The 266,902-nt window shown below is 47.4% G+C and overlaps 4 protein-coding genes and 5 long non-coding RNA genes across 36 annotated transcripts; 4 read left to right on the forward strand and 5 right to left on the reverse strand.

Moving 5' to 3' along the window:
- Window positions 1-319: 319 nt before the first annotated feature.
- LOC137217811 (uncharacterized) lies at window positions 320-16,029 on the reverse strand. The gene is made up of 2 exons (XR_010940272.1): window positions 15,635-16,029; window positions 320-1,617 (listed from the first exon to the last, which is right to left on the reverse strand). It is a non-coding gene; the product is annotated as an uncharacterized lncRNA (long non-coding RNA).
- LOC137217810 (uncharacterized) lies at window positions 14,651-20,915 on the forward strand. Of its 8 annotated transcripts, XR_010940268.1 has the most exons (7): window positions 14,651-14,780; window positions 14,898-14,997; window positions 17,398-17,753; window positions 17,913-19,232; window positions 19,452-19,526; window positions 19,671-19,822; window positions 20,302-20,915. It is a non-coding gene; the product is annotated as an uncharacterized lncRNA (long non-coding RNA). The 8 variants fall into 8 exon arrangements; XR_010940267.1 differs by lacking the exon at window positions 14,651-14,780 and having other exon boundaries at window positions 14,799-14,997; XR_010940270.1 differs by lacking the exon at window positions 14,651-14,780 and having other exon boundaries at window positions 14,799-14,997; window positions 17,409-17,753.
- Window positions 20,916-39,917: 19,002 nt separating this feature from the next.
- On the reverse strand, window positions 39,918-49,863 carry LOC137217848 (uncharacterized). 3 transcript variants are annotated; one of them, XR_010940295.1, is made up of 3 exons: window positions 49,749-49,863; window positions 47,909-48,033; window positions 39,918-40,842 (listed from the first exon to the last, which is right to left on the reverse strand). It is a non-coding gene; the product is annotated as an uncharacterized lncRNA (long non-coding RNA). The 3 variants fall into 3 exon arrangements; XR_010940293.1 differs by lacking the exon at window positions 49,749-49,863 and adding an exon at window positions 48,895-49,097; XR_010940294.1 differs by lacking the exon at window positions 49,749-49,863 and adding an exon at window positions 48,224-48,575.
- LOC137217847 (CD99 antigen-like) lies at window positions 49,216-80,994 on the forward strand. Its single transcript, XM_067724830.1, has 10 exons — window positions 49,216-49,364; window positions 62,827-62,859; window positions 64,118-64,156; window positions 65,419-65,460; window positions 66,098-66,166; window positions 67,440-67,484; window positions 70,649-70,693; window positions 72,660-72,773; window positions 79,137-79,193; window positions 80,476-80,994. The coding sequence occupies exons 1-10, from the start codon at window positions 49,298-49,300 to the stop codon at window positions 80,499-80,501; spliced, it is 537 nt and encodes a 178-aa protein (XP_067580931.1). The 5' UTR covers window positions 49,216-49,297; the 3' UTR covers window positions 80,502-80,994.
- A 151-nt stretch (window positions 80,995-81,145) lies between these two features.
- On the forward strand, window positions 81,146-110,972 carry LOC137217846 (glycoprotein Xg-like). Of its 10 annotated transcripts, none has more exons than XM_067724827.1 (9): window positions 81,146-85,520; window positions 85,902-86,116; window positions 93,963-94,004; window positions 96,594-96,617; window positions 97,734-97,796; window positions 100,761-100,823; window positions 103,183-103,218; window positions 105,393-105,509; window positions 106,698-108,762. In XM_067724827.1, exons 2-9 carry the CDS (start codon window positions 86,056-86,058, stop codon window positions 106,973-106,975), a joined length of 684 nt encoding a protein of 227 aa, XP_067580928.1. In that variant the 5' UTR covers window positions 81,146-85,520; window positions 85,902-86,055; the 3' UTR covers window positions 106,976-108,762. The 10 variants fall into 10 exon arrangements, with proteins under 10 accessions (XP_067580928.1, XP_067580930.1, XP_067580929.1 ...); XM_067724824.1 differs by lacking the exon at window positions 81,146-85,520 and adding an exon at window positions 108,769-110,972 and having other exon boundaries at window positions 85,550-86,116; window positions 106,698-106,814; XM_067724819.1 differs by lacking the exon at window positions 81,146-85,520 and having other exon boundaries at window positions 85,551-86,116.
- Window positions 110,973-120,306: 9,334 nt separating this feature from the next.
- Window positions 120,307-155,909, forward strand: LOC137217845 (glycogenin-2-like). 3 transcript variants are annotated; one of them, XM_067724818.1, is made up of 11 exons: window positions 123,493-123,500; window positions 123,869-123,994; window positions 127,537-127,678; window positions 133,328-133,502; window positions 135,199-135,361; window positions 137,500-137,626; window positions 139,139-139,361; window positions 141,931-142,125; window positions 150,820-150,924; window positions 152,076-152,183; window positions 154,188-155,909. In XM_067724818.1, the coding sequence occupies exons 2-11, from the start codon at window positions 123,988-123,990 to the stop codon at window positions 154,341-154,343; spliced, it is 1,401 nt and encodes a 466-aa protein (XP_067580919.1). In that variant the 5' UTR covers window positions 123,493-123,500; window positions 123,869-123,987; the 3' UTR covers window positions 154,344-155,909. The 3 variants fall into 3 exon arrangements, with proteins under 3 accessions (XP_067580917.1, XP_067580919.1, XP_067580918.1); XM_067724816.1 differs by lacking the exons at window positions 123,493-123,500; window positions 123,869-123,994 and adding an exon at window positions 120,307-120,484; XM_067724817.1 differs by lacking the exons at window positions 123,493-123,500; window positions 123,869-123,994 and adding an exon at window positions 125,317-125,611.
- An 11,297-nt stretch (window positions 155,910-167,206) lies between these two features.
- On the reverse strand, window positions 167,207-190,934 carry LOC137217844 (arylsulfatase L-like). 7 transcript variants are annotated; one of them, XM_067724813.1, is made up of 12 exons: window positions 190,398-190,932; window positions 186,440-186,577; window positions 185,811-185,855; window positions 185,067-185,173; window positions 183,656-183,777; window positions 180,739-180,861; window positions 178,718-179,141; window positions 177,083-177,219; window positions 175,847-175,981; window positions 175,310-175,472; window positions 172,998-173,119; window positions 167,207-168,082 (listed from the first exon to the last, which is right to left on the reverse strand). In XM_067724813.1, the coding sequence occupies exons 4-12, from the start codon at window positions 185,120-185,122 to the stop codon at window positions 167,703-167,705; spliced, it is 1,662 nt and encodes a 553-aa protein (XP_067580914.1). In that variant the 5' UTR covers window positions 185,123-185,173; window positions 185,811-185,855; window positions 186,440-186,577; window positions 190,398-190,932; the 3' UTR covers window positions 167,207-167,702. The 7 variants fall into 7 exon arrangements, with proteins under 7 accessions (XP_067580914.1, XP_067580913.1, XP_067580909.1 ...); XM_067724812.1 differs by having other exon boundaries at window positions 185,067-185,228; window positions 190,398-190,930; XM_067724808.1 differs by lacking the exon at window positions 190,398-190,932 and adding an exon at window positions 188,246-188,332 and having other exon boundaries at window positions 185,067-185,228.
- A 57,739-nt stretch (window positions 190,935-248,673) lies between these two features.
- On the reverse strand, window positions 248,674-250,473 carry LOC137217838 (uncharacterized). 2 transcript variants are annotated; one of them, XR_010940289.1, is made up of 2 exons: window positions 250,301-250,473; window positions 248,674-249,899 (listed from the first exon to the last, which is right to left on the reverse strand). It is a non-coding gene; the product is annotated as an uncharacterized lncRNA (long non-coding RNA). The 2 variants fall into 2 exon arrangements; XR_010940290.1 differs by having other exon boundaries at window positions 250,272-250,473.
- A 4,991-nt stretch (window positions 250,474-255,464) lies between these two features.
- LOC137217837 (uncharacterized) lies at window positions 255,465-259,801 on the reverse strand. The gene is made up of 3 exons (XR_010940288.1): window positions 258,980-259,801; window positions 258,162-258,186; window positions 255,465-257,875 (listed from the first exon to the last, which is right to left on the reverse strand). It is a non-coding gene; the product is annotated as an uncharacterized lncRNA (long non-coding RNA).
- Window positions 259,802-266,902: the final 7,101 nt, after the last annotated feature.

A 266,902-nucleotide genomic window follows, 5' to 3' on the forward strand; every position in this document is an offset into this window, starting at 1 on the left:
CCTCGTTTAGGAAAATGACATCAGAATAATAGCTCTTGTGTGAAATCACCATCCAGTTTTGCCATTGCTTTTTTGTTATGGTTGTTTTCATAGAAATTACACCCTTTCCCACCTACGGAAAAGCATCTGAGAGGCGTCTCATTCTACAAGATGCACAGAGACGAGGCTATGCCCACCTCGTGTGATAAACACCTTTCCGCCCTTGGCTATCTCTACAGGGTCAGTGAATTCTCTGTGCCTCTTCCAAGTGCCACGCTGCTAGCTGCACACACACCCGGGTTCCGTTCCCACTACGAGACAAAGAGCTGTAGCCATGCTGTGCGGTTTCAAAAATATTTTATTTTCTGGAATAGCCATATGTCTGGAAGAGCTTTGTCTTTATTGCCCATCTCCACACAGGGAGACGGAAGCTACGACGAGAGAACAGAGGTGCAATACGTCACACCTGCAGGACGGAATGACGGGAGTGTTTGGGAGAATGTATAAAATGCTCACCAGGGTGCATGAGGACAGGTGGGGGGCAGGGGTTGGCGATGCCGGGTTGCACACTGCCGAGCACATTCATCGAGACGTGCACGCACCCCACAGCGCGGGGGGAGGGCGGCCCTGAATTTTCACCTGGGCCCCCTCAGAGTTTAAACAGAGTGGAGGGAGAAACCTGCTACCAGTCCTCCGCGGCTGCCACGCTGGGCAATGCAAGTCTCACCCGTGATGTGACGTCCAAAGTGCCTGCTGCATCGTTTACAGTTGCAAGAGAAGTAACGCTAGGCTTGTTTCTAGAATGTTCCAGGACGCTCTTATTTCATGTGCAGAGTCTCTTGTCGGTATTTTATAAGGATGCCCCTCTCCTTCCGGATCATGGGCTCTGCTCACCGCAACAGACGGATAGAAAGACTCGGGGTACGTTGGCAACAAGGATGGTGGGGCGTGTCTTGTCTGTGTCCCCTCGCGCGTCTGCCTGCTGTGTACACAAGAGCAAGCCCGGAAGCTCTGGGCCTGCTTGCATATGCCGTAGGGCATGGGCTTGCATCTGAGACTGAAGAGGGTCAGGCACCAGCTGGACCTACCTTCACGACGGCATCATCTGAACCCGATTGTTCTCTGGACTTGCCTAGTCAGGAATAACAGTAAACACTTCCACTGGGCTGCCCCACTGACCACAGGAACCCCTGTGACTATGCACAACGGGAAGGCGGAGGAAAACTTCACAACACGGAGTGGGCCGGGGGGCGGGCGGGCAGGAATGGCTAGGATGGGACCACAAAGGGGTATGGAGGTTACAGATGCCAGCATAGCCCTGGAGGTGAGAGTTGCCCATAAGTCCTGACCGCCTGGTGATGGCGTGGCAAGATGAGTGATGGGGGATGGCCTCAATCCTCATAGGTGGTCACACCACCCTTCACCCCACAGCGCAGCTGGAACACATGCTGGTTGGCAGACTCCAAGGTAGGGCCGAGCAGGGACCTCCAGGCATCCGACCCTACATCCACATTGGAGTCCTGGCCGGCCGGTGGTCCACGCGGGGCTGTGTTCTCACGACCTCTTGGCTTGTACCTGGAGGACAGGTGAACGGTAGGCTCCACGGGCAACCGGAGCTTCTCTGTCCCTTCAGGGCCCCTAAAGGGTTGGAAAGAGAAGGAAAGACAACAGAAGTGTAAGGGGGAGAACATCAGTGGTGAGCCCACAGGAGCGAACCCCCTTCCACGCTGCTGAGAAGCTTTTCCCCCCAGCACCCACGTCTTCGTTCCTAATATCATGCTCAAATAAGAGGAAACGGGGCTCCCTGGAGAAATGGCTAATTCTAGGACCCGGGCTTAGGAGACACAGGACGTGGCTGGAGTGTCTTCTAGTTCCAGAAAGTAAGGAAATGTTCAAAAATACACAATAATTGGGGCATGTCAGTAGGACACAGAAGATAAAGTGGAAGAGGTCCCAATGGCCAAGCAATTTGAGGCAGGAAATAAAATACTATTGGATTGTAACCCGAAAGAAGAAATGAATCTCCATGTGTCCAAACTGGGAGACATCCATGAGTGAAGAAATAAATAAATGAGGGAGGAAAACTAAACATCCCACGCAGAAAAATTCCAAATAGATGCTGTGCCCCTAAAACGGTGGAATATGGTTTCCTCCTTAAGTGTGGGCTGTTCACAGGGTCTTCCTTCCAAAAGGGTGTGGAATGAGGACACAATAGTAGCTTTGCGTTGGAGACATCTGACTACCTCAGCCAGCTGACCAAGAAGGCCCAAAACGCACAGTGACAAGTCATGTTGATAATATGTCCCTTTGATAAAAGGTGATGAAAAGAGCACTTCACTCCTGTGGGTTTTCTCTCAAAGACCAATCATCCCAGTCTAATAATGAAAAAAAAAAAAATCAGGCAAATCCTAATAGAGGGGCAACCTAAAAAAAGAAATCTAACAAGTGCTCATCAAAGCTAAGGTCATCAAAAACAAAGAAAGTTTTAAAATAGAATTACCATATGATCCAGCAATCCCAACCCTGGACCTATATCCAGACAAAACTATAATTCGAAAAGATGCACGCAGGGCTTCCCTGGTGACGCAGTGGTTGAGAGTCCGCCTGCCGATGCAGGGGACGCGGGTTCGTGCCCTGGTCCGGGAGGATCCCACATGCCGCGGAGTGGCTGGGCCCGTGAGCCATGGCTGCTGAGCCTGCGCGTCCGGAGCCTGTGCTCCGCGGCGGGAGAGGCCGCAACAGTGAGAGGCCCGCGTACCGCAAAAAAAAAAAAGATGCATGCACCCCAATGTTCATAGCAACACTATTCACAATAGCCAAGACATGGAAGCAACCTAAGTGTCCATCAACAGAGGAATGCATGAAGAAGATGTGGTGCATATATACAATGGGATACTACTCAGTCTTAAGAAAGAACGAAAAATGCCATTTGCAGCAACATAGATGGACTTTGAGATGATCATACTGAGTGAAGTAAGTCAGACAGAGAAAGGCAAAAACAAAGTTTGAGACACTGTCACAGCCCAGAGGAGCCCAAGGAGGCATGAGGGTGAAAGTGATAATGGTGTTGTAGGTGGGATCCTGGGACAGAAACGGGACTTGAGGGAAGAAGTAGTGAAACCCAAATAAAATTTGGGGTTTAGCAGGAGAGCCTTGACTCACGTGCCTACATGAATATCATGTTCCGTTCATGGATTATTTCTATCCTTTGTATGGCTGGACCAAACGGAACACAAGATCTGGCCATCAGCGGTGTCTCTGAAGGATGAAGGGATGCTCGGTGAAGCATGGCGGGGAATTCTGGGGCCCCGCTGCTGTCAGGGCACCCAAAAAGGCAGTGACCCGTCACAGAAGCAGCAGCCATGTGTGGTGGTTTGGATGTGTCCCCCGACCAGGAATAGTTCTGGCCAAGTAACCCTACATTTGGGAAACTGGATGGTTGAAACGCTGATGAGCAGAAGAGACAGAGGGGGATTCCTTCAGGGCCAAGGGAGTTCCAGGAATCTCACCCAGAAAAGGGGGGGTGAGCTGGAAGACACTAGGGCATCCGACCCCGAAGCCACCAAGCTCTTCGATAAAGCTTGTCTCCACTGACACGTGCTGTAGGTGTACGATACCCATGGGGTCCAAAGGCTTAGTATAAACACAGCATGTCAGCTATCTCCCTGACGGTTAGTAGACAATTCTAAACGCGTGTATATACCTATAGAATTTTAAAATATAATTTTAGTAAATGATATATGTATGTATATACCTATAAAATGTATAAAGTATATGTATATATGTTTTCGTACATTTCTATAAATTCTGTACACTAAAAAATAGAAACACACGTATCTCTATTAATATATAAATTTACATGTTCATTTATGTATATGCACACACCCATATATACATATATATTGTTGAAATGATACTTTTTTGATATACTGATTAAATAAAATATATCAATTCAATTGATTTCTTTTTTTATAAATTTATTTATTTTATTCATTTTTTTCTGGCTGCATTGGGTTTCTGTTGCTGCGCGTGGGCTTTCTCTAGTTGCGGCGAGCGGGGGCTACTCTTGGTTGTGGTGCGTGGGCTTCTCATTGTGGTGACTTCTCTTGTCGCAGAGCACGGGCTCTAGGCTCGTGGGCTTCAGTAGTTGTGGCTCACAGGCTCAGTAGCTGTGGCTACTAGAGCTGCGGGCTCTAGAGCGCAGGCTCAGTAGTTGTGGCGCACGGGCTTAGTTGCCCCGTGACATGTGGGATCTTCCCGGACCAGGGCTGGAACCCGTGTCCCCTGCATTGGCAGGCGGACTCTTAACCACTGTGCCACCAGGGAAGCCCTCAATTGATTTCATCTTGACCATTCTTGCTTTCTTTTCTCATGTGGCTACCACAACAAGTTTTTCCTTCCAGTTTTATTGGAAGATATAGATATAATGAGATATAATGGACATACAATGCTGTATAAGTTGAAGGTGTACAGCGTGGTGATTTGACCTACACGCACCATGAAATAATGACCGCGATAAGTTTAGTGAACATTTGTCATCTCATCTAGATACAAAATTAAAGAAATAGAAAAAAACCTTTTTTATGATGAGAACTGTTAGTATTTCGTCCCTTAACCACCTGCATATGTGACACACAGCAGAGTTAATTATCCTTCTCATGCCGTACGTTACACCCCTGGTACTGATTTATCTTATAAGTGGGAGTTGGCACCTTGGTGGCTACCAGAAAACGTTTTAATTATTTATGTGGCTTGCACTGTACTGCCATTCGACAGAGCTGTTCTAGACGCTGGAAAAATGGGGTTTCCAGGGGAAAATGCAGGAACGGGGCCCCAGACCCATCAGTGCCATGCTAGGTAGGGCTGTATGCCGGCTGTCATGCCCCTCAGAGGACCCCAGGAGCCCCATGTTCCCTGAGCACAGTGGGCCAGGCGGCCACCTGCCGCCACTCCTGGCCCCTCCACCTTTGCCAGAAAGTGGCCAAAGTCTTTGGCAGTTCGGATCTTCTGGAATCGAGGCAGAACCAGCACCTGGGGGCCCCTCCGTGTTGCAGGTGGGGCAACTCGGAAGTGGATGCCTGGTCCTTGTGAGCCGGGGGATGGGGGCTGCGGTGGGAGCATCCCTCAGACTTTCCCAGTAAATATCTACTGAGAGAGGCTTCTCCTCCTTGGAGCCACTCGAATTTCAGCAGCAAACTCCAGGTACCCCCTCCTAGGTTACAGTAGCTGCTTAGAGACCATCGTGAACGTGCAAGGACGACCACACACACCTCAGCCCCCATACCCGGCACTAATTAATTTGGCTTTTGCAAGGAGGCTGACCCATCAGTCCGAACCAGATGTCCCCCGATTACATCCCTGTTATTCGTACGTCTCATCCTTAAGACGGGGTGGGTCGCCACCCATTTCTGTGTCTTCCCAGGACACTGACATTCCCAAGAGGGCTGAGCCTGGCAGGTCCCCTGTGGGGTAATTTGAGGGTCGCAAAGGATGCCCTTCCCGACCAGCCTCGGAGCCTGGCTTCCCACCACGGCAAGGTCCTCCCCGGCTGGCGGATGCTGTGATCCGAGGGGTAACCATGGTCACCTGCACTGTCTCTCCGCCCCCGGTACCACTTCCGGGGGAGCAGGAAGAAGCACCACAAGCAACAGAAGCCAGGGCCGTGGGCTGGCTTTCAACCCCGGACTGAGCATGTGCTCAGCAGAGGATGTAACATCAGGACCCGGCCCGGGGCCTGGCATCACCAGGACCCTCTGAAACACAGCGTCCCGGTGGGCAAGGGGAAGGACTAAGTGTTGCTTCTTGCCTCCTTCTGACAGCTGAGTGAGGGGTTCGGAGCTGCACCATCTCTGGGACCGCTTGGCCTCAACCGTACTGGCTCAGAATTGGAGCAGCCTTTCAAATGGGGGCGGTGACGTGTACGGGAAAGGGTGTCCCCCTGTGGCCGTGCTGATCCAGCCCTGAACCCCCAGACCACAGGGGTGAGATGACGTTCCACTGCCCCAGACACCAGCACGTGCAGCGCTCCTTCCCCAATCCCAGGCCTGCCGTTTCCTCCTAAATGTATTTTTATCCTTTCGATACAATGACTCAAGGCATTTTTGCAGTTATTTCCTTTTTCTTTTTCTTTTTTTAATATTCACATCAGATTTTAATTTGTTATACATTTTCGTAGTTCAGTAAATGTCCTTGATAATGTAAATCAAAAAGTATTATTTACTTGGGAGAAAAAGAGTAATCTGTGTAAAAAGGGGGGGAAGACCAAAATATTTTTATATGCTTATTCAGATACATGGAATTTTCGTGAATTTAAGAGGAATGAAGATATTCAAACAGTAAGAGAAAATCATGACACGTATTTGAGTGTTCAAATGCTTATGTAAGTCTTCAATCCGTCTGGTTTTATAAAACCAAAACTTTGAATACAAACAAAAGCAGAAAAGTTCACATTACCTTTTTATATGTTCCTAAGTATCAAACTGCATCAACTTATTATGAATTTAAAGAACATCACAGATTTTAAAACTAAAGTACAGGAGTGCCTGATTCTTTTTAATTCCACAAATACCTAACATCCCGAAGTAACACGTAAATAAACCTCTACTGCTCAGTGAATGTTTGAAAAATGATCCAACAAACACTGTATGGGAACGTGTACAATCACACCTTTGCCTACGTGTGATTTTTGTTTTGCTTTATTTTCCACTTTTTAAAGATTGTTATTTTATAGTGGGGTATAACTGATCAACAATGTTGTATTAGTTTCAGGTGCACAGCAAAGTGATTCAGTTGTACATAGACGTGTATCTGTTCTTTTTCAAATTCTTTTCCCACTTGGGTTATTACAGAATATTGAGTTCCCTGTGCTCTACAGTAGGTCCTTGTTGGTTATCTATCTTACATACAGTAGTGTGTACATGTCAATCCCAAACTCCTAATTTATGTCCCCCCCCCGTTTCCCTTTGGTGTTTGTTTTCCATTTTGAATGAATACCTCTCTATATCTGCTAGCACAGGGGGCCGCCGGGTGGAAATGATTCATATTCTCCCTTCGTGGAAGATGGGCGTCCCGTCTTAACTCCTTGAGTGCAGTAAACCACTAGTCAAAAAATATACCCTAGGTTCAGAATGGCCATCATCAAAAAATCTACAAGCGATAAGTGCAGGAAAGGGTGTGAAGGAAAGGGAACCCTCCTGCACGGCTGGTGGGAATGTAAATTGGTGCAGCCGCTATGGAGAACGGTATGGAGGTTCCTTAAAAAACTAAAAATACAGCTACCATACGACCCAGCCATCCCACTCCTAGGCATATACCCAGAGAAAACCATAATTCGAAAGGATGCATGCACCCCAATGTTCATTGCAGCACTATTTACAATAGCCAGGGCATGGAAGCAACTTAATGTCTATCAACGGAGGAATGGATAAAGAAGATGTGGTGCATATATACAACAGAATATTACTCAGCCATAAAAAGGTACGAAATAGTGTCATTTGCGGAGACGTGGATGGACCTAAGGACTGTTATACAGAGTGAAGTCAGTCAGAAAGAGAAAGACAAATATTGTATAATATCGCTTCTATGTGGAATCTAGAAACATGATACAGATGAACTTATTGGCAAAGCAGAAACAGAGTCACAGATGTAGAGAACACACTTACGGTTACCAAGAGGGGGTGGGGGTGGTGGTGGGACGAACTGGGAGATTGGGATGGACATATATACACTATTGATACTATGTATAAAATAGATAACTAATGAGAACCTACTGTAGAGCACAGGGAACTCTACTCACGGCTCTGTGGTGACCTACATGGGAAGGAAATCCAAAAAAGAGGGGATATAGGTATACGTACAGCTGATTCACTTTGCTGTACAGCAGAAACTAACACAACATTGTAAAGCAACTGTACTCCAATCAAAATTAAAAAAAACTTACTCTAGGAATGGTTCAGTGGGATAAACAGGAGGTCCTCATTCTGGGACTTTCGCTTGTGACGGAAGGTGACATCCTGATTTCCAGGCCGAGGCTGGGCCTCCCCTGGTTTTGCCTGATTCACCCAAGGAGGAGGTGGGCTGGAAAAGGGCTGGGATGCCAAGGAGGATGGGGAAATATAGGCCCCGAAACAGGTCACCCAGCTCTGGCAGGAAGCAGCCTCTCTTTATAGCTCAGTGGACTAAATAAAGCCCTGAGTGCTGAAGAAGAGACCGAGGAGAGTTTTTTATTCCAGGAGAAGAATAATTATTTCCTAAGTAGAATTCCTTTGGTAAAAAAAACAAAACAAAACAAAAAAAACAGCTCTGCACCCTAGAAACACTTCAAGGAGAAAAAGGGAGCAAAAGATGGCAAACAAGAAAGTGAACCCCAGGCAGAGTGAAATCTCGAGATCCTCATTCCTTTTTTCTTACAATGAGATTTTAGTTTCCACAGAGCATGAATATCCTGGGCCGTCTCTAACCTACCTGAAGAAATTGCAGGAAATTTAAAAGTAACTTAATAAAAACAGAGAAGGCGTTAAATCACAGCCAGTTCTGCAATGAGGTGGTATTCTGTGTTTCTGAAAATCACGGTGCTGGGCAAATCCAAGATAAAAATCAAAGGGTTTCAGAGAAACATGGGATTAGGGTCCTAACACGTGAGAACTCTGTCACAGACACACCAAAAACAATGACCACGAAAAGAGATAGGAATCGAATAAAACGTTAGCACAGCTGTACAACTTCTGCATGGCTATGGTCAGCATACGCACTACAATGCATGTGTTATTCGTAGTTGGTATGTTCTGTAATTGTTGTGGAATTCGACCCTGGAAGGGTCTCAGCATGTGAGTAATGGTGAAGGGGAAATTCACTCGGAACGTTCTAATAACAGACGTGGGTGCATATGACTCAGATACCACACGTGCGGCCGAGGGGGCTGGCGGAGGCCTCAGGGGTGTGTGTGTGTGTGTGTGTGTGTGTGTGTGTGTGTGTGTGTGTGGTACAGGGCTCCTTTCAGCAGGGTGTAATTTTCTGGGCACGTGTAGTATTTCTCAAAGATGAAACCACACACAAGCAAAGACAAATGCCAAAAGATGCTCAAATCATTCTCTGCAACAGTGGCGTCGGAAGAAACTCGTGCTTTCAAAAGAAGCGAGAAAAGAGGAGAATGGACCGTCCGGGGGCCCCCAGTTCAACAAACTGACACTTCTGCTTCTCTCATGACTGTTCATTGCAAGCTCCTCTGTTTACTTGTTTACATTTTTTTTTCCTCTAGAAGTTGATGCAATACACACTGTTTTAAGCCCCTGTTTTGTGATGCATTCCTTCCCATGTCTCTTTCTATCCCCCTCTACTATCTTGTTCAGTCCTTTTTTTGTCTTTGGTTGTCTTGGAATTTTGCGTAGTTGATAACATCCAACACCTATGCTGTCATCATCTCCATGAGATTTGCTCCCTTGGTATCCAAACAGTAAAAGATGAAATGGTGGTGGGGTGGGGAATAATTTAGTCTTCATCCTAATTGTATTCATGCTTCACAAACATGGTGATAACGTAGCAACGAAGAGTCATGTACCAAAGAAGAAAGAGCAATGAGAGACAGAGAGACACTGAGTCCTGCTGACATCAGTTGAGGCCCTGGATCAAGCCATACCTGAAGACTGTCAAGGACATTCCTGTTACATTTAAGAAAATTCAAAAGAGGGCTTCCCTGGTGGTGCAGTGGTTGAGCGTCCGCCTGCCGATGCAGGGGACACGGGTTCGTGCCCCGGTCCGGGAAGATCCCACATGCCACGGAGCGGCTGGGCCCGTGAGCCGTGGCCACTAAGCCTGCACGTCCGGAGCCTGTGCTCCGCAACGGGAGAGGCCACAACGGTGAGAGGCCCGCGTACCGCAAAAAAAAAAAAAAAAAAATTCAAAAGAGTACAAGGACCTACTGTATAGCACAGTGAACTATACTCAATATCTTGTAATAACCTATCATGGAAGAGAATGTAAAAAAGAATACATATGTTTATACATATCTATGTATAACTGAATCACTTTGCTGTACACCTGAAACACAACATTGTAAATCAACTATATTTCAATAAACATTTTAATAAAGAGTAATGTGACACTGCATGGTGGTCGGACTGTTGTGCCTTGGGAGACGCAAGCATGCGTTTGACGTTTCACGAGTGTGGTGAGCCCATTTTCCCAGTGATCCTCCCATGATCACCCCGGGCGACTGGTCGACCTACAGCTTCAACCACCGGATGCACACAGACACCAGCACTGCCTGCTGCGCTTAGACGTCTAAGGAACCACAGCGAGGCGAATGCAGGTGAACGGAAGGCTTGGTCTGGCCCAACGGAGAGTGAGAGCAAAAGCGGGCTCACATCAGCCACTGCTGACCCCGGCAGCCTGCCCTTCAGATCCCCGTTGACCACGTAGCTGGACTCAGTTTTCATCCACGCAGAGGAAAACCCAACAGCACATCCCAGGGTTTTGTAAGGGTCACGTGAAACCATCTTAAACCCACAGGAGGTGCTTAATAGATGCATGGTCCCTGCTCCCAGGCCCCAGAAATCCAACTGGGGGGGGAGTGCTACCTGAAAGACGGGGGCAGGTCCACGTCTGTCACGTCACGGTGGGGATGCGCGTGCCGGACGCCCCGTGGGGGACAGACGCCCCTCCCTGGAAGAAACTGGGAGCTCGGCGTGGACCGCACGTGGCCGGAAGGTCATGCTTTATATTCCGTTTGTGTTTCCTTTTTATTTACATGTCGCACAGACTCCATCTGTGTCGGAGGGCGGGGAGTGACTTATGGAAACATGGTCTGTTAGAGATGGAGCCACTCAGAGGCACAGAAGGGGTTTAGGACATTCCACGGGGACCGTTTTCTTCTTTGCCTGAGCTGCCTTATTCCTGTACGCACAGCCCAGCATCCCAGCCCGGCGTACGGGTTTCAGATGCAGCCTCCTGCATCCCCGCCAGCCACAGGCCCGGCAGCCCCGGCTCCAAGTCAGGGCTCCATCCCGCCCCCCTCCAGCTTCAAATCCACTTCTTTCCCATTTCACTCTGCAACTGTGATTTAGCCTGACACGCGGAGAATACCGCATCTTGAAACGAAGAGGTGAGACGCTCGGTCTTCCTTACCTGCCAACACCTTCGAACTCTGTGATCTGCGTGCCCACGTGTTCTAGAAACATCTGCAATGCAGACCACTTTGATGAACATCTGTGGAGTGGAGCTTGAACAAAGTAGGAACACAGGCTATTGTATGAGGCATTGTGATGGCTTGACAAACATTCTCTGCCTCCTTTTTTTTTTTTCTTTCTGAAGCTGAAAATAGCTTCAGAAGCAACAATCAGATTCCGAAACCCAATTCTTCTCCCCCAAAGTCACTTGTCTTGAATTATAACACGTTTGCTTCTGCCGAAGAATCTTGCTTTTCAGGGATGCGGGAGCTGGGGGATAGGTACATCCGCTCACACAGTATGAAACCCCAGGACTCTACTTCTCCAACCCCGCCCGCCAGCTCACACATCCTGAGCAAAAGTCAACTGCCCAGCAAGCAAACAGCCCCGGTCACTTCTGGGGCAGCCCACAAGAAGTTTCACTGCTACAAAGTTCTTTCTTATATGATTGACAAACAGCGTCCTTCCAAGTGTCATCACTTTTCCCTCGTGCTGGGTCCTCGATGCTCTGTTTCCCCGTTTCCCCTGATGCTTCTGTGCAGACCCAAGGTGCTCACTTCCATCAACGAACTATTCTTTGAAAGAAGCCGAGGTTTCCAGCGGCCACTCTTTGCCTCTTTGGAGAAACCTTCAGTTTGGGGAAGAAAGGGGCGGGAGGCACAGGAGGGAGCTTTGGGGCATCTTTACACAATATACGATGCAAAGCGTAATCCTTGTAGGACACAAAAGTGTTCTCAAAACATATTAGGACACTGTTATTAAAAAAGTGCTGTCCGGGACTTCCCTGGAGGTCCAGTGGTTAGGACTCAGCGCTTTCACTGCCGAAGGCCTGGGTTCAAACGTTCAATCCCTGGTCGGGGAACTAAGATCCCACAAGCCACGCGGTGCAGCCCTACGAACGTTAACTGACAGCTTCCAAAATGTAAAAATAGAGACACACTCTTTTTAAAATTTTAATTGAACTATCGTTGATTTACAATGCTGTGTTAGTTTCCGGTGTACAGCACAGTGATTCAGTTATATGTGTGTGTGTGTGTGTGTGTGTGTGTGTGTGTGTGTCTATATATATATTCTTTTCCAGATTATTTTCCCATATAGGTTATGACAAAATATTGAGTATAGTTCTCTGGGCTATACAGCAGGTCCTTGCTGGTTATCTATTTTATATACTAGGCACACTCTTGAATTCACTTTTTCAAATCTGTATGTCTGATTGTCAATACTTATAAAGAAATAAGTCAAAAGCTTTTTTAAAATGGAAACCTATGTGCTCAACGCCTGTAAATATATATTAAGCAGTTATTTTGTAACCTATCAAAAACAACTTAGAAGAAGAAGATGATTCCTAAGCCCTAAGGGAGAGGTGAAGAGAGAAGCACAATTAAAAATTTTTGGAATGGCACAGCCACGGAGGTGAGCTTTTATTTACAGATACACGTGAGCGTGTGTGCAGGTCCGCGGTAAGAGCTTGGAGACTCTTGGTGACTGGTTTCTTTTCCTTGCGATCTTAGGAAAATTACATAATCTTTTTCTTTTAGCCTCTTTTTTTCTGTTCTGTATAACTGGAATCATCATTAGACTCACGTTGCTGTCAGAAGGATAAAATGCGATGTGAATAGTATCCCTTTAACTCTGTCTGGTACTTTGTAACACCCTCCGTAACTATGAGATGTAGTTGTTATTTATAGGAAGCCACATTTTGTTGTTTCCTTTCAGCAGGCACTCTGGGTTTGTTGCTTGTCCGTAGAAAATTCAGAAGGTGACAGGACAGATATTTCTACCTTGTCACACTCTTTCCAGCCTTTGGAGATCAGCCTCACCACCCCCCCACCCCCGGATTCAGGAGTGATCTTTCTGGGCTCCAGAGAATGATCTTGGTAGAGGTTGCTGTCTTCAGGCAGTTGAGCGGTCTCTTTTTAGACAGTAAACACCCACAGGGTCCCCAGGATCTCGGGGCTCCCTTGGAGAGGTGATGGGTGGAAACATGCAGGCATGGACATAAGAGGGAACAGGGCGCTCCTTTCACGGAAGCAGAGGAAGGTCTCCCGAGCGGCCCCTCTCCGGCCGGAAGCTCCCCGAGCATGACTCTGTCCTTCACCAGTGACGCCTCGGCACTTCTGGCTCCATGACCTTGGGCGAGAAACTACCTCGGTTTGTACCTGAAATGGGAATACTGGCGTCGATCCAGAAGGCCATTTGGGAAGGTCTTCTGTACATCACAGAGGCTACTGTGAACGTGAGGGACCGTGATTTCATTTTGTCTAAAAGGGTCGTGGTTCTGTCCTGGTCTATGTCGGGGTGGGAGGGGGCGAGTGTCTACACTGTGGGCATTACCGTGTCACAGCAAGAGCATTAACTCACGGATTCATTAAGAGCAGCCGACTTCACACACGCCTGGCAATTTGAATCCGGGGACCCTGTGTTTTTGTCCTGATTTTGCGATGACCCTCTCCGCAGAGACAGCAATGATTACGAAGGAGACACATTTCATGGGTCATAGAAATAATATGCAGATGGCTGGTTTCTAATTGATGGGAAGGCACATTCTCTGGGAAATGGAATCAATGCTGATCTGTCGGGATTGAAATGGCGTGTGGGGAAAATAACCCAAGGGAGGCCCAGCATGGACCGACCTGACACGTCACCGGATGGGAATGGGGTCCCGCTCCCGTGTGTGTGTGTGTGTGTGTGTGTGTGTGTGTGTGTGTGGCCAGCACCATCAGCCGTGGGGGACCGACCCTCCGGCCACAGGAAGACACCCTGGATGGTCTCAGTTATGTAATGCTGGGCACTTTTCCTTGTAAAGGTGTTTTCCTACCCCTGCCAGATGGGCCCCACTAGCCCCCAATCACAATGTCCTCCCCCAGGCTCACCGGAGACTCAGGCACCTCCTATGGGTGGCTTCCCCTTTCCTAATCCACTCTCCCGCAGTGTGTGTGTTTGTTGTAATTCTGGCTCCTAATTCACGTGCCGTGCGTGGGATGCAGACTTGTGAGGTACTTCCTCTGGTGGAGGGGGGACAGATTTCAAGGCATCATATTTGGGGATGTGATCACGAATCTTTTAACCTCCTTTCGCGCAGCTAATTCACCTGATACCTAAGGCGCGGCGCTTCAGAAATTTATCAGAAGTATTTGCCTGGTCTGTTTTGAACCCAGCTGAGCAAATCTTAGGCTCTAGCTCTTGAGATGGGGGGTGGGGGCGGTGGGGGCGGTGGACAGGGGAAGGGGACCGGTCTCCGGAGCTGGGGCAGGCCCTCCAGAGATGCATGTGACAGGAGAGCGTTTCCCCAGCCAGCTCCACAGAACGCCTTCAGAATGCATTTGCATTCGGGGCATTGTCTGGGGGGTGTCCTCGGATCTCTCTTCCCTCAAACAGCGTTTGTCATCTTGAAAATGGGTCTCCCCTCCCCGCCCTCCGGGTCCTCAGACACTGGATCTTGGAGACGTGCGCTGGAGGCTGCAGGACCACTCTCCGACTCCGCACCAATTTTAACCGCAGGAGAAAACCCACGCAACGCGCACAAACCCTGATCGCCCCACATCAGACAGGCTCGCTCCCCTTGGGTTTTCCAAAGATTCCGGGGGACGAGGAGTGCCTGCGCTTTCAGTTTCCTTAACCCTCCAGGGGCTGGAAACGGTTAGTGGGAGAGGAATGCACTAACATGAATTGCACAAAGCTGGGCTGCTGAGAGCTGGGGCGGCTCCCTCATGACCGCCGGGACCCAGACATCCCCCTCTGCCCTGATTACCCCAGGAAGACGGCCTAGCCATCTGCAGGTGCATAAACTGGCAGCCTGTCTAAGATGGGTGTTTTTCCTCACGCGTTCCTTCTGCACAGAGACGTTCAGAGAGAGGTATTTTTTTCTGGATAACAAGATATTTATTTAAGTCGCAAACTTGCTCGGCACACCTGGCGGAGGGCAAAGCTTTCCCACTTTCCCTCTCCTCTGGGGTAGGGGGCTAGGGCACCGGGGAGGAATTCCCATCCCCGCGGGTCTGCGCCCCTCGGGGGTGCCTGGGGCGTGAGGAGGGCGCCCCGGGCTTTCGACCCGTTTTCCACTGCTGGCGGGAGGTGTCCCTTTGCGGTGGATTGCGCTCGGCCCCCCCCCGCGCCGCGCTCTCTCCGCACGGCCCGGCGGGGCTGCCCGGGGTCCTCCGCGCGGGGTCCCCGCGCCCGCGGGCCGACGGCTGGGGACCCGGCAGCGCGTGGCAGCAACCGGACGCCCGGCAGCTCGGTCCCGCTCCGCCCCGGGCCGCTGCGCAGGTGGCGACCCAAGGCGGGAGCGCCCGGCTCCTCGGACCCAAGGCGCCGGGCTGGATCGGGGGGCGCCCGGCCCTCCGCACGCCCTCCCGCCGCCGCCTCCCCCCGGGTGGCGAGGCCGGGGCGCGGCGCCCACCCGGGGCCGGTCCCGCGCCGGCACCCCGCGCCCGCCGCGAAGTTGCGGCTCGCCCCCGCCTCGCCCCGCAGGGCGGCCGCCGGAGTGAACTCACCCGCTCTGCCCGCTCCGTCCCTGAAGGTCAAGGCCAGGTGGCTGCGGCGGGCGCGCGGCGGGGCCCGGGGCGGGGGGCGCCGGCGGGCCGCCCCGCCCCCATGCCCGGCGCCGCGGGGGCGCCCTCAGCGCGGCGGGCCCCGGGGGCCGCGGCGCTCAGATGCCGTGGTCGCAGTCCACATCGCGGCAGATGTACCAGAGGATCACGTACAGGATGAGCAGGATGGCGAAGATGAAGAGGGCCACCAGGATCGCCTTGGTCACCGGCGAGATGAGCGACTGCATGGCCCCGGCGGGGCGCGCGGGGCGCGGGGCGCGGCGCTCACGACCCCCGAGCGCGCCCGGAGCCCCGCGCCGGCCCCGCGCCTCATCCGCAGTGCTCCGTGCCGGGGACGGGCGCCCGCCGCTCGGCCGCGGCTGCTCGGGGCGGCTGCGCGCGGGGTCCGACCGCCCGGCGCCGCTCCGGGGCCCGCGCTCCTGCGCTCACCGGGCCCGGCGGCCGCGGGGCTGGGCGGGCGGCGCGGGGGGCGCGGCGGCCATGGGCGAGGACGCGGACGCGGACGGAGGCGGCGAGGCGGCGCGCCCGGCAGGTCCCCGCAAACTTGGGCGGCGGCGAGAAGGCGGGCGCGCGGGGACAGGTGGAAGCCCGGCCCCGCGGGGCGCGGCGCGCGGCCGTCCGCGGGCGGCGTGGGGCGCGGGGCTGCCGGGCGGCGGGGGCGCGGCGGGGAGGCGCGGGGCCGCGCGCGGGGAGGGGCTGCGGCGCGGCGGGGGTGGGGGGGGAGCCGCGTCCCCACCCGCGGCCCGCGCTCGCCCCTCCCGCCCCGGCGCCCCGGCCCTCTCGCTCCGTCTCAGCCTCGGCGGTCCGCCCGCTCCCCGTCCGCGCGCCCCCCTCGCTCCCCGTTTCCCGGGCGCCCGCCCCTCAGCCCGCGGCCGGGGCGCTGAGCTGTAATTACTGAGGACCGGGGAAGGCGGGCAAGAGGCAACGGCGGAGACGGGCAGCCCCTTCCTGCCCCCTCTCTCCCGGAGGGCGGCTGGCTGGCTGGACTCGGGAGGGGCTGCGGGTTGCATCCAACTCACTGCTGACCCGGGCAGGACGGGGTGCAGAGGCGATGGGGCAGAGGCAGGGGGCAGGTTCAGACCGGAGTGCCCTTACGTAAGGGGGCGCCCCGTTCTGGGGGAAATGGATGAAGAGCCCGGGGCTGGACCTCCCGGAATGGGGAGGCGGGCTTGTGCCCTGACGGACGAGAAGCCTCGCACGCCCGCGCCACCTTCCCATACGTGCGTCTCCCACCCTCCTGGGCTGGGCCTTGTGGATGACAAACCAGACCTTGTCCCCCACCGCCTACACACTCACACACACACACACCCCTTTCCTGCGGGCTGGGCTGCGCTTAGGGCTGATGCCCGCTGGCCCTTCCGGCAGGGACAGGCAAAGGAGGTAGAAGCCCCCCAGCCCAGCCCTTCAGGGACGCGGTGCAGGACGGGGTGCCAGGGCCTAGACTAGAACTTCGGGATATGCGAAAAACAGAGCCACCGGTGTCCCAGAGGATAGGGCGTTCAGGACCCAGGAGCTCCGATTCCAGTCTCCACCACGTGAGGCCCCCAACGCCAGGGGCTGGGTGGTCAGAAGGCCTCATGTGTGCAGGGTGAGGGGCTGTGAACGGGAGGAACGCATCTGCAGGGGAGCCCTCCATCCCTGAGTCCCGGGTGCCTCGGGGGCGGGGGGGGGGGCGGCCAGGGGCTCTTTTCCTGTACTCACTCCAGGTGACCTTCAGAGCCTGCACACAGGACACAGGGCCTGACCCCACGGGAAACAGCATCCCCTCTGACGGCAGCCGAGTGAGGATGCGGGCAGGACGTGCACGGTGATCGTGAGGGGATGGTCTGGTCCGGCGTGGACACAGGGCAGGAAAGAATCAGGAGTGGATTCCAGACTGGCCCTGGACCCCTTCCTGCAGCCCACCCCGGGGACTGTGCTCTCCCCGCGGTGCGGCATAGGAAGAACGGAGGGTACCCACCCACGCTGGGGCCAAAGAAGGAGGCCACATCCCCGGCTCCGGGCAGCCAGGACGGGTCTGCGGTCTGTGAAAGGAGTAGGGGCTGAAGGAATGTCCTTGCAGGTGAGGTGACCCAGCCCAGCAGGATTTGCAGTCAGGGGGCTTCTCAAGGTCACCTGGCGGGGTGGGGGGGGTGCCTAGTACCTGCACACACACACAGCAAACAGTTGGTATCCCCCAGGAAGTATCTGATGAGCAGCAATACTGTGCATCTTTTTGCAGGGCTGCAGCTTCTAATTCTGAAGGCATCTGCCTTCCCAGCCTCAAGCTGTCCCCGGGCCAAAACAAGAAGGGCAACGGGCTGCCTGTCCCCGCTTCCGGTACTCCCACCTCACTCACACACGCAGAGTTCCTGTTTCTTGGGGGTCCGCTAGGGAGGGGAGCCTATCTCCGACATTCTTCGTTAAACTTAACTTTGTCGGCAGAACCTCTCCGACGCCCAGAGCCAGAGCCGCCCTGGTGTGAAGGCATAGGAGGTGCCTGAGGACACATGTCACCATTCTTTGCTCACCAAATCGACTTGGATGTTGGCCGTGAGAAAATGAACTCAGCTCAGGGAGCATTTTCCACATTGCCTTCCTGGGAGCTTTGGTGCGTTCTGGTTGGTCGCCGTCTGTTAGCATCTTGTGTGTGTGTGTGTTTAACTTAATCGGATTCCCGGAGGAGCCTTGACATGGAAGCTAGTCCTGTGGATGGCGAGAGAAGAGTCACTCTGTCGAGAAGCATGCCCTCGCCCAGCACCGTAAAACTCATACCGTGTCCAGCCTCTGTGCACCCTCGTCTGGGTTACTTAACTTTTTTTTTTTTTTTTTTTTTTGCGGTACGCGGGCCTCTCACTGTTGTGGCCTCTCCCGTTGCGGAGCACAGGCTCCGGACGCGCAGGCTCAGCGGCCATGGCTCACGGGCCCAGCCGCTCCGCGGCACGTGGGATCTTCCCGGACCGGGGCACGAACCCGCGTCCCCTGCATCGGCAGGCGGACTCTCGACCACTGCGCCACCAGGGAAGCCCGTGGGTTACTTGACTTTTGCTCTCAGCCCCCGTTCCCCGCACTCGTGGCTTTATCTGAAAGCTGCTCTCACACGGAGGCTCCTGTCCGTTCTCCTTCCACTCGCAGAATTGTCCTTGTTGCCTTTTATTTCTATTTACTCCTGCCATGGGTTTTCCTCTTCCAAGTCCTGCAGGAACACAACTTTCAGTGCCTGTGATCTTCCTGGAGTGAATTGTTTTGGAATCAGATACGTGGTTGGTTCCGAGATCAAATTTCAGGAGCTGCTAAAACCTCTTCCTAGGTACAGTGGCTGAACCACAGGCCTCCGGACAATGATTGGTCCCCTCTTAGCCATCAGGGCTTCCTTTTTTTCCCCGACGTGTGTACGTTTGTCTAAAACCTTTCCTTGCTACTGAGTGTATAAAGCAACCTCAAAATCCAGGCCAGACTGTCCCTACAGGGGAACTTGAACTTTAGAGAGAAATCGTGGATGAATCGACACACCTTCATCCTGGCTTTGGTGCACTGTTTTTCAGACTGCAGGTCACGACCGGTGAGAAGGGTCTGAGATGGATTTGGGTGGATGCGATGGGAATTGTTAAAAACCCGGTGGATTGTAACAGCAGACGGCGCCACCTGCAGGAAGCATCGGTGCTGTGTCGGGAAGCTCTGTGTGTGTGTGTGGGTGTGTGTGTGGGCGTGTGTGTGTCTGCGTGCCCATGCGCGCACACACACATATGTGCTGGTTGTTAATGGATACTGTCTGTCAAAGGTGCTAGAGGGTAGCCACCCTGTGGGCGGAGACTTGAAAGATGCAGAAACTACGACGGGGGAGTTTGGATGGAAGGTTAGGAACAAAATTTTTTTTTAATGTTATTGACGTAGAGTTGATTTGCAATCGTGTGTTAATTTCTGCTGTACAGCAAAGGGATTCAGTTATACATATACATACATTCTTTTTCGTATTCTTTTCCATGATGGTTTATCCCAGGATGTTGAAGAGTTCCCTGTGCTCTACAGTAGGGCCTTGTTGTTGATCCATCCTATATCTACTGGTTTGCATCTGCTAACCCCAGACTCCCAATCTTTCCCTCCAGATGGTCTTGGTAAGCAAAGCCATGAGCGGACATCTGTAAGCCACAGGTGAGTCCCCTGGATTGGTTTTCATTTGAGCTGGCGGTAGCATTTGGGAACTCAGGGGCAAGGGCACCCCATGGGTTTGGGGCAGGCAGAGAAGAGCAGGGAAGGTCCCCCAATGACCCAGGGCTCCTGCATGACTAGGAGAATCAGGAATCCAGTCCCCTTCTGTCTGATTGTCTGGCTTGATGTCTGTCTGACCAAGCATTGGCCGTGGTCCAACCAGAGAAGCTGTGGGCCCCTGGCGAGCCACTCTTTCTAGGTAGGCTTGTTCAAGAGATGTGTGTATTTTCCTGAACGGGCTACAGGTCTTTGGGGTAACCCTAGAGCAAGCTGGGGGCGGCCCAGCGTTTTCAGAACACCTTTCCTGAGAGTTTTTGGACAGTGTCTTTTTCTGGCTTGACTCAATTGCCTGAGTTAATCCAATAATAATTGCTTCTCCCTCAGCATCACTTGGAACGCCCACATGTGTGTTTTTATCATAGGAAACTTGCCCGAACGGCCCCCCGTGTCCATCTCCCGTGGAGGATTACGGATCTGGGGACCCCGTCTCCTGGGTTTCCACGTCGAGTCGCCAGTATTCAGCACCCGTGAAGCCTGGTCAGGGGTCCTGTTCCTGGATCCCAGGATTCCCGCTCCTACAACTCGATTTGTGTAACTGTCAGTTTTCTCTCCGGCTCTGTGGCTGGTGCATGTGTCTTGGGATGAGAGCGGCGGTGTTGAAATTAGCATCCTTTTCCATCTTGCTAGGTTTCTGTGATGATAGGTTTTCGCCTACATGTTGGCTTAGGCGAAAACAGACTTGCTAATTGAGGCCAAAAAACAAAGCAAATGGTAAAAACCCACGGGAGCCAATGAACTAAAACGGGATGTTTCCATAGTAGCAAGATGTCACCCTAAGGCTGGGATGGCATTTCATCTTCTTAGCGTGTGGTTTCTGCTTGCCTTTACTCTCTCAGCTTTCTTATCTGTGGGATATGCCTTTTTATAATTTGTCCAAATCCTTTCAAAGCTCATACGGGTCAGCCCAGTGGATAATAGCTAAGGCTTTATGTGGATGCACTCAATACACTGAAATTAAAAATTGAGATGTACCGCATTTCCGTCTGTGAACCGAAACGCCTATAGGAGAAAGACTTCCCCGTAAAGGGAAGCAGCTGCAGCCCATCTGCCTCTTAGAATGGGGTCGCTTTACAAGGAAACATTCCTCACATTCTTGGGATAACTGCTTTGTCCCAGAAGACAGATGCATTAAACTCAGTGCATTGGAAAGGTAGTCATCAAGTAACAGAGTAACCAAGGCAGCGCTCATGGCAAGTTCAGACTTTAGCACTTTAAAAAAAAAACTTTATCGCAGCAGCTCTGGGTCGGTGACCAACTATAGGAACCGTAGGAAAGGGTTTTACTTTTGAATGGTTGTGTTTGTAGTCTCCTTTTAAAAAATGTTTATCAGGTGGATGGTGTAACCATCTGTATTTCATGCACCAGGGTACTGTCGACAGAGTGTGGAATCCTTTATAACTTGCGTGCAGGTCTGTGGCCTCCAATTAACATTTGAAACGCTCCTCAATTAGGAGATCACAAGAGCTGACTTCAATCCGTATTTATGCCCTTTTATGGGGAGTGGGGGGGGTCTTTGCCTCCCGCGGAGTGGGTGCTTGATAAAGATTGATGGTCCGTGAGAACCAGGGGAAATCCCGCCAAGATAGAGCACTGATGGCTTGTGGGAAAATGCCCACTTTTGTGACAAGCTCAACACCACCCACCCTCCCAAAGGGACGGGGGAAACTCAGGTGTCCGGAGGACCTCCTGGTTCTGTCAATGGGATATTTAACAAGCAGTTTTGCGTTCTTTGAAAAACGTCATATCCTTTAAGGCAGGAATGCCCACATGCTCTTCATCCTTAACCATCAGGCTGAATGTAAGATGACTAGCAAGGACCTACCGTATAGCACAGGGCACTATATTCAGTATCTGGTAATAACCTATAGGAATGCCCTAGTAGGGAAAACTACGGGACTGGGGGACTAGAGGGGAACAAACAGACAATATGCGTTCATCGATTCCCCTTTCATGGTGTTTCCTGTGTGCGGAAATATTTTACATAAAGCCCATCCCTTTGAGGGAGGAAGGACTGTGCCCCTTTCAAAGGAGATAGCTGGGGGAGCCAGACCAACTCATCTACGGGGTTTGAACCCCACCCTTCCTTGCGGGGACAACGGTAGGGGTCATTCAGTGTCAATAGATAATTATGGTTTGTTTCTCAAAAGGTGTAAGAAGTGCGGTTTTTAAATCTCCCCGGCCTTTAACACAAATTCCAAATTTCCAAGTATAAAGCCAGACTTGGGTGCCCACTTGGGGCATCAGAAAACTCATGATGGCAAAGTGTCTCCTATGCTCTGCGTTGTCTAATATTTACTCTCTTTTTAAATCGGAGTATGGCTGGTTTACAATGCTGCGTTAGTTTCAAGTGTACCACAAAGTGCGTCAGTTATACTTCTGTAAATATCTATTCTTTTTCAGATTCTTTTCCATTATAGGTGGTCCCAGGATACTGAAAAGAGTTCCCTGTGCTCTACAGGAGGACCTTGTTGTTGATTTTAGGTCCAGTAATACGTATCTGTTCATCCCAAGCTCCTAATTTATCCCTCCCCCTCCCCTTTCCCCTCCGGTAACCCTGCGTCAGTGTTCTATGTCTGGGAGTGTGTTTACGGTATTTAGTCTTTAATCGCCCTCTGACCTTGTGCATCTCGCGCCTCCCAGGGTTTCGGCGGGGCGGGGCTGTGACACCCTGGCTGGGTTTCCTTCGAGCATGGGGAGGGTCCTGGCGGGATGACTGTGCGGTCATCACGTGTGTGAGGACCTAGCACAGCCTGCGGGGTGAGGCTGCCCCGCAGACTCCAGCTGTGATTCGGGGGCTGCCTCCCGGGACGCAGGCACCGTCGCAGCTCGGATTCCCTTTACCGCGATCTGATGGCGCCACCTACCGGCCCTGCAGGGCGCGCGCTGCCCGCCTGGTCTTTTCCAGGCGCAGCTGCTGTTGCCCGTGCGCCTGTCGGAAGCCTGGTGCCGCCCTGGGTCCACCTGCCCGGCCGCCCCTGGGGTGCTGTGCACGGTGTCACCTGCCGTCCGTCGGGTTTGGGAAGAGCTCAGAGCAGGGCACAAAGAGTGCCCATTTTGTTAGGGATTTCTGAGGTTGCTCACGCCATCTAAGCTTCTTTAATAATGGAAACTTTTTGGTGATGTGGTGCTGGGTTCTAGAGAGGAAACGGAGGGGTTGGGGAAAGGGGGAGGGAGAGAGAGGCTGAGGCCAATTGGCCATTTCCTGAGCCATGACTGATTTACAGTGTTATGTAAGTTTCAGGTGTACAACCTAGTGGTTCAATGTTTGTACAGGTTAATATACTCCGCTTCCCTTTATTATAAAATGTTGGCTACATTCCTCGTCTTGTACAATAGATCCTTGTAGCTTATTTAATACATAATAGTTTGTGCCTCTTAATCCCCTACGCCATCATGCCCCTCCCCCCTTCCCTCTCCCCACTGGGAACTATTAGTTTGTTCTCTATGTGAGTCCGCTTCTGTTTTGCACAGACGTTCATTTGGTTTATTTTTTTAGATTCCACACATAAGTGATATCATGCAGTACTTGTGTCTGACATCTCATTAAGCATAATATTCTCTTAAGTCTATCCATGTAGCTGCCAATGGCATTATTTCATTCTTTTTCATGGCCGAGTAATAGTCCATTGTATATATGGACCACATCTTCTTTATCCATTCCTTGGCTATTGTGAATAGTGCTGCTGTGAATACCGGGGTGCATGTATCTTTTCGAATTAGAGTTTTCATTTGTCTCTGGACATATGCCCAGGAGAGGAGGTGCTCGATCACGTGTGATGCACTCTTCTGCCCCCAGATGAGAAGAGCAGCGTCACTGGGGTGTTTTAAGCCATCCACCGTATCCAGTGAAATCACTATGGGAACACACGGGCTCCGTGAGGCCGCGGGCCGCATGCGCGAGGGTGCGCCGTCCACAGGGCACCCGGGTGGCGGCCGCGGGGCTCGCCATCGCAGCCCTTCCTCCCCGGAGAAACCTCAGTCACATCCGGGAACCCCGAGGAGCGCGGGGCTCAGGGGCTGCGAGTTTCCAGTGAAATCACTATGGGAACACAGAAGCCCTGGAATTTCAGTGGCTTAACACATTAAATGTTAAATGTTTATTTCTAGGAATTCCCTGGTGGTCCAGTGGTTAGGATTATGGCCTTTCACTGCTGCGGGCCCAGGTGTTTTTTTTGTTTGTTTTTTTGTGTTTTTTGGCTGCGTTCGGTCTTCGTTGCTGTAGGTGGGCTTTCTCTAGTTGCGGCGAGCGGGGGCTGCTCTTCGTTGCGGTGCGCTGGCGTCTCATTGTAGTGGCTTCTCTTTCTTGTTGCGGAGCACGGGCCCTAGAGCGTGCGGGCTTCAGTAGCTGTGGCACACAGGCTCAGTAGTTGTGGCTCGCGGACTCTAGAGCGCAGGCTCAGTAGTCGTGGCGCATGGGCTTAGCTGCTCCGCGGCATGTGGGATCTTCCCGGACCAGGGCTCAAACCCGTGACCCCTGCATTGGCAGGCGGATTCTTAACCACTGCACCACCAGGGAGGTCCTGCTCATTTATTTTTCAAGAAGTGTTTTCACGGGGGGAACATAAACTAATTGGTGGTGTTGGAAAGATCCTACATTGTGTGAGACTTCCAATTATGATGGTAAAGTGATGTTTAGAGTGTGCCCATGGTGGTGACAGCTGAAGTTAATTGATAAGGGACGTCATGATCATAAAAGCGGTATCTTGATGAATATTAAGATAACTCCAAGAGGTGGGTATTCCAAGAGCAACGTAAATCAACGTCTGAGTCATGGGAGGAAGGGCAGAGGAACCCCAGAACGGTTAAGTTCACGTGCTTTGTGGGCAGAACCCAAATGCCACCTTCAGGCTGGATGACCCTCGGCAGGTCCCAGCCTTGTATCTCAGCCCTTCAAATGGGGTGTCTTTAGTCCATTCGGGCTGCTATAGCAAAACTATCACAGACTGGGTGGTTTATAAATAATAGAAGTGTATTCCTCACAGTCCTGGAGGCTGGAGGTCTGAGATCCCGGCGAGGGCAGATTTAGCGTCTGGTGAGGACCCTCTTCCTGGTTCATCGATGGTGTCTTCTCGCTGTGTCTTCACCTGCTGGAAGGGTCGAGGGAGCTCTCTGGGGTTTCTTTTCTAAGGACACTAATCCCATTTAGGGGGGCTCCACCCTCATGACCTCATCACCCCCAAAGGCCCCACCTCCTGACACCATCACGTTGGGGGTTAGGGCTTCCATATATGAATTTGGGGGGGGACATAGACTTTCACTCTATATCATGGGGGTGAGGAACCAACTCTGCAGGGTTGTAGTGAAAATAAAATCAGATCATATAAAGGACTTAGTACCTGGTGCTTAAAAACCAGTCCATAAATATTAACTCTCATTACTTTTAAGACATGCCTGTTCATGTGGGAAATAACACTATAATAATAGGTTTAACATGCAAAGGAAAGGTGATTCTTTAATAGGTTGTGCTTCTCATAAATATGTTCCCAGGGACGGAAGATGTTCTGTTTCATATTAAAAATATAAAAAACCTCTTGACTTCTCATTAGCCTCTTAAAAATATTGCAGTGATGTCCATGGTATTAAAAATGTAGGGACTTCCCTGGTGGCGCAGTGGTTAAGAATCCGCCTGCCAAGGCAGGGGACACGGGTTCTAGCCCTGGTCCGGGAAGATCCCACATGCCATGGAGCAACTAAGTCCGTGCACCACAACTACTGAGCCCACGTGCCACAACTACTGAAGCCCACGCGCCTAGAGCCCGTGTTCCGCAACAAGAGAAGCCACCACCGTGAGAAGCCCGTGCACCGCAATGAAGAGTAGCCCCCGCTCGCCGCAACTAGAGAAAGCCCACGCGGAGCAACAAAGACCCAACGCAGCCAAAAATAAATAAATAAATTTATTCAAACAAAATGCAAACTTTTAAGAGATATTGTTTGTCGAGGAGCAGAGAGAGGGCAGTGGCTTAGCTGGCCTCTGGCCAGGATGGCTGGTGATTGATTGATTGAATTTTATTTTTTAATTATTCAAATCATACCTTAATTAAATGTTAAAATTCACATTCAGCATTGGCTTCAGGGTACTTGAGTGTTTCAGATGGTTTTCTCTCCCGGTGAAGAATGCAGTTACACGGGGCACCTCTCTCCCAGGGGTAGCTGGAAACAGAAGGAGACCTCACAGAACCTCCTTTTTCCGTGAGTCTAGAATTCAGTTTTGACGCTGACCCTTCAAGGTATGGAGAACATTGGGTGAAAGACCGCACACTCAGTTAAGTGGTTTTAAAATCTCATTCTAAGCAGCCCCTGTTGGCCCCAGGAACTCTTTTCTTCCCTCTGGTTCTGACTGTCTGGGACACTTTGCCTTGCAAGGCAGGCTCTGTGGAAGGGAGGGAAGTCCTTCCGCATTTGGGTTTTAGATCCTCCTTCTTTTTCTGATAGCCGTCTGCTGGGAACAGCTAGAGATCTGCTCCCAGAAAATTTGTGAATTAATCTCATCCATGTTATTTGTGGTGAGTAAATTAATAAATATGGTAGATAGAGATAAATACATGGATGGGTGGATGCCTGGATAACCTGGATGGATGGATGGAGGGAGGGATGGAGAGATAGATGATGGATGGATTAGAAATAGATGATAGACAGATGGATATAGATAGATGGTAGGTAGGTAGATATAGATGCATGCATGGGTGGAAGAATGGATGGATAGAGAGGTGGATGGATGGATGGGTAAATAGATGATTGATAGATTTATAGATAGATAGATACATGGAAGGAGGGACAGGCGGGCCGAGAGCTGAAGCAGTAGTCACCCCTGAAGACTCCTGACCCAAAGGCCAGCTGCCGCAGAACCAAGAGCCGGGCCCTGTCCTCAGGTGGTGAAGGCTCCCGGCACCCTCTAGAACTAAGTGGGCTGGTGCGTTGCGCTCAGAGAAGAATGGTCCATGACACTCATCATGAACCCCCTGAGTACCAGGCTTTGGACACAGGTTTTACTGAATCCTCCCCAGACCCAGGGAAGGGGCCACAACCATGTCCGTGTCAGATACGTCAACAGTCCAGGAGGTTAGGAGTCGTTCAGAATCATGGGATTGGGCTTCCCTGGTGGCGCAGTGTTTGAGAGTCCGCCTGCCGAGGCAGGGGACGCGGGTTCGTGCCCCGGTCCGGGAGGATCCCACATGCCACGGAGCGGCTGGGCCCGTGAGCCATGGCCGCTGAGCCTGCGCGTCCGGAGCCTGTTGCTCCGCAACGGGAGAGGCCGCAACAGGGAGAGGCCCGCGTACCGCAAAAAGAAAAAAAAAAAAAAAAGAATCATGGGATCAGTCTACATGGCCCACTGGGAGGGGCAGGCGGAGGTCGGATCATCCGTGTACCGGAAGATGCTGGGCGGACGAATCTGACCACAGAGAGAGACTGAGGAGGAGGGAGGACGCATCTACCCACGAGTTTGGTCAGACGGGGACTCTGACCTCTGTGTGCTTCTTTATCTATGTCTGCGTTCCTTATAAAATCCTTATTGTTCAAGATTGCATTGGCTTCTTTGCAAAAGACATGATGGTTACTAAAAATGGTACACCTAAATCCATCTTTATGACAGCTTTGACTGCAAGAAAATTGACCTCCAATAACATCAAAACCTTTACTATTAGAAATGCATGGAATAGCTTATACATTATTAAGCTTTTCCTTCTTTGGCCAACGCCTAAGAGATGAGTCAGATGTATTCTTGAGTGACTTCAAGCTCTAAATGCTGGCCTAGTTCCTGTTTTGTTTTGTTTTGTTTTCTGGGTGGAGACAACTTTCTGAAACATGTATAAAATTGTTTATCCTTCATGCATACTCCTTTCCATCTTGACAGAATTAAAACAAAAGACTTTTATAAATTGTTCTTTCCTTCCCCCCATCCTGTGCCAACAGAAAGCACAAGTGTGTTAGCCCATGTTTATTCACAAAGTTCTACTGCCAGATATTTCATATCCTTGGAATAGGGTTTAACACACACACACACACACACACACACACACACACACACACACACACAACTTGAGAGTAATGGAAATGGGATAACCCAGGTCTGGATTTGAACATACAGCTCACAAAGTGTCCATTTTTGGACACAAAATATAGTTTTGCTCTGTTTACCTGTTTAAGCATTTTTTGCACTTTGTAAAGGACACCCACTTCTTTTTGGAATGGGCAAGGCTACGAGAACTCTGATGTGGACCCCTTCGTTGTGACATAAAACCGCATTGAACGGCCGATTTAACATGAATCACGCTTCCTCCCAGCTGCTTCTGCAGCTGCTTTGAGTTTCCTGAGGCCAGAATGATGCTCACCAGAAGTGACAGCTGGTTCCCAAGGAAACCCCACCCCAGGGGCTGCATCCGGGGAACCTTCTGCTTCCCTAAGAAGCAAATGACACACGCAACTGGGAAGCAACAGGGGTGCTTGCAAGGCACCCCCGGGCTCTGCTGCTTCCATTAATCTTTCAAACCTGAGAGTGACTTTGCAGACTTACATCACCTTGGCCGTGGTGACTCCCAGCCCTGTCTGTGTGATCCAGGGACCTTAAAGAACACTAAAGCCGGGAGCCACTCCCCTGCCCTGAGATTCTGATGTCTTTGGGGTCTTGGGGGCATCAAATACCCAGGGCTGGGAGGTGTGAAACTTGGGAATGAAACTCTTTATTCAGTGTCCTAAGCAGACAGGCATTTGGGCTGAACGGCCATGCAGGAAAGTAAGGATTAAACATCCAGCAATCCCACTCCTGGGCATATATCTGGAGAAAACCATAATTTGAAAAGACACATGCACCCCAATGTTCATTGCAGCACTATTTACGATAGCCAAGACGTGGAAGCAACATAAGTGTCCATCAACAGATGAGTGTATAAAGAAGATGTGGTACATATACACAGTGGAATATTGCTCAGCCATAAAAAAGAATGAAATCATGCCATTTGAGGCAACACGGATGGACCTAGAGATGACCATACTGAGTGAAGTAAGTCAGACAGAGAAAGACAAATATCATATGATAGCACTTGTATGTGGAATCTAAAAAAAGCAATACAAATGAACTTGTTTACAAAACAGAAATAGAATGACAGACATAGAAAACAAACTTCTGGTTACCAAAGGGGCAACGTGGGGGGGAAGTGATAAATTAAGAGACTGGGATTAACAGATACACACTACTGTATATAAAATAGATAGGCAACAAGGACCTACTATAGAGCACAGGGAACTCAATATTCTGTAATAACCTATAATGGAAAAGAATTTGAAAAAGAATGGATATATATGTGTATGTATTGCCAAATCACTTTGCTGTACACTTGAAACGAACATAATATTGTAAATCAACTATATTCCAATAAAAATTTAGAGATAAACAAATCAATATTGGCTAAGAACAGGGTCCAAACAGCTCTTATGATTCAGCCCCTGCCTCTAGGTGCCTGGTCCGTGGGGCTCATGCCTTTGGGAGCGGATGACACCACGGCACGAGAGGGCAGATGCAGAAGGATGAAAGGGGGCAGTGAGGTGCCTTCACTTCCCGCCACTGTTGTCACAATTACCAACACTTAAAATAATGCAAACGTATTATCTGACGCTTCTGGAAGTCAGAAGTCCAGGATGGGCGTCGCTGGGTTACAATGGAGGTGTTGGCAATGTCACAAACGCTCTGGAATCGCTTCCAATGAATCCATTCCTTTTCTTGTCCAGTTTCCAGAGGCCACCTGCGTCCTTGGCTGGTGGCCCCTTTCTCCATCTTCAAAGACCATCTCTCGGACCTCTGCTTTCATCAGCACACTTTTTTCTGTGGTTAAATCTCCCTCTTATGAGGACCTTTGTGATTCCGTTGGGATTGTGTGGAAAATCCAGGACCATCTCCCCATCTCAATATCCTTCACTTAATCCCATCTGCAGAGTCACCCTTTTTCAGGGACGCTAACACCTTCACAGCCTCCAAGGATTAGGATATGAGCATCTTTGGGGACCACTCTCCAGCCCACCACGTGATGTCTGTACAATTCACGGGATCCAGGAGCCTGGAAAGGAGGGAGCGCTGGGTCGCTGTGGGGCTGGGTCCTTGAGAACCCAGTTGTTGGAGCAGGTGATCCAGGAAGGTGGTGACTCCTGAGGGCACCGGCTTAGCAGAATGAAGGGGTCCATGGATGGAGAGACACTGGGAGTCTCCAGCTGAGAGAGGGAGCCACCTACGTACAAAGGGAACCCTTTATATGTAGGTCCCTGTATGACACTAGGATTGTATCTAAGCAATTTACATGAATGGAGAAGTTCAACCTCAAGAAGGTGAGTGCAAGCGGTATCAGTGGTTTCCTTCAAGGGCAAATGTGAGTGTTGTGTGCGTGTGTGTTTTCCTCCATTTACCGTATTCTTTTGGTTTTCCTGGTTGTCTGTAATGCGCAGACTGCTTTCAAGATGGGAAAGTAAACGCGGCACTTTGATGCTCGGGGGAAGGATGTTAGCGATGGGACACCAGTAGAAGCAGCTTAAGAGCCCAGGCCAAGGGCAGCTGTGGGACAGGAGGGGGCTCTCGGGGAGCATGCTGGGATGGGGGGACCCCGTGAGCGTGGGAAGCAAGGATGGCCCTGGGGAAGAGTCAAAGGGACGTTTTCAGGATTGGGCTGCCCCCCCCGCCCCGCCCCCACCTCACTCTGCTCACTTTGCCCCACCCTAGCCCACACTTCCTCTTTTCTTTTCCCCGCTTAGCATCACCGGCAGCCTCTGCCCCGCCTGTCACGTGGGATGCCGCCACCCAACACTCCCTTCCGGCTCCCCTTGGAGTCACAAATCCTGCTTCTTCTCCAACAGTCAGCACAGAGATTGCTTCCCCTCTCGCGAACCCCTCTGATCCCCATCTGGGCTCCTGCCAGACCCCCTGGGGTCCCCTTTGGAAGCATGCAGAGCCCCAGACCCCTCATCATTGTTGTTCGCACAGAGGTGCTTCATACTCTGTTGAAGATTTGGTTCCCAGCCTCCTGCTCTATTGGATTCTAAGCACAAGGAAGGTGGACGTCTGGCTGATCTGGGCAGATCCTGGGCATCTGGTGGTTTTCTAAGCTGGACCATCCCCATGGGTGCGGGAAATGGAATATTGCCGGCCATATCAGTAAACAAAGGATGTCACAGTCATCAGTGATTGCAGCCAGGTGAGAGGGTGAGCCCTGAAGGAACTCAGGAAGGAAAGAATGCCTGCCATCTAGCAGCCCTCAGACGGCAGCCACTCCCCGCGGTGAGCCCTGAGGAAACTCAGGACGTGCAAACACGGGATCCTGGCCCCAGAGAGCTGAGGTGCCTATCAAAGGAATGCTTTCAGTGACCCCACGCTCTTGCACCTTCCCATACATAGAAAAGCGCTGAAGTCCTTAACTTGACATATTTGGTTTTCTTTCATTAACAGTAATCGTCTGACGTTCCGACTACCTGCCCTTTGTTACAAAACTCCTAGATATCCTAGACGCCCCCTCGCCTCCTAGGAGCAGTTCTCCCAGGGTCACTTGAGACGCTGCCCCCCAGGCTTGAAGTCTTAAAAATTCCCGCCGAATAAAACAGAACTCTCAACTTTTAGGTTGTGAAAATATTCTTTAGTCAACAGGTGCACCTGTGCCCTGGGCGGGGGCCAGTCCTTTTGCTTACTTCTTTCCTGTCACTGGACCGCCTCACCTTACTTTGCCCCCTGCCCCCGCCCCCGACCTTCACAGCTCATGCAGCCCCCAGGCTTCCTGGAAGCTCTCCCTGATGGCAGGAATGCATCGACGTGCCCCCTCCCTCCCATAAGTGCACAAATTCTGCAGCAGCTGCTACTCTGGGACTTTGTTGAGATTTCGCCTTTTTAGACATATCTAAGGATATAATGACAACGCACCTTCCTGCCAGCAGTCACAGGGAACAGCTCCAGACACCGTGAACGCGCCACACTTTCAAACCAACCTCTAATAGCTCTCCAGCTTAACACGGGCATCCAGCCTTCCCAGCATCTCCTCAGCTCTGTGCCCACCACCTCCCACCTCAACCCACCGTCTTGTCCCTCCTAATCCCCTGACGATCTTTGCAACGGCCATCATCAGATCCTAGGTCTTCGGCAAAACCAATAGCAGAGGAAAGACGTCCCTCTGGGTAACGGGGGCATCTTCCTCAAGTCTTGAACTGTTGACTTAATGTCCTCCCCACAGTAACATAAAGGTGTTATGTGAGTTTCCTATCTTTTCCTGTGACAAGTAGCCGCAAACTCCGTGGCTGAAAACCAAGCAGGTTCGTTCTTCTATACGTCTGGAGGTCAGAAGACTGCCCGGGTCTCACTGGGCTAAACTCCAGGTGTCAGTAGGGCTGGTGCCTTCTGGAGGCTCCAGGGGAGAATCCATTTCCTGGCCTTTTCTGGCTTGAAGAGGCACCTGATTCCTTGGCTGCGGGGCCTCTTCCTCCATCTTCAAAGCCAGCAATGCATCATCTTGAAATCTCTCTGACTCTGGCCCCCCTGCTTCCCTCGTTCACTTATAAGGATGCCTGTGATTCCACTGGGCCACCTGAGTCATCCAGGTACATCTCCCTGTCCCAGCGACCTTCATTCCATCTGGAATGTTAATTCAATTACCCATTGCCACATGATATAACATATCCAGAGGTTCCAGGGATTAGGATGTGGGCATAGCAACAGGTAGGGCTGTGGCTAGGGGGATGTCAACAGGAGTTGCCTAGGGATCCATGTGCTGGGCAGGAGGAATGGAGAGAGGGAGGGATGGATGGATGGGTGAATGGATGGATGGGTGAATGGATGGATGAGTATTTGAGTGGATGTATGTATGGGTGCTTGAGTAGATGGATGGGTGGATGGATGGATGGATGGATGGATGGATAGATGGGCAGATGGGTGTTTGAGTGGATGGTGGATGGTGTTTGAGTAGATGGATGAGTGGATGGATGGGTGGATGGATGGATGGATGGATGGGTGTTTGAGTGGATGGTGGATGGTGTTTGAGTAGATGGATGGGTGGATGGATGGATGGATGGATGGACAGATGGGTGTTTGAGTGGATGGTGGATGGACGAGTGGATGGATGGGTGGAGTTTGAATGGCTGGACGGGTGGATCAACAGATAGAGAGACAAAGGTAGCTTTATAACAGTGACAGCCAGAATTTCCCCCTTTGGGTCAGAAAGGGGGAATTACACCTCCAGGCCTGTGTCATTTTGTCAGCGTGGGGCCCTCTTCCCAGCCTCCCGGTGTCCAGAGAAAACCCGGTGCAGATGTAGAGTAACCCTGGGCGGTGAGCCCAGCTGTCTCCTCTGTGGGGTGATCTTCCCCAGATCCTTGAACTGTCCTCGGTCTCCCTCACCTCCTTTGTCAAGTGGAAGTCTCTGGGGTTCTCCTCCTCTGTGACATGTGGCTCTTCAGTATCCGGAGGAAGGGGGGGCAGCCTGAGCCTCTCTGGGAACCCCTTCCTGCCCACCACCTCCTATCTCTTTGGGCCACACTTGAAACTCTAGGATGGGCTGCTCGGGTTTCTCTTCCGGGGCTGTTTGTGGGAGTCCCCGCCCCACAGATGCCTTCCCTCACCCATTCCATCCTCTCCTTCCTGCCAGTGAGCCGCCCCTGCTGGCATCAGCCACTTCCTGACACAGGGACCCTTGTTCAGAGCTCGCTGACAAGGCGCCGCCGCCTGAGTGGGAACCCGGCGGGGCACAGCCCACTGCAGGACATTTTTGCAAAAGTCACTCAAATGCCTGGTCGTTTACATCCTGTCTGCAAACACATTTGAACATGCTTTCCTCCCCACTGGGCACATGACTCCTTGCCCTTTCACCGCCAAACCAAGGCGGGGTAGGGAGGGTTGTCTATACTGCCCACGGGGTGGCTGGAGACAGAGTCTCCGAGTGTTTGAAAGTGGGGTCAGAGTGTTTGGTTTCTCCTAGAAGCCAGGCACGTGGCACTCAGGGCCACACCAGCTGAGTTTGCGAGTGGCTGGCGGGGCAGCTGAGCGACAAACCAATGAAACGAGGCCCTGGGAGAGCTGGGGGGCTGGGATGCCATTTCCCTGCCCCAGTAAATTGCATTTTTTTGTCCTAGTTCTGGAGTCTTCCAGCTCTTTTTCCATCCCAAGTGGGCAATGGGATGTCTTTGCCTCTAGCCTGTCCCTGGGGTATCACCCCACCGTGCACTAAGAAAGACAGAACATGGACCAGGAGACCCAGCTTTTTCAGTCAGTGTGTGTATTCTTTTCCCCCATGGTGCGCACTAACTTATGGACACAGGCAACAGACCGCAACAGTATTCGAGCTGCCTGTGGATTTGTGACCAATCATAATCACAGGTATTTTCATATCACTGCAGTGGACTTTCAAATATCTTGAAGTATCCTTTATGCTCATCACCACAGCAAAATTATCATGGTTATCATACCTGTAGATGCTTTAATTTAATGGATCTCTAAGTGCATGACAGGGTTTACCTGACAGCAAATGAAACCATGATTTACCAGTTGCCCAGGTGAATTGAAGCATGTTTGACAGCTGGGAAAAATCATTCAGGATTTTTAGAAGTCCCCTATGTAGCTGGATTTTAGACTTGGGAGTCAATCTCGTAGGATTTGCTGCCCGATTTTAAGATGACACACATGTTTGAAGACCTTGACTGTAGCATAGGTTTGGAAATGCCACGTTGGTTTCTAACAGCAGATGGATCTCATGTTGGGGCAAAACTGTATAGCCTTGGTCGTATCTAGTGTACACTTGTGTGGGCACGTGTGAAAATTTGCAATTCTTTTCTATATTCATCTAAAGTGGAAGAGAACTGGAAATAGAGTGTGCTTCTTTTGCAATTCCCATACCTCTGCTTTATTCGTATATCAATTTCTAAGAGGAGCTAGTGGGCTGTTTTGCCCTTCAGAACAATACTCTTCCCTGACCCAAAATTTGAGCTGACCTAGAACCATCCCCACTGGACCCAACCGGGGACAAGCCAGCCTGAATTTTAGTGCTGTTTAAAATACATTAAAACCTCAATTGCTTTTTGAAGAGCTACCTTACCCTAGAACAAATGTGGAGATGTTCTCCTGTGGAAATTAGACATCTATCAGAGCAACCCAAGCTCTGCTTTACATAAGAGACCCACAATTATTTAGAAATGTCGATTCCTCGGGATTTGGAAATACAGTTCTAACCAGAAAACAGGAACTGCATGAACCCTTCCTCTAAACACTTTCAGTCGTCTTTCTGTTCAGAGTTGCATTTCCACCTTCTGTACAAATGCAGTGATGACGAGGAGGTCATGAATGCATGACTGAGGTCACTTCTGTGTGACCAGAAAGCTTCCGTGTTGTGAATGTGGGCATCTGTGATTCTCTCCAAAGGTTTCTCTTTAGTGTGGTGAATGTGTGATGGAGATGAAGATGTTCCGTATCCTGAGGATGGTCCATTTTCCTCCAGACCACAGTCAATCACTGTGGCTTCAAAGGCAGATGTTCAAGCTCAGTTTTGCCCACAGACAGAGGCTGGTCATCACCTGTTTAGCACCTGTTTAACGGTTGTGATCTCCCCAAGAGGACGGTGATGGTTGTTGTCATATTTTTTAAATTTATTTATTTTATTTATTTATTTTTGGCTGCATTGGGTCTTTGTTGCTGCGCGCGGGCTTTCTCTAGTTGCAGCGAGAGGGGGCTACGCTTCGTTGCGGTGCGTGGGCTACTCATTGCGGTGGCTTCTCTTGAGGTGGAGCACAGACTCTAGGTGCGCGGGCTTCAGTAGCTGTGACATGTGGGCTCTAGAGCGCAGGCTCAGTAGTTGTGGCGCACGGGCTTAGTTGCTCCATGGCATGTGGGATCTTCCCAGACCAGGGCTGGAACCCTTGCACTGGCAGGCAGACTCTTGACCACTGCGCCACCAGGGAAGCCTGTTGTTGTCATTTTAATCGTGCCTGAATTTTAGCTGACACCCTGGGGGTGGAAAGTTCTGTGGGTGATACCCATTTCTCAGCCAAGGTGAGAAGCAGGGGTCTTACCTCCTGTGTCAGGGGAAGAGGCATGGACACCTGCACAGAATCAGAGTGTGGAGTGATGGGAAGGCAATCAAGGGCGTCTACTATAAACGTTTATGATGAATCCCTTCCACCTATCGACATTGGTCGTGGTGCATAGCCCCAGAGGGAAGAATACCCTGGAACAAGCAAGCATTGAGGAGAGAGTGAGGCTCAGGGCCTGGGTCCACGCCACCCAGGAGGATTCCAAAAAGTCTCAGGAAGCTCATTTCTGTTTCCTCTTTGGAGAGCTAGCTTTGGCGACTCATTCATCCAATCAAACGTTGCACAGATAGCTACCGAGCTAACCTGTCTCAGAGAAGCAGCCCAGAGGTGGAGACACAGGAGAAAGGGATGGCTGGGGCACACAGGGAGGGCATAGGAGACAAATCAGTGACATCAGTGACATCAGACATCAGTGAGCATCACTTTAAGGGATGCGGTCAGCAAGAAAGGGGTGAATTCTCATTTCAGAACCTTGCTCTGGGAGCAAAGGATGGATTTAAGGAGGACCAGAACAGAATTGAAACGATGTGTCCTGAAGGCCGGGGGGTTGGATGATGGGCAGACGCGAGTGTGAAGGTGACGAGGAACCCAATGGTGACGAGTTCATGGAAGGCTATGCAAGATAACCAAGGGTCATCTTTGTCAACTCATTCATACATTCTTCTGGCAGATAAGCACCGAGCCTCACCGTGCCCCACCGAGCATGTGTGTGTGTGTGAGAGAGAAAGAGAGAGATTTAGGGTGATGTAGCGGGGAGGAGAGAGAGATGGCAGGGGGCATTTACTGAGGTGTGAGAAGAGGGAAAGAGTTCCTCCTTGGGACTTCCCTGGTGGTCCAGTGGTTAGGACTCCGAGCTTCCACTGCAGGGGGCACAGGTTCGATCCCTGGTCGGGGAACTAAGATCCCACATGCCTTGTGGTGCGACAAAAAAAAAAAAAAGAAAAGAAGATTTCCTCCTTGGAGGAAGGAAGAGGTTGCCTACATCTATTGCCTTCGTGTGAATTACAAGACTTGGAGTGTCATGTGGGATCTGGCTTGGATGGAGATGCCCACTGAGTACCATATGTGTGATGGCAGCCATGCCAGTCTCCACGAGACAAAGGTATTCTGGTCTCCTTGTACCTGGAGTCCTATGGAGGGCCAGGAAGGGGAAGAATAAAGCAATATTCTCTTCCTGCATCTTGAAAGAAAGCATCACGGGCACCATCTCTTCCATGCAAAGGAGAAGACACACTCCACTCGCCAGTGACGTGGTTGTCAACGCTCCAGTGCAGACGGTCCTAGACTGTGTCCAACTTTCTTCAGGTTTGAGATGAGTGTGTGAAGGTTCAGGTCTTCAGGTCTGAAGCACGTCTCATCTATTTGGGGAGCGTGCCCTTAGGAATAGGATGACTTATTCTTATGCGCTGGGCAGAGGGGTAAAGATGGGGGTGATGAAGAGAGACAGAATTGCCCAGCACTGGGGCAGTCTCCAGTGAGACACATGCTATTTTTTGCCTCTGGGTCTGTGCTGTGTTTTTAAAAATATCTGTGGCTGATAAAATAACAAAATACTCAAAATATAGGAAAAATAAAATCCCTAAGATACCATAAAATATCTTCAGTTTATAGAGATCACCATAATGTATCTTCAATTTGGAAAGGATTCAAATAGATACATATAGAAACTGCACGATAGAGTGAACTTTATTCTGATCAAAAAAAGAATAATTTTTTTTTTGTTCTTTGGACAAAAGACTCCTAAGAAGGAATAAGATTTGAAATATCAATGCTTACTATAAAGTTGCTTAAAGAAAAAAACTCAAAAAAAAAATCCATGGCAATGGTAAGAAGCTTTTAAAACCTCAATCTGCTCCCCGATCTAACATTTTTCAGTTCCTGCAAACAAAACCTGCACCGGGGCAGGAAATCTTACTAATCTTCAGCCCTTCATTCTTTGTGGTTAAAAAAAAGCCCGATTTAGAGCTGCACAAGATCTCCATGGAGAAGGTGAAAACAAAACAGCAGAAGCGAGAAGTGTCGGCGGGAAGCCTGAGCTGAGCCACGCGGAGACCCGGCGGCGGCCGGGGCGGGGCAGCGGGCAGGCATCTGGGTGCAGAGGGCCTCTGCTGCTTCGGTATAGCTTTCGCTTGCGTTCCGCTTGGTAGCGAAGCAAACCAACACGGCCGTGCAGAAGTACCTTCATTTGTCCTGACCCCAAGCGAAGGGTGCTCCTTCTAGACCAATGAATATCTTATTTTAACACCACGGTCGGAGGGAAAAAAACGGACCTGGGGTTTTCCCTGAGACACATTTTACTTAATTTATGATTTAAAAAAAATTTTTTTTTAATTTTTAATTTAACTCATTTTATATTGGAGTAGAGTTGATTTGCAATATTGTGTTAGTTTCAGGTGTGCAGCAAAGTGATTCAGTTGTACGTACACGTATATTCATTCCCTTTTAGGCCCGGTGTCACCCTGACCGGAGCACATTGGCTGCCAGACAGCCCAGCTCCAGAGGACGAGGGACATATGATTTTTACGTGGCCGGTGACACCAAATGTCTTCCAGATGCTGGATGACCCATTTTTAAAAAAGTCGAATTCGTCATTAGAAAATGAAGAAGTATATGGGTGTCCTTTTCATTTTCATGGAGTAAAAGTCGCCTTTGCTCACGCTGATTTTTAGGGCCATTAGTGGGTTGAAACTTGGAGACCCTTCAAAGACATGTGGGAGACCCCGAAATAGGCTAAGACGAGGGGGTGTTGAGATGGGAAACGGAATTTCGAGGCAAATAAGCACGGCAGCTGGAGTGCTCTCCACGTGTGATTATTAATGAACGGTTCCTGACGGGCTGTGTGTTGAAAACATTAACAGAGCAGATTCACACGTCCCGGGAGATGAGGAACCTTATCATTTTATTTATTTTATTTTGTTCTCTTCTATTTTTTTTTTTTTCTTGGCTGTGTTGGGTCTTTGTTGCTGCACACGGGCTTTCTCTAGTTGCGGCGAGCAGGGGTTACTCTTTGTTGCGGTGCACGGGCTTCACATTGCAGTGGCTTCTCTTGCTGTGGAGCACGGGCTCTAGGCGCATGAGTGTCAGTAGCTGCAGCACACGGGCTCAGTAGTTGTGGCGCACGGGCTTAGTTGCTCCACGGCATGTGCGATCTTCCTGGACCAGGTCTCAAACCCGTGTCCCCTGCATTGGCAGGAGGATTCTCAACCACTGCGCCACCGGGGAAATACCTCTATTTTTATTTGTTTTATCTTATTCTCTTCTATTCTACTTTATTCCTTCTTTATTCTATTTATTTAACCTTATTTATTCTTGTTTTATTCTTAGTCGCACTTATTTTATTCTATTTATTCTATTCTATTCTACTGTTCTTATTTATTTTGTTTTAGTTTAGTTTAGTTTAGTTTTTCACAATTTATGGGATTTCTTTGTATTCCAATTTAAGCAATTCAACTGTAATCCAAGTATTTTAAGACAAAGGGTAAAGATATTCCCTGCCTTGATATTTGATGAGATTGTGAATTGTTGATCTTATTTTATTTTATTTTTTTTGGTACACAGGCCTCTCACTGTTGTGGCCTCCCCCGTTGCACAGCACAGGCTCCGGACGCGCAGGCCCAGCGGCCATGGCTCACGGGCCCAGCCACTCCGCGGCATGTGGGATGTTCCCGCACCGGGACACGAACCCATGTCCCCTGCATCGGCAGGTGGACTCTCAACCACTGTGCACCAGGGAAGCCCTGTAGTAGTTTTTAAATATGAAATTTCACCTTCAGAGATACTCAAATATTTATCGATCATTTTTAGGGTGTAATGGTTTTTAAATATGAAATTTCACTTTCAGAGATAGTTACTCAAATACTTGCAGATGAAGTTTTATGATGTCTGGGATTTGTCTGTAAATAATCCAGCGTGAGATGAGCAATAGATGAAACAAGACTGGCTGAGTTTACAAGCGTACACTATTCTTTTTACCTTTGAAGAAAGGAACCTCCTATTTTAAACGAGACACTGAAAACAGATTATACGGCGCACTCACAGGGGTGACAGGGAAGGAATTTGCTGAGTGGAGTTTGGCTCAGTGACGCCTTGACACATCCTAGCGAATGTAGGGCCATTAAGAAGTGGATCGTGAAGCCCATTGCTCATGGCGGGCTGAACAGAATGGTGACAACTTTCCCACATCTGGGCCACTACCCTCCCCGTGAACTCCAGCGCAGAAGCAACCTCAGAATACATTTCCCAGTTTCCCTTGCAGTTGGAGGAGGGGACCTGAATCCTGGGGTCTGTGACCAGATGCATCTGTTCCCAGGATTTTCATGGGGGGCTCAAGACACAGCTGGAAGTCAGTCTCTCCAGAGGCAGAGATGGGACAGCAAGGCTGAGTTCCCGGGGCTGTGGTGCCCAGAGAAGTATCCTCACAGGCCAGTTTTGGGGGTTGGTTTGGGGGCATTTTCCTGTCTGCAGGGTCCCAAGGCTGCTTCTCCAGCTGAAGTCGTTTTCTGATAGTGCATAACCAACTAGTGCAAATTTAGCATCTTAAATCAACACACGTTTGTTATCTCATCGTTTCTGTTGGCCCAGGAGTCCAAGCCTGGCTTAGCTGGGTTCCTGCTTCAGGGTCTGAGCAGGCAGCCATCCTGGGATAAGCTGGGCTGTATTCTCAGCAGATGCTCAGCTGGGGTCAGGTCCACTTCCTGTGGTGTTTGAGGCTGTTGGTGGAATTCATCTCCCAGCAGCTGCAGGCAGGGCTGATGCTTCAGTATCTTGCTGGAAGCAGCTCTCAGGTCACCGATCCTTCTGTATCATGTGAGCTCCTCTATCTTGGTCATTTACCTCATGGCAGCTTGGTTTGCCAAAGCCAGTGACTAGAGGAGAGAGAGAGAGAGAGAGAGAGAGAGAATGAGAATAGAGCTTTTCTTGCTAAGAAAGCTACATCGTGTGTAATCATGGCAGGGACATCTCATCCTTTTTGCCATATTCTCTGGGTTAGAAGCACATCTCAGAGCTCACACACACCGAAGGCAAGGGGATTATACAATATTATAAACATATAAACATTTCATATCTGGGCACCCACCGGCTCTTTTAGCAATTCTGCAAATATCCAAATTCCTTTTTTTTTTTTTGCAACATCATTCAGAAGTCTATTCTTTGCTTGCACCTAAAAAACTGAATAGAGGACAGATCAACAGTGCAGCAGAATGACCCCAAACAACACTTGTGTCCCTTAATTATTTTTGCCTCTGACTGTCATATGTCTCTCCACCCTCCCTCACACACACACACAAAAATGATGATGTGAAGAAAGGCATGTGAGTGCAGAGAGGATATCGTTAAGCGCATGGACTCATCATTGTTTTATGGGAAAGACTGTCAGCACGGGTCTGATCTTTGTATGTATTTCCAGGGGCTGCCAAAACAAATTACCTCAAACTAGGTGCCTGAAAAACAACAGGAATTTATTTGCTCACTGTTCTGGAGACCAGAAATCTGGAATCAACAGGTCAGTGAGGCTAATTCCTTCTGGAGGTGCTGGGGGAGAATCTGTTCCATGCTGCAACCTCCACTTCATTCAGGTGGCCTCAGAGGCCACCTGTGTCTTCAAAGAGGTCTTCTTGGACCACCTCCTGCCTATCATGCTCCATCCTCATCACCCTCTCTGCCCATCACCCTCTGTATTTGTCAGGGTTCTCCAGAGAGACAGAAAAAATAGGATATGTGGACATACGTATAAGAGAAGATTTATTATAGAAATCAGTGGTGGTCCAGTGGTAAAGAATCCACCTTCCAATGCAGGGGACGCAGGTTCTATGCCTGGTTGAGGAACTAAGATCCCACAGGCCACAGGGCAACTAATCCCGCACACCACAACTACTGAGCTCGAGCACCTCAACTAGAGAGCCCGCATGCTGCAAACTACAGAGCCCACATGCTCTGGAACCCGTGCACCACAACTGCAGAGCCCACACGCTTTGGAGCCCACGTGCCACAACTAGAGAAGAGAAAACCCGCATGTCACAACTAGAGAGAAGCCCATGTGCCCCAATGAAGAGACTTTGTATCACAAAGAAAGATCCCGCATGCCTCAATGAAGATCCCGCGTGCCACAACTAAGACCCGAAGGAGCTAAATAATAAATAAATAAATAAATAAATAAATAAAATCATTTAAAAAAAAGAAAGAAAGAAATTGGCTCATGGCTATGGAGGCTGAGAAGTCCCACGGTCTGCTGTCTGCAAGCTGGACACCCAGGAGAGCTGGTGGTGTCAGTCCAAGTCCAAAGGCCTGAGAACGCTGAGAAGATGGATGTCTTTGCTTAAGCAGAGAGGGAGCAAATTCCTCCTTCCACCATCTTGTTTTCCCATTCTAGCCCTCAGTGGGTTGGATGAGTCCCGTCCACATGGGGTGTGACCTCATTCTTTTGGTTTCCAGCTTTCTGGAAGAGCCTTAGCCAACAACTTTACACTCCTGACATGGCCTCAGATGTAAAATTAAAGCCACATGGACTTGCTTGCTGCCATCTGCTTTTCTGTGTGTACCACCAAAAATGAAGTATTTCTTATTCATGATCATTTCCAGTCAGTGGCATTTAAACAGGAAAAAATTACGGTTTTGACTGTGAAACATTTCCTGTGACTTTTGGCTACACTAGTGTTCTATTTGTGCTTTTTTTTTTCTTTTTTTTTCTTTTCCTTGATACACTCTCTTTATATTAAGAAGCACCAATATTTCAGATATAATTAAAGACTATTTCAAACACTCCTATATACATTTTTTTAGTCTCAATTTTCTAACATCGGTTCGATGACAGATAGATGAGGGAAGAAATGATTCCTACCAATGAGAAATGCTGACGATAAGAAATAAAGTTCTAGCGGGCAGGTAGCTGTGTAGGTGGGGGCTTGGAGGAGGGAAATGCTTGTGGGCTTGGCCCTGGTGACTGCCAAAGGCCAACGGGTCAGGTGCTGCCCAGGCTTGAAGATTAAAGCCTTAAGCTTGAAAGGGCACTAGAGCTGACCTGATTCAGGGTAGCGGGCTGGCTGAATATACACCAGGTTGCAGATCTGTCAAGTTTGGCTGACTCCCCAAGAATAATTTAAACAACAGGAGAAAGTCTGGTGAACATGATTCGGTGTGGCCAGGTGCTAATAACATTTATCCATCCATCCCTCCATCCATCTGACCTTCCTTCCCTCCATCCTCCCATCCTTCCATCCATCCACTCATTGATCCATCCGTCCATCCACCTACTCCCCATTCACCCATCCATCCGTCCATCCACCTACTCCCCACTCACCCATCCATCCGTCCATCCACCTACTCCCCACCCACCCATCCATCCGTCCATCCACCTACTACCCACCCACCCATCCATCCGTCCATCCACCTACTACCCACCCACCCATCCATCCGTCCATCCACCTACTACCCACCCACCCATCCATCCATCCATCCACCTACTCCCCACTCACCCATCCATCCATCCATCCACCGACTCCCCACTCACCCATCCATCCATCCATCCACCTACTCCCCACTCACCCATCCATCCATCCGTCCATCCACCGACTCCCCACTCACCCATCCATCCATCCACCGACTCCCCACTCACCCATCCATCCATCCACCTACTCCCCACTCACCCATCCATTCGTCCATCCACCTACTCCCCACTCACCCATCCATCCATCCACCGACTCCCCACTCACCCATCCATCCATCCACCTACTCCCCACTCACCCATCCATCCATCCATCCATCCATCCACCGACTCCCCACTCACCCATCCATCCATCCACCGACTCCCCACTCACCCATCCATCCATCCACCTACTCCCCACTCACCCATCCATTCGTCCATCCACCTACTCCCCACTCACCCATCCATCCATCCACCGACTCCCCACTCACCCATCCATCCATCCACCTACTCCCCACTCACCCATCCATCCGTCCATCCACCTACTCCCCACTCACCCATCCATCCATCCATCCATCCACCTACTCCCCACTCACCCATCCATCCATCCTTCCATCCATCCACCTACTACCCACTCACCCATCCATCCATCCAACCATCTATCCATATATCCTTCCCTCCTTGCTATCTTCCTTTCTTCCTGTCATCCATTTTGTGTACATGTGAGACTTCAAGTTGACCATCCCCTATCCTTTAGCCCTTCTTCCACAGTATGGAGCTTTGATTTTATTGCGGGTGGTGATGTAGTGGACATTGTTGATGCTCCCCAAGCCTGGACACCTGACTGCCAACAGCTATGAGTGTTGGCTATTAACTGCCCCTTCTTCACAGAACGGTCCTGGCCTGAAGATGAGCCACCTTACCCTAAAGGTTATGCCCGTATACTCCCTTCCTAGGGTTGAAGGCAGTGCCTGGCCAACGACTGACGACTGGGGTGGACAGAAGCCCCTCTGGCCTCTAGGAGATACATTCCACGCTCCAGAGTGCCCGGCAGGGTCAGGGTAAGCCCTATCCCCAGCTGACACTACCTCCTTGCTCAGCTCTTGGCCCTGTCCTGGCCAGCCTCCCTAACTTTCTCCTCCCGCGAGCTCTCCCTCCATAACCCACTGGCACAAGAAGGCCCATCTCAGGTTCTGCTTCTGGGAATGCAACTCGAGCCTCCTCTTTCTCAGTGGCAGTACTTGATATTTTCTGCCAACTCCAGGAGGGCACTCTGCTCATATATTTTCTGGACTTCAGGCTTCCCATGGTCCTTCTGTCTGTTCTCACTGCTTCCACGTCCACGGGTGAGAGGGGAGGTCAGACTCCATCCTATTAAATTACCATCATATTTCCAGGACCTCCTTCCTGAACTAGGTCACACTCTAGGGCGTTCTCCAAATTTCCACTCTTACAATTTTAAAATACATTTACCTCCTATTCAAAAATAATGCAGTGCAGAAAATTTAGAAAACACAGACACCAAAACATCCCTCATAATCTAAGAACTAATCCCTACTAAAGGTTTAGCGTGTGTCCTGCTATTCACTTTCACTTGTTTATAGAGAGTTTCTATAGAACTTGCATTGGCTTAGGCTGTGCCTTTAAGATTTACGAGTATCTGCAAATCATTAAACGTTCTTCTACGATGATTTCAAATGGCTGCGGAGTTTCCCAGTACACACTGATTTCCTGTAGTGCCTATCGTTGTTTTCTGTTGTGTTTGTTTTTACTATTTTGCTGTTGTAAAGAATATTCTTGATGGATGGAGGTGGTTATGGACTGAATGTGTGCGTGTTCCCGAAAATTCACATGCAGAAGCCCTGATTCCTGAGGTGATGGTGTTAGGATTTTAGGAGGTGATTACGGTTAGAGGAGGTCATGAGGATGGGGCCCCTGTGATGGGATTAGTGTCCTTATAAGAAGAGGAAGAGACACCAGAGCTGTCTCTCCATCATGTGAGGACACAGCAAGAAGGTGGCATCTGTAAGCCAGGAAGAGAGCCTGCCCAGGAACTAATCTGCCCATGCCATGAGCTCAGACTCCCAGCCTCCAGGACTGTGAGAAATAATGTCTGTTGTTTAAGCCGCGTGTGAGCGTGTGTTTTAGAGGAAATATATACCTATGCATGAATATCTGGCTTGGAGAGCAGGTTAGGAAGGGACCAAAGTCAGATTCATTAACAGTTAAAAACTGAAGAGATCGACGAGGTCCCAGCTTAAGACGGGGAGTCACCAAGGGTAACGCTGGAACACAGAATTGCCCTTTGCCTCCATCAAAAATGGTCCAACCTTGGTCACGTCCTGTGGTTCAACCAGCATAAGGCACGTGTTACTGAACCAGGTTTGTGCGCCTGACACCGAGCAAGCCAAACGCTGTGATGCTGAGGTCTGCAGCAGAGAGAAAGGGCTAATTCACGAGGCAGCCAGGTGGGAAGACAGGAGAAGAAATCGCACCTTGGCCTCCCTGAAGGTGAAGGGCTCAGGGTATTTATGGGGCAGAGCTGAGGTGTGGGGAGTGTGTGGAAAGGTGACTGAAGATAAGAAAAAAACGTGTGATCACAATGGTCAGAATGGACAACAGTAAAAAGTCTACAAATAATAAATTCTGGAGAGGGTGTGGAGAAGAGGGGACCCTCCTACACTGTTGGTGGGAATGTAAATTGATACAGCCACTATGGAGAACAGGATGGAGGGTCCTCAGAAAACTAAAAACAGAGCTACCCTATGATCCAGCAATCCCATTGCTGGGTGTATATCCAACTAAAACTCTTAATTCAAAAAGATACATGCACCCCAGTGTTCATAGCAGCACTATTTACAATAGCCAAGACATGGAAGCAACGTAAATGTCCATCAACAGATGGATGGATAAAGAAGATGTGGTATATATATACAATGGAATATTACTCAGCCATGAAAAAGAATGCAATAACGCCATTTACAGCAACACAGATGGACCTAGAGATTATCATACCAAGAGAAGTAAGTCAGAGAAAGACATGTACCATATGATGTCACTTATACGTGGAATCTAAAATTTTGTGTTCTAAAACACAAAAGAACTTATCTACAAAACAGAAACAGACTCACAGGCATAGAGAACAGACTTGTGGTTGCCAAGGGGGAGGGGGGTGGGGGAGGGATGGATTGGGAGTTTGGGGTCAGCAGATGCAAACTAACATATATAGCATGGATAAACAACAAGGTCCTACTGCAGAGCACAGGGAACTGTATTCACTGTCCTGTGATAAACCATCATGGAAAAGAATATAAAAAAAAGAATGTGTGTGTGTGTATCTATTTATGTATAACTGAGTCACTTTGCTGTACAGCAGAGACTAGCACAACACTGTAAATCAACTATACTTCAATTAAAAAAAATTTTTTTAAAAAAAGTGTGTTGATCGTCACTCTGAGAAGGTGCAACTAAGGTCCAGGCTTCTTCATGGGACCATTGTTCAGAAAATGTTGGCATTAGCTTGTTCTGAAGGTTGAGTTTTTGGCCCTGGGATGTGAAAATGTCATCAAGTGGACTCTCAGAAATGCCCAGTTGGAGGGTCTGTGGTGTTGACCAGTCTTACCTGGCTTGAGCTCAAACTGGACACAGCTGAACCCAAGTTCCTGAAAAATAACTCTGGCAAACATCTAACAGTTTTTTTTTGTTTTTCTTTTTTTGTTTGTTTGTTTTTTTTTTTTGGCAAACATCTAACAGTTTAGGCTCTGTGATGCTTGGGGAGCGTGTGAGGCTTTTTGTTTTCTGGGTTTTTTTTTTTTTGGTAGCAACAATTGAAGTGATCAGTGAAGGCAGGTTCCAAGTTCATCATGTATTAAGCACGCTACAGTTTAACGCATCTCACTGATGACTCCCCTGGGTTCCCCACTCGGAGCAAGAAGCCTGCTCCCAAAATGCGTTCTATCCAGCTCCCAGTCCAGCTTATGGACTTCACATGGGCTCTGTGGTGTTTGGATACAAGGGAGGAAGCTTTTTCAAGTAATTTAATTTTCATTCTGGAAGTTAGAGCTTTCTGAAGCCAAAGCATCTGCATGATGTTATGGAAATTTTTATTTTGAACTAAGGAAGGCAGCACTTAAAAAAAAAAAAGAAGAGAAGTAGCCAAAAGTCATCTTAATAAATTACAGAAGCCTTCAGAATGCCTCCCTGTAGGGACATAAATCTAAAACCTCCAACCCTGGCATTCAGAGAGCAATGGTGCCTGAGGTTATGGCTGATGATGGGGACTCAGCCCCTCAGTGACCAAATGCACACAGCCTCCAGAAGCTTCTAAAAAGAGAAAAGTGTCAGCCGTGGTTCAGCTCAATTGTCGGAGGCTGGAGATTTGCCAGGTAGGACCTTTCTTTTGAAGGTAATTGGGGTGAGCTGAAAAGTTCCCAGGGAAGGGTCTTTGGAATTTGACCTGGGCAGGAAGCACATGGTTTCTTTATCTATGCTTCTTTCAGAGGCTGGCTTACCTCAAGGTGCCAAAATAGCTGCAGCAGCTCCAACATCCCCTTCCTCCCTCAGAAGTGCCCTGGACGTCCTCTTGTTTACAACTGACCAGGGTCCATATGTCCTCTATTGGCCCCAAGACTGTGGTCTGGGAAAGGGAAAGTGGTAATTGGCAGAGTCAAGGCTGAAAAGCGAGGGGTAGAAAAACATATAGAGAGAAATTTCCCTGGAGGTATGGGGCTCTCTGGCTGAGTGGTCAACCCAGGTTAGCTACAAGAAGGGACACTTCAAAGACGGTTTTTTTGGTTTTTGTTTTCGCCCGAAAATGATTACATTACCTTCCTGCCCGTAGTCTACAATCATGTGTTGGGGTTTCAGTTGGCCGAGAAAAAGAACCACCTTCTCCCTGGGTACAGGTGTGTTTGTTCAGATTGCTGGTCTTGTAAGATAAGCAGTCTGGGGGCCCTGGGGTGTGGGTCCAGGCACCTCTGGCCAGATGTGTGTCTGACCCAGTGGGTACACGTGTCCGTTGTGTATGGCGGCAGATGGCGGCGGAAGGACAGGTGTCAGGAGGGCAGGGAGGAGGGGCCCTGAGTCATCCCGGGAGCCGGAGGGGTGTGACGGGTAAGACCTGGCCCTGGATGGGTAGGGTCGGGAGGGTTGAATCCCGGAATGTGACTCAGGGCTATTTCTGTCTGACACCTTCGTTCCAGTGTCCTGAAGGAACACGGATAGAATTTTAAGCTAATACCTTAATTAAAAAAATATTGTAAGCCCGGGACAGGGAAGGGCACCCACATTGCAGCTGTGGCTTGTGACTGTCGCCAGAGATGCCTCTCCCCCCACCAACCTGGGCGCCAGCTGCTTCGGATGGGGGAGGGGAGACATGTCCCACCCCTCCCCACCTCCGGCTCGGCGGGGAGACGCTTCCGGAGCCCGGAGGCTCCTGCAAAGGAGGTCCTTGGTCAGGCTGGGAAGTAAGGGCGGCCCTGCGCCCGGAAACCCCTACCCGTGCTCTGCGCTCTGCTACTCCAGACTGGACTTTGGGGACCGCGGGCTGTTGCACCCGAGGCAGGGGGTCCACTCTTAGCAGACCCCGGAGCGGGGGCTTCACTCCGTTGTCTAGAGAGGCCGCCCGGGGGGGTCCCCGTTAAAGAGGGGTGGGAGGGTGGAGACGCGGCCCTCCACTTTGGGAGCAGGAGAGACTGGCCTCGCCCCGCCTCCCGAGCGCGTGCCCTGCCCCTGCGGCTCCCTGTGGCCCAGGGGTGGGGCGGCCGCCAGCGGGGAGGGCTGAGGCCGGGGCGGGGCGACCGCGCTGCACCCTGACCCGGCCCCGCCCCGGGGGTGTCCCTCCCGCCGCCACCGTCCGCGCGCCACTCCCGGGACAGACACTGTGCGTCGCGGGGCGCACCATGGCGCGCCGGGCGGCCCTCGCGCTGCTGCTGTTCGGCCTGCTTGGCACCCAGGTGCCCACCCGGGGTGAGTGAGAGGCGGCCGGTGGGGCTCACGGGGGCGCGGGCCTGGCTTGGGGACCCGCGTCGGGGCCCCAGGGAAGGGCCATGGGAGGGGGTCGAACCTTGGGGGACGGACGCTCCGTGTGGGGTGGACATACTTCGGGGGGCATAGTGCGTAGGACACGTAGTTTGGGGGTCGCACTGGGGAAGCATGCACCTCGGGGGCGCGCTGTGCGGGGCCTACACACGTTGGGGGACGCATGGCGAGGGACGTATTTTGGGGGCGCACTGTGTGTGTGGGGGGGTGGCGCGTGGAGGGCGACGCGCCGGGGAGCCCTGAGCCGTCCTTCCCGCCTAGAGGGACCCGCTGTGCCAACGGGTGGCCAACGGCCCAAGGAGGCGGCCTTACCCTTTCCTCCCCGCTTTCTTCCCGGGCGCCTTTGCACTCACTCCGCAGGCGGAATGGCAGCGTTTGTTTTCACATTCACAGACTCTTAAAAGTTGGAAGGCCCCTGGGTGGGGCGGTGGCCCCCGAGTCCCCTCCCCCTCCTCCTCCCCCCGGGGTTCCCTTCAGTTCCCGGGCGCGGGTGTGCGCCTCTGCGGCCGCCCCGCGCCCCGGCCAGAGCGCTGGCAGGGCCCGGGGACCGCGTCTTTGTTCAGGCGCTCGGTGGCCGCCTCCGGGCGCCACGCCCTGCGGCCCGGGACTAAATTTGGACTCGGCCGGGGAGCCTGAAACCCGGGAAAGGGGGAGGAAGCCAGGAAAAACTCGGGGCTCTAGAAACGCTCAGCAGCTCTTGCGGTGTCCGGGCCGCGGGGACTTTTGGCGAGCGCGCGGTCGGGTGCAGAACGACGCCGCCAAGGGACACGTATTCTCAGCCGATCGTCCGTGTGTCCGAGTAGATAATTCGGAAAACCGCACCCAAAAAAGTGTCAGGAGAAGGACAGGACGCCCGGGACGCCCACACTCCCCAGCCAACCTGGCCTGTTTCTGGTTCTTGCCTGCGTTTTTCTGTCTTTCTCCTTTTAAAATGGAAGTTGAGATCCAGTTTTCCTGTCTCTCTCTTCTTTGAAAAGGAAAGTTGGGATCGTGCTGGGCGTGGCATAAAAAACGGGTTTCTCCGACTAACGGTTGTTTTCTGTCCTTACGTGGTTATTTTTAAGTGCACAGCCACTAGGGCAGTGTCTTTTCAGGAGTGGTCTGGTCGGTGGAGGACACGTTTTAGGAGCCAGACACAGGACAGAGAAGGCCCGGTGTTTACCTGGAAATTTCCAGCTCAGCGCTAGAGGTTGAATGTTGAGCCCTGGTCCCCCGCCTGATTTTTATTTTAGGGAGGATTTGCTAATCGATGTCTTCATTTTTAAAATGTGTGCCACGTATTCTAGAAGTTGTGTGTTCGTTGCAGGCTTTAGAACCAATTCAGCCTGATCCACGGGAAACTCTTGGAATAGTTTACAGCTTGGTGGGGGAGGGCCTGGGATGGGTTTCCTGTTTCTCTGTTTCCTGCCCTAAATCCCACCTAGCTGCCTCACCACAGAGTTCTTCATTAGTGGTTTTGTTTTGTTTTTTTTCCTGCCGTGTGGTTGAGTCCCATCTGCTCACGAGAATTTTTCGTGCACCCCCCTGGCTACACCTTCATTCATGTTTCGTGAGTTAATTGTCCTCTGAGCCCTTAACTGTGTGCCTCGCCCCAGAGAGATGGATCACAAGGGGTTCTGGTCGCCCAGGAAGGTACCATCTGCTGGGGGGAGGGAAACATCTCACCAGGCAGATAGGACACAGGGCCGAAGAATGGTGACAGTCCCACAGTTCAAGGACTCCGGGGTGGGGAACACAGCCTTGGCCAGTGCGAGGGTGTGGCTGAGTTGGAAGCTGTCTCTGGTGACAGTTGTTTTTCGTGTGTTTGTTTTTTAACAGCTTTCACGTACAGGTTGTATTCTACCCTGTATATAAAATGTGTAATTTTTAGAAGAAACCCAGAGCACCGTTAGCCTAGAATTGCCTGATTTCTATGCAGGTTGCTCCCAGCTACTCGGGGTTGGTTGATGCTTTCAGCCAGCAGATGTTGGGGCTTGAATGGCAGGGGGATGGGAGGGGGGCACAGAGCAGCACGGGGGTGGAGAGCCAGCCTCGCCCCGAAAGAACAGAGGGAGAACAGAGCCTTGATACGTGCTGATCTCTTGGAGGGCGCCTCCCCCGCCCCTGCCTGATCCTTCTGGGGTCCGAGGCAGGGAACGGACTGTTCCTAAGATACAAATGGGGTTTTATCAGGAAAGTTTGCTTTCGAGTTGCTGAAGTTCAGAACACACTTCCCTCTAGAAATCGGGGTTTGGCTTCGTTTCCATTCTGGCTACAGGCGTCCATTGAGTCGGGGGTAGATCTTCATCGGGGTGCAGGTAGCACTGGCCTGGTTTCTGAGGCCTTGGGACCCAGGGCTCTTGTGTTCCCAGGTTTTTCTGGAAATCCCCGTGGGACAGCGTGGGGTGGAGAGACGCAGGGGCCCTAGAAGGCAAGAGGCAGCTTCAACTTTCAATGGAGCCCTGCTTCCTCCCGCCACCAGGGACACTTGGCCATGTCTGGAAACGTTTGTGATTGTCTCAACTGTAGGGGGCGTGCTCCCGGCATGTGGCGGGTGGAGACCAGGGCTGCTGGTCCACAGCCCGCAGTGCCCAGGACGCCCCGTATTAGAGTCACCCAGCCCCAATGTCAGTCGTGCTGAGGCTGAGACACCCAGACCGAGCATGGAGACTTAATATAAACCATTTATCTATGTATCCATCCATCCGTCCGTCCATCCATTTGCCTACCTGTGGCTGTGGTTTGCAACCTGGGATGACTTGGTTCCCCAGGGGGACATATGACAGTGTCTGGGGACGTTTTTGGTTGTCACACTGCGGGGAGGGGGTGCTCCTGGCATCCGGTGGGTGGAGACCAGGGAAGCTGCTGCACACCCCGCAGTGCCCAGGACGCCCCGCATCAGAGGGTCCTCCAGCCCCAATGTCAGTCGTGCTGAGGCTGAGACACCCAGGGATTTGTGTCACACGTTCCAGGTTGCTGGTGGCTGGGGGTTTGGTTTCCGTAGTCTTCCTCCAGGTAGGACACTTACATCCCGGGTTTTAGAACTCCTGGCACCTGGGCGACCTAAGTGCGGACCGGGTGGGAAATGGGTCCAGGAAGGTGCTGAATCCAGGACCCCACGCTCCGTGCCAGCCTCTGCACAGTAGCCAGTGCCGTTCGAAAATCCAGAAACGCCTATAGGGAAAGCGACACTTGCGGGGCAACTGCTAGGTTTCCGGGGATTCCCTCCTCATCCCCGCCCGAGCAGGTGTGGCTTCTCCGGCTTCCCGTCCGGCTATTCCTGTTTCTGCCTGCCACGCAGAGAAAGTGAGTTTCATTGTCCTGCCTGCGTGTTCGGCTCTGATAAAAAGTTAATTGCGTGTTATTTCCTTTAGGGCTTTGGCTTTTTCTTCATTCTCAGTTTATGATGGTTCAACCCCCCCCTTTTTTTTTCCATCTGGAGATATGAAAATACTTGATTTGGGGGGGCGGTTTCTTCATGGAGGGAGATGCACTTTTCTTCATCTGGGTGATATGCTGATTGTTCGGAAAAAGAATGCAGGTGGTCGAGTAGTTATATCCATCCGACGTGTAGGAGGCAGGGTTTTCACGGATGAAATGTGGAATTTTTTCCAGCTGAGGTTTTCCTCCCAAAGGAGACTGACTACCACACACATGGAGCCCATGTGTTTGTTCCTACTGAGATTTTCCAATCACGGTGGCTTCTTTTAGGGAGAAAAGAATCCCATGCTTGTGTATGACTTACAGACGGGGTTAGAAAGAAGACGGAGGTTGTCTTGGGGTGAGGTGTCAACTCATTCAGCGTCCTGGCTTTCCACAGAATCCTTCAGACACCCAGCTGTTGGAGGACGCCCAGCCCTGGTGGCAGCTGGGAAGACACATCTGGCACAAGACATCTCACGGAGTCCCCATGTGGTTTGTTCTGACACCCGGGTGTCCGTCCCATGTAAATCAGTGGAGATTGCCCTTTGATCTCCTTTGCCAGTTCTTAGGGTTAACGATGGAGTGTGTGTTTACAGATCTCCGAAAGTCCTTTTGGGGGGATGCAGTGGTTTTGGAAGCGTTTTCTGCAGACAGAGGGGTGTGTTCTAACCCTCAGAGGATGACACATACTTGAAAATGAACTACCCGCAAGCACTGTTATCAACATGGGTTTCGTGATACAAGTCACGGCAGCCCCTTCCTGGCGGTAGTGTTTACCAGAGCGTCTCTGGTGGAACAGGGAAGGTGTTGTTGGGGAATTAGAATTCAACCCAACATCAACCCAGAAAGCCTCTCTGCCATGGTAAAAGGGAAAGAAACCCATTTTATGATTGAGTGAGCGTGACGCCAGGATGTGACGTGCATCACAGGTGACCCACTAAGGCCGCAAAGACGCACTTTTAAAAGTAGCTAAGTAAATGTCACCCGTTCTATACAGGTCGTCAAAACAGGCTCCTTTAGCCACTGAAAATATTTACCCACCTTGGAAAAGGACAGAGAAAGATCTTCTGGAAGCAAAGGGCGAGGGAAGAGAAGTCTCTTCCTTCGTTTCCACCAGGGCTTTTATTTTTAATTTACAGTCCCTTCCAACCTTATAGGACAAAGACCCACATCACACACACATGCACACATACACACACATGCACACAGACACACACACACACACACACATACACACATAGACACTTCAGTCACAGTCAACAGCCGTGAATATTCTGTTATATTTGTGTCCTTCTGGGAGAATGGCCAGGTTGTGTAGGATACACAAATGGTTGGTCTTAGGAGATGCTGCCGTATTGCTTCTGATTTTGGCTTTATCCTCCCAGGGAGTTCTGGTTGCCCACCCAACACTACATGTTCTTTTTTTGTTCGTGCCTAATCTCTTGGGTGAAAGAGGTTAACTAACCAGAATTCCTATGTGTATTGACCTAATAATAGGACAGGCACACCTCAGAGAGATTGCGGGTTCGGTTGCAGACCACCCCAGTAAAAGCAAGTCACATGAATTTTTTGGTTTCCCAGTGTATGTGAAAGTCATGTTTACATTAGACTGTAGTCTGTCGAATGTGCAGTGACATTATGTCTTAAAAAAAAAACAATGGGTCTTCCCTGGTGGCGCAGTGGTTGAGAGTCCGCCTGCCGATGCAGGGGACATGGCTTCGTGCCCCCGTCCGGGAAGATCCCACATGCCGCGGAGCGGCTGGGCCCGTGAGCCATGGCCGCTGAGCCTGCACGTCAGGAGGCTGTGCTCCGCAACGGGAGAGGCCACGACAGTGAGAGGCCTGCGTACCGCAAAAAAAACCGAAAACAAAACAATGAACATGGCTTAATTGAAAAATACTTTATTTCTAAAAAATGCTAACCATCCTCTGAGCCTTCGGAGAGTTGTAGTAGTAACATCAAAGATCACTGATCAAAGGTCACCGTCACACACGTATCATAATGCAAAAGTTTGAACGATTGCGAGAATTACAAAATGTGACACAGAGAAATGAAGTGAACAAAAGTTGTTGGAAAAGTGGCACCAATAAATTTGGTCGAAACAGGGTTGCCCCAAACCCTCAGTTTGTAAAAAACATAGTAAAGCTAAATGCAATAAAATGAGGTCTGCCTGTGTCTTTCACATCTGCATCTGTATCTGTCCACATAGGGACACAGGAGTTCCTTTTTTTTTTTTTTTTTTTGCTTTTTGGAATCTCCTGTTTGTATTCTTCGCCTAATTCTTTTTTTAAAAATTAATTAATTAATTAATTTTTGGCTGTGTTGGGTCTTCGTTGCTGCATGCGGGCTTTCTCTAGATGCAGCGAGCGGGGGCTACTCTTCATTGCGGTGCACAGGCTTCTCATTGCGGTGGCTTCTCTTGTTGCCGAGCGCAGACTCTAGGCGCGTGGGCTTCAGTAGTTGTGGCACGCAGGCTCAGTAGTTGTGGCTTGCGGGCTCTAGAGTGCAGCCTCAGTAGTTGTGGCGCACGGGCTTAGCTGCTCCGTGGCATGTGGGATCTTGCCGGACCAGGGCTCGAACCCGTGTCCCCTGCATTGGCAGGCGGATTCTTAACCACTGCGCCACCAGGGAAGCCCCTCTTTGCCTAATTCTTATGGCACTTTTGGGAGTCGGTACACGGCTGTGTTAGTTTCAGCTTTGTCTTGAATGACTCGGTGTGGCCACCGTCTCGCTACTCGTATTATTTTTTAAAAATCCCGTAAACAGAAAACCAGAAACTTCCTTTTTTTTTTTTTCTCCCCCTAGAGTTAGATACAAACTCTCTAAGTGGTGTTTTTCCAGTGGCGATTAGGGACCCTTGGACAGGCTGGGAATGTAGTGCACGTCCAGCAGCGTTGAAACAAGGAAGATCAAATAGATTAGAGTAGAAAACACCAGCATACTTTACCCATGCTTTGCTAAGTAAGCATCGGTGTGGCTTCGGTGCCAGTTCAGCTGTCTGGGTGGACTGGGCCGTGTCGTAAAATGTCTTTATTTCCGCAGAAGGCAGGCGGGGGCGTTTGAAACCCGTTGCAGATCTGAACCCCTTTTCCATCGCTCTTGCTTTCTGCACTTGGACGTTTTTGATAGAATCCCTCTGTTTTCAAAAAGGGCCATAAAGCCGCAGGGCATCAGCAGCTTTTCAAAGAGCCAAGTAATGACTCCCAAGGGTGCTTTTGAGAAGGAAAAAAAAAGAGAGAGAGAGAGAGAGAATTCATTTTCATTGCTGCCTGTTCACCGCCCTTCGTGAGAAGGCAAAGAGCCAGACCTGTTGTATTCCGGGACTTGGAAGGCATTCGTCATCCGCAGACAATGCAGCCAGCGAATTCCGGCTGTTTCTGTTTGTGCATCCGCAGGGCGTTCCACCCTCCCCTCCCCCTCGCCTCCCCTCGCCTCCCCTCGCCTCCCCTCGCCTCCCCTCCCCTCCCCTCCCCTCCCCCTCCCCCCGCCCTGACTTGACTCAATGCTGAGGAATTAATTAAAGACTAGTGGCCTGGCTGGAGTGAGGTAGCGCTGGACAGGTGTGATTGATGATTGATTGGTGCATGGATGATAGATAGATAGATCATAGGTTTATAGAGGATGGATGGATAGACAGACAGATGGTGGAAGATAGATAATGGATAGATGATAGATAGACACAGGATAGATGGAGAGATGTCAAAAGATAGATGATGGATGGATGAATGGATGGATAAAAGACGATAGATAGATGCGACAGATTAGATAGAAGATAGATAGATAGATGATAGATAGATAGATAGATAGATAGCTGCAGTACCTATCTCAAGTGGTTGCCAGTTGGAGGGGGCCATTATCTCACTGCTCTGAAACCACCAGCGCCTAGACTCACCGTAAGCACATCACCAGGCAGTGGGTTATAATCTCTGCATTCCTACAAGATAAGGAGCTGACTCAGAGTTGGGGAAGGAATCAGCGCATGGGAAGGACAGAGCAGAAGATGAGTCTCAGCTGGGGTGTGGACTGCATCCTGCTACCACAGAGAAAGCTTTCCTGGTCACCTCTTGGAAGGCAGATGCTGGTTCCCCTACAGTCCCGCCCCCAGATCTCTCTCCACCCTACGCTAACTTCCATAAATGCTGATAGATCTGGTCCATCTGGATGCACCCACGGTGTCTACATTGCTCCATATCCTGGGCTTCTCATGATGTTCTCCCAGGCCGGCATGTCCTCCTTCACTCCTGCTTCTTGTGATAGGACCATTTGCCCAGATTCTCAAAATGAAAAGTCAGCTTTCATTCCTGCCAGCTCCTTCTCCCATATCCGATGTTAGCGAATCCTGTTGATTTCATTTTCTAAATCTTTCTCCACCTATGCTCCTGTCTCCATTTCTGCTTTCATTTTTAAGGCTCCCCCCCCCCCCCAAATCCTTCCAGGAAGAATACAAGAAGCCCTTAACCATTTTCTTTCCTGGATGCTCAGGTACTTTGAGAAGGCCTGGGGACTCCCCCTCAGAATAACATTTCTTTTTAATGCATAAAATAAAATACATAGGACTGCCAGGGAAACGGATTATATTAAACCAGCCACCCAGTGTGCAGGGGAAGAAGATGCTGGCCTTAGCTGAGGGTGTTGGCAGAGCCTGGACCAGGACAGCAGAAATGAGAGAGAAGGGACCAGCTGTGTTAAGGAGTAGTAAGGAAATAAAAATCTATACTAGTGGCTTGCGAACCGGCCCCCAGAGTTTTTTCTTTAATTGGCCTGGGGCACAGCCTGGGTCTCGGGACTTACGAGGTCTCCTTGGATGTGCAGCCAGAGATGAGAACCAAGATCTGTATTTGAGCTTCAGAAACTGTAATATGCATAGGAATCACCCATGGAAATGCTTTAGTCTGGCTGGGAGGGATGCTGAGGGCTTCCTGTAGGAGGGCAGCCTCTTATCGGGGCTTTGAGGACTGAATAGGAGTTTTCCTGGTATGGACAGAAGAGATTGGCATTTACGGCCAAGTAGAGGATTCGAGGGAAGCCCCAAGGACGGACAAGGTGCCCAAACTGTATGACCCCTCAAATCATTCACAGGATGCTGGGGGGATTGTAAATTTTCGAGGGACATAGAGTGACATCTATTGTATTTCTATAACATCTTACCGAAAAACCTGAGTGAACTTCTTGGCCATAGTAGTGATTGTACCATCCATCCTCAGCATTCAGATTCCATATTTGCAAATCTGCCTACTTGCTACAATTTATTGGTAACTCCCAAATTGATACTGAGTTCAGGGATTTGTGCCCAGCTGCAAAAACACGGAGTCACCTCTCCGGTCTTAGATTGTAAACAAGTATCTGTGTCGTGCCGCATTTTTGTGCTTTATGCTTGCGATTTTGCTTCTAAGCATGAGAAGGTTGCCGCGTGCCTGAAATACGTGTATGAGATGAGCTTCCTTTAGGCAGGAGAAAGAGTGCTGTGAGCATCAACAGTCTAGATTAAATAAGGTCAAATTCCACAGAAACATGCATGAAACAAGGTTATGTGCGATTAGCTGATGGCGGTGTGACCTGAGGGCGCAGGGACTTAACCCTGGAGTTCCCCAGGAGCCATGATTGAATATTATTAGCTCATTCAGCATTTCCGGCGACTGTAAGAACAGAACCACTACGGATGACGTGCCTTGACTGTGATTAATAAACAGAACTGTCAGGTCTAGGTTAGGGGCCTTGGGCCAGTTTCTGGAGATGCAAAGCCTCTGTGAACTGATCAAGTTTGGGGCCTTCTGACGGGTCATTTAGGGCCAGTGTGAAGGGCAGGGCGGTGACCCAGGGTGAAGGGTGATAAAATTGGAAATGGGTTTGGGGCTTTGAGTCAGATCCTGGAGGTTATCTTTCAGGGTGACAATGACTTGGTTTCCTAGCTCAGGGAGACGGAATTTACCAGGGTCCTAGAACTACCTCCCTACAGCCGGGATGAGGGTCCTGGGCCACTCTTGCCATCCCAGCCCACCCACCAGGATCAGCACCACCTGGAGGTTGTTAGAAATTCAGATTCACAGGCCCAGCTCCCACCCACTGAGTCAGTGTCTTTGGGATCGGGGCCCAGGAATCTGGGCTCCCCAAATTCTAAAACTCACTGGTCCACGGCACCCGGAGCCCAGCCCACAGCGTCCCCAGATGCTCTGGGTTCTTCCAAAGCTTGACCCAGCCCAGAGTGGCACCCCCAGGGTTATGGTACAAGAGAAGAACCTTTCCCCCCCTTGTCACAAAATCTGTAAGGCAGAATGTTCAATGACATGGCTCGAGAAACGGCAAAACGATGTCTGGAGCAATTCCTTCCTAGCTACAGAAAAGTAAGGGCATCTCTAATATTTAGAAATAAAATAAGAGCACGGGCTTCTCATTGCGGTGGCTTCTCTTGTTGCGGAGCACGGGCTCTAGGCTCGCAGGCTTCAGTAGTTGTGGCTCACGGGCTCAGTAGTTGCGCTTTGTGGGCTCTAGAGCGCAGGCTCAGTAGTTGTGGTGCTCGGGCTTAGCTGCTCCGTGGCATGTGGGATCTTCCAGGACCAGGCCTCAAACCCATGTCGCCTGCATTGGCAGGCGGATTCTTAACCACTGCACCACCAGGGAAGCCCCATCTATGTTTTGTTTCTGTTCTAGTTTTGTTTCCAGTATATTTCACTTCTATTTCCATTTGTATAATTTATAAGCTCCGTGTATAAATTGTGTAACTGATCATCTCTATAAATTATTGTCAGTAGTATTTATATCCTCGTTGTGATGTCTACGTCAGTGCGCCACCCTGATGGAATTTAAGGGAAACCGGATTCGGGCCTCGTGCTGTGCGCTCGTCACTTGCACAGTTCATGGTTGTGGAACCTCAGATTCGCGGTTCAGCGGGTTTGTGAGGCACGTGCAGCTGCACAGCTCCCCAGGAGGAGCCGGCGCCCAGGGTGGCCTTGGGGACGTCCTGGGGCTTGTCCTCGGTCTCGGGAGGAGGGAACCGAACAAACAGATGGGTGGCGGGGGAGGGTGCACGGCGGTGGGGGAGGGCGCACGGCAGGGGGTGTGTGTGCTGTGGGGATGACTCAGGCCCTGCGTCTGGCGGGGCCGCCTCACATCTGGAGGTGTCCCCTTCCGCATCTGGAGGTTGGAGGGGCCGCCTGGAAGCTGCAGAGGCGGTGCAGGCTGCCTCCGATGGGCTGGGCAACGGCAGCCGGAAGAGAAATGCCTGGGTGTCCCCCTCGGATGCCCGGCCCCTCCCCCAGCCCCACTGGGTCTGCTGTTCTGGGTTTTCGTGCGGGACCCCGGGGGCTCAGCAGAGGGCTCTGAGTTGAGCCGTGACCTCTCCTCTAAGCGAGGCCACGTCAACGGTACTCAGGAGCCCAGATGCACGGGGAGCGGGGCAGGGCACGGGGAGCGGGGCAGGGCACGGGGCCCAGGTGGGCTGCGGAGGCTCCAGGCCCTGGACACGGAGCTACCAGGCAGACAGACAGACATGTGCACACACACGTGCACGCATGCTCACACGCAGGGCACAGACACGCATACATACACAACACTCACGACGCATATTTGCGCGCGCGCGCGCCCATGAGCACATACCTGCACCGCACACGCACCAGTGCACGTGGACATGCATGTGCACAGGTACACGTGGGCACGCGTGCAGTTCACCCACATGCAGTGTGCACGCCCGCGGGTGCACGTGCTCACAGACACGCGCACACGAGTATACTCACGTGCACATCCGTACACAGACACACCCACACAGGAGCATGCGCGCACACGCATCACGTGTAGCAACATCTTACGTTCAAGTGTGTTGCTGTTGGTTTCAACATTCCAAAGAGCCTTGTCTGCTTGTTCTTTCCAAATCCCCGTCCAAAACGCAGCATCGTCCGCTCCTTGAATCGCTCTGTTTGGGGTTACTTGCCTCGCCCCGCCACCGTCAGGTGTGGAGGCGTCCCGATGGCAGGGGCGCTGAATATCTCAGGAAGGTCCCAGCGCCGTCGCTTCGGCAGAGGGAGCGTAGAGGGAGTGATAACGGTTGTGGGTCTCTAGGCAGACGTACAGGACCAGAGACGCGCATGTATGTGTAGGCTTTGCACCTGCCCGGGGGGCTCTTCGGGGCTGAACAAATCCCACCCTCCCCAGCCGCCCTGGCTACCACGTGGACATCTGCCACATGCTGCAGGAACAGCTGAAACCACACCTGTCCCTTCTGGGCTCTGAGATCCAGAAACCAGCGCCCCTCCCCCCGCGAGGGCTGGGGTCCGTCCGACGCAGGGCCTTCCCAGATGCTGCTGCTTCTGCTGCCTGTTGTTTTGTTTGTTTTTAATTCGGGGGCACATCTCATTGTTCATGTCGTAGTTTTTATGGAAGTAGAGTTGATTTACAATATTAGTTTCAGGTGTACCGCAAAGTGATTCCGTTATATATATATGTGTATATATATATATATATATATACACATATATATATATAGCAGATTCTTTTCCCATGTAAGTTATTACAAGATATTGAATAGAGTTCTGTGTGCTCTACAGTAGGTCCTTGTTGTTTATCTGTTGTATATATAGTCATGTGTATCTGTTAATCCCATACTCCTAATTTATCTGTTCCCCCCTCCCTTTCCCCTTTGGTAACCGTAAGTTTGTTTTCTATGTCTGTGAGTCTGTTTCTGCTTTGTAGATAGATTCATTTGTGTCGTAGTTTAGATTCCACATATAAGTGATATCATAGGGTGTTTGTCTTTCCCTGTCTGACTTTCTTCCCTTAGTATGACAATCTCTAGGTCCATCCACGGTGCTGCAAATGGCCTGATTTCATTCTTTTTTACCTGCCTGCCTGTTCTTAATACACACGTGGAAAATCACACACACACAAATACACTTCCCAAACTGCACGTAGACACACTTACACATGGGCACACGCCCAGACTACACACGTGCACATATAAAACCCCACATATACACATACACTACACACACCACAAATACACACATGCCAGCTGCACTTAGACACACACATGTGCACACATGCAAACCACCCACATACCTACACACAAAACCCCGTGGATCCCAAACAACTCAGTAAACGGACACACACACACACCCCCAATCGCTCACACACATAGCTGCGCGCACACACACACACACGAGAGAGAGAGAGAGAGAGAGAGAGAGAGAGAGAGAGAGAGAGAGTTACAGGCTGACACCTGTCTGTGAGACCTTCAGGGGGACTGAACACATTGCAACCTTCTGGAGGCCCCCGGGGATGAAGGTGGCTTGTTACACGCCCAGCACTTCCTGACATGGGACACGTGTGCTCTTTGCTTCTGCCCCTGCAGGACGATCCTCTGACCTGCTGTCACCCTCCTTTCCGCTGACCGGACGGTCCAAGTGGCCTGTTCCCCGATTCCCTAACTGTGCTTTCCTTCAATCCATCATTAATTGGATAGAAATAGAAATCGTATTGAAATTGCTTTAGTAAAGCGGTAGCAACAGGATAGAAGCACCGTGGAATTAAAGGCAGTTTCCCCCCTTCTCTGGGATCACAGGAAATTTAAAAGAAAATGTACCTTTTTCCGGGTTGTCTGGTGTTTCTACGAGAAGTACATTTTGGTCGCGTCATTACAGAGATGTTGCTAATCTGAGGGGTTTTTCTCTCCATGTTTTTTCTCCATCATGTATTGGAAATCGTTACTCACCTATTTCAAAACATCTGCTTTTTTAGACTAACGCACTTGCAGAATTATCACAGTTTCCCACTAATTTAATTGCTGCTAAACTCTAAGGTTGTCCATAATGTAAAACCTAAGCTGACATGTTCTTACATTTACGCATGAGAGTGAATATTTCAAATGAGAAATCACAGCATGTGATGCATTTTCAAAGCCGCCAGACATCTCAAAATCATGCCCTTTTTTAATTGTCTTCTTAATTTCCCAATTTACTTTTATTTGACTTATTTCTAATTGGACTCTTTTTTCTTTTAGGCCAAGATTTTGATTTATCGCATGCCCTTGATGGTGAGTAACATTAAAACATTTTGTGAACTACAGGGAATATTTCACTGGACTATAGTAAATCTTTTGAAATATGTCTTACTGTGATAACTAGACTCACGTAGGACGAGGAAAATCAAGATGCCCTTGTCAGGGTAAATGAACCTTTTTTGGTGGAATAATTTCCACGTTCTGTGGTGGTGAATGAATGCCACGTGGGCTTGCCATGCGCTTGGGGAAGGGGCTGGTCCCCCGTGGGCTGGTCCCCCGTGTGCTCACTGATTCCATCCCTTGGCTGGTGGCTGCATGACCCCAGTCTCTGCCTCTGCCTCACGTGCCTCTATGTTTTCCCATTTCCTTCTGATAAAGGCACTCGTCTATAAGGGTCTGTGCTAATCCACTGTGGCCACATCTTAACCAGTGTTTCCAAATAAGGTCACGTTCTGAGGTTCCCAGTGGATGTGAATTTGGGAGCCCAGTATTCAACCGAAAGCATCTTTTTTTTTTTCTAATTGGAGTACAGTTGCTTTACACCGTTGTGTTAGTTTCTGCGGTACAGCAAAGTGAATCGGTCATACGTATACCTATATCGCCTCTTTTTTGGATGTCCTTCCCACTTAGGTCACCACAGAGCACTGAGTAGAGTTCCCTGTGCTCTACAGTAGGTCCTCGTTAGTTACCTAGTTTATACATAGTACGGTATGGATGTCAGGGCCCCAAGATATCTTTTTCACTCCTGGGGTCCGATGCAGAGGTGTGAGTCAAAACCGTGAGGGCAGTAGTATTCCCCAAAGCCAGCGGGGGTTACGTCTTCTTCTTGATGATGGAACCCTCACTGGCTGGTGGGGAGAGATGCCGGGGAGGTGTCTGTGGTCCTAATGGCCTCAGCCCACACTGCCTGGGTTGCCTGGGGGTCCCAAGGAGCAAAAGGTGTGCTGCACGCAGTGAATGTGCACAGCCTTTGAGGGTTCCTTGTCCCTCCTTCTCCCACACAGGTCCCGGGCTCTCCCTTGTGTCCTGTGTTCTCCCGGGTTCCCCTTTCACTCACAGTCCCCCCACTTGGCGTCATGAGGTGGGAGGGGTCCTTGGTCTCGGTGGCAGCCATGGTCGACATCATCCTATGTTCCTGTTGCCGTGGGTCCTCCAGTGCTTGGCCACTGCCAGGAAAAAACGATGCTTCAAACGTTTTCTGAGTCTTTTTAAGGAAAACAGAACAGTGTCGGGAGTTGCCTTCTGTGTCCCAGCTGCAAGTTTTACTGACAGAAATGTCTTTTCTCTTTAGACAAGAAACCCACTCCGGTCCCACCAAAAAAAGCCACCGGTAAGAAGCAAAGGCGCCCAGCGTGCAAACCCAGCCGAGAAATCGTTGTCGTGCGCCCCAGTTTTCCCAAGAGCTGGGTGAGACGTGGTCAGCGATTCACCGGCTCTGGGTCCAGCCTGGTTAATATTTGAATTATGCTGGGATGCGGGTGCTTTCAAGACCACAGCAGCTGTAAGAGAACGGGCGCTGACACTTTGGCGAGATGCGTTTGGGTCCCCTGGAAGGCATCTCGGGATGCCTTTTTCCTGAGTGTCTGTCCCTGGTTTTGGATACTCATTTCTTGGCAGGAACAGTTTTAGGACCCTGGGACCCTCCTATAACCCATGAGCAAACTTCGATCTCAGCCTCTAGGAGGAGCCTACTAGCTGTCACTAACCCTTTCCAATAAAAGTCAGGAATCAGACCGATCATGGAACTGACCAAGGGTCAGATTCATTGGTGGTTAGTCACCCACAGTAAAATCGATGCCCAGAGTTACAGAGCTCTTATCACTGATTTTTTTAAAAATGTGATAGCTCTCTTCAAATGTTGGGCTTCTCATCTAGAAGGGCATCTTATGAGGGAAAAGATAGCCTTGTTCAGAGCCAGGTCCTTGACCTGTGCAGGCACGCGGAGGATGCTGGACCAGTCATTATTGAAGAATGGACTTTGCTCCCTGGGGCAGCAACGGTGTTTCCCAGTCGTGACTCGTGATGGGTCAGTACATCGTGTTGGGTGGATACACAGGCTCACCTAGATGTTGCTGGGACTTGCAAAGAGTCCTTAAAACTAAGAAGGCAACCTCAGAAGCCATCAGGAGTTGTCATATCATTTTGTCAAGCACACCTGGGTCAGCTGAATCATTTTCTTGGTGGGCACAAGCCCAGATCTGGCCTCAGACTTCCCCCCTTAACTCGTACTATCTACCTTGTGGAAGTTGTTGGCAACTTGGTAGGGGAAGATGCTAGGATGAACAGTCCCCGGGGAAGAACTGTCTGCAGGCGGAAGTTGGAATTTCAACTCGGTCCATGGGCGTACTTGATTTATAAATTACTTTCATTGTTTTGGTTTGGTTTTTGCCTTTTATTCCTTTCCTTGGAGAGAAGGATGATGTGGATACGGTCAGGAATTTGGTTTTTCTGTTGAGACGTTGGTCAGACTGGTATTCAGGAAAGTGTTTGGAGATGTGGAGATGCAGTGTTTCCTCCATCTATTAAGGAAGTCATTTCTGTTCCTCGTTTCACCCAGAACTTCAGTATTAACTATCTGTTTTTCTCCTTTAGATGATAACTTCAATTTAGAAGATGCCCTTGGTGGAGGGAACAGTAAGTGGTACCTCTTAAATCTCCTATGTGTCTGACTTGCTTATTTATCATTGCAAAGAGGCTTGTCTCTTTTAAATAAGTCGAATTCGTTTTTACCACGAAAACCTAAGGGATAGATGTATTGTTTGTTGTGGTTGAGTTTTTCTGGCTTTTATCCGTAGGCCTGCTTTTATTTTAAAGCTCTTACAGTCTTTGGGGTGATATAAGACAAACTGAATGTCCTTGCCAGGGCTGGCCTCGTGGGTGCGTAGGGTCACACAGGGCTCCACACTCAGAAGGGCTTCCCTCCTTGGTGGACTGCTCTGTGGCCGCCATATTGAATTTCTTAGTACAGTTTAAGCAAGGGACTCTGCATTCTCATTTTGCCCCGGGCTCCGCAGACTCTGTAGCTGGTCCAGCCGTCTGCTTTATTTTCTATTGGAAATACATGAATTTAAGTATTGCAGCTGAATGATGATGGAAAGAAGTCCACAGGTGCCTGTGTGTATGGGTATCCCCATCATGACAAAGTACTTGCCCCGCCGTGACAAAGGACACGCTTCCGTTTCTAACTGTTCAGTAAACCACCTGTGTGCAAGTGCACGTTTTGTTGTTTTGACTGCAAAGTGCTCATAATTGCACTTCTCCTCTTTTACAGATGACCCGGTGACACCCGAAGCACCCAAACCAAAACCTAATCCAAACCCCAAGCAGCCCGGCTCTTCTGGTAAGACCTTCTCGCCCCTGTGGGTTCTTGTGTGTTTTTCAGAGTACAGCGATTTCCATGTCAGCTGAAAGGAGGTAATTTCAGATTTAGCGCGATCTTACTGTGAACTCTCTGCGCGAGGTAATGCCCATCTTCCAGTCGTGGAAAACAGTTTTCAAAAAGATATTTTTGGTTCGGGGTTGATTTTTAGTTTGCTGATTTAACTTCCAAGGTTTTAATGGAAACTTTAAAACATTAAATGTAAGATTTTAAATATAGAGAATCAATATGGAGAAACGTATCAGCTTGTTCTTTCCCTTTAGAGAAGCTCTTGGTTTTGTTTTTTTTTTTTAAAGGTTTTTGCCGCCTTTTTTCGGACACATCATAGTATTCTCTGAGCATTTGACCAACATCAGTGTTCTGAGTTGAATGGCTGTTGAAACTTCAGATCTTGAGTTGGCTTTTTTGATTGTTTATACATTTGTTTAATTTTTAATGCAGAAAAGTAGAAATACTGTCCATCCTCTACCACAGTGAAGATGGTTTTTCTCCCTAGTATTTTATATCAATTTAAATGAAACAACTGTTAAGTAAAACTGTCAATCTTTTATTCACACTGTGTCATAACATTATGTTTTGCTTATTAGTATTCCATAAGCATTTTCTTATGCCATTTAATAATTTTTATCATATGACTTTTCTTGGCAGTTATATACTGTCATAACTAATCCCTAATTTTGAAAATGTTATGTTTCTCTGCTATTTTAGAAGTATGAGTTGCAAAGCAAATTGAAGCCACCTTCATATGCTTTCTTATGGTTTTATTTCTTTTTTTTTAATAAATAAATTATTTTATTTATTTACTTATTTTTGGCTGCGTCGGGTCTTCGTTGCGGTGCGTGCGCTTCTCATTGCGGTGGCTTCGCTCGTTGCGGAGCACGGGCTCTAGGCGCGCGGGCTTTAGTAGTTGCGGCACGCGGGCTCCGTAGTTGTGGCTCGTGGGCTCGGTAGTCGTGGCGCACAGGCTTAGTTGCTTCGCGGCATGTGGGATCTTCCCGGACCAGGGCTCGTACCCGTGTCGCCTGCATTGGCAGGTGGATTCTTAACCACTGCGCCACTGGGGAAGTCCAGTAATTGTATCTTTGAAAGATTCCTTCCATAGAGTAGTACGTGTATGGGGTTCCCCGCCACCCCATGTCTGCTTTTGATTCTGATACGTTTCCCTTCACCCCAAGACATCAAGATGCTCCCGACGGTTCTGATGTGAGACATGATGCTGTCTTTTTCCTTCTAGATGGCTTTTCGGATTCGGACCTTACTGATGGGACTTCAGATGGAGGTAGGGTTCCCCTCCTTTTTTTGTCTCTCTCTCTCTTTTTTTTAATCTTTTGTCTGCGCCGCGCGGCATGTGGGATCTTAGTTCCCCTGACCAGGGATTGAACCCACGCCAGGAAGGGCAGAGTGTTAACCACTGGACCGCCAGGGAAGTCCCTCAGTTTTTTATTTTATATTGGAGTAGAGGTGATGAACAATGTTGTGTTAGCTTCAGGTGTAGAGCAGAGTGAGTCAGTTCTACATAGACACGTGTCTGTTCTTTTTCAAATTCTTTTCCTGTGTAGGTGATTACGGAATATTGAGCGGAGTCCCCTGTGCTCTACCGTAGGTCCTTTTCCACCTCTGTCTTTAAAATCTTAGGTCCATGTGGAGGCAAAGCAGTATTTAAATATAATAAAAAATAAGTGTAAAATTAATATATGCTTAGAATAGTTATAACTTGATGAAATATATAGTCACTTTTATGTACTTATGTATGTATAAATGATAGTGTATATGTATGTTACATATAAATATATTTTTACTGTATTCATCTGTTATGCATATGTAATCTAAAATAGGTATATGTGTAGCATATGTGTATGTAATATATAAGGAATAGCCAGACACAAGGTAAAGATCTTCTCCCCCAGGATTCCTTTGGGTCACCCTCAGGAGGTGGGGAAAGATTGTGCGTCAGGCTTGAATTTGGGCGTCACTCTTGGCCCACAGCCTCCTAGGAGGGCTGCAGACTCAGAGCCTCTGGACCTCCACCTGGAGGGAAGCTCCTTCCATGGCAGTTAACTCCAGCTTCCCCCCCCCCAGGTAGAAAACCCTGGCTTCAGCCCCCAGTTTGGGAAGTCTTTTATTTCTAACTCTGCCATCGAGCTCTGGTTCTTGTTTGTTTCTTGGAGAATGGAGCGTAAACGGTGAATAATAATAATAATATATAATAATAAATATAATAATAATAAGATGATGTGTCAGAGTCATGTGACCCATGACTCTGACCTCCTTGGGGAGGGACTTTCATGCTCTGATGTCTCCCCACACTCCCGCCCTGACCCGTGTTCTTCCCCCTGCGTGTAAAATCTATTTATTCTCCCTTCTCTTTTTAAGCATTTAGGTTATACCAGTTTCTTTTTTTTTAATAAAAAAATAACATTTTTATTTGTTAACTGCCTGATACTCCTTAATACTTTTTTTTGAGTTTATCGTTGATGTACAGTATTGTATAAGTTTCAGGTGTATGACGTAGTGATTGAGTATTTTTCTAGGTTGTACTCCATTTAAAGTTATTATAAGATACTGGCTCTATTCCCTGTGTTGTGCAATCTATCCTTGTAGCTTATTGATTTTATATATAGTAGTTTGTACCTCTTAATCCCCTCCCCCTATTTTGCCCGTCCCCCTGGGCACAGACTGGGAACCACTCCTCCCTACTGGGAACCACTGGGAACCACTCGTTTGTTCTCTATATCTGTGAGGCTGCTGCTTTTTTGGTATTTTCACTAGTCTGTTGTGATTTTTAGATTCTGCACCAGTTTCTTGTACATATCTTTACGCTTTGATATCGGATGTCCTCCATGTGGTTCCCTTAAGGTGGTTTCTAAGAAGTAGGGTTTCTGAAAGGAGTTCCCACTTTTACATCCCTTCATGGATTGCTAAATTGCTTTCCAGAATGGCTGGGATCGTTGATAGTCCCACTGGTAAGAGGACCATGTAAGAGATTGCTGGGTTCATTCCTCTCTGGCCTGCCTTAAATGTTACTGGAAACATTTTTGCTTTGAATCCTTGCTTGTTGGAGTGCCATTGATTGACATCAATGGATGAACCAGCCCCCAAAGGGTTATAAGTCTGTTTCTATCAGTCACGCCCTTACGGTGACATGCTTTTTTATCGTCTCGTTTGCCTTCTACCGGGAATGCCCCTACCTCCCCTCTTGAGCTCACATACCTTTCAGAGTAAACCCCTTCTACCCTGGTCCCCAAAGTCATGTCTGCAGTGGCTAGCTGTCTACCTTCTAATTGGTTTTCCGTTTAAATTTACATCTCTAGGTGCTGTACAAGATCGCCCCATTTTGAGGAGTGTTAACAGACAGGATTCTAGTTTGATACCCGTGTAACGTGCTCTTACCCACTGAATGTAACAGGCCGTACGCTGGCTCTGTAGCTGCGTAACATGCAGCCCCTCCTTTGTAGCAGGCAGTGTTGCTCCATAGCCATGTAACATGCAGTGCCTGTGTGACTATACTGTAAAGACACACTGGGAGTGACTGGCTGACATTAAACAAAGCTAAAGGCACCCTCACAAGTGTACAGTCCACTGGGTGGATTCCTGGTTTGTGCACTAATAATTGTACAAGCATCAGCTTAACATCAAGTATCAGGAACGGCCTGACGGTCCAGTGGTTAGGACTCTTCGCTTTCACTGCCGAGGGTGCAGGTTCAGTCCCTGGTCGGGGAGCTAAGATTCACAAGCTGCGTAGTGTGGGCAAAAAGAAAAAACAAAACGAGACAAACAACAACAAAAACATCGAGTATCCCTTGGCATTAAATGTGGAAAAAGTAGAGGGGGTGGTGAAGCGGTATCCCTTAGCCCCGGGGAAAGCATGAAGGAAGACCATACCCAGAGGTGGTGGGTCCCTGGATGGCACATGGCTGACAACCACCCCTAGTGAGACTGGGGGCCTGAGAGGTAACAGGAATGTGCCTGGGATGACCCCATAGCCATGCGAGCATTTAGGTTTCTTAGTTTCTTTTTTTTCTCCACTTTTTTTTCCTCTCTTTTTTTTCTCTTCTTTTTCTTCAAGGGTGGAGTAGAGCTGTGCGCACTTCTCAGGTGGGCTCTGAGGCCCTTGCTGGGTTTCTCCCCGAATCCCTGGGGGACTTTGAAGACTCAGTGGGTCTCCTGGGGCCCACCATGGGGCCAGGGGGTTGAGTCAGGTGCCAAGCCTGGATTTCAGGGACACGGGAGCAAGACAGGTGATACCTCCCGCAGAATGAGGACAGCCCCTCCCATCAGTGGAAAGGGACACCCTGATATTAACGGCGTCATCAGTCCCACGGTCATTCCTCTTAAGGAACCTTCACAACTCAGGGTCAGAGGAGCTGGTCCTTGGTATGAGTTTTCGGTTACCGAACGTCTTCCCAGCGCCATTTGTCACCAAGCCTCGTTCCTCTCTTACAGGAGGCGGTGATGGCGGCAACCAGAGGCCTGGAGGGGCGGACCAGGGTACGTACCCCTGGTTCCTGATGTCCTGGGTTCCTCACGTGTACTATTGAGGAAAGCAGGAGCCAGTGGTCACAGCCTCACTTTTAGTATTTGCAGCGTCATCTGAAAGATACTGACATGAAGAATGGTTCTCTGGACACGCGTTCCAAGGGGGCTCAGCGGAAACATAGGCAGACCCCGGAGATGCTGAGGATTCAGGTCCAGGCCACCGCAGTCAAGCGAATATCGCGATACCGCAAGTCGCACGAATTGTATGGTTCCCCAGTGCATCTAACAGGGATGTTCACACTACACTGTAGTCTGTTCAGTGTGCAGCGGCATTATGGCCAAGAAAAAACACCACGTGCAGGCCTAGATTTATAAAACTTTTTATTGCTAATGAATGCTCACCACCCTCTGAGTCTTCAGCGAGTCATAGGAGTAACGTCAGAGATCACGGATACCGTCACAAACAGAATCATAATGAAAAACTTGAAATATTAGAAGAATTACCAAAATGTGATGCAAAGACGTGAGGTGGGCAAATGGTGTTGGAAGAATGGCGCTGATAGACTTGCCTGGCGTAGGGTGGCCACAAACCTTCAATTTGTTAAAAAAAAAAACCAGGGCTTCCCTGGTGGCACAGTGGTTGAGAGTCCGCCTGCCGATGCAGGGGACACGGGTTCGTGCCCCGGTCCGGGAGGATCCCACATGCCGCGGAGCGGCTGGGCCTGTGAGCCATGGCCGCTGAGCCTGCGCATCCGGAGCCTGTGCTCCGCAACGGGAGAGGCCACAACAGTGAGAGGCCCACGTACCGCAAAAAAAAACCCAAAAAACAAAAAACCCCACAGTGTCCGTGAAGAGCACTAGCTTGAGGTCTACCTGCTACTGACGGGATCTGCATTTTAAGTTCAGTCGCCCTCCCATGGTGCCCTAAGAAGGAACGCCACCCATATTACCCAGGGTCCTCCAGAGAAACGGGACCACTAGGATGTATAGAGATGAGTAGAAAGACACTTATTGTAAGGAGTTGGCCCACGTAGTTACGGAGGCTGAGAAGGGCCTCGATCTGCTGTCTGCACGCCGGACACTCAGGGAAGTGGCCAGTCAGTCCCCATGCGAAACACCGACAACCAGGACAGCGAATGGCGTAGGTCCCAGTCTGAGTCCAAAATCCCAAGAAGCAGGATCACCAATGTCCAAGGGCGGGAGAAGACAGACGTGCCAGCTCAGGCGGAGAGCAAATTGTCCCTTTGTGATCTCATCAGACCCTCAGTGGATTGAACGATGCCCGTCCACGTTGGTGAGGGCTTTTACCCAGGCTAACGGGTTCGAACGTTATTTTTTTCTGGAGAGGGCCACATGGACACATCCAGAAATAAAGTGTTCCCAGCTGCCTAGCAGGCCCTGGCCAGTCCAGCTGACACATAGGGTGAACCGTCCATCACACCGTCCTCCTTTTTATTCACGGGGGAGGATGTCTTGTGCACCTGCCGTGTCAAGAAACAGCTGTAGATGTGGGGCGGATGCAGGTAGTTTTAGGATTCTCGGTGGGGGGTGGAAACCCCGTCACCGTAGAGCACATGAGACTAGCGAAGAGGTGGGCGACTCTGATTTTTCGGAAGGTACATGAGGAGACGGCCACCTGGCGGCCTGAGGTCACACGGCCTCTGGATGGTCCCCGCCGGGATTTATCGCCCACCTGAGGCCTTCCCCACTGAGCTGGGAGGGCAGCTGAGCTGGTCCTAGGGGTGGGGAAGGGTGGGGTTTGGCCTCCCACTGGGAGCCAGTTCTTGGGTTGGAAACAGCTCGCGGAGTAACATGAATTCCGACGTGGCTCCGGAGTGACGGGCCCTCCGTGGTTACCGGGGGCCCCGCCTCTCAGGCCTCAGCCCCACCCCCTTCCTCCGGGCAGGGCCGCCAGCCCCCGGCGTGGTCCGTGCGCGAGGGGTACGTGTGTCATGGTGTCCTGTGCTTCCTTCCACAGCCGACTCCCCGGGGGTGGTCCCTGGGATCATCGGTGCCGTCGCAGTGGCCGTGGCCGGGGCCATCTCCAGCTTCATCGCCTACCAGAAGAAGAAGCTCTGCTTCAGAGAGAACGGTAAGGCGCTCACCGCCGCGTCCTTTCCATGGGGCCTTGCTGCTTTGAAAAGCGTGCTTTCTTTTAAAAAAAAAGAACTAAAAAGCAGAGCTCAGGTTGGCACAAACACGTGGAAGGCGGCCGAGGGGGTCCTGAAGTGGCTAGAAAACTGGGATCTGACTTTGTGGCTTTGATCCCAGCGTCTCCTGCGTTTAGCCGTGTGAGCTGGTGCAAGTTACTAACCATTCCATTTTGGGGGGCGGGCGTCCCCGTAACGGGGAGAGATGAGAGTCTGCGCTTTAGGATTTTTGTGAAGGTCAATAAGGTCATTGTGAAGGTCAGTAAGGTCATGCGTGAAGGTCAGTAAGGTCATGTGTGAAGGGCAGTAAGGTCATGTGTGAAGGGCAGTAAGGTCATGGGTGAAGGTCAGTAAGGTCATGCGTGAAGGTCAGTAAGGTCATGGGTGAAGGTCAATAAGGTCATGTGTGAAAGTCTTGACAGGTTGCCTGGGAGAGAGTGAGTGTGGAAGAAATGTTAGTTCTTACGATTCTTTCATTGTTATTTACATGGACCGCCAAATACCACCGTTACAGCACAGAGATCGGAATTCCATCACTGGCCATTTTGGGACTTTGTACTCAAATGCTAAGTTACTTAGGATTCGTCCTGACATCAGTGAGTTCTGCTGTTCTGAGCACAGTTTATGTTTGTGCATTTCTGGAAGGTTCTGTCCAGGTCTGGCTTTGAGAACCAGCAAGGGCTGGGTTGCGGTGTTTGTGGCTGTGGCTGCCCATCCTCCATGGAGGAGGCTTGTGGTATCTGAACTTCCCTTCTGTGTATGACCCTAAGTCCTTATCCATACTTTGCCGTTGGCCATAGGTGTCATCTGCCTAAAGGACCCTTTCCTGAGGGTTCTTGGGAAATTCCCAGAAGACTTGATGGAGGCCAAGTTACCCTCTAGGGATGGAGTTTATCCTTCATCTTCCATCATTCCAGATTTCTAGGTTCACAAACACTATTTATAGCCTGAAATTAAAAGTCTGACACAGCGTTTGGATTCAGAGACCTAAAATAAGAGGCCATTTTTATATCCCTCTGCTAGCAGTGGAGGGTAAGGGTGCCTGAGTGCATCTTATTTCCCTCGTTTGAGTGGGTCGCCTTCCATCTGGCCGTGCTCAGGAAAGTGTGGTTGGCTGGCGGAATGGTGGGCGTCCAGCAATGCCCAAATGGATAGATGACCAAGTTCCAGGAGATACCTATAAAAGATCTACAGTTAGAACCGAGTGGGGGGAAACAGCACAAAAGAAAACACCTTTTTCTTTTGCTTCTCCTAGAACGAGCAAAGACTTAAAAGACTAGGGATTCGATAGAAGTGAATTTCTGTTTCCTTTTCAATCCCACTTTCCGCTTTCTCTGAAGATGCTCAAACTCAGAGCTTGACGCTCAGCCAGGAGAGGAAGGCACTCACTAGGCAAGAGGCACAGGAAGTCCTGGCCCCGAGATTTTCTGAAAATCTTCAGGTGAACCCCAGTTGGACTCTGGAATTACAAAGCATTTCTGTTACCGTGTGAATGGGATATATGACTCTCTGGATGTTCGTATGTCAAGACACAGGGATTTGAGGAAACATCCAAGAGTCTTAATAGACTTGACATCATCTACTATTTGGAAAAGGGATTCAGAAATTGGGAAAACCAAGTGTTCTGCATCCCACCCTACCCCACCCCGGGGTCTTGGTCTTGGTTTCAAGCACTGTTCCACCATAGCAGGGGGAAGGGGTGGGCATGGAAACGGAAAGCTTCCCGGGTAGAAAGAGTTGAACGTACGATTTTCAAAACCAAAGCGAACTTTCTGAAGAACTGGCTCAGAGCAGGTGAGGATTCAACTTTCGCTTCCAGAGAGGCTGGCTCCATTCATTCCCCTAGAGTATGTCCTCCAGTCTGTCTTCGTAGGCTGAATTAACATTAGGTGCGACTTTACATTTTTGATTTGCTTTGTGGTTTTCACAGGTCCATGGTCTTGAGCTGATGCAGATGCACAAAGAAAAAGGACAAAAAAGGGGGGGGTGAACCTTCATGAGGGAAGGGAGCGGGTGTTTCTGATTTCAGTAATTAAGCACTTTTGTCTCCAGCTGTAAAGTGTCCAGCAGTGACACAAAGAAACTTGGGTCCCTTTTCTCATATAAGCACTGAGTCTAACGCAAACAGTGAGCATCTTTCTGACTACGTGCGGTTTATAGACCTGCCTTATAAAATGAATTCAGTGTTCGTTGTCAGTTATGTGTTTTTATGAACAGAGATGGCCAGGTATCGGGTACGTGACGATGCTAGACCTTTTCAGGTCCGTGCAGGACTATCTTACAGGTTTTATTTCTGGGGTGGTTATTTTAAGGTGTGCAGCTGTGAGCCTGGAGATTTCGTAAGGAGGATGTGGCTCCAGCGGGTACAGTGAGCTCGCGTCCTTGGAGGAAGCATGGTTTGGGGTAAACCATTATTCTCTGAGCGTGGCAGTTTGCAGAGTGACTTTCCGGGACCTCGTTGTTGTATTGAATTTTGTAGTGTCTGTTGAATTTGCGCCAAGCCTCCTCTCGAGCACTTACGGGGGGAGCAGATGTGTTTTCCCAACGTGGAGACACATCCATCTAGTACTGTCAGTCTTGATATATACTTAGTTAAGAGCTTCTCCGTGTTACATTTTGTGAGAAGGTATGAGAAAACCTCCACGGCCAGCAAAGTTTGGTAGCTCTGTCTTTTATGCCTAAAGGTTTGAAGTTGTGACTCTAGGAGTTTAATCTGGTTTTCTTCCAAGTGATGCAAGCTGGCCTCTTAAAGCCGTTTTGGGACGCAGGCTCCTGGTTGATGTGTGTCTTTGCGTTTTCGTGGGTTGGGTTCAAGTCACCAGTTTAAATGATGGGTGACGCTGAGACTGACCCGCTGGGACAGGGCACAGTGTTTGGTTGTTGTCACTGGATGCGGTCGATAGCTGATTCTCGTTGCTCACTGCACATCCGCCAGCTGCTTCCCTTGTCCTTGATGGTAGCAGATTCTTGCGGCTTTGGTGAAATGAGCTACTGGCATGTCCTCTCCCTCCCTTCTTTCCTTCCTTCCTTCCTCCTTCCCTTCCTGCCTTCCCTCCTTTCCTCCCCGCCCCCCTTCCCTCCCCCCACTTAATTCTGGTGTCCACTCTGTGATGCTCTGCTCTGTCAGCTTGTCTCCTCAACTTCTGAGCCCAGAGGGCATCTTCCTAACCGCTCTCACTGCTGCCTGGGCTGTGGGCACGCACCTGAAGCAAACCTTTCGGACGTTTACTTCTCGTTGTTTGTTTCTCTTTCATTTTCCTTTCCTGACTTTCCGTTTCAGATGAGTCGAAGACCTAGGGATGAGCAGAAAACCCCAGGTGGGGCCTCAAGATCGTCCTTTCCGATCCGTGTTTATCTACCAAGACGCAGAGTCGAAAGCAGACCTTGTCATTTGTCCTTTTCCTTATTAGTAAAACTGCCACCGTGATGTGTTTCTCCCAGACCAGATGCCATGCCTTGAATCCTATATGTTTTCTCCCTTCACGGTGCACAGAAGCGTATGATATGATATTTTAAGGCCCAGGTAGCTTCAGAATAAGGAAGAGAAATGCAGACATTTCCTTTTAACGTAAAATCCAACAGAAAGAAATGGTACCGGCGGGGGCTTCCATGAACGAACCAGGTTTCTCAGCATCCCCCATCCTTGCCAGTGTATCCTGCAGGGGGTGAGCCGTCCTGTTTTCAGAGTCCTGGGGCAAAGCCGGCCCTGGGTCATAGGGTTTCCTCTCTCACGCTCATGATGGAATTTTTACCCTTCTGATTCCATAGCCCCTGGATTTTTATGGTCCATTTCCATGAAGTATTTCCTAACTCTTGCTCAGATCAGTTTTTGCCAATTATGTGAATTTCCCAGTTCGCAGCGGGTGAAGAAAAAATCCACATATTTAGGCAAAACCTAAAAATCTCACGATCTTAAATTTCTGAGGTCAGCGGAGACGTGAGTGTTGGGATCTTGACACCCTAGAATTCTTGCATCCTTGTATATCCCCGTAAGCGTGGAAGTCATCGCTGCATTTTTTTTTTTTCTTTTTAACATCAGACCATCTCCTTCTTGTGCTGGCTTCTCGGGCTTCCCTGGTGGCGCAGTGGTTGAGAGTCCGCCTGCCGATGCAGGGGACGCGGGTTCGTGCCCCGGTCCGGGAGGATCCCGCACGCCGCGGAGTGGCTGGGCCCGTGAGCCATGGCCGCTGAGCTTGCGCGTCCAGAGCCTGTGCTCCACAACGGGAGAGGCCACAGCAGTGAGAGGCCCGCGTACCGCAAAAAAAAAAAAAAAAAAAAAACCCTGCAGCGGAGGCTCTCCGTGCTCCTCCCGTGGGCCTGGTCATCTTCCACCGGTCACCTTGATGGCCTTGACAAGTGGTCACCTTGCTGGCCGTCTGGGTCTTTGAAGAAAGCGTCGCAGATTTCTTGGTTCTGATGAAATAAAGCCCGTGTCCCGGTTAGCACAGGGGTGCATTTAAATCGAATCTCTGTGCCCCAAGAATGAAGTCCTGGGTGTGATCTACAGATGAGACCCTGCCGGTCAGTGGTCTCTGGGGTCTGCTTTTGGCCCCCAGTGCCTGCTGTGTTTACATAAACAGCCCGCACACAGAGAGACCCCGAAAGCTGCCATTGCTGTAGTTGCCTTCATAGCTCGAGTGGCTCCTGGCTTAAAAGAAAGGCATGTGAGCTGCTTTGGTTTTGAGTTTGAGATGGGGTGTGTTTGGCCTTCTAAGTGTTGAGGTTGCAGCGGGAAGATGCACCTGGTGGAGCCCGGGTCTCCTCTTAGGGGTCCACGGGGTTGGGTTGGGCGCTTGGCATCGGGGAATCCGGCCCTGCATCCCTGACCACACGGCTCCGGCTAAACGGATCCCAGGGGGCCGATCCCTTTCCCCGCCCACGAAGCACCCACCCACTCTCAGGCTCTCCCCAAATGCTGGGCGTTGGTGACACCAACATCAAAACTGGGTGTGCCGGCATCCCCTCCCCCTCCCCCCAAATATCTCTTCAGATAATGGATTGAACATGTCTTTTACTTGTTGGAAATAACGTTTGGCCCCACATGGATTTGGGTTTGGCTGTACTTTATTATTTCCCAGGGGCATTTCTTTTTTTCTTTTCCTTGAACATACCTGGATATAGGGTTTCTGCAGACCCATTAGAATATTTTGACTGGGTTTTTTCTTCCTTTGTTTTTCTTTTGGTAGGGAGATTCTTTGTCATGTGAAATTAAAGCACATTTAGGATTTATCGTCATAATAGTTGACTCTACAATGTGAGCATGTCCAGAGCCTGCCTCCTGCCCGGCCAGCAGAAGACGTGACATTGGCAGTGACCGCCCTGCAGTGTTTTCACAGATCTCTTCAAACTCTCTCCTCTTTGGGTGTTTCTCTTTCTTTTTTTGTCATCTTAGAATTTTGGTCTCTGACTGGGGTCTCCTTTCGTGGTTGGGGGAAAGGGTGGTGGCTCACAGAATCCATTTCATACAGATGGGAGATGCGTGTTTCTGGGACCGGGATTAAAAGTGGTGTTGGGCGTTCACGCACGATGCTAACCCCAGATGCTTCTGTTTTGCAAAAATCAAAGCTTCGGGAATATAGGAGAACGGTCGTCAAGGGTCCCGTGAGCTACTTCAGTCCTTTTCACGTCATACATGCTTCCGTGTCCCTTCCCAAGCATGCAGTAAAGAAATAAACATGTTCTGACTGGGAATCTCTCCTGCGTTTTTGTTTGTTTCTAACTGAAGTGTAGTTGGTTTACAATGTTGTGTTAATTTCTGCTGCACAGCAGTGATTCAGTTATACACATATACGTTCGCTTTCATAATCTTTTCCATGATGGCGTATCCCAGGATATCGAATCGAGTTCCCTGTGCTCTACGGTAGGGCCTTGTTGTGGATCCATCCTCAGCATTAGCCGTTTGCATCTGCTCATCCCAGTCTCCCACTGCATCCCGCCCTCCACCCTGTCGTCCCGTCCTGTCCCCCGCCCCGCTCGCCCGTGCATTTTGAATTCTGTCGCCTCGCACTGTATGCTGGGAGATCGTTTCTGGGGGCCGGCGGGGCGCGGCATGGTCCCCTTTGCGTTGACGTATGTGTGTTCGAAAACTTTTGGAGTAGAAATTGGGAAATAAAATGATAGACTGAAGAAGCATGGGCGCGAAGAAGCCAGACCCCGCGAGGTGCCCTTCATGCTCTGATGACCAGGGCGGTCCTCTGCTTGGGGGCAGCGGATGGAGACAGGAGGTGGGAGGCCAGTTCAGCTTGAGAGTGACCATCAGGTTGTCTTGGTATTCACCCTCCTGGGGCGTTTTGTTCTTCTTGCAGCTGACCAAGGCGAGATGAACATGGAGAACCATCAGGGCACCAACGCCGAGCCACCCGGTAAGAAGCGTCCTGAGTGGCCCCCTCCCGCCCCCTCGCGGGTCTGTGTTACCTCCTCTCACCACTGTCCTGCTCAGATTCTTGGATGGGCTCCTTTGTGTCTCGAAGTTTTCAAGGGGGTTCTCTGGGGAGATGCTGCATAGACTTTCCGGGGCTTGAGGCTTCCGGTGAGACCTAAGTCTGCTTCAAGTTCTCTTTAAATGTCGGCCAGGAGAGTTTTCCAAGTGTCGCCCCACTGCCGCATGGCCGGAGTCAGCAGCTGGCCGGATTGCATCTTCTGAGATGCACCCTTTGCAGCATTTTCACGTGCTGCGGTCACTTTTACAGAATCCTCCCAACCTGGTGGAGAATTGGACCAAGAACAGGAGGTGGTGCAAATTATGGAAACTTCTCAGGGCCAGAGGTGGGACGTTCAGTGATTAGAACCACTTCTGAAAACGGCAGGAAAACACAAATTATGTGTCTATACACCTGTGTGTGTTTCTTTCTTTCGTTTGTGTATATATGTGGAGACCCACTCCTTTGCCCAAGAAAGGCAACATTTATTGCATAGGATGCCTGTGGAATTGACATAAGTTTGGGGTTTTTTTTTAACGTTTTTGGCCACACCCCACGGCATGCGGGATCTTAGTTCCCCGACCAGTGATTGGAACCCATGCCTTCTGCGTTATAAGGCAGAGTCTTAACCACTGGACCACCGGGGAAGTCCCGAGATAAGTTTTTAGTGAAAAGTTAACATAGTTTTAATTCTAAAAATACGGACTTTTAGAAAGTGTCCAGCTCGTTGCTCTTTCAAATAAGGGAAGGATGTGTAACATGAGCTATCCTTTTTTAAGGACAAGAAAATGCGAAAGAGACCTCCAAAACAGAAATGAACTGATCCGAAAATCTTAGCCCTGCATTGTTGTCAGTGAACCAACGCCGTGGCCCCTCATTTACAGAATTATTTATTCTGAAATTTGTAGTTTACAGACATTTCTTACCGTCTCAGAGAAGTCGCTAGTAGAGAATGCCTCTTCTTAGTTTCTTTCTACTTTTCCCGAAGTGTCCGTTTTTTACGAGTGACCGTTGCATCGTAGTATGAAATGTACTGAATTGTTTTTTCTAACCAGTTAGATTTAGTTTTTGCTTCCTGTCCGCAGTGAGCTTTGAGCACACTTCTATCTTCTGTAGAAATAGAGTCACCCGCTTCTGGAATTTTCCACCTGCAGGTACTCGCGTGCTTGTCGGGGCCGCTGGGGGTGCCTTTTAAAATCTGTTCTTGTGTCTCGTTCCTCTGTAGTTCAACAGACCCTTCTGGAGAAATAGGAGGTCGGCCGCCAAGTGAGTCATAGCAGGGTCTCGAGCTGGCCTGCTGAGCCTCTCCAAAGATCGCCTGCAGGGACAGAGCGGCCCCGCCGGAAACAAGCCCCGGCTTGTCCGTGCCTTTGCTCAACTTGGGATTCCTAGTTTGAATCTTGAGGTGCGTCACCACCGTGCTGGGTGGGTGAGATTGACTTGGGATGAGTTTTGCCCGCAGAGGGCAATTACACTCACCTTCTCCACGGCCCTGAGGGGTTTCCCGCGTGCTGTGAAAGGCTGACCGACCAAGTCCCCGTCATTCAACCCCACTGAAGTTCCCCAACCAGAAACGCCGCGCTGTTTACAAATTGCCTGTAAATTGAATGCGTCTGAACCTCTGCCGACATTGACCTTTTTATAGAGTGAGGTAAGCCTTCGGCTAGTTTCCTCAAAAGTTCTTCCATTTACTAGGATTTTTTTTTTTCCCACACCAAACTAATAAAGAGAAATTAGAAACCAAGTACTTTTTACTTAATGTTTTGCCATGGGGTGACTTTTAAAAAAGGTTGTGAAACTAGTGGGATGGATCCCCTGTTCCCTTCTCCGGGGCTGTAAGACAGACGATCGCGCTAAGTGCTCGCTCTTTATAGCATCTTGCAATGAACGGAATGCCTGCTCTTCTCCCGGTAACACACGATGACTTCTCCACCTTTAGAAGCATTTCCCCCGTTTAGGACAGCGCACGCACTGCACAGCGCCCAGAATGCTTGCTTTTATACAGAAGGGCTTTGCGTGGACTTTTGTGTTCATCTCGGGAAGTGCAGAAGCCCTGGTGGTGCAGACGGGCTGGACCCCACCCATAGACTACCCTCCGCAGAAATATTAGTTTCCAGTGGCACAGGCTTGCCTCGTCTAAAGCTCTTAGGATAGTAACCCAGAGCAGTGGCGGTTTCCTGGGAAGACTTCCTCTTGTCACGGATGACGGTGTAAAGAACTGTTGTGTGTTTCACATCAGCCTCTCCAGGTTCAAAGGTATGACGTTAAGCACACCTGCGTGGGCTGCCTTCACAAAGCACCTAACTTGGGAGAGGGCTGCTATGACGTATCAGTCATGAATGCTGGGTCTTTCTCCCTTCTGAAGCTCAAAAACTGCCAGTAGTTTGAGGGGTAGGCATCTGCGCCACCCCCTGCTGTTGAGGACTCAACCCCTCTCCACGCCCGTATCCTTTCTGTGACCTCTCCTCCCTGCGTTATCTAAAAGCGTTTGGACTTTCTTTCTCGGGGTATTGCTGGAGACCGTCGTCTGGCTCTTTAACTTGTTCTGTCTTTGACACTATGATAACTTTTGAGTATATGAAATGGTGTAAAAAAAAAACAACCAAAAGCATTGGGTATTTATCCTATCCATTCATTGCTGCGTTCAACAAATACCTATGACCTGGTGTGCACAGTGGTGACCATGACATTCAGGATTCTCCAGGATGGAACACAAATAAATGACATCCATCCATGGATGGGGTCGGCCAGTCGTCAAGAGCTGAGGGCCAGGTTGGTCAATATGCTTGGGTTCCCTTGCTAACTGGCTCGGAGCACCTGGGTACAAAGGTCGAGAGCGTCCAAGTTCTCCCCAGTGAGTCATCGCGGGTTGCCTTTGAGGTCAAGATTGTGCACGCTGACTTGCTTCATAATAAGAAAAAACGCATGCAGTCTTTTTGTAACTCTGAATAACATTGGCATTTTTATAAGCATTGCAATCATACTCTAAGCATAAATGCCTCATTAAAGAAGAGAAGAGTGAAAGGATGGGTATTTCTTTAAGGATATGAAATTATGACTCATTCATAAATAAGTATACATTTAAGAAATATGTCAACTAGGCTTTTCTTACGGATGGTGGATGTACATTGTTGTAGACTCGGTTTAATTTCATGTTCACATAAAAATAAACATGATTTTATCAAAGGTCTGTCTTTTGAAAAATGGAATTTAAATTATGTGGCTTGGATCATTAAATACTTGGCATAACGATTGCTTTTTAAAATCATTTTGGAGCTCCCATATGAAGAAATCACAGTCCAACAGATTTTGAAATCAACAGAAAGATTTTATTTAAGGGCCAAAGGGAGACAATACCAGTGGAGGATTTGTTACAAGTCTGGGTCATAATGGGTTTGATTAACCCACTTAAGCTGTGACCAAGTTTTTGCTGTCAAGATGCTGCAGTGAATATCTCTGTAAGCACATTTTTGTGGCTGTGTGCAAGTGTGTGTGTTGCATTAGTGCCTGAAGTTGGCTTTGTGAGGAAAAAAAGCATGTGTATATTTAATTTTTATGGACACTGCCCAGTCATCCCCCATAGAGGTGCAAATTCATGATACCCCCCAGTGATGTCAGATCTGTTTCCTCACTGCCGTGCAAACTTTCTGATTGGTGCCAAACTGTAAGTTGAAAATGATATCAAATCAACTGCGTTTACATTGCATTTCTCTTAACACAAGTGAGATTGAGAATCTGTGTAGGGGGACCCATTTGCATTCCATTCCTGGGGGAAATGAATGCATTTTGCCTATGTTTATATGTGTTATCGGCCCTATCCTTACTGATTTGTAGGAACTCTTTACATATTAAAGCTATGACTGTGAAGTAAGTAGCAAATACTCTTTTTCACTTTATCCTTCACCTTTTAACTCTGAAGTGATATTTTCCCCCATTCATTTTTATTATTTTTGCACAGTGAAGTTAGTTAATGGTTTCTGGGCTTGCTGTCGTACTTCTAACACTTCTGTGGGGTTTTTTTACATTAAAATATTTGATCCCCTAGGAATGCGTTTCTGTAAAGGGAATAAGGAAGAGATTCCTTGGTATTTAGTTTTTTAAAAACCGCCATGGGATAATCCCATTATTCCCAAACCATTTATTGAATAATCCATGTTTTCCCACTGATTTGAAATGCAGTTTACATCATCCATTAAATTTCTGGACCTCCCAGGGCAGGAAGTATTTCTTTATTTTTTTCTGTCCTATGGGATCCTTTACAGAAAAAGGTTGGTAACACCTGCTTGAATACATAAAATACCTGTACTTCAAACTGCATCTTGCAGGGGTCAGGTGTGGTGGAGCAGGTAGTGGCCAGTTATAATATGAAAAAACAGCTATAATAAAAACAGTAGAGTTTTAATTATTTTGCTGCCATAACAAAATACCACAAACTGGGTGGTTTAAAGAAGAGACATATATTCTCTCCGAGTCCTGGAGGCTGGAATCTGAGATCCAGGTGTGGGCAGGGCTGGTCCCTCCTGAGGCCTCTCCTCTGGGCATGTAGACGACCGTCTCCTCCCTGTGTCCTCACTTGGTGGAGAGTTGTCTGGTGTCTCTTCTTACAAGGACGCTAATCCCATCATGGGGGCCCCACCCTCATGGCCTTATCTAACCCTAATCACTCCCCAAAGACACCACCGTCTAACACCATCCCATTGGGGTTTATGGCTTCCACAGATGACATGTTGGAGGGACACAAGCATTTGGTCCACACCACTGGGCGATGTGCTCAGCACCCCCTAGAGGTGGTCCCACAGAAGCCCTGGGTCCCCCCTTTCTACCATGTGCCTTTGCCCCACCCCTTCCTCAGCCTCCACTCTCCATCCCTCCCCTCCCCTTCCTACCCAGCCTTTAAATTCAGTGTGGGGTAGGACTTCCCTGGCTGTCCAGTGGTTAGGGCAGGAGGCGCAGGTTCAATCCCTGGTCTGGGAACTAAGATCCTGTATGCTGGTATAAAATAAAATAAGAGAAGAGAAAATCAAATCAAATCAGTGTGAGGCTACAACCCTCCCCAGAAGCCTCTAGGACACAAGCTGGGTGCAGAACCTCCCAGGAGCCCCCCAGCCTTGGTGTGCTCCCCCATATTACCGAACATTACACTGCAACTCTCCTCCTCTTTGTAAACAACTCTTCTTCCTCTGTCTCCACACAGCCGGCATCTAGCCTGCCTCTCTGGCTCAAAACAGTTGTGCGTCAAATGTTTGTTGAATGAATGCACGAGCTCATCTGATGTCCCACACTGTGGAGCTGGAAACTCTGGAATTTATAAATCTGGTGCTTCCACTGCTGCATAGCACAGGGACATCAGCTTGGGGCTTTGTGACCACCTAGAGGGGTGGGATAGGGAGGGTGGGAGGGAGATGCAAGAGGGAGGAGATATGAGGATATACGTATATGTATAGCTGATTCACTCTGTTACACAGCAAAAACTAACACCATTGTAAAGCAATTATACTCCAATAAAGATGTAAAAAAATTAAAAAATAAAAGAACCTACTGTATAGCACAGGGAACTCTACTCAATACTCTGTAATGGTCTATATGGGAAAGGAATCTTAAAAAAAAAAGAGTGGATATATGTATATGTATAACAGATAAACTTTGCTGTACACCTGAAACTAACACAACATTGTAAGTCTACTATACTCCAATAAAAGTTTAAAAAATAAAATAACTCTGGTGCTTCCAACCAGTTCTTTTTTTCTTTTTTAAAATTTTACTGAAGTATCATTGATTTACAATGTTGTGTTTAATTTCTGCTGTACAGGAAAGTGACTCGGTTATACATGTATACATTCTTTTTCATATTCTTTTCTGTGACAGTGTGTCACAGGGTATTGACTATAGTTCCGTGTGCTGTACAGTAGGACCTTGTTGAACCATTCTATATATAATAGTTTGCATCAGATCGCACTGTAATATATATACCGAGATGTATGTAAAATGTATACATTTATATATAAATAATATATATATCGCATATAATATAATTTCTATCTGAAAGGTGTAACTCAGGTGTATGCAATTGGAAACAAAATGCTTCCCTCCACACAGAGGGGTTATTTTCTAGAAGCCTCTATCCAACCACTTCTTACACAGCTCAGGTGGAAAACGCGGAGAGAGGGCCAGGTGAAATTCGCTTCTCTGGCCCCAGCATCCCCAGCCAGACTGACTGTCCCGGCCACCTACAAAGAAACTGAGGTCCACGGATGCAGCGCGACTCTAAAGGTACAGGGTCTTCAAGTCGTAGAAGCAGAGAGTAAACGTGAGTCTAGACTCTGATCGTTGCCTTGGCGCTCTGCTGGGTCTGGCGTTGGCGTCGCCCTGCAGGAGGGTTCAGGGGAAGGACCCGGGGCAGGGAGTGTCCTGCCTGCACCCAGGGTTGGCGCCTTTGATGCTGGTGCATCTCCCATGCCCGCGGGAAGCAGACCCAGGACACCCATTGGTGCGGGGCAGCCACCCGTTTCCCCAGCATCCTGAGGCTGGTTGGCAGCGTAGCGCAGGGAGGCGGGCTCCCCGGGACGCCCTTCAGCGTATACGGGCACACGCCTCGCGGGCTCCGGGCCGTGCCGTTTGGGACGGAACGCCCAGCCCTTCGGCTTCTGGCAGAGACACTCCAGTTTGGTTCATCCTTTCTGCTTGGAGACATTGCCTGTTTCCCTTGCCAACTGGGAAGCAGAAGTCAGCACATCCGTCCAGCGAGGGTGGGGTGGCCGGATCGCCCAGCGCGCGCCCTGAAGGTTCACCTGAACGGAAACCGAGGATGGAGCCCTGGTGGGGCCTTTTCTACCTCACGTTCCTGTGTTCTCTGATGCACGTCCGAGGTAAGGGAGGGTTTGCTCTGGGGAGAGCTGCGTGGGTGTGCATTTCTATCTGGCTGCTTTAAAAAAAAAAAAAAAAAAACTCCGCCCCAAACCACTTCCACTCAGGAAATGGCTCTAAGGTGCCAGATAGTAGAAAAACAAAAAAACAGACCAAGTATGATGGCTTTGAGGGGAGCAAAAGGGGCCGGGTTCCAATTCGGGGTCTGGGAATTGGATCCAGAAGTGTAGGGTGTGGACTCAGTACTTAGACGCCGACTGTTTTTGTGGTCTGCTTTTGATCTCTGTGTGTCACACACGGAAAAAAGTGACCCGTGTTCCTGGGGCGTGTTGGGATTTTTCAATTCCTTGTTTTCGATTTAAAATAATCAGGGCTGCGTTTCTGGATGGGGACAATGGAGCTGAGACCCAGCTTGGTTCTGTGGGACTGATCACCCAAGATTGGGTTTGCTGGAAGGGCAGCCTCTGTTCAGATTTTTAGACATTTCTCACCAATGTCACCCCTCCTGTTGGCAAATGAAAAGCATCTGAATTGTTTACGCCCCAAACTTCAATACAGGTTCTTCTGGGGATGCCAGGATTTTGGTTTGTTGGGGAGCAGAGGTGGGGAGGGACCTAGTTTGGGAACTATAATTTACCCATGACGTGTAGGATTTAACCGCAATTGGATAAGCTCCTTTGGTCCTCATTTGAATTTTAGGAGGTGGAGGCCCAGGCAGGATTTAAGAGTGAGAAGTGTTGTAGGTTAGGAATTGAAAGGATTTCATTTGGATGGCAGTCTTGTGACATTTCCTGTTTATCCTGTTTGAGGATGGTTGTTGAGGGGCAGATGTGGTTTTGTGAGACATCCTGGCACCCAGAGCCCAGGATCTTCCCCGAGACCCTTCCAGGAATCCTTGCTGTCTGCACAACGTGCCCCCCGGCACGTGGGTCACGCAGAAACGCAGTCCAGGCGCTTCTGTTTGCAGGGAGACGTTAGTCCCTGAACTGACACCAGGGCTGAGAAGAGCAAGAGAGCAGAGCTCTGATTCTACACAGACCCGCCCAGAAACCGAGACAGCAAAACCTGTCTGAGCGTTTATTCCTGCTGCTGTGCACACGGTAGGAACTGTGGGTTCACCTGCGGGCTCAGGCAGCTCCGCCTCCTCCCAGGCACGGTCGGGTTGCTCCTTTGGGGATAATGGGATGTCAGATTCCTTCAGCGCATCACGTATGTGCTGGGGAAACGTATTGTGGATTTAACCGCTGTTCTTCAGAAGAGAAAACAATGCAGGAGGCGGCCCTGGCTGACGTTAGCTGAGTGCTCCCGAGGATGCCCAGGTTACGTTCTTTTGATGAGGGCGTGACTTGCGACGGGCTCTGCGGGTGTTAATCGAGTTCATTCTCACACAGCCTTGGGCGGGGGCTGCCAGGCGTGGTGCACTTTTTCTGTCTCTCTTTCTTTTTAAATATGTTTCCTGTTTTGATCGAACACGGAACTTTTTTTTTCTTTTTGAAGATGATATTATTTTATTTTATTTTTGGCCATGCCGCACAGCATGTGGGATCTTAGTTCCCTGACCAGGGATTGAACCCGTGTCCCCTGCATCCCTGCATTGGAAGCGCAGAGTCTTAACCACTGGACTTCCAGGGGAGTCCCTTGATGCCCTTTTTTTTGGATGCCCTCTTATAGATGGGTACACGGAGGCACAGAGGTGTTCCATCATTTGTCTGAGGTCCCATTGCTGGGAACATGCACAGGCAGGAGAGGTGCGAGGAGGGACGGGAAAGGTAGTGAGGTCTGGATCAGGGTGCGTCGGTGTGAAGATGTTGTGCAGCTGGCCCAAGTCCTGGGTAGTTTGTTAAATGCATGGACCACCCCCTCACACCCCAAACCACCAGCAGCTGTCGGCGTGAGCGAGTTCACGAGGTCCCCAAACACTTCCTGCAAGGCTGTCAAGCTGCTTGTTACCAAGGCTCCGGAAGAGCAGACTATCGCTATGGTGAACGTCACTTAACCGTTCTTATAATGACTAAACTGTGTGTATAACATAAAATGAGAATTTGATTACAGTCCGAGGCATAGGAGTTTACAATGCGGCGGTGTCAGATTTCCAGTGTATTGAATTACCTTTCGCTATCAAACCTGGATGCACTTGAAGGACCATGAGACCAAGACAGGTCTTCGAAAAGCTGATAGAAGCAGAAATGGAAACTCCAGGGGCTGCTTGTCGTGTTTGGTTTGTTGAGAAAAAAAATCTATCTATCTACCTTTCTATCTAACTACCTGCCTATCTATCTACCTACCTATCTATCTTCTGTCTATGTATCTATCTATCAACTATCTAATATCTATCAACTATCTATCTACCTACCTACCTACCTATCATCTACCTATCAACCATCTAACATCTATCAACTATCTATCTACCTATCATCTATCTATCAACTAACTCTCTAACATCTATCAACTATCTATCATCTAGCTAGCTAGCTATAATGCAGGTATAACTCTAGATTTTGTATATATATATACATATATATATATTTCCTTATATTCCCTTTTTCCTGTGTATCTATTGTATCCTGGGTATACATTACCATTTTCCTGTATCTGTATTATACAGTGGCTCTGAAATCCCCTTCTACATGTATTGTATCTTCTTCTCTTATCAGACAAGACTCCTTTTCTACCTACAGACTAAAAAAGTACCGGCATCCCTTGGTATTTGAGGGGGATTAGTTCCAGGACCCCCTGGGACACCAAAATCCATGGTTGCTCAAGTCCCTTATATAAAATAATGTCATATTTGCATATAACCCACGCACTTCCTCCCGTAGACTTTATTATTTTTAATTTTTATAAATTTATTTTATTTAGTTAGTTTTGGCTGCGTTGGGTCTTCGTTGCTCCGTGCGGGCTTTTCCCTAGTTGCGGCGAGTGGGGGCTGCTCTTCATTGCGGTGCACGGGCTTCTCATTGCGGTGGCTTCTCTTCCTGCAGAGCACGGGCTCTAGGCGCGCAGGCTTCAGTAGTTGTGGCTCGAGGGCCCTAGAGCACAGGCTCCGTAGTTTGCGGCACGCGGGCTCTAGTTGAGGCGTGCAGGGTCGGTAGTTGCAGCACGTGGGCTTAGCTGCCTCGCGGCACTGGGATCTCAGTTGCCAGGCCAGGGATCGAACCCACGTCCCCTGCATTGGAAGGCGGGTGCTTTACCACTGGACCACCAGGGAAGTCCCCTGAAGTATATAGTATTTTTAAAGACAATGGAGCCAGAGTCAAAAGGGGCACCTTAAATTTGCCTGAAGGAAGTCGGGCTTTGTTCCCTGGGAGTCCTGCTTCAGCTGGGTGAAATCCCTCAAGGACATGAATGTCCTACCCATGTATGGCGTGCAAAGTGGCTTAACCTGTGACGCTGGTTCCGGAAGGACTGGCTTCAATTAACCCACGCTTCAGATGAAGCCTGTAAATTCCTCTGTAAAGGAGTGGAAAGCAATTGTCTTGAAGGGCAGCCGTTCGACACTGGACGGAATAATAAAATCTAAGATCCTGCCTGCCTGTGGGGGGTGGGATTCTTGTCCCCTGATGGACCCACTCAAAGGTAATTAAATTCAGCACCTATAAATGCTGCTGCTAGCGGCTGTCATTGGTGACAGGGCTTTAGATAGTAATCAGTTTTCCCCCCTCTTCTCAGAGCTAGCCTGGGGCTGGTTTTCTCCTTCAGAGGGACTAATTCAGGGGTTAGTTAGTGGGAACTGGGACATGTGCCTCTATCGTGGTCGCCTCCGCCGTGGATGCGTGGTGGGTTTTTTCTAGTGCATGGTGTCCTCCTCAGCGCCGTGTCATGATTATTCCAACAGCTCTGCCCTTTGCAAAAATTCCCTTTGTCCTGTAGGCTTGTGGGTCTGAGAAGTTCAGGGAAGCAAACTCTGATACAAAGCATCTTAGAATCTTGCTGGGGTAGAATTTGACTGGGGAGGGAGGGGATGGGTTACTAGAGATAAGGAGAGAATTCCTCCAAGTGCCACTCAGGTGGTTTCGTCTCAAAATCCCTCCTAAATAGCTTTGTTCTTGGAGGGTAGGGGTTCTTGGGTATGGTGCTAAGACCTCCCACCCGGCAGCATGAGTCCTTTTCAACGCCCATCTCCAGGACGTCATCAATGGGTGACCAGCCTTATGATCGCAGACCCCACGCGGCTCCTTTCCCCTCGGGGTTTACAGAGCCCAGAACATGTGGGATCGATTAGCAATGGCCGAGCCAGCTAAACTAAGCAGATCAGAAACACGTCTTATGTTCCCAGCCCCGTCCTAGTGGAAGTAGTTGCCCTGGGGAGCTGCATCCCCCCTGCCCCCCAGCTCCACCGAGGTTGAACCTCTGAATCAGCAGCGTCCACCTGAGTGATGTCCCTGGCAGGGCTGCACCCGGTGGGGCTACGATTTGAAGCACGTGGGGAGGGTCTGGGCTGCAGCCCCTCTGGGGCTAAACCACTGGCCTGCGGGACTGGATCGTCACCAAGCCCAGGGTAGGGGAGCGCCTCATACTGGGTGCGGTCGCCGGCTCTGTGCATGAGTCATGCCCACGGGCCTCCCAGCAGCGCCACAGCTAGGGACAGCTTCCTCCACGACCTCTCCTCATCAGAAGCATCTCCACACGGAAGGAGGCTGCTGGAAAGAGAAGGGGACACAGAATGGGGTTAGGGCAGAGTGGAGGGACTTGGCTGTTCTCAGAGCCCCAGACGGCGCTCCCTGGCTTCCGGCCGTAAGAAGGCCAGCCGGCAAGGCTACCACATCCCCAGAGACGACCCAAGGCCCTTTTGGAAAACAGCTCCCGCCCAGCCCCGTGGGTTGTGCGATGGATTCGGGAAAGGCCGGGAGGAGACACATAACAGAGGCTTTGATCATCTCAGAACAGGGGGTGGCCTGACGCTCAGGTTGGAGGACACTGTGTAGGTGCTTCTTCACGGGACGCCTGGAACTCCTGGGAAGAGCCTGGTGAGAGTTACCTGTAAACTGCCAACTGGCGATGAGAATGCAAATTCCGGAGCTGCCCTTGTAGCTGAGGGGCACTGGGGGCCCTGCACCGGTATCTGTCCTTTCAAACTGGAGGGAGGGTCAGCCACAGCCCCACTGGCAGCCCTGGAAGGGATGTGTCTTCAGAGTCCCCAAGGCTGACGCTGATTCCTGTCACCCAGCCCCTGCACAATGAATGACCCAGAGCAGAGAGTGGCCAGCTTGTCCCCAAAAGAGGACCTGGCAGAAGCTGGAGGGACACAGACCCTGGCCAAAGAGAGGGGCGCTGAGGACAGATGCGGGACCTCCCTGTGTTAGAGACGGCTCTCCGGGGTTTGGCCTCTAAACGCACTGAGCCCCGGCCTCCAGTCCGGACCCTGAGGCTGCCGGCGGATGCCCTCTGACCTCAGCTCCTCTGCCGTCCAGTTTCAATTATATTGAATTGTATAATCTACGGATTCTGCCTCAACAGAGCTCTTTTCAAAAGCTCTTTTTGATCAGCCAAAGATGAGATACAAGTTGGTCAGGAGCTCAGAGGTTTTCTGATTGGGCTTCCCTAGTTTTAGAGGCAGCGAAAGTGATGGGTGGGATGTGTGTGGGAAGAAGCCCTTAAACTGGCAGGAAAGGAACACTCAGCTCGTTAAAAAGGTTTTGTGTGTTTTTTGGAGATAAAATTCACAGGCATCAGAGTCACCCTGTGAACGCTTTGAAAGTGAATAGTGCAGACATGTTTGTCCAGCATGTTCACAATGTTGTGCGACCATCACCACCATGGAATGCCAGAATGTTCATATCACCCCCATAAGGAGCCCCGTACCCGTGAGCAGTCGGTGCCAGTCCCCCCGACTCACTTGTTATCCACCCAAGTTTCTCCGAGTTGAGCTTGTAAGAAAACTGAAATCCAGCCTCCGCTTCTCTCCAGACCCCAGACTTCCTCATAGTATTTTTAGCAATTCTGAAACTCGCACGCCAACAAAATATCTGGGCCCCTGAACACTGGGAGGGAGCCGGGGTTGAAATGTTTGGGAAATGCTTGCGGGGGTGTCACGGAGAGGCGAGGGCAGCGCGATTCTGGGCCTCAGTCCAAGATGCATTCCGTCTTAGCCATAAAGGAAGATATCCACAGTTCCAGCCACAGAGCCGCCACTGAACCGCATTTCCCAAAGGCATCCCCTGAGGTGTAAACTGGGGCCAGAGTGTCTCCCGGTGCGTAAACCACTATCTTCCACACGGCTCACGTGTCACCTCCTCCAGGCAGACCTCCAGGTCGTCTCACACAAGACGTGCAATTGCCCCCGCTGCCTTGTGGTCCCCGCTACACCCTGTCCCCACCTTTAGGGATATTCACGGGTCCCTCTCCCCTAGAGAACCAGGAAGCAGGGCTAGTGTCATGGAAGGTCCCGTCCCCACTGGGTGACGGTGTGCCTCGATCAGAGTCGCAGTTCGTAAATGTTTGCAGAATGCACGGGTGCTTTGGCTTTCCAAGACGTCTATGTGCTTTGCTCGAGGCAGCCGAGATCCCAGGAGCATCTCCCTCCTGTTTAAGACGGGGATACCAGGAACTTCCCTGGTGGCGCAGTGGTTAAGAATCTGCCTGGCAATGCAGGGGACACGGGTTCGAGCCCTGGTCCGGGAAGGTCCCACATGCCGCGGAGCCACGAAGCCCGTGCGCCACAACTACTGAGCCTGCGCTCCAGAGCCCGCGAGCCACAACTACTGAGCCCACGTGCCACAACTACTGAGCCCGCGTGCCTAGAGCCCGTGCTCCGCAACAAGAGAAGCCACTGCAATGAGAAGCCCACGCACCGCAGCAAAGAGTAGCCCCCGCTCGCTGCAGCTAGAGAAAAGTCCGCACGCAAAAACAAAGACCCGGCACAGCCAAAAAAATAATTTAAAAAAAATTTTTTTTTTCCTTTTTTTTTTTTGCGGTACGCGGGCCTCTCACTGCTGTGGCCTCTCCCGTTGCGGAGCACAGGCTCCGGACGCGCAGGCCCAGCGGCCATGACTCACGGTCCCAGCCGCTCTGCGGCATGTGGGATCCTCCCGGACCGGGGCACGAACCCGTGTCCCCTGCATCGGCAGGCGGACTCGCAACCACTGCGCCACCAGGGAAGCCCCTAAAAAAATTATTTTTAATTAAAAAAAAAAAGATGGGGATGCCATTGGCAACAACATGGATGGATCTAGAAATGATCATACTAAGTGAAATAAGTCAGACAGAGAAAGACAAATACCATACGGTATCACTTATACGTGGAATGTAAAAAATAATACAAATGAACTTATTTACACAACAGAAACAGACTCACAGACATAGCAAACAAACCTATGGTTACCAAAGGGGAAAGCGGTGGGGGGGGGGAGAATAAATTAGGAGTTTGGAATTAGCAGATGTCAACTATTGTATATAAAATAGATAATTAGCAAGGACCTACTGTACAGCACAGGGAACTGCATTCAATATCTTGTAATAACCTATAAGGGAAAAGAATCTGAAAAAATATATATATGTATAACTGAATCACTTTCGCATACAGCAGAAACTAACACTATATTGTAGCTTAACTATACTTCAATAAAAAAAAAAAAAGGACGGGGGTGCCGTCATCTTCCTTCGGAGGCGTCTTTGGTGAGGGGCCCAGCCTGCCAGGAGAGCCAAGATGTTGGCTTGACAAATACACCACAGGGGAAGTGGAGAGAGAGAGGGGGACTTTGGTCTTCCGCTGACCTCAGGGTGGGTGCTGGGCTTGACCTTTACACCAGGGGGGATGTCTGGGCAGGTGGGGCCAAGGGGGTGGAGACAGGTGTCAGGGGACCCTGCCGGTCCCGTCGCGGTGTGACCTAGCGCCCTGTCTCCCCACAGGTCAAGGTGACTTTGATTTGGCCGACGCTCTCGATGACCCCGGTAAGTGCCCGTCTTCTCTAGGAGATGCTGTGCTTCGCAGCCTCTGTCAGCTCTGTGGTGCCTCGGGGCTGGGGGTGGCGGGGATTCCGAATTCCAGGCAGTGAGAGCTCTGTTTTTCACCTAAGACACAAGCCCCGGGAGATGGACCTTCACATCCGGCCTTAGCTGTGGGGCTCAGTCTTATGTCTTGGTAGGTCTGAGCTCCCCAAGCCAGCGGTCCGCGCATACCCTGGAGGGTTTTCCTTCTCTTAAATGTGGTTCACCTCTACTCGCGGGGCATCTACGACTTGGAAGACCCCCCCTACACCCCACCTGTGTGTGGCCACTACCCTTGAGGTCAGCTGGACCTTCTTGCCAGCAGAAAGGCTGACTGTACATCTCCTGGGCCCGGGAGGAAGGTCTGGATTAAGGCTCACAGTCAAGCTGGGTGGCAGGAGCGTTCAGACCTAGGGGCTTGGGGAGGAAGGAAAGGTTGTGACCTGCAGGCACAGTGGGAGGAAACATCAGTGCTTGTCTACTCAGAAAAATCAGCTTCTCCTGTCATCAGGAGAACCCCCGGTCCCTCATCGCACATCAATTACGGTGGATTTTCCGAGAAGTAAAGAAGGGACGTGATCACCAGACCCACTCAACTTAAAAAAGGATGACAACCAGGGCTTCCCTGATGGCGCAGTGGTTGAGAGTCCGCCTGCCGATGCAGGGGACAGGGGTTCGTGCCCCGGTCCAGGAAGATCCCACATGCCGTTTAGCGGCTGGGCCCGTGAGCCATGGCCGCTGAGCCTGCGCGTCCGGAGCCTGTGCTCCGCAACGGGAGAGGCCACAGCAGTGCGAGGCCCGCGTACCACACACAAAAAAAAGAAGCTTGAGAACGAGGGGACAGGGTGGCCTCCAATAGCAGCCTCTCACCACTTCTCCACTTATGAGCCGGGGGGCGACACTCAGCACTTCTGTGCTCTCAAAGGAGCTGCTTTTTAAAATGAAAACACACCTTAGGAATCATAGAATTTTAACAATATTTCTTCTGTAGAGAATGGCATTTTGAAAGATATTCATTATCTAAGTTTTTACATTTCTGATATGTTGGAATTTTTACTACGTATTATTTTGTAATCAGAAAACTTGCAGACATGTAAGAAATAGAAAGAACAAAATAATGGAGGCAAGACCTGCTCCCTCCGCAGTTTTCCCCAACTGACTGAGGCTTTTGCTAGTGGTAACCGTGACAGAGCAGATATGAGATTATTGTCAGAGCACCAGACAAGCGTAGTGATGCAGGTCAAAGCTGACACGCTGCTTCCCCCGTCTGACTGCAAGGGTGAAGGGCTCAGTCCTTCCCAGAGTGGACCGGCTGCGAGCTCAGGGTTATAGGAGGGCCAGTGGTTGCAGCCACACTGCGGGGCATTGGGAGGTACCGCCCCACATTCAGCCTGGGTGGTTGGCACAGGGTCTGGGATGGATAAAGACGGAGCACGCCCAGGGTAGGGCACACGCAGCTGAGGACTGTGGTGCAGAATCATCGGAGGCGTTTTATCGATTCAAAAACGTCATCAACCTGTGAACTGGCAATTCCCCTCCTAGGAAGAAAGGGAAGGATTGAAAGGAGAGACTCAGACGCATACGTGTTTACAGCGGCGTAACTCATCATCGCCAAAAGGCAGAAGCCACCCACGTGTCCATGGACGGATGGATGGAGAAACAGCCTGGGGTCCAGGCACACAGTGGAATGTGACTCAGCGATGAAAAGGCGTGAAGCTCTGACCCAGGCTACCGCGTGGATGGACCTTGAACCCACGATGCTCAGTGAGAGAGGGCTTTCTGCAGAGAGGAAGGACCCTGTCCACTGTGCACCCGGCAGTTCCAACCTCCCTCACCCTTGTCAGGGGCCACCCCTCGGAGCACCTTCTCCCAACCTCTTCCTCCTGCCCCTGTCTGCCCACCCACACTGCACCCCCCAGACTCACTGAGCCTGGCAGACAGGTACGCTGCACTTGATGCCCCGTCCATGAGTGCTGACCTCAGGGAACCGAAACCACCTGGGAAGCTGTGGACCACCGCGTTTACACACCCCCGGCAACAACAGGCACTCCGCAAACTTTTGTCACGTGAAGAAACACGTGCAAGAAAGTGAGAGAAGCATCGTCCTGGAACCGGGGGAAGCTTCTCTCCAGATCTGCCTTCAGCCGCCCTACCTCTGCTCCGCAGGCACGTTTGTGGGGCACCAGCTCTGCGCCCCCTGCCCTGGAGGCTCTTTGCTCAGTCGGTCCTCCTGCTGGCGTCCCAAATCTCGCTACCTCACCTCCTGCAAGGCTCAGATGAAACTTACTTCCTAAGGAGCTTAGCCGACCACCCCAGGAAAGCTTTGCTCCCCCAGCGGGACCTCTGCATAGCTCCCGTGGAGACTGGTGGGCGTGGGTTTTAAAGATGCTTTTGTTCTCCCCCCGCCCCGAATACAGAGTGGAATTTGTGTTCATATCATGTCTGTGTTAGCGCCTTGAAATTCTCATTGTTTATTAGGGCATTAACGATTCTTTCTTGGAGCTGCACGTAAATCCTCGAAGCATACTGAATGTATGTCCTCTCTGTCCACAGAGCCCACCAAGAAGCCGAGCTCAGGTGAGGGACTACCTGGCTGCACAGAAATGAGGCTGCGCCCCTGAGATGAGGTTTTGGAAGGTGTTTCTAGGGACGTGGAGTGTGTGAAAGAGGGGCAGGTGTTTAAAGCAAAGCCTAGTCCTTGGGGAACTAGAAATCAAAATCACAGTGAGACATCATTCCTACTAGGACTGCTAGAATCAAAATATGGCGATACCAAGTGTCGCTGAGGGTGTGGAGACATTGGAGCCTTCGTGCGTTGCTGGTGGGGATAGACAACGGTGCAGCCTCAGCGGAAAACAGTCTGGCAGCTGCTCAGAAAGCTACGTATAGAATTTCCCTATGACGCAACAGTTCTACTCCTGGGTATAGACCCAAATGAACTGAAAACAAGGATTTCAACAGAAACACGCACACTTAGGTTGATTGTGTATAATTCCTACGTTAGTCCAGGAGAGAAAAATTGAGAATAAAGTTGATGAAAAGAAGGATAAAGTTGATTGAATGAAGAATAAACTTGATTAACTAAATAGAGAAAAATGAAGAATCAGCTTGATTAAATGGAGAATAAAATAAACTTGATTGAATGAAGAATAAAGCAAACTTGATTAACTAAGTAGAGGTCCAGAAATTTGAAAAAAGAAAAGAAAGGAAAAAAAATAAAATAGTAGGAATAACGTAACGTTAATTACTGTAAATGTAAAATGATTTAATGACTGTTAAAAGACAGGGCTTAAAGCACTTTTAAGTCGGTTATATGCTATTAAACAAAGTGAAAGTAAATGTTTGCGTGAAGAGTTGGAGGCAGATACCGGAGGGAAGTGGCATCACGTAGCAAATGTCGCACAAAATAATCTTCAAGGCATGAACAGTTTTTTGGGTTTTTTGGTTGTTTTTTTTTTTGCGTACAATGTAAAGGCTAAACAGTTCCTTTTGTAACTGTGTGTATGCAGTTTTTTCTTTAAGTTCTACGTTCCGAGGTTTTCCTTCTAGCGGCTAAATGATTTTTAGCGGCTCGATGGTGATCTGTGAGCAGCAACTGTGAATCAAATACAAGATCTAGTTCTTATTTTATAGGCTGCTACTGACGGAAGGACATTCTTCTCTTCCAAACATGCAGTGTTGTCTTCCCCACAGATATCTACCCAAAGCCCACGCCTCCCCACCAGCCACAGCCCGGAAATCCCGACAACAGTGGAAGTAAGAAAGTTCGTTCATTTCAAAGCAAGTTTGATGAAAGGTGCCTCTTTTTTTTTTTCCTTTTAACTATGAGTTTTCATCTGACTGCTTCTGAAGTAAGAACCAAGTCAGCTTTTATGGGGGCGGGGGGGGAGCAGTTTGCATCATTTTATTTCCTCGTTGCTCAGACACTTGGAGAATACTGAGCATTTGGGGACGTCGTGCATTACTGTGCTGCAATTTTAATCAGGCTGGAGGACGAGTCTTCTTCTAGCTGTTTCCGTGGTTCCTAATAAGTTCCCTTGCACTGTGCGTTTTAGGTCATTTATCTTCAGTTTCTCCTTTGTTTTAAAAGCTTGGCAGACACTGCGCCTATAGATCACTTTAAAAAAAAGGGGGGGGGGCCGGGAGGGGGGTAATATTAGCCAATAGCCCATAAAGTCCTCAGCAATTCAAAAACCCTAAAGACCTAAAAGCTGACCAGGCAGAGGTGACCAGTGACACTGGCCAAGTTGAGAGCTTGCGGAAGCTTCCTGGAAGCTTGGTGTGGCCTTGGGATGGGTGGAAATTCATCTCCTCGGCGGTGGTGATGGCCATGGTGAGGGAGATGTCATGAAAAGTAAGACGTAAGGTTCTACGAAGCTGTTACCTAATTGCAAAGCAGCCCAGGCCACTAACTGCGTTCGTTAATGGACGCTTACGTCACTACTTTGTCATCCTTGATACCGAAACTTGGCTTCTGTACAGCGGTGCCAAATTGAATCTCAGAGACAGAGTTTCAGGTGAAGTAGAAAAGAATAGCTTCGTTGCTTTGCCCGGCAAAGGGGGACACAGCGGGCTGCTGCCCTCATAACTGTGTCCCTGGGCTTCCCTGGTGGCGCACTGGTTGAGAGTCTGCCTGCCGATGCAGGGGACGCGGGTTCGTGCCCCGGTCCAGGAGGATCCCACGTGCCGCAGAGCGGCTGGGCCCGTGAGCCATGGCCGCTCGGCCTGCGCGTCCGGAGCCTGTGCTCCGCAACGGGAGAGGCCACAACAGTGAGAGGCCCGTGTACCGCAAAAAAGAAAAAAAAAGTGTCCCTACCTGGGGTGGGATTCGGTGAGGAGTTTTATAGCAATGGTTCAAAGGGTGGGGCTGCTGAGAAGGACCAGGGTGTCTGCAGGGCCTGCACTCCTTCAGTCTAGACGTCACCTGGGCTCAGGTGCTCTCCTGATGGGCTTCTGTGCTTCTCAGAGGTTATCAAACTGTGGCCTTCTCTTTGGAATGAAGAATGTCTTATCAAGTAGTTAACATCGTCCATTTGTTGGGGTTTTCAGTATCTGACAAACAGTATGGTCACGTGTATCCCTTGAGGGGAAACCAGGACCTGCCCCCAGGCTGCACTATTGTGTCTTCACTGCTCCTCCCTTGTCTCTGCATCCCCTCCCTTCCCTGATTGGCAACTGTGAATCTGCCCTGTTGGAACTCAGGGAAGGTCATGGGGGCTGAAGGAAGCCTATTTCCTGTAATCAAGAAACGGGGGACACAGGTAGGCTTTTGTGCCCAGGAGCTCCACAGGGCCCTGCTCGGTTTCATCCCCTTTCGTTTTTTTTTTCCCCTCCAATTTTAACATCCCAGCTCCATCGATTCCTTTCTTGTAAAAATCCCTCCCAGCCTTTTCAACAAACTGTTGTCCAGTGGAGCGCTGTTGTTCTACAAGGTGCCATGGAAATTCCTCCTGGGGAGCGTTTCTTGCTGCAGGCTATTTGGGGATCTCGGGTTAAACGTATTCCCATGGGCTTCCCTCCTACGGGGTCCAGAGGATGTTGGATGCTGGCCATCCTGTAAGATGAGTCACCAGGACCAGGGTGACTCACCCACCCCAGGGCGTGGGTAGCAAGCCTCATGCTTGGGAGGGGTCCCTCTGTGACTCAGGGTTCCAGCAGCTGACACATTCCAAACGAGAGGAAGGTTGCTTTCTGGCCTTTGTTTTCAAGCTCTGCTAAAACCCAGTGGGGAGATGCCTTTACAATGGTACCCCCAAATAACGAATTTATATTTGATACGAGTTATATGGCTTTTGGTATCAGCCTGACTGTCCCTTAGAAGCTAGTTCTGCTGATGGTTTATTGTGTATTGGGGAACACGTCTTGATTAAGGGGTTTTGGAACACTGATGAGACTCAGTGAGTATACTTTCTGCCTGACCCGTTTGGAACGATTCATAATGAAATGATAAAACGTGTAGAAACAGGGACGCAGCAAACGCAACACAGACAGCAAACGAAGAGGGGAAAGAACTTGATTAGAACTTAAGTATGGAAACAGCGACACAGGAGTAGACGCTCTCCTTAAATTTCACGCTTGCCCTCTGGCTCACCCAGGTCCTGCGTGTGTCTCTTGAGAAGAAAGGTGAGTCATTGAAGGCAGTGGTGAGCAGTCCCTTGAATACAGGGTGTTCTGGAACATTCTGCTGTGCAAGAAAGTCTCTGCAGGTGGAATGGGAGATCCTGGCAGAGACAGTGTTTTGTGCCAAGGCTCTGGGGCAGGAAGCTTGGGCTAAGTTTGAAGGGCAGATTAAGGGCATTTGTGACAAAAGTTAAGATTAAGTCCAGTGAGGGGACGTACACACGCACAGCAGGAAGGGTAACACGTCATCAAAAACGTGAGATGCTTCTGTCCTGGTATTGATGACGGGCTCTTGCAAACAACGTGACGTTTGCGATAACGCTAAACATTGGAACGTTCACAGGGCAGCGTCTGCCAGATTCTTTTCAGGAATCCGTGAACTTGCTTTCAGAACCAGAGGAGGAGGTTCTGGGCGCCAAGGTCAACACGGTGTTTAAAGCTTTGGAGATGCTGAGTACCAGAGGCTCTGTGAAGGCGACAAACAGCAAATATAAACAAGCCGGAATGTCATGTTGTATTTCGGCCTTCTGTATTGTGTGAACGGTTCGTTGCGGGAAGATGTCATTCTTTTCCTAACATCACCTTGGTGTTTTCCAACAGATATCTATCCAAGGCCAAAGCCACTGCCACGTCCCCAGCCTGGCAGCTCTGACAACGGTGCAGGTGAGTACTGAGACGCCTTCCGGAAGCATTGGGAGGGATGCAATGGACTGTCTCGGCATTCTGTCCTCGGGCGCGTTTGAAATACGCAGAGGTTCTTTAACAAGGAGTCCACCTGCTGTTACCAATCTCTCTGTTGACGGAGGATGCATTTTGTTTTGTTTGGGCTGAAAGAATGCAATGCGCCCCAAAGACATCTCACGTCACTATGGAGGAAGGGGATTCTCTGTGTCCTTGGTTGCCCTGTTTTGGGTGTTCCGTTGAGTTTTGCTTCCCCTGTCAAGAGCCGTTTGGGGCCACGTGGCCTGAGTTCCCACCATAGATCGAGTGACGTGTTGGGAATCCATGCACCTGGGGGAGGACCGCTCGGGAAGGGATGCTGGCTCATGGTGGTGGGAGAATCGCAAGAATTCCATGGCTTGGCCAGACACGTGTGCCGACGGGTGGGTGCTGGGCAAAGCTCAGCTCTACAGGCATCCTCATTTCCAGCTGTTTGGGCGATGGGGAGTTCCCCTGTTTCCGATTCGCTTGAGATATTATTCGAACGTTGAATTCCTAGGGTGCAAAACACCATTGCTTACGCCCAGCCAGACAGCCTTCAGAGAGATCCAGGCATCCTTTCTCCCCTGCAGGTTTCAGCTTGGGGTGGGGGGCATGTCTGTCTCCAAGACCTGACCTCTAGATCCTAAGCTGTGATCCTTTCTCTGCGTCCCTTTGCGCTGCAGCAGGAGATCATGTTACACTTTGTAACGTGCCATGCCATGCAATTGTGGTTAATTTATTTCCTTGAGTTAGAATGAGAAGTACACACACACACACACACACACACACACACACACACACGCACGCAGGGATTTTTGCCTTTCCTCCACTGATGCATCCCCAGAGCCAGAAGCCAGACATGGCACACAGTAGGTCCTGTAAAGCTCAGTTGCATGACGGCGACGGAGGGCTCACCCCTAAACCCCTTCGTCAGGACACATATACCCTCCACGGTGTGGTTGACTTGAAAGGTCTAACGGCCCCGCCTCCAAAAGGCTGTGCTCTTTGACTGACAGCGTCCAGCAAGATGTTCCTAAGGGGTTCTCTCAAAGCTGTTCTCTGTTCCAAGATGTTTCAGGAGACACCCTTTTATCGTTATTATTATTAATTATTATTGGCCACGCGTCACGTGGGATCTCATGGAAAATTGTATCCGAGCGAGATTTGAGGGTGATCACCCAGGTAGAGCATCTCAGAAAAGTCTGAGAGCTCTTCCGCCCCGTTTGGAAGTCAAGGCCCACTTCTGTAAGTTTTTTGAGACAGAGGGCTGGACCTCGCAGCATGTACTAGTGACAGGTTACACAATCTAAGCATCACTGTGGCCCCTTACAAGATGGAGAAGGAAGGTTACCTTGTTAGGAGCCGTCTTGCTGGCGCTGGGAGAATGCTGCCGTTTACGGTTGAGCGGATCTTCCTACCGATGGGGGAGGTCCGACCAACGCCTAAGGCAGATACACGATGCACAGCGAGGGGTGGAGAGAGGAGGCCAAAGGGAAGAGAAAATTTCTTAGGTTTAAATGTTTCTTGCGCTGCCATGAAACCTGAATTTTATTTCACATAAAGGACATGGTAAACGACACAGATGAACGGGCAGATGAAGAGACACAGGGCGAGGGGGTCCCAAGTTAGGAGCTTCTGGAATTGGGGTGCCCTGCCTTCCACCGTGTAGATAAATTCACTCACTCGGAAGCTCTCCAAACCCCGTCTCCTGGGCTTTTGCAGAGGCTCTGTCACGTGAGCCTGATGGACTCCTTGGCCACAGGACGGGGTGAGGCTGAAAGCCCCCACCCTCCCATCGCTGGTCGGTTGCCCTGTTTCCAAAAGTCACCTCATGCACATAAACTCAGGTGTGGTTCTGAATAACAAAAGACACCTTTATCTCTTTTGTCACTTCACAAAAGACCCCTTTATCATTCCTATCATTTAGGAAATTCCAAGGGGCTCTGTGTTTGGATTAGGGAGGAAAACCAAATACGTATATTTCTGATGAAAATCACAGTGTCCTGTCTGCAACCTCTTTATAAATCTTGCTTGAGGCTAGGGGTGGAAGTAGCAGGTTGGGGTCCAGGCCCGGCCCGGTGAGAGCCACGCCCCCTCCACCTCCACTGGTCCCGCTCCCCCCCAGCTGTAACGCCTGCATCTCCCCTTCCTAGATCTGTCTGTCCCCACCTGCCCGCTGGGAGGCCAGCTCCGTGAGAGCAGAGGTTTGGTCTGCTCTGCTCGTGGCCATGTCCCTATCAATTTCATGGCGCTGGCAGCAGAAGGCAGCCCGACCAGCTCTTCCGAATAAATGAATGACCGTGTGCTTGTCCCCTTCTAGGTGGAGACGGCTCCCCCTCGTACGGCAACCCACAAGGTAACACACAGGGGCGGGGCAGCCCACCTTTCCAGGAGCGAGCTCTCCACATCACTGTGGGATGAAGTGGGGTAGACGTGTAATGATTTCAACCTGAGGGTGTTCAGGGAGCACCTACTGTTCCCATGCTCGTCTGGAAGCTCCTGAACACACATGTCTGTCCTTCAAGGAGGGGTCCATCCTGTGGGGGTCAGAGAAGGAGGGCGAGGACGGTCCTCAGGCTGCAAGATGCCTTGGAGCTCTGAGAGCAGGGCTGGGGCTCGTGGACCTGCCACTGGGCCACCAATGACGTCCCTTTCATTGACCACTACTGACCGGTAGCCAACATGGAGAGGAGAGGGGAAGTCATGGCGTTCAGCCTTGGAGAGCCCCAGAGGGCACTGCCAGCCCCATCACAGGTGCAGAAATGGGGGCTGTTGTTGTGTGTCCCTGGGAGGATGGGGTCCAGTCTCTTGGTCGTCTGGCGTTTGGGTGGAGGGTGACAGTGAATCTGCCCAGCTGACCCCAAGGCTTTGGGAAGAAGAAGGGTATTGAGGTGTCTTTCCAAGCTTCAGACCCCATCCCCATGCGGAGTCTCAGTACTGCTCTTTGCTGGGTGTAGGGACATTCTGGGGAAGTCCATGGATGCGTCTCTCCTCGCGGGCAGGAGGTAGGGCAGGAGGGGTGCATCTCAGGGCAAGAATCCAGGTCTGACACGTGGTTTGACGGGGTCCACGGCAGGACAGAGGGACTCATCCTAGCCTGGGGCAGAATGGAGGTGGGTAAGGATGCTCCTGGAGGGGACCATCTCCAAGTCCGGGTCTAAAGGATGGGTGGGAGGCAGCCAGGACAGGAGAGGTAGGTGCTGTGCTAGATCGGGCTGGGTACACCCCCGGGAACAACTGTGGTGTATGGGGCCAGGGTGTGGAGTGTGATGGGCAGGGGGCAACACTTGGGACTGGCCAGGCGACCCCATGGGCACGTCTGCACTTTCTACATGCTCCATGGGAAAAAGCCTGCCCCTGTTTATACCTATGTGACGCATGGATCAGAGGGCCAGTGATGGTCAGGGAGATCAGTGTTAAGACCCACTTAGTTCCCAGACTAAAGAGGATGTTGTAGAGACAGTGGACATGGGGATAAGAGGTCAGCCTGGAGGACCATTTGGTAGTCACCATTGATATCACGTGGTTGATTTGTATGGGATGGCAGAGAGGAAAGAGGTGTATCAGTTAGCAGTGCTATGTAACAAAAGAGCCCCAAACGTAGTGATTTTAAACAACCACCATTGATTATGATTATGTGAGTCGCAATTGGGCTAAAACCAGCCCACATCCATCCAAGAGGCCAGGCCCGGCTGGGCCACAAGGCAGCCAGACACGGTACCAGTGAATAAAGAGGAGCATCACAGCTTCACGTCTGCCGGTTCTACTGGCTGAAGACCCAATTCTCAGGATGATGACCTGGACCCCCCCCACCTCCCATGCCACCAAGTCACATGGTAGAGGGTGTGCATGGGGGGTGGGGAGCCCTGGAGAGCGGGGTCCAGCAGGGGACAGGGTGAGACAGCAGCACAAGGGAGGGATAGATCCCTGGGCGCCGTGGTAATGCTCTTCCAAGCATCACGGGAGCCACATCCACGGCATGGCCACTCATCTGTCCCCTACGACACGCTGGGCACTTGCCTGGATCTGATGTAGGACATGGGTGGTTATTTTAGATGGAAGCAACGATTTGTTCTTCTGGGGAAGTGTTGATTTTTGTCCCATCAAGCTTCCATACCTTGGGTTTTGTGCAGGAATACCTAAGCTTCCCTTAAAGCATTGATGTTTGCTCTATGGTTGTGTTCAGAGCCCCAGCGTGATTTGAGGATCGGGCTATCAGGCACTTTTTGGTTAAAAAAAATTTTTTTGCATGAGTGAACATTCTATGTCCCCAAAGCTACAGATTCATCCAAATCCACAAATACATGAAAAAACATATCAAGCCTGTCTTCTGCGCAAAACTGTTGGGTGCCCCAGTCCGGTAAGACTGGTTGGTAAGCTCTCCTGAAAGCAGAATCACTTCCTCAGGCTTCTTGTGTGAATAGGAGGGTGGGGAGGGCCGGGGATGTGATTGCAGAGTTATTTACAACCAGCGGAGTTCCGGCTGGCTGTGTTTTTCACAGACCATCTTACTTTTCTGGGTTCCTGCAGGCAACAGGATAGCAAAAATCGTGTCTCCTATCCTGTGCGGGGTGCTGGTGACCCTGGTGGGGGCAACGGCCCGCTATTTCCAGTACAACAGGAGGTGGAATTGTTGCAGGACGAATGGCAAGTTTCCCTCCCAATTTTATCTTCCCTAAGCATAAAAACCTGATAAGTATATGAATAAATGTAACAAAACAGAAGCAGACTCACAGATACAGAGAACAAACTAGTGGGTCCCAGTGGGGAGAGGGAAGGGGGGAGGGGCAAGATGGGGCAAAGAGATTAAGAGATACAAACTGCTGTGTATAAAATAAATAAGCAACAAGGATATGTTGTACAGCATAGGGAATAGAGCCAATATTTTGTAGTAACTTTAATGGAATACAACCTATAAAAATGTGGAATCGCTCTGTTGCACGCATGAAACGAATAGAATATTGTACCTCGACTATATTTCACTTAAAAAATTACTTTAATAAAATAACAACCAAAACAACTTAGGTCCAATAGACACACTGGCACGTCTTCCCACGAATCATCTGTATCTAGGAAATTTGTTCTTAAGATGAAAAATGTTTCATTTTATTTAGAATTTATTACTTTTCAAAAAGTCCTTGAAGTAGTTTTGTTTTGTTTTTTTAACATAGGCCTTTAGAGCTGATTTGAAACCACACCTAAATGATGGCTTTTAAGATCTCTTCTTGTTATACATTTTTTTTAATTGAAGTATATTTGCTGTACAATATTATATGTTACAGGTGTACAATATAGTGTTTCACAAGTTTTAAGAGTTATACTCCATTTACAGGTATTACGGAATATTGGCTATATTATGTTATAAAATTCTTTGACAGATATACGTTACTTAATTTATGTAACTTAGGTAATGAAAGGCTAAATCCTTTTGAATACAATCTATCAAAAAAGTTCATGCAAAATGCATACTTTGATTTCGTGAGTAAAAGGTTTTGTGTCTGCTTTTGTTTAACAAGGCAATGTGTTTAAAAATATTGCAAATAGGGTTGAAAGCAGTCACCCGCGATGCACCTGTGTGAGCTGTGTTCAAGTGTCACACTCAATAAGTGATAACATATTTTGAATTAAAAAATACTTTCTGGGGTCCTTCACTGGTAATGTTATTTCTGATACAGTCCAGTGTAGACCCCCTTGCATAATGAAGGGATGTTAAAGCTGGGCCTTTATTACGGACCCACGGGGGACTTGAGAGATGCTTTTGAAAAGGTTTTCTCATCTGTAAGATTTGGTTTCACTGCCACAGACCTTACATAAGTAACTTGCTTTTGTTTTCAGTGAACTTTCAATCACAAGGGAGTCGGCAAAGATATTTGGGTGGAGTCTGCAGTGTTTGGACCCTTCTCCCAAAAGAAAACCACAGAAGGACTAAATTGCAAACCTTTCTGTCGAAAGGTGCACAGACCCCAGGGGAAATGGGTTGGGGCCAGGGCTGGGGGCGTGCTGGGACTTTCTGCTTCACCTTTGGGTCCAGGCTTCCGGGTTTGAAGAATTACACGCCCAAGGACGGGTGGGTAGCCGTCCTTGGGAGCAGAGATCCTGTCGCTGAATCGTGAAAGCCCTAAAGACATCGCTAAAGGGAAGATGGGCAGGGGGTGGGTGGAGAGGGGAATGCTTTATTGCAGAAACAGCAGCTCAGATGTTAACTCGGGGTCTCCCAAGGTTTGGTCCTGAGACCAACCATGTCTGAATCTGTCTGTGTTTTGCCAGGGGGCCTCCACCTCCAGGAAGGAAGCTATGAAACAAAAGCCTATTCCAGGAGTATTTTTTTAAGGATTTGGGCGAATTCAAAAACCCAAAACCTACCCTTGGCCTCCCTCTGCTGGTGGGTGGATGGTACTGCGCAACCCCCTGGCCGGGGCGAGCCTTGGTGTACGTAACCCCGGACCCTGAAAGTTTGCGGGGAGGGTGGGGAAACAGATTATGAAGAACAACGTTACTTTCCGGGCAACATGCCTTATCATTACAGAGACACTGTGCATTAATTTCGCTTGCATCTTCGGCCAAACTCTGTAAGCACTTGTGACCCCGGGAGCTCAGGGCTGAAAATGGGCAAGGAAAGTGAGGCATCATCTCAGGCGCAAACGTAAGGGGGTGGAGGGAGCCCCAACGAGCGAAGTCACCAAGATCAATACTATTTTAGTGCCATATTTTTTTAAAAAAATAACAAAATGGCAAACTACAGCCTGCCGGCTTGCTGCCTGTTTATGTCAGTAAAGTTTTACTGCAGCGAGAGGCAAGAGAGGCAAGACTGGAGCCCACGTTTATTTCACGTTTTGATACTATGCTCACAGTGGGCTTTTCTGGGCTTTCATTATGATTTTTTTTTAAAAAACACTGCATTCAAGTATTACGACGTATCCTGGGTTTTTTGGCACCTGCTACAACTTCGCGGCCACTCGCCTCCCCCTATTTGAATTTCTGCAGCAGGGGCAGCTTTTGTTCTTTCTGGTTCATACCCTTCCCGTCTATATGAGGCGGAGGCCCTTTCTGGTTAAAGCAGTGTCCTGTCTTGAAGCTCTCTCCTGCCTTTTTCGGGACTGGATAAAATACACGTCCAGCTGACTTACTTTGCTGTACAGTAGAGACTAATACAACATATTATAAAGCAACTACACTCCAAAAAAAAAAATTCTGTCTGCTTCCTCAATTATCGTTTAATGATAACTTCACCAGGTCCACGAAGGGACCAAACTTGGCTGAGGTTCTGTGAAAGTTAGCGAGCTCAGAGAGTCAAGACGTGCTGTGACATCATTCGGGCACCCCTCCCACAGTGTGCAGGACCGATCCTTGCTGGGTGCAAAACCCGTAAACCGTCTAAGAAATATGGCAGCTTGACCTTCCCTCTGTGGTCCGGTGTTGATGCCCACCATGTGGCCAGGGAATGCCCACTCTCTCCCGAAGGATGGCGGGCACGTACATTGGCCAGCTCTGCAGGGGTTAGGAGCAACGCACAACCTGTGCGTCTGTGTGCAGCCCAGTCCTGGAGCTTGTGTGTCTTGTAGGGGCAGTGATGGGGATGGGGGCCTCTACCATGGCGACAGAGGTCCATGCGCTCAAGGGGACCGTGTGAGCCTCACACTTTGCCTTTATTTCGTCAGATGGACGTAATAGTCACTCCCCGTTTAGAGGTTATGAAGACTAATTCGGCCGCATCCCCCAAAGGGGGATTTCTACAACTAGGAGTGGTCACCCAAAAGATAGAGTTCCTCGATTCACTTAAAATGTTCTAAACCTGAACAGATAGAAAGCAGCAGAAAAGATAGCAGGGCTTTGAGATCAATCTGTAGAGTTTTTTTTTTTCTTTTTTTGCTGGCTATGACATCTTGCGTCCAATCTTTCCTTACAGAACCAGAAAACATCTGAGGCCTTCAAAATCCACCCTTTGCTTTGAGATAAAGGCTCCACCCAGACAAGAACCACCCTCATCACTCCCGTGCCGTGTTCCTTTCCTTCTGGGCTTAAGCAGCTGCCCTGAAGGGTTTTCCCTCCTGTTTGCAATAGACGTGCTACCTAACCAAGAACTCCTAATTCCTCAGACACATCGATCATCATCAGGTAGACAGCTGGGCCTTGGGTTGTAAACTGACTGCTTGGTCTGTTGGTTCCATCGTGAATCCGGACAGAGAGTCCAGCTCTGGGATGAACTCCGAAACTACCTCCTGGTGTGACCTCAGGCCATCGACGTGGTCACAAAGCACAGGGGCAGCAGGGTAGCACCGGGGTCTTGGGCGGGAATGCCATCGGCTTCTAAAAGATGCAGACAGACTGCTGTTTGGGTTTCCAACAAGCTGGGGTGAGAAGATTGACTGATGCCATAAGTTCCTTAGTTATGTCAGGAATCCAGACCTGTTCACCACCGCCCGTGAATCGGGAATGAGTGATTCCCGACACTAACGGCAGAATTTGAACGTTATGTCAGCTCCCAAGAGTATTGTCACCTGCAGAGGATGAGGCTGGATTTGGGAAATTTAAGTGCAAAATCGCTGATGTGGAAACCGTCTCGGGGAAGTGATCATGGGGTGCTTTTTTCCTGTGAAATAGTCCAGTTTCTACATTTTTTTGGAGAACGTGGGGTAGAAATAGAGATTTGCAGATGTTGTGGCTTTTCGTATTATTTTTGGTCTTTGATCCTCTGTGGGTACCAGTTCTTAAGGCGACGGCAGTGCCTTCCCTGGTTTATACTTTTCTGTTTACTGGACGAGATGATCTTCTATCCTCAAATATCTAAAACGCATACTAGCTGTTTGGTTCTATTTTAGTAATGCTTTAGGGGAGAGGGAAAAGGATGGTTTGGGCAGATTAGTAGAGTTTGATTCAACTGAGATGAATGCTGATAGAATTTTAGAGTTTAAATATTAGAACCAAAGAGGAAGCCAGCCCGCTAGAATCTGGACCTCATAAAGAGGACACGTTAACATTCCAAATATTTATGCCTTGAGCTCACCCTTCAGGATTGAGAGCTGGGTCTGCAAAGAGAAGTTGGAAGCAGAAGGCGTTTGCAAGAGCTTCCCCAAAATGGAAAAGAACTTAAAACTAAAGGTCCTGATGAGACGGCTCAGAATTGCATGCCTTCCCGTCCTGGATTTACAAAGATTTGAGCCATTTGAAGACTGTATTTCCTATTTTACTATGAATGTCCTAGGACTCTTCCCAAATCTTGTTAAGCTTCCCCGTAAGTGAGGATGCCCGCTAAACATGCCCGCTAAACATAATTTAACTGTTGTTCAAAAGTGTGTGTATGTACACACACAGATTTACACACAGATGTGCATAAATGGAAGTTAAGCATTTTGAAAGGTAACTCCATCCCTTTTCTGTAACTGTCATGGGCAACTTTTCCTCATTTAAAATACATGTAAGAGAAAAAAAAAATCGGCCTTGTTGGTTGTGTTCTCTTTTCTATATTTTGCACGTATAACCATGAGACAGCGGTGAAAGGGTCAAAAAGTCATGAAGCTACGTAGCTTTGCATGTATCCAGGAAAGCCCTTTCTACTCCGTTGTGCATCCTTTGGGCGCATGGCCTTGGAGGCTTATGGCTGAGATGGTCGCCCCCACCCCCCGCCCCCAGCTCCGATGGACCCAGCAGTTGTTTGAGAACCAGAAGGGCATCTGTCACCTTCCAAAGGAAGAAATGGTGTCCTCAGTACCCTGTGGAAGAAGATGGATTATGAACACCTAAAGAAACATACAGTTGGAGAACAGCGGAATAAACGTCACCCCGATGACAAGAGGAAGATACGGTTAGTGTTCAATGTCGTTTAAATTAAAGTATGTGAATAATGCTGTCTCGGGAAGCCTCTCTTTAAGGCTTTAAGTTCTGGGGATCGAATGTCCAGCATGGTGACTCTAGCTAACCATACTGTATTCTATACGTGAAAGTTTTTAAGAGAGTAGACTTTAAGTATTCTAACCACTAAAAGAAATGGTAATTATGTGACAGGATGGAGGTGTTAGCTAAGGCTGGGGTGGAAATCCTATTGCAGTGTATACACAATGTACACCTTATTGTATATATATTGTATATATCACAATGTACACCTTAAACTTCCGCAATGCTACGTGTCAATTATTATCTCAATGAAGCTGGGGGAAAAAAAAGCTCTTTCTGACATTTTCTTCCGGAAGCGTTTTTTGCTTGGATTCCGTAGGCATCCAGCACTCCGCACGCACAGATGATCATTTCAGTGGCCTTGGCAAGATTTTCTTCTTTCTTTCCATGGCACATTCACTATAAATTTAATATTCTGTGATAGTTCATTTTCTACACACATACATGTATCTGGGGGAGTGCAGCTCACTCAGTGACCATATGTTTCTACCGACGTCATAGAATCTGACTTTCAAATGATGTTTACTCCCGACGGCGGCGAAGCTTGTTCATTTCTGAGACCGTTTCATAGGATCTGCGTGTGCATCTGTTCTTTTATCTTCTTTCGGATAATTTAGTGTAGATTTGGTGGCTTTTTCTTGCAGACATTTGGACGACTCCTTTATCTGAGCTCATCCATCAGTTTCTTCGAAACTCCTTGTGGTTCGCGTTCGAGAAGGTCTCCAACGTCTCACGCATTTCAAATGCAAGGAGGCATCATCTGTAGTAGAATCATTTCTACCTTCAGCAAATGTTTTCTAACATTTTGTTTGTTTATTGAATTCACTCTTTCTTTGCACCCTCTGGTTTCTTACGAAAGCAGATTTACCCTCCCCCAAAGGTGGACACATTCATCCAAACCCTCTGTTAGTTTTCTGGCTGTGTTAACCTGAGATAGTCATTCTTAAATCTCACCGAGCTTCCTTTTCATTCACTGACAAGTGTCACGTTGAAATGTCTCGTGACGCAGGTGACAGATTTCGGATCCCATCTGTAAAACTGCGAGCCTGGGGCAGGTGCAGATGAGTTCTGCTGGTTTTCAATAGCTTTTCAGAACGCAAGTTCTAATAGCAGTAACCAACCGTGTAATTCTCTCCTCGAATTCCTGCTCTGAACCCATCAACCTTTTCAGGACACGTTAATCCATGTTCACAGGGGGCTTGAATTTTTTTTTTTTCCAATTAAGCCCACTCAGATAGTGAGAACCATAGTAAAGCAAGTCATCAGAAGCTAGTCACCAGCCTTAAATAACCGACGGTTCAGCCACCGTTTCTGAGAAAATGATTCCTCTTTTCACTCGTAAACTCACGAGGGGACATTAGTTCTGGAAAGCTGCCTCTTTGGTAGAAAGAGCACAAAGCTGTCTTCTGATCCTGTTTCTTACGATGACGATGAGGCTGAAACCAGGCAGACTGAAAGCCCTTGTGGTTCCTGAAACCCACCATTCTGATGGGGCAAACTTTTCTTTGGAGAGCCGCCTTCTATGTTAACAACGTATTTCTTGAATCTTCACATTTTGGGGACACACCCTTGGCGTCCATCACATCTCTAACCCTGGCAGCTTTCACCTTGGCCCCCAAAGCAGGTGGTACTGTTAGCAGTTAGGGTTCTTGGCCTCCTTAAGCAATAGAAATTGATCAGAGGCCGGACAAGAAATTCACGCCAGGCTTTATTGGGGCCCCTGCTGCAGCGCGGGGCGGGGGCGCGGGGGCGGGGGGGGAGTGAGAACAAATAACAAGTTCCCTTGTTTGCTCGCTCCCTGGCGGGGGCAAGCTTGTTCCTTAAGTGGGCTGAGGGTACGGGTGGGTCCAGGGGTCGGGCTGGAGGGGAGGCTTAGGTGGGCTGCCCACCCCTTAGGTGGTGTTGTGTGCAGGGGGCATGCGCAGGACCCTGCTTTCGCTCCGGGCTCTTCAGAAGTGGCAGGTGGGCTTTTTGGTCTCTTTGTATCTTGTTGTTCATCATTTGCCCCAACTGCGCATGCACGCGGTTATTTTTAGTCCCGTACATTTTCTCTGTGTGTTGCTGTCTAACAGATCTCTGTCCCGGCACAAGCCCTGCAGCAAAGGGTCCCGGGTCCCAGCCTGTCTCAGTACTTTAAAAGTATTATTATCTCTGCAAATGACTTTTTCAGCACTTTGCCTGTTTTATTCCCAGGAAATGGTTTTTGTTGCTTCTTGGGGTCCTCCAAACTCCCGCTGTTAGGAATTCTGTGGAGGGACCATCCATGAATCCAGGTCCGGTTGTTGTCCGGAGATCTGTTCTCTGCCTGTTGTGTAGGTGACCCGACACACCGACAGTGCATCTACTCAGAGCTCATGCAGAAATGGCCCCTTTCCCATCTCTTGGTCTCTTGGTTCAAAACACAGGGTGGGTAGTTACCCTGCAGACGGGTAAAGTGAGAGATTCTGCAGTTTTGCGAGGATTTGGGTCTAGGTGATAATTGCTTTTTGAGCCCATCAGAGGCTGCTGTCTTCCGGCCCATGAGAGAATTACGTTTCACATTTTGCCCGGGCGGCCCCCTGAAAGTGTTCAGGGCTTTGTTCTGTGCAGAAGGGATACTGTATGGTGCATGGATTTTATTCCATGTGATAACGTTTCCATGCAGACGGGACCTTGGACCCCAGGAGAAAAGAATTAATGAGATGCAGAATTCCATGTGTTGTCTTGTGATTCTAATGACTTTTCTGTAAAGGGAGAAGATGTGTATATGTATTCTGTAAAAATAGAAAGATGTTTTACTTAAAGGGAGTTAAGCCTTAGAGCTGCAGAAATTTCATTTTTTTCCAGTATATTATTCTTAGGTCTATAGTCTTAAAAATCTTTTAAAACAACCTGCACAACAGTTTCAAAATTCAGTAAACAAAAGAGGAAGTATTGGATATTAGTTTTCACTCAATTTACTAATGAAAATTTCCCAAAACAGTGGCGGTCCTCCAATTCATATATCCCCGAGAATCTTATAAAGTCTCCTGACATTGTGAAAGCCCATAGTCATTTTATATTAATTAATTCAGTTAAACCGAGTTCCATTTTGTTTATTTTTACAAATAAACATTTTCTATGACACAAATGAACTTAACTATGAAACAGAAAGAGACTCACAGACATAGAGAACAGACTTGTGGTTGCCAAGGGGGATGGGGGATGGGGGAGGGAAGGATTGGGAGTTTGGGATTAGCAGATACAAACTATTATATATAGAGAATGGATAAACAGCAAGGTCCTACTGCAGAGCACAGGGAACTATATTCAATATCCTGTGATAAACCATCATGGAAAAAAGTATGAAAAAGAATATTAAAAAAAGAAGAAATGACACAAAAACCTTAATTATATAACATTTTAAAATATAAATCAATTGAAAGAAATAAACATTTTCAATTTGGCAGACAGAGAATGATTTATTAGATCATCAAGCCAATGTTAAATCTATCAAAGAGTAGCAATCTAGAAAGTGAAAAAAATAACTGATGTTCTGATTAGAAACACCAAGTACCAGTTTGAGTAATAGTAACGTCAATGACATATACATATGTTCTATTTTAGTAGGAAGACATGAAAAAAAACCAGACTTTTAAGATACATTAAATATTTTACACATGTACACATACACATGGGTGTCGTTGACAGTAAATTGTTAGTAAAGGTATAACTACTTCCAAGGTTGACGGGGCAGGTATAGTGTATTGTAGTCCCCACCGTGCACCCTCCAGGGTCAAAGTAGTGACTATAGAATTCAGGAGATTTACAAAAGAAGTCTCCCCGAGAGTGCTCCATTACTTGTCGAGCCATTGTAAATTTGTGAAATGGCTTTAAAATTAGTTTAACACTTTTAAAAATCACGGTTAAAAAAAATGGGTAATCATCAATACCTTGCACATTGCTATAGCCCACGCACACTAGGGAATCAGAGACTCCCATTGGATGTCCCATGGAAAAGGTCACCATCTGCTGTGGTGTTTTTAAGTAAATGTTAGTCTTGGTGGGGTTATTCACTGCCTATTCTGCTTTCTTTAGAAATCCAACGTCTTCTAACACAGCTTCTGTCTGAGCCTGTTGGTGAAAGGCTCGTGAGATTTCCTGGGAAGGAAAGAAAGAGGGTCAAGGCGTTCATGGGCCAGCCCCATCCTGTGATCCCTTATTTGCAGGTCAGACCCATAAGGGATTAGAATTAGCTCGTCTGGTTTCCCACCACGTACTATTCTGGTTCCTGACACTAAAGGGCTTCGGTGATGTGGGTTGGCCTCTGCCCGAGTCCCATCTTCCTAATGGAGGCATGTCCCCCGCAGTTCCAAATATAAATGCAGTGCACCTCTGTGCCTTGCAGCTATCTCCCTCCGCATCGTGGCCACCCCTTCTCACACTGGCATGCGTCCAACATAACTGCTCCTCTATGAACAGCTGGGGATGGATAAATGGTCTGTGGAAGCACAGACGACGTTCCAAACTCCCCTCAACTGAAAATAAAAACAGCACTTGGACCTGACGAACATGGAACATTTTGCCCCTGGGGTGGAGGGCTGGGGGCAAAGCTGAGACGCTCACCTTCGGCCGTAGACCAAAGGGGAGTTAGTTAGCGAGATGGGGCCATTGCAGTCCCAGCCCTTTCCCCGACCCTGCACATTCCCTCACCCACCTCCTCTGCCCAAACTTTTGTTCTCTAATCTTGTATCCACTGCCCACATCTTATGCACTATAACTTTTTATTGTTTATTGCCCGGGTTTTCCCCTCCCCCCCGCCCCCAGGAGGTACATCTATAAAAGCATGGGTGTGTCCCTAACTACTAGAGCGGTGACTGGCATGCAGTAGGTGCTCAGTAACTATTTATTCAGTCAACACTTGGAAGAATGAATGAATCTGTCTCAGCTCAGGCTCCCATAATAGAACACCACAGACCGTGGGGATTCAACAACGGACGTTTGTTTTTCACGGTTCTGGAGGCTGGGAGTCTGAGATCGCCGGGTGGGCAGATTAGTTCCCGGTGAGGCTCTCTTCCAGATTTATAGACGGCTGCCTTCTTACTGTGTCCTCACATGGTGGAGAGAGAGCTCTGGTGCCTCTTTTTCTTCTTCTAAGGACGCTAATGCCATCATGGGGGCCCCACCCCCATGACTTCATTCAAACCTGCCCAGGGGCCCATCTCCTAACACATCCCATTGGGGGCCAGGGCTTCAACATGTAGATTTTGGGGGACACACACATTCAGTCCATAGCAGAATTTCTTTTTTTAAAACAAAATTATTTATTTTATTTTTGGCTGCATTGGGTCTTCATTGCGGTATGCGGGCTTTCTCTAGTTGCGGCGAGCGAGGGCTGCTCTTCATTGAGGTGCGCGGGCTTCTCACTGCAGTGGCTTTTCTTGTTGCAGAGCCGGGGCTCTAGGCTTGCGGGCTTCAGTAGTTGCAGCACGCAGACTCAGTGGTTGTGGCTCGCAGGCTCTAGAGCACAGACTCAGTAGTTGTGACGCACGGGCTTCGTTGCTCCGTGGCATGGGGGATCTTCCTGGGCCAGGGCTCGAACCCGTGTCCCCTGCATTGGCAGGCGGATTCTCAACCACTGCGCCACCAGGGAAGTCCAGAATTTCTTATTTAGGCCACAAACTTCACATTACAGAGGAGGTGTTTCCTCTTGTTATTTTAGCTAAAGACCTTTATGTGATGAGATTAATAGAGATATGAACAAATGTGAGGTTTTAAAATATATATTATGAAATAAAATGTACCAACATTTGGAACACCTCCAGATGACCCATGCATGATATTGCAAGATCCTAAGTGGATAAAGGATCCGTCTGAAGTTCAAGATAAAGCTGTGGATTCTAACTTTAAAGAGTACAGAATTCATTGATTGGTATCCAGATTCCATGCTGAAATCATGGAACCTTAAAGAAACTACCAATTATCAAGTTTTGGTGTGGCATCAAAGAAGAATGTCAATTGTGTGAAAACCCTATTAAAATATTCCCCTCTTTTCTAACTACCCATCTGGGGGAGGCCAGATTTTCTTTACCCATTTCAACCTAAACTATTATTGCAACAGAACAAATGTAGAAGTAAATATGAGAAATTAGTCATCTTCTATTAAGCGAGATATGAAGGAGATGTACAAGTGTGTAAATTAATGCTACTCTTTCCCTCTCCCCCAGTTTTTGTTTGGGAAAATAAATTTATTTTTCTGTAAAAATATGTTATTTATACAAAATGGAATGGGTTTATTATTGTTATCTTTAAACTTATTAAATGAATAAATATCAAAATTTTTCAGTTTTAGGGGCTTCCCTGGTGGCGCAGTGGTTGAGAATCTGCCTGCCGATGCAGGGGACACGGGTTCGTGCCCCGGTCCGGGAAGATCCCACATGCCACAGAGCAGCTGGGCCCGTGAGCCATGGCCGCTGGGCCTGCGTGTCTGGAGCCTGTGCTCTGCAACGGGAGAGGCCACAGCAGTGAGAGGCCCACGTACCGCAAAAAAAATTTCAGTTTTAATTTCTAATACAGAAAATATGGATACTTATAAACAAAGATGTAAAAATTTCAGTTTTAAATTTGAATATAAAAAACAGATATTTATAGATAAATATCTAACATTTTCAGTTTTAATTTCTAATACAGAAAATATGTTTCTTTAAAACCTACATAAGCAAAAGTTCTTTGGGTTTCTCACTAGTCTTTCAGAGTGTCGGGAATCCAGTGACCAAACTGCTTGAGGATTTCTGCCATGTGGTATAAATTAGGATGCTTTTATGCTGAAGTAGCAGAAAGTCCATCTCAAAATAGCTAACACTATAAAGACAGTATCTTGTAAGGGGACTTACTGAGGTTTAGGGCGTCTGGATTGGGGATAATTTGAGGATTTAATGGTGTTCTCTCATGGTTCACCGGGTATTAACCAGTTTCACTCCTGGCAGAAAATGGCTCTGTAGCTCCAGCCATCACAGCCCCACCCTCTAATATCTGCAGGCCCAATTAAGGCCATTTCCTCTTTTGAGAGTGAAGACCTCTTTCCAGAAGCCAGCCGCTAACCCCGCCTCCTTCCTCACTCACACACAATGGGCCACACAGCCCCTCGCTGAAACTGGGACGCATATATCCTGGATTTATGCATCCCAATCCAGTTCTGTTACAAACAAATAACAGAAAAATGAATGGCGGTTGAGTGGTTACCAGTAGCACGTGACGTAAATGCTTTGCTTTCTGTTTTCTTGCGGTTGTGGTCCTTTATATCTTGCTAGGTTAATGTGTACAGATAAAATACAGATATATAAGGACTTCCCTGGCAGTCCAGTGGTTAAGACTGCGCCCTTCCAATACAGGGGGCCGTGGGTTCCATCCCTGGCTCGGGAACTAAGATCCCACATGCCGCGTGGCCAAAAAATTAAAAAAGAAACACAAACGCATCTATCATTGCAGCTGGGACGCACACATATATGGACGTATACATACTGCAGACATCTTTTCTCTCCTTCTCGCACTTATCTTTCAAGGTAATTCACAGGATCTTTGTCACAAAAACGTGGCAGGTGACGCAGTTGGCTGGCATCTTCCTCTGGCTCCTGGGCTTGAACTATGTCCGCCGCAGCGCCCTGTAACTTTCCAACAATGTTGCAACCGACGTACCAACGACTCAATTTCTCTGAATGGCTCCCAGGGAGAAGGCAGGGTCACCTTCGCCACGGGCAAACCTCCTTCGTGCGGCACCCCGAGAAGAGACCGCCTTCCGCTGACGGCGCCCACGGCTCACCAGGTGCCCACCCTCCTGGCTTCCTGGAGACCCTCCCCCTCCCCCAGAGGCACCGGCAGCGCCCACGGCAGGATGCCTGCTCTGGGTTTCAAAACGGACCTAACCTTTGCCCAGGCATCTGGGAGGACTGCCTGTGGCTGACGGCCCTCTGTCCTGCTTTCCGGCCTCCAAGGCAGAGCTGGAAGGACCGGGTGGGCGAGTGTGGGGGCAGGGGCTGGGGGCGCGTCTACGGAACTGGGTGCTGGGAGGCGAGGCAACCTGCTCGGGCGTCCTGAGCCTTCTCTTTAAACATCTCTGCAGTTCCCCCCAGCTCCTGTCTGGGTGCAACTTCTTCCCACCCTCTCTAGCCCCTCAGGCTGCCGCCGGTCCCTCCCCACAAAGCCCAAATGCCGGCAATCAGAACCGCGGTTGTCAACCTTGAGGGTGGATGGGGCGGGGAAGGGGGGGGGCTTGTTAACACAGGGTACGTATGAGAGACTCAGTTTCCTGATGTTCGGGAGACCTGAGAACGCGCATTTCTCAGAATTTCTCAGGGGATGCTGATACCGCTGCCGGTCCAGGGCTGACCCAGGGAAGCAAAAGATGGGAGGGGGGGCGAGCTCGGAGTGAAACACAGCCTGGGGGGGACCAGCGTGGGTGGGTGGGTGGGTGGGAGGCGCTGCTAACTTCTCCCAAGTGTACCAACCGCGTGGCGTTATTTCCCGTCCTCCTGGGGCTTGGGTAGATTTCGGAATTCCTAGGATTCTTCACCAGCGGGAAAGCATCATGAGATGGTGCGTTCAGGGATGGGGCTGAAGGAATCCGCCTGCGCAGTGTCTGGGTTTCGACTTGGCCTTGAAGGTGCTCACTTTCTCCGCAACCCGGCGAGGACGTGCCGTGATCCACGCCCCCTCCCCCAACCTGACTGTAGCTTGTTAACCCCTCTTCCCCTCTGGGCCAAAGAAATCCCCTCCTCCTCTCAGCGGGCGTCAAAACAGAGACACAATTGTCAAGCTGTCACAAGTGGGGAGGGGGTGCTCCTGGCACCTGGCGGGTGGAGACCTGGGACGCTGCTTCACGCCCCACAGGGCACAGGACGCCTCACATCAGAGCCACCCAGCCCCAGATGTCAGTAGTGCTGAGGCTGAGAAACGCTGACTTAGCATCAGAGATTCTATCTTCCATTTACCAATCAACCTCTCTCTCTCTCTCTCTCTTATCTATATATTATAACTGTAATTAACCTATCGATTATCTATCATCTATCTGTGTATCTATCCTGTCCATCTATCCACATGTCAATCATCTATCATCTTCCATCATCTCTCTTTCTCCCTCTCTCTCTCTCTCTCTCTCTCATCTATATATTATAACTGTAATTAACCTACCTATTATCTATCATCTATCTGTGTATCTATCCTGTCCATCTGCCCACATGTCAATCGTCTATCATCTTCCATCATCTCTCTCTCTCTCTCTCTGGCTGTAGTTCGCAACCAGAGACAATTGTACTCCCCCAGAGACACTTGGCGATGCCTAGGGACGCTTTTACTGTCACAGCTGGTATCTGATGGGTGGAGAGCAGGGAGGCTGCTCCGCCCCCCACAGGGCACAGGACGCGCCCATGACAGCAAGGACTTTGGTCTTTGCTATCTATCTATCTTTGGGTCTATCATCTACCTATCTATTATCTATTATAATTCTATTATCATTTACCTGCTAGATCTGTCATCTATGTATCTCTATCTGTCTATGATTTATCTATCTGTCTGTCTATCATGATCTATCTGTGATTGTAGTTTGAAACCCTGCATGGCTCTCTCCCCAGGGGCACAGTTGGTGATGTGTGGAGTCGCTTTGTGGGGTGTGGGTACCAGGGATGCTGCTGCACAACCCCAGTGCACAGGACACCCCACATCCGAGAGTCACCCACTTCTGAACGTCCCTGGTCCTGAGGTGGAAATCCTGCTGGCAGGTAACTTCTAACCCAGGGCAAAGGGAAAATTTTAGAATCTCACCACCCCGCAATGTGGACTGAAGGACGCAGACGCTGTCTGGGACGTTTCAAAGGGGACCTCTTGTTGTCGGAACGCTCTGGCGGGTCCTTTTCCCCATATCCCCAGTGTCACACAGGAGCACTGCACCCCTGGGGCAGAAAGAGGCCAGAATGGGACCAAAGGGAATGACCCTGTGGCACGGGTGAGTGGGGACACTTGGCAAACACTGGAGACAACAGTCAGACAAGCACAGAGGCTGGGAACCCGTCCCCTTCCTCTGGAAGCCAGGGGGCCGCTGGGGGCTGAGGAGACCTCAGGGCTCAGAACGGACCCTTCCTGAGACTGTCCGGCTGCGTCAGAAGCACCTGAGCCTCTTTCAGGTTGGCTGGCAGGGGACAGAAACCCAGCACTGTCATATTAAGTAAGAGAAAGACAAATATCATTTGATGTCACTTACATGTGGAATCTACAAAAATGATACAAATGAACTCGTGTACAAGACAGAAACAGTCACAGGTGTAGAAAACAGACTTAGGGTTACCAAAGGGGAAAGGGATGGGGGAGGGATAAATTAGGAGTACGGGAGTAACAGGTACAAACTACTGTACACAGAACAGATAAACAAGGACCTGCTGTATAGCACAAGGAACTATGTTCAGTATCTTGTTAGAACAAGATGGAAAATAAATGGAAGTAGATTCTTTGTATTAATCTTTTATTAAAAAGCAATAGATTCTTTTCTATAATGGAAAAGAATTTTGAAAAGAATATACATGTAACTGAATCACTTTGCTGTATACTAGAAAGTAACACAACATTGTAAATTAACTATACTTCAATTTTAAAAAATGGTTAAGGAAAAAAACAAAACCAAACCCAAACCAGCACTGACTGCAGGAAGAGTCTTCCCCTGGTTGTTACTCATATCCTGATGCTTCCACCAATGGTTCAGAAGCTGCAGGGATTTCAGGGAGACTTCCAGAGGCTCAGTAAGTCCCGCAGACATCTTGCAGCACCCCGATAATAAGTACGTGCACATAGTGCCCAGGGGGCGGGCAGAGGGGTCCGTGCCCTTTTCCTGCTTAGCGACATCAGCCACACTTTCATCGCATACGAGATCTGCATTCTGCAGACAGCGTGATGAGGTGGGGTCCTGCCCTAGCGTTTTCCAGCCGGCCTGGCCCAGCTCTGTCACCTGGACGCGATTTCTGAGATAGCTCTGAGCCCAGCAGGTGCTGAAAACACCTGCGGCATCTGTCCCTCGAGGCCGATGGCTATCCATCCACGGTGCTGTGTCTGTGGACAGATGCCCTGAGGCTCTGGGCTCTTGCCTCATCTGTCTCCCCACATGGCACGGGGAATCCCCTTCTTATTCCAAGGCAAGTGAGCCCCGATGGCTTTTACGCCTGCAAAGCCCCCTGTTCCCCATGGGGCATGAACTCCAGCAAAAAGCCCAGACAGAGATCCCAGTCTGCTGGGCGCTGGGTGACATGCACGCCTTACTGCGTCGATCGCTGACGAGGTTTAGCATCGGCTATGTCCTCTCTTAAGATTTTTTCTGTCACTTCTTGAGCTTAAATTGTACCGGTTCCCAAAGTGTGAAGTGTGGAACCCTGAGGGGGCGGGTTCCCCGAGATCAGGACATCCGCGTGGGAAGAACTCCTTTGCCTTTGTTAAAACTATGTGGACGTTTGCACAGACGGTGGAGAAGCAACACGGGGCGGGGGGGCGGGGGGTGAGGCCTGCTGGGGCTATAGTTGGTGTAGTGGAGAGATGACCCCCCTCCCGGGACGCCTTCCACCCACCCCCCCAGGTGACATTTTCAGAGCAGGAAGCCCCGTTACTCAGGAATGTCCATTCCTTCTGTCGATCCGTGTTCCCTGGACCCTTGATCCCGCAGGACATGACAACGCGCTGGATGGGCAAGGTCCAGCAGGTGGGAGAATTCCTGAGATACCGCCTGGTTTCTCGGGCCCCTGGTGCTTACGCGCTCCTATGGCCCCAGCCAGTGGCTGCACCCTCCCTGAGGACAGCATCTGGCCCACGCCTCTCTCCTTCTCTACAACCCGCCGTGGCTCACAGGGTTCAGATGGCGACTCATCCACTCATGCGGGCATGCACTCACACGTGCATTCATTCATTCCATTCGTCCACTCCTGCATTCACACGTTCATTAATTCACTCACTCATGCGTGCATTCATTCATAAATGTATTCCCTCGTTTATCTACTCCATTCATTCACTCATAATTCTCTCCCTCCCTGACGCACGTATTCAGCAGCCGAGGTGCCCATCACTCCATCACTCACTCATTGATTTTCAGTTACTCTCTCCTGCGTACACGCACCGTGCACGCTTGCATGCCCCTTTCCTTTGCTCACTGAGCGTTCGTTCAGTAAGATCACGTTTCCAGCGTGGCCTCTGCCCGGGCAGCGCGCCGGCCTTGGGCCCGGCCCGGGAGGCCACTGCAAACGTTTACTTTGGGGCTGGCCGGTTAAAGGTGAGATGTCCGAGCGGAGACGCCTCAGACTCCTGGATTGGGCGGGGAGGGGTCGGGGGGCCGGGGCGGGGCGAGGATGCCCGGCGGCCGCTGCCCCCTCCGGCTCTCCTTCCGGGGCGCCAGGGGCCGGGCACGAGGCGGCGCCGGCCTGGCGCGGGGCTGCGGCGGTCGCGTGGACCAGCGCCCGGGGCTGCAGAGCGGGGGCGGGGGCGGGCTTCCGGAGCGCAGCCCAGCAGGCCGGGCCGAGGCGCTGGGGCGCCGGGGACGCGTGGTGGGCGCAGGGCAGGGGCGCCGGCCCGGGCAGAGGCTGCCGGAGCGCCGCAGGGGCCGGGGCGCAGGGGCCGGGCGGCGCGGAGGCGGCCTGGGCGCGGCGGGGACTTGGCGCTGCAGCTGCCCGAGCGCGGGGGAGGAGCGGGGCGGGGCGCAGGGGTGCGGAAGGCCGGGGGGCGGGGGAGGCGCCGGCGCCAGGCGGAAGCTTCGGGGGCGCAGTGGAGGTGCTGGGCCTGGGGAGGGGCGCGGAGGCGGCCTGGGCGCTCGGGGGGCCTGGGGGCGCGCGAGCTGCCCGAGCGCTGAGGAAGGGCGCGGGTGGGGGGCGCAGTGGTGGTCGCGGGGCGAAGAGTATTCTGCGGGGCGAGGGGCGCCGGGCCAGCCTGGGACACAGGCTGCCCGGGGCGCGGCGAGGTCGCTGGGGACACCCGGGCGGGCAGGGGCCGGGGGACGACGGGGGTGTGGGCAGAGGCAGCCCCGGAGCGCAGAGGGAATATGGGGAGACCGGGGTGGGGAGGGGCTGACCCGGGGGAGGGGCTGTAGGGCGGTGCTGCAGCCCCGGGGGTCTGTCTGGAATGCCGAGCTGTCTCCGCAGGCCCGGAGCTCCGCGCGGGTCGCCTAGAGACGACGCCTCCGCCAGGCCCGGCTCGAGGCCGCCCCCGCGCCCAGGCGCACTTGGCCGCCCGGTGCCCACGGCGCGCTGGGCCTCAGACCATGCCGGGTGAGTCGGGAAGACCCCTCGTGCTCAGCCTCCCTGCTCTCCTGGCGCGGCTCAGATTGGCCCGCGCTGGGGGCACCCCCCGCTTTGCGCGCGCAACGTCGCCCCCAACCCCTCAGCTCCCACGGTGCGCCTTCCCAGTGACCCCCGGGGCTGGAGAGCTTGGTGTCCCTGGGGCAGGTGCAGATGGGGGTCTCAGCAGCTGGGAGGCGGGCGAGGTTTAGTATGGTCAGGGGGCGCTGAGATTTGGTAATTTTCCTTCTGTATAAAAGTAGCCCTTGGAGATTAAATGGGCTGGTTTGTTGGCCAGCGTGGAAACGCGTGGGCGTCTCACGGACGCGGAGACCCGTGGGAGTTCGTGCCCCTATGGCTCTGGGAAGACAGAGCCTGTGGTTCCCCTCCCCCAGCCTCGCCCCTCGAGGTCAGACTGGAGGCAGAACTGGTTATTCCGGTAAAGATCCAGGGTTAATCCCGCAGCGGGGCAGCAGGCCGACCGTGGCCAGATGCTGGGACTTCGGCGAGCCCTGGCCCCCCAGGGCTGCAATTCGGTCCTGTCTGCCTTCTCTTGGGTCTGGAGTGGACATCCGATTTGGACAGTAGACTTCCAAAGCGTAGAAACGTGATAATGGAGAAGTTCCCTGAGGATCCAGTGGTTGGGACTCCGTGCTTCCAATGCAGGGGACACGGGTTCCATACCTGGTGGGAGAACTAAGATCCCACATGCTGCGACATGGCCAAAAAAAAAAAAAAAAGCTCCCAAGAAATGTGGTGATGAAACATAACCTCCACCCATGGGAAAGGTGCCCGTCCCGTTTTTATCATGAAGACACCCCGTGCTTGCACCAGTCCGGGCCTGAACATGCATGAGCGCATTTTTCAGAAAAAAAAAAAAAAAATCTGGTTACTTTTTATTCAGAGGAGCGATTTGGTAATTCAGGGAGCGGTTTCCATGCTTCTGTACCTCCTCTGTGCCTTAGAGAGGAGAATTGTTGGGGCAGAAAAGGCAGATATCCTGCCGTGTGCTGCGGTGTGCTGTCAGATTCTTGCAGAGAAGCAGAAAAGTCTGTGTGTTCCAGGCGGCGGTTTGGAGCTCTGCAGAGTGAAAAACACATTTTCTGCCAACCCGCTGGGGTCAATATAATGGTAGCATTCAGGAGGGTCGTTCGGACACATCGGCCACGGAATGTGCTAGAAAGAGCCCATCTGGGTGTTCAGCACTTTGCAGGGAACAAAAAACACCATTGAGTATAAGAGGAGGGGCAGAGGAGGAAGTCGGGATGTTATTTCGGGGGAGGGTCCGGGGGTGGGTTGTAAGGGGGGTGGGGTAGAGGAAGGCGAGGAAGAGAAGTAAACATTTCTCCCAGACCTGTTATAAAACTGTCAGCCACCGCCGTCTTCAGGATGAACTCGGTTTTGCGGCGTTCTTTTTTCCCCCCAACCTGGGGCTGGAGGACAGCCACCCGTTCTATTTCTGTTTTCCCACCCTGCACGCATGCCAAAAGTCCCCTCCCCAGCGCCCTGCCTGGTGGAAACAAAGCCTTTCAATGCAGGAGGCTTGGATAATTGTGCCGTGTTTTTTTGATGCCACGCCCAAACCTGACAGATGGGAGTTTCTTAGAGGTAAGGTGGTGTTGGAATCTGCAGACTTGTCCATGAAGTTTTCAGCCTTTGTGACATTGACGTCCACTGGTCTGCCTTTGCACTTGAGATGGAGATCTTATCCAGCCATAATTTTGCACCATCATGCCCCGGCCCCTGGGGGCTGGCCTTTGGAGTCATGTGTCTTTGACCTAGAACGTGACGTTGAGTCTTGGGGTCGCTGGAGAAAGGGGGTCTTCTCTCCACTGGGGCTGTCTTGTCATCCTGTTAGCAGAAGCCATAATCCCTCCCCCTAGCAAAGGGAGAGTCCAGTAGTTCCGTAAAACCTACTCTGCAGACCCAGCCCTGTCTGTCTCCTCCCCGAGAATCGGAAGCTCTGGACAGTTGCCCGTCGCTGCTGCCTGGTCCCACTGTAGCCCACCTGCCCCATGCCTCAGCCACCCCAGAGACCTCCCAGATGATGTGGCTCTGTCTGTAGGTAGAGATAGGTGATAGATATAGAGAAATAGAAGGGTGATAGGTGAATGATAAACAGTTGGATAGACAGACGTTGGATGATAGATGGGTAGAAAAATGGCTGGATGGGTGGGCATCTAGACAGATATCTTTTGGGCTGCAGACTTGAGTTCTGAGGTCTGCTGTCGTTGATACTCAGCCCGCAGTGGAAATGCCAGGAATTCTCATTCCCTCTTAATACAGGATAATGTGTAGACAGGAGCTGTTGGAACAGGCACACTTGGGCGTTTACCCCAGTGGAATGTCAAGGGTACGATGCCAGCTGCAGGAAAACCGGCTCCAGAAGCTTGGGTCCTGGTGTTCTGTTTGGCGTGATGGTATCTTTGGGCCGTGCGGTGGCTGGAGGGGAAGACCGTCTGGTCTTTGAGAACTGAGCTCTGTGTGTTCCAGCCGTGGGCTGTGAATTTTAATTTCTGTCGACAGCAGGGGAGCCAAGGCCTGGATTTCTGGATCCCTTTGTTTTTATCCTGGCAACCAGCTCCTGGGGGTCCCAGACTCACACTGCTTCAAAGTCCCCGTTAAAGTCAATGTCACGAGTTCCCACTTAGATTCAAAACTGCCATAAATCGGATTGGCCGTCTGAGTTTCTGCCTCTGCTGCGGAGACATTAGGAAACTGAGGGCCTTTTGGTTAATGAGACAATATATTTTCCCTTCTCCCATCTCCTCGGCCTCATATATCCTTGAGTTGAAGTCTTTCCAACAAGTGCGTTGTGTGGAATTTAATTAATGGCTTTGGCCATTCCTTCTGAGAGCCCAGTTCTTTTGAGCTGGGTGGGAGTCCTCACGGTGACTCAGAAACTCCAAAGCTCTGTTTCCACCTGTTGCTTTGTGTTCGCCCAAGACCCACCTATTTTGGGTGAGTTTTTGAGACTTGAATGCAGAATCACATAAGGGGTCTGAGCTATGCCCATTTGCCGTGTGGCAGCACCAGGAAGGTTTTTTTAAATTGAAGTCTGGACGATTTACAACGTTGTGTTGATTTCAGGTGTACAGCAAAGTGATTCAGTTATACGTATATATCTATATTATTTCGACTCGTTTCCCTGATAGGTTATTACAAGATAATGAATATGGTTCCCTGTGCAATACAAGTAGGACCTCATGTTTATTTTATATACAGTAGTTTGTATCTGTTAATCTGAACCAGGGAATTTTAATGATGCTCCTCTTGGCTTTGTCTCACTCGTGTTTAGGGTTTCCTCTTTTCCTGTGTGTTTTTTTTCTTTTTCTTGTTTTGAAGAAGAATTGTTTTGCTTTATTTTGAAACAAAAGGATGCATGTGAAATGTCCTTGATGCGTATCTTAGAACAGCGAACAGTTATTGAGTTAGAGTTGCGAAGCTTGAGAGAATTGGAGGTGACCCTCAGCCCCGCCATCCCATGAGACCCGTCGAAAACATAACCCTGTTGTTTTTGTCTGTGTCCACAGTGTCTGACCAAGCGTTTGTCACGCTGGCTACCAATGACATCTACTGCCAGGGGGCCCTGGTGCTGGGGCAATCATTGCGGGACCACAGGGCCACCAGGAGGCTGGTGGTGCTGATCACCCCTCAGGTGTCCAACCTGCTCAGGTAAGACTCAGACACACACCTGGTCCTTCCTCCTGAAGACGCAGGTCCCAGCCATGGTTCGTGGGCCCGGACCACCGGCTGTCCTGGGGGGCCTCAGACACTTGCACATTGCCCTCCGGTCGTTATTAAAGGAGGAGGCTCTGCCAGGGGTGTGGCCAACTTCAGAATCCTTGTAGACAACACGCTGTGTGGGTACCGTGTCTTGTCTCAACTACGGAAATTCAGATGCCAGTTATTTTGTGGGGGGAGAGGGCAACTTTGAGAAGCAACTGTCCTAAGCTAAGTTAAAGATTTTTTTTTTTACGTTTTTATTGAAATATAGTTGAATTACAATGTTGTATTATTTTCAGGTGTACAGGAAAGTGATTCAGTTATATGTACATACGTATATATTCTTTTTCAGATTGTTTTCCCTTATAGGTTATTACAGGATATTGAGTAGAGTTCCCTGTGCTCTACAGTAGGTCCTTGTTGGTGATCTATTTTATATATAGTAGTGTGTATCTCTTAATCCCCAATTCCCAATTTATCCCTCCCCCCTTTCTTCTTTGGTAACCATAAGTTTGTTCTCCATGTCTGTGAGTCTGTTTCTGTTTTGTAAATAAGTTCATTTGTATCATATTTTAGATTCCACGTACAAATGCTATCGTATGTTATATGTCTTTCTCTGACGTACTTCACTTAGTGTGACCATCTCTAGGTCCATCCATGTTGCTGCAAATGGCATCCTTTCATCCTTTGTTATGGCTGAGTAATATTCCATTGTATACATGTACCACATCTTCTTTATCCATTCATCTGTCGACGGACATTTAGGTAACTTCCACGTCTTGACTGCTGTGAGCAGTGCTGCTGTGAACATTGGGGGGGGTGCATGTTTCTTTTTGAATTAGAGTTTTTTCCGGATATATGCCCAGGAGTGGGATTGCTGGATCATAAGGTAGCTCTGTTTTTAGTTTTGTAAGGAACCTCCACACTGTTTTCCACAGTGGCTGGATGCGACTTAAATTTTAAACTTAAATACTACGTGGAACACTTTGCTGATAAAATTGAAAGTAGGAAATACTTGATCCTTCTAGGGAAATTCAGATGGTCCACATGACACCAGAAGAAGTGAAGCCCTTCTGCGGACCAGTAACGGTGGGAGAAATGGAGGATGTTATCAAAGGCTTATCTGGGGGAAGGACCTGGGCCTGGGCAATTGTAAGGGATGTTCTGTAAAACTGGGCACAATAAATTAATTTCCATGCAAAAAGAACTATGTGAGAGCCTAGGGGGAAAAAAATCAATGTGTTCCTTTATTTTAAGACACTGTGCTAACCTTGATACGGAAACTTGATTTACAGATTTGATTGTGTTTCCATATAGATGAGAAAAGCCCCCCAGTACAGATTATCAACAAGGCAACTCTAGGCCTGGAGTAGAGAAATAAATGATGCTGGATAAACAACCGGGTCCTACTGTATAGAACAGGGAACTATATTCAGTATCCTGTGATGAACCGTCATGGAAAAGAATATGAAAAAGAATGTATACGTATGTATAACTGTGTCACTGCTATACAGCAGAAACTAACACAACATTGTAAATCAACTGTACTTCGATAAAATAAAGAAGACAAAAAAAGAAAGAAATGATGCTTGCTGTAAGAAAGCAAGGATAGTTCATTGTATAAAAATCTATCATTGGGCTTCCCTGGTGGTGCAGTGGTTGAGAGTCCGCCTGCCGATGCAGGGGACGCGGGTTCGTGCGCTGGTCCGGGAGGATCCCACATGCCGCGGAGCGGCTGGGCCCGTGAGCCATGGCCACTGAGCCTGCGCGTCCGGAGCCTGTGCTCCGCAACGGGAGAGGCCACAGCAGTGAGAGGCCTGTGTACCGCAAAAAAAAAAAAAAGAAAAAAAATCTATCATTGTAATTCATCACATCGCTGTATCAGAGAAAGGCAATGATGTGATCCTTTTATATAAAAGTTGAACACATACCCACATGATTTCCAGGTAGATTTTGAAGATAAAGGTAAAATTTAAAGTGTAAGAAAATCTTAGAAGTCGAGATCTTGGCATGACTGACATCTGGGGCTGGATGACCCTTGGATGCGGGGCGTCCTGTGCCCTGTGGGGTGTGTAGCAGCCTCCCTGGTCTCCACCCACCAGGTGCCAGGAGCACCGCCCCCCCCCCCCCCCCCCGCGCCAACCCTCCTTGCCTTTGTGATAACGAAAAACGTCTCCAGATACTGACATAGTTGACTGCTTCACGTGCCTGCCATTTTTAATTACACAAAACAAAGGGTACCAGAACTGCTGTTTGTCAAATGTATTTGTGTAAACGTAAAAGGTAAAACAAGCCAATTAGGGAGCCCATTTACAAAATTTATAACGAGGAGAGGGTGTTGTCCATAGAATAATGAAAGAACTCTTCCAATTGATAAGCAGAGATGGATGGATGGATACAACCAGGGTAGACGGCATGACCAAGGGATACGTACTCTGTCTTCACAGACATTGAAGTCCTGTCACATCAAACAGCTCAGTGATACGTATGACGCGTCAGGCTGGCAAATGTGTTTTTAAACGTCGGTGTTTTGGGAGGGGGGGCGTGCACAGACCTCAGTCATTGACATTAAGTGTTGTCATTAGTCTTTAACCAAATTGGCCGTCACCCATTCTCCCAATAGTGTTTCAGATGAATGGATGCTCGAGGTGTATTTCTTCTTGTCTAAGATGATTCCTGCAGGCCCCAAAGAGAAAGAAAAGAGAAGAAAATACATTTGTGTGCAGCGGACGTTTCCCTGTGCCCGGGCCGCTGGGTCTTCAGAGTCAGACCAAGGGCTGCAGTGGAACCAGCGTTGGGAACGGTGACCCTGGGGGTAGCCACGCATCCTTGGGGGGACCTCTTTGTGGTCCCATCATCATCTCCTGAATCATGGTGTGCGTGGAACAGTTACATAGAACTGATAAAGCAAAAAAAAAACAGACATGTCTGTTCTCTGCTAGATTCCTATCTCCTCAGCTGTCCAAAGCTGTCAGCACGTTTTTTCAGTCTTTCAGTCTACTCATGATGAACTGTAAAATATTCAGGGACAGTGTCACAGAAAGACTGGGAAAGGCTCACTGAGGCAGACCTAGTTGCACTGTTGTAGAACCAGTTATGTATTTTGCGGTCGTTGGTAGGGTTGAGGAACGGTGCTCTGTGATGCAGTCAGGGCAGTAGGACATAAACAGTGACCTGTGACTCCAAATGACCAGGGGGCGGTGTTCAAGAGACTGCCATTCCTCCAGGCTGTGTGGTACATCCATGGCTGGGGGAGTCTTTCTGCAGGGAAGGGGACCCAGTAGCATGTGCTTGTAGGTTCACACAAATTGCATTCTTGAAACTTAATTCTCCCTCCAGGAATTTAAGTTAAGGAGGCAAGGAGAGCTGAACAAAAGCCTATAAGGACATAGGTGCTACTTGTAGTAACGTAGAATGACATTTCTTGGCCCTCTACCTCCCTCTTTATACAATCTTGAGGATGCCATAAATGCCATAAATAACTGGGTAAAAAGCAGGAGGAAATTGGTGATGGCGTGGTATTTTCTTAGAAAGTTACTTTGAATACTGTGCAACGTGAAAGCACAAATGTAGAGTAGAAGTGGAAAAGCTACTAAGGAATAGAAAAGATAGACTCAGAAGCTCCAGCATCTGTCAAGACTGGGAGTTTCAGAAAGGACAGGAGTGGAGAGAAGGGATTCAAGGAACTACTTCAGCTCTGAGGAAGGATTTTAGATTGTGGGTGTTCCCTGAGCACTGAGCAGAATGAATGAAGGAAACCCAAGTGTTGATGATACAGAAGGTACCATTTCAGAGCACGAAGAAAGAAGAAAAAGTACTAAAGGCATTTCAGGTCTCAGCCTGGTTGAGACAGCTGATGCCTCAAAGCTCTTAGACTACCTAATTTTGAAATGAAATGTCTGTATTCAGCTAAATGCAGTTTGAAAGCAAAATCAAGATGTTTCAAATATGCAGAAGCTGAGCCGTTTTACCCCTCAACGACCTTTGAGAAAAAATTACTTGAGGATATACTCAAGCACAATGAAATGTGAATCCAAGAAAGAAGAAATAGAATGTAAGAAGCTGTGCAAAACAAATAAACGAGTAATATTGAGAGTTAATTGGCAATGTATTGGTGAATAATTACGAAAACCTGGAATTAACAGTCCCCATGGGAGGTGGTTGGGGGTTAAAAGAGGAGGGAGACAGGTGAACGTACGCTAATATTCCTGTCTTGTCTGGGGCGAAGTTATAGATGATAACTGTTGTTACATTTGATAGGAAATAGTAAGGTTAAATAGATGCGTTGAGGGTTTAAGGGTGGCAGCCACCAGAGGACTAGAAAGGGTATAAACAAAAAACACAAGGGAGAGAAAAAAATCGAAACCAAGCAATGAAAAGTAGGAAAGAATTACAAAGAAGGAAGTACCTTTTTCAGTGCATGATATTACGGAGTGTGTGATGTCTTGGTACTGGTGACATTAACCTTGGTCTCCTTTGGGGTATCTCTACTGTAAAATCATTATTTTTGTCTTTGTAATTGATAAATATCTTGGGAGAGGTACTTTTAGACTATGAAAACATGCTGTTTCTCCTCAAAACCTTTACTCATTGCTTTTAGGGTTCATCCGTGAATTTTGTCTGCAACACTTACCACTGTGATGTTCATCTAATGGTGATTTTTCTCTTTCCATCATTCCTTCTACGTTTATTACTTGGAATTCTTCTGGGAGGAAGAGCTACCCCTTTTACCCCATTTACTTATGTATTCACTTGTGATATCAGTGTGGATCCGTGAATATTCATTTTATACTTTAGGTTTTGTTGTTGTTGTTTTTGCGGTACGCGGGCCTCTCACTGCTGTGGCCTCTCCCATTGCGGGGCACAGGCTCCGGACGCGCAGGCTCAGCGGCCATGGCTCACGGGCCCAGCCGCTCCGCGGCATGTGGGATCTTCCCGGACCGGGGCGCGAACCCGTGTCCCCTGCATCGGCAGGCGGACTCTCAACCACTGCGCCACCAGGGAAGCCCTAGGTTTGTTTTTGTTTTCTTGCCCAAATTGCGTCAGCTTTGGCTCCTGGGACCTCCTCCTGACTGACTTACTGTATCCTTTCGACATGCCCCTATCCTTTTTCTAGCACCTTCTTAATTTTCTGTCATCGCAAAGATATTCCAGGCAATGATGAAGTAGAATTTAAGCAAAAAAAATTTTTAATGGAACAGAGGCACATTTCATTTTGATGAAATGTACATTCTTTCAAAATTTGAGTCTCAAAACTTGTATGCAATGAGCGATGTAGGTTTTGAATATGTAAAGTAAAAACTGATGGAGAGCTTCTGTTGGTTTCTACCTACTCAGCCTTCCCTTCTCACTGCCCATGCACTTTGGAAAGAGAAAGTACCTTCCTAAGAGATGACCCGAATCAGTCTGTGTTAAGACAGTTTAATATGTCTTGCTTTTCACGTTTGCCTAAGTTTTAAGCATGAATGGAACGTGGGCAAAGCCACGAGACCCACATGGGGAAAGTAAAGCCTGGTATGAAGACTGCAGCAGCAAGGGACAGCATGTCTCATGTTAGAAGGTGGGCTGTTCTCCTGGGATTTGGCATGTCTTTTCCAGGGTGATCCTCTCGAGGGTGTTTGATGAGGTCATCGAGGTGAACCTGATAGACAGTGTAGACTACATCCACCTGGCCTTTCTGAAGAGACCTGAGCTCGGAGTCACCCTCACCAAGCTTCACTGTTGGACACTCACCCATTATAGCAAGTGCGTCTTCCTGGATGCAGATACCCTGGTGAGTACAAGGGAGGGCAAGGACCAGACCCTCCACCTGTTGAGGAACCCCCGACAAAGACCATGCTGCTCCCTCCTTAAGCAAGCTGCTAGCTCGTGCCGGTGGGTCCCCACCAGGTAACGTCCATCACTATCACCAACATCGTTTAGTCGATCAACATCAGATAGAACACACCTACTGCAGTGGACCCTGCTGAGTATACTGGGATGCTTGAAGGCATGTTCCTTCCCGAGGAGGGGTTTGTAATCACATTATTTTATCTACACAGGGTAAAATATTAGAGAAGTATTCTTTCTTGATTGTAAATTAGAGAGTCCTGTAGGGACTGGTACACCTGGCTTCTGAAGCTGTGGTATCCCCCATTGTCATTTGGGGTAGTTGCCGTTGGTGTAGGAGCCCAGGATGGGCACGTTCGTGAACAGCCATTGGAGAGTCGAAATGTAAAATGAGGTTGGAGTGTCAGAGATACATGCGAGCTTGTCTTGGTTGTGCAAAAGCAGCTCTGTAGGAAAACGGGGGTGGAGAGGAAAATAATAAGTGCGTAATCAGAGTAATTTCTTTCCCAAACAGCACAGTTCAGAAAGCCGGTAGGTGTTGGAGAGAACTGCTGTTGGTGGTCAAGCTCTCGAAGACAGTGGATTATATGATATTGACTTGCAGACCTCTCTGTTTATGGATTTCCAGTCTTGTAGGTCACATTTGCTAGAGGAAAGAGAATATATACAATTAAGAGCATTTCATGGAGGATCTTAAGAACCTTGAAGTGATAAGTGCATTTCAGTGACGGTGTTACTTCAAACCCTTGAAGTAAACCAGGGAGCAATCTTACACACACACTCTTCTCTTTTGAATATAAGTCTAAAAGAAGAGAGTCAGGGGCTCCCCTGGTGGCTCAGTGGATGGGAGTCCGCCTGCCGATGCAGGGGATGCGGCTTCGTGCCCTGGTCTGGGAAGATCCCACGTGCCGCAGAGTGGCTGGGCCCGTGAGCCATGGCTGCTGGGCCTGTGTGTACGGAGCCTGTGCTCCACAACGGGAGAGGCCGCAACAGTGAGAGGCCCGCGTACTGCAAAAAAAATTAAAAAAATAAGAGAGTCAGTCAAAAAATTGGGTATAAGTTTCCCATCACTGAACGTTGTCGGGCCCATTGTGAAGTTCCTGTTGCATTTCTCACTAGTGCCCCCGAGGTTAAGAGAAGCGTCGCTGTTACTGAGTCCAAGCTTGTACTGCTCACCACACGAGACAGGCCAGTAAATTGAGAGACGAGGTGTTGGAGCAAGGAATAATGACTTTATTCGGAAAGCCAGCAGACCGGGAAGATGGTGGACTCGTGTCCCAAAGACCCATCTTCCCTGAGTTAGAATTCAAGCTGCTTTTATGCTAAAAGGGGAGGGGCTGAAGTCCTGCTACTGGTCAGAATATCTTCCTTCTTGCAGCCTTTCACAGGTTGGCCTGATGAGGGTTTCCTGTGAGCGCAAGAGAGGTATTTTAGCTTAACACTCACTGCACCGGAGGCAGGGTTCCCGGAGATGGGCCATTATGTATTGTTTAAGCTTATGGGCAACATCCCTTTGGTGATTAACTTGCAGCAAAAGCAGTAGAATACAAAGGTTAAACTAAGAGAAACAGGTCTAATATGGAGTCAGATTGGTTCTTCCCTGTGAGATCGTACGGGTCCCCCACGCTCTGTTGCTCCAGGTGCTGTCCAATATCGATGAGCTGTTCAGTAGGAGAGAGCTTTCTGCGGCCCCGGATCCCGGATGGCCGGATTGCTTCAATAGCGGGGTGTTTGTCTTCCAACCTTCCCTGGAGACGCATGGCCTCTTGCTGCGGCACGCCACGGACCACGGCAGCTTTGACGGTAGGTGAACGGCAGCTGGACATTTGTGGGAGAGAGAGGGGCCTGAACACATCCCTCTGCCCCACCGACAGCTATAGGCCCCACCACCCCGTGTCTGTGAGCGGCAAGTTAAAGTTGGGGATTGAAGAACAAGTGCAGGAGGAGATGAAGATATAAGTAAGTAAGTACACAGTAGAGAGGACCGTTGACAATATCTTCGATGGGTAGAAGGGAGAACTCCTCAGTCCTGATCACATAGGATGTGTGGACAACCTTTCTCTAAAGGGCCCTATAGGCGACTTCCCTGGCGGTCCAGTGGTGAGAACTCCGCACTTCCACTTCAGGGGGCACGGGTTCCATCCCTGGTTGGGGAACTACGATCCCGCAGACCTCACGGCGCAGCCAAAATAAAAAAGGACCAGGTGATTAATGTTTTCAGCATCGTGGGGCGTATCGTCTCTGTGACAGATATTCATCCCTGTCGTTGTAGGGTGAAATCAGCCATTGACAGGACTTAAATGAGCGTGGATGTGTTCCAGTAAAACTTATTTACAAAAATGGGTGCAAGCCTTCGTTGGCCAACCCCGATATAGAATAAAGGGGAGAATGAACTGGAACCAGACAGTTGCCTGAACAGGCGTTAGTACATGGGGAAAATACTAGAATTTTTGTAATGGGAAGGAAAATGGTAGACTATTGAAAAATTGGAATGTAGGTTGGTGCAGCCACTGTGGAAAACGGGATGGAGTTTCCTCAAAAAACTAAAACGAGAACTGCCATATGATCTAGCAATTCCACTTCTGGGCATATATCCAAAAAAAACCCAGAAACGCTAATTTGTAAAGACACGTGCACCCCAGTGTTCATAGCAACACTATTTACAGTAGTCAAGCTATTGAAGCAACATCAGTGTCCACAGATGAGTAGATAAAAGAGATGTGGCATATACACAATGGAATATTACTCAGCCATGAAAAAGAATGAAATATTGCCATTTGCAGCAGCATGGATGGACTTGGAGGGCATGATGCTAAGTGAAACAAGTCAGACAGAGAAAAACAAATGCTGTATGCTGTATGGTATCACTTATATGTGGATCTAAAAAATACAACAAACTAGTGAATGTAACAGAAAAGAAGCAGACTCATAAATACAGAGAACAAATGAGTGTTTATCAGTGGTGATGGGGGGCAGAATAGGGATAGGGGATTAAGAGGTACAAACTATTAGGTATAAAATAAGCTACAGGGACATATTGTACAACACTGGGAACAGAGCCAAGATTTTATAATGTTTATAAATGGAGTATAATGTCTAAAAGATTGTGATCACTGTATTATACACCTGTAACTTACATACTATTGTACAGCAGCTATACCTCAATAAAGACATAATAATAAACATTGATAGAAAAAAGAAAAGAAAAATTCCTTCTAGGTAAGGACGAGGTAACAAAGTTGGCAAAATTGATGGGAACAGCGATTGTCAATACCAGATAGAATTCCCTGGGGAGGGGTGGAGAATTTTGGAGACCGTGTGCGATTTTATTATTAATTGTTTGCACCATCGGTGGAGAATTCTGGAGAGACTATGCACTTTTTATTTTTATTTCATTTTATTTTCTTTGTTTGGCTGCTTTGGGTCTTAGTTGTGGCACGCAGGATCTTTGGTTGAGCTGTGGATTCTTCTTTGTGGCATGCGGGCTTCTCTCTAGTTGTGGCGTTTGTGTTTTTTTTTTCCTGTCTCTAATTGTGGTGTGCGGGGTCCAGAGCACATGAGCTCTGTAGTTTGCAGCACATGGGCTCTCTCGTTGAGGTGTGCGAGCTCAGTAGTTGTAGCGCGTGGGCTTAGTTGCCCCATGGCATGTGGGATCTTGGTTCCCGGACAGGGATCATACCTGCATCCCCTGCATTGGAAGGCAGATTCTTTACTGCTGGACCACCCAGGAAGTCCCGAGACTATGCACTTTTTAAGTGAATGGAGTGGGTTATCCGTCACTTTTGAGACAACGACCATGTTTTAGTGGGTTGAGAGAGGAAATGTAATTTGTGCTCTGGGATACCCGTGTCTTTCCATGATGTCTTCAAACATGTCTTGCATTCTCTCGGTGCACTGTACCATTCTTTATTAACTTCTTTGGCTGTTTGTTTACTCTCTAGGGGCAGACCAAGGCTTGTTGAACAGTTTCTTCAGCAACTGGTCCACAGCAGACATCCAGAAACACTTGCCATTCATTTATAACTTGAGTAGCAACACGGCCTACACCTACAGCCCTGCTTTCAAACAGTGAGTTTCGTGCCAAACCCAATTCTTCTATACCTGGTCCACCATCCTCTCTCAGAATCTAATATCACCTTTTGGCATTTTGAAGGAAAAAAAAAAAAAAACCAGATCATCCTTCTGCTCGCTTATTTATTGCTTTACATGATAGGTCATCAAGGCAGCTAGGCTTAATGAGAGTGGTTCCCAAAGTGTTGCCCAGGGAACCCCCAGGGGTTCCCCGCCCCTCTCTCAAGGGTCTTTGAAGTCAAAGCGACTTTTAAAAACTTAATTTTAACATGTCATTTTCATCTTTTCACTCTTGTTTTCTCATAATTGGACAGTGGGATTTTACAGAAACGCCATGACATGATGTGATAAAAAAGCATTGTACTGAATGCAGGTGCAGATATGAGAAACCAACCGTCTCCTCGTAAAATAGGCAGTGTCACTCGTTTTACAAATTTTTAAAAATATAGTTATATAGAGAGTTATATTTTATGAAAAGATACGAAAGATGTGGCATTTTACGCATTTTAAAAATATATATATAGTTATAGTTTATGAAGAGATATGAAAGATGTCACTTTTTACACATTTAAAAGGTATATAGTAATATATAGTTATAGTTACACTTTATGAAAAAATATAAAAGTTACGTTAACATATAATGGGCCCACGGTTTTTTAATGAGTTGGTACACGGGTTTTCTAATTTCTCAGTTTTAACTTCTGTTGCGGTGAATATGGACAGATGGAATCCACGTGAACAAACATTTTTTGTTCCTCTGTGATTTGTAAGAATGTCAAGAGGTCCTAGAACCAAATGTGTGAGATCCTCTGCTCTAGGGGACATTGTTATAAGTGAAAATGGGAAATCTGAGAAGATTTTGAGCGTGCTTTTTTAATAGGGGCTGCACTGCCCCCAAGGAGGCAGACACTGGTTTGTGGGGTGTAAAGCCATCATATCCTTTTTAATGTAAAAAGCACGGCTGTACCTACAGAATGTAGATATACAAGGCAAATATGATATTAAAATGTCATAGGAAAGCAATTAAGAAAAAATTGTTTAAAAAGTTTCGAGGTTGGTGAGAGTGGTGATAATGAAAAAAAAAAAGGTCGAGAGGGTAAACTTCACCATCTTGTACAAGAAGCCAGTTTCCTGGTCTGCAGCTTGCGTTATCTACTATAAAATCAACTTTTTAAAGTTTTTATCGTTTTCAGGATAAGATGATTTGGGCTACGGTACTGCCCATCTTTCTAAAAGACTCCTGATTTCTTCTTCCCGTTTTGGGGAACATCCCAAGTGAGTTATGATCATGTTTCTTGGTCTGTGGAAAATGAAAGGCTGCAAACGTGGATTGATGAAGCAGTTATTTTTACCGCAAGTCTAGGCGGTCGTTAATGACAGGATCGTCCATAACTCGTTGAGATGCATCTTTACGTCCCGCTGTCTGTGATGAGTCCTGTGCTTGTCACAGGCTCTCTGTGTGTGGTCACTTCCAAGAGGAAGGCCGGATGCTTTGTGTTTCCTCCTCAGATTCGGCTCGAGCGCGAAGGTGGTCCACTTTTTGGGGTCCACGAAGCCTTGGAACTACAAGTACAATCCCCAGACGGGCTCCGTCTTGGAGGAGGGCTCTGGGTCTGTCAGCCAGCATCAGACGTCCTTCCTTAACCTCTGGTGGGGGATTTACCACCGCAGCATTCTGCCTCTTTATGAAAATATCCTGCACGAGGACGAACAGACATCTCCAGGACACACAGTAAGCACACAATACCCTTGACATCCAAGAGTTCAGACCGGGGATAAACTCTCCGTGATCCACACCTGTGGGTTTTCTTCAAATACACGTTCCTCCCTCTTTTTTTGGAGTCTCTTCTCATTTTTTTTTATAAGTGGTTTTATTCTTTTTTAAAAATTAATTAAGTTATTTATTTTTGGCTGCGTTGGGTCTTCGTTGCTACACGCGGGCTTTCTCTAGTTGCGGCGAGTGGGGGCTACTCTTCGCTGTGGTGCACGAGCTTCTCATTGCGGTGGCTTCTCTTGTTGCGGTGCACAGGCTCTAGGTGTGCGGGTTAAGCAGTTGTGGCTCGCGGGCTCTAGAGCACAGGCTCAGTAGTTGTGGCGCACGGGCTTAGTTGCTCCGTGGCATGTGGGCTCTTCGCGGACCAGGGGTCGAACCCGTGTCCCCTGCGTTAGCAGGTGGATTCTTAACCTCTGTGCCCGCAGGGAAGTCCCTCTTCTCATTTTTTATGTTTCAGGAAAGACAGATTTAGGATATCTTAAGCAATTGTCAAGTTATATTTTTATTTATTTCTTTTTAAAATGTCACTTTTTATTCCAAATTCTTTTTTCTGGCTTACAGGACCTTAGTTCCCTGACCAGGGATTGAACCCACCCCCTCAGCAGTGAAAGTGCAGAGTCCTAACCGCTGGACCGCCAGGGAATCCCTCACCAAGTTACATATTTTAAAAAAATCTGTCAAGGCCTACATTAATGAAAGAAATAAGGTTTTTTAAAAGTTCAGTGTTTATAGACATGTTCATTAAAAAAGGACGGAATTAGAAGGTAGTAAATAATGTTGATACACCCCAGGAAGGGCTCGGGCAAGGAAAGATACGTCATTTCGTCGCAAGAAAGAAAGACCATAGTTGGAAGTTAATGGCCAGCCCAACTTTAGGTCTTGTGCTAGTTTTCCTTCTGCGTCTACAGCCTATATCTAATGCAGGAGGATGCTGAAAGAGGCAGGCAACATTTTTTTTTTTTTTGGTGTAAAACCGTAAATGTTTCATGAGCAGAATTGCTGCTGTGATTTAACAGGGCTGATGCATAAAAATCATTATTTAAATTAGCCGCCTTCATCAGAGAAAGAGCCCCTCACAGATTAAGTGGCTAAAGATGATTGATTACAAATGTCATTGGAGGGGGCGTTTTCCACTTTCCCTCCTCGATGGAAGTAGCATTCGGAGGTGGTTTCTTTTTTTTTTAAATTTATTTTATTTTTATTTTCGGCTGCGTTGGGTCTTCATTGCTGTGTGCAAGCTTTCTCTAGTTGTGGCGAGCAGGGGCTACTCTTTGTTGCGGTGCACGGGCTTCTCATTGCGGTGGCTTCTCTGGCTGCGGAGCACGGGCTCTAGGCGCACGGGCTTCAGTAGTTGTGGCTCGCGGGCTGTAGAGCGCAGGCTCAGTAGTTGTGGCGCACGGGCTTGGTTGCTCCGCGGCATGTGGGATCTTCCCGGACCAGGGCTCGAACCCATGTTCACTGCATTGGCAGGCGGATTCTTAACCACTGCGCCACCAGGGAAGCCCCATTTGATTTTTTATAACTGTAACCCTACATGCTGTCCATAGTAGAGTTTCTGCAGTGAATTTTTTTTTTTTTTTTTGGCTGCAACTGGTCTTAGTTGTGGCCTGTGGGATCTTTAGTTGTGGCACTCGGACTTCTTAGTTGTGGCATGCATGCAGGATCTAGTTCCCCGACCAGGGATCGAAGCTGGGCCCCCTTCGTTGTGAGCGCGGAATCTTACCCACTGGACCACCAGGGAAGTCCCCCTGCAGTGGACTTAACAGGGAGGCACCTGCCTTGCCAAAGACCTTTTATTTTTTATTTTATTTATTTATTTATTTATTTTTTTTTGCGGTACGCGGGCCTCTCACTGTTGTGGCCTCTCCCGTTGCGGGGCACAGGCTCCGGACGCGCAGGCTCAGCGGCCATGGCTCACGGGCCCAGCCGCTCCGCGGCATGTGGGATCTTCCCGGACCGGGGCACGAACCCGTGTCCCCTGCATCGGCAGGCGGACTCTCAACCACTGCGCCACCAGGGAAGCCCCAAAGACCTTTTAAAATAAGGTCCCAGGAAATTTTATTTCCTGGTCAGTTTTTGACTAGTGCATGTATCGGTACAACGGAGTGCAGTGTCCGCAGATGCTTGCGTTGGGATCTTGAAACGAGTTCACATTTTAGCGTTTTTACTATGGTTTCTGTTTGGTGCACCTGGGTGCTGCTTTTCAAGAGAACTAAAGCTTTCTCTGACCATGCGACACGAATGAGTAGGAGTTTATTCAGATTCTTGATAGGAAGTTGCTGTTCTTTTCTGCAAAGCAGTATGCGAGGTACTGGGTTGGCTAGGAAGGAAAATAAGACCAAGTCAGGTGGTTCTAAGAGTAAAACGTGGAGACCCTGTGCCTGGGGGTCCTTCCTACCTGGAGCAGTAATGTGAACGCGGATGTCGGCACTGGGGACCACTGGCCACACAGGGGAGGGGATGGGCAGTGGGAGATTGGCAAAGATGTCAGGAGGACCTTGCTAACTGTGAATACCTTTTCTTGCAGGCTCACCTCGGGGGCGCTGGGGTGCCTTGTTCAAGTTCAGCGCCCACTGCTGAGGGGTCGTGTGCAAATGCTGTGCCCCGCTCCGGGGAGCCCTGTACCAATTGGGCGGAGGGGCCCCGCCAGCCTTGGCCTGAGAGCACCATGGTGGTGGTGGAGGAGACCCCCGCTTCGCCTGACGCATGCCCTGTGGAAGATGTAAGTATGTGCTCTTCGCACCGGTGCGATGGGGACACAGACGCTGGTTCCCCCGCGAGATGAAGCAGAGAGGATACTCCCCGGGGTCCCGGGGAGGGGCTGGGGGGACGGGAGGAACCTGTCTTCAGTTTGCTCTGTGGTATTAGGGCCTCCTGAGTTTCTTTAGAGAAAATGGCAAAATTGCACGTCACAGTAAAGCCAATGACAGCTGCATCTAATCCCTGGAAGCTGGAAATGCTGCCTTATATGGAAACGGGGTCTTTGCAGGCGGCATTGAGTTAAGGACCTTGACGTGGGGACGTGGTCCTGGCTTATCCGGGGAGGACACAGTGTCGTCACGAGGGTTCTCCTAAGAGGGAGGCGAAAGGAAGCTTGATGAGATGGGAGAGAAGCAGGAGTGAGACGGGGAGCGATGGGAAGATGTGAGCTTCTGGCTTTGAAGGTGTACGGGAGCCACAGGTGCCTCTATGAGCTGGAAGAGGCGAAGAAATGGGCCATTGGCTAGAACCTCCAGAAGGAACTCAGCCTTGCCAAGGACAGCTGCCCAGTGAGACCCAGCATGGACGTCTGACCTCCAGAACTGTTAACGTCATCAGTCTGCATTGTTTTTTTTTTGTTTTGCTTTTCACACTTCCTGAAGGTTGATTCTTTTGCCAGGTGCAGCCCTAAGCACTGTACGGTATACTGTTCCTGTTCAGCAGCACCAGAGCACAATTCTTGTGTCCGTTTTTTAAAACTAATTTCTTTTAGTGTGTCGTTGCTTTACAATGTTGCGTGAGTTTCTGCTGTACAGCTAAGTGAATCAACTCTACGTATCCATATATCCCCTCTTTTTTGGACTCCCTTCCCGTTTAGGTCACCACAGAGCACTGAGTAGAGTTCCCTGTGCTCTACAGTAGGTTCTCATTAGTTATCTATTTTATATATAGTAGTGTATGTATGTCCATTCCAATCTCCCAATTCATCCCACCCCACCTTCCCTCCCCCCCGGTAACCATAAGTTTGTTCTCTACATCTGTGTCTCTGTTTCTGCTTTGCAAATAAGTTCATCTGTATCATCTTTCTAGAGTCCACACAGAAGCGATATTACACGATATTTGATTCTCTTTTTCTGACTTACTTCACTCTGTATGACAGTCTCTAGGTCCATCCATGTCTCTGCAAATGGCACTATTTCATTCTTTTTTATGCCTGAGTAATATTCCATTGTATATATGTGCCACATCTTCTTTATCCATTCCTCTGTTGATGGACATTTAGGTTGCTTCCATGTCCTGGCTACTGTAAACAGTGCTGCAGTGAACATACGGGTGCATGTGTCTTTTCTAATTATGGTTTGCTCTGGGTTTATGCCCAGGAGTGGGCTTGCTGGGTCATATGGTAGCTCTACTGTTAGTATTTTGAGGAACGTCCATCCTGTTCTCCACACTGGCTGCACCAGTTGACATTCCTACCCACAGTGCAGGAGGGTTCCCTTTTCTCCACACCCTCTCCAGCGTTTATTGTTTGTAGATTTTTTGATGATGGCATTGTTTTAAGCCACCTAGTTTGTGTCTCTAAAAATGAGAAGGTCATTGCCCTTCTATAAGGAAGGGGGGCTTTTTTGCGGTGTGTGTGTGTATATTTCATTATTTTGCACTCCCAGGCCATCTTTGCCATTAATTATGCAGCATTGCTGCCACCTACCGGCCATCCATTGAATGATTCACTCTGGGTTCTTCATTTTGGGGATTTGGAACCAGTCCAAAAAACCAAAAAAACGATTTTCATAAATTCCTGTAACTGCGGAAGAGCTGGGTGTCTGGATCTGGGATCCTTATTCCAAGTAGCAGCCTTTGTATGTATAGTCATGGCAGTGTCGAGGAGTAGGTCTCCGTTTTCAAAAGTTGAATATCTTGGGCTTCCCTGGTGGCGCAGTGGTTGAGAGTCCGCCTGCCGATGCAGGGTACACAGGTTCGTGTCCCGGTCCGGGAGGATCCCACATGCTGCGGAGCGGCTGGGCCCGTGCGCCACGGCCGCTGAACCTGCGCGTCCGGAGCCTGTGCTCCGCAACGGGAGAGGCCGCAGCAGTGAGAGGCCCGCGTGCCGCAAAAAAAAAAAAAAAAAAAAAAAAGTTGAATATCTCATTTATTTCCCATATAAAGGCATGTGTGTTAGATAAATATTTTTGCAGTTTGTTATCTTCTCAGCCAAGTGTCCTGTCCTATAGCCTCTTGGGTTGGGAAATGCAGTTAGTGGAAAGATTAGGGATGCCTTTCCTTGTTTTTTTGAAGTTGTTGGCTGTTTTTGCTATGGTTAATTTCTAAATGGTATCCTTGGATGAAAAGAAGTACCTAGTTTAGACCAATTTGTTAATGTTTCCTATATGAGGAGTGGGTTTTGTTTACCTTTTAGGAAATCTGTCTCTAAATCAGGGTCATAAAGCTCATCACCTCTGACGTCTTATGGATTTTTTATTCTTTTTACATTAAAGTATATAATTGATCTGGAATTGATGTTACGTGATGAATGAGTTTGGGGTCCACATACATCACTGTTATGTGTGGATCTGTAATGAACTCAGCATGGTTTGCAGTCAAAACTGTTACATCTCCACTGCTTTGTCATGTCTCCTTGGCCATCAGTCAGATACTCACACGTTACTAGGTGGCTCTGTTTTTGGAGTCGCTAATCCTATGGGTTCCTCCCCCCCTTGGGAAATGGTATATACGTATATTTTTAAAATTGAAGTATAGTTGATTTACAGTGTTGTGTTGGTTTCAGGTGTACAACAAAGTGATTCAGTCATATATATATATATATATATATACACACACACATATATATATATACATATATATATATATATACTTTTTCAGATTCATTTCCATTATAGGTTATTATAAGATAATGAATATAGCTTCCTGTGCTAAACAGTAGGTCCTTGTTTATCTATTTTATATATAGTAATGTGTGTCTGCTAATCCCAAACTCTTAATTTATCCCCCCCCTTCCCCTTTGGTAACTGTACGTTTGTTTTCTATGTCTGTGAGTCTGTTTCTGTTTTGTAAATAGGTCCATTTGTACCATTTTTTTAGATTCTGCATATAAGTGATATCGTATGGTATTTGTCTTTCTCTGTCTGACTTACTTCACTCAGTATGACAATCTCTACTTGCATCCATGTTGCTGCAAATGGTGTTATTTCATTCCTTTTTTATGGCTGAGTAATATTCCATTGTATACATGTACCACGTCTTATATATGTACACATCTTCTTTATCCATTCATCTGTCGGTGGACAGTTAGGCTGCTTCCACGTCTTGTGAATAGTGCTGCTGTGAACATGGGGGTGCATGTGTCTTTTCAAATTAGAGTTTTCATCTTTTCTGGATACATGCCCAGGAGTGGAATTGCTGGATCATATGGTAACTCTGTTTTTAGTTTCTTAAGGAATCTCCATCCTCTTCTCCGTAGTGGCTACACCCACTTATATTCCCACCGAGGGGATGGAATTCTTACTTGGCAATTCCCTTACAGTGACACTCGGAAGACGTTTCAAAATCATCTGACTTCCATTATTTCTCCAAGAATTCATCTCCCAGTCTTATGTTTATACATTTGAAGGTCATGTGTCTTTTTGGTCTGCTTTTAACATCTTTCTCTTAGGCTCCGGTTTTTATCATAATGACTTTTTATTATCATTTGAATTTACCCTATTTGGGTTTGTAGCACTTATTGAAACTGTATTCCTTCTGCCCTTTCTTTCTCTGTCTGTGTCTCTCTCCTCTTCCCACTTCCCTATCCTTCTGTGATTCCAATGACATCTACAGTAGGAATTTCATCGCATCCCATGTGTCTGTGACACACTTCTCCCATCTGTCTTCCCGTGCTTCCGTCTACTGGCCTGTTTTCCAGTTAACCAGTCTTCTCTTTGGCTGTGTCTAATCAGCTGTTAAACCCACATCCTGCACACTTTATTTCAACTATCGTGTTTTTAGTCCACATAAACGCCAAATGTTTACGAGGGGGTTTTCAGTACTCCCTTGAAACTCTCCAACTTGTCCCATCATTTAAAGTATTTTCCACGTTCAGTTACAGTCTGTGTGCCGTCCACCATACATCTGTGTCTCACATGGATCTGGTTTTGTGCTTTGATTTCGTTTTCTCTTGATTTTCACGCCTTTGGTCTTGTCTCGCTGCGTGCTGGTTGATTTCTGATTGACTGCAAGACGTTGTGTATGGAAAAATGGCAGGGATCCTCTGAGGCTCTGAATCACAGGATCACCCAGAGAGCATTTCTTTTTTTTTTTTTTTTTTTTTTTGCTGTACACGGGCCTCTCACTGTTGTGGCCTCTCCCGTTGCGGAGCACAGGCTCCGGACGGGCAGGCTCAGCGGCCATGGCTCACGGGCCCAGCCGCTCCGCGGCATGTGGGATCTTCCCGGACCGGGGCACGAACCCGTGTCCCCTGCATCGGCAGGCAGACTCAGAGAGCATTTCTTATGTGTTGTTTTTCTTTTCTCAGTAGGAAGTTTTCATAGAGATGGTTTGCCCACATGCTATTAGAGGTTGAGTTGGAGTGAAATTGGGTTTTGGTGTTTGTGAAGGTTGGTCTTTTGCTGGTTCTCTTTTCAGTGGCGTCCTAAATGAAAGCTTGTGTTTAGAGTGTCCCTCTTGGATACCTCATTATTTATGGGCTCCTCAGGGCTATAGCCTTTCAGTTGCCTCGAGGGGAAATAAAAGAAATATGTGTGTGTGTGTGTGTGTGTGTATGTATATATATATATATATTTTTTTTTTTTTGGTCTAGAATTTTAAGTTGCTTTTGGCAGGAGGTTTACCGGGAAACAAGTAGCTTCACCCATTGATGAAAGTGGAAAAATCCCTCTTCGGTTCTTGAATAGATTTGTATATTTACACTTTTTAGTTTTCACCACCTCTTGCAGTCATAACGTTCACAAGATGATAGCCCATGATGCAGAGGAGTGTGTCTTCATCGTGTGTCCTAAACTTACCTGCTCGGGCTGTGTATGTGAGCACTCTGTGTCTGTCTGTTGGCGGTCCGTTCCCCACACAGTCTGGCTTTACGATGCTCTCTTTCCGCGTTCATCTTTCTGGGCTTAGAGTCACTGGCTTCTCAAGCTACTTTCCATCCTTCAGCGGCTCTGTCTTCTTTGACCTGAGAATCCTCTGAATTGTTTCCAATCTGAGAGTCTCTCTTTTCAAGGTGACCCAAGCTTGCAGCAGCTAGTTAGGGGTGTGGATCAGTGAAATAGTGATCATCTCAGGAGAAAAATAAATGCAGAAGTCACATTTTACGTAGGTGTGTTCGTAAGCCTGCCAGCCGTTGGCTGAAAGGCTGGCGTTGCACCATCATAGTATCAAATCCTTGTCTTGGAATTCTCTCCTGGCTTTCTGCACATGTGAAGAAAGACGTCCCTGTTTGTGGCTAGGAAGAGTAAGGGGAATATTTACTATTACTGTTTCAGTTTATATTTTAGTTGTTAACGTTCATTGTGTTTTTTTTCCTCTTTTTTTTATTGAAGTATAGTTGATTTACAATGTTGTGTTAGTTTCAAGTGTACAGCAATTAAACATATATATGTACATATATTTTTTTCATATTCTTTTCCATTATAGCTTATTACAAGATATCGAATATAGTTCCCTGTGCTATACAGTAAATCCTTGTTGTTCACCTATTTTATATATAGTAGTTTGCATCTGTGTCTAGTGGTCTTGTTCAGAAGTTTGTATCTACGTCTAGGGGTCTTGTTCAGAAATGTTAGCGTGAGTTGACATAACTTCTTTTCCTGTTTAAATTTGTAAGAGCCTAACACATCTGCAGAAGACAAGTGGAAAAGTTGTATTATTAGTTCATCCTTTCTTATCAAGTAAATGACCCTGAGTTAAATCTCTTCCAAGGAAGGATAAAGTTTCACGATGGCCCACGTGGAATTTATTTATGTGTTCTTTCTTGAGAGAAATTAAGCTGACAAAAGTGACATTTTCCTAATCCGGTTCAACTAATCTTTCTGAGATTACTCACATCTGTTGGCAATTAACCGTTTGCCAGGCCAACTGCTTCGTTTGTCCGTGACATCAAGTGTCCGTGCTGTGTATGATTAAAGAACTTGAGTTTCAGAGACAGTAAGTAATTTATCCAGTTTCTTTTTTTCAATGGGTGTTAGGATTCAAACTAGAAAATTCCACTACCCAACCCTGATTGGATGAGGAAATTATTTATTTTTATGGTATTTATTATTTGTAGGTAGTGCAATTATCTCATTCGTCATTTTTTTTTCCCTAAAGGTTGTTTTGGTGTTTTGTACACCAGGGAGACTTAGGATGCATTAATGATGTGGATTGAATAGGGCTCGTAGAGGGCTTGGTAGTCAGAGAGGTGTGAATTCAAATCCCCCCTCTCTCCCTTGCTACGTCTGGCATGTTTAACGAGTATCTCTGTCTGAAAGTTCAACTTTTCCTCAGTAAGAGAAGGGATCAGACTCTACGTCATGGGGTTGTTGTGAGATTAAAAGGAATAATGCGTAACAAGTTTATGAGTTTAATTTAGGGACCAGTGTTGAACACCTAATACAAAGGAGCTGTTATTATCCTGGCCTTTCATGTTTTGGATAAAGTTATCATTTTATTTTCTACTGTAATTATTAGAACTTAATTTTATTTTTGGCTTTCACGTACATAATCAAGATCAGGAAGAATGAGCCCATATTTTTTGTTTTTATTTTTTTTTTAATATTTTATTGAATTATAGTTGATTTCCAGTGTTGTGTTAATTTCTGCTGTACGGCGAAGTGGTTGTTATACATGTATCTGTTCTTTTTCATATTCTTTTCCATGATGGTTTATCACAAGATATTGAACATAGTTCCCTGTGCTCTACAGTAGGACCTTGTCATTTATCCATCCTATATATAATAGTTTGCATCTGCTAATCCCAAACTCCTGATCAATCCCTCCCCCGCAACCTTGGCAACCACCGGTCTGTTCTCTGTATCTGTGAGCCTGTTTCTGTTTTATAGATAAGTTCATGAGTGTCATATTGTAGATTCCACATGTAAGTGATATCATGCGATATTTGTCTTTCTCTGACTTACTTCACTGAGTATGATCATCTCTAGGTCCATCCATGTTGCTGCAAATGGCATGATTTTGTTCCTTTTTATGAGCCTGTATTTTAATTGGCACTTTCAAGTTGACGAGAGAGAAAAAGCAAAATTTAAAAAGAGCAACTTTATGAACACAGTGTTCTCTTCTACATTAAAAATGTTTTTACTGAATTTCACCAAAAATGTACTTTTGTGCACTTTTTACTGCCAACTTACTTCAGTTTCCTGATGTCCTCCTTTACCTCTGCCTCAGGACATTTGCACGTGCGTGCTGTCCTGCTTTTCTCACCATTGTCTCTTTCTCCCCACGTCTCCTGCTCATCTTTCAAACTTTGTTCCAGATGTTACTGCTTCAGGAGTCCTTACCCCTCCTGACGAGGTCGATCTGACCTTGATAAACCTGCCCTTGGTTCTCTGTCATTTTCCTTTGCAGAATTTTACAGGATTGTCATCTTATAGTTGTTATTGGTGGGACATTCATCTCTCTCCTTAGACAGTAAGCTGCATGAGGGTGGCCCACTCTTTGGTCTTCCTACGTCACTCTGTGAATATCCTTTGGACGTATACGTAGGTGCCTCCGCTAATACAGGGATGACCTGCCCTTTCTCCAAGACGGGAAAGCCGGTATCAGAGATTTGGGAGCTGGGAGTGTGAGTTGCCAGCCTCCGCGTCAGGTCAACTCACTCAGCATCTCTGGGGCAGTGGCTGGGGAATCTGCCTTCCCCGCATGGAGGAAGCTCTGTCTGACCGCCACAGTCGGGGTCAGCCCAGCCCACGACACGATTCCTGCCGTGTGTTTGCCGTGAGGATGGGCAGCTGTGTCCGCGTTCTCTTCTCTGTAGTTACATTGCTGGAGCCTTTGGACTTGAATGGGCTGCAGCCTGGGGGCGCGGCCTCGGCCCCCAACCCTGAATTCATCGGGGTGGGCTAGCTACTGTAAGAAATAGCCCCCCCAATACATACAAGTGTATTTCTGGTGCGTGTCACACTCAGCCCAGGCGGTAAAGCTGTGCTGTGGTCCATGCGGTCTTGCGGGGATCCAGGATTCCTCCCCTTGGCCTCTGCTCCATCACCATCCAAGGAAGCCCTTGTCCACGGCGGCTCCTTAAGAAAGGGTTAGGCTCCCTTGAGGAAGCCATCCACCGCCTGTAATGCATTAAGTCGTGTCCTGTGCCTCTGGGATGATCTTTGCTATGTACCACCCTTGGGAGAGCCGAGAAACTAGTCGCTCAAATGGTTTTCCGTAGGGTTTCGTTTTCCTGTGGAATCCCGGCTGAAATTGGAAGAGGTTGTCTGCCAAGGGACATTGCTCTTCACCTGACCTGTGGGGCAGAGGGTAGGAAACGTGTCCCCCACCTCAGCACCCAGTCTGGGGCGGACTCAGGTCACATCTCCTCAACGCCGTGGGTGAGAATTCATCATGTGGTCCTGCTTAGATGCAAGGAGCCCAAAAGCAGCAGACACAGGCATTGGCGAGCTCCTCTGAGCCATACTTGCCGTATTTGGAGGCAGAAAAGCATTGATTGGGTGTTTGTATTTGCACGAAGGGTTGTCCTAACTTGGCGTTTGCTCTTTCTTTTTAGATGATAGGTTGGCCGGAAATGGAGACTTCCGCTGGAGTGATGTGTGACCCGTTGTCACCACCCTCCACCCAATTCGCAGACTTCACAGGGACCCAAACCAACTCGGTATAACTCACTTCTGTTTCTTTCTAATTCTTTTTTTTTTTTTTTCTGTACCGCACAGCATACGGGATCCTAGTTCCCTGACCAGGGATCGAATCTGCGCCCCCTGCCTTGGAAGTTCAGGGTCTTAACCACTGGACCTCCTGGGAATTCCCTGCTTCTACTTCTTAAGCATGGCCGTGTCTCTGCATGCCTGTCCATCGACCACCAGAGGAGGTGCCCCATGGGCTTCTTCACCATCCCGTGACCTTTCTAAATGGTTTTTCCATGGTGTTGTGACGAGTCTCTTTATTTTCGAGGTGGATAGGAGACCTGGTTGTCTATTCACATTTTTTTTCCCTCCTCCATCACTGAGTTTTGTGTTGGTCCTTTGGTCATTCTCTTATATCTTGCTTTAGGAAGACTCAGAAAAGAAAAAGATACAACATCAAAATGGCCTATATGCCTTCCTTAATTTTTGTTAAGTTTTCGGGACAACTTTGCACCCGTGTTTCACGTCACTATTCAAGGATTATGGCTTTCCCTTTCTTTCCCCCCGCTAAATTTACCCGCATGAATCTGGGCTTTTGTCCCCAGGCATCCTCAGAAGATTAAATCCAGACAGACTCTTAATCTCGTTGACAGACCATCTTAGTCAAGTGCTTCCGTAGACATTTGGTCTAAACTAATTGCCCCTCTCTGAAAAGTATTTTTGTTGTTGTTTTAAAATTTTTACTAGAGTTGATTTACAATGTTGTGTTCGTTTCAGCTGTACAGCAAAGCAAATCTGTTATACATACACATAGATCCACTCTTTTTTAGATTCTTTTCCCATATAGGTCATTACAGAGTATTGAGTAGAGTTCCCTGTGCTCTACGGTAGGTCCTTATTAGTGATCTAGTTTATATATAGCAGTGTGTATGTGTCAATCCCAGTCTCCTGATTTGAAACGTTAACCTTTACATCGCATGATAAATGTCAGCATCTCATCTTGTGCAAGAAAAAGCTGGGGGGAAGTTTAGAGTGGCAGAGCACACTCAATTACTTACTTATTTAGCACAACCCCTTCGTTTGGTCTTATTTTCCCAGGAAAAAGAGTTCTCTGTCATTTTGGTTAAGACTGCGGTCCTGTGAAGCCCCCTGCAGACTAACGATGGAACGGTTATGTTTCTAGCAGCCCGTGGAGAGCGCGGAAGGTGGCCCACCTGAGGAAGCCTTGGAGCCACGCCGGGAGCCCCCTGTGGATGTCACCAGGGACCCCAGTCTCCAGGATGCTTTGGAGGTGGTGTCCTCATTGTCTGCCTTGTCCAGCTCTCGTGATGGACGCTGTGCGCTAACTCAGGGGCCGGCTGCGTACACGCACTGGCGTTACCCCCATTTCGAGCCTCGCTTGTGGAGAGAAGAGTCCGCCTGCTTCTCCTGCTGCCTGAGACCCGTTTGTCTTGCGTTTGCCCGCGGTGGTCGGTCCACCCTCTTTCCTGTCCTCTGCTCTGATAATCACGCCCGTTCTCTCTTCAAAAGCTGTTCTGCAGAAGTTAATTGACGTTATGGGGCTGTGCTGTGTTTTCCCGCAAAGTAGGCTTGGAAGTTCATGCACACTGTCTAAAAAGACGAGCGTAAAAGCTGGGAAATTTGGCGGTGGTGGGGGAACCTTTCAATCCAAATCGAGCATGCGTTGATTTCTTCTTGAAGAAGGAAGTGAAAGATGCTTCCTTCGTGACTCTCCGTCTTACAGATGCTCTGGTCTCAAACTTCAGGCTGTGCGATGATGCTTTTAATGATGATGAAATGCTTTCATTTCTCTCTAACCATGATCTTAATAATACCTTTTGGTCTTTTAGAGCAAATACAGCTGTAGAGCTGAGTGTTGGGTGTAGGATGAAAATTCGTGTTGATTTTTTGGATTGTGTTTTTGTCTGTTGAGGCTGCGGTAACAGAAACACCATAGTCTGGGTGGCTTATGAACAATAAGAAATGGATTTCTTGGTGTCTGGTGAGAGCCCACTTCCTGGCTCACAGAGGGTGTCTTGTTGCTGGTTCCTCACATGGAGGAAGGGGTGAGGGAGCTCTCTGGGGTCTCTCTTCTTTTGAATTTATTTTTTAATTGAGATATAGTTGAATGTGTCCCATTCTTTCCAGAAAGTTTTCATTCCCGGGAACTCACGGAGCCCCAGTCCAAGCGCTCTTAGCGGGGAAACGTGCTGAGCTATCCTGGAAAATATCTTGTTTTCACTCTTGCAGTTTCTTTGAGCAATACGTTGGCAATGTTTCAATAAACTGTGCGGGGATGAGTGTAGAAAGCAGAACCTTATATGTAAAAACTCTTTGAAAGCATCGTGGCAGATAAACAGTGGAGAAAGTGTTGCATGCCTAGTGGATAGAAACAGTAGCATAACTGTCTGGTGTCCAGTACTGTCCACCCCCCAGCCCCCCTTTTGCTGATCTATTTGCGTGCCAACCAAAAGTCAGGTGTGTGTGTGTGTGTGTGTGTGTGTGTGTGTGTGTGTGTGTATGTGTACACATTTGCGTATTTATAATTTTCCTCATACGTATCCTTTAAGAAGATGGAAACCCTGCCATGGCAAGAAAAAAAAAGATTTAAATTAGTATTGAAATGGTCTTGCCAGGCTGTCCAAAATGTCATACACTGTATTTTCACAATATGAACCTTTTCTTCATTTCACGTAGTTTGGTTACACTCAGGGATACAGAACGTGTTTTTTTTTTTTTTTTAACTTTTAATTTTATTTTGGAGTAGAGTTGATTAACGATGTTGTGACAGTTTCAGGTATACAGCACACTGATTCCATTATACATAGATCGGTATCTATTCTTTTTTCAAATTCTTTTCCCATTTAGGTTGTGATATAATATTGAGCAGAGTTCCCTGTGCTCTACAGGAGGTCCTTGTTGGTTATCCATTTTAATTATAGCAGATACAGAACCTTTTTTTGGTGGGTGGAAAGATTAAGATGATCATATAAGCGTGTGTGAAAGGGTTTAGTGGCTAGACATTAAAACAAGTCTTAGGAACAAGTGGACACAAGTACAATGATAAAGTATAAAATTTCAAAAAAGTCAGACCAACTAAGCATCTTCTTGTGAGAAGGTTGTATTAAATTCAGCGTGTGGTTTGTTCAGAAGCAAAGTGTCAGCACCGTCTCCCTGAGACGTGGTGAGGTTTGTCCGTGGAACCGATTGCTCAGCCAGGTGGATGCCCGGGCCGGCTTTCACTCTCTGACGACGGTTTTTCTAACACCGTCTCCTGTGGGCTTGTCTTCCCTAGGTGGACCTGGCCATCTCCGTCTCTGAGATTTCCATCGAAGAAAAGGCACTGAGTCCCGATGAGGAGCGGAGGAAGTGGGAGGAGGGACGCATCGACTACCTGGGGAAGGATGCGTTTGTCCGGATTCAGGAGAAGCTGGACCGCTTCCTGCAGTGATGGCACCATGGCGTTGGGTGGCCCTGTTCCATGAACGTCTCGAATCCTTTCCGAGGGAAAGACTCTTCCACGATGTGCCTCTCTTTATGGTTGACCAGCTTGCGTGCCTCATGTCAGTCACGTGGTCCATCCAAAACCCAGCTCAAAGGCCTGTGTGACCCCAGCTACCCATGCCTCCTGGGGGTTCCCCAGGAGGTTGCATCTCCTTTACACCTTGTTGGCAAAAGGGAACAGGAATAACCTTCTGGTCAACCCTGGGTCTCTGGTCTTGCTTGAAGGAGCTCAGGATTCTGTCCTGGGCAGGTCCTGCCGTGTCCGTCCTACGTAGGGTTAGATGTCACTGCAGAGTTTCTGTCCCAGTGCCCGTAACACGAGGAGAGGTATTGAGTGCCCTGGGAACCTTTATTCAGTGCCTTGAGACTTTGCAGAATGAAAAGTCCTTCCTGTGAAGATGCAGCAAACGTTCGGATGCCTTGAGTGTGACTCCAGTGTGGACTTTCCCAAGCATGGCTGAGAAACACCACAGCTGTGGTTCCTCTTCAGCAAAAATACCCAAGAGGACTTGCAAGTGCATTGACAGGTGCCCCATGGAGATGTGTCAGAGATATTTGGAAGGAAGATTCCAGCTGGCTTGGGAGAGGTGACCGCTTCCAAACTGGTTGACCTACTGGTGTAGAAGAACCCAGGGTTTACGCTGAGGGGTGTCTGGTGGCCGTGCGCTCACGGTAGCTGGATTTGGTCGAGGCTGTTTCGAGGCAAACCTGTATGCGGCCCAGGACACCAGGCTGCCCTGTGCTGGGTCACACTACCTCACTTCACAGTATGGAGTCACTCTGCTCTCCAAGCCGTGCCAACTCGGTTCTTTCGGGACAGTTCTCCGTTCGATGACACTAGACGCTTTATCCCATGAGAAAGCCTCCCCTCCAAAAGCATCCGGAAATGAATGCGGTATGTTGGAGTTTCTCCCAGGGTCATTGCTGGTTGCCACCGTAGGATAATTAAAGCCGGATGTCAGTCGCTGTACTGAAGAGAAGGAAATGTAGTTTTTAAATGTTGGAATGGTTTATCACGCGTGTGCAATCGAAAGTCATGAGTTCATTAGACACAGGTGTGGAAGAAGCTTGAGAGGGCTGTGTTCAAATCCATCTGAGGTCTGGGTGGACTTCTGGGGCTCGTTGTGGCATTCACGTGTGTGAGGTGTGAGCTATGGAGGGGTGGTTTCTTTTTATCTATGGGTGAATGATTGGTCGTCTTGGTTGGTTTCACACAGATGATGCTTCAGGGGCTACTTGGAAATAGCCCTAGGGACATAGTCCTTGGGTGGGTTGCATGGGGTGATCACCAACCGTTAGAGTTATCCCATAACTTTGTGTTGGGGAAGGAACGTCTGTGCTCTGAGCCATAGTGTTGGACTAGAAGAAACGGGAGCCTGAGTCTGGCATCCGTGAGAGGAGGGTTCCAGGAGATGAACATCTGAGTCCGGTCCAGCTTCTCTGGAGAAGAGGATTCTCCAGTGCCTATGGTCGATCGCTCATTGGCTAAAAGTGTACGCTTAAAATGGACTTCTGCTGCGCATCCTAGGGTCAGTCCTCACGTTAGTCAAAGGCTAGCACACTGCAATTAAAATTTTAAGACAGCAGTGGGGTCTCCTTCGGATGTGTGTTGGGGTGTGTTCCGAGCCATTGGGATAACACAGGCATGGGACGCCTTCGTCCTGCCATAAACTTAAATAACCAAATGGGTTTTTTCAGAATGGGTGGTAGCAGTAAAATGAGTAGAACTGTTTACTTCTTACCCTCGGAAATCTCATAAGTTCTCTCCAGGCATGCTGCCTACTCTTCTAGCATTGACTCGTCCATTTCACCCATCCATCCATCCATCCACCTATCCGTCATCCCTCTATCCATCCATCGTCTATCCATCCTTTCATCCATCCATCCACCTATCCGTCATCCCTCTATCCATCCATCGTCTATCCATCCTTTCATCCATCCATCCATCCATCATCCATCTATCCACCCATCACATGGTTTTTTGAGTTCTCTCCAAATGGCAGGCACTCTGACACGTGCTCAATCAATACATGAGAACGTACAAGAACCTGTAAGAACATTTTAACGACGTCTAAGTAATATCCATCCAAGAGGTGTACTACGAGGTTATTTCCTGAAGAATGCCAGTGCCAGGATTCGGGCTGTGTAATGTCAGGACTGCAGAGTGAACATAAGTTGAATCCTTGAGAGATGTGATTTGACCTATACTATCACTAATATTTTGGTACATAGGAGTTTTTTTTTTAAAAAAACACATTTAATTGTTCTAGAAATATTATCCAGTTATTTTGGGGCAGGATGAAATGGCAGGTGAAGAAAAAGCATTTCCAGAGGTATTGACCTGGCCGGCTGGATTAAGGTGTGTAGATTTACAGGAACACAGCAAGTATTTTTGTTATTCAAGGTCACTTGGTCACATCCTGGCGCTGAATGCACAGGAGTCATCCTAATGCTGCTGAGTTTCGGTGTGGAAATGCGAACAACTTGAACTAAAATAGGGTTTCTTTTAGCCACCACACCTGAATTAGGAAAAGTAGACCAATTCTCCTTCCCGATTTCATAGATCTCTGCCCTTTAGAGGACCATGCCATTTTTACCTTAGTGTCTTAAGGTAATGTCTTATATACCACTACTGTCTTAGTATTTTTGGTTGTTCGGGTTTTTTTTTTGAAATTTATTTATTTTATACAGCAGGTTCTTATTCGTTATCTGTTTTATACATATTAGTGTGTACATGTCAATCCCAATCGCCCAATTCATCCCACCACCACCACCCAACCCCCGCTTTCCCCCCTTGGTGTCCGTACGTTTGTTCTCTACGTCTGTGTCTCTCTGCCCTGCAAACCGGTTCATCTGTACCATTTTTCTAGGTTCCACATATATGTGTGAGCATACGATATTTGTTTTTCTCTGACTTACTTCACTCTGTATGACAGTCCGTAGACAGCACCGATTGTTAACCAAGGTAATGAGCAGAGAATCAGCAAGTTTACTATAATAATCAAATTGTATGATTTAAAAAAGGGGGAAAAATGGGAAGGAAATCGCAAAAAGAGGTGGCATATGTATACATATAACTGCTTCACTTTGCTGTACAGCAGAAACTGACACAACATTGTAAAGCAACTATATGCCAATTAAATTTTTTTTAAAGTTAAAAAAAAAAACAACCTAGCACTGGACTGTCGCCAGAACAAACCGCTAATGGGGGACAGAAAGATGGGACTTGATGTCACGTAGATACTCACACAGCTTGGGGATGGGGACAGACATTCAGAACACGGAACAGGATGGGCTAGTGCACAGCACGGTGATGAAAGCTGACGATACTGTATTACGAACTCGGAAGTCGCTAGGAGAGTAGATCTTAAAAAGTTCTCATCACCAAAAAGAAAGGGCAACTATGTGACCTGGTGGAGGTGTGAGCTCATGCTTGGTGGTGACCGTTTGGCGAGATTTATAAACATGAAATCAGGGCTTCCCTGGTGGCGCAGTGGTTGAGGGTCCGCCTGCCGATGCAGGGGACGCGGGTTCGTGCCCCGGTCCAGGAAGATCCCACATGCCGCGGAGCGGCTGGGCCCGTGAGCCATGGCCGCTGAGCCTGCGCGTCCGGAGCCTGTGCTCCGCAACGGGAGAGGCCACAACAGCGAGAGGCCCGCGTACCGCAAAAAAAACAACCCATGAAATCAGGACTTCCCTGCTGGTCCAGTGGTGAAGACCCCGAGCTTCCAATGCAGGGGGCGCAGGTTGGATCCCTGGTCAGGGAACTAGGGTCCCACATGCCATGCAGTGTGGCCTAAAAATAAATAAATGGATCACAGAATTTCAAAAGTAAATAAATACATGAAATCATTATGTTGCAGCCTTCAACTTACACCATGTTTGCACGTCAATGATAATAGAGCTGGGGAAGAAAGAAGAAACAAATCACACGCATTGGTCTCTGGTGGGTCCCCCACCATGTTTGGGCTTGACACCCCCAGTCTGCGTGATACATGCACGGATTTCCTGGTGGGGTTAGTTAACTCTGCCGGCTTGTTGCTGCTTGTTATGCGAAATAACTTTTCTAGAAGGCCACTCCTTGGTATCAACAAAACGCACAAAAATATTTCTCTGGCCAAGTGCTTTGTAGGAAATGTTGAAAGACATGCCCTTTTAGAGCAGTTTCTCAAGGACTTTTTTTTACCCCCTGCCTTTTCCCGTAAGTTCTTGGAATGAGTCCTTTACTAAGTCATCCAAGAACTATTTTTCGATTATTTACTGTTCAAGGAACCAGGAACCTCTACAAGAGATTTGTAAAAATATAACCTTGGCAGTTTGGGAAAAGACAGTAGGAAAACAAGTTGGGAAGAAACCCTTATACTGCTTCCTTTTCAAAGCAATCTGCTCTGGTAGGTGTCCTTCTAAGAGACAGAAGAGGAGAGACCCCGACACAGAGGAGAAGCCCCAGGAAGACAGAGGCAGAGACGGGAGGGATGCGGCCACAAGCCCAGGGACGCCTGGAGCCCCCAGAAGCTGGAAGAGGCGGGAAGGACCCTCCCCTGGAGCCTCTGGAGGGAGCGCGGCCCTGGGACACCTTGACCTCAGACGTCTGGTCTCCAGGATGGGGGAGGATGGACTTACAGTGTTTAAAGCCTCTGGTTTGTGGTCATTTATTACAACCACCCCAGGAAACTAATACACACACTCTGTCAGCCTGTCTAGATCTCAGCTCTTCATCAAGACTGTGTCCTCCTCCAGAAAAGCTTTTCTAGACCTTCCAGGTTTCAGTAGTGGGCCAAGACCAGTATAGAGAGCGCCCAGTATTGGGGACCAGATGTGGACCAAGCATTTGATGTCCCTGATTATTTCATCTTCCAATACCCTGGGCATGGGCACCTACTATTTCCCGTAAGGGTCTGACCAAGTGCAAAGGCAATGCCTTAGAGAAAGGATGGTCTTTTCAACAAATGATGCTGAGACCACTGGACATGCATAGGCACAATGATACAGCTTGATAGAGGACTCTTAGAACGCTTGGGTGGGTCTTCTTGAGCTGCCATAACAAAGCACCCCAGACCGGGTCCCTCAAACAACAGACATTTATTTCCCCCTGTCCTGGAGGCTGGAAGTCCGAGATCCAGGCGTGGGTAGGGTTGGTTCCTCCTGAGGTGTCTCTGTTGGGCGTGTAGATGGCCGTCTTCTCCCTGTGTCCTCACAAGCAGAATTGAGGACATCTGAGCAAGAAGGATGGATGGCACCCATGCCCGTATTCTGGTTACCATGGTTACTCTATTACTAGAGCTGTATGGTTGAGGGGAAACAGGTAAAGGGCACATCGAAGCTCTGGTGTTATTTTTATTTCCTACAACTGCACGTGAATCTATAATTATCTCAATGTAAGAAAGTTTATAAAAAGAAAATAGACAGCTGTATCCATCTCATGCTATAGTGGCATCAACTGAACTTGAGTTTCAGCGATGAACCCAAAGACATCATGATGAAGAAACAGAACAAGAAATTTGCACCCAAGACTGCTTGCTTCCAAACTCATATTTTTAACCACCCTGGAAAAAAAATAATAAAACCCAGTGGATGAGGGTTCTGATTTCTCCATATTCTCACCAACACTTGTCATTTTTTTTTTTTATTCTAACCATCCAAATGGGCGTGAAGTGGTATCTCACTCTGGTTCTGATTTGTAGTTCTCTAATAAGTAACGACGTTGAGCGTCTTTTCATGTGCGTATTGGCCATTCCTGTCATCTTTAGTAAAATATCTGTTGACATCTTTTGCCCATTTATTAGATCATTTGTCTTATTTTTTAAAAATTTTTATTGGACTATAGTTGATTTATAATGTTGTGTTAGTTTCAGGTGTACAGCAAAGTGAATCAGTTGTACCTATACATATATCCACTCTTTTTTTCTTTTTTTCATTTGTCTTATTATTGAGTTGCATTCGTTTGCGAATATTTTCTCCCAGTCTGCGGTATATCTTTTCATTTTCTTAATGAGTGCTTTGAAATTTGATAAACTCTAATCCACCCCGACAGATCAGGCTTTTGCTACCTTATCTAGAACATTCCTTCCTAACCTAAGAGGACAAAGATTCTCTCCTAAGTTTTCTTTGGCAAGTTTTGTCGATGTGTCTCTTCTGTGTGGGTCTCTGGTGCATTTTGAGCTCATTTCTGTGCACGGTGTGATAAGGAGCTAAACTTGTCCTTTCGCATATTTTGAAAATCCAATTATGTCAACACCGTCTGCTGAATCCTCCACTGCGTGTTTTAACAGGCTGCCAAAGCCCTGTGAAATTTCCCTAGTTTGGACATTTGAGTGGGTTCCCCAGACCCTGCAGAGCATACTCACACTCCTGCAAAGCTTTCCTTTAGAGGTATTGATGGGGGAAAAAAAGCACAACCTAAAAGGTGAGAATTATGCTTTATTCCGTGGACTTTGTGAGGACGGAAGCCCTGGACACAGGTTCTCAGATCGCTCTGAAGGACTGTTCCCAAGAGGTCCGGGAGGAGCCTGGATAGATAGGAGATTAAAAATAATAATAATAATAATAATAATCCCAGATAGCTGACCATGAAAAGATGACTGCTAATTAAAGAAAAACAGACATCTCAAGTGCGTGAATGTAGCGCTTTTCTGTGTGTGGGGAGATGCAAGAGTCTGGGCTCACGGAAACCATCCTTCTGATGTGCTCCTTAAGTCTCTAAGGCCAGGGTCCTGTTGTTCTCCACCCTGAATCCCCACCGTCGGGGGCGCTACAGAGGCTGAGGGCTGCAACATCCTTTGTTTCCTGAGAAGGCAGGTGACATTCTTTGCCCCCAGAGGCGGAGGAGACGGGGCAGGAAGACAAACGTGCAAGCCGGCCAGTAACGGGGGTGGGGGGGGGTAGGGGGGGTGGGGGGTGGTGGTCGGGAACAGCCCGTGCACAAGCGCCCCACTGCCCTGCCCGTGGACAGGGCTCTGAGAGCGAGTGAGCTTTCCAAGGGGCTCAGGCAAACCCTTGCTCGGGCTTCCCTGGTGGCGCAGTGGTTGAGAGTCTGCCTGCCGATGCAGGGGACGCGGGTTCGTGCCCCGGTCCGGGAAGACCCCACATGCCGCGGAGCGGCTGGGCCCGTGAGCCATGGCCGCTGAGCCTGTGCGTCCGGAGCCTGTTGCTCCGCAATGGGAGAGGCCACGGCAGTGAGAGGCCCGCGTACTGCAAAAAAAAAAAAAAAAAGGTAAGGCCCAGAGACGGGCGGGATGCATGAGTGATCACACAGCTACCCCGAAGCACGGTGGGGGTGGCCAGAGAGCTGGGGGTCTCGGGGCTCCGTCTCCTGTCTGGACCCCTGTCCCCCTGACCATTTGCAGGCTATAAGGTCACGTCCAGCATCACCTCACTTCTAGGCAAGGAGGGAGAGCCTGTGTCGCTATCACAAACCCAAATTGAGTCACCAGGCTCTCAAACCCTACCCTCGCCTGCAGACGAAAGCGCGAAGTGTTTAACCACAGCCAGAGGATACCTGTGGACCCACGTCGCCACGGAATCCTCCAGCTGTGCTCCCTCCGTGAGGGGTGCCTCACTGTCTGATGATTTAGGACAAAGGTCAGCAACTGATGGACAAATCTGACCCTGGGTCTATTTTTGTAAGTCCCTCTGGAGCAAAGAATGGTTTTCACGTTTTTTTCAAGAGTTGGACAAGATAAACAGAACAAAAAGACGGATATGTAAGGCGGACCTTATGTGGTCCACGCAGCCGACCAGAGTCCCGTGTGGCCCCTCACGGAAAAGCACTGCTGATCTCGACCCCTGGATTTGGAACAAAAAGGTCTTCCAGCGTGTTTGGTACGTATTTCTGACACATACCTGGCTGCCAGAAAGAATTAGATGGGACTGACTTACAAGAGGAGAATGGCTTACGCCGGAAGGGTGAAGGATTTCATAGCAAATCACTGAGAGGTGAAGTTAAGGATGGTGTCCTGGGCGTGGCGTCCTCCTGCCTTGAAACCAATGGTAGTTTCTCTAATCCAGGTGAGTTGTACACCTGTCACCTTATGAGCTTGTGTTGGCAGAATGCCTAGACAGGGTGTGCCCTGCTTGCAGACGGGCTGGTGGGGCTGGTGGTGGATGGAGGACCAAGCGAGTCAGCAGGTTGTGGAAGAATGCCAACACACCTAGTGGACGATGCTCTTGGGGTCTAGCCCCACAGCTGGACGAGGCATGCAGCAACGCCCATGGCCAGTGGCCTCAGTGTTTTCCTCAACGAATCAATGACTTAAATGAAGACAATCCCAGGACTTCCCTGGCGGTCCAGTGGCTAGGACTCTGCGCTTTCACTGCAGGGGACACAGGTTCGATCCCTGGTCGGGGAACTAAGACCCCACAAGCTGCACTGTGCGGCCAAAAAAATACCAAAACAAATTAAGAGAACCTCCTTGCTGGCTATAGGGCGCCCCCCGGACCCTGCTCCCAATGTGCCTGCATTTGGGGTAGAAAGAGACAAACTACAGACATAAAATCACAGAGGCTGTTTCTACAGGTGGTGCTGGGCAGTCAGACCCAACATCTTGGCGGTTTTCAAGGTCAATCCAAACCCACTGGCCACAGAGGGGTCGACTTGGATCTAAATTGTTGCTTGCTTTGGTCAAAAGCTAGGAGATGATGTTCCAACGGAAGGGTTTCCTTGATGTAAAACAAGATAGTGGGACCCTAGGACCAGCCATTGTACTCCTGGTTTCTACCCAAGAGACATGAAACAAGCTGTGTCCACACAAAGATTTGTACAGGAAGGTTCGTAGCAGCATTATTGCTCAGAGTGAAAAAGTGGAAAGAACCCAAATGATCCATCAGCGCAGGAATAGATTCCAAAGTGTGTCGTTCCCATAGCAACCAAGATCCCCAATGCCAAGCTCATCTACCATTGTCAGTAGAATATTCGGTTTAAACGCATTCGCTGCTTTGAATTCTCAAGTCCTCAGAAGCAAACACACAGTGAGTAGAACCGCCAAAGAATCCCTGGACAGAAAAGAAAAAACAAAAAACGCACAAATAAACGTCTCTCCCTTGGAATGAAAAGTCGGCCTTTCAAACCAGGTTGCTGGGAAGGTGTGTGTATTTTTCCACTATATTAGGATTTAACAAAGGACGGCCTCCAGCTTTCGAATTCTTTGGTCCCAAAGACTGCCTAATCCCACGTGCCGCAGGGAAGTTGAACGCGCTAGCTTTTGGTTTTGAAGGTCCTGGTCGGCCCAGATTCGGTTTATTTCACTGAATGCATGCAGGCCTCCACCTTCCCATCGCTGTGTAAGTAAATTCTCACTGCAGGACGGGCGCGCCTTTCCCGCGTCTCCGCTGCGCTCCGGGGACGGGTCGCGGCCGGACAGCTGGAGAGGGGAGGGGGCGCCCAGGGGCGGACGGCGCGTATCCTGGAGGGTTTGGGGAACACCGCCACCCTTCCGGGGGAGGAGGGGGGGCTGTCCCAGTGCAGGAGGGGGTGCAGCTTCGTTTTGGGGTGGAGGGGACACGCCGGCGCTCGGGATGGATGTGGGGGGGGCGTGGCAAGAGAATATAGGAAGGAGGATGTGGTCGCGCTGGGGGGCCGCCTGGAGGAGGGAGCCTAATGGGTGGCGCCCTAGTGAGTGTGGGAGGGGACGAGGCCGCGCCGGGGGGGCGGGGACCTGGGGGTTGGACCGGAAGTGTATGGAGAGCGCGGGGAGGGGGAAGGGGAGGGGAGAGGACCTGGGAGTTGGACCGGAAGTGTATGGAGAGCAGGGGAGGGGAGGGGCGGGGACCTGGGTTTGGACCGGAAGTGTATGGAGAGCGGGGGAGGGGCGGGGCGGGGACCTGGGGGTTGGACCGGAAGTGTATGGAGAGCGGGGGGGGAGGGGAGGGGAGGGGGAGGGGCTGGGCCGCTCTCTGCCGGGGCGTGGCTCGCCAGGTCCCCTTCCTCTTCGCGGCCCGCCCTCTTTTGTTCCGTTCCCTTCCGGTCTCCTTGCCACCCCCAGGCCCCCGTTTCGTGGGGCGAGCACTGCCCGCCTGTCCCCAAGCGCTTTCGTCCCGCGGGTGTACAGGCCAGAGAGCCGGCCTCCAGCTGCCTTTTGGTGACTCCCGTGCCCCCAGCCCCAGGATCCAGTAGGCACCGGGGCGCAGGGTCCCGCGCACCTGGCGGTGGGCGCGGCGCGTCCCGTGTGCTCCGTGGGTGCCCTGGCCGAGCGCAGCCTGGAGTGCAGGACTTGGCCGCGAGCGCTCCGTGTCTTGGGCCCGCCCACGAGATCCGGGGTGTGGCGTCCTCTCCCTCCCTAATCCGCTTAAAGTCCTGGGGCCTCCGGGGAATTGCTCTGGTAAACAGGTTTTCCTGGGTGGCTTTCTCGGGGCGGGCACTCCCAGGAGACTGGGGCCAGGAAGGAGCCGATTAATCCTGGCCGGGGCTGGGCTCGGTGAGCACACCCCACCCCCCCGGTCTTCCGCCTGCAGGCTGGCCACCAGGATGTGAATCCAGACTCACGAGGGTCCAGGATGCCAGCCTTCTACTCTATGGGAGAGGCGTTTAAATGTGGTAGCCTCGTTGGCCCCTCAGCCGACTTTCTGTGTGTGCGTCTGCGGGCCCGTGGCAGTTTGCCTGGTGGTCAGTGTTTACCAGATGGGCATTGGAAATCCGTGTTAACCAAAAGCCTGGGGCGTAACGGGGTGTTGGAATTTACAGAAATGGGGCTGGAGATTCTGTTTGGAGCAGAGACCTTTGCCTTTTCATGGGTAGATTTAGTTGGCTTGTTTTTGACGGGGTGATGGCTTTAGCTGGATTCATTCTTGGCCGTTGTTTATTGCAGGCGCTTTTATCAGTGGAGGACTTCTGGGGAAATACCACACAGATTGAGGCCTGGAGGGAGGGGCAGGAAGCCAGGAGCCCAGGAGCAGCTTTGCATAGAATTTGGCAAGGGTGGAGACCAGATTTGATCCGTTGAAGAAATTCTGCATTGGAGGCAGTCAAGATTCCCCAAAACTGTGCAGAACAGGAGCCCTGGGGACACTTGGGCCAAGTACCCAAACAAAATACAGGCTGTCCTGAGGGTTTTGGAATGGCAAAGAGGGATGGGGGTCAGGGAGCTGCTGCCCCGAGAAGTACTATTTGGGGGAGGTTGCATAAGCAGGTAAGAAGGAACCAGGCATGGCTTTGTTGACATAAGAGAAGCCATTTTTGGCCTGAGCCATTTTGGGATCTAAGCCTGGCCACTATGCTTGCCCTTGAACAGGTCTTAGCAATGAATGATTTTTTTAAAAAATTAATTTTTATTGGAGTATAGCTGATTTACAGTGTTGTGTTAGTTTCTGCTGTACAGCAAAGTGAATCAGTTATACGTATACATATACCCACTCTTTTTTGGATTTCCTTCCCATTTAGGTCACCAGAGAGCACTGAGTGGAGTTCCCTGTGATATACAACAGGTTCTCATTAGTTATCTGTTTTATACATAGTATCAATAGTGTATATATGTCCATCCCAATCTCCCAATTCATCCCACACCCCCCTTTCCCCCTTGGTATCCATACGTTTGTTCTCTATGTCTGTCTCTATTTCTGCTTTGTAAATAAGTTAATCTGTATCTTTTTTCTAGATTCCACGTTTGTTTTTCTCTTTGGGACTTACTTCACTTTGTATTACAGTCTCTAGGTCCATCCATGTCTCTGCAAATAGCAGAATTTCATTCTTTTTTTATGGCTGAGTAATATTACATTGCATATATGAACCACATCTTCTTTATCCATTCTTCTGTTGATAGACATTTAGGTTGCTTCCATGTCTTGGCTATTGTAAATGGTGCTGCTATGAACATTGTGGGGGGGGGTACATGTCTCTTTTGAATTATGGTTTTCTCTGGCTATATGCCCAGGAGTGGGATTGCTGGATCATATGGTAGCTCTATTTTTAGTTTCTTGAGGACCGTCCCTACTATTCTCCATAGTGGCTGTATTAATTTACATTCCCACCAACAGTGTAGGAGTCCCTTTTCTCCACACCCTCTCCAGCATTTATTGTTTGTAGATTTTTTGATGATGCCTATTCTGACCGTGAGGTTATAACCTCGTTGTAGTTTTGATTTGCACTTCTCTAATGATCATTAATGATCTTAAGGGAACCAAAGAGCCAGCTGTTCTCAGGCAAGAGAAGGAACAGTAGCAAAGATCACAAACCAGTGGTGACGCCTCCCAGTTCTGCTTCAGTGGGGATTAGCCTGAAGCCTCAACCACCAGATCCACTGGGACCTAAAGGAGGAGGATGATACTGACCTTTTCTGACCCTGTGACTTCAGTCAACTAAAGCTTAGACTCTGTGGACCTTGGCCCCAGTGCAATGCTGAATTCTCCCCTGCTCAAGCCCCTTCATGAATATGCATGTACCACCCAAGCGTTTTCCCCGCCCCCTCCATGAATATACATGTACCCTGAGATTAAAGCTTCCCCAGTTTTGCTGTTCGGGAAACACTGCTTTGGGAAAGGGCCCCTGTGTTCTCCCTACTTGCTGCAGATGATAAATCCTTCTCCTGATTGTGGCTTGGTTGTGTCTTTGGCTGCACACCCACCAAGAGGCGACCCCAGTTTTCGGGTCACGGTCCTGGGGTCTGGCCTTGATCTTATGGGTCTGAATTCACTTTAAGGAATGCAAAGACTCTAGTGGCTTCAAAGTATCAGGGACAAGGGTGTGGATGGGTCTGGGAGGGAGGTGACAGAGCACAGCTCCTATTAAGTGGCATGTGGGATCTTCCCGGACCGGGGCGCACCGTGTCCCCCGCATTGGCGGGCGGAATCTCAACCACTGCGCCACCAGGGAAGCCCTGATTCTTTGTTTTAAATAACTTTATTTTTTAAATTGGAGTATAGTTAATTTACAATGTGTTAGTTTCAGGTGTACAGCAAAGTGAGTCAGTTATACATGTACATATATCCACCCTTTTATCAGATTCTTTTCCCATAGAGGTTATTACAGTGTATTGAGTAGAGTTCCCAGTGCTCTACAGCAGGTCTTTATGAGTTATCTATTTTATATATAGTCATGTGTATATGTTGATCCCAATCTCCCCATTTATCCCTCCACCCCCTTTGCCCGCTCGTAACAATATGATTGTTTTCTATGTCTGTGACTCTCTTTCTGTTTTGTACATAAGTTCGTTTGTACCAATTTAGTATTGTGTTCCTGAGCGGTGAGAAGCTGAACCTGAATTCGGTAACACTTTGTCTTTAGAGTTGGTGAAAGGATTCAGCCCCACACAAGCAGACAGCTTGTCTTCAGGCCATTTTATTTTGACCCCAAAGGAGATCTCTAGGGAGCGGGGACCTAGTTTTCCCGGGCGGTCGGCTCTTGTGGGTCAGCTTCCCGATCGCACCAGCAGAGGGGGAACCGACCACAGCAGGGCTGGAGCCATGGCTTCCAGAGGTTGTCCGGCATGTCCAGCTGCAGTGGAACCGGGCTGAGCGTCCGGCGATGGTCCTCCACGGCCTTTGTGATTCTCTCCATCACCTGATGGAATGAGGACTCCGTGTCTGGCGTGAGGGCGTGGGCCTCGGAAGGGTCTCTCGAGAGGTCAAACAGCAACGGTGGGTCATGATGGGCTACTTTGTCCCCAGAGCATGGGCAGACCCCTCTCCCGTAGCAGGCACCGGCTCCGTCTGGGTGGAACACTGGGGTCACGTAGTGGACTTTCCACACTGCCCCTCCTGGAGGAAGGGCAAGAATTGGGGAGGGTTGGCATGGAGACACAGGACACATTGCTGGAGAGCTGGGCGATTCACAAGTGCCAGGGGCTGGAAGCAGCCCAGGTGTCCATCAAGTGATGGATGGATACACAGCATGGGGGCCATCCACACAGTGGAATATCACACAGCCATGAAAAGGAGTGAAGCTCTGACACAAGCTGCCACGTGGATGGACCTTAAACACACGTTGCTCAGAGAAAGAAGCCAGACACAGAAGGACACACAGTGTGTGATCCATTTATAGGAATCGTCCAGAACAGGGAAATCCACAGACACAGAAAGTGGGTTCATGGTTACCAGGGGCTGGGGGAGGGGGATTGGGGAGTGAGTATTTAATGGGTTTGGAGTTTCATTTTGGAGGTGATGAAAATGTTATAGAGCTAGATGACGGTGAGGTTTGCACCCACTGTGAAGTGCTAAATGTCACTCAATTTTTACATTCGAAAAGGGTGAATTTTATGGTGACGTGAATATCATGGACTGAATGTTTGTGTGTCCTCCACCCCTGCAACCCCAGATTCATTGTGGAAGCCTTGAGCTCCAACGTGATGGGATTAAGAGATAGAGCCTTGGGAGGTGATTAGGGGTAGACGATGTTGTGAGGGTGGGGCCCCCGGGATGGGATTTGTGTCCTTATAAGAAGAGAAAGAGGCCAGAGCTCTCTCTCCCCAACATGAGGACACAAGGAGAAGGTGGCCGAATCTGACCCAGAAGAGAGTCCTCCCTAGAACCAGACCATGCTGGCACCTTGATCTCATACTTCCAGCCTCTAGAACTGTGAGAAATAAGTGTGCATTACTTTAAGCTCCCTGCTCTGTGGTCTTTTGTTATGGCAGCCGGAGCTAAGATGGTGAGGGAGAGCGCCACAGAGCTGTTTACAAAAAGGAATGAATTACTTGTCTTGACGGTGGTTTCCTAAGTGAATTCTCAGTGATGTTTTTCCTGAGCTTCTCTCTAGCTGTGAAGGTTCCACCAAGAAAAGGAGGGAAGGAAGGAAGGAAGGAAGGAGGGAGGGAAGGAAGGAAGGAAGGAAGGAAGGAAGGAAGGAAGGAAGGAGGGAGGGAAGGAAGGAAGGAAGGAGGGAAGGAAGGAAGGAGGGAAGGAAGGAAGGAAGGAGGGAAGGAAGGAAGGAGGGGAGGAAGGAGGGAAGGAAGGAAGGAGGGAAGGAAGGAAGGAGGGAAGGAAGGAGGGAAGGAGGGAAGGAAGGAAGGAGGGAAGGAAGGAAGGAGGAGGGAAGGAAGGAAGGAGGGAAGGAAGGAAGGAGGGAAGGAAGGAGGGAAGGAGGGAAGGAAGGAGGGAAGGAAGGAAGGAGGGAAGGAGGGGAGGAAGGAGGGAAGGAAGGAAGGAGGGAAGGAGGGGAGGAAGGAGGGAAGGAAGGAAGGAGGGAAGGAGGGGAGGAAGGAGGGAAGGAAGGAAGGAGGGAAGGAAGGAAGGAGGAAGGAAAGAAGGGAGGGAGAGAGTAGCATGAATCTGTAAGACATCCTCCAGCGTCTGAGAAGACTTACTACTTAGAGGTCAGCTGGCACCAGACCTAGCTCAGCCTCAGGAAGCGATTTTGACCAAATGGAAGGAGAGACTGAGGCTGTCCTCACACCAGCACTGCCCCCCGCCGTGGGTCAGACCCAGGACTGCACAGCCTGAGCCCTGCGGCTTCCTGCTGCGTGGGGAAGGAGGCCCCCACTCTCCCTCTGGCATCCCCCCGGCATCCTCGCAGGGCAGCAAGTCTGGGGAAGCCACACGTGTAACCAGAGGGCAGTGAGCGGGACTCTGGTGGCCGTGCCTCTTCCAGGACCAGGCGGGAGGGCTCCCTTGGATCCTGGTGTAGGAGGACCAGGGAGGGAGACGGGGCAGGGCTGGGGCTGCTCCTGGGACCTGGACAGGAGAGTGAGAATGAGGCCAGGGGTCCCCATGCAGCCAGCAAGTGTGGGCAACCAAGACCTGTGGTCAGACGGGCATCCCGTTCCCTTCGTCCCCACAGCCACCAGATTTCCCTGCGCGAGCCCTGGTTCCCAGGCTAGCACCACTGTGGTTTGGTGTTTTTATGGGAACACTGGCTTCTGTTCCCTTCAAAGCATTTATGGTGACCTGCTGTCTTTTTTGGTTTTTTTTTTTAATATATATTTATTTACTTATTTGGCTGCGCTGGGTCTTAGCTGTGGCACGTGGGGTCTAGTTCCCTGACCAGGGATGGAACTCCGGGCCCCCTGCGTTGGGAGCGCGGAGCCTTAACCAAAGGACCCCCAGGGAAGCCCTGCGACCTGTTGTCTTAACAAGTGTCAGTTTTCTCACCTGTGAACTGGGGACAGGAATTGTCACCTGCTGGGGTTTTCAGAGTAAAATGAGTTCATGGGCATCGGACGGACACTCATTCAATGTCTATGATTGTTTTCATCGTTCAGCAGATGAGTACAGAGAGAAGACAGACAGAGTCGTAGGGAGGGGACTCAGGCCAGAGAGCGGTAAATAGACACCAGAAATGAGAAGATTGCCAAGAGTGCCGGATGCCTGGAAGAAAATACAAGCGGTCCAGGTGATGGAAGGCGGACGTGTGCAAGGTGCGGGGTGGGGTCATAGTGGATGCGGGACGTGAAGGTCAAGAACGGAGGACGGTCAGCCTCCTGAGCATGTTCTCGATGGCAGGGACGGGTCGTGCAAAGGCCCTGAGGCAGTAACTGCAGGTTCTAGAATCACAGGGCATGGTTCTGCTGCAGCTTGGTGACCGGGGGCTCCTAGGGTCCGAGCTCTTGCCCCAGAGAAGGGGAGGGGCTGGCTCATGTCACAGGGAGGAATCGGTATGGTGGGTGGTCCTGGAAAGGTTTTCATGGAGGGCTAAGTGGACAATGGGAGTGGGATGAAGAGTGGACCTGGGGAGGCCGGTGAGGGGGCCGTCGAAGAGACATGGCAAGTAGGAACAGGGGACTTCCCTGGCGGTCCAGTGGTTAGGGCTCCACGGTCCCAATTCAGGGGGCGTGTGTTCGATCCCTGGTTGGGGAACTAAGATCCCACATGGCGCGTGGCACGGCCGAAAAACGAAAAGTTAAAAAAAAAAAAAGAAAGTAAGAACACACTCCCTATCTACCTTGAAAAAAAATTGAGATATTTGCCCAATAACTGAGAGAGGAGAGGTTCGGTAATGGGGCAGCCACGGGGTAAAGTAAAAGAGGATGAACGTTGACCCCAGGTATCGGTGCCACTCACAGCAGTGCTTGAAGGTTGGGCTATGGAACTGAAGGAAAGTTTAAAAAAACCCTTAAAAAGGGAAATCTATAATATGTGACTTTAAAAAATCAAAAGCGTAGCAATAGAAATCATCCCTAAGCATAAATGCTGGTAGACTGAACTGTGCAATTGAATGAAAGTTTTCTAAAAAATCGTAAAAGGGGAAATCTATAGTATGTAAGTTTAAAAAAGCAAAAATGTAGCAATAAAAATTATCCGTAAGCATAAATAGTTGTAGATTGTGCTAGGTGATTGAATGAAAGTTTCTGTTTTTTTTTTGCCACGCCCCATGGTATGCAGGATCTGAGTTCCCCAACTAGGGATTGAACCCGTCCCCCTCTGCAGTGGAAGCACGGAGTCTTAACCACTGGACTTCCAGGGAAGTCCCTGAATGAAAGCTTTTTTTTTTTTAATCTTAAAAGAGGAAATCTATGTTATGAAATTCTTAAAAACCCAAAAATGTAGCAATGAAGATCATCCCAGATGATGATACTACTGGAAAGGATGGACAGGAAAAGGAGGGAGATTTTTAAAAAATCTATTGGTAACTTCCTCAAATAAGGGGGATTCCAAAAGGTATTCTTTTATTCTTGTTTCAGACAACTGGACATGTCCAGAGAATGGTTTTGAGGCATAAAGAAAAAAGAGTGAGTTGAATTGCAAGAGGGCTATAGGCCTTCCCAAACCCTGGAAGAAAACCAAGTCCTTAAGGCAAATCCACAAAAAAGGGAGAAAATGTCAGGGCAAAATGCAGAATAATAGAGAGGGAAACAGAAATGAAGAAAAGAGAAGAAACTCAAATAGCTGAAAGTCTGTTACCACAGACCAAGGCAGAGGCAGAACTCAAGCAGTTAGAAAATTTAAAAATATAGTTGTTTAGTAAATCCAAGAGCTGGATTTAAAAAGATTCATAGAAACAGAAAACCTCAAGCAACTCCAGTCAGACGATGATGGAGAATCCAGCTATAAATATGGAAGCAATTAAAATACAATGAAATGACTTGGTAAGGGAGCAAAGTGCTTGGTAAAACGAATAGCTTTTCAATAAGAAGTGCGGAGACATAACATGCCTCAGTTTGGGAACACTTGATATTGTAAAGATACCACTTTCCCCCCCAAAATCATTTATACGTTGAAGACAATGGATATTGATATTCCTGTGGGATTAAAAAAAAAATAGTTGCAAATGATTTTACAATTCTTTTGAAAGGACTGTTGGGCCACAACAGCCCAGAAAAGTTTGAGGTGCAAAAATTATTCACTAAACATGTTACTGCTTGTTTTACAAAGTTATCGTTAATCTAACAGGTATGAGATGGTGTCATGAAGTTAAGACACGTGGAAAGCAAATATAGATTAAGAGGACAGACTGGAAAGGTTAGAATCAGGTTGGAACACCTGTGTGTGTACAAGTGTGTGTGTGTGATGATAAAAGTTGCACCTCACCTCATGGGGCTGGGGGACGGGAAAGCCATAGACCAGAGAATTCCCTTCCGATCACCACGGGATGATCGACAGTGAAAGGACGTTGCCGGCATCAGAAGAAAAATACCGCCAAGAAGGAAATAAAGGAGCTCGCGTGGACATGCGAAAGCCACAAAGAAGCAGAAAATGCGAACGGAGGCCAAGACATGACTCCTTCAGGCAGGCTACTCACTGTTCCGTTGGTGCCACCGGGCTGCGTGCAGGAAGCTCTCGCAGTAATGCATCAGGAACTCGTGCTCCGAGTGCTGGGCTGTCCCCAGGAGCAAGGGCAGCAGGTCCCGGCCGTCAATCACCCTACAGGCAGGAGCACAGGGACTCAGGGCGGGGCTGCTGGAAGGTGGGCGTGGCCTTAACAAGCCCAGGGCCGCCCCGGGGCAGTCAGCACCCCAGCCGCCTGCACACAGCGCCTTCGGCTAAAAGATGTTGGAGGGTCCAGCTTGCTTGGCTGAAGTAATGGTCCCCCCAGCCTTATTCTGAAGCACAAATAGCTAAACAAAATGGAAACACCTGCTTGGTTCTGTATGGATTTGAGCTTTAAGTCGTTATAGAACATGCGGCATTCTTCAACAAGACCTGGAATCATTTCATAAGTATATATAATAAAAGAAATCTATATGCATATGTAGTGTATATATGCAATATACATCATTATATAAAAAATATATACATTATATGCACAATATATATCATTATATACAAATAGACATATATACACTATATATGCAATATATAATACATACACAATATATGTATTATATATTCAATATATACACTATATATTATATATACTGTATATACAATATCTATACATATACACATACCACATACATATACCATAGATATGTGATATATATACCCACCATATATACATAAAATATATGCATACCGCATGGATACACCACACATATAGCACATATATATATACACCATGAATATACACAATATATATCATTTCATTTCCAAACGTGTATTCATATACACATACACACATACGTTTATATATGTGTGTGTATATATATAAATGTATACATAAATAAAACCAAGCAACAATATATGGCTGAACTTCATCTTCTAGCAAAATACATTTGTGATATACATGATGGACAAATTTTTATTTTTAAAACAAATGAGATATTATAAATTAATGTTAAAAATTAGCAGCCAGTTAGGAGGAAAAAAAATTAACCAGAGACATGATATTCAATGTAAGAGAAGAGAAAAGAGGAGAATGTAATATTCAACATCTCTGCTGATAAAGCAGTGGAAATGATAACACACATATATGTATATGTGCATACACACATACTGTATGTGTCGTTTATATAATAAATAAATTACATGTATAAATTAAACTGATTTTAGTTCTATTATTTTAAAAACAGATGCTCTCACATACAGCCAGTAGCAATTCCTAGGGAACAATTTGACAAAATGTATCAAGAGTTTAGTAACTGGCCACACACTTTGACCCAGGAATTCAACTTCCAGGGGTTTTTACTAAGAAGGTAATTATGACAGGCAGTAAAATGACAAAGCCAGATTTTTTTTCAAAATGAACACGGCTGAAGTCCACCTGTAAGAGGTTAGTTGAAAGAATACTGTAAAGCCATTAAAATTTTTGTCCATGCATAAAGTGTCTAAATATATATAGATATGTACATATATCTCTATATATATACAGAATATTTTATACAAATATATAAAATATCTAAATATATATAGTACATAGGTATCATATAACTTAATTATGTATTCATCTCTACGTTGTCAAGTTTACGAAATAATTTTATTTTCTTTCTATTCCTCCCAAATTTTCTATAATTTTTAAAGGAAGAAAAACTGGAATCGGGCTTCCCTGGTGGTGCAGTGGTTAAGAATCCCCCTGCCAGTGCAGGGGCCACGGGTTCGAGCCCTGGTCCAGGAAGATCCCACATGCCGTGGAGCAACTAAGCCCACGAGCCACAACTACTGAGCCCGCGAGCCACAACTGCTGAGCCCACGTGCCTAGAGCCCGTGCTCCGCGACAAGAGAAGCCACCGCAATGAGAAGCCCGCGCACCGCAATGAAGAGTAGCCCCCGCCGGCCACAACTAGAGAAAGACCGCGTGCAGCAGCGAAGACCCAACACAGCCAAAAATAAATAAATAAAATAATAAATAAATTAAAAAAATAAGAAAAACTGGGATCATGAAAAGTCCCTACCACACTACATCAAAAGGAATCTCTTGTGATGAATCGTTAGTAAATTCATTGATGGTTTCAGTGACAATCGTCCTTATTATCAAATGGCTTCACTTAAGACTGAGAAGAGAAGGACATTTTGTGCATAAAATGAAGCAGACGTTGGATCCCAGCAGACAATGATGAGCGTTCTTCCAGATACTGATCTCACGGATGTTTTATGCCAAACAAAAGTGACAGTGATGTTTGACATACATGTTGGCTCTACACAAAACGCAACTACCTTCTTTGGGCTGCTCTGTACCTGTCATGGGGCACCTGGCCACCCCCCAGCTGGACCACGGTGGGGAAGACATCCATCAGGCTGGTGGGCTCGTGGATCAGGCGGCCAGCGGGCAGCATCCCGGGCCACCGGAGTATCCCTGGGACCCGGATCCCACCTTCCCAGCCGCCCATGCCTTTGCCACCTGTGTTTAAACATGAACAGGAAAGAATGTGATTGAAAATCCAAAGTGGTCGCTTACCTGGGTGATTTAACCTTTCCATCTGTTTTAAATCTCTCTCTCTCTCCCTCCCTCTTTAATTACATGATGACATTTAGTTCCTCCCTGGCAGAGCATAGATTTTGTTTTATTTATTATTCTGGGTGTTGGTTTTCCACCACACAGGGGTCAGGACATGGATACCTTTGGGGACATTATTCTGTTGACCACAACGATCATTTGGGTTCCTTTGGTTTTTGTGACTTTGCTTTGTAAACTCCCATTCCAGAGAAAGCGTTGGGAATTATTGGGAAGAGATGAAGCCAGTACACATGGATCTGGGAATGTCTCACCCTTACCTTTATATATCCCATTCCAGCCACCATATTGATTGTTTCCAAACTGAGCCTCTAAGGATCCCCCATGATCCGACGTAAAATAAACGAGGGTGCTGTTGGTCAAACCTTCCGTGTCCAACGTATCAAGGATCTTCCCTGCAAAGAATAGATGCGTGTGTGCCAGTCAAAATAGAAGAAACTCTTACACCGGATTTTTGGAACGCTTCCTTTAAATGAGTCTTCAGTGTTAAAGCTTAATGGGAGTCAGCAGTAATATAATTGTGCTATTTTAAGCATCTTCGATCTAAGATTGACATATGTCTTTGTATGTGCCCAATCCTGTTTCCAGAAAGTTTCAGGAAAGCTACAAGTGTACATGCTGCATAGGACAACGTCGTGAACCCTTACAAATGAGGCAAAAGAAGATTACAGAGAAAAATAGGGAACAGGATGGTCTAGGAAGGACGGTGACAAAGGCATTTGTACGTGGATGAAGAATAGTTTTCAGTGGCAGTTCTAAGTTTCTTAGAGTCACATAAAAACTATCTGTACCCCCATGTTCATAGCAGCAGTATTTACAATAGCCGATACATGGAGGCAACCCGAGTGTCCATCGATGGATGAATGAATAAAGACAATGTGTTGTATACATTCAACGGACTATTATGCAGCCTTGAGAAAGGAGGAAATCCTGCCACTTGCAGCGACATGCATGGACCCTGAGGGCATTATGCTCGGTGCAGTATGTCAGACAGAGAAAGACAAATACCGTGTGATCTCACTTACATGTGGGATCCAAAAAGCCACACCTACAGAAAGAGAAAACAGATTGGTGGCTACTGCAGGTGAGGGTGAGGGGTGGGAAAAAATGGGGGAAGGTGGTTGGTTAAAAGTTACAGATTTAAAAAAACGAGTGTATTTCTTTGGTGTTTGGGTGTTCCTTTTTTATACAGTCTGACCAGGTCTGCATTTTTTTTTTTTTGCGGTACGCGGGCCCCTCGCTGTTGCGGCCTCTCCCGTTGCGGAGCACAGGCTCCGGACGCACAGGCTCAGCGGCCATGGCTCACGGGCCCAGCCGCTCCGCGGCACGTGGGATCCTCCGAGACCGGGGCACAAACCCGCGTCCCCTGCATCGGCAGGCGGACTCTCAACCACTGCGCCACCAGGGAAGCCCTGGTCTTCTCATTCTTTACATCCTTCCCTCCTGCAGTTTCTGGACGAGGAACCATCACTTTCTCATCTGGAAAAGGTACCTACCCACCATCCAATCCATCTCTTCTGTGTTGTCCCCGTACAGCCCATGGGGACTCCTCCCTCGGAAGTTCTCGGTAGTGATGAGAGGGGTGTGGACATGTAGAAAGGACACGAAGAGGAGGAAAGGTCCTTGCTTGTTTCTGAAAGTAGATACGATGTGATGGGAGTTATTTTTTGGTCAACCTGAGATTGAGCTCCCACAGATGCTAAATACAAATTTCCATTGTCACGTCCTTACTCAGACACATGACTGTGCTGCTCTACCCACCAGCAGCAACTGCGTAGATCTGTTCCACGGCGCGATGTTCCTGTGTCTGAGAATCGTCAGTGTGATGACTTTCTTCCTTCTAAAGTCTTTGGAAAAGTCCACACGAATTTTTTTATTTTTTGGCCGTGCCACGGCATGTGGGATCTCAGCTTCCCGACCAAGTATCGAACCCGTGCCCCCTGCAGTGGAAGCGCAGAGTCCTAACCACTGGACCGCCAGGGAAGTCCCTCCACACTGATTTTATACGTCTTTTTCTTCCTGATTATCGTTTTCTAACTCTATGGACTTCGGATGACTGAAAGTAAAATAGAATACCAGGATGCCATCTGGTCTGACTTTCATTTTATTGTTATTTCGGTATATTTTTCGATTTCCAACTTAGCTGAAAGAATAAGTGATTTGCACATTCAGTTTTCTTTACAACTGCTCTTATGCAATGAAGTTTAGGGTGTGGAATAGTCATGAAAAAACCCACTTTCAAAATGATGTATATGGGGTTATTAATCTCAAGTTGATTCTCCCCAATCTAGACAATTCCTCACCTTCCCCTGTCTTCACCTGATCTTTATGGTCTAATCTACACCCTTAAAGGACAGAAGCAAAGGTGAAGCTCTTAGACTTAATAAGGACACATCAGGTTAGTTTGTTCTAATTTGAAAGCCAAGTATTCGCTTCACACCTGACCCAGATTTGGCAATTCCATCAAAAGCTCTCTAAGAATATTCCGGAACATGATCACCACCCAGGTAAGTTGGGGTTCCATGGAGTCACCCACTCTACTGGAACCCCTTTGGGGAGCACAAAGTGGTCTCCGTTTGGTGTAGCTTTTCATTGTGTCCCTCCTGGTCTGGCCTGGTAAGTCTCTTTGTCACTGTCACTCACATTTACATCCAGGCTGAAGTTAGCCACAGGACCGCTTGGTCCTGATGGTAGAGCTTTAAAAATACTTAGAATTTATTGCAAAACCTACAGGTGATTCAGTTTCATATGTTCATTAAATACCACCCCTGTGGTAACCAGGGGTGCTCAAAGAATTGGACTGGCTCTTTTTTTTTTTTTTAGCCATGCCAGGTGGCTTGCAGACCAGGGATAGAACCCGTGCCCCCTGCGGTGCGAGCTCAGAGTCCTAACCACTGGACCCCCAGGGAATTCCCTGGTCTGGCTCTAAAATAAGAAGGAACAGCAGCAAATTTCAACTGACTGGTCAGTTGTTTCAACGGATCCAGTTGAGTTTCAGGGAACATCATTTATGCCCCATTTTACCAAAAAAATGTCTTTCTGAGCTGGGACCGTTTCACCACGCCAGTACCCATTCCAGAAGAAGCAGATTCCGAATTCATTTTCATCCTGAAGCCACCTTTGATACTCACCTTTTGACAAAGGATGAGACCTCCTTGAGCATAAGAGCCGTCGTCCTTTGAAGGGACATGGGCTGCTCGGTGATGGCGTGATTTCGCATCAGAAAGCAGTCGGCGTGAACAATCAGGGCACCCATGAAATAGGAGGTCGTGAGGCACAGCAGGGCCACAATGGCTGAGCAGATGACCAGAGTCCAGGAGCCCGCTACCAGGCGAGTGAGTTTCCCAGCGGTGAGTGTAAAGGCGGCCAACGCCATGACATGCGAGCAGACGTTGAGTTTATGCTCCAAGCCTGCGCGCTTTTCAGACACTTCCCCGGGCTCACAGTCTCCCATCATGGAAAACGGCATTCCGTAGAAATGGTCAAAGCCATGGCTGAGCGGGTGGTGGCAGTAATCATCGGAGGATTCACAGTTGAGACCCAGATGCCATTTTCCTGAAAAGCAAGAAGTACGCACACGTGACAACGGTCCGACCATCCCTGGGGGCGTGGGTATGGTGTGCTTGCCAAGTTCTAGGCTCTCTGCTGGGTGGTGGGATGAGGTGGGGATGTAGAGGAGGTGGGGGTAGCGTTTGCTGTTGTTTGTACCACAGCCTGGCCAGGTCACTTCAAGGGAATGAGGACCTTGTGTAGCAGCATTTCCTGTGCTGCTGGAACAAAGTCCCATAACTTGGTGGCTTGAAACAACAGGAATTTATGCTCTCACAGTTCTGGAGGGCAAGTCCAAAATCAAGGCACGTGGGCAGGGCCACGCTCCCTCCAGAGGCTCCAGGGGAGGGTCCTTCCCGCCTCTTCCAGCTTCTGGGGGCTCCAGGCATCCCCAGGCTCGTGGCCACATCCCTCCCATCTCTGCCTCAATGGTCTCACTATCTCCTCTTTGTAGTCAGATATGTGTCTGTCTCCCTCTTGAAAGGACCCTTGTCCTTGTACATAAGGAAACCTGGATAATCCAGGATCATCTCCTCATGTCAAGATCCTTCACTGAATCACATCTGCAAAGACACTTTTTCCCTAGGTAAGGTTATATTTGCAGGTTCCAGCAGTTAGGACCTGCTATCTTTGGTGACCCTTATTCAGTCGACTCCACCTGACTTTGCGACTGTCTACAGGAGAGCAATAATCAAGGCACACAGTGGTCACACGGCTCTAGAAAACTCCATCTGATGTGACCAGCGTGAGCAAAAGATTTCCTGACTTTAGAATTCTCCGTCCCTTTTGCTAATTCATTATAATCACAGTCAGGGTGGTGGTGGGTGACAGGTTTTGCAGACCCCACCTGTCGTGTTCAGTCAGTGGAAGGTGATTAGCTCCCCTGCTGTCACTGCTGGAGTGTTGATACGCTCTGTGTACCTTCTCAGCAGCCCAATGGTGTCCGTCACCCAGAAGACCTCATGTGATTTCCCGAGCGATATATCCACGAATCTATTGGATTCTATATTCAAAGAGCTAAAGAGTTAGCTTTGCTCTTTCTGATCGACAAAGGAGACTGTTAGCAAAACTTATTACTATAACATGATAATGATCATGACTTCTTGGGCCCCTTTCAAGAAACTGCCATCCCTAATTTTCATTCATTCTACACATGACGCACGTGGTTTGTTGACGTATAGAAAGATAAGCCTGCTCTTTATGGAAGCAGACAGGAAGGTTCTAAGCTGTGTGGTCACATTTCTAGACAGGAAATGGGGAAAAACAGCATGATGAAAATTTTTGGTAATTTGGTAAAATTAGAAAAGAAATGAGAAATCCCACTGTGTCCCAACTATTTCATTTCCAAACTTCTTACTTGACTATAACCTCCCTATAAAAGTAATGTGCTCCAGGGAGATCAGCTCAGTGCTTTGTGGTCACCTAGAGGGGTGGGATAGGGAGGGTGGGAGGGAGACACAAGAGGGAGGGGATATGGGGATATATGTATAGCTGATTCACTTTGTTATAGAGCAGAAACTAACACACCATTGTAAGGCAATTATACTCCAATAAAGATGTTAAAAAAAAAGTAATGTGCTTAATACTTAGAAAATGTCCATACCTATGAGTCCAGTGGCATAGCCTTTATCTTTCAATATTTTTGCAAAAGTTGTTTCATTCGGCGGAAGTCCTCCAGATACGCCCGTCCACTGAAGAACACGGTAACCATTACTGGACACCATACCTTTGATCAATCGTTTTCAAAGAAATGTTACAATCAGACATCGATTTGTATCATCATTATTATCACTTTAACTTAGAACATTCGGTGGAAGTCTCCATTATTCAAAATTCAGTTGAAAATTTACTTCCAACGTGGGTTGGCCTCATGGGTTTTATTTTTGTCAGCAAAGGAAATGATTCATTAATCGAAAATGTTAGCGAGAAGACTTACGGTCCCGCTATGTCAAGGTTGTAAGCCGAAAGAGAATTAAATGAAAAGGAAAACAGAATTAAAAATGATTTTATGATTTCACCAAACTCTTGATAGAATCCAGTACTTCTCAAACTGGTCTGCACATTGGAATCATGGGAGGGGTTTCCAGAATATCCTGACACTTGGTTATCATATCACCCCAGAGACTGTGATATTAGTTGGTCTGGGGTGGAATTTGGAATGGTTAAAAGGTCCCCCCAAATGATTCTCATGTGCTGAAAAGGTAGGGAACCACGGACATAATTCATCCTGACCCTGATAGATCCAGGACCTCTACCCAATCATTTAAAAATGTAGGTTCAAGATTTTTATAAAGCTCTGCAGTGTGCAGTTGAGAACGAACGATTTAGAAGATGCTCTTTGCCTCCTAGACCTTTTTGATGACTGCAGCTCAGTCTGATCAGAGAGGATCCACTTGGTTCAGAGAGCGAATGAAGTTCTCAGTGATCATGCTTTGGAAATTGGAGAATTCTGAGATTTTCCAAAACCTCAAGAACGCGTCTGGTTCAATGAAGGCTAGTGAAAACCAAATAGTTCTAGGTCAGGACAAAGAAAGTTGGGGTGTTTCAGCTTATGTTGTCGAGGATTTATTCTTCCCTGAGCAGGTTGCAGAGAACTATATATAGGAGGGTCTCTGTGGGTCACTTTGATGGGTCAACTTGACCAGGCTACGGTCCCCAGCCATGCAAACACTAGTCCATGGGTCTAGGTGTTGCTGTGAAAGTCTTGTGTAGATTGGGTTAACATCTGCCATCAATCGACTTCAACTAAAGGAGGTGACCCCCGTGCAGGTGGGTGGCCTCATCCAGTCCGTTGGAGGTCTCCAGGACAAAAGCTGAGGTTTCCAGACACAGAAGGGATTCTGCTTCAAGACTGCAACACCAGATCCCACCTGCGTCTCCAGCCTGCTGTCCTGCCCTGAGGATTCTGGACTTGCCAACCACACAGTCACACTAGCCAGTTCCTTAAAATAAATCTCTTTACAGAGTAGGAGACAGAGATGGTAGATCCTAAATAAGTAGCTGATAGATTGATAGATGGTAGATGGATAGACAGATGATAGATGGATAGATAGATGATAGATGGATATATAGATAGATAGATGATGGATGGATGGATAGATGATAGATGAATAGATAAATGAGAGATAGATAGATGATAGATAAATGATAGACAATAGATAGATGATAGATGGATAGATAGATGATAGATAGACGATAGATAGATAGATAGATAGATAGATGATAGATAGATGATAGATGATGATAGATAGATAGAAGATAGATAGATCTTGTTGGTTCTATTTCTCTGGAGAACTCCGGCTGATATAGGGTCTGAAGTCTGTCCCTACTCCCAGGAGTCAGCTTCAGGGTCAAAGGGCAGAAGGACATTATACAGACTTTCAAACTTTTAGTCTAGTTTCTACCCAAATCCCCAGGGAGATAGAAGATTGGGAGAAAAAAACCCTCCAAACCCCTCTGAAAAACAAACAAAAAAACCCCCCAAACCAAAAAACCAAAAAGCCCCAAACCCCCAAAAAACAAAAAACAAAAGAAAACAAAAAAGCCAAAAAACAAAGAAACAAAAGAAAACACACCAAAAACCTCTCAAAAAACAAAACTAAAACCAAAACCAAAACCCAAAACCAACCAAACAAAAACCCCAGAACTTTATAACAAAAGATCTGCATGACTTTTAATGCAAAAGAGTATGATTTTGGAGCCCCTGAGGTGGAAGCGGAGGAATATTTTGTCGACGTATTTCCCTCTTTAAAATCATTCCGAGGTCTCAGATCTTTTTCTTGGGGCCACAGAGAGCAAAAGAAATTCCTTTTCCACGCGGCGGGCAGAGATTTGAAATCGATCTTCGGAGACCCCTATCTCTTCTTCTTCAGATTAAACATATTTGGTTACTTAAACTTTTGCACAACCAGAGTCATGATAACGCCTGTTAGGTCCCTTAATATCCCTCGGGGTAGATTATTATGTATGTTACACTAAGGGTTGAAAAGCTATGCCCCCTGGGGCAAACGTTGCCTACCACCTGATTGCATAACCCCTGCAGGTGGAGAATGGTTTTGTACGTTTTATTTAATGGTTGGGGAAAAAATCAGGAGTAGTATGTTTCATAACATAGGAAACTATATGAGATTTAAATTTCAGTGTTCATAAATAAAGTTTTATCAGAACACAGCCATGCTCATTTATGTATGTAAGGTCTGTAGCTGCTCTCAAGCTACAACAGTAGAGTTGTGTAGCTGTATCACAGGCTACATGGCCCACAAAGATGAAAGTATTTAATATCTCGCCCTTTCGAGAAAGCGTTTGCCAACGCCTGCCTTATATGGTTATCCACATCACAGGAGACCATCAAATGCACCGGGCTCTACCAGTGTCACCTCATTATCTATAGCTCTTACGGACTCCAATCTGATGGGGGACTTAGAGCGTTCTCTTCCCACTGTACTGGAGAATCCGCACGTGATTAGTCAAAAAGAGCATGTTCCTGCCCACTGCGTGGTTAGACGGAAGGAAGGACAAACCTGATCGGAGAGGGTATCTGCCTGTTAGGAAAGCGGCTCTGCTTGGCGTGCACACGGAAGCCGCGGCGATGTGCTGGGTGAGCATTACGCCATCCGCGGCAAGGCGGTCAACGTTCGGAGTCCTGCAGACGGAGACGTTAACTGCTTTACTCCTTAGCGCACAAACAAGAGGCTTTTCCCGTAAGCATAGTGACATCTTACTTAATAGAAAACTTTCCGGTCACCAATTAACACATGCATGCGTTCTTAGGAACGAACAAAAGACAACGGCTTTGCAGAGCTGGGGATGGACCCAGAGACTGTAATACAGAGTGAAGCAAGCCAGACGAGAAAAACGAATACCGTATCATATCTTTTCCATGTGGCGTCTAGAAATATGGTACAGATGAACTTCTTTGCAAAGCGGAAATAGAGACACAGATGTTGAGAACGAACATATGGATACTGGGCGGGTGGGATGAATTAGGAGAATGGGATGGACATAGACACGCTACTATATATAAAATAGGTAACTAATGAGAACCTACTGTATAGCACAGGCAACTCTACTCAGTGCTCTGCGGTGACCTACATGGGAAGGGAATCTATAAAAGAGTGGCTGTTTGTATACGTCTAACTGATTCACTGTTATACTGCAGAAACTAACACAGCATTGTAAAGCAACTATAGTCCAATAACAATTAGTAATTTTAAAAAAGGCAGTGGAAAAACTTCAAATGTCTTCTGAAACATCAAAGAAGTATCCACTGCGTTATTATTGACCAAGTTTCCACGATATACGACTGGTGCCGAGGCAGAGACGATAAGAGATCCAGAACTGAGAGTCCAGAGCGACTTCTCACTTAGGACACACAGTCTTCTTTTTCTCTTTACTTTTTATTTTATATTAGCGTGGAGTTGATGAGCCGTGTTGCGTTAGTTTCAGGGGTGCGGCACAGTGACTCAGCTATCCACAGACGTGTATCTATGCTGTTTCAGATTCTTTTCCCATTTAGGTCGTTACAGAGGATTGAGCAGAGCCCCCTGTGCTCTACAGAGGTCCTTGCTGGTCACGCATTGTAAGCACAGCTGTGCGGGCACGCTACTCCTAACTGGAAGATTTGACTCCACGCTACCAGCGCACTGTCGGTGGGACGTGAGGGTGGGACTCAGATGCAGCGTCAGGGTAGTGCCTGTGCTACCAGAGACTGTGCTGATGGAGATCATACTTAACAGTGAAGCGATTATTCACACACAGGATGCGTGTGAGCTGGCGTTCGTGCAGGTGTGGGAAGAAGGCGGGATTAAGGGCGTTCAGAGAAATGATGTGTGTGCAATTCTGTTATAGTTTGAATTGCACAGACCGAGGGTCAGATGCGATATCAGTGGCCTCTGCACCGGGGTGTCAGATGAGCAATTCTCTGGTCCTTGCCTTATGGTGTCGTTGCCATAGCAGCCGACATCTCCGATGCCGAGATCGTCTGCCATCAGGAGAAGGATATTCGGACGGGAACCAGATAGACTGCGGCAAGCTGAGGGCTTCAAATCCAGAAGCACACTGACTGTCAGAGCCAGCCAGCTCCTGAAAAACAAGCTACCCAACAAGGCTTCATGCTGCTTTCCACCTTATCGACACTACTTCTGTAAGTGGGAAGTTGGGTTCCCTCTTTTAGGGGACTTTGATATTATCATCCCATTTCAGAAGAGTTTGAATACACCTCTTAGGCATTTGAATTTTTTCTCTCTCTTTCTTGCTTTTTTTTTTTTTAAAGTTAAAAACAACTCATCCTTTCATGGATGCCACCCTGGGCACGCAAATAAACAGCAGGACAATGGTGTTCCAATCCCCAGCAGCGTCATGAAATAAAGATGGAAATCTGAATCTGATGGAATTTGTGTCGTGGGCTTCCCGGAAAACCAGACACCGGCGCCATGGCAAGACTGGATGCACAGCTGCATCGGAAAGAGTGAGGTGGAATTCTTTCTGTAGCTGCCGGGGAGCACCTCCCAGGAAAGGGCGCGTGGAACGTGTATATTAATCGTGAATCCTCAGGAGGGAGTGATCAATTACTAATTTAGAAAGATCAGTTTACTATCAATGCATTCTGAGAAAGCGACATGAAGTCACACAGAGGCAGACCTAGAAGATGAACGAGTGCCCATCATCCTATCTTACCAAGAGTGTTCCAGACGTAACATGTCCTCTCTGTCCTTGTATTTCCTGTAAGAGATAAAGAGGTTGATATTAACACAGGCAGCAGAAAATGAACTAATGCAGGAAGTCAAACAGTAAGTCTGTAACGACAAGGGAAACGTGGATTCTCTCTGATGCTATCAATAACATCTTAACTCCTAAAAACTCATCAAGGAATGAATGTTCTTCCCTACTCGAAAAGCTTTACGAATGCTGAACACTGTCTTTAGAACGGAGAGCATGGCCTTTGTTAGCTCTAGCTTAGGTCAGAGTGTGATCAGTTTTGAGGCACTCTGTCAGAACAGAAACGTATCTCCCTGTAGGTGAAAGTTCCCGAGGTGTTCTAGATCCAGGAGTGGCTGCCAGGAACCATGTTTGGTCCAGATGGATCTTAAATCCCATACATGGAGCAAGGAAGCAAAGCCGCGTTTCCACTGAAGGTTCTGGAATTCTGGGGCCTCACCAAGGTCGTGGTTCACGGCTCTCACTTGCACAAGCTCTGGACAAAGTGGGTGTTCCGCTCCAGTGGAACGTGTTTCAGCTTGAGGAAGCTGTGAACGCCCTTGAGATAGGCCCTTGGGTGAAACGGAGCCAATGTGCAAATAACGTACCTGGGAGCAGAATGTAGGAGGTAGGCTGTGGGCAGAGCTGGAGTGGCTCCGTCCTGCTTGGAATTCTGCTCCAGCCTGACGAGCTGGAAAAACCAGCTGGTTTGGGGTGTCTGCCTTTGCGTTTGAGTCCTGATGTGACTTAAAAAAAAAAAAAAAGAATGTGGGGAATTCCCTGGTGGTCCACTGGTTTGGACTCCACACTTTCACTGCCGGGGCCGGGGTTCAAACCCTGGTCGGGGAAGTAAGGTCCTGCAAGCCTCAAGGCGCGGCCAAAATAAAGAAGAATGTAGAACATGTGTTTATCAAGAGCCGATGGTACATATTTTGGGCTTTTCTGCCCAGATGGTCTTGTCGCTACTACTTCTCTCTGCTGTCATAGCATGGAAATGGCCACGGCCAACCCAGATGACTGGCCCTTGTTGTCCTCCAATTAAACTTGATTTCCAAAAACAGGCAGAGTTTGCCAAACAGACCAGAGATTCCTGATTCCCGATATAGAAGGCAGGAGTATAAAGGAAAATGCAAAATTAAGTGATAAAATATTGATATGAAATGATCTCCAATTCATATTTAAAAATTTTTTTGATTGTGGTAAACACATATAACAAAATTTCCCATCTTAACCATTTTGTGTGTGTGTGTGTGTGGTACGCGGGCCTCTCACTGCTGTGGCCTCTCCCGTTGCGGAGCACAGGCTCCGGAGGCGCAGGCTCAGCGGCCGTGGCTCACGGGCCCAGCCTCTCTGTGACACGTGGGATCTTCCCGGACCGGGGCACGAACCCGTGTCCCCTGCATCGGCAGGCGGACTCTCAACCACTGCGTCACCAGGGAAGCCCTATCCAATATATTTTAAATGAAAAAAAAAAAAAAAAAAGAGTCAAGAGAGTATGCTGCTGTCCCTACAAAACGATCATAGGAAAGGGGAAGAACACGTGTATTTACGTGTCTACAAAGCCGTCTGGTGACAACAGCTACTTTCTGCAGATAACTGGCAATCCTGTCCCTTGATGCGTGAGAATCAGACCTTGGGCTAACTTTCTAGCTCTGTTTCCCTGGAAACCCAATAAAGGTAGAATGTCAACGGGTGACTGGGCAACATTATGTGCAATAAAAATGCTGGTCCCTGGCAGCCTGTTTGTGGCCATGAGGAACCATGAAGACATGAGGGAAGCCCACTTGGGGCTTCTGGGGGTCAGTGGCCCTTGACCTGGCATGGCTTTTGCAGTGACCCAGAAGCTCTGCTCATGAGTTGTCTGAAGAGAAGTTGGCTCGCGTGGTGGGCGAGCTTCCGAGCTGGGGATGTCCAGCCTTTCAGAGTGACACCCTCTCCATCTAAACTGTCCCCTGGGAAGGTGCAGACTAGCTGCTGGCTGGCTGTGTGTGCAGAGGCGTGGATCGCTGTACGCAGGGCCTTCTCTAAGGAGAAATGCCCCAGTGTGCTTCCACCCTTCTCCTTCTGAGCTAGCCTGACATTTCCTGGTGCTTCATGTTCTCTGGACATTAGCCCTTGCCTGCAAGACAGAGGTGGCTCCTTCCAAGCTCACTTGCAGTTCAGGTGCTTTCTCACACCTCCCCAAGTTGCGTCCTCCTCAGCACAAGGACAGGGCAGTGCACCTGTGGTCAGCCGGATGACCACTGCATGCAACTGGGACAGGGCTTGGGCAGCGAGAAACCCCGCAGACAGGTTTCTCTGGATGGCTCTCTGTGGTCACTGCCTCTGTAGCGGGGAAGCTTTCAGTTGGGATCAAGGCTGAGGGCTCCTATCACTCCTGGTGAGACGTACCGTGACCCAGGCTGTTTATTTACCTCATTCCTTTCGAAGAAGGATCTTAGTGAGGTGTGAGCTACCTGGCTTGCTGCCTCTTTTTCGCTTCTGGTGGCTGGTGTACAGGTGGGTGACCTGTTGCAAGGTGATTGTGTCTGTTTGCACAGACACAGAGTTAGCTTTAGGGTTCTTTCTTGGTGTTATACATCCCATGGGTGGACAAGGTACAATGCCATGTACACCCCGCCCAGCCCATTAGAGTATCATACAGAGTAGTTTCACTGCCCTAAAAATCTTCTGTGCTTTGCCTGTTCATCCCTCTTCCCATCGTAACCCCTGGCAACCACTGATCCTTTTACTGCCTCCATAATTTTACCTTTTCCAGAATGTCATGGAGTTGGACTCATACAATACGTATGTTGTGGATGAAACTACTCCTCTCTCTGATGGAAGGACAGAACACCAGGGACTTTGCTTACTAGACCTGTTTTAACATGTAGACAGTTTGGATGGCGTATCTCAAATTGAGCAGAGGGGGGAAGCTGGAAATGCTTTCGTTTCATACCATCGGCATTCGCCGTACCCTTTCGTTTGTTCCATTTTGCAATTTTTGGCTACAAATCTTTACCTCTCAGGAGGTCTGTATGAACATTTTAATTTATATGTATTTATATATGAAATAAATACATTTATGTATATGTATGTATAGATACATGTATATATAAAACACAATAATCATATAAAAATATGCAAATATAGAATATAGTATAAAGTAGATATGATTGTTTTCTTTACATCTATTTTAATCTTTTTTTTTTCCCCCCAGAAAAAGCATATTATGGGCTTCTTCTGACTTTTCTAGGGAACGTGACTGGTTCTACTTGTTCTACTGGTGGGTTAGAGTTGAGTGTATATACGCCGCTTGAGCACATGGTGGAAATGTCATACGAGGTTTAGTTTTATCAAATCTTTGGTTCACCTCTTCAGTGATAGGCTCTCTATACTTAGCTACACAGAAGGAGCGTATTCTTCTGTTCCAAGGAACACAGCATCTTATCCCTTAGAACACTGCATGCTTTTCTCCATGTTGGCTACCAGAGAAAACTTTCCATAAGAAAGAGACAAAGAAAGAGCAGAGGGTAGGGTGGTGGTTGCGGGGGGGGGGGGGGGGGGGGAGGGGGGGGGAGAAATGGGAGGATGTTGAAGGATGCAAACTTGCAACATGTAGGTAAATACTTTCTGGAGAGCTGACCCACCCACAGTGATTCCACTCAACGCTGCTGTAATGTTAAGTGTCAAAGTTGCTAAGAGACTAGATCTCAATTGTTTTCAACACAAAAAGGCAATGGCAACTACGGAGGTGATAGCAGTGTTAGCTAACGCTATTGTCGCAATCATATTGCAACATAGAAATGTTATCAAACTGACCCTTTGTATACAGCAAACTCTCACAATGTTATCTGCTAATTATATCTCAATAAGCACAAGGAGATCAACTGCATGCTTTGTGACGCCCTAGAGGGGTGGGGTAGGGAGGGTGGGAGGGAGACGCAAGAGGGAGGGGATATGGGGATATATGCATACGTATAGCTGATGCACTTTGTTATACAGCAGCAACTAACACAACAATGTAAAGCAATTATACGCCGATAAAGATTTGAGAAAAAAAAAAGAATACTTACCAAAAAAAAAAAAAGTCAAATACTTTGACCATTTAAAAGAAAAAAGATACAGAAAAAGAGAAGGAAAGCCCGGCAATGAAGTATTACCCATAATGTAGCCTTTGATGCTCTTCCAGGGGAGAAAGAATTACAACCCCTGGTTCCCCGCTGTCCTCCAGACCCCAGGCAGCAAGTCTCATTTCTCCACTACACTTGAGCCCTGTTCCCAAACCCGGTTCCGTTTTGAATCTTAGCATCTCTTCAACGTCCAATCCACATGCTCCCAAATCTCTTAGCATCTCGCGTAGTTACATTCGCTCTCTCTCTGAACTAAATTCTGCATTCCTTGTAGACATCACCCAAGGCAAAAATCTGACATGCATATCTTTGCTTTCCATGTTTAAGAAAGTTGCCTCTAACATACGGCCAGATGCTGCAGTGTGCCCTGCAGCCACGCGTACTTAGGGGGGCTGCCACGGGTCGCTGGCCGGGCTGGAGCGGCCTTGCTAGCGTCTCAAGAAAAGCTGGTTACCTGAAGGGCTGTCTCTGGGCCAGGCCAGCTGTAGGTAAGCGAACGGCTGCTTCTCCGGGGGCGACCAGCCCTCTGGGTCCTCTTGCCGGGAGACACGATCTCAGCTCTGAGTCAAGGACCTCTCTCCGGTGCACGCATGTGCCGGCTGATTCACTCTTCAGAGCAACAAGGATCGTACGGAAACCAAGTTAGGTTGTCCAGAGAAGGGGCCGGGAAGTCCCTGGCGTCTGTTGTCTGCGCTTTTCGGGTTTCTACAGAAGCCCTTCTGTTCTCATTTACAAACTGTAACACTTGCAGAGGGATCTCTGACAACTCTTGCTGGAAACAGGGAGTCTTTCATTCACAAGTAGGTTGAACCCCGCCTGGCCTTTGGTCAATTCAGACGGGGCATTTGCTGGCTGTGTCTCAAAGCAGGGAAGCAGTTGCCTTGAACATCCCTCTGGAACAGTCCTGAAACGTCCTGTTTCTGCCGCCTCTGGCATCCGCCTTCAAAATAAACAGAAGACAGAAAATAGCTCTGACTAAGCTGCAACTACCTCTAGATACAAATGATGTTTAATTACCTGATAACGTGACTCTCGGTGGAAACTCGTTTTTGGCTGCACGCCAATTTCTTTTTCTTTTCTATTCGCTAATGTAAACATTTGTTCTGTACATCTGTGTCTCTATTTCTGCTTTGCAGATAAGTTCATCTGTATCATTTTCCGAGATTCCACATCTATGTGTTAATATACGGTATTTGTTTTTCTCTGTCTGACTTCCTTCACTCTGTAAGACAGTCTCTAGGTCCACCCGCGTCTCTGCAAATGGTGCAGTTTCGTTCCTTTTTATGGTTGAGTAAGGTTCCATTTATAGATGTACCCGATGTATCTACAAGCAAATCAGTTACCCCCCAAAAGACCCCTCCGGGGAAGAAGGGGGTATTTGGAGGCAGGAGAAGACCTGACTCTAGCTCGCCTTGTCAATGTGACTATATCGCACCCCAAAGCTGGTGAAAACTGGGAAGAACAGGGATTGAAATTACTTATACCTGGTTGGTGGATTTTGGATGCAGCTTTCTGGGACAAAAAAAGACAACTTGGAAAACCTGCAGTCATGAGAGCAGTGAACTTACTGTGAGTCACTCATGCACGTCCGATGCTAGGTCACCAGCACTTTCCTGAACTTTCCAGAAGGTGCGGGCAGAAAGTTTCTGCCCAGGTAGGTTGTGACTGCCACCTGGCTGCACAGTAAAATGCATCTCGAATTCAGAAATACTATCATGAGGGTGTTGCCAATAAAATTTCCTATGCTGCGGGCTGTCTCTTCACTCTCTTGGCCGTATGCTTTGACACACACCGGTTTTTAATTCTGAGGCAGTAAAATGTATCTATTTTTCCCTCTTTGATCGCTTGTACTTTTGGTGTCATAGCGAAGGAATCATTGCCAAGTCCGAAGTCATGAAGCTTTAACCCTGTATTTTCTGGTAAGAGCTTTGTACTTTTAAGCCCCCTTTTTTAGGTCTTTGCTCCATTTGGAGTTCATTTAGGGGTCTATCCACGCAGTGGCATATTACGGTCATCAAAAGGATTGAAGCACGGACACAGGCTTCAACGTGATGAACCTCAAAAACGTGATGCTCAGTGAGAGAAGCCAGACACAGAAGGACACACAGTGTACGATTTCATTGATATAAATTGTCCAGGATAGGTAAAGCCATAGAGATTTGGGGCTGGACACGTTGAGTGGTCACCAGGGACTGGAGAGAGGGGATGATGAAGGGGGACTCTTACTGGGTAAGGGGTCTCCTTTCGGGATGATAAACATGCTTTGGAACTGGATAGAGGAGGTGCTTATACAACATTGTGGGTGTGTTAAACCCTCTGAATGGTAGAGTTCACAATGGTAAGTTTTGTGTTATGTGTATTTTAGGACAATCAAAGAAACGAAAAAAGAACCTGGGGATAAAAATGTCTGCTGTAGAACAGATTAATAGAGTTTGTAACTTGCCCCAAATTCCATTTCTAGTAAGTTGTTTGATCCACGGCAGTGGTTGACCTGAACGTGTCCACTTAATTATCCTGCCACTTCCCCTGAGAGAAAAGATGTTGAATTTGACCCCTTCCTTTAATAAGGACACGCTGGGTCCTGGGACCCTTTGTTGGGACCTGGGACCCTTTGAGGCAGTGCTGCAGTGCTTGCCCCTGGACACGCCTCTCCTTAAGCGACGAAATACAAAGAAACTCTATGGGACTAAAAATAACTGCATGCATGCGCAGTTGGGACAAATTCTGCACCCAAAAGATACAAAGAGACCAAAAAAACACAACTGCCACTATTGAAGAGCGGGGAGCAAACACAGGTGTCGGGAGCAAAACCAGGGTACTACGCATGCCCCCTGCACACAGCACCACCTAAGGGGTGGGCAGACCACCCAAGCCTCCCCTCCAGCCCGACCCCTGGACACACCCCTACCCTCACCTCATATAAGGAACAAGTTTGCCCCCCCTTGTTCCCAGCAAGCAAGGGAACCTGTTACTTTTGTGAACTTCAGAATTAGTCTTTTATTATTTTTTTTTGAGAGGGTATCTATTGTAATTCTCGAAGGGAGATGTGCAGCTCATATCATTGCAATGAATAAATTAACTCTAAGTATTAAAAATCTTTGGTTGACACAGAGCCTAACAATTTGCCAGAGACAAGGATTTTCTTAGGTCACATTTACCTCGTAATGGCTCTAATTTAAGTTTTTATTAGTAGAATTTTTCTTAGTGAAGAGCAAATGTAGAGGGATTGGGTCTGTCTCAGCCGATGCAAAAACTGAATTTATCTTAATTGTTAGGGAAAAAAAGAATGTTTTTAGTAACAGATGTATTTAAAATTTTCCATTTTGTTGAGTATTCTCTTTAATACTTTATAATACTAATGATTCAAGGGTCATCGAATAGCAGGTGGTTTGGAGGACCTTCGGAATTTATGTGAATCTCTTTAGAAATCCCTTGTATAATTGGGGAACCGTATGGTAAAGACATCATCCAATCTGTTAAATTCCTTCCGGTGGGGAATTAGTAAAATAAAGCAACGAGGAAACTGCCTCCTCACTTTTCATTATTAATGTATTTAAATTAGAAAAAAAGAATAGAATCACAGAGCTTCTATTCTGAATCAATAACCCTTTGAATGCGAAAGTCAGAATCTTGCGTCATTCATATTACCCAAAAAGATAATAGTAAATGGGGACATTTATGGCTGTGTCACTATTGGGGGTGGAAGGGGGCTGCTGGCACGTGGTGGATGGAGACCAGAGAAGCTGCTCCACAGCCCCAGTGCCCAGCACGCCCCGCATCAGAGGGTCATCCAGCTCCAGATGTCAGTCGTGCTGAGGCTGAGACACCCTGACCAAGCATGGAGACCCCGTCTGTCTATGTGTCTTTCTATCTATGTATCAATCATCTATTTATTATCTATCAACCATCTAATATCTATTTTTATTTTATTTCTTTTTTTCTTCTTTCCTTCTTTCCTTCCTTCCTCCCTCCCTCCCTTTCTTTCTATTATCTATCATCTACTGAGTATGTATCTATCATCTATAATCATCTATTTATTTATCAGCTATTACTTATCTATCAACTATCTATCATCTGTCTATCTATCTATCTATCCAGCCATCCATCACCTCTATCTACCTATCTGTCTCTCTCTCTATCCATCCATCCATCACATCTATGTCTCTTTCTCTCTATCTAACTATCTATCTATCTCTCATCTAACTATTTATGTCTCTCTATCTATGGCAGTGATTTGCAACCAGAGACAATTCTACTTCCCTACAGACACTTGGTGATGCCTAGGGACATTTTTTATTGTCACAATTTTGGAGCTGCTCCTGGCACCTGGTGGGTGGAGACCAGGGAAGCTGCTCTGCACCCCACAGGGCCCAGCACGCCCCGCATCAGAGACTCATCCAGCCCCACATGCCAGTAGTGTTGAGATGGAGAAACAATGGTCTAGGACATTACCTGACTCTCCAGGTGTGCCTGTTCCCTTCATGTCACATCCACACATGAACTTTTAGCTCTTTATACATCACCGGGGAGTTTGGTTTATCCAAATTGACTCTCGCCCACCTCCAAGCTTTGGTTCTGAGCACAGAGCAGAAACAGAGGATGCAGAGGCTAAAATGGAGAGTAGCGTCAATTGTTCTTCTCCGCTTTGGTAGAAACTTCTGAGTTTGGCTGAATCATGCCCGGAATCATGTAATTCTGGCTTAGCCTCACCGATTGTTCCCATCAGGATATCGTGGGGATCCCACTGGGCATCAAGCCATTTTTAGGGGTCCACTTTGCAGGTCGACTGTGGGTTTGGTAGATAATTACACATTTTCCAGGTGTGTTAGGGAAGGAGGGAAGGTGCTTCTCTTTCATTGGAAGAACACAGGCACTTCCGAGATGGGTGTCAGCTGGAATATTTTAGTTCGTGAGTATTAATAGAGGGAATTTCTAAAAATTAAAGTATATTTGATTTACAGTATCGTGTTAGTTTCAGCACAGCGATTCAGATGTATACATACTCTTTATATATATATTCTTTTCCAGATTCTTTTCCTTTATAGATTATTACAAATTATTGAGTAGAGTTCCCTGTGCGATAGGACCTTGTTGCTTATCTATTTTATACATAGTAATGTGTATATGTTAATCCCTAACTCCTAATTTAGGGATAAATTAGGAGGCAACATTTTAATTCGTGGAGGGCTGTGTTTAAATTTATTAGTTTGACCTTGAGTTGCACCCTGCTCCTGTAGCCCATTTCATCAGTGGAAAATGGGATCAAGGATGTGATTACTGTCCCGCCTCATGGAGAAGTGGAAAAGCTTAGGGAGAGACCATGCCGGTGGCATTGCTATATCCTTGGATGAAACGTCCCGTAAAAGTAATTACTCTTTTCAGTTCAGCTACGATTGGGAAATGCTTATAGAATTACACAGCTTTACCATCAAAGAGACCCAGGAGATCAGGAGTACACCCTTCTTATTTTGAAGGAAGTTACATGGAATTCTCTAAGAATGAATGCATTCCAATTTATGTAGCCTTTCGTCTTCACAATGCACATTTCAGGTGATTTCAGTTTGACTCAATACAAAAATAGTGTTGCAATTAACCTCCTTATGCCTGCTTGTTAACTGTCTGTTTCTCCAAGGTTAAAGGTACAAATTCTCAGTTTCAGCTCACCATCATTAAAAAAATTTTAAAAAATATTTAGTGGCAACTTCCGCTCATAAAAACTTTCATCAGTGCCGGGGGGGGAAGGTAACGTTCTTTGAATCCTTGTGAAAACCGCATACTTATCAAACTTGAAAAAATATTGGTGATTTGATAGTGAGGCATACTATCTTATGATTCTTAAAATTGACTTGTTTTCTCGTTGCTGAGGAAGCTAAGCATATATTTATGTACTTATTGATCTTTTGTGTGTCTTCTATGAATTGCCTGTTGACACCCTATGTCTTACTTTTCTGTTGTACTTTGTTCCTTTTCTAATTTTTTTCATAGATATTATTGTAGATGTCTCCTTCTTTGAACATGCCATTTTTGCTTTGCTGTGTTTATCTCTTGTCACATGGACTTTTTTCTTAATTACTTGTATTTGTTTCCTGGGGTGGCTGTAACAAATAACACCAAATTTGGAGGCTGGCAACAATAGGAATCCATCCTCCCCCATTCTGGAGACCAGACGTCTGAGGTCAAGGTGTCCCAGGGCCGTACTCCCTCCAGAGGCTCCAGGGAAGGGTCCTTCCTGCCTCTTCCAGCTTCCGGGGGCTCCAGGCATCCCTGGGCTTGTGGCCGCCTCCCTCCCGTCTCTGCCTCCATCTTCACGTGGCTTCTCCTCTGTGTCTGGGTCTCTCCTCTTCTGTGTCTTAGAAGGATCCTGTCTTTGGATTTAGGGCCACCTTCATCCAGGAGGACGTCAATCTCACATCCATCACTTCATCACGTCTGCAGAGACCCTATTTCCAAATAAGGTCCCATTCACAGGAACCTCCATATAAGTACCCACTGAGATATCCACGACTGATCCATGTTGCAATTTCTGAGTCATTGGGAGTTAACCACTAAAGACGAAAGCATTAAAATCTGGAATATTTTTAAAACGTTTTTCCCAGCTTCATTGAGACAGAATGGACATATAACACTGTGTAAGTTGAAGCTGTGCGGGGTGATAATTTGTTATCTGTAAACATGGCAACGTGGTGACCATATCGAGGTTTGTTGACACATCCAACACCTCACATAGTTACAAGCTTTTTCCCCTTGTTTGGAAGGTCCACTCCACCATCCAAAACACTGGGGGCTTGTGACTCTCTCTGATGGAATATAGGACAAGCACATTTGCACAAGTATTTTGTACACCAGCCTTTCACCCATTCGCGGATGTAATTCTTGTGTTGGCCAATGTGTTTCCTCGTCTTTCTTAGGTGCAAACCATGAATAACACAGTCTTATCTAATAGTTTTTTGGGGGGTGCTTCGAATGAAGTAGGTGACTTTGGCCGCCTCTTTAAAGAGAGCTAAAAAATAACGCTAGTTTGTAAAATCGTATTTGTGTATGATGTGTCAGCCTCATGCATTACTTACCTATCTTTAATAAAATTCTATGTTAAAATTTGAAAAAAATATAGGAGGCTACGGGGGATGGGGTGGGAGGACAGGCAGAAGTGAAGCAGCTTTTGGTAGAAAGGGCCTTCTTGATATTTCTTAAAATCTGGAATTGTTAAGTACAAAATTTTGAGGCAATAGGAGCTCCCTTATATCATGAAGATAACTTTTATTTCTTTCTATTTCACAAATAACTTTTATTCCTTGCCAGTTAGAAAGAACTTTCCACTGGCGGCTAAGACCGCCGGTTGTGACTCTTACCCATGTGGACTGGAGAGGCACTTATCAAATTTGGGTGGGAACAGCAATGACTGGTGAATCTTAAAAAAAGCGGTTCTTGCCTCTCTCCCCGAGCTCTTGGGAATCTCTTGATTCCTTGGGTGTGCACTTACTGAAATGCCATGTCCTATGTTAAGCGGTGGGGTTGGGAAGATGAAAAAATATGGCTTTTCAATTTGCAGCCACATGGATGGACCTAGAGATGATCACACTGAACGAAGTAAGTCAGACAGAGAAAGACAAATACCATATGATGTCACTTATATATAGAATCTAAAATATGACGCAAATAAACTTACCTACAAAACAGAAACAGACTCACAGACACAGAGAACAGACTTGTGGTTGCCTAGGGGGAGGGGGTGGGGGAGGGATGGAGTGGGAGCGTGGGGTTAGCAGATGCAAACTAGGATATATAGAATGGGGACCAAATCTAAAGCAGAAGTCTTGACCGGGGGTCGTGGGGCGGAGAGAATGGACCACGGGTCAAAGGCTGGGGTGTGGGCTTCACCAGTCACTCCCGGGCTGTCAGCCTCTAGAGATGCTACACTGTAGCGCCTCACTGGAGGTCAAGGACTAGAAGATGGCCCTGGGAATCGCACACACACACACACACACACACACACACGATTGAGTCAGAGACCTCATACGGCATCCCGGGTCTTCAATTTACCAGCCTTGTGAAAGTCATTTAAACTGTGTGATTCCCCAAGTCCCTGTCCCGTAAAACAGGACCACTAACATTAACCCTCGGAGGCAAGCCAGGAAAAGTATCCCCCACAGGGATCCTGTGTTGTAGAAATGCCTTGGGGATGAGGAAGCCCTGTGAACCGTTTGTTTGGGAGGCTTCACGGAATGTTCGTGACGAGGAAATCCAGACCCAACATTGTCCTCCTGATGGCGGACGACCTCGGGGTGGGAGACTTATGCTGCTACGGTAATAACTCAGGGATGTAAAGAAACCGCCAAGAAAGAAAGATAGAAAGAAAGAAAGAGAGAGAGGAAGGAAGGAAGGGGGGAGGAAAGAAGGAGGAAAGAAAGAAAGGAAGGAAGAAGGAAAGAAAGATGGAAAGAAAGAAAGAGAGAGAGGAAGGAAGGAAGGGGGGAAGAAAGAAAGAAGGAGGAAAGAAAGAAAGAAAGAAAGGAAGGAGGAAGGAAAGAAAGAAAAAAGAAAGAGAGGAGGAAAGAAAGAAACGGCCCCGCCTGTAGCTTATAGCTGTGGTGCTCTGCCAGCCACATCTCTGCCTTTGAGGAGGGCGGCTCGTGGGGAGCAGTTTCCACTGAGAACAGCAGAGGGGGCCCTATGAAAGGTGCAAAACATCAAGAGAGCATTTGGGATCCCGGTCACCTGAGTCTATACTTGTTGCTGTTTTTATTTCTGTGCTAAAATACACAGGACGCAAAATTCATCTTTTTAACCAATTTAAAGCTAGCAATGCAGAAGCTTAGAGTAAATTCACAATGTTTTACACCCAACACCTCTGTCTAGTTCCAAAACATTTTCATCATCCCCAAAAGGCAACCCTGGACCCATTAAGAGTCACTCCCTCTTTTTTCCTCCTCCCAGCCACTCATCTCCTTTCTGTTTCTATGAATTTGCCCATTCTGGAAATTTTATGTGAATGGGATCATACAATGTATTAGATTGCTAAGGCTACCGTAACCAAGGACCACCGACAGGGGGAGAAGGGGTTAAATAACAAAACTTAATTTTTTCACAGTTTTGGAGACTAGAGGTCCAAGATCAAGGTGTTGGCAAAATTGGTTCCTTCTTTTATTTTGTACTGAATCTTGTTTTTCCCCTTCCCCACCGCCCCAGAATTGAGGTCTGATTCAGAGTGAAATGCCCATTGACATTTGAATTTTGAATAATCAATGAATACATTTTTGGTACAAGTAATGACTCATGCGATATTGGGGATGTACCTATACTAAACAATTATTTGTTCTTCATGTGAAATACCAATATGACTGGCCATCCTGGTGATCCTAGACCCCAAAGGACATCTGCATGTGACATATAGGAAGAGAATAACGAAGTACAGAAAGAAAAGGGACTACCTGGGAAAGACTGGAATCATGGAGTGCCAGAGGAGAAATTTCCAGGATGTTGGGATGAATCCTGGGGTTGTCAGAGTCTCCTAGAGTCCACGGTTCCAGGTGTGGCAAGTTTTACTGCATAAATCCCTTACTTCAACGAACTCCAGTGGGAGACCCAAGAGTTTCCATCCAGCCAGATACCCATCCACACGCACGTTCATTCATACTCATTGCATCCCCCATCATTAAAATCTACATTTGTGTATCTATCTATCTATTATCTATCTATCAATCATCTATCTATCTATCCATCTATCATCTATGTCTATCTATCTATATGTCTATCTATATGTCTGTCTGTCTATCTATCATGTGTCTATCTACCATCCATCTATCTATCCTGTATCCTGTATCCATCTATCTATCATCTATGTCTATCTTTCTATATGTCTATCTATCTATTATCTATCTACATGTCTGTCTATCATCATCTATGTCTATCTAGCTATATGTCTATCTATCTATCATGTCTTTCTATCATCTCTATTATCTATCATCTACGTCTATCTATAGCTATCTATGTGTCTATCCTAACAGATCCTGGGCGACCATCTTGGAAACGATCCATTGACAAAAAGATATGTTCACAAAAGGTGGAAGCATTTCTCTGCTGCTTCTTGTCCTAGGGGTTCCAGCACATCCTTATTTTATCACCTTGGGAGAAGATGCCTTTTGGATTTAGGATGTGGTGGAACAGAATCTTAGAAGTTTAGCCTAAGGAAGCTCTTCTGAGACCGGCTCACCTCTTGTTTGATGGGTGAAGGACACAGGTTATATAAGCTTCTATTAAGACCACATCGTAGAGTGAATGGGGCTCTGATTGTTTCTCTCTTCCTTTCTAGTTCCTCTGGTCACATGTTGAATAAAAAGCTGCAGAAAAAGCAAGCCTTCCATTCGGCCTCATTCTCAAGTCCCCTCTGAGTACATACCTGTGAACGCACCTGACTACACACCAGCCCCTTCACCTCCTTGTTTATACTTTATTTTTTACATGAAATGAACAGAGGGCTAAATATTCTAGCAACGTTCCCAGGCAGTCCTTGGGAGTCTTTTTTGTTTTTATTTTTTTTAATTTATTTATTTTTTGCAGTACGCAGGCCTCTCACTGCTGTGGCCTCTCCCGCTGCAGAGCACAGGCTCCGGACGCGCAGGCTCAGCGGCCATGGCTCACGGGCCCAGCCGCTCCGCGGCACGTGGGATCCTCCCGGACCGGGGCACGAACCCGCGTCCCCTTTATCGGCAGGCGGACTCTCAACCACTGCGCCACCAGGGAAGCCCAATAGGTGTTTTTAATCATTAGATTATTTAACCACTAGGGGGCACACTCGTATAGCTGCGAACTTGTCTGACTCAAAATCCTGAAACAACTTTTTTAAATGTATACATTTCTTTCATTTCTATAAAGGTAGCATAAGGTGTTTTTTTTTTTTTTTTTTTTTTTTAAGGATCTTGACATGGATTCTGGGACTACCAGGGGCTTGCTGGGGTCACGCAGCTGACCATGACAAGTCAGTTTAAACTTCATTCCTAAAAAAGGAATTTGCAAGGGAGAGACGCTTTTCAACTTTTCACCTTCAACTGGATCAAGAAGTTCACCCCCACCTGCCTTGTGTATCTTAAAGAATATAATTTATAGATGCCTCTCAAACCGGTAATAACTTTGGTGGGATAGGATGTATGATGTAAATGTTCCGATAGGAAGAGCAGAAAGCAAAAGTTACAGAAGAACAGACAGAGGGAATAATCGAAGTGCGTGACTTAATATCTGGATTTTTCTGAGTAATATATTGATGACAATGTATTTGACTCATTCATCCCGTCGCTGGAGAGCGTTAATTGAGCACTTAGTAGTAGTCCAGCCACCTCTGGATGGAGCAATGGACATTTTCCATTTCCCTGCTGGCGGGTGTCAGCCCGCTGAACCTCTCCTGGAATGTGAAACGTGGCCTCTTGGACAAGCTTCGGTCCTTATCAAAAGCATCTCTGAAATTTTAGGTGGGGCTGGACAAGCACAGACCTGCTCCTAGACTTTTCATGGTTAAGGTAAGAGCTTTATTTTAGCTGAGCACTGAGAGACGGAACAGAACCAGCATTGCAAGGAGCCGGGAGTGGAGGAAAAGACGAGGAACTGGGGTTTATGGCCAAAGCGGTGGGGCGTCCAGCAACCCTGTGCTGGTCTTTGTAAAATGGGAGAATGATGGTGGAGGTCCCGAAGATGATGGTAAGCAGCTTATAGGATGTTCTAAATGGGAAGGGAAGACCTTGGTGGGTTATAAGGAAAGCATGGCTTTCCTGACACTCATTCTAGCTGCCATGTGGGGAGATGCAGAGAATGGGTGGTGGGAAGTAATACCCAGTAAATCGGGGACTGTAGGGGACATGCTGGCAACAGTAGGCTACGTGGGCGAGGATGGTAGACCTGCCCGGAGTAACGGCACAAGAAAGACCAAAGAACGCCATGACTGAGGAAGCCAACTGGTGTGGGTGGAGGCAGTCTCCCATATATTTGAGACCCATATTGGCAATGGGAGTAACCAGACTTGCTGGTCATTGATTGTGGGCTGGGGTGCAGAAGAACAGACAGGATACTTATCACTGATGACTTCTTGTTTTCTTGTTTGAGCCACTGGAGGGATGCTGGTGCCATTTGCAAAGATGGTGCTTGAGGGAAAAACCTACACACGGCAGGCTCTGAGTTCGAGATGCTCTCACCAAGAGACCCAAGTGGAAATGCCAAGGGAAGGCTGGATGTGAGGACCCCCTTGGTCTGGAGATGAGAAAGAAGCTGTTGGGGAGACTGGTTCCAGCCACCCCTGTTGGTTTCCTTGATCATGTCCTGCGCTAGTTCAAACTGGCTCTTGCCTTCTGAGGACATGAATTCAACAAGTTCACTCTTTATTTCTCCTCTGAGGCCCCAAGAACGCCAACCGATGCTCCTTTTAAGAACAGAGTAAATTCAACGTCATTTGCCGTCTGTGCCGATAAAGTTATTACCTAACTTTAGGTAGGTAAAGGGACTGATGCGTGACCAGGTGAAATCAGGGACTGACCATCTCTCTTTTTTTCCCCCAGAAAATCATTGCCAATTTAATTAAGAATATTTAATATTTGGGGTAAACTAATATAGTCACGGTACCCAAATATGTTGCCCAAAGGACTCCTTCCTTAGTGTTACTGCGCTATGGACAAAATCTCATAAAAGCATTTCTGTAGAGCAGTTTTTGTTACCTTAGCAGAGCTGTGTCTGTAGCTAGATCGTGAGATGGCATTGTGACATGGAACTGAGCATTACGGCGATCTTAGATAAAATACTCTTCTAGGAGGGTAGTGAAGTGGTGGTTCCTGGTGGCATTTTAGGAGAAAAAATCAGAAGCTGTTTCTACATTTCAACTCTTAGAATATGACCACACCTCTTTTTTTTTTTTTTTCCGATTGGCAATATGACTTTTTTTTTCTTTTTCAGGTACTTCAAAGAACTTGCCATGATATTCATGATAAAGAGGTCCTGTTAGTGCTACCAGAAAAAAACCCTTGTGAAAGAGGCAAGTAAATACAATTCAGAACAGACAACGACCTCCAAACCCAACTTCATCGCATGGAATTGAGATTCCAGAGGAGTAGAAAGTAACCAGAGGCAGAGAACCATTTCTTATGCGTGATTCCAGCGCTCAAGAGGATGAAAGAATTCTTATTTACACGACTTATGACCACATCTGTTTTGATGTCATTATTTTAGCTCATGAATTCAAGGCAGCTTGGAAGCCGATCTTTCACCTGTTTTATATATTCATTCAACAAACACTTAGGAGAGTGTGCTAAGGACTTGAACAGTTCCTACCTAATGAATGCTGGGAGAAGTGAGTTTCCATAGGATGCAAGGTGGATGGACATAGAGTTACACCCTCCTGCTGTCAAGTGGGTTTTGGACTAAACAAGAGTGGGTCTTGAGGAGATGCCAATGAGAAAGGCATTGTAATCAGGAAAGTAAGAGATGATAAAACCTTCAATCTGGCCCCTGGCATCAGAGCTGGAAGGGTTTAGGGAAAGTGCCGATGAAGCCCAGACATACACAGTATCACTTCAAAACGGCCACACAGCCTCTTCCTCTTTTCCAGGAGAGGTTTCTGCATCAAGGGACCAAGGAGACGGGTGTAGCTAAAAACTTAAAAGGCAGGAGTTCCAAGAAAGTGTTTGTATGAATTTCCTGGGGCGGCTGTAACAAAAATGGCCACAAACCGTGAGCTTAAAACCACAGGCATCCATCCTCCCCCATCCTGGGGACCAGACGTCTGAGGTCAAGGTGTCCCAGGGCCACGCTCCCTCCAGAGGCTCCAGGGGAGGGTCCTTCCCGCCTCTTCCAGCTTCTGGGGGCTCCAGGCGTCCCTGGGCTTGTGGCTGCATCCCTCCCATCTCTGCCTCCGTCTTCCCGGGGCTTCTCCTCTGTATCTGTGTCTCTCCTCTTCTGTCTCTTAGAAGGACCCTGTCATTGGAGGTAGGGCCACCCTCCTCTAGATGACCTCATTTCAAAATCCTTCACTTTATTCCATCTGCAAAAATCTTTTTTCCAAATAAAGTCACTTTCAAAAGTTCTGGGCTTAGAACCTGGACGTATTTTTTTAGGAGTCACCATTCAAACCACTACAGTTTCCATATTAGGTATTTGCCTGGCGGCCAGTGGATTAAGGTGGGTTTCTGTGTGTTTTTAAAGGTTGAAAAGGCAGCAATAATAATAATGTTATTCCTGACATACCTCTTGGTATGTTAGCACAATAAAATTTCCCTAGATTTGCTTAATGAATCTTTACAATAAACAGCAAGGAATCGACTGTTCCCTGTTTGATTTGAGTCTTGGATGCAGTGAAGGGAAATCTTAAAAGTCATTAAAAATCTCACTACCTCCTGATGGCTCACCAGACACCTTTCGTGCTTCAGAAACAGCAACAGAAATATAATTTCCAAGAGAGAAAGCGAACAGAATTCCACGTCGACATCCACGTCAATGGAAAACGTAGCTCGGTAGACATGGCTAGGAAAACGAACAGAGAGTAATTTTCAAGATTTCCTTTCATTAAAAACAAAGCTTCCTGGTTCAGAGATAAAGGAAAGTAAAGTGCATTTTTTTTTTTTTTTTTTGGTAAAGGAAAGAATCCTAAGATTTGGAGTAAACTGCTTGATACTGGCAGGAAAAACGTGGCTGGAAATATAAAAGTGCTATCTTAGTTCAAGGTGACTCTGCAATGGTTCTTTGAAACTCCTCTTATAGCCTATGTTAATCTGATTGATCTATGCAATATAAGAGCACAGGAAAGCCATAGGGACCCATGCTTTACACGTCCATGTGGGATTCTGTGTATAAAAAATGTGTCTATCAATACAGGTTATTGGTAAAATTAAATAAACACTCTTGGTCATCATGCCTTTCTGGGTTTGCCAACGCTTGGTATGCACCCAACTCCAATTCTAGAGGATGTATATTATCTCTCACATCATGGATCAGAGCAGATTTTCAAAAACCAAGCGGAAATTCCACTCCACTGAAAAAAATTCTTCCATTTCAAATAGTATAAGCCCAACTGGTGCTTTTGAAACAACGGGATCAACTCAGAGTCTAAACTCTGCAGTTCTGTAATCATCAGCTGTAGAGCTGAAATATTAACGGAAATTGCTAAAATGTTGGAAAAACTCTGAACAGATGGATATACCATGAACCATAAGATGTCCATGACCTTTACCAAAAGCAGGGGAGAGTCATTTTAAAATTTGATGATGAAACGACAGCTAGATGTTTTTAAAAGGTCTATGGCAAATTTTATTTATATCAGACAAATGTTAAGTTAATCATTGCCTCTGGTTAATGCATATCCCAGATCTTGTGACGTTGTGCATGAAATCTAGACTCACTCGCTGTTTTTGCAGAGTTACGTGGAATTGTTTATTGAGTCTAAACGGAATCACAGCTTAGCTGCCTTCCGTGCTGAAGGGCTCTGATCACTTCCTGAAGGGAAAAGAATGTGAACTCTTTGCAAAAGCATCCTACACAGCACATTCTCTGGGAAATGCAGTGGCTATTAGATTTTTCATGTTTGTGTCCATGTGGTCACTTGGAAATGTGATGAATTTCTACAGATAAATAGTTAGATGAGACATAGATAGAGGGCGATAGATAGATAGATAGATAGAGATAGGGATAGACATAGATAGATAGAGATAGATGACAGATAGACAGATACATATGATAGATAAATGGCTGGACAAGTGGGATGGAAGAATGGATGTATGAATAGGTAAATAGATGGGAGATACAGAGATGACAGATAGGTAGATAGATAGATAGATGGACGATAGGTAGCTAGAAGATGGACAATAGGTAGATGACAAATCACTTAATGATATTAGAAGATGGATAGATAGATAGATAGATAGATATAAATAGATAACACAAAACGTCTGACCAACAAGATAAAGGACAGAATAAGTCTACTGAACCTAAGCTTTCCACATACCCCTGCGTCTGCTGGCCATCCGCTTTCTCAGGCGCAAGGGGTAGGCTCAGACTTTTCACACCCAGAGCCCTCACACCTGGCCGTTCTCTGCAGCGAGGTGCATATTTACACCAGGAATAGCGGCACTTACGATGGGACCATAAAAGTAAATGCAGAAGCTGCCTTACGGTGGAGGGAGGGCAATGGGACTGGGTTTCAGCTACCGTAGCAACTGTCCTGTCTGTTTCTCTGCCCTGCGTGACCTCAGCCCTCGGCCAGGCAGTCCCCCTGACTCAGCTCTAGATGGGCCCCTGTTCTTTATGCCTCACAGGGACCCACAGGGAAATTCATAGAATATCCCATGAGTAACCGACATGGTATTTAGTAGCATCATTCATTCACAAGTCAATCAGATTGAAGTGAACACATTTGAATATGCTAAGCCCGTCGAACACAGAAATCCCTTCCGGTGAAGCAGAATTGCGTCATCGAACCAGTTACGGTGAGGAAAAAAAGTCATACAGTCAAAAAGTTAAGCCGCTTTTAAAAATATATGTGATTTTATTTAGAGTTTGTTTTACACATAGATGTAGGAAAGCATGGAGGACTTTCTTTTTCTAACTTTTTGTTTTATATTGGAGTACAGTTGATTTACAAAGCTGTGGTAGTTTCAGGGGTACAGCAAAGTGATTCAGTTATACATAGACATGCATCTGTGCTGTTTCAGATTCCTTTCCGATTTAGGTTGTTGCATAGCACTGAGCAGAGTTCCCTGTGTTATAGGATAGGTCCTTAGGGCTTTCTGTCTTGTATGCCTTGCACGCAGAGTTCGTATCCCATAATAAACACCTAGGTCGAGTTTGTCAAGTGAATCAACAAATACGCAAAATGATTGGCGTTGAGCCCCGGGCCTCGCTTGGCATCGGGTACGACACAACGTTTTCCAATATACGTCAAAGTTTTCACAGATAGTAAACTCTATTATTATTACTGTTAGTAGACTTTACTTTTTAGAGCAGTTTTATGTCCACAGAAAAATTGAGCAGAAAAGGGACTTCCCTGGAGGTCCAGTGGTTAAGACTCCATCTTCCAATGCAGGGGCGCGCGGGTTTGAGCCCTGGTCGGGGAGCTAGGATCCCACATGCCGCGTGCAGTGTGACCAAAAATTTTTTAAAAATTGAGCAGAAGATACAGAGATTTTCCATACGCCCCTTACACCCCAGCACCCATGCACAGTCTCCCCCACTATCAACATCCCCACCAGATGGTACATTCTTTATGAGTGATGAACCTACATGGACACGTCATCATCACCCAGAGGCCATGGTTTACCTTAAGTTTCACTCTTGGTGTTGTACATTCTGTGGGTTTGGACAGATGTGTAATGACATTACAGTGTCAGAGTATTCTCACTGCCCTAAAATTCCCCTGTGGTCCACCTATTCATCTCTCTTCCCTTCGTAACCCCTGGCAACCACGGATAATTTTACTGTCTCCCTAGTTTTGCTTCTCCCAGAATGTCATAGAGTTGGAATCCTACAGTACATGGCTGATAATCAATTTTTGAAGCAATATACCAAATTCTTTTCTTGGAAAGGAAACGTTTCTTTCTTTGATCAAAGCAATGCTTGAACCGCCGCCATGTGTCCGACATTTTATTGACATTACCTCATTTAATTATTCCAACATCCTCGTGAATTAGGTCTTAACATCAGCGTAGCTCAGAGATTCCAAGTTCAGGCAGGATAGGAGGGAGGGAGGGCTCTGAATCGCAACCCCTGTGTCATTCACTCCATCGTTGCTTAAGGACACCCTAGAGTCTGCTGTTGACTTTTAGGGTCAGTGACCTTACACTCACTCTATCCCTAGCCAATCATGTGTTCTGAGACCCCTTAACATCTCCTCGGAGCTGAGATTTCATAGAAGTTAAATGTCCTAAGGTGAGGGGTCTTATTTAGGAAACAAGAACAAGGCTACCTGAGTATACAATTCATGTTTTATCATTCTGCTTGACTGCATTGCCCACGTACAAGTGGGGAAGACCCAAATAATTTTGGACAAATGCCTTGTGCAGACACAGCTATTAGAAAAATCAAAGGAGGCAGGGCCTCATTTAATAGGCAAAACGTTCTGCCTGGTTCTATGCACGCACGGGAGAAGTCTTGAACTTTCATTTGGTAGCATAATTGGAAAGAATTCTTTCCTCTCTCTTGGGCATCGTATGTGGACTCTACCCTACCTTACAGTTCTGGGCAATCAAATAAAACACAAAAAGGTTATGGGTCTTGTCATATCCTGCCTAAATTAAACAAGAGAGCGATTCAGAAATTTCTGAGGGGCTCCGGGGGACTCATTGGGTCTGTCCCGAGTGTGTGAATTTGTATGGGAATCCCAGAGTTTCCTCTTTCTTCAGATCCCCTTCCCTTCAGTCCTCTGGGGCCCCTTCTCATAATTAGTAGCTTGCAAGTCCCTTCCTGCCCTTCCACTGAAGTCCCTATAACCTCACCGCATGCAAATAAAAAAGGGAATATGCGATGTCTACGTACAATAAAGGAGAATTAAAGGTGAACGAGCTCTGTTATCATTGGTATGTCCGCGTAAATGCTTGGGCGCGGGATTTCACCAAGCTTGTGTGAAAGTAACCACGTGCTTGGGTTAGCTCCTACTGAACAGATCTGAGTTTAAGAGACATAGGAAGGGAAAACGCCATTTGTATAAGATGGTGCACACATGAGGCAAACAACTGGAGGGATGGACACACAAATATCATCAAGGGGTAGGAAAATAAACACAGATGACAAATATTTGTGCAGGACAGTCCAACGGAACATCAGATGGACATAGCCACAGGCGGCCAAGAAAAAGCACAGATGGTGAAGAGATGTCAAAGAAAGCAGAGACTGTTTTCACCCTGGAAGCGGGCATGGTTCTACGTGTAGAATCCAGGTAGGTTCCCGTGTCGTGATCGCGGAAGCAGGGATGCCGAGGTCAGCAGGAAGCAACCGCTTCCCCTGCCTTTGCGGCCCCACGCTCTCGCGCTCAGGTGTTTGCGGACAATAAACGTGTCAACGTGCGTCTGTGATGTCTGCCCTGGGTTTTTCCCCAAAACAAAAGCAGGTCTGCTCTTGAGCGCTCAGATTCCATCAGTGGCGCACTGCCAAATGCTGAGCTATGCAAACAGGGCAGGTCCTCCCTCCAAAGAGGGGAAAGAGGTCTCAACTTGTCTCAGAACCTTTCTGATTACATTGATTCCGTGGTGCTTTGGCTTCCAAGTTATTTTTCAAGCTGTTAGCTCATCCTAAAGTAAATACAGCTAATGTTCTGTATTCACTGCAAATGGATTCAGTACCCAGTACGGCGGTAGGATCCAATTGATCTTTGAATCCAATCAACATGATGTTGTCAAACCATCCATAAAGGTTGACGTCCAAAATGTTTTTAAACATCCAAAAGAGAGAAGTTTACTTCTGTCAAATTTTTTCTTTTTTCTTTTTTCTTTTTTGAGCCTCTCTGCATCTAACTCTTGTAAAGACAGAAGTAACCAGCAAGATTATTTATAAATAATGTAAGTATGACGATAAATCCTATGATAATCCCCGTAACTTGAACAAAAATGATTTCTTGTCTTCACAGCTTAGGAAGGATCTCATTGGACACTGTAGATAGATAGATAGATAGATAGATAGATAGATAGATAGATAGATAGATGATAGATAGAAAATGAATAGATGATTGATGCCTAGATGGATAGATAGATGACTGATGGATAGATAGGTAAATAGATATATGGATGATAGATAAACAGATGCTAGACAGTTAGATGCATACGAAGTTACCTGAATTTTACTGTTTAATTGAATCAAGATTTATACAAACATGCCACATAGCGAACAAAATATCTGAAAACAATTTCATTTCGAGAGCTGTCTTGTTCCGTGGTGTATACGGATCTCTCCTTGGGTTTCCCTGGTGGCGCAGTGGTTGAGAGCCCGCCTGCCGATGCAGGGGACGCGGGTTCGTGCCCCGGCCCGGGAGGATCCCACATGCCGCGGAGCGGCTGGGCCCGTGAGCCATGGCCGCTGAGCCTGCGCGTCCGGAGCCTGTGCTCCGCAGCGGGAGGGGCCACAACAGTGACAGGCCCGCGTACTGCCCAAAAAAAAAAAAAAAAAAAAGAATGTCTCCTTCATCAGAACGCTCTTAACTTCATCACTAACTGTGATAAGAACACTCTTTGATTTGTAGTTTCTTCCTAAGATTTTTTGGCCATCACGTCCTGTCCATTTGAATCAGGCCATCGGTTGCTCACATGCCCAGCAGAACTTTTCGAAAGCTGGCTAACGGTCCATCTGTTTCCCGGAGGATTACGTGGGGGAAAAATATTTTATTGCCTTTAAGTAACCTCAAGAGTTTTAAATATTGGCAACCCTTTGTCTCTCTTGTCAACAATTTTTAATGTGACCTTTCCTCTTTGACTCTTTTATTCCTTATGAACCTCACATGTGTTCTCAGTCCATCGTCTTCTATTTGTATGAGAATTTGCTTCACGTGTAGAACCCGAGTGGGGTCCTAGCCTCCGATCACTCTGAAAGGTTTTTCTACACAAGCACGTGACGCGCCACCTATTAGCCGACGTGCGGTAAGCGGTGGGTGGTTCCACATCACGTGATAAGCCTGCTGTACCTCGTCTAGAGGACACTCCCCACAGATGACAGGTACTAAATCATTCTGCACACAGCAAACGGCTCCCCCAGATTTCCAGGTCTTCCTCAGGGAGACCTCATGCCACCCCTCTTGAGAACCAGCGCTCTGAAGACTTTTAAGAGAGGGAAGAGGGTGGAAGGCATTCAGAAAGGACTCCTTGTAGACTCAGAATGTATACAAGTATCAAAATTAAAACTAAAGAGTGGATGGAACGTAAATTTCCGCAGCCACTGTGGAAAACAGTATAGAGCTTTCTCCAAAAACGAAAAATAGAGCTACCATATGATCCAGCAATCCCACTCGTGGGCATATATCTGGAAAAGACAAAAAGTCTAATTCGAAAAAATACATGCACCCCAGTGTTCATAGCAGCACTGTTTACAATATCCAAGACATGGAAGCAACCTAAGTGTCCACCGACAGATGAATGTATAAACAAGGTGTGGTACATGCATACAATGGAATATTACTCAGCCATGAAAAAGATGATGGACCTAGAGATGATCATACTAAGTGAAGTAAGTCAGACAGAGAAAGATAAATATCATATGATTTCACTAATATTTAGACTCTAAACAAATGATACAAATGATTATTTGTAAAATAATAAAAATAAAAATAATAAAAAAATAAAATAACATTATTTACAAAACAGAAGCAGACTCCCAGACATAAGAACAAACTTATGGTTACCAAAGGGAAAAGAAGGTGGGAGGGATAAATTTGGGAGTCTGGGATTAGCAGATACACATTACTATAAATAAAATAGATAAACATATATATTCTTCTTCAGATTCTTTTCCATTATAAAATACTGAGTAGAGTTCCCTGTGCTATACCTCCTGCATATATAGCACAGGGAAGCCTACTCAGTATTTTATGATAACCTATAAGGGAAAAGAATTTGAAACAGAATATGTATATACGTATACATATAACTGAATCATTTTGCTGTACACCTGAAAGTAACACAACATTGCAAATCAAGTATACTTCCCATTTGGGGCCGTGCACACGGTGGAGCTGACCCAAATCTCCCTCCCCCCCATGGAAGCCCAGGGGAGGGTGTGGACGCATTTCTACAAGGAGCCCAAGGTTTCCCAAGACGGATGGCATCCAGACATTCAAGCCTTCCCAAGCATCTCTGTTAGACTGAGGCCAGCTGTCAAGGATGGAAGACAAAAACCCCTGACCCAAACGCCAAGCATCGTGAGCAACCCCCGGGGCAAAGACCACAGCAGTGATCCCGCAGAGGCAGCAGGGAGCGGTGGCGTGAAGCGAGATCTTGATTCCCTGCCCCGGAGCTGAACCTGGGGAGCCTGGATGAAAACCAGGAATGCTAGACACCACACCCCCTGGCTCTTGCCCCCAGTTAAAAATGCATTTCTCACAGAGGTAAAACTGTAAAGACAGGTGCAAAGTTTATTGTTAGGGACACAGCACAACAACAAGTGGGAGAGTGCACAGAGAAACAGTTTGCTTAGTTAAGATAGAAGCAGGGCAGAGACGCACACCCGGAGAGAAAGGGTGTGGGCGTCCCCCCTAACCAGGAGAAGCCCTTTAGTAAAGAGGCGGTTAAGTCACGTATACAGGGCAGTTCTTCCGGGTCTCGGTTTACCTTTGGCCAATCATCTGGTTTATTTTTCCACACGTGCCCTGCCTAGGACCCTCCTCAACACACATGCACAACTTTTTTCCAAGATGGATTTCAGCCCAGAGGCCTATGGGACGGCCTTAGCATCACCTATTATGGGGTGGTGCCCCTTCCTTTTTGACCCCCAAGGAGCCTCAGTAGTTGTGACGCACGGGCTTAGCTGTTCTGCGGCATGTGGGATCTTCCCGGGCCAGGGCTCGAACCCACGTCCCCTGCCTCGGCAGGCGGATTCTTAACCACTGCGCCACCAGGGAAGTCCTCATCTTTTTCAATAACCTAACTTCTTTTCTCTCATGCATGGTGACGGCTCTGGAGAGTGTTGACAGGGAAAGGCCACCTCTGTGAGAAGAATATGATTTTTACAAGCTGCTAATGACAGAACAGCAAAGTAGAAAGAGGGTCAGTGAAGCACAGGGATACGGCCACACTCCTTGAACCAGAGGCAACACAGAACACATCTCGTAAGCCCAGGAATTGCAGCAACAGGTGCTGCCTGTGATTTGAAGTCTCCCCAGCTGCCTCATGACAGTACAGACTGAGAGGAGGACATTTCCCTCTACCCTTCCAGGCTCCTCTGGCTGGTCTAAGAATGAAATGGACATGAGACAGATGAACAGGAGAAAATCACACAACGTTTAGTCACACGTACACATGGGAGAGACCCGGGAAAACTGAGTCACTCACCAAGATGACTGAACCCCTTCCCTTAAATACCATCTTCAGTTAAGACAGAAGAACCTGTTGGGATAGTGATTTGGGACCTCAAAGGGGAGGAAGGCAGTTCCCATGGAGACGGAGAAGCAAGTGTTTGTAAGCGAGTGTTTGCTGGGTCTGCAGAGAGAGACAGGGGGACACAGAGAGGACTCTGATCTCTGGGCCCGGCTGAGTTTCCATCCCCCTACATGCCTGGTCCGTATGCTTTGCAGACACATCTGGCGATGCTCTGTTCTGGGAACAGACGTTTATCTAAATTTTCTAGGGAGTTAAGTTGGGGGTGGAGGTGAAAGAAAGACCTCGTGAGTCTTCTGTTTCTTCAGAGTCGTCAACCACCATTTATCCTCATTATCAAGCCAAAGAGATACATTTTGGGGCCGCAAATCTCACTCCCCTACACGATACATCGCTATTAAATTCCTCTTTCGGATGAAAGAAAAAAAATCCTCTCCAGGAAAACAAATCACGCGGCTCCGCTTCCAGCTAAGTGAACTTGCTCCTAGGCGGGAGAGAAAAAAAAAATAATCCTGGTGCCTCGCCGTGTGGACTTACTCCTTTTACTCATTCCCGAAGATTGCACTGTCATTTTGGGGAACCTCCCCAAAGGCCGGAATTTTCTTAGCAAGTATCATTCTTAATGCAAACCATCTGTTCAATTAAAAAAGAAAACAGAATGACCTCAGTTTGCTTCAAAATAGACGATTCTTTGGTTTTTCACCAAGAGGCAGTGCACTAATTAATTTTCTAAATGCTGACCTCGTTCGAATTATTTCAGTGCTTTTGATGAAAACCATGTGTCAGGATGGGGTGTGTTTTTACTCTTCTATAGGCTCCAAACTGCTGGGTGTTTTGGTGCACAGCAGTGTCAGGTTACTCTCAGAACAAAGACCTGCAGTGTGAACTTGGGGGAGGCTGGGGTGGATTTTAAGGAATAAAGTGAGGGTAACGAGTAGCAGAGGTGAGAGAATTAAAGAGAAATGCGCCCAGTTTGTCAATGTGTTTACAGCTGGCCAACCTATGCCAATTATACAGCCGATTCGGCCGAGATCAGACCCAGAAAATGGGGGAAAAGAAAACGTGAATGACCTCATGGGAGAATAAAATGGAAAACCGACAGTGATGAATGAGGGGCTGCAGTGGAATTCAGCAGGGGTGTGTGTGTGTGTGTGTGTGTGTGTGTGTGTGTGTGTGTGTGTGTGTGTAATTGATGATCAAAACTTTACAGGTCATTGAAGAGAATGGCACTTCAAATTACAATTAGGTTTGAATAAAGAGATTTATAACTTACTGGCTTATCTTAGGCTTGTCAGTCAAATGCTTTTCTGAGACCCAAAAATAGTAGTGATATTTCAGAATAAGGAGGAAGAATAAAACTAGAGCCCCAGGGGTGGGCCACACCCTCCCGGGATCCTCAGTGTCAATCACGTTTCCATAGTAACTATACTTTCCTCATAAGGAATTAAATGAGAAGAAAGCTATGGACTAATGCGCATATATAAGTCATTTTAAATATTTTAATATTTTCTTTCTGCACCTTTGGTGGATTTTCTTAACACCATATATAGGATTTGTGAGCAAGAAACATCAAGGCCCTTGGAAAGGTATAAGCAGGGAGAAGTGGTCTTGGTTAGATGGCATAAATTACGATTTCATGTTTTCTATACCATAACGAAGGCTTAAGGGCTGCAACCAATGTAATCAGTTCTGATGAATTTGAAATCCATCTACTTGTTGTTAGCACCCGATAAAGCCCAGACATCGTGAGGTCAGGCAAACCGTGACTATGTAACATTTTTGAGTAAGGAACTCCGACACATAATGTTGTAATGTTTGGTTTTCTCAGAAGTATGTTTTGCATAAATGGGGAAAAATATGGACAAAGGAATTTATCGAAGACACTGCAGTGCCAACTTCAAAGCTGAAAACACTTGGCGCTCTAAACATTCACTTACGTTGTATCGCGGTAGGTGGGGAGGGAAATATTGGTATTCCAAAAATGAGTTAAGAAGGGGGCTTCCCTGGTGGCGCAGTGCTTGAGAATCCGCCTGCCGATGCAGGGGACACGAGTTCGAGCCCTGGTCTGGGAGGATCCCACATGCCACGGAGCGACTAGGCCCGTGAGCCACAACTACTGAGCCTGCGCGTCTGGAGCCTGTGCTCCACAACAAGAGAGGCCGCGACAGTGAGAGGCCCGCGCACTGCGATGAAGAGCGGCCCCCGCTCGCCACTAGAGAAAGCCCGCGCACAGAAACGAAGACCCAACACAGCCAAAATAAATAAAGAAATTAATTAATTAAAAAAACGAATTAAGAAGATAAATGACTTAAGAAAATAAAATTAAGATTTGGGGAAAATGCCATATTCAACAAAGGTTGGAAAATGTTCTTATTCTATTAGAAAGAAATGCTCTCATAATTTAACCGGTAAAAATCTCAAGGGTGATATCAAATATAGAAACAGTAAGAAGGAACACTCCGTGGGCTGAATCTGCACTTCGGTGATGTTAACCCGTCAACCTGACTAGATAATTACCAAAGGCCACCTTATTTTACATGTAGAGATGAAGACTATGCCCCTTTTAATAAGATTGCTGAAACATAGAGAAAACAATGAAGGGATATACAATTATGTATATGGTAGACGCCACGTCACTTGGAGGACAGGAGCTGGACATATACTATTGCATATACGGTAGAGTCCACTCCACCTGGAGGACAGGAGCTTGGGCATATACTATTATATATATGGTAGACTCCAGTTCACCTGGAGGACAAGAGCCAGGGCATATACTATCACATATGTGGTAGATGCTACTCCACCTGGAGGACAGAAATCTGGGCATATACTATTACATATACGGTAGACTCCACTTCACCTGGAGGACAGGAGTCTGGGCACATACTCTCATATATACGGTAGACTCCACTTCACCTGGAAGACTGGACCCTGAACATAACCTACCATATATATCATAGTAGGAGAGCCCTGACCATCATGACACCATTAAAGTCATCCAAGGACCTCTCCATTCCAGATACGGGTGCACGTGGATTTGGTCAACAAAACCCTACACAGACCCCCAATCCAGTAGACGCAGTCACAGGCTCAACCCCACTTACCTGGTGTGAGACTATCAAATAGTGAAAAAAACTCATAGGAAACTCCAGCACCCAGTTTGGGATTCCGAGTTATGATGTGGACTCTTTTCCGGGCACTTCCTTGGAAGTCACCTTGAGTTGCTTTTCTGCAGAGCGGACGTCTTCCTTGGAGGGGACACATGCACTGGTGGTGAGGTGATGGCTCAGTTGCTTCTGTGTACCTTTGCGCTCGCCAGGGCTCTCCAGAGAAACAGAACCAACAGATACACCTGCACACGCAGCTGTGTTTTAAGGGACTGGCTCATGTGATGGTGTCAAATCTGTAGGACAGGCGGCAGGCTGGAGACCCAGGTACACGTTGAGGTTGCGGCCTTGAGTCAGAATTCTGCAGGGCAGCAAGCTGGAAACTCAGGTAGAAATCGCCTTTTTGGGACCTCCCCGGTGGCTCAGTGGTTAAGAACCCGCCTGCCAATGCAGGGGACGCTGGTTCGAGCCCTGGTCCGGGAAGATCCCACGTGCCGCGGAGCCACTGAGCCCGTGCGCCACAACTACTGAGCCTGCGTGCCGCAACTACTGAAGCTTAGAGCCTGTGCTCTGCAACAAAGGGAAGCCACTGCAATGAGAAGCCCGTGCACCGCAACCAAGAGTAGCCCCTGCTCTCCACAGCTAGAGAAAACCCGCATGCAGCAACGAAGACCCAACACAGCCAAAAATAAATAAATAAATAAATTTATTTTAAAAATAGCCTTTTCTTTGGGAAAGACCAGTAGTTGAAGGTCTTCACCTGATTAGACGAGGCTCACCCACATTACCCAGAATCATCCGCTTTATTAAAAGTCTACTGGTTGTAGATGTTAATCCCATTGACTAGACACTTTCACCTGGTATTTGGTATTTAACAAACACCTGGACTAGGTATTGACTGGAAAACTGGGCTTTATACTCTGGTCATGTTGTCATATAAAATTAACCAGCACAGCCTGCATTGAGATTGTAGACTGGAGGAGAAGAGGACAGGTAAGGTCGGTAGTGGCGCACAATTACCACTTGGCTAACAAGAGAGCATCAAGGACGTACTATGGTTTTCTTGTACGTGTGACCATGGCAGGGCCACCAGGTGTCCGGAGGTCTGGTCAGTATTATTCTGGGTGTGTCTCTGATGGGGTTTCAGGGTGAGATTAGCATTTGGATTGGTGGCATGAGTTAAGCACGAGGCCGTCCCCAGGGTGGGTGGGCCTCGTCTAATCAGTTGAAGGTCCAAATTGAACAAAGAGCTGCCTCTCCCCCAAGTAAGAGAGAATTCCTCCTGCCTGACTGCCTTTGAACGGGGACATCAGCTTTGTCTTGCCTTTGGAGTCAGCTGAAACATCAGCTCTTCCTGGGTCTCCAGTTTGACAACTCACACTGCCTGCACATCTTGGGACCTGTCAGTCTCCATAATTGTGTGGCCTGATTCCTTGTAATAAATCACTCTCTCTCTCTCTTTCCATATATATATATATATATATATATATATATACACACATACACTCACAAATATATAACCAGTAGAATGTGTGTACGTATAGATATATGAACTATAGAATGTGTATATATAGAGATATAAATGTATAATCAATAGGATGTGATATATAAATAAAACCAAGATATATATAAAAGCAATAGGAGGGTGTATCCACCTATCTATAGAAATAGATATCAATATAGAGATATATAGAACCAGTAGGAAGTTTGAACCTATCTATCTATCCAAGACCAATAGGATGATTGTATATTTATAAATATCTAATCGATAGGATGGGTGACATATATATCATATATATGAGATGTATTATATATATATTCAATAGGAGGAGGTATATATTTGTGTGTGTATGTATATATATATATATACACACACATATATATATGGTTTTATATATATATAAAACCAATAGAAGGATGTGCATCTCTCTCTATATATATAATATATAACCAATAGGATGCGTATATATGTATAACTATATAAGCAATAGAACATATGACACCTTACTATATATATTTGTGCGTGTATACATATATATATATCCCAAAGGATTTTATATATATATCTCCAGTAGGAGGGGGTATGTATACATATAACCAATGGGAAGATGGGTATATATTTATATATATAACGAATAGGATGTGTGTGTGTGTGTGTGTGTGTGTCTCTCTCTCTCTCTCTCTCTCTCTCTCTCTCTCTCTCTATATATATATATATATATATATATAACATGTAACTCCATGGATGACCCCTTACAGCTGTCCTCTCTTGCAGCCCCAGGAAGAAGCACTGTGTAGGGACAAACAGGGCTGCGGTGCCCTTCCAGGTCAGGCCTCCTGAGGGGGAAAGTTGGATGATGCATGCACACAGGTGCAGTTAAAGCTTGCCCACTCCACATTTTTTGACAAAATAATGAATGCCTCGTAATAACGTGAGGTTACGGTGTGTCCATCATCGTGCTAACCCCTCTACAAGCAATCCTGTTAGTATCAGCACACCTAGTTAAGTCCCTAACGCATGCTGTGTGCGGAGTCTCCTAAAACCTTGTTAAGTTTCAGCTCACGTGGGTCACTCAGCCCCGGGAGCGTGTCATTATTATGAATCCCACTTTGCAAATGAAAAAACTGAGGTTTTATAGAGGGGATAACGGAGCTGGAGGCTGTCCCCATGCTGGGAATCAATCAGATTCTCAGGTTACTGTCTGTTGTCAGCACCGCTGTTTACTGTCTGAACACCTCTGTTCCTCTTTTCAAGGAATAGTTAGTTGCCTTCTTGTTATGCATATGAAGAAAGAAAGATGCCTGGACCTGCCTTGAAAATTCGCAGGGCGTTTGCTTTCATGAGTAGAGAACAAGAAACCAAGTCAGGGGCACCATGCTTCTTAGAGAGTAAAAACTTGTTTGGGAGGATTTCTCCACATAAAAAAACTTCAGTCAACTGGCCCTAAAGCAATATTCCTAACTTAGTGCCAAATGGTCCAAATGAAGCTGTAGGAAAGCGTTCAGCCCTCGGGCGGACTGGGCTTCTTCCTGCAGCCGGACCCCCCAGGGACTCCACTGGCAGCCCCCGCGGTGAACAGGAAGGGAAACAGCGGGCTTAATCCCCCCGTGAAACCCTCCAGCCTGCTTGACCGGAAAGGAGGCCTGTTACTGGCACGTGGGGAGAAATGAGATGCGTGAACCTGTTTCTTAGTAGAGAATATACTTTTACTAGAGATGGGGAATGAAAGAAAGTCGGCAATAACACACACACACACACACGCACACATTTTATATATATATACACACACACGCACACATACATACATACACTATGTATATACACACACATTGTATATGTAAACACACACATATATAGACACACATATACAAACATGCATTATATATACATGCACGCACATATATAAACACACAGTATATACACACACTCATATAAATATACACACCCACTGTATATATACACACACATATATATACACATACACTATATATATTTACTTATATATAAACACACACATACTATATATATATATACCCACAGTATATATACACTTATGTATAAACGCACAGACACACTATATATGAACACACAAATATACACACGCACATATATACACACATTATATGTTACACACATATAAATATATACACACTATTTACACACACACATATAAACACACAAACTATATAGATACTTACACACGTTTACACACACATATGCACACATATAGTGTGCGTATACACATGTATATATGTATATGCAAATATATAAACACATACAAGTATACCTACAAGAAATGAGTAAATATCTTCACCAAAGAGCCTGAACTAGACCTTCCAAAGCAGCACTGTTTACAACTTCCCCGACATGGGCAGGAACCCAACAGTCCAACAACCATCTAACGGACAAAGAAACCACCGTGTGGCCTGCATATTCTACAGTGATGAGGAACAACAAAGGAGTACTCCATGCCATGGCACAGACGGATTTTCCAGGCGTAACGCTGAGTGAAAGAAGCCAGACACAGAAACACGTACCTCTCGGCCCCGTGGAGGGAGGCCCTTTGGATGGAGGCCCCGTTACCAGGCCAAGCTCTCTTGCCCTGGGCACCACGATCGCGGTCTCCTTGGTGAGGGCTGCTGGAATCCGGGCCGATCTTTGTTTCCCTTTCTGGGTGCAGGTAATATTTAAATTTGTTCACATCATGGAAGAAAGTCCAGTTCTCTGAAATAAACTGCCAAGAAGCAGCTTAACAGGAGAAAAGGTACACCCATGTATTCATTTTTAATAGGAATTTATTCAAGTTTAATAAAAATAATTAAAAAAAATTTTTCCCTGAGATGCAATGGGGGCATCTCCAAAAGAAAAAATACAGAATACCAGAAAATCTAAACTGTAGTGAGATTTGAGAGGTTATATACTGTCTTTATAGGGGGAGTGGGGGAGGGTAGGGGCCTTTCAGGGGACAGTGGATGGTTTTCAGGAAAGATGCTGGGTCCTTAGAAAACACGTGGCAGGTGTGACCATTTGTGACAATGTCTGGGTGTGGGGCTGCTCTTGAGACGAGAGTCAACCTTCCTGGTTGATGGAGCCCCTTCCTCCCCCCATCCTGGGAGGACTGATGACAGTTGAGCTCCTTCTGGGGAAATAGGCGCGTACATTCCAAAAAGCATCTTTCTGCATAAGCTGATTTTTCTAGTGCCTCCCGTTCAAAATAATCAATATACCAATGCAACACATATTGGGGTGGCCTGTCCCAAATTCCTTCATTCACTTTTCCCCAAGGGAGCTTTCTTGCTATGCAGTGTTTTTACCTGAAAAGAGCACGTGCCAACGTATTTCTGGTGTCATGTGTGTGGACCCAGAGTCCCTGTGTGTTCGAATGTGAGTGTATTTGCGTATTTGGTTGGGTGTTACTTTTAAATGTGATTTTATTTTCGTGGTCCTGTTTGCCTGCTATATAACAGTGTGGTGTGTGTGTGTGTGGGGTGTGTGTGTGTGTGTGTGTGTGTGTGTGTGTGTGTGTTTGGTATTGCTGGGCCATGTGGAATGCATAATTCATAAAAACTGTATTCTTTTCTTATGCTAATTTAAATGGATTATACTGTAGAGCTAATAATGTCTTCTATTAAAATGATTGACATGTGAGTTATTGAAGCCAGGGGCTGCGAGTTTCAGTTTTCCTTTGGACAACTCTTAATATTTATTTTATTATGCTTGAAGTTCTACTCACTGGATGAGTTTCTTTCCTTCCTTCCCCCCCCACCCCACACCCCGCCTGCCTTCCTTCCTTCCTTTTCCCTGAATAGCTTCACTGTTGCATGATTAGTTTTTAGTCCTTTTCAACTTTCTTTTGGATAAGGAGTCAAACACGCTTCTAACTTCAGCCTGCGATTTCTTTTCCAGACATTTCACCAGCCGCCCCGCACGGTTACTCAACACTACTTGTCCCCTCCCTCTGTTTGAGAAGAGCTCTGTTTCATACATTAATTGAGAATAAACTCAGACGTGCTGGGCTGATTGAGAATAAACTCAGACGTGCTGGGCTGATGTTCTCTGTGGTCCTGCAGCTCCTGTCTTCATCCATTCGGAATGTCTCACGCCGCAGGAGGCAGATGCCTGTGGATGCATGGAGAGAATTCAGGTTCATGCCTCCAAACGGAAGCAAGGGGAGAAAATGCGTGAGGCAAATGAGGCAGAAGTGAGGGGGTCCGATTCCCTCACTTGCCTCCCTGCTGGTGAATGCATTATTCTGCTCCAAGGAAATTGGAGAAGGAGGATGGGGAGGGAGGGATAAATAAAGCCAATAAATTCACACGGGGGGCGGGGACTTTGAAAGTTATCCATGAAGGAATTAAAGAAAAAGATGTAACTGATGAAGCCCTACGCAGTCTCTGTCTTCTTATGGATTGATGGTGTCAGACTCCAGCTACAGAGAAACAGGGTGGGGGGTAGACTGAGCTTTAACCTAATTATCTACATTCTGGTGCACATCCTTTGTTGTGCGATGCCGGATGGGTCCCTTGATTCTCTGGAGTTCAGCTTCCTTAGCTCCATAACAAAAAGGTGTACCTGTGTCATCTTGACTGTTCCTTATGAAATTCTCTGAGTCCTACAAGACAAAAAGCAAGATAATTTCCCCAAATCACTCTTTTTTTTTTTTTTTGTGATGTAGAATGAGTTCCCTCCTTTCTATGTTTTGTCTCCAATAAAATTTGGGGAATGAGATAGTGTACTTCTATGGGTTACTCAAGGTGACGTCCCCCTCAAAGATCAGAACGGATGCTTCACTGCAGAGAAATGTTGAATGACTCATTTGCCACCAGGTTTTAGGACGGAGTAAGAAGTATAGTGTGTCTTCACCCAGCTTTTGATTACACACTACATACGACTCTTTAGTAAGAAAGGACAGAGCATGTTAAAAAATGTAAACATCATGTAATAAGCATATCCAGGTAGATAAACGTACGTCGACAGATGGATGGATAAAGAAGATGTGGTCCATATATACAATGGAATATTTCTCAGCCATAAGAGAGAATGAAATAACGCCATTGGCAGCAACATGGATGGACCTAGAGATGGTCATCCTGAGTGAAGTAAGTCAGACAGAGAAAGACAAATACCATATGATATCACTTATATGTGGAATCTAAAATATGACACAAATGAACTTACAAAACAGAAACAGACTCACAGACATAGAGAACAAACTCGTGGTTGCCAAGGGGTGGGGCAGGGCAGGAATGGATGGGGAGATTGGGGTTAGCAGATATACACTATTATATATAAAATGGATAAACAATAAGGTCCTACTGTATAGCACAGGGAACTATATTCAGTATCTGTAATAAACCAGAATGGAAAAGAATATGAAAAAGAATGCATATATATGTATAACTGAATCACCTTGTTGTACAGCAGAATGTAACACAACGTAGTAACTTAACTATACTTCAATAAAATGCATTAAAAAAAAAGAACATCCAGATATTGATAGAAACAGGCTTAAATTTAAAAAGAGAGGAAAAAGAAGCGACCTTGAATGCTAATTGTGTATCCAACAAAGTGGATCCCACTAAGAGAAGGATAACATCCAGTTTGGGAAATCAAGGGACTCTTCCGAACCACAGACAGAAGGGTAAAACACTACCTTGTAAATGATCGGTAATGATTGATGTGTTAAGTGCTAGGAATTTTAAACGTTTGTTGCTTACGAGTTCTCAGCCCCAGAATCGAGCCTTCTGGCAATAAATAAATAAATAAGGCAGAATCATGGCTCGGTCGTGGGTTTGACCTGTGCGTGTACTGATCTCTATGACTAAAGAATAAAAGGAATGAGAAACATGGTAATACGTTCCGTATTTTAGGAATTGGTTTTTGTTTTGTTTTGTTTCGTTTTGCTCTTCTGACTTTATCTTGGCCTCAGTTACCCTGTAGCCTGACTTACTGATTTCCTTGAAATGTGACAGTATGCATTGCTCCATTCCAAAGTAATTCCAGAGAGAAGATTTGAAACTATAAGTATGATTATTTCCTATGCCTGCCAAGAATTCTGTTGTTCTGATTTTCCTTTCTTTTCTAATCTATCCATCCTCATCTTAGGGAATAATTTTAAAGCCTTTTTTTTTTTTTTTTTTTTTTTGCTGTACGCGGGCCTCTCACTGCTGTGGCCTCTCCCGTTAGGGAGCACAGGCTCCGGACACGCAGGCTCAGCGGCCATGGCTCACGGGCCCAGCCGCTCCGCAGCATGTGGGATCCTCCCGGACCGGGGCACGAACCCGCGTCCCCTGCATCGGCAGGCGGACTCTCAACCACTGCGCCACCAGGGAAGCCCTTAGGGAATAATTTTTCATGGAGTTAAAATTGGGATCTCTTCCTAACCACAGTGCGTTTTATACAGAATGCTGATCAAAGGGGACTTCCCTGGTGGTCCAGTGGGTAAGACTCCACGCTTCCAATGCGGAGGGCCTGGGTCGCACCCCTGGTCGGGGAACTAGATCCCACATGCCGCAACTAAGACCCGGCACACAGCCACAAAAACTAAAAAAAAAAAAAAAAAAAAGTCAACCAAAGGATTATCACAAGACTCTTGGAGCAGGTATACTTTTTCTTCTTTTTTTTTTTTGCGGTACGTGGGCCTCTCACTATTGTGGCCTCTCCCGTTGCGGAGCACAGGCTCCGGACTTGCAGCCTCCGTGGCCATGGCTCACGGACCCAGCCGCTCCGCGGCATGTGGAATCTTCCCGGACTGGGGCACGAACCCGTGTCCTTTACATCGGCAGGCGGATTCTCAACCACTGCGCCACCAGGGAAGCCCGAGCAGGTATCCTTTTAAGTGGTCCATACCTTCTCAATGGCTTGAGCTGAGTTGCACCACACGCAAATGCTGCTGAACCGGGCAGGCTCTACTAGGTCACCGATCCACACTGGCTCGATCGGTGGATGCAGGAGTTTGAGACAAGGCTTCTGGCCAGTGCTGGACAGAGCCGGGGAGCTGTGGTGTGATGGGTTAGTTATGGGCGGGTGAGCCTCGTCCAGAAACGTCATGTGGTTCGAGCGTGTGCTGGAGTCCATGCCATTGTCTCCAGCTGAACCCATTGAATTGCAGGCAAAAAACAGAACGCCAGCCAGAGGGCTACTGTATACAGTATTTCAATTAATTTGTAAAATCAATTCAGTACACATGTTCACGGTCACTGTCAGGTATCAGCCCGATCTGCCCATTTTCTCCAACTGGGAGGTGGACATGGGAAGCTGAAGGGTAGTCAGGCAGATCATTTTGTGCTCACAAAGGCACGTGATGGAAGTGATGTGAATGTTTTCTGGCTTGAGATGCAACAGGATTAGAGAGTTCGTCTCTATTTTTATTATTATTATTTATTTATTTTTGGCTGCGTTGGTTCTTCGTTGCTGCGCACGGGCTTTCTCTAGTTGCGGCGAGTGGGGGCTACTCTTCCTTGCGGTGCGCGGACTTCTCATCGCTGTGGCTTCTCCTGTTGCGGAGCACGGGCTCTAGGTGCGTGGGCTTCAGTAGTTGTGGCACGTAGGCTCAGTAGTCGTGGCTCGCGGGCTCTAGAGCACAGGCTCAGTAGTTGTGGCGCACGGGCTCAGCTGCTCCACGGCCTGTGGGATCCTCCCAGACCAGGGCTTGAACCCGTGTCCCCTGAATTGGCAGGAGGATTCCCAGCCACTCTGCCACCAGGGAAGCCCCATCTCTATTTTTGAAAGGGGTGCACCTCCTTGGAAGTGTGGACTTGACCTCAGACGGGCAGTGTTCTCTCCTGCAGGCAGGGTAACGCGTGATCTGTCAACCTGGTCTCTACGGATCTATTTTTCCTTTGTTTTATTTCACCACACTCCTTGGATGACACACTGTCTCTTTCTGGATATGCTAATACCTACGTTCAAGTTTGGTTCTGTTCTATGAGTCCCTCTGTCTCCTTAAGGTGAAGATCTCTATCTCTTTCTGTTCTGATATCTTCCTTCTTGCAATTCTTTATTTCCAAGTATCCATGTATCCTGCCCACAGAGCCATCTTCAAAAAGAACTCCCGAATGCTCAGTCGGATTCTAAATGATGGCAACCAAGTACGTGAAAATTTGTGGAAGATTTTCCTACACAAAAATGATGTTGTGTACTGACTGGGTCATTTTCTTACAACTGTACCTCTCAAATCAGGGATGAACTTAACATTACGAATTGGGAGGAAAGCTGTGACCTGGATATTGAGGGGTGATCCCACGATCCCAGGGAAAATAATCTATCGCAGAGATTATGGGTGGTGATCACCTCTGTCCAGGAAAAACAGTCTGTGACCAAGATGATGATCTGTGATCACTGCACTCACCTCAGTCCAGGAGAAATAATCCATGACCGAGACGGTGGCTGGCGATAATCTTATTCCGAGTTTGATTACAACAGGGGTTTGAAATGTGGGACTTTCCGTTTCACCCTGTCATCCAAGAATGCTTGACTAGCTAACAGGCTCAGCACTTCCTGGCAAGTGCACGCTTGGCCAAACTGCTGAGTAGAGAGAAGACTGAGCTCGTCTGGGGGACTCCTGCAGTTGCTTCCCCTGCAATCACTCTGCCCTCCCCCAGAAGAGAAGCTTCTGGCATCCCCCTGCCCACCTGAGATGCTCAGTCTGCCTGGGCTGCCTACACAGTCTTGCATGTTCTACAAATGTTTCCCTTTCTTCCTCAGGTCAATCTATACATGTCCCATTGATCTGTTTCTTCAGGTGCCTGATCAAGGATCAAAGCAACGTTGCAAACATGTTCTTACTAATAACCCTGGTGGCTCCTGGATCAATGTCTCGTGCTTACAGCTGTGCTTGCCTCTAATCTCGGAAATTTGATTGCCTCGGATGGTTGTGAAGGTGGAAGAGCAAAGGGCCAGGGGCCCATCTGAGCCTCTCCTGAAATCCCGCCACGCAGATGCTTCTTACCCCTCTGACAATCCCATCCCCGCTGCTTGTGATTCAGTCTGATTAGCCAGATTGAGGTAGGACGTTCTCCTCTAAATCGCTGAGTAGGACCGAACTTGGTTGAAGACATTAGATTCCTTTTCTTTCTCTCTTTGAATAGAATGTTTTCTTTAAGCAAAGAGCCGTGTCTATAGAAAGTTTAGCTTAGAATTATCATTTTGTTTGAAATTATTATTTCTTTCCAAAAAATTCAATTTCTAGAAAGTCCCAATCTTTGTTTCTGAAGGAGGAGTCTCGTCATTCTGCCCTCTGTCTCTGATCTTTTTTTCACGAATGCCCTTTGCACGAAAAGGATGGAGTATGCAGAGCCTTATGGCTGCCCCAGGAGAAACGTTGCCGGAACTGCCGGCTCTGATACATTCATATGTGTTGAAAACTGTCCTATGAGATCACAGAGCCGGCCTGGAGTTCATTCCCCAGCCAGAGATGGAAACACCAGATTCCTCATGTTCCCTGGAGCACAACTCACACAGAAAGAACTCACTGCCTAGCTAGAAATGGAATATTGTGAGATCATATAAATATATATAAATAATTCCATCATTTGGCATAATTCCCAATATGCTTTACAGATAACCTCTTTTTATGGGTGGAATTTTGTCTCTCCAAAATTCATTCGTTGGAGTCTTAAGGACTAGTACTTCAGAATGGGACTGCATTTGGAAGTATGGTCTTTGCAGACTTAATCAGGGTAAAATGAGGTTATTATGGTGGACGCTAATCCACTATGACTCGTGTCCTTATGTAAAGGAGACATTTGGACACAGAGACATGTGTACCCGAGACAGCCATATGAAGACGGAGGCAGAGGTTGGGGGGATGCGTCCACAAGCCGAGGACTGTCAGAGATCCCCAGGAAACCACCAGAAGCTGGGAGAGAGGCGTGGAACGGATTCTCCCGCAGGGCCTCCAGAAAGAACCAACCCTGCAGATGGCTTGATTTAGGACTCCTGGACTCCAGACCTTCGAGAGAATACATTTCTGTGTCGAAGTCACCCAGGTTATAGCACTTTGCTACAGCAGCCCTGGAAAACTAATACGCACATCATCTTGCCCAAGGTTTGAATTTTTAATATTTCTTGAATTTCAGTTAACGTGTGAGAAATTGAGGAAATGTTCTTGGTCTTCTTGTGTTTCACTCCATTCCTGTGTTCCACCTTCTCCGGAGCAGAGGTCCTCAACTGGGGGGAGAGAAACTGGGATGTTTCCCCCTCTCCCCCTTTTGAGGTCTTGCGGTTGGGCTAAGAGTAAAATTGACACAAAACAGATGAACAGGAGAAAAAGAAACACATTTTAATTCGTGTTCTTGGAGCTCTCATAGAAATGAGACTTAAGAAGTGGTCACAGCAGGTGGCTTTTACACTATTTAGACAAAGAAACAAGAAACTGGTGAGGAATTGACAGGACAAGCTTAGATTGGATGCCTCATTAAGGAAGAATCTAAGCACAGTTTGGGCTTGGCGTGTTCAATTAATAACGTCGCAAGGTTTGTTGATACAGGCTTCTCAGCCCCAATTCCCTATCTCTGGGAATAAGGATGTCCTTCTATCTCCAGATGGAAGGTGGTCACCTTTCACAGGGGAGATGTATTTCCCACTTCATAGAGACAAAGTGGAAGTTCAGAGTGTCCCTCGTACATTGGCCATTTCTTAAGCAACTTTAATTCAAAATAATCAATACGCCATTGAGTCCTATTTTGGGGTGGCCTGACCTGATCCCCAACACTACCCACCTCAGGGGACACTGGGCAGTGCCTGGGAACATTTTTGGTTTCACAGCTGGAGGGGGAGGGGGTACTCCTGGCATCTGGTGGGTGGAGGTCAGGGATGCTGTTCAACACCTCATTATTGAACAGGACGCACAGCAGAGTTACCTCGTCCCACAGGTTAGGAGTTCAGAGGTTGACAAACCCTACCTTAGAGAACCCCAAGCTTTGAAAAATGGATATTAAATTTGGAAAAGTCTGATGGTATTGCAGAGGCTACTTAGGGTAACTACAGCCCAGCTTCATCCTATCTCAGCCAGCAAATTACATTTTCATGGGAGACACTAATTCCCAGGAAAAACCTTTACCGAGGTGCCAAGGACAGGGCTCGGGGATCCCACCACCCACAGGCTGCAGCCTGTGGAGCAGTAAGAATCCTGCTCGTCAGTCACCCTTTTGCTTCCATTGGGTTCAACATCCTGGGACCTCATGTCCCATGCTTCTGCCGTATCCCACAATGTGAGAGAATCTTATACGACAAGAAGCACGCCGTATGCAGTAAGTAACTTTCCTTTGAAGCTGTAATTTGCCTGTCTTTTTCATATCTTCAGGCCATTGAAGATATACATATTATCTGTTGTTTAAAATGTTTCCATTAAAAGACAAATAGCATATGATATCGCTTATATGTGGAATCTAAAAACAAAAAGGGTACAAATGAACTTATTTACAGAACAGAAGTAGGGTCACAGATGTAGAAAACAAACTTATGGCTACCAGGGGATGGTGGGGGGAGGGATAAACTGGGAGACTGGGATTGACATATACACACTACTCTATATAAGATAGGTAGCTAATAAGGACCTCCTGTAGAGCACAGGGAACTCTACTTAATACTCTGCAATGACCTGTGTGGAAAAGAATCTAAAAAACAGTGGATATATGTATAACTGATGCACTTTGCTGTACACCTGAAACTAACACAACATTGTAAATCGGCTAGACTCCAATCAAATTTTTTTAGAAGTTTCCATGAACACTTGGACAAAACAACCACGCTCGTTTCCTCGTATTGCTGTAAAAAATGATCACACGCTGAGTGGCTTAAAGCAAGAGAGATTTGTTCTCTCATAGATCAGAAGTCCGAAATCGAGGAACTTCAGGGCCACGCTCTCTCCGGAGGCTGTAGGGGAGAACCTTCTCTTGCCTCTTCCAGGTTCTGACGGCTCCTGGCAATCTTTGGAGCACCTTGGTTTGGAGACGCATCACCTAATCTCTGCCTCGATTGTCGCATGTCTGCTCCCTGTCTCGTCTCTTCCTAGGAGGACTCTGGTCACGTGGATTAAGGGTCCATCCTACTCCAGGATGACCTCATTTTAACTCATTACACTTGTACGTTTCAAATCAGATCACATTTAGACGTTGGGCAGATGTGAATTTGGGGGGAACACTGTTAAACCTAGGGTAACCATCTTCGGGGGGAATACTGTTCAACCTAGTAGAACCACCAAGCAGAAACAGCAGATATTATTAAAACCAGATGGCAAATATCTAAAAATATCCGCTGAACTTGACAATGTCCAAGTACAATGCCCATCCGTTGTAACTATGAGTGGATGACATGCCTCTATCTGTTCGACTTGCACTTGGCTGTTTTAGTGAGACCGTGTTCGATTTTGTTCAGACCATTTGTTACCAAGACCAAGCCCATACCGTCGCCCCACAACAGACCAATAAATTGAGAGGAGAGTTGTTAGGGCAAGGAATAGTGAGCTTATTTATTTATTTATTCATTTTGGCCACACCGCACGGCTTGTGGGATCTTGGTTCCCCAACCAGGGATCGAACCTGGGCCCCCAGCAGCGGAAGTGTGGAGTCCTAACCACTGGACCACCAGGGAAGTCCCAGCAGACCTAGGAGATGGTGGACTAGTGTCCCAAAGAACCATCTTGCCCTGGTTTACTTGCTGGTTTCTTTTTATAGAACAAAGAGCAGGAGGTGAAGAGGTAAATTTCAAAAAAAAAAGCCATAACTTATTGCAAATATTTCCTTATTCTGGCCAGACTCCTGGGGGGATGTTAATTTCTTCTTTCCTGCAGTCATTCAGGGGTGGGTCTGGTTGGTATGTTTCCTGTGAGCTGAACAAAGGTATTTTAGCTTAACCCTCAGGCAGGGGAGACAGGGTTCCCAGAGACTGGCTATTATGTATATGTTAAGCTGTAGGCAACATCCCTTTAGTGATTAACTTATAGCAAAAACAGTAGAATGCAAAGGTTAAAGTAAAAAGAAAAAAGATCCAACATGTAGTCAGATTGGTTCTTCCCTGTTACACTTTCTCCCAACCTTCGTGACGTTGATGATGGCAAGTTTTCTGTCCTCTCCATTCTTAAATCCATACGTTGGTCTGGACATGCATCTTGGCATCCTTTCTCCTGCCATGAATGTCCCCCAGAGTTGATCTAGGTGAGACATGAAAAGACAGGGGAGACATCAAGAGTGAGATCTGTCATCTGGAATCACAATCGTGGGCAAAAGAACTCATGCCAGAGAGCATATTTTCATCACTTTAGTTAGAAAAAGATACACAGAGTCTAAGGGAAGCACCCGCTGCTTTCGGGATGAATGCAGAACAGGAAACAGCAGGCCTGGTTTTGGAGACACTTCAGAAAGGATGTGCGTGGTCTGACCCCTGGCTTCGCCAAGGGAACAGGCCACGTCCTCTCCCTCAGGGAGGAGAGGAGAGAGACAGGAAGGAGTTTCTCTCACCCTTTCCCTTGTGGAGAATTAAGTAGCCATCCCTGCTCCCTATGGAAACAAACGTTTTCCTCCTGCAGTCTCTGCGTGCTCTGTTCTGAACGTCCTCTCGGTGAACTTGCGTGATTGCAACATCACCCGCTCTGAAGACCTTGGATATGTTTGCCCTGGAATTCACTAATATTCGGTTTGTTTACAACGCGGCTTTCCTGTCCAGCGTCCCTCAAATTCCACACGTTGGGACCGGCCACCTACAGGGTGGAGCGAGCCGATCCCATCCACAGCACAACGACAACTGCTTTGAAGACTTGAAGAGAAGCAAAACCACAGAGGCGAATCCACGGAGAGAGGCAACGCCCGTGAGCTCACATACAGTGGGAGGCGACGGAGGATTTCAAAAGTGCCAGAGGCTTCTCTCGGCGGAGGTGGGGGACTTTGAGGTGCGTTGCCAGATGCACTTAAGGAAGGAATGAGGAAGAAACCAAGGATCCCCAGGGTTTCCATGGCATCAGGTCTGCTGCAATCCTTCCGCTGCAAGCTGTTTCCTCCTGTCCCAAGCCAGAAGGCGGAAGGATGGTGCTGGGGTCAAAAAGCGGCAAGATTAAATGCGGTTCCTGACGTGCAGAGAGAGGATTGCAGAGAATCAAGTCCTCCTTGAGGGCATGGCCCCCAACCTGCTGGAGAGGTTACGGCTATGCACTGTTAGCAGCAAACACTAGGGCCGGAGTTTGGGGAATGGGCATAAAAAAGGTGGTACGTAAATACCGTGGAAGTTTACGTAGCAAGAGTAAGAAATGGCTTGGAAGCAACCGAGATGTTCTTCAGGAGGTGATGGATACATAACTGGAACTGGAACTGGATGGATACATGCATGGAACTGTGGTCCATCCAGGCCATGGAATATGAATCAGGGCTAAAAAGAAATGAGCTATCAAGCCATGAAAAGACACAGAGGAACTGAAATGGGTATGACTTGGTGCAAGGGGCCAACCTGCAAAGGCTACAGACTGTGTGATTCCAGCTCTAGGACATTCTGGAAAAGGCAAAACTAGGGAGACAGTCAGAGGATCAGTGGGGGTACCAGGGGTTTAGGAGGGGCAGGTGTGAAGGATGGATGGGGGACCACAGAGGATTTTTAGGGCAGTGAACCTACTCTGTATGATGCTCTAATGTTGGATATATGTCATCTTAAGTTTGTCCAAACCCAGAGAATGTACAAGACCAAGAGTGAACCCTAAAGAAACCTATGGGCTTTGGGGGAAGATGACGTGTCAGTGTAGGTTCATCCGTTGTAACAAGTGCCCCTTCTGGAGGGGGATGTTGGTAATGGGAGAGGCTGTGTGTGTGGGCACGGAGGAGGTCTATGGGAAATCTCTGTACCTTCCTTTCAATTTTGCTGTGAACCTGAAATAACTCTTCAAAAAGTCTCTTTACAAAAAGAGAGAGAGAAAAAAAAGGGACGGAGTACTGATGCATGCTACGTCATAGACAATCACGAAAACACAATGCTAAGTGAAAGAAGCCGGTCACAAAAGACCACACGTTGTAGATTTCATTTGTATGAAACGTCCAGAAAAAGCAGCTCTATAGAGACAGGGAGCAGATTGCCAGAAACTGGGTGTGGGGTGCTTAGGAACAGGGTTAACTATAAACGAATACATGGGAATGTGGGGGGCAGTGATGGCAATGTTCTAAAATTGTTTTATGGTGATGGCTGTACAACTTGGTAAATTTGCTAAAATTCAGTAACTCTTTTGCTTCACACAAGTGAGTTGGATGGAATGTAAATTACACTTCCATTGTTTAAAAGAAAGTGGGTGGGATCACGTCGTCTGGCAGGTGTCACGCTGGGATCGATCAAATAGTAAAGTAATATCCGTGGAATTCTGAATCTTTTCTTACAGAGCCTGGGCTCTTAATTTTTAGGACTGAATTCTAGAGCTGGCTTTTCATGTTCAGCTTTATATAAGCACATCTCCAATTTAGCCTGACCCTTAGAATAAATGCAGCCCAGCGTTTAGAATTGTAAGATGGGATTGGATTTACAGCTTTGCACTTACAGCCATTTAACTGTTGGAAGATTTGGTCAAGTGTCAAACTGTATAATAATACATATATCTCAGGACCCTGGAAAGGACTGCATATGTGAAAAGTATTTGCAAACTGTAGGAGACTTGTAAAAAAATTACACTTCTTACTCTAGTTAATGTTGTTTTTTATTATTGAACACTTACATATATTCTGCCCTAGTCCTCGGTTCTCTGACTGCAGACCTTGGGGCTGGAAATGAGCTTTTAATATAAATGGCTATGTTATCTTTTAAATTGCCAACTCTTGTGTTTCAACTACGGATCTTTTGGACAGAAGTTTCAAAATGGCAGATGTAGACATTAGTTTCATTTTCAGTTATTTTTAGCCAATTGCTAAGTGAAAGAAATGATCTAGTGGTAGAACGTCCCCATAATATTTTATAAAATCACTCATATATGATGAGTTAAAAAAATAAGATTATACTTCTTTCTAAATTAATCTTATCTGTACTTTTATACCAGTGGTGGACTTGTGAAAAGAAAGTTGTGTGCAATTAGAATTTAAAATATTTTAGGGAGACAAGTTGTCCAAAGTATGAGATCAGGTAGCCTGTCAAAACTGGTTATAAAGAGAAAGGTTTGGGAAATAGATGATTAAAACGGTTGAAGAAGGATGATCTATTTTTTTCTCCCACTTTGGGCTTAAAATCTCTATATGGGAAACGTCGGAAATATATTTTGGGTTCATTTGTACACGAAATACGTATAAACAATATCAGCAGTATCTTTTTTATATAAATTTATTTATTTTATTTATTTTTGGCTGCGTTGGGTCTTTGTTGCTGCGCGTGGGCTTTCTCTAGTTGCGCGAGCGGGGGCTACTCTTCATTGCAGTGCGCGGGCTTCTCATTGCGGTGGCTTCTCTTGTTGTGGAGCACGGGCTCTAGGGCGCGTGGGCTTCAGCACTTGTGGCACACGGGCTCAGTAGTTGTGGTGCATGGGCTTAGTTGCTCCACGGCATGTGGGATCTTCCCGGACCACGACTCGAACCCGCGTCCCCTGCGTTGGCAGGCAGGATTCTTGACAACTGTGCCACCAGAGAAGTCCTCTACAGTATCTTTAAATCACTCTGCAATGATGGCCAACTCAGCTTTCAAAATCACTTTCGTCTTTTCGACAAGGTACACGAGGCAAGTTGTTGCAGATTTGTTTTTTGATGTTGATGGGAATCGTCAGGGTGGAGAAATCCATTTTCTCTGGAAGTGGTGTGGTGATGAGAAGATAAAGAATGAAAGGGGTACAGAGCCAGGGCAAGTCAGCTGAGGGACTCTCTGAAGTGTACGTGGCTCTCTGGAAGGGCAAAGTTTAACTCAGGGGATTCCCTCTGTCTCTAGTTGACTTACGGTGCAGGGGTACAGCTTCCGGGTTGTTTTACCACCTTTAGATGCACCTGGGCACATTTAAATAAACATAAACTTTTTAGAACAGTTGCAGATTTACAGAAAAATTGTACAGAGAGTAGTTATATACCCCATACCCAGTTTTCTGTATTAACGTGTTGCATGAAGATGGTACCTTTATCACAGTTGATGAGCCTATATTGTTATTAGCTAGACTCCATACTTTATTTAGATCTCCTCTGTTTTTCCCTAATGAGCTTTTTTTGTCTTAGGAGCTCATGCAGGTTTGCACATGACATTGAGTGTTTCTATCTCTTCAGGCTTCTCTGGGCTGTGACATTTTCTGAGACTTCCTTTTTTTTGTTTTCTGTTTTTTTTTTGCGATACGCGGGCCTCTCACTGTTGTGGCCTCTCCCGTTGCGGAGCACAGGCTCCAGACGCGCAGGCTCAGCGGCCATGGCTCACGGGCCCAGCCGCTCCGTGGCATGCGGGATCTTCCCGGGCCGGGGCACGAACCCGCGTCCCCTGCATCGGCAGGCAGACTCTCAACCACTGCGCCACCAGGGAAGCCCAAGACTTCCTTTGTTTTTGATGACCTTGACAGTTTTGAGGAGGACTCTGGGCAGGTATTTTATAGAATATTCTTCAACTGAGATTTGTCTTGATGTTTTGGTCATGATTCCACTAGGGCTGTGGGTTCTTGGGAGGAAGACCACAGAGGTGAAGCGCACTTCTCATCACGCTGTGTCCAGGGTGCCTGCTCTCAACCTGACTTATCCCTATGGATGTTGACCTTTGTCACCTGGTGCAGGTGTGTTTGTCAGATTTCTCCATGGTGAAGGTAGTTTTTCCCCTTTTCTATGTGCCAACTAACCTGTCATAATGCTGTGAATAGACCTCTATTCCACGTATAAGGACAGAGACCAAAGAGAAAGATAGATGGATAGATGATAGGTAGCTAGGTAGCTAGGTAGATGGAGATCAATATATTTATATGCAACTATCTAGCTATCTATCATCTATCAAATCTATTCACCTATGTATGTATGTATCTATTTACCTATCAACATCTATCACTATATCTATCATCTATCTATCTATCATCTATCTATCATCTTTCTGTCTATATACCTACCCACCTACCTACCTAGCATCTATTACTAATAGCGTTCTCTATTTGGATGCAGGAACATGGTTTTCATCCCCCTAGCCATTGTTGAGATAGCTCTTCCATTTTCATGCATCCGCTCCATCAAGGAAGATTCTTTGCTCTGTAGGATTACCAGCCTGGAGACACAGGAGAGGACTCCCCAGCGCAGTCCTTGCTCACCCTCAAGTGCCTTCTGCCTGGAACTGCAGTCTGGAATGAATAGTCTACACATCTGACACAATCCTTTCTCCCAAAGGCGAGTAGAACATGGCTTTGTCAGACGCAGGGCCAAATCGCTTCCACCCAGAGCATCTATATTTTCCTACAAAACATTGCTCGAGATTAAATTCTACCAGCACCGATAGGATCTTTTAGCTCTATGTTATTTCTCTCCTTCCCCTATCCTCACTCTGTCCTACTACTAGCCTTATTGCCATGGTGCCTTTGCCTCCATCCAAATTGTATGGGTCCCTCCTCACCTCCCTGGTAGGTAGGTAGGTGGGTAGGTAGATAGATGGATGATATGATGGGTAGATGGATGGATGGATGGATGGGGGGATGGTTGAGATGCTGCTTTCAAGAGGGATTGGATGACCACCATCTTGTCCGTTGGAAGTTAAGCCAGTGTGTTTCTACTGCCAGGAGTACTTGCATTTTGGTTCAATGTCTGTTTAAGAATTTGTTTGTCTCCATGGGAAGGGGAGATCAAGAAGGGCAAGTGTGTTGAAGTGTATAAGGAAGATCCTTCTCAGTGACTAAAGGCTTCCCTAATCACAGCTCCTTGTAACAGAAGACATCATGTAATTATGTAAAGGTTCCATCAGAAAGTGAGAGTTCCGCTTGTGCCTCTACCACCATGGTTTCCTGACCTAGGATAAGTCATTCCGGGTCTTTAAGTTCTGGCATCTTGAAGGGTCAAGACCAGAACACCGACGCCATGAGCAGCTGTGTGAACACAGAGGGGTTCGGTGGTCACATCCCCTAAACGTCTATATTGAAGCCACAGCAAAGATTCATTTCCTTCAGGTCGCCGTGTACCCATGGAGCATCAGCGGGGATTCTGCTCTCTGGAGTTACTTCTGCTCAAAGGGGATGGTCCAGAACTAGGGTCACTGCCACCCTCATCTACAAGAGGTGCTGTGGGCCTAGAAGCACAGAGCAGGAAATATTTGATGCTCGGCACACACATGACAGCCACAGAACCCTTAGAAATGCCTTTGTGGTCATCACTTTCATACTTGTGTCCCAGTGGAAGAAGGGAGAAAAAGGGACTCAGAAAGTGACCACAAAAAATGCCAATCACAGGCAACTCTTGGTCAATGTTACTGTCTTTTTTTTTTCTAGTCTACGTTCAGATCATCACGAATGGACATTTGTGTCCATTCCTTCCTCCATGAATGATACACAGACGCACACTTCAGATCCCAAGCTTATCTTTGAGATTTGTATCAATTCTAAAAAAAATTTTTAATACATGTGTGGGGGAATGAGCCACCACCATCTTCCCAATGAGTAAATATACAGAGACACCGGTCTTGCCAAGGACAAAACCCAACAAACAAAAAAATGGTCCACACAAAAAATGACATTAGGGCCGATTGAAACCAGATGCCCGCGCGGATTTCCCTTGGAGAAGTTCTAAATTTTGTTTGGAAATAATAAGAGTGCATAATTCAAAATCCCTCCCTTTTGTGTATCGAGAAAGGGAGTGTGGGTTCAAAGGTTGCTATTGGGTGGTTACGTTTTCTGTTATGAATTTCTGCGATTCCATAGATACCGGGAGAGTTCCATGTTCGTGGAGCCGCGCGCGCCTCGCATCTGTTTTTCTCTGGAGCTCAGAGCACGATCATCGTTCTCATTTGGTTAATTATTTGTGGGGATTCTGTTGGTGGTGGATGACTCAGGACATCATTTCAGACCAAAAGTAATGAAATTGGCAAGAAAAGTGTGTTTGTTTGTTTTTTCACAAACTTAAGAATTTTTTGTTTTTTTTTAAACAAGAGTCTGTTCACTTCCTGTAAAGTAACCACTGCTGTGGTTTCAAAGATGCAAGACAGTGAAGGGATGTGTCTGATCTCCTAACCTGGCTACTTCCTTGTTCTCCCGGGGAGTCTGAGGCACTTGTCCCGACGACTAGCTATTTGCAGGACACAACGGCATCTACCAGTACCCCTCAGCATTATGGGAGTAACTCGTGTTTTTCCTATTCAGGACAATAATGCCGTCAGTGAGTCAACTTTGCCGGCAAAATCGCATAAGACCCAAAGACAAATCGTGATACATTTAAAAAAAAAAATTACCTTAACAATCATTCTGGGTGTCCTTAGGAGCTAAAACTATTGAAAAAGTTGAAAGTGATGCCTAGAATTTCTGTAAATATTGGCCTTAAAGTTGGTCGGTTTAAAAAAAAGGGGGTGGGGCTTCCCTGGTGGCGCAGTGGTTGAGAGTCCGCCTGCCGATGCAGGGGACGCGGGTTCGTGCCCCGGTCTGGGAAGATCCCACATGCCGCAGAGCGGCTGGGCCCGTGAGCCATGGCCGCTGAGCCTGCGCGTCTGGAGCCCGTGCTCCGCAACGGGAGAGGCCACGGCGGTGAGAGGCCCGCGTACCAAAAAAAAATAAAAAAATAAAAAAAGGGGTGGGGGAGAGGAGTTTATGGGATGCTTTAGAAAATGGTGTATATAATTAACTATGATTGTTTAGAGGGTATTAGGTTGTGGTTATGGGAAAAGGATCGGCTTTCAAAGTTTAGTAAATAGAAATCCCACAGTTAAGTAGATACACATTCTCAAGGGAAGTTTTCTTTGGCAGGAACATGTCCGTGGCAGTTGCTCTTTGCCAAGAGAAGAGCCCTGTAAGCTGGAAGGATTTCCTGTCAAGGGTATTACAGGACAGATACAGTGCTGTGTTCCTTTTAGGATTGTTTGCAGGAATTAATTCTTCACACTCAGGGTAATTGCTGGGTACTTCCCAGTAACCAAGAAATTGTTGGTTCTACCAGGGAATCAGAGCTCGCTTTGGATGGTATTGGGTACGTTTGCTACGGCTGAGCACAGGTGCCCTTGCATTATTACATGAGGGAGGGCGGTCCCCATGTGGCCATGGGAAAGATGGGGTGGTCCTCCAGTGTAGGTCCCCTGCCAACAAGACCCTCCATCTTCCGCCTGGGGTGGCTTCCTCGACTACATTTCCTCCTTTCCTGGTTCCCCTGAACGTGGTCAGGGATGGGGGTGGGATGCCGACTCTGAGTGCGGGGTCTTATGTGGTGTCCTTTCTGGGGACCCTGCAGGCATCTCACTATGGTGGTCTTTCTTCCTTCTCATGCCCGCGTGGCATGTCTGTGACAGCTTGTGCTGAAGGGCATCCCATGCTCCCAAGTAAATCTCAGCTGACACACAGCACGGTTATAAGCAAACGACAGAAGCATGCCTGGCGTTGGTGTGTCTGACGTTTCAGGGTTCAGAACTCCGACGGCAACGTTCCAACATCATGCTTGGGAGACCGGCCAGTCTTCTCCGTGCTCTTAAATTTCGAGGACTCAGAGATGCAATCTTCTTGGTTCCACGTTTTCCATGGTTTTTACCTCCAGTGGTGCTCCTGGACGCTTCCCAGGGAACGGAACAGTTGTTTGCTGTTTCTCTGGATTTGTTCAAGAAGGTACTGGAGAAAGGTCTTATTTCCAAGTTTCCTGATGAACCTGTGTTCCGGTATATAATAGTTTGCATCTGCTAATCCCAAACTCCTGGAAAAGAATAGGAAAAAGAATGTATATATATGTATAACTGAAGCACTTGGCTGTACACCGGAAACTAACACATTGTAAATCAACTATACTTCAACAAAATAAATTAAAAAAAAAAAAAGATCCATTCCGAGCTAAAGGGTCCTAGAACTCTGTCACTTCTTTCCAACCAATCCTCTCTCTCCAAATTTTGCTCAGAAATCAGCCTTCCTTCCTGGGTTGGTGGGACCCAGCCAGAGCTCATGGATTACACACTGGGAAACGGCTTTCCACAAAAAGTCAACCCCAGGCGACCTTGTCCGTGTAGGTCCAGCCCGTGAACGGCCGTCGAAAAGGGCAATTAATGTGGTCACTTCAATGCCAGGGGCCCTGGTTTCCATGCAGTTGGGCCAAATTGAAGCCCAATTAAGCACTCAGCATGCTATTTCAATTATGTTTTTTTTGCGCCAGATCGTGTTGTTTTCCCCCCAGTAATGATCCTGAGGCAGTACAGGGGAAGGCATGTCATTCTCCAGGCATCTGGGGGTATTTAGTGGGCCTTCAGGGTGAACATAAAAATAGTCTCTTTTAGAGAAGGAAACCGTCTTTGCTTAAAATGCTGATGGTTTGTTCATCATGGATTGTTTTTGCGTTCATCTGATTTATTATAATATTGCATTAAAATATTACGTGTCTTGACTACTGAATTTTTTGCTGCCCCCTGAAAATTTTGCCAAGGTAACTGCTTCTCTCACCTCACCCTAGCCCTGCCCTGGGCACCAAGCTGGTTAAAAAATTATATCTATCTATCTATCTATCTATCTATACACACACACACACACACACACACACACACACACACACACACACACACAGAGTTATCTATAGCTGGTTACAATGCATTTATGTATGAATACATATATTTTTAGAGATATGGGAACATATGTATAACTGATTCAATTTGTTATAAAGCAGAAACTAACACACCATTGTAAAGCAATTATACCCCAATAAAGATGTTAAAAAAAAAAAAAGATTGAAAAAGGCTTGGACTATTGAATTCTGTCACCGATGTGTTTCTGGTTCTCATTTTAGAATAAATGATATCCATATCAGATTATCTAGGTGATTAGCACAATGGATCTGACCTGAAAGTAGGAAGCCTTCAGCTCAGCTGTTCCCTGAATCTGACTGATTTAGTCCACATGCTCCACCCAACCCAGGAAGGGAGCCAGCCACTGCCTCACTCCACCAAACAGTGTTCAGTGTTTGGGTGGAAAGGAAGATGCATTCCAGCTGTCTCCAAAAATGAAGAAAATCGGAAGATTTTCCCCCGTCTTCAGTGAAATAAACCTGACCTTCTGGTAGGAGAGTCTTAAATCGGAAATGGTTTAACCGAATCACAACAGGAAACAGCTCTGGTTACAGCCCAGCTTGCTTAGGTCCTAATGGGTGAAGAGAGCATCCCATCCCTACTTCCCAAAACTCTGGGTATAGCAGGTAGTTGTCCTAAGGGGCCTTGGCAAAGGGTGTTGGACTTTGCCTTTGGGATTTCTGCTGTCAGAACTGCCTAAAGAAGAATGAATATTTGCCACAGGAAGAAGCAATAATCCAATCATTGGGAACCCTGTCTCTCAGTGTAGTTAATTTCTATTTAATTAGCCAGTAACTACACTTAAAATAAAGAACAGTTGGTAATCAAAAACAGGTGGATAAAGGATGAGCAATTGTGCGACAGGATAGAATTACTGGGCCAGAACAAAGTTGGGGGAGAGTGAGAGACACGACGCTTCAGAGAAAACATGGCTGGGAGCGGAGTGATCGTCGACAGGCAGCTGTGGGTCTCCTCAAGCTTTATATCAGCTTTTCCTTGTGTTTGTTAGCCATCAATACACTGATTTTAATCACCAAAAAAATTATGTATATATATTATATTTTATACATACATTTATATCAATATATAAATTTTAAATGTATACGTATGTATTACATTAACCACAACTGGTTAATTGTATCCAACTATACTGTGTGTGCCCCTGGGTGTACGTGTGTACAATTTTTAACCAGCCATATAGTATACACTTATGAACATATTATATATACATATATTTATATGTATTAACTATAATATATGTATATACAGATATAATTTTAACCAGTCATATATACATACATATGCGTATTATACATACAAACATATGTCTATAGTTTTTACTATGTATAAAATATATTGTATATTTTAACCAGCCATACATAAGTAAATACATAATTCTATATGTATAAAATACAATATGTATGTACAAAAATAGATGTAATTGTACCCAACTATATAAACACACATGTATATATGTATAAACATATGTGTGTGTATATATTATGTATATACATGTGTGTGTGTGTGTATATACACACACACACACACACACACACACACACAGACACACACACATCTATATGAATTTTTAACCATCAGTGGCGCCCAGGACAGGGTTAAGATGAGGTAAGAAAAGCTATTACCTGGGCAAAGAATTTCGGGGGGACATAAAAAACGAAATTCAGTAGTCAAGTACATAATATTTTAATTACACACACACACACACACACCCCCTCTGCTCCGAGACCATACGTCTTCCCACAAAGCAGACAAGGTAACATTTGCAGCCAGCCCTGGTACGTAAGTAAAGAAACTGACCTTGTTTAAACAGAGGCCTGACTTCTGACCTCAGCTCCGGAGATGACCTCGAAGTCCTTGGAGTGTCCTGCCTGATAAGAGTGTCTTTTTCTTTGCCTGGGGACCTTGGATCACTGGATTTAGGGTCTAAAATGTGACATGGGGTGGGCGGGGGTCAGGTGCTGCCAGGGAGTTTGAGGGTGAGGGCTGGTCAAACTGGCAGGGATGCTGTGATGTAGGGTGGGAGCTTTGGGTCCTGCCCAAAGTTTCAGCTCCGACCTCCATAGCGGCTGAAGGCTGAGGTCCATCATGCAGGCCATTGACCATGGAGCCCTCGATAAAGTCTGAACACTGAGGGTGGGGTGAGCTTTCCTGGTTGGCGATGCTTCCTGCAGAGGTATGATCACCAGGGGTTACCAGGAGGAGTGTGTGCTCCACGGGGAGAGGACCACAGGGGCTCTGCGCTGGGTGCTTTCCTGGACCCTGCACGGGGCACCCCTTCCCCCGGACCCTGAGCTGTGCACCTCTTCCTGTGGCTGACTCCACTGCGTGTCCCTTGCATGGAATACACGAGAGCCCTAAGTGTATAACAGCTTGCCGTGAGTTCTGGGGTCCCTCTAGTGAATGATCAAACTCAAGCGTGGTCTTGGGGACCCCCAAAGGTTGCAACTGGTGGTCTGTGGGAACCGTTCCTTCTAAATCCGACCTTGGCTAAGTCTTGCACTGACCCTGTCTTGGCCGGATCTAATGAAATGCAGTGCCTGGAGGTTTCTTTGGAGCCTGGGTTTTTTGTTTTTTTTTAAATTTTTATTGGAGTAGAGTTGATTTACAATGTTGTGTTAGTTTCAGGTGTACAGCAAAGTGAATCCACTCTATTATTATTATTTTTTGGTTCTTTTCCCATGTAGGTCATTACGGAGTACTGAGTAGAGTTCCCTGTGCTACACAGCAGGTTCTTATAAATTATCTATTTTACATTTAGTACTGTGTATCTTCCAGTTTACCCCTCCCCAGCTCCCCCTTTCCCCTTTGGTAACCATAATTTTATCTTCTATGTCTGTGAGTCTGTTTCTGTTTTGTAAGTGAGTTCATTTGTGTCCTATTTTAGATTCCACATACAAGTGATACCATATGGTATTTGTCTTTCTCTGTCTGACTTACTTCACTTAGTATGATCATCTCTAGGTCCATCCATGTTGCTGTGAATGGCATTATTGCATTCTTTTTTATGGTTCAGTAATATTCTATTGTGTATATGCACCCCATCTTCTTTATCCATTCATCTGTCCATGGACATTTAGGTGGCTTCCATGTCTTGGTTATTGTAAATAGTGCTGCAATGAACATTGGGGTGCATGTATCTTTTCAAATTATAGTTTTCTCTGGGTATATGCCCAGGAGTGGGCTGGCTGGGTCCTATGGTAGTTCTATTTTTAATTTTTTAAGGAACCTCCATACTGTTCTCCATAGTGGCTGCACCAATTTACATCCCCAACAGTGTAGGAAGGTTCCCTTTTTGGAGCCTGGGTTTTTGATCATACTTTTCTCTTTTTCTTCACAAATACGTGTGTGTCTGTGTGTGTGTGAAAGAGAGAGATTAGCAAGACAGACCCCTTCTTATTTTTGTGTGGTTTGCAGCCATCTACTGAGATTCTAGTAATAACGTTGTCCCAGGATTGGAATTTAAAATGTCCACCAGAAGCCTTGACGTGGACGGGACCTTTGGCGGCTTTCCTATCTTCCTGGCGATTTATCCTCTTTGCGGACTTGTAGCCACACATCTGTTTGTATTTATATCCAGATGAAGCAAATCTGGGAGGCTCTCATTTACAAGCTGACCTCGGAGATATTGTAGGTTCACTGCAATCAAGTAACTGGCAATAAAGCAAGTCCCACGAATGGTGTTGGTTCTCGGCCCGCTAGATTGTAGTCCAATTAAGTGTGCGGTATCGTGACATCGAATAAAGCAACGTACCCTCATTACAACGTATTTTATGGTGAAAAAACGCTAACCGTCCTCCAAGCCTTCAGTAAGTTGTAGTACTAACTTCAAAGCTCACTGATCACAGATGATTATAACTAACGCAATCAGAGTGGAAAAGTTTGAAATACTGGAAGAATTACCAGAAGGTGACCCAGAGACAAATGGTTTTGGAAAAATGGCACTGATCGACTTGCCCCATGCAGCGTAGGCACAAAACCTCAAATTGTAAAAAAATAAATAAATAAAAGTGCAATATCTGTGAACGCAATAAAATGAGACATGCCTGTAATTTTTCATGGGGGGATTTAGGAAGGGCACAAACACCCCATCACACTGACCTCGGTTAATCGTAAGGCACATCTGAATTGCTCACGCTTGTAGTACCCCATAGGCAGTTGTGTATTTTTTTTTCTTATCTATTATTTATTTATTTATGGCTGTGTATGCCTCTTCGTTTCTGTGCGAGGGCTTTCTCTAGTTGCGGCAAGCGGGGGCCACTCTTCATCGCGGTGCGCGGGCCTCTTACTATCGCGGCCTCTCTTGTTGCGGAGCACAGGCTCCAGACGCGCAGGCTCAGTAATTGTGGCTCACGGGCCCAGACACTCCGCGGCATGTGGGATCTTCCCAGACCAGGGCTCGAACCTGTGTCCCCTGCACTGGCAGGCAGATTCTCAACCACTGCGCCACCAGGGAAGCCCCAGTTGTGTTTTTTTTTTTTTTTTTGTCATTGATCCAATTTACTTCCAAAGAAACTTGAATCCCAACCTGGCTGTGACTTTTCACAAGACAGGTGATACACTGCTATGACCCATCCCGTCTTCTGGTGCAAGTGATTCTGAACGGTTGGGAAGTTTAGGAACAAAGAAGCACTTGTACCGAAACCAATCCATTTTGGAGACTGTCTTTAGACCTGTCTTCTCTCTGTATGACTTCGTTTTGCATTTGGTGAAATTGGAAATGAGTTATAAGGTATGGCTGGGGTTCTGGTTTTCCAAGAAAAATAACGGACAAAAATCTAGAGGACTTTTGCAGACGCAGGGTTTTGGTGGGTGAGGCCGTGAGCAGGGCGGCAGCATGTGGTCACATGGGTTGAAAGCACAGTCTGGGATGTCAAGACATGGGTTCTCCCAGGAATACCTAAACCCACATGTCATGTGGCCGGTCAAGCCGACGCTTGGCAACGTAAAACATTCTCTAATTCGCAGAGCAGAGAAAGACGCATGCATCCACTCCAGTACGACCGTTTTTATGGACCTAGGCAAATATTTCACAAGTGTGTGGTGGCGTGACATGCTCTGGTTATAGCTGACTTAAAATCTTTGAAAAGAACAAGTGTTGACTTCCAGGACTTTTATGCTCTATAAACATAATCTGTTTTACCTAAAACGTGGATTCCCTGAGGCTGCAGGCAATTTTGCCCTAAAGGAACCCATTGGATGGGTGAAGCCATGCAGATCCCGAGCCCCTGAATTGAAACAATCTTGAAGATTTGAAAACGGTTAGGATTTGACCATGTCTATGAACTCAAAAAACATTGGACGAGATCAAAAAAAAATCATGGGCGACTTTTTGCTTTCACGGTGGTGATGGACACATTTCCAAGAGAGCGTGTATCTTTTATATTTGTACTGGCTTCTGCGTTTCCCCTGCAACAAAGCCCTCTTGTGAGATTTTAAACTTATAAAAGTATATTATGCCTGAAAGCGTGCCCTTGGGACTGTTCACAGCTGTACGACTAAATGATGAATTTATTACAGTTCCTGTAATTCCTCCAGTCTCACCAAACACAGTGGTTCCTCAGGAATATGCAAGTTCATAGACGCTGAGCTAGCATTTCTATAAAACTGTTTATTTTTTAACCTGAGGAGAAAAGGAGTTACATGTTGGCATCCGTACGTGCCGTTTTAAATCATTGACGCAGTGTTTTGACATTTTGATGCAAAATGGATCGAGGAATTTTCCATGAATAGATTTGAAGGGGAATTTTAATTTTTTTACAGCGCACCTGAAAAGCTAACATTACTTTGGAATCAATTCACCCACAAATATGATTGCCTTTTATTACTACCTGAGGAAATGAGAATAACAAAATACCTCTTCCAAAATGATAGCGTGATTTGAGAGAAAACCGAAGCTCAGCGGATTTCCTTAGTCGCCTGAAGTTTTGCGTGATTCCCTAAATGGTTAAATCTTTATGGGTGTATTGCCGCCATCGACAACGTGCCGGATCAGACTCGCCCATGAGCTAACGGTTTCTAAATGTTAAAATACTTTTAAAAATTCAAAGGAAGGGTGATATTTGTTGACATAGCGTTTTATTGGCAAACAGCTGTGCTCATTCATTTATGAATCACCTGTGGCTGCTTTCGTGCTATGATGAAATAGATAAAACCACATGACCCACAGAACTGAAAATATTGACTATCAGGCCTGAAAACGTTTGCTGATTTCTGGTTTTACGTAGTGAGTTAAGCAACCACTAATTTTGGAATTCTGTAGGTTAGGGAGCCAATAGATGTAGGTAGATGTCAACCACCCATTCAGGGTTCTTGCAAATGACTTGAACAGGACATGAAAACATTCAGACATTAGAAATGAGAGATCCAGAAAGGAGAACAGTCACATATGTTGGCACGAAGAAAACCCCAAGGAAGAGATGCAAGTTGAGCGAGATCTTTGGGGATAAGGCAAATCTTGGAAGAGAAAGCACCTCGTTAATTTAGGGCATCTTTTTCCAAAGCAGGTAAGGTGGGGACACCATCCTTACAGGTGGGTGTTTCTGCCTGGGGTGGCAAGAGCAGTGGCCTTTGGGGTCATCACCATCCCAACTCTACCTTTCCTTCCTCCTTGTCACCTCCTATCCCGTCCCGAGCCAGAGGGTCTACACAAACGAGTATTGTGCCTGTGAAGAGTTGGACTCTGTTCATCAGTTTTAGCGGAAACTAACAGAAAATAATCATCCTCACAGGGTCACACAATGAGGAAATGCATGCTCGCACACAATGAGGAGTGCTAGGCACGGAATCATTGGGTTTGGCCATCTTCCTCGTCTTGGCTTTGTCTATAGGCTAGCTTCACTCGTGGTGTTGAGATGTAGACTGGACATCCCTGGGGATGTCCACAGGTGGCAGAAAGGGACCCCTCTTATCCTGTGTCCCTGTCCCGGGGAGAGGGAACTTTATCTAATAGCTCCCTGGAAGACCTGATCTCCTGTTTTTATGTAAAGTTGTGTTATATGCCTACACTTAACTCATACATGATGTGGAAAATGGAACCACCCATGGTTACCTTGATACAATCAGCATTTCACCAAAATCCTCCCTTGGACTATATGACCTCAGGAAGGAGAAATGGATACCCCCCCAAAACTGGTGTCTACTAGCAATAAATAAGGGGAGATTGGACGAAAGTTGGCATCAAATACTCAATAAGAGTTTCCTAAATTGATATAGGACCTGTACCCTGAAAAAACAATCATTTTTACTCCAGAGCTGTGAGTACCAGGATACCCCAGCTTTTTCTGGGATGTGCAGCTGATTGCGAAGACTCAAGTACCAACGATTTCTTTTTTGCTTCTTTCTTCAGAAATCCTTTGGCCTATTTCAATTTCCTTTCTTGCGTAATTTGTTAAAATTAGCCAGGACAGCTGTGCGAACACTTGCCTCGGCTAATTTCAAACTGGCGTGTGTCCAGTATCATGGAAATTCCACTTCCTATTGGTCTGAATAACTGTGGTCCACAGGTACAGGCAACAAGGCTGTGGTCGTTCCCCCAGTCAGATTTCACAGTTGGTAGATCTTGTGATCTGTTTAGTTTCACTGGTAGCCCCTATCTTTTGTCAGAACCGAAGTGTGGGAAGCCAGCCCAGCTCTGAGGTCAGCTTTGGGTGCAGAGAGGAAGACACTCCTTCCAAATTCCCTTTTTGTGAAGCACTGCTTTCTTCATAATGCCCTTGGACCTTACAGAGTGACTTCTCTTTGGTCTCATCGTGTAGAGGCAAGGAGAAGCCCTACAATTTATCATCTTTGGATGAAAACGGGGGAGAACTTGTCTTTTCAAAAATTGAAAGAAAAGAATTTTCTACTTATGAAAATCCCTGTTGAGGTGTAGGAATAGGCTGGTCAGACATAGTAATACAGCAACAGTGTTTCACAGGGTCAGAAACCGTCCATGTAATTCCATTTTCATTTGTGTCTTGAGAAATGGAATATTGCCGGCCATATCAGTAAACAAAGAATGTCAGTCATCAGCAATTTCAGCCACCGCATATGGTGAGCCGCTGAGCCCTGAGGGAACCCAGGAAGGAAAAGAAAGAATTCCTGCCATCTAGCAGCCATCAGGCTGCAGCCGCTCTCCACGGTGAGCCCTGAGGAAACTCAGGATGTGAAAACACAGGACCCTGGCCCCAGAGAGCTGAGGTGCCTATCAAAGGAATGCTTTCAGTGAGCCCAGACTCTCTTGCATCTTCTCATACATAGAAAAGCCCTAAACTCCTTAACATGAGGTATCCGGTTTCCTTCCATTAATAGTGATCTTTTGTTCCCACTACCTGCCCTTTGTTGCAAAACTTCGATATAACATAGCTACGCCTTCACCTCCTCGGACCAGTTCTCTCAGGGTTACTTGAGATGATGCCTCCCGGGCTTGAAGTCCTAAAAATATTCGCTGAATAAAACATGACTCTCAACTTTTAGGTTGTGAATATATATATATATATATATATATAATTTTTATTCGACAGTCTCAATGTTAGAGATTAAATGATGCAATTATTTGGATAGTTGCAGGTATAAAGGTTAATGGAAGAAAACTTAAATTCTGCTGTTGTCAGTAAAATGTCAACCTACTCTACGTAATTTTAGTAGACATATATTGAAATCTCCGTTTCACATTGCATCTGTGACCATACTGGTATCTGTTAGAAATAGACCACAAAGATGCAATCAGTGTTTTTAACAAATATCTTGTTAGATTTTAATTCTTTGGGGCTCTGAATTGTGTCTTCTAACTCTCCCAAATTTGAGTCTAGGTACTTTTGGGTTAATTGATTGCCTGACATCAGCCTGTGAAACTAAGCATAAGAAAAACATTAGATGCTATTACGAAGCGCTCAAGAAAGTGTAATAACTCACACATGTGTCCTTCAACCTTGCATAATGTCCTATTGTTAGGGTTCATTATTACCTGTCAACTTAGTCCCTTTTCCATGTAAAGTGAGGTACTTTATAAAGTTTTCGTCCATCAATTTGTTTTTTAAGATTTTTTTTTGATGTGGACCATTTTTAAAGTCTTTATTGAATTTGTTACAATACTGCTTCTGTTTTAGGTTTTCCTTTCGCTGATTTGTGGGTTTTTTTGGCCGTGAGGCACGTGGGATCTTAGCTCCCTGACCAGAGATCAGACCCACACCCCCTGCCTTGGAAGATAAAGTCTTAACCACTGGACCGCCAGGGAAGTACCTGTCCATCAATTCTTAATGTTTGAATTTCCTATTATCACATTTGGATAAACGTATGTCTATACTGTCTACTCTAGTGAGCTGCAAATTACATTCTGATACCTGAAGGGAGTGTATATAAACCTTTATCCCAAGTTTGCAATTTATTCCTAGCTTATTTACAGTAGAAACAATTAAATATACGAAAATGCGAGAATGTGAAACACGGGCATTCCTATCGGCACCACCGTGGGTTGCTGTCGATTTTTTTTCTTGGTGTACATCTTTCTTTTTCAGCAATCAATATTGCGGTGATTGTGTTGGAAGCAATGGCTTGACTTTTCCACCATCTACTCAGGCTGTCCCGTGAGTTACCTGCGCTGTCTGGGAGACACATGTGGCATGACCAAGACACAGCTCCATCACGGAGATGGTGTTGCTTGGTTGTTTGTCACTTTGTTTCTCTCTGCTCTCCTCCTAAAAGAAATAAAGGGTAACTGAGGCTTTCTATTTCTCTTCTAAATGTGCACTCAATGATGCTTCTCTTTGAATGACGGAAATGTTGGGTTTACAGAGCCATAACAGCTACCCTTGGGGTGTCTCCTTTCTCTGAAAAAAAAAAGTTTGTTTTTTCATCTGAAATGAAAGCATTGAGCCTTTCAACTCAAGGGAAAAAATAAACATGGAGTAAGTCTTCTCTGGTGTTGATACAATTCATCCTGAGTCCTTTCCCAGCAATATGGTGGCTATATTTTCCTAATCATACTTGGCCCACATGCACCAGGAGGAAGTGGGGGGCACCGGGATAAAGAAGGATGTTGAGGCCAGGAAAACTGTCCTGGAACTGACCATTTCTGTGTCCTTGACTCTCCGGTTACCTCATTAACTCCTGTCACCTCATCTATAAAGTGGGCACCATTCTATCTGCTTTCTCCTTTTTCTTGTAAGGTTGGCATGAGTTCGGGTTCAATAAACATGCATCTCCATTCTTCTTTTTCTTCTCTCATCCCATCTCCCTTTCTCTTCTATGGGCAGCTCCCTTCCTTTTCTTTCTCCCGGTGGGTAAAATGACAGAGAGCAATTGTTTAATCAGTATTTTTTATTGAAGTAGAGATGATGTACAAAGTTGTGTTAATTCCTGCTGTACAGAAAAGTGATTCGGGTATACATATACATGCATTCGTTTTTTCATATTCTCTTCCATGATGGTTTGTCACAGGATATTGAATATAGTTCCCTGTGCTCTGCAGCAGGACCTTGTTCTTTATCCATCCTATGTATAGTAAGTTACGTCTGCTAACCCCAAACTCCTATTCCTTCCCTTCCCCGCCCCCTCCACCTTGGCACCCACGAATCAGTAAGAGAGAGTATTTTAAGTAGGAGCTGCCCTTAGGAGTCCTGGCTACATGGCCCCCAAATTAGCAGCTGCTCGCCTTCTTCAGGGGAGTGAGTCTGGGCGAAGCCTGGTGGCTCATTCACCGCCACCGTACACCCCTTGCCCCGCGGCTAGGAGCAGTTATCATAAACTGGCTCCCGATAAGCTCCGGACAGGTTGTATCTTAATCTTGTCTAAGATCAATGAGACACTCGTTTCCTCCAGTCCAAGGGAGCGTTGCTGTTTAATGTTCACCAGCACACGGAGGAAAACGGGGGGCATGGAAGGTATTTTCAATAAACACTTGGATGTGATTGGATAAAGCTGAGTGGAGCACCGTGGTGAGTTTCCTAGGGCTGCTGGAACAAAGTACCGCAGACGGAGTGGCCTAGCTCTACAGAAAAGTGCCATCTGGGGGCTGGAAGTGCAAAACGAAGGTGCTGGCAGGGCCGCGCTCCCTCTGAAACCCGTAGGGGAGGATCCCTCCTCGTCCCTCCCAGCTTCTGGGGGCGGCCGGCCATGCTTGGCGCTCCTGGCCTTGTAGCTGCATGTCTCCAATCTTCTCCCCGTGTGCCTGAGTCATCACATGGCATTTCCTTCCTCTTAGAAGGTCAAGTCCCACCCTGATGACCTCATCTTGGCTTATTTGTATCTGTAAAGGCCCTAATTCCACATAAGGTCACATTCATACATATGGGGCTTCAGACTTCAACCTAGCTTTTTCAGGGACACAATCCACCCAATAAAAGGTATGAGAGACAAAGCAACAACAAAACAACAATATAAATTCATAGAAGAAGGGAAAACCTGGTATCGGAGTCCATCGGGTTGACTGTAATGCCAAGAACGTGTAACCTAAACTCAGTTCCTAAGTGTTCAAAATATCATGGAGTACCAGATACACACTGAGTGAGTCTGCAGGGCTTAAACCTCTTCGGGTCAGCACACTCCTGACACTGAAGCATGAGCCTCGTCCTACAGCAAGACCACGCCACGTACGCACACGAGACACGTTCTCAGAGCTCTCACCAACTTCAGAATATCTCCGGTGTCCTCAGATCTCCATTCCAAGAAGGGCCGGCTCGCAGACGTTCAGCTGACAGGCGGGTCAGAGCCAACTGAGACCTGGAGAGGTTGGGGGGATTCCAGGGAGAAACGGAAAATGATGAAAGTCTTGGCAAAAGGCTACTAGAATATGTCTAAAGAGAGAAACACCCTTCGGAGGAAACGGGACTGGTTAAAGGAGCAGTCTTCAGTCCACGTCTGAGCGACTGAGCAGGGTCCAGGGTAATATGCCACGTAACTGCAAAATTTAAAAAACTCTCAGCAGCTCCCTCAACCTCTCTTGGCAGCCATTGCCCAGAAAACTCGGAAGAGTGTTTACTGACTGTTGACTAGCTGTCCTGGAGGAGAGGACGATGAGAACGGAGAGGAAACCTTGAGCATCAGAGGCTTATAGACTCGCACATGACACGGCTCAGGCTGCCGCATCACGGGAGCCCAGACGGGCTGGCTTATTCAAGAGACATTTATTGTCTCCCAGTTTGGAGGCTGGACGTCTGAGATCAAGGTGTCAGCAGGGCTGGTTTCTAGGGAGAGGTCTCTTCCTGGCTTGCAGATGGTGGCTTCTCCCTGTATCTTCACGTGGTCGTGCCTCTCGGTACCTGCAGAGAGATAGACAGAGAGAGAGAGACAGAGAGAGAGAGGGAGAGAACACGCTCTCTTCCTCCTATCAGGACACGAGTCCTATCAGATTAAGACTTCCCTCTGAGGACCGCCTTGATACTTAGTTACCTCGCAAAAGACCTGTCCTGCCCTTGTTCACTCTACCAAGTACAGTCACACTGAGCATTCCTGTTTGTAGCAAGTTTCTTCTTGCATATCAAATACCGAAGCCAAGATAAGCAGATATACATGGTGTACGTCATCTCTACACCCAAAACATGAGTTCATTTTCACAAATATAATTTAGCAGGGAGGAGAACTTTGCTCTGAACCAGACTGTCAAACTCTCTTGTACTTAGGAGTCACCTAAATGTTGGTTTTACCTTTTGTTTCAGTGTGGATTTATCGTCCACTTGTCATGTTCAATGCTGGCGACCCTTATTCTATGTACCAAGCAGGGGGGCCAGGATGGTTCACTTCCCAAAAGCCCTGCTCCTCCAGGATGCTCTGAAAATGGAATTTATATCCCGCCTCACGGAGTTCCTGCTGTGTTTGTGGATAACATCACCACGTCATCATTAAAGTGAGATGCTGCTTTGCAGGGGTGGGTTGTAAAACCTTCTCCTGGCAGAGAGACCTGCGTTCGGAATTTCCCTTGGAGCACGAGGGACTGTTGCTGGGATGGAGGCTGAAACCACATGAGACTGGTCTTTAAAGAAATCTGGGAGGGCTTTTCCTTCATTTGAAACAGGAAACGGAGAGCCCCGAGGGGGAGTCGGAACGGTTGTCGGGGGTGGCTCTCTCTTGCAGTTGGGGAGAACGGAGGGAGAGCTTGGGGATCTGAGGTCTCCTGTGAATCAGGTTTGGGAAAAACAAGCCACTGAACTTGTACCAGGAAACTTGGTGTAACCAGGATTTTATTGCCCATCTGGAAGATGTTTTTAGGTGTCCAGAGCCTTTAAAAGGAATATCTGCATTTTTGCAAGCAGAAACACGCTCACTACACACCAAAGACATCAGGGCTTTGCATTATCGTGTGTAGGGTGAAGGATGCCTACAGCATGGATTTTTAACCCTCCTTTTCAAATTCCTGTGCTAAATAAGTATAGGATTCTCTAACTGGGTTGAACCATAGCAGAGGTGAAGAATAAAAGGAAATGATTTGGAAATGTCCTAATACTTAATAATTTAGGTCACTTCACCACTTTCTGGGACAGAATCTTTGGATGGAGTTCATTATTCTCACTTCATATCCCATTAAGACATCATCTCTAGATTATGCTAAACCGCCCATTCATCACAAAACCAAGAATACGTTTCTGCAATAATTCTTTTCCATCTTGCTGTACTGTATTTGATTTCCACCGTGCTACCCCAGGCTTAAGGACATGACCCAGGATGTGCAGCGGTTGACAGAACATACCCTCACAATGCTCTTTTAAAATGATTATACTTATAGGGACTTCCCTGGTGGCGCAGTGGTTAAGAATCCGCCTGCCAGTGCAGGGGACACGGGTTCGAGCCCTGGTCCGGGAAGATCCCACATGCCGCGGAGCAACTGAGCCCGTGCGCCACAACTGCTGAGCCCACGAGGCACAACTACTGAGCCCGTGCGCCTAGCGCCTGTTCTCCACAACAAGAGAAGCCACCGCAGTGAGAAGCCACGCACCGCAACAAAGAGTAGCCCCCGCTCGTCGCAACTAGAGAAAGCCCACGTGCGGCAACGAAGACCCAACGCAGCCAAAAATAAATAAATAAATTTAAAAAAATAAAATGATTATACTTATAATAAACATCTTTTCATATTAAGCATGTGTGTTCAGTGAAATATCAGAAATGAAGAGCTATGAGCCGGTGTTTGTCTTCAAAGCAACTCAGCAGAGGGAGTCTTGGGAGCTCAGAGGTCTTTGTTGGGGCCAAATGTGTAATGTGGGCAGATAAAGATAAGGTGAATGTTTCCGACGTCTGCGTCAGACTTGGGCACCAGATAAGTTAAAAAACCCACAGCAGAGGCTTACGCACTTCAGAGTGCCGCTTGCGAGAGACCAATTCTGAAATCCTTCGCTCTTGGCTTTCCAAGAGTTCACTCGAAAAGCAAGGTCTTTTTCGGGAAGAAACAGGGTGAGCTGACGTGGAAAGAATGGGAACAACAGTCCCCTAGTAGAGGGGATTATTTTTTAATGAGTTTAGTGTTTTTACTGTCAACTTTCGAAAGTACCACCAGAAGCCAGCATCTTCCTTCAACTTCGTTATCGGGTTAGGGGCCCAGGAATTCGTCTGAATCCCTTAGACTTTCTCTTTAAACAGTGACAAGGATGCCGGGCGAGATAAGGTCCCAGATGGGAAAGCCAAACTCGGTCACCGGTCACCGAAGCTGTGTGTTGGAGTGCCCTTCCGAAGCTCTTTACTCTGACGTTGTTCAATGTGTGTTGACGAGGGGCTATTTGCATTTTCCTTGACAACAGATTATGGAAAGCAGGTGTTACATGTGTCGATTTATTTTTTTTTTTCATTTTTTAGGATTCTAATTTTTATTTTTATTTTTTTTACATCTTTATTGGAGTATAATTGCTTTACAATTGTGTGTTAGTTTCTGCTTTATAACAAAGCGAATCAGTTATACATATGTTCCCATATCTCTTCCCTCTTGCGTCTCCCTCCCTCCCACCCTCCCTATCCCACCCCTCCAGGTGGTCACAAAGCACCCATCTGGCCAGGAAGCCTGTGCTTTACGATAGAATGGTGACCAGTTTCCCCAAAGGTGCATCAGGAGGAAGCATCGTGCTTTCTTAGAGATAGAGCCATCCACGCTGAGTTCTTTTATTGTCTTTAAATATGGGCGCCAGGGCTTCCCTGGTGGCGCAGTGGTTGAGAGTCCGCCTGCTGATGCAGGGGACACGGGTTCGTGCCCCGGTCCGGGAGGATCCCACATGCCGCGGAGCGGCTGGGCCCGTGAGCCGTGGCCGCTGAGCCTGCGCGTCCGGAGCCTGTGCTCTGCAACGGGAGAGGCCACAACGGTGAGAGCCCCGCGTACCGCAAAAAAAACAAACAAACAAAAAACAAAATAAAGATGGGCGCCAGTTCTCTTTCTGGCTCTTCTGAGCGCTCATGGGGCTGGGGAACCTGGGCAGGATGCTTGGCTCTCACTCACTTTGGGTCTAGTCATCAGCCTGCCGGTGTCTCCTCTGCCCCAAGGCTGTCTGGACCTTTAGCCAGAGGCGCTGTGGACGCCGGTCCCATCATCCCAACCGCCATGACCACAGAGAAGGCCAAGTGAGAGACCACAGCTGGACCCGGAGAGGGTCCCCGCCGGGCACACCCGTGGCTAAGTATCGCTGGGGCAGCAGAATGTGTGGGGACCTGGACACGGAGACCCAGACACGGAGACCTGGCGTGGATTCACCTCTGACTGGCCAGCTTGGTTATGATAGCGTTTTTCTTCACGAAGAATCTCATATGCATTTGAGACACCCTGGCTTCCCTTAATCTTCAGATGCAGCTTGGCTTTTAAAAACTGTATCTAAGACCTAAATAGATATGTCTCCAAAGAAGATACACAGATGACCAAGAGGCACATGAAAAGACGCTCAACATCACTAATTATTAGATAAATCCAAGTCAAAACTGTAATGAGGTATCACCTCACACCAGTTAGAATGGCCATCATTAAAAAGTCTACAAATAACAAACGCTGGAGAGGGTGTGGAGAAAAGGAAACCCTCCTACACCGTTGGTGGGAATGTAAGTTGGTGCAGCCACTGTGGAGAACAGTATGGAGGTTCCTTAGAAAACTAGAAAGAGAATTACCACATGACCCAGCAATCCCACTCCTGGGCATATGTCCAGAGGAAACTCTAATTCAAAAAGACGCATGCACCCCAATGTTCACTGCAGCACTATTTACAATAGCCAGGACATGGAAGCAACTTAAATGCCCGTTGATAGAGGAATGGATAAAGAAGGTGTGGTACATGTATACAATGGAATATTACTCAGCCATAAAAAAAGAAGGAAATAATGCCATTTGCAGCAACATGGATGAACCTAGAGATTGTCATACTGAATGCAGTAAGTCAGACAGAGAAAGACAAATATATGATATTGCTTATATGTGGAATCTAAAACAATGGTATAAATGAACTTATTTACAAAACAGAAATAGAGTTACAGATGTAGAAAATAAACTTACGGCTACCAAGGGGAAAAGAGGGGGAGGGATCAATTGGGAGATGGGGATTGACATAGGCACACTACTATATATGAAATAGATAACTAATAAGGACCTACCGTATAGCGCAGGGAGCTCTATTCAATGCTCTGTAATGACCTCTATGGGAAAAGAATCTAAGAAAGAGTGGATCTGTGTGTATGTATAACTGACTCACTTTGCTGTACACCTGAAACTCACAGAACGTTGTAAGCCCACTCTACTCCAATAAAAATTAGTTTAAAAAACTGTATCTTTAAAATCTTTTTTTTTGCCCCGATGTTTTCTTTTGCAACGTTTAACAGACCAGCTGATACAAAATATACCAACCCTGCTTCAAACACATCCTGATGATAGCCAGAGCCTCAGCAGGCAAAGCAACGTTCCTCCGGCCCCAAATCCTTAAGGGGTTTAGGAGACTGCAGCTTAGCACAAATAAACATCTGCTGTCTTCTCTTCCTTTGCCCGGTCCTTTCAAGTCCAAAGGTTTATTATTACTGTTATTGTTATCATTATCATCCTTATTTCATCCTGCAGTAATCTACAATAATAGCTCTAAGAACTCAGTGCTTAGCAAACCTCTGAGCCCCCTTGATCCTCCCGATAGCAGTGATGAAAACAGATGCTCTTTGCTGAGCAGAGTGTGTTTCTGCCTCAAATCCTAAAGCCATGATGTCCAGACCCTACAGGACTGACTCACGGGTTGGATTTATTTTTTCCACAGTAGCCTTGAGAGCATCAGTGTAGGCAACGCTGGCTTTCTGGAAAAGCATGCATGATTCCATAAGAACAGTATTTATGTGCCGAGGAGCGCTGGAGATGTTGTTTTGTTGTTTGTTTTTTGTTGTGTTTTTTCTTTCGCCATTTCTAGCATCAAGCAGACTGCATTCCTTGTAAAGGCACCAGTTCGGCTCACCCTGGTGCACACGGTGTCTGGTTTGGTACCGATGATGGACAGCTGTTGTTGTTGGCGAGGCATGGCCGTTGATGACGGTGGTCCCGCTGATGTGCAAAGTCTGAAGAAGCTATAGGGTGGGTGTGATAAAGGAAGGAAGTGAGAAAACCCACAGTGGCTGGGATGCTGGGATGCCGAGAGTCCCAGCTGGGTTTGCCTCCAGGTTGGAATATTTTGCTGTCCATCTAGTTAAAACGGAGGGGCCCTCTCCTGTACAGCACAGGGAACTATATTCAGTATCTTCTAACAACCTATAATAGGAAAGAATATAAAACATGGATGGACCTAGAGATTGTCATACTGACTGAAGTAAGTCTGACAGAGAAAGAGAAGTATCATAGGACATCGCTTATATGTGGAATCTAAACAAAAATGATACAAACGAACTTATTTACAAGACAGAAATAGTCACAGATGTAGAAAACAAACCTACAGTTACCAAGGGGGAAGGGGGTGGGGAAGGATCGTTAGGGAGTTTGGGATTGACATGTACACACTACCATATTTAAAATGGATAAATAACAAGGACCTACTTACTGTAGCACAGGGAACTCTGCTCAACCTAAAATGGAAAAATAATTTGAAAAAGAATAGATACATGTATATGTATAACTGAATCACTTTGCTGTACACCTGAAACTACCACAACCTTGTTAATCAACTATACTTCAATCAAAAAATAAATAAAGGGGGAAAAAACCCTGAGGGGCCCTGCCTGTATGCATGCATTTCCATTATTACTGAGAAGGCCCTCCTTCATTCCGTTCTCAGGGAATAATCTGGGGGCATCTACGGAAAATACTCAGAGAGAAAATGTGCCGTTACGGGGATCTTAATCCTTCACCAAGGCAAGACCAGATGTGTAACTGATAAACACTACATTTTCCCCCGTTGAACTGTGTTCCACATGCCTGACCATATCTGAAGACTTACATCCCCATGGGTTCTCATAAAATACCCAGGGGTTCCCTGAAAACTAGATGATTAAGGGGGGAATCTAACCAATTAACCTTAAGGAAAGAACGCAATGCGTCCTCCACAACGCTTCTTTTTTTCTTCCTGGTAAAGTCCTGATTTTTTGTGTGTTTCCCTCCGCACACACACACATACACACATGCATGCGAGCACACACACACACACACACACACACACTCACTCCGCTGATTCCAGATGGCAGGCGATACACAGTTTGTTTTTTTTTCTTAATGGCTAGCATTACTTTATATTTTAAATTGCAGACCAGGGTTGTGAAATGCTCCTCTCAGCAGGGCTTTTTTTTTTGGCTTTAGAAAAAGGTCCTTTGGAGTTTATTTATTCTGAAGAAGACATCAAGCATTTGGATGGAACCTACGTACCCCAAAGGAGCTTTGGCTTCTTTGCCGAAAAGCCTGTTTCTGGCCTCTCTCTTTAGCTGAACTTGAAAGCGGCTCTATCAACATGTGCGATAAAAAACCTTTGCATCATCCTTCAGGCCGGGCTCTGCAGCGCCTGTGGATCTGTCGCCAGGAGGCCTGGGTCTCTCGTCTCTCCTTTATTCTGGTGAAAGCTCAAGCTAGGTTTCCAGCTCCACACACCAGAAAACCAGCCACATCGTTCAAAGACGGCTGGGTGACTAAGTTCAAGATTCCTGAAGCCTGAGTCGTGTTCTGTTTCTTTATTCTTCTTTCGCTGGGGTTATGTACGTGCAGCATCTGACATACATTTTCCTAGACTTTTGCTACCTATCCTTTAAGTAACTTAAGAAAGAGGACTTTGATAATCTCTAGAGACGGTCATACTAAGTGAAGTAAGTCAGCAAGAGAATGACAAATAGATGATATCACTTATAGGTGGAATCTAAAATAGGACACAAATGAACATGTTTACGAAACAGAAGTGGACTCACAGACATGGAAAGCAAACTTACGGTTACGAAAGGAGAAGCAGGGGAATACATTAGGAATTTGGGATTAACAGATACACACTAGTCTATATAAAATAGATAACCCATTAGGACCTACTGGATAGCACAGGGAACTAGACTCAATATTTTGTAATAACCTATAAGGGAAAAGAATCTGAAAAAAATTATTTCTCTATATAGATATTTCTATATACAGATACAGATATATATAACTGAATCACTTTGCTGTACACCTGAAACTAACACAATACTGTAAATCAACTATATTTAATTAAAAAGAAATTAATTGTTTTTAAAAGAAATTAATTTTTTAAAAAAGAAAGATAATCCTGCTATCCTCTTGTTTTCTTTTGGGCTTTTTTTTCACCATTAGTTAGAACCCATGCTGCCAGAAAACACATGTGTTGCTACCCAAAAACAGCCGTGTTCTGCTTCAAGCCCATGGCTTTTAGAGGAGACCCCCCCCCTTCCCCTTTAGATGCTGGGATGGGGGAGGGGCTCACACTTGGCTCTCAGCAGCCTCCCCGCTGCCCTGGGGAGTGAGATAAGGCCAGAGATAAGATCAGCTCTTCAAAGCTCTTTTAATTGGAAAGAACTTGAGTTGGGGTTTCTCCCCACACCTAATGTTCCAAAGGCAAGAAATTCTTAAATATAGACTCACTTTCTGTTTCTCTCCAACTTTTTGAGCAGCCCATAGATTTTTGTTTTTGTCTGTATAAAATCACTTTTAATTGAAAGCACCAAAGACTTGTGGAAGGAATTCTTGTTACTCCTTTCTCTGCAGCTCAGACTTAGTTAAGTTTCCGTAGTAAATTGAGATGAAAAATCTTACAGTTCTAATGCAGGCTAATGATGGAGTTGTGGTTGAACCCTAGGAAGGAAAGCCTGTAGAGTCCCACCAGCCCCAGGACATCTTCGGAACAGTGGGTGGCGACTAATGACTGAGGTCAGAAGCCTAGAGTAGGGCAAGGAGGAGATACTGCAGATGGCAAAGCACTGGTCCTTGTTCATCGCCACCATATAAATCCCAGGGACAGCCCGGGAGAAGCTACCTCATCATGCTCCCTGGTTTGGCATCCATCCATCGTTTGACTTGGTCTCCACCATGACTTGGAGGTCCTGGAAACACCCCCCCCCCCCAAGTTCAAGTCATTTAAATCCAATTACCCTTGGCTGCTCTCAGGGTGGCCTCAGTCTTTCAGAGAGATGTCACCCGTCCCCACTAAGCCTTCGTACAGTAGGTGTGAGAGGTGGAAATTTAAGACCACTGTGATCTCTGTTCCCATGATGATACTACATGGCACAAGTCTTTGTGCAGATGGAATGAAGGTTGTAATAACTTTGCTTAGAGGTAATCTAAAGGGAAATGATACAGATTGGCCAAGTCTTGTCACATGAGTCCTCTGAAAGTGGAGTGTTTTTCTCTGCTGATTGTAGACGGGAGAGATTCCAAGGGTGAGAAGGATTCTGTCCACCCTTGTGGACTTGAAGATGGCGGGGCTGCATGGCGAGACATGAGGGTGGCCTCTAGAAGCTGAGAGCAGACCCCGGCTGACAGCCAGGAGATCAACGGAAACCTCAGCCCTACAACAGCAAGGAAATGAATTCTGCCAACAAGTAGGGAACAGGAATGAGTAGGAAGCAGGTTCTTGCCAAGAACCTTCAGATAAAGACCCTACCTACCTGGCCAACACCTTGATTCTGACCTTGTGAGGTACCAAGACACAACTTAGCCAAACCCAGTCTTTGGGGCTTTTGACCCACAGAGAATGATAAATGGGAGTTTGGGATGAGCAGATGCAAACTAGTATATACAGGATGGATAAACAACGAGGTCCTCCTGTAGAGCACAGGGAACTCTATTCACTATCCTGTGACAAACCATCATGGAAAAGAATATGAAAGAAACAATGTCTCTGTGTATAACTGAGTCACTTTGCCGTACAGCAGAGACTGACACAGCATTGTAAATCAACTCTACTTCCATAAAAATTTTTTTAAAAAACATTAAAAAAGATAAATAAGTAAGAATAGTAAGCAGGCATTGTTCTAAGCCATTGAGTTTGTCATAATTTGTTATACAGCAGTAGAAAATTCATAACTTTGCCTTCTATTGCCAAAATTAGGGCAAATATGTCTCGTTGTACATCTGCAGTTAACACAGTTATCTCCCATATACACAAAGGGTTACCTGTGATGAGCAGTACTGAGATCTACCACTTCCATAAAAGAAAATGGAATTTGCTTAGACATTCTTTCTATTGAAGTATAGTTGGTTTACAATATTATATTACTTTCAGTATCTACAACATAGTGATTCAATATCTTTATAGATTACACTCAAAGTTATTACAAAATAATGGGTATATTCCCCTGTGCTGTACAGTATATCCTTGTTGCTGGATCTATTCTACACATAGTAGTTTGTACCTCTTAATCCCCGACCCCATCTTGCCCCTCCCCGCTTCCCTCTCCCCACGGGTCCCCACTGGTTTGTTTTCTGTATCTCTACAGTCTCTTTAAAGCTCATTTTAAGGGTCTCCTCCACCGAAGTTAGGAAGTGTTTGAAGTGTGGCACTGAAATACCTCACAGCAGTTTTGGGAAAGCATGGCAAATCCAGGCAGGAATTCCTGCTCTGTGTCTCTATGAAACTTAACTTCTAGGGACACCCTTTTATTTATTTATTTTGCTGCAATGGGAACATAGGCACTAAATAACTTTTAAGGTGTATCGCCGCTCTGAAATCATTTATAATGTTTGTAACGTGGAAGGCTCACCTTCCAGCATCCCCTTGAATTCTGTTCCTTGCATAGGCTGGCCTTACCTGTTGGGGAAGAGTTTTGCGGGGCTGGGGTAGAGAATGAGATTGCATTTCTGGGTAGGGTTTAAAGAGCGATGCACATTTTTTGGTTTATAAATATACAGGTCAGCTTTAAGGAGAAGAGAGGGCTCCAGCATGGCAGGGAAAAGGTCTGCAGAGCCCCAAGAATATGGGAGGAATACCAAGGCTTTCAGCTGTGTGTGTTTAAGAGGTTTAAAAGATTGAAATGAGAGTTCCTCCAGGTGCCTGGAAAATTGCATCTGTCTCTCTCTCACACCTGCTCTGTGGCGCTGCTGCGTCTTTAGTTTAACAAGCACGCGAAGATGTGATTTCAGTATAAGCCATCTCAAATCCGCTGATCCCACGTGGAAGTAGGTGGCGTAGAAATGACGTCTAAATGAGCATGCATTTGGCTGTCATGGGCAGTATTTTGGTTTGTGGAAGAGAATTGCAGTGTGTGTGTGTCAGTGTGTGAGAGTGCAAGAGGGGACACACAACCTGGGATGTCCAGGGGCAGGTGGTTCCAATAAGCAGTGTGGATACATGGTAAGGGAGAGTTAATTGTATTTTCTTTTTCTAACAACTTTTCACAACTATAACTCACACAACATACAATCCACCTACTTAAAGTTGCACAATTCAATGGTTTTTCGTATTCTCGCAGCCTCGTGCTACTGCTACCAAGTCCAAGTTCATGCAGCTAAGACAGGCCAATAAATCAAAAGACAAGGTGCTGGGGCAGGCGGACTCTCAACCACTGCAGCACCAGGGAAGCCCTCAGGCTTCTTTTATACTAAAATGGGAGAGGGTGCGGCTGGGTGTTGCAAACCTCTTGGTGCGGGAATCCTTTGTTCTTGCAGCTGTCCACGTGGGTCAGGTCAGGATGCTCCTAAAAGCCTCCAACAGGACAGACTTATTCTCTGTCCTGCAACTTTTTATCTCTGTATGAATGAAGAGTGTTAATACCTTTAAATGTCAAGCCTGGGAGGCAGAGCCTTGAAAACGAGCAATTATGTATATTTCAAGCTAAAGGCAACATTCTTTTACCAGAGGTGCAGAGCCAGCATTACTAGGCAGAGGCAACAGAGCACAGAGGTTAGAGCTAAAGGAACAGAGCTGATACGGAGTCACGTGTGCTCTTCTCTGTAACATAACCACCCCCTGCAATTCATTTGAGAACATTTTCATCACCCCAACTAGAAACCCCAGTCTTTCGCTATCACCCCTTTATCCCTCTATCCCGCACCCACCCCAGCCCCTGGCAACCATGAATCTGCTTTTTCTGTCTCTATGGACTTGCCTCTTCCGGATATTTCAAATCAATGGGACGAAAACCTTTCTGAACTGGCTTCTTTTACTGAGCGCGTTTTTGATACCCCATTGTGTGTCTAGACCACATTTTAGTTATTTTTACTTACAATTCAAAGAGTCGGTAACAAGTCTACAGACTCTGTCTGGGTCAAATTCTGGGCAGGATTTCTTTTAGCAGAGCCTAGTGTTTGGACCCCGCAGGGCACGTGGCTGTGTTTGTTTTTTACCCCTGTTAGGAACAAAGAGTAACATTTATGTTACTGTTTTTCCCAAATCCTGCAGCGTGTTAGCTTCCAGAGTAACCTAGATGGGAAATCTGGGCTTGGCCAGTGGAGACATCTATGGGGCAGCGATCATGACGCAAACAGCTATTTCATTAAGGTCAGACTTAGTTTAGGAGAAAAAACTTGGATACGACCCATGATGGACTTTCCTTGTTTCCCCGCAGAGCTGAACCTCCGTACCCACTCAAATCCTGGTGAGGCAGAGAGATGCCTGAGGCCAAAGAAACAAGGGAACACGTGGACCCTCAGAGGAGGGGACCTTCCATGTGACCGTCCTCACTTCTGACACCAATTGTGAGTTTGGAGGAATCTCCCCGAACACTCCCAGTCACGGTGTGAGCTGTTGCAAACTGCAAGGTCACAGGCTCACGTGGGCTCAAGTCTATGCAGCCTCTCCCTGACCACGAGAGAAACCCTGATATTTCAACACAGTACAGAGTCTGTTGCTCCCCTGTGGTGACTTTGGGGGTGTCTGTGAGACCCTCACCTGTGTCTTTTGAGAAGCCAACTAATGCACAGCCCTCCCCACTGGATTGCAAGCCCACTGCCAAGTGCACACGGGTGTCAGAGAGAAATAAAGGCTTCTGCTGGTCGCCTTTCTAGCTGGACTGGAAAGGGGGCTCGGCGCACGGACCTAGCAGGCTCCCCTTCTCCCCGCAGTGAGCTGATTCTCCCAGGTAGAACTGGGGCAGCTGGACAATGCTGTGAAGTCGTTCCCTTCACAACTGCCTCTGCCTCGGTGATGCCCCCCTGCAGGAGGAAAGGGATGGGAGTGCACACCTGTTGCAGGTGCAGGAAGAGAGAGACAGAGAGAGAGAGAGAGAGAGAGAGGGCGGACGGAGAGCCAGCAAAAGAAAGTTCTCAGACCTCCTATGATTTCCTCCAGAGGTGGACAAAGAATCCCTCCCACCTCCTGAATTCGAAAGGGATGGTAGGAGACAAAATTAAATTTGCTTTATGTTTACACCCAATGAGTCATGATTGTTTAACACACCAGTTACATACGCGTCCCCCAGAAGAGTCCTCAAGAAATGCCAGGCATATAGCGTCGTAAGTTGGATTTCAGTGGCTGTAGGGGTGAGGACGCGGGTGCCGCAGTCATTGGGGAATTCCTCCCTGCTCCCCTCCAACCATGCATTGCAATGAAAGGGCAGTGATGAAAGCTCATGTGGAAAAAAAAAGGAATCGAACCTGGTGGTCGTCAGAGCCCTTTGCATTTTCAGAGTCGTATCCTCTGGTCTGTGGCTGCATTTCTGTGTCTCACATTACAAAACCCCAGGCTCTAACTGGGTGCCGGTGGCCGTGTACTCAAGACGTAAGAAAGATGAAACATCTTGAACGTTCCAGGAAGGAAGGAGAGGGGCATTTATGGTCTTGACTGTACGTATTCTAGGAGTCTGGAGAAGGGTGAGGGTACATGCTACTACAAAGACCACGGTCAAGTTCACGGGGAATTTGGAGCTTCTTGTGAACGCCCAGATCAGTGTAGGTCTGGACAGGTAGAGGGGGCTGATGGGAAAGGATAATGTCCTACAGGAGTCAAGGTCATTGAGGGCTGAGACAAGGCGGATGGCCCCTACTTGTCCAGCCATGAGAGAGGACGGAAGCCATCTTCCTCACCGTGTGTCTTCAATCCTGACATGAGGTGTCCACCTCCCAGCCCAAACGTCTCTCCCTGCCTGGGCTTGTGGGTTGGTGAGCTGTCTTTGGGCGGAATGCATTGTTGTTTCAGTGGTCAGTTTTTGTGTCTCTGATATTGTCTCCTTGTAACAGCCCAGCTTGAGTTTTCCAATGAGGACGTGGGACATTGAATGACAGTCCTGTTCTGCCACGTGGTCGGGCTGACACCTGGGCCCTGGCATTCCTGACGAGGTAGGTCCCTCCCTCCACCAACGCTCCTTGCATTCTCTGGCTTCCCTCTGACCTTCAGTGATGCTCCTTGATTCTTCACGCAATGTTCTCACCACACGCACCTTCCCAGCTGTGGGACCTGTGATATAGAGGCAATAGCATGACGGTCCATTGCAGACCTGCCTTGCAGCTGAAATAACCTTCTAGGAAAACTGTTCTGACATTTTTATAAATAAAAACCTCTTGACTAGGAGCCAGTAAAAATACCCCTGATACTGAATTCTGCTGTGCCGCGGTGAGCTAATCATAGGAGGTCACTTCCATTCACAGAAGCATTAGCAGAAAGGAAAAGTCCTCAGGGAACAAAATGAAACGCATATGGCTCATCCTTGCATAGAAGGAGAGGTTGGGTTTGCTCAGCCTGGCTGTTTTGAGTTTTCAGGACTGGTCTAGGTGGCCACTGGTGGTGGACCCTTGCAGGGTCACTAAACTGAGGATGATTCAAAGAATATGAGTTAGACCCTCCGGTGGACAGTTTGAGGTAATGGTTGTGTTCAGTGGTTGTGTTTCTGTTGGTTGCAGGTGGTGATTAAGGGCTTACGCTTGCATTAAGGTGATCAAAGTTTTCATGAGATTAACCTGGCGACCGCAGGCACGATGGTCTGTGGCTTCTCCCCGTCGCTGGGCGTATATTAGACTCCTGGGGAACTTATTAAGATGGAAAATATGCAGGTGAAATGGTACTTTAATTACATGTTGCAGACTAAATATAACCCAGAGGAAACCAGTCTTGTGACGTGCACCAAGAACCCAAAACGTCTGCACGGCCTCCTTGTTTCACATTATCCCTCAGACCATGAGAGCCATTTCGTTTACGTTTGGCTAAATCAAATACATTTTGTGTCTGTAAATGCACAAGCAATGCTTCCTCAGAGAAAAGTGTTTATTTTCGGGGCCACGTAGAGACATTTCCCCCAAATAGAAGAGTGCGCTGAGTTTTTCGACGGCCCGTGGTTGCGTTCAGCACTGTAGCTCACGCCTGCATGGCTGTCTCACACGGAGCTGAATTTTTGAACTTTCTGAGATGTCCTGTCCATAAAAGCAGAT

This window comes from Pseudorca crassidens, chromosome Y (assembly GCF_039906515.1).
Source record: "Pseudorca crassidens isolate mPseCra1 chromosome Y, mPseCra1.hap1, whole genome shotgun sequence".
NCBI classification, from domain to species: Eukaryota; Metazoa; Chordata; class Mammalia; order Artiodactyla; family Delphinidae; genus Pseudorca; species Pseudorca crassidens.

Bases quoted from the DNA above. Each gene is read 5' to 3' on its own strand.
- LOC137217847 (XM_067724830.1), top strand. From the start codon at position 49,298: ATGGCGCGCCGGGCGGCCCTCGCGCTGCTGCTGTTCGGCCTGCTTGGC. The intron at 72,774-79,136 runs GTAAGGCGCTCA...TTCTTCTTGCAG, and splicing joins GCTCTGCTTCAGAGAGAACG to CTGACCAAGGCGAGATGAAC. The intron at 79,194-80,475 runs GTAAGAAGCGTC...GTTCCTCTGTAG, and splicing joins CACCAACGCCGAGCCACCCG to TTCAACAGACCCTTCTGGAG.
- LOC137217846 (XM_067724819.1), top strand. From the start codon at position 85,687: ATGCTGGTGCATCTCCCATGCCCGCGGGAAGCAGACCCAGGACACCCA. The intron at 86,117-93,962 runs GTAAGGGAGGGT...GTCTCCCCACAG, and splicing joins TTCTCTGATGCACGTCCGAG to GTCAAGGTGACTTTGATTTG. The intron at 103,219-105,392 runs GTAACACACAGG...GGGTTCCTGCAG, and splicing joins CTCGTACGGCAACCCACAAG to GCAACAGGATAGCAAAAATC.
- LOC137217845 (XM_067724816.1), top strand. From the start codon at position 120,322: ATGGCTCTCTCCCCAGGGGCACAGTTGGTGATGTGTGGAGTCGCTTTG. The intron at 133,503-135,198 runs GTGAGTACAAGG...CTGTTGCTCCAG, and splicing joins TCCTGGATGCAGATACCCTG to GTGCTGTCCAATATCGATGA. The intron at 142,126-150,819 runs GTAAGTATGTGC...CTTTCTTTTTAG, and splicing joins ACGCATGCCCTGTGGAAGAT to ATGATAGGTTGGCCGGAAAT.
- LOC137217844 (XM_067724808.1), bottom strand. The intron at 183,778-185,066 runs GCAAGGACCAGA...CTCCGTCTGCAG, and splicing joins TATGGCAACGACACCATAAG to GACTCCGAACGTTGACCGCC. The intron at 177,220-178,717 runs GTGAGTATCAAA...ATCTACTTTCAG, and splicing joins GTCTCATCCTTTGTCAAAAG to AAACAAGCAAGGACCTTTCC.